The sequence below is a fragment of the Gopherus flavomarginatus genome, chromosome 1, assembly GCF_025201925.1.
Source record: "Gopherus flavomarginatus isolate rGopFla2 chromosome 1, rGopFla2.mat.asm, whole genome shotgun sequence".
Taxonomy (NCBI): Eukaryota; Metazoa; Chordata; order Testudines; family Testudinidae; genus Gopherus; species Gopherus flavomarginatus.
This window is the reverse complement of record NC_066617.1, coordinates 92,958,125-93,240,839: the sequence shown is the minus strand read 5'-3', so window position 1 is coordinate 93,240,839 and position 282,715 is coordinate 92,958,125. Positions and strand designations below refer to the sequence as shown.

The 282,715-nt window shown below is 44.6% G+C and overlaps 24 protein-coding genes, 1 long non-coding RNA gene and 1 pseudogene across 39 annotated transcripts; 12 read left to right on the top strand and 14 right to left on the bottom strand.

The window, feature by feature from the left end:
• Nucleotides 1-13,517: 13,517 nt before the first annotated feature.
• On the top strand, nt 13,518-48,342 carry LOC127051965 (histone H4). 3 transcript variants are annotated; one of them, XM_050955029.1, is made up of 2 exons: nt 13,518-13,618; nt 47,714-48,342. In XM_050955029.1, exons 1-2 carry the CDS (start codon nt 13,534-13,536, stop codon nt 48,265-48,267), a joined length of 639 nt encoding a protein of 212 aa, XP_050810986.1. In that variant the 5' UTR covers nt 13,518-13,533; the 3' UTR covers nt 48,268-48,342. The 3 variants fall into 3 exon arrangements, with proteins under 3 accessions (XP_050810986.1, XP_050811006.1, XP_050810996.1); XM_050955039.1 differs by lacking the exon at nt 13,518-13,618 and adding an exon at nt 25,050-25,523; XM_050955049.1 differs by lacking the exon at nt 47,714-48,342 and having other exon boundaries at nt 13,518-14,168.
• LOC127052151 (histone H2A type 2-C) lies at nt 15,564-16,169 on the top strand. The gene has a single exon (XM_050955519.1). It carries the CDS (start codon nt 15,712-15,714, stop codon nt 16,099-16,101), a length of 390 nt encoding a protein of 129 aa, XP_050811476.1. The 5' UTR covers nt 15,564-15,711; the 3' UTR covers nt 16,102-16,169.
• Nucleotides 48,343-53,539: 5,197 nt separating the features above from the next.
• Nucleotides 53,540-61,148, top strand: LOC127051957 (histone H1-like). Its single transcript, XM_050954985.1, has 4 exons — nt 53,540-54,375; nt 59,472-59,656; nt 60,145-60,296; nt 60,691-61,148. The coding sequence occupies exon 1, from the start codon at nt 53,634-53,636 to the stop codon at nt 54,285-54,287; it is 654 nt and encodes a 217-aa protein (XP_050810942.1). The 5' UTR covers nt 53,540-53,633; the 3' UTR covers nt 54,288-54,375; nt 59,472-59,656; nt 60,145-60,296; nt 60,691-61,148.
• Nucleotides 61,149-61,367: 219 nt separating this feature from the next.
• LOC127052234 (histone H4) lies at nt 61,368-61,789 on the top strand. The gene has a single exon (XM_050955699.1). It carries the CDS (start codon nt 61,400-61,402, stop codon nt 61,709-61,711), a length of 312 nt encoding a protein of 103 aa, XP_050811656.1. The 5' UTR covers nt 61,368-61,399; the 3' UTR covers nt 61,712-61,789.
• A 1,451-nt stretch (nt 61,790-63,240) lies between these two features.
• On the top strand, nt 63,241-63,698 carry LOC127052095 (histone H3). Its single transcript, XM_050955395.1, has one exon. It carries the CDS (start codon nt 63,273-63,275, stop codon nt 63,681-63,683), a length of 411 nt encoding a protein of 136 aa, XP_050811352.1. The 5' UTR covers nt 63,241-63,272; the 3' UTR covers nt 63,684-63,698.
• Nucleotides 63,699-64,542: 844 nt separating this feature from the next.
• On the bottom strand, nt 64,543-65,035 carry LOC127052089 (histone H3). Its single transcript, XM_050955381.1, has one exon. It carries the CDS (start codon nt 65,001-65,003, stop codon nt 64,593-64,595), a length of 411 nt encoding a protein of 136 aa, XP_050811338.1. The 5' UTR covers nt 65,004-65,035; the 3' UTR covers nt 64,543-64,592.
• Nucleotides 65,036-66,478: 1,443 nt separating this feature from the next.
• LOC127052239 (histone H4) lies at nt 66,479-66,916 on the bottom strand. Its single transcript, XM_050955712.1, has one exon. The coding sequence runs from the start codon at nt 66,888-66,890 to the stop codon at nt 66,579-66,581; it is 312 nt and encodes a 103-aa protein (XP_050811669.1). The 5' UTR covers nt 66,891-66,916; the 3' UTR covers nt 66,479-66,578.
• A 17,773-nt stretch (nt 66,917-84,689) lies between these two features.
• On the top strand, nt 84,690-85,619 carry LOC127051962 (histone H1-like). Its single transcript, XM_050955015.1, has one exon. The coding sequence runs from the start codon at nt 84,712-84,714 to the stop codon at nt 85,354-85,356; it is 645 nt and encodes a 214-aa protein (XP_050810972.1). The 5' UTR covers nt 84,690-84,711; the 3' UTR covers nt 85,357-85,619.
• Nucleotides 85,620-86,964: 1,345 nt separating this feature from the next.
• LOC127052221 (histone H2B 8) lies at nt 86,965-87,518 on the bottom strand. Its single transcript, XM_050955656.1, has one exon. It carries the CDS (start codon nt 87,516-87,518, stop codon nt 87,138-87,140), a length of 381 nt encoding a protein of 126 aa, XP_050811613.1. The 3' UTR covers nt 86,965-87,137.
• Nucleotides 87,519-87,529: 11 nt separating this feature from the next.
• LOC127052169 (histone H2A.J) lies at nt 87,530-91,667 on the top strand. Of its 2 annotated transcripts, none has more exons than XM_050955558.1 (2): nt 87,530-88,379; nt 91,325-91,667. In XM_050955558.1, exon 1 carries the CDS (start codon nt 87,858-87,860, stop codon nt 88,245-88,247), a length of 390 nt encoding a protein of 129 aa, XP_050811515.1. In that variant the 5' UTR covers nt 87,530-87,857; the 3' UTR covers nt 88,248-88,379; nt 91,325-91,667. The 2 variants fall into 2 exon arrangements, with proteins under 2 accessions (XP_050811515.1, XP_050811509.1); XM_050955552.1 differs by having other exon boundaries at nt 87,530-89,622.
• Nucleotides 91,668-107,080: 15,413 nt separating this feature from the next.
• LOC127052247 (histone H4) lies at nt 107,081-107,964 on the top strand. Its single transcript, XM_050955740.1, has one exon. The coding sequence runs from the start codon at nt 107,576-107,578 to the stop codon at nt 107,885-107,887; it is 312 nt and encodes a 103-aa protein (XP_050811697.1). The 5' UTR covers nt 107,081-107,575; the 3' UTR covers nt 107,888-107,964.
• On the bottom strand, nt 107,895-109,597 carry LOC127052241 (histone H4). Its single transcript, XM_050955727.1, has one exon. It carries the CDS (start codon nt 109,110-109,112, stop codon nt 108,801-108,803), a length of 312 nt encoding a protein of 103 aa, XP_050811684.1. The 5' UTR covers nt 109,113-109,597; the 3' UTR covers nt 107,895-108,800.
• A 23,716-nt stretch (nt 109,598-133,313) lies between these two features.
• On the bottom strand, nt 133,314-162,587 carry LOC127042746 (uncharacterized). The gene is given in 7 exon segments (XM_050935976.1): nt 133,314-134,075; nt 135,147-135,441; nt 137,072-137,785; nt 141,187-141,239; nt 160,134-160,553; nt 161,231-161,267; nt 162,130-162,587. Coding segments are annotated over 7 exon segments (2,232 nt in total). The 5' UTR covers nt 162,423-162,587; the 3' UTR covers nt 133,314-133,655.
• On the bottom strand, nt 134,898-135,461 carry LOC127052224 (histone H2B 8). Its single transcript, XM_050955671.1, has one exon. The coding sequence runs from the start codon at nt 135,438-135,440 to the stop codon at nt 135,060-135,062; it is 381 nt and encodes a 126-aa protein (XP_050811628.1). The 5' UTR covers nt 135,441-135,461; the 3' UTR covers nt 134,898-135,059.
• On the top strand, nt 135,680-136,322 carry LOC127052165 (histone H2A.J). The gene has a single exon (XM_050955543.1). It carries the CDS (start codon nt 135,782-135,784, stop codon nt 136,169-136,171), a length of 390 nt encoding a protein of 129 aa, XP_050811500.1. The 5' UTR covers nt 135,680-135,781; the 3' UTR covers nt 136,172-136,322.
• On the bottom strand, nt 136,862-138,624 carry LOC127051951 (histone H1-like). Its single transcript, XM_050954971.1, has one exon. The coding sequence runs from the start codon at nt 137,725-137,727 to the stop codon at nt 137,068-137,070; it is 660 nt and encodes a 219-aa protein (XP_050810928.1). The 5' UTR covers nt 137,728-138,624; the 3' UTR covers nt 136,862-137,067.
• LOC127052338 (uncharacterized) lies at nt 140,409-141,816 on the top strand. The gene is made up of 2 exons (XR_007774737.1): nt 140,409-141,096; nt 141,218-141,816. It is a non-coding gene; the product is annotated as an uncharacterized LOC127052338 (long non-coding RNA).
• LOC127052302 (histone H4) lies at nt 159,122-159,560 on the top strand. The gene has a single exon (XM_050955855.1). The coding sequence runs from the start codon at nt 159,125-159,127 to the stop codon at nt 159,434-159,436; it is 312 nt and encodes a 103-aa protein (XP_050811812.1). The 5' UTR covers nt 159,122-159,124; the 3' UTR covers nt 159,437-159,560.
• Nucleotides 162,588-167,677: 5,090 nt separating the features above from the next.
• Nucleotides 167,678-210,290, top strand: LOC127052068 (histone H2B 8-like). 6 transcript variants are annotated; one of them, XR_007774674.1, is made up of 4 exons: nt 167,678-168,603; nt 171,154-171,247; nt 191,037-191,513; nt 210,216-210,290. XR_007774674.1 is itself a non-coding variant. In XM_050955325.1 (3 exons), exons 1-2 carry the CDS (start codon nt 168,227-168,229, stop codon nt 171,221-171,223), a joined length of 447 nt encoding a protein of 148 aa, XP_050811282.1. In that variant the 5' UTR covers nt 167,678-168,226; the 3' UTR covers nt 171,224-171,247; nt 191,037-191,807. The 6 variants fall into 6 exon arrangements, 4 of the variants coding, with proteins under 4 accessions (XP_050811282.1, XP_050811301.1, XP_050811292.1 ...); XM_050955325.1 differs by lacking the exon at nt 210,216-210,290 and having other exon boundaries at nt 191,037-191,807; XM_050955344.1 differs by lacking the exons at nt 191,037-191,513; nt 210,216-210,290 and adding an exon at nt 180,823-180,918.
• LOC127051960 (histone H1) lies at nt 169,713-171,010 on the bottom strand. Its single transcript, XM_050954999.1, has one exon. The coding sequence runs from the start codon at nt 170,962-170,964 to the stop codon at nt 170,314-170,316; it is 651 nt and encodes a 216-aa protein (XP_050810956.1). The 5' UTR covers nt 170,965-171,010; the 3' UTR covers nt 169,713-170,313.
• LOC127052139 (histone H2A type 2-C-like) lies at nt 173,020-175,842 on the bottom strand (annotated as a pseudogene).
• On the bottom strand, nt 175,931-187,012 carry LOC127051660 (butyrophilin subfamily 1 member A1-like). Its single transcript, XM_050954263.1, has 8 exons — nt 186,716-187,012; nt 184,478-184,555; nt 182,077-182,424; nt 181,409-181,687; nt 180,876-180,995; nt 180,432-180,452; nt 178,631-178,657; nt 175,931-177,438 (listed from the first exon to the last, which is right to left on the bottom strand). The coding sequence occupies exons 2-8, from the start codon at nt 184,548-184,550 to the stop codon at nt 176,678-176,680; spliced, it is 1,629 nt and encodes a 542-aa protein (XP_050810220.1). The 5' UTR covers nt 184,551-184,555; nt 186,716-187,012; the 3' UTR covers nt 175,931-176,677.
• Nucleotides 194,584-207,914, bottom strand: WBP11 (WW domain binding protein 11). The gene is made up of 11 exons (XM_050953959.1): nt 207,742-207,914; nt 207,075-207,106; nt 205,897-205,990; nt 205,174-205,370; nt 203,338-203,471; nt 202,316-202,515; nt 200,770-200,961; nt 200,011-200,112; nt 198,955-199,266; nt 196,577-196,759; nt 194,584-195,731 (listed from the first exon to the last, which is right to left on the bottom strand). Exons 1-11 carry the CDS (start codon nt 207,803-207,805, stop codon nt 195,313-195,315), a joined length of 1,929 nt encoding a protein of 642 aa, XP_050809916.1. The 5' UTR covers nt 207,806-207,914; the 3' UTR covers nt 194,584-195,312.
• A 9,541-nt stretch (nt 210,291-219,831) lies between the features above and the next one.
• On the bottom strand, nt 219,832-221,710 carry SMCO3 (single-pass membrane protein with coiled-coil domains 3). Its single transcript, XM_050954958.1, has one exon. The coding sequence runs from the start codon at nt 221,708-221,710 to the stop codon at nt 221,033-221,035; it is 678 nt and encodes a 225-aa protein (XP_050810915.1). The 3' UTR covers nt 219,832-221,032.
• ART4 (ADP-ribosyltransferase 4 (inactive) (Dombrock blood group)) lies at nt 221,631-245,314 on the bottom strand. 7 transcript variants are annotated; one of them, XR_007774602.1, is made up of 6 exons: nt 245,231-245,310; nt 242,889-243,115; nt 235,828-236,545; nt 234,261-234,373; nt 230,081-230,330; nt 228,867-229,668 (listed from the first exon to the last, which is right to left on the bottom strand). XR_007774602.1 is itself a non-coding variant. In XM_050954574.1 (4 exons), exons 1-4 carry the CDS (start codon nt 245,292-245,294, stop codon nt 221,714-221,716), a joined length of 1,020 nt encoding a protein of 339 aa, XP_050810531.1. In that variant the 5' UTR covers nt 245,295-245,310; the 3' UTR covers nt 221,631-221,713. The 7 variants fall into 7 exon arrangements, 4 of the variants coding, with proteins under 4 accessions (XP_050810531.1, XP_050810504.1, XP_050810540.1 ...); XR_007774601.1 differs by having other exon boundaries at nt 228,867-230,330; XR_007774604.1 differs by lacking the exons at nt 228,867-229,668; nt 230,081-230,330; nt 234,261-234,373 and adding exons at nt 234,379-234,458; nt 235,336-235,416.
• Nucleotides 245,315-256,445: 11,131 nt separating this feature from the next.
• LOC127052255 (osteocalcin-like) lies at nt 256,446-269,537 on the bottom strand. The gene is made up of 4 exons (XM_050955753.1): nt 269,107-269,537; nt 261,556-261,591; nt 258,871-258,943; nt 256,446-257,761 (listed from the first exon to the last, which is right to left on the bottom strand). Exons 1-4 carry the CDS (start codon nt 269,165-269,167, stop codon nt 257,632-257,634), a joined length of 300 nt encoding a protein of 99 aa, XP_050811710.1. The 5' UTR covers nt 269,168-269,537; the 3' UTR covers nt 256,446-257,631.
• Nucleotides 269,538-282,715: the final 13,178 nt, after the last annotated feature.

The following is a 282,715-nucleotide window of genomic DNA, read 5'->3' as shown; positions in this document are numbered from 1 at the left end:
GGACCTTGATAAAATATACATTACATAAACTTGGTGGAACAACTAAAAACAACGAGATACTGTAATTACTAGTTAAAAACTATACAAGAAAGAGATTAGGCCAAAGAGGTTGTGGAGAAGCTCAGTAAAGCATACTAAAGAATTCTCAAGATGAATTTTCTGAGTGGAGAAGACAATATAGATGGATCTCTATGGATAGAAATCACAAGCTGAAAAATATGAATATATTAGATGAGCTATAGTGTTGGGGGATGCAGGGCTCCAGGTAACTGGCAATATGGCGTGGGGTCAGAAGTTTACATTCTCAGGCCTACAACTGCCTTTCGAGCTTAACAATATGTTCCTTTAAAGTTAGCATGAGTACATGTAATCATTTATCATTTTCTTGTGTTCTTTTGTTTATGGTACAAGACGTAATCGATCAAAGGGGGGGTCAGTAGTATGGGTTAAGGATATAGTTAATTAAAAGATCTGGTAGTTAATGAATTGTAAATGATGAATTGTAGCACCTGTGAACATCTTTGTAAACAAGTAAGGTATATAAGACATGGCAATAGATAGTGATGCATGCATGATCTGAGATTTTATATCTCCTTGCACCTTATTTAACTCAAATAAAGATACTTGCTTCTCCACTCCGGTGTGGCCATTGGGGATACGCACACCGGGCAAACGAACCCCAACTGTTGCTCCCCTGCAACAATAGTACTGGCCTTCAGAACAAGGTAAGGGGAGAGAGAGAGAGCACAATGTAAGGAGCAATCAAAAAGAAAGCAAAATCCTCTTGACTCTAGAACACGCAAGAAGAGAGATTTTTCTAGGCTCAGGCCAGGTTTATACTAGAAACTTTTGCCAGTGTAATAAAGTTAGTTAGAGATGTAGGGACTCTGAATATCTACTCTCCTGTCTCCAATTGTTTCATGGTCTCCTCCCAGACCCACTGCCTTCCCTTCTACTTGCAGTACCTCCAAGTTTACCAGGAGCTTGGAGGAACTAAGATAAGGTGGGACCAGGTAGCTGGGTAATGAAGAGATATGCCCATATGTAAAACAGGGATTTATGTAGTATTTGTCATACAGATTCAGGAACATTTGTTAAAAGGGTTCTTAAAATATTTCTTCCACCAAAATGATCTGATTATTATTTTCAAAGCATTCTGAAATGCATGTACATACAAAAATGCTTTAAAAAGTAATGAATTGTAAAAGGAATGGGGTAGACATTGTGGTGCAATTTTAGAGAGTTTTGGACAAGGTAATCCTCAGATACATCACCACAAGTAAGGTTTCAGAGTGGTAGCCCTATTAGTCTGTATTAGCAAAAACAATGAGAAGTCTATGTGGCACCTTAGAGACTAACAATTGTCTAACTGGTAGCAACATTGAAGTGAAAAATGCAAGATCAGATATAAATACATGAAAGAATGGGAGTTGCTTTTCCAAGTGTGAGGTCAGTCTAAGGAGATCAATCAATTAACAGCAGGATACTAAGGTAGGAAAAATAACTTTTGAAGTGGTAAGGGAGTAGCCCATTACAGATTATTGACAAGAGGGTGTGAGTAACAGTAGGGAGAAATTAGTATTGGGGAAATTAAGTTTAGGTTTTGTAATGATCCAACCACTCCGAGTCTTCATTCAGGCCTACTTTGATGATATCTAGTTTGCAAATTAATTCCAGTTCTGCAGCTTCACATTGGAGTCTGTTTGTATGTAGTTGCTGGTGAGTATTTGCTTCAGGATACCTATATGCCTCTAGCTTTCATCCAGACCACATCATACGATCTGTTGTCTACAGCCAGGCTCTAAGATACAACTGCATTCGCTCCAATCTCTCAGACAGAGACAAACACCTCCAAAATCTCTCTCAAGTGTTCTTAAAACTGCAATACCCACCTGGTGAAGTGAAGAAACAGACAGAACGGTACCGAGAAGTCACCTACTACAAGACAGGCCCAACAAAGAAAGTAACAGAACACCACTAGCCGTCACCTATAGCCCCCAACTAAAACCTCTCCAGCACATCATCAAGGATCTACAACCTATCCTGAAGGATGATCCATCACTCTCACAGACCTTGGGGACAAGCCAGTCCTTGCCTACAGACAGACCCCCAACCTGAAAGCAAATACTCACCAGCAACTACACGCCGCACAACAAAAACACCAGCCCAGGAACCAAACCCTGCTACAAATCCTGGTGCCAACTCTGTCCACACATCTATTCAAGGGACACCATCATAGGACCTAAGCACATCAGCCACACCATCCAGGGCTTCTTTGCCTGCACACATCTACCAATGTGATATATGCCATCATGTGCCAGCAATGCCCCTCTGCCATGTCCATTGGCCAAATAGGGCAATCTCTACACAAAAGAATAAAGGGACACAAATCTGACATCAGGAATCATAACATTCAAAAACCAGTAGGAGAACACTTTAGTCTCTCTGGTCACTCAATAACAGACCTCACAGTGACAATTCAACAAAAAAAACTTCAAAACCAGACTTTAATGTGAAGCTGCAGAACTGGAATTAATCTGCAAACTGGATATCATCAGCTTAGGCCGGAATAAAAATTGGGAGTGGTTGGGTCATTACAAAATCTAAACTTAATTTCCCCAATACTCATTTCTCCCTACAGTTACTCACACCTTCTTGTCAACGGTCTGTAATGGGCTACTCTCTTACCACTTCAAAAGTTATTTTTCCTATCTTAATATCCTGCTGTTAATTGATTGATCTCATTAGCCTGACCTCACATTTGGTAAAGCAACTCCCATCTTTTCATGTAGTTATACCTGCGCCTGTATTTTTCACTTCATGCATCTGATGAAGTGGGTTCTAGCCCATGCAAGTTTATGCCCAAATAAATGTATTAGTCTCTAAGGTGCCACAGGGACTCATTGTTTTCACCACAAGTAAGGAATATTCAGATTGCTTCAACCATCATGAGACAAGAAATGGTGAATGTTAGATGGAGAACACAAAAATATGTGCCTACTCAGTACTCTGCTTTCAGAAACAATACTTTCTAGCTGCTATTGTTCTGTCAAAAGAATTGTCAATTTTAAATAAACCTCATACACAAATCTTGGAGCACAAGTTATGGTCTTCCTATAGCTCCTTTCAATGTGAATGCATTGGCTTTCAAATGAGCCGTTATGTCATTTGGAGTAGTTCTCTAGTTACCAGAATATGGTGATGGAGTCAGGATAATTGGCTGTCCTTGGGAATACGGTAACACTCTTGGTGCTAATAGCACAGAGTTTGGTGACTTCAAAGAGTACCATCAGGTAGGCTTCACTGACTTCCTGCAGGCCCATAATAATACAGTTGAAGGCTGCCCTGAAGAACTGACTTATACATGTTAGAGGGGTGTTAAAATAAATTCATTATGTTTTTGGTGAAGTAATTAAATACTATACTGATGAGTTCCATAGAGAAGCCTATGAGGAAATTAATAATTTTCTATTCAGAGCAAGCCTTGAATAGGATGTAGTATATAAAGGCTAAAGTCGCACATTTAAGAATAATGAGGGGTGGGGGGAATAGCTTCTAATTCATGAACACCAAGCATAATTACACTGAAAGATGTAGGGATCCTGCATGTAGTGGGGGAGTGGGGAGGTGGGTGGGAATTGAATATTGCATCTGTCACTGTTCCTCAGTGGGTCACAAATGAGAGTACTAGTTTCAGGAAAAACTACTGAGAAATAGGGCAGATTCACCTCAAATTTTTACTTATTCTATCACTAGATATACCAAGCCAGTAACAAAAGTGATTTTCTGTCTCTCCACATTGGGTACAAGAAGACAAAAATGCAGTCTCCTTAGGCATTCCAGACCTTATTTCACTAGACTTTATGATGAGTGGTTGTTGTGATCCAACTTCATCAAACAAAGGGTTCTTCTGATCTCAAGAGACCAGCCACATAATCAGGGCAGTATATAATTCAGATCTTATCCAATAATCACACTGTTGCCAGTCCTTTAGTGATTAAAATCTAAAGGTTTATTTATAAAGAAAAGAAGAAGAGACTTCAAATGATTAATAGATAATATACGTACAATAATGTCAATATTCTTATATCAGTTTTGTAGCAGTGATGTTACAGACTCTGTTAACTACAAAAGAACTTCCATAGATTAGAATGTCCCTTTTAGTTGTAAATCCATAGTCCAGAGAACCAGAGCAGGAAAGAGGCAAGATGGAGATGTTTCCAGGGTCTTCTATATCTTTGGCATGTACCTGGAGATTTTCTCTTTCGAAAAGAGCTCACAGTCTCAGTTTGTGGGAAGATATAGGCACAAGATGAAGTCCAGGGTGACATAAACAAGTCACATGCATTTACCTGGCTTGCTGACTCACAGGGGCAGCAATTACCCATATTCTGTCTGGGGCTGGATGTAAACTTGAATAGTCCATTCACAGAATGCTGGCTAGGATGGATGTAAACTACCTTGTGGGTGTTACCCCAGGAACAATGCATTTAAGATATAAATACATAGTCAATATTCATAACTTCAGATGCAGTGATGATACATGGATTTAAAAAGGATAATCTTATTTAGCTAATCTTAACTTTCCATTGACCCCTTACATTGTGCAAGTTTTGTTTCAATTGTCTCCCTGGTAGCAACGATGATATACAGTGTCATATTTCAATCCTACAGCATCACAGTATCATGAATATACACAAAAGGAACACATTATGGTTTCATGGGTAAACAATAATGTCATTTACTAATTTTGAGAGCTTGACTTTGTAACCTTAACTTCCTGTAACATAGATTTTTCCCTCCTGTGTAATGTGCAATTAATATATGATGTATATATGCACGTCATTGATATATATATATATATATATATTATAATTATATGCGCTTGTATTCCTCCATGCGCTTGTATTCCTCCAGATATTATCAGGACCGGCGCTAGGGGTTTGAGCGCCCTAGGTGGACGGCAATTTTGCCACCCCGGGCGCTGGTCCCGCGGCTCCGGTGGAGCAGCTCCGGTGGACCTCCCACAGGCTCCACTGCGGCAGCTCCACCGGAGTCGTGCGAGCAGCCAACTGTCCACAGGCACGACTACTGTAGCTCCATCGGAGCCGCGGACCAGCCGACCTTCTGCAGGCACCACTGCCTAATATTCTTTTGAGACTGAATTACAGAAATCAATTTGGAAGTTGCATTTTCCAAATTAGGTAACTGGGATTAGTTCGGGAGCCAAGCATTGTCGCTTTATATAATCCACGTTTATGAGACTGCGCGGGAAAAGGCACAATTTGGTTGTGTAATGGATGGAAGGTGTCTGTGGCCGCAGCACATCAGCTTCAGTTTCCAAGTGACAAAAGCCAAACAGTGAGAGAAGCAAAATTGTTGGTGAGTTATAAGCAAAACCCCCTTTTGCATCTGGGAGGTGGTTACACCCTTTCGTAAATTTGAAAAGCTCACGCTCTTCAAGGATTGGGCGGCGATAAACCCTTTTTTATGTTTGAAAACATCGTGCTGTGCAAGGATTGCCCAATCCCAACCTGTCCTATCTTGCCAGGAGGAGCTCTCTAAACGCCTCTGCAGTCTGTTGCAGGGAGTGGTTTTGAATACTCATTTGGTACCAAACCGTTCCCCAGGATTTCCTGTTTGATTTACAAACGGATTCACCATCCATTTGGAGAAGGTTATTTTCCTAGATCTGACCACAAATAACCTGCAAGAGAGTTGTGTATGGGATGTAAGAAGTGTAAAGATAAATACTGACTGTTCCTGGTAAAAGTCATGCAGTAGAAAATGGATGACTGTGCATTAAATCTAAACACACACATAATTTAAAAGCTGAAATCGATCTACACTGACCCCAATTCAATCCAGTGTTCATGGGAGGGAAAAATGCCACTGCTTTTCTTTGAACATAGTTCCTGTTTGAAAAATAAGGGGAATATCCCGATCCCACTGATGTCAATGAAAGCTTTTCCTTTGATTTTTATAGGATAAGGATTTCACTGTTTTCTGTCACCCTATCATTTCCTGTTTCCTATTGGATCTTAAGAGATAAACAAACCATTTAAACACACCGTCCCCACTAGGTCCCCCATTCCAAGTCCCTGCTCCCGAGAGCTGCTAGGATCTTCCACCTTGGCTGCAGTCCAGTCTGTACCAGAACATTGTAGGCTTTCTTGCATGGCTATGTGGGAACCATAAGGCTATGTTGGAATTCTCCTCCTCATACACTGTCACCTCCTTGTTTCTCTGCTGTATCCTGATTTCCACGGATCCCAACATAGTTCATATTATGCCTCCCATGTTGATCAACATCTGAAAAAGAAAACAATTATTCTTGCTTCCCTCTTTTTACGTCAGTAGATTCCCTTCTGTCCCTCCCTCTGTATGGGTTCAGCTGCATACCATGCAACCATCGACTCACCATCCACTTTTAATCCTTTACCTGAACCAGGTATACTGATGGACTAGCCTTAACCATTACATAGCAGGGACCCTCAAAAATGGATTTTGGAAAGGGCTTTTTCATCTGAGACATATTGACATGCACCTGATCTCCTACTTCATGCTCCATGCCAGAGACTTGGCCATCAAAATATCTTTTGAGTTTTCATTGGGCCTTCCCTAAAGTTAGCAGCTCACATTTCTAAAACTGCAATTTTATTTTTATACATTGTCTTTGAATAGACTCATAGACTCATAGACTCTAGGACTGGAAGGGACCTCGAGAGGTCATCGAGTCCAGTCCCCTGCCCTCATGGCAGGACCAAATACTGTCTAGACCATCCCTAATAGACATCTATCTAACCTACTCTTAAATATCTCCAGAGATGGAGATTCCACAACTTCCCTAGGCAATCTATTCCAGTGTTTAACTACCCTGACAGTTAGGAACTTTTTCCTAATGTCCAACCTAAATCTCCCTTGCTGCAGTTTAAGCCCATTGCTTCTTGTTCTATCATTGGAGGCTAAGGTGAACAAGTTTTCTCCCTCCTCCTGATGACACCCTTTTAGATACCTGAAAACTGCTATCATGTCCCCTCTCAATCTTCTCTTTTCAAAACTAAACAAACCCAATTCCTTCAGCCTTCCTTCATAGGTCATGTTCTCAAGACCTTTAATAATTCTTGTTGCTCTTCTTTGGACCCTCTCCAATTTCTCCACATCTTTCTTGAAATGCAGTGCCCAGAACTGGACACAATACTCCAGTTGAGGCCTAACCAGCGCAGAGTAACGCGGAAGAATGACTTCTCGTGTCTTGTATCAGAGGGTAGCCGTGTTAGTCTGGATCTGTAAAAGCAGCAAAGAATCCTGTGGCACCTTATAGACTAACAGACGTTTTGGAGCATGAGCTTTCGTGGGTGAATACCCACTTCCTCAGATGCATGTAATGGAAATATCCAGGGGCAGGTATATATATGTGTGCTAGCAAGCAAGCTAGAGATAACGAGGTCAGTTCAATCAGGGAGGATGAGGCCCTGTTCTAGCAGTTGAGGTGTGAAAACCAAGAGAGGAGAAACTGGTTCTGTAATTGGCAAGCCATTCACAGTCTTTGTTCAATCCTGAGCTGATGGTGTCAAATTTGCAGATGAACTGAAGCTCAGCAGTTTCTCTTTGAAGTCTGGTCCTGAAGTTTTTTTGCTGCAGGATGGCCACCTTAAGGTCTGCTATAGTGTGGCCAGGGAGGTTGAAGTGCTCTCCTACAGGTTTTTGTATATTGCCATTCCTAATGTCTGATTTGTGTCCATTTATCCTTTTTCGTAGAGACTGTCCAGTTTGGCCGATGTACATAGCAGAGGGGCATTGCTGGCATATGATGGCGTATATTACATTGGTGGATGTGCAGGTGAATGAACCAGTGATGGTGTGGCTGATCTGGTTAGGTCCTGTGATGGTGTCGCTGGTGTAGATATGTGGGCAGAGTTGGCATCGAGGTTTGTTGCATGGATTGGTTCCTGAGCTAGAGTTATTATGGTGTGGTGTGCAGTTACTGGTGAGAATATGTTTCAGGTTGGCAGGTTGTCTGTGGGCAAGGATTGGCCTGCCACCCAAGGCCTGTGAAAGTGTGGGATCATTATCCAGGATGGGTTGTAGATCCTTGATGATGCGTTGGAGGGGTTTTAGCTGGGGGCTGTATGTGATGGCCAGTGGAGTCCTGTTGGTTTCTCTCTTGGGTTTGTCTTGCAGTAGGAGGCTTCTGGGTACACGTCTGGCTCTGTTGATCTGTTTCCTTATTTCCTCGTGCGGGTATTGTAGTTTTGAGAATGCTTGGTGGAGATTTTGTAGGTGTTGGTCTCTGTCTGAGGGGTTAGAGCAGATGCGGTTGTATCTCAGTGCTTGGCTGTAGACAATGGATCGTGTGATGTGCCCGGGATGGAAGCTGGAGGCATGAAGGTAGGCATAGCGGTCGGTGGGTTTTCGATATAGGGTGGTGTTAATGTGACCATCACTTATTTGCACCGTGGTGTCAAGAAAGTGGACCTCCCGTGTAGATTGGTCCAGGCTGAGGTTGATGGTGGGGTGGAAGCTGTTGAAATCATGGTGGAATTTTTCCAGAGTCTCCTTCCCATGGGTCCAGATGATGAAGATGTCATCGATGTAGCGTAGATAGAGAAGGGGTGTGAGTGGACGAGAGCTGAGGAAGCGTTGTTCCAGGTCGGCCATGAAGATATTGGCATATTGTGGGGCCATGCGGGTGCCCATAGCAGTGCCACTGATCTGGAGATATATATTGTCATCAAATTTGAAATAGTTGTGTGTAAGTATAAAGTCACAGAGCTCAGCAGCCAGTTGTGCTGTGGCATCATCAGGGATAGTGTTCCTGACAGCTTGTATTCCATCTGTGTGTGGGATGTTTGTGTAGAGAGCCTCTACATCCATGGTGGCTAGGATGGTGTTTTCTGGGAGGTCACCAATGCATTGTAGTTTCCTCAGGAAATCAGTGGTGTCACGGAGATAGCTGGGAGTGCTGGTGGCATAGGGTCTGAGTAGAGAGTCCATATATCCAGATAGTCCTTCAGTGAGAGTGCCAATGCCCGAGATGATGGGGCGTCCAGGATTTCCGGGTTTGTGGATCTTGGGTAGTAGATAGAATAACCCTGGTCGGGGCTCTAGGGGTATGTTGATTTCTTCTGGTGTTAGTGTAGGGAGTGTCCTGAGTAGATGCTGTAGTTTCTTAGTGTATTCCTCAGTGGGATCTGAGGGAAGTGGCCTGTAGAATTTGGTATTGGAGAGTTGTCTGGCTGCCTCCTTTTGATAGTCAGACCTGTTCATGATGACAACGGCACCTCCTTTATCAGCCTCTTTGATGATAATGTCAGGGTGGTTTCTGAGGCTGTGGATGGCATTGCGTTCTGCACGACTTAGGTTGTGAGGCAAGCGATGTTGTTGTTCCACGATTTCTGCCTGTGCACGCCGGCGGAAGCATTCAATGTATAGGTCCAGGCTGTCATTTCGACCCTCAGGAGGAGTCCATGTGGAGTTCTTTTTCTTGTGCTGTTGGTGGGAGGGCACCTGCGTATCAGTGCACTGTTCAGTGTTGTCCTGGAAGTATTCTTTGAAAGAAGGGGTGTGAGTGGAGCACTTTGCATTTATCTTTATTGAACTTCATCCTGTTTACCTCAGACCATTTCTCCAATTTGTCCAGATCATTCTGAATTTTGACCCTGTCCTCCAAAGCAGTTGCAATCCCTCCCAGTTTGGTATCGTCCGCAAACTTAATAAGCGTACTTTCTATGCCAACATCTAAATCGTTGATGAAGATATTAAACAGAGCCGGTCCCAAAACAGACCCCTACGGAACCCCACTTGTTATACCTTTCCAGCAGGATTGGGAGCCATTAATAACTACTCTCTGAGTACGGTTATCCAGCCAGTTATGCACCCACCTTATAGTAGCCCCATCTAAATTGTACTTTCCTAGTTTATCTATAAGAATATCATGCGAGACCGTATCAAATGCCTTACTAAAGTCTAGGTATATCACATCCACCGCTTCTCCCTTATCCACAAGGCTCGTTATCCTATCAAAGAATGCTATCAGATTAGTTTGACACGATTTGTTCTTTACAAATCCATGCTGGCTATTCCCTATCACCTTACCACCTTCCAAGTGTTTGCAGATGATTTCTTTAACTACTTGCTCCATTATCTTCCCTGGCACAGAAGTTAAACTAACTGGTCTGTAGTTTCCTGGGTTGTTTTTATTTCCCTTTTTATAGATGGGCACTATATGTGCCCCCTTCCAGTCTTCTGGAATCTCCCTCGTCTCCCATGATTTCCCAAAGATAATAGCTAGAGGCTCAGATACCTCCTCTATTAACTCCTTGAGTATTCTAGGATGCATTTCATCAGGCCCTGGTGACTTGCAGGCATCTAACTTTTCTAAGTGATTTTTCACTTGATCTTTTTTTATTTTATCTTCTAAACCTACCCTCTTCCCGTAAGCATTCACTATATTAGACATTCCTTCAGACTTCTCAGTGAAGACCAAAACAAAGAAGTCATTAAGCATCTCTGCCATTTCCAAGTCTCCCGTTACTGTTTCCCCCTCCTCACTGAGCAGTGGGCCTACCCTGTCCTTGGTCTTCCTCTTGCTTCTAATGTATTGATAAAAAGTCTTCTTGTTTCCCTTTATTCCCATAGCTAGTTTGAGCTCATTTTGTGCCTTTGCCTTTCTAATCTTGCCTCTGCATTCCTGTGTTATTTGCCTATATTCGTCCTTTGTAATCTGACCTAGTTTCCATTTTTTATATGACGCCTTTTTATTTTGTAGGTCATGCAAGATCTCATGGTTAAGCCAAGGTAGTCTTTTGCCACATTTTCTATCTTTCCTAACCATTGGAATAGCTTGCTTTTGGGCCCTTAATAGCGTCCCTTTGAAAAACTGCCAACTCGCCTCAGTTGTTTTTCCTCTCAGTCTTGATTCCCATGGGACCTTACCTATCAGCTCTCTGAGCTTACCAAAATCCGCCTTCCTGAAATCCATTGTCTCTATTTTGCTGTACTCCCTTCTACCCTTCCTTAGAATTGCAAACTCTATGATTTCATGATCACTTTCACCCAAGCTTCCTTTTACTTTCAAATTCTCAACGAGTTCCTCCCTATTTGTTAAAATCAAGTCTAGAACAGCTTCCCCCCTAGTAGCTTTTTCACCTTTCTGAAATAAAAAGTTGTCTGCAATGCAGTCCAGGAACTTATTGGATAGTCTGTGCCCCGCGGTGTTATTTTCCCAACATATATCTGGATAGTTGAAGTCCCCCATCACCACCAAATCTTGGGCTTTGGATGATTTTGTTAGTTGTTTGAAAAAAGCCTCATCCACCTCTTCCACCTGGTTAGGTGGCCTGTAGTAGACTCCCAGCACGACATCACCCGTGTTTTTTAACCCTTTTAGCCTAACCCAGAGACTCTCAACACTTCCATCTCCTATGTCCATCTCCACCTCAGTTCAAGTGTGTACATTTTTAATATATAAGGCAACACCTCCTCCCTTTTTCCCCTGTCTATCCTTCTGAGCAAACTATACCCATCCACACCAACATTCCAGTCATGTGTATTATCCCACCAAGTTTCAGTAATGCCAACAATGTCATAGCTGTATTTATTTATTAGCACTTCCAATTCTTCCTGCTTATTACCCATACTTCTTGCTTTTGTATATAGGCATCTAAGATACTGGTTTGATCTTGCCTCCCAGTTTTGCCCTGACCCTCCTTTCTCTCTGCCATTATAGCCCGTGCTCCCTCCTGTTTCCAACCCATCTCCCAAGTCTTGTTCCCCACTTACCTGTGGGGTTTGCTCACCTGTCCCCGTCGAACCTAGTTTAAAGCCCTCCTTACTAGGTTAATACATTTTTCACAGGTGACATAACTTTGGAGGTGGGGGCTCTGTTAACTGCTGTATTTTAGAAATAGTCTGTCTTGATACAGCTTTAATTTCCTTATTCTTTTCTAAGTTTCAGTCAGCTTCAGCATAGGTACCGCTGCTGCTACACTTCACGTGTTCTTTTTCTGACAGCAATATTAGCGGCTATGTTACTTCCCCCTAACTGATCTTAGTAGATTTTTCTTTTTTAAAAAAGGCATGTCAAGAGAAGGAATAAGTCAACATCCCCTTTAACACTTACATTTTCAACAATGTAATACTTGCACCCCTCCCAACTGTCTAACTTCTTCTCTTATCAGTTCAATAAACTCCATTTAACTTCACATCCCCTTCGTTAAATCACTCAGCTTCAGTTTTTCATTGTGGAATAGGACATTTCCTAAGGCCTCACTAGCTTCTAAATTCTGGGATTGTAAACTTTTCACCTTTTTCCCTGTGTGGAACAGATTTTTTGGCCAATGCATTTGGAAGCTTTAAGCTTATCTGTGTCTTATATTCATTTTCCAGCTTTACACATTTTAAAGCAGTGTCTGCAAAGCTGTACTCCAGCTGTACAGCCCTTTAAAGACAGCTGTGTTTTGTTGTCCAAGACTGTCAATAACCACACAGATCAAGTCCACTGCCTCTCTAGTACGCACAGTTCCAGAACCTCAGTGTGTCACATGTTTCCTCCAATTTAAAGAATGACCCCTTTAACTATATACACAGTGTGAGATTTGTCCTTGACCTGTGAAAAAAGGTTAGCCAAATCCACCATTTAGCTTCTTTGAGGTAAATTCAGACCAAATGTCCAATAGTGCTTCAGAAAGGACAGAGAGGGTACCTGGGCCTGTGTGAATTCCAGTGCAGATGGCAGGTTCTAGAGGTCACTGAGAATATATGAAAGGGCCAGAAACGGATGATGCTCACATATTCCTCCATTTTCTATACATAACTAATGGAGTGTTAGATTCTGGAAGTGGTAATAACAGCCATATTAGCACATCATTGGATGAAATTAAGGAGTACTTATCACATTAGCCCTCTTTATGCATGCTTTGGAAAATAGCAGTGAATGTGGGGTTGAAGAAAGGAGAAAGATGTGTCAGGAAACCTGATTAGACACATTTTGCTGCAAGACTACAACTTTCAAAAAATCCAAAGAGCTTTTTCAAAAGAAATAGGCCATGATGTGAAGCACTTTTCTGGAAGATCCTCCAGATATGAAAATACATCAATGACAAATAAAAAGCACATTTTGAATGTGGCTCTTATTTTAAACCATTTAAAGTGACCAGTATTGCTGGAAAATCTGGGATTCCAATAATTAGGTAGGATTTAATAATGTATATAAATACAAAATCTCAGGAAATACTACAGAACTAAATGTATACATCTGTAATCAAAAGATTTCTGAATTTTAAAAGGTGCAGTCTACAGCCAATGGCGAGCGGGGGGAGGGGATTGCTCTCCCGCCCTTTTCTTTTGAATGAGTATTGTACAGAGGCCATTGGGGGAAGGAAGGGGAGGACAACTAGAATAGACACGCCTCTTTCAGGCTTCAATTAGGTCGGCTCCGAGTGTATATAGAGACGAGCCCATATTCGATGGCACGGTTTAAAGATAGTTAAAGTTGGATTTTTGTTAACTGTGTGCGTAAATTGGTTAATCATGTCTGGTCGTGGTAAAGGTGGCAAGGGACTTGGAAAAGGGGGCGCTAAGCGCCATCGGAAGGTGCTTCGCGATAACATCCAAGGTATTACCAAACCGGCTATTCGTCGTTTGGCTCGTCGGGGCGGTGTCAAGCGTATTTCTGGTTTGATCTATGAAGAGACCCGTGGCGTATTAAAGGTGTTTTTGGAGAACGTTATCCGTGATGCTGTTACTTACACAGAGCACGCTAAGCGTAAAACGGTTACAGCCATGGATGTGGTGTATGCTCTGAAACGCCAGGGCCGCACTCTGTACGGGTTTGGTGGTTAGAGTTTGTCTTTTCTTCACATCTAATTAACAACGGCTCTTTTCAGAGCTACCCACGTTTTCACAGTAAGAGCTGTGTCAACTTAATGAGCTCGGGAAGGAAGACTTTGCACAAGGAGAAGATACTTTATAGTAGAAGTTCTGGTCTAAGCAACAAGTCGCTTTTAGAAAGACTGCGCAGATACTTCTCTTATTTCAGTGCTGATTTATGTAGAGATGCGTGGTTGAATCATGAAGGTCTGAAAATGGCAAGTAAAACTTAAAGGAAACACGTAGCAAACTAAGTGAGCTCCTACCTTTTGTGTTAATTCATGTTTGGTTAGAATAGCGAAGTAATAGTTGTAAAGAATTGAAACTATTTGATTAGCAGCAAACACTTGCAGGAAAATACCATTTAGTTGTACAGGGTGTCCTTAGATGCGGTCTCTGGCTAGTTTCCCCATCAGTCGCAGAGGCACAGGAACTTGGGTTTACGGGGAAGAGAGTCGAGCGCATTTTCTAGAAAGCAGCATAATAAGGGGTATTAAAAATTGTTAATATTTTGAGATAGTGTATTTTGTAAAATAGTTAAAGGGGATTAGTGAGGGAGGCAATCATTCCCTCCGTATAAATGCTTCTGTTAGGGGATTGATCTAGAATAGCGATAAGATTACCGTGTAAACGCATATTGGCCCAGGCCTCCGAGGAGGCGAGGAGAGTGAGTGAGGGAAGTGGGAGAAAATGGCAGTTTTAGAAGCAAAATCCGTTCTCTCTGTGGTTGCTTGGCGCGGATTAAAAACAAGTTCCTGCGTTTGAAAAGCCCGCGCTGTGCAAGGATTAGTCAATTACAAACCTTGTTTGAGTTTGAAAAGCCCGCGCTGTGCAAGTATTGCATAATGACAAACCGTCCTTTTAACCCCTTCAAGGAGCTACCTACACGCACCCCTTTGCTCGGTCGGAGGAGTAGGGGGTGGTTTTGAATACTAGTTCGGTACAAAACTAGGTTCCAGGGATTTTCAGAGAATTATTTTCTATTTGACTTTCGAACAGATGTACCAGTCATTTGGAGACCTTTGTTCTCGTAAATCTGACAACGATCTGGAAAAGAAAGTTGTGTGGGACGTGAGATGCATATATAAATACTGACTGTTCCTGTAACAAGTTACGCTGTGAGAGATTGATCGTTATGCATTACATGTCAATTCCCCAATGTCATCTTCAGACAAAATTATTTTCTACTCACTAGATATTTACATAAATATTCTTGTGTGTTTCTGTAAACCATGCACTGCTGCTATGGAATACTCACTTTAGCTACATCTATCCTTACTGTTAAACAAATCAATAGTTGGTCCACTTATCAATGTCCTTATAATCATTAGCAGCGCAAGATAGTATCGAAGATCGGGGACTAGGGTTTTTGATAAATTTACCTCAAAGAAGCTAAATTAGGAGTAAGAGCACCTTCAATGAGTGTTCCATGTCACTGAGGCCCAATGTACAAGAGCCATTGCAGACATTTCTAAACTGTAAACACAAAGAAAACTCCCTTGATATTAAATGAGCTTGAAAACAGGGTATATTCCCTCTTATTCTTTGCAGCTCAGCAATAACAGCGTGGGAAAAAATGGTACCGACCCCTTTTTAAATTATTATTCGAGATGAGACGCAAAAGCCACCCTATCCCGAACCGGCATAATTACACTTCACCACTGGTCACAGTTAGATCCGCCTCACCATTGGCTGTTCAGAGAAGGCAAGTCTTCAGCCTATCATAAATCGTTTGACTCTGAAAACGGGAGAAATATAAAGGCTGCTGCTGGCTGTGCCTTGGCTTACACTGCGTTTCTTTTTTTGGAGCAAAGAGTGTTGCGTAGAACGTGAATTGCAATGTCAGGCCGAGGCAAGCAGGGAGGTAAAGCGAGAGCCAAGGCAAAGTCTCGCTCCTCGCGGGCTGGGTTGCAGTTCCCGGTGGGCCGTGTGCACCGGCTGCTCCGCAAAGGTAACTATGCTGAGCGGGTGGGGGCTGGAGCTCCGGTCTATATGGCCGCGGTGCTGGAGTATCTGACCGCTGAGATTCTCGAGTTAGCTGGCAACGCTGCTCGGGACAACAAGAAAACTAGGATCATCCCCCGTCACCTGCAGCTCGCCATCCGTAACGACGAGGAGCTCAATAAGCTCCTGGGGAAAGTGACGATCGCTCAGGGGGGTGTTCTGCCTAACATCCAGGCCGTGCTGCTGCCCAAAAAAACGGAGAGCCACAAGGCCAAGAGCAAGTAAAGCTGACTGAGGAATAAACACTTCGACTTTAAAACTAACCTAACGGCTCTTTTCAGAGCCACCCACAAAGTCAAAAAAGGGTTTGAGTATCTCCAAAAGTTCTGGTAGGAATCGTGTATACATCAAATAGTGAAATCCCCCTCTTACAAAAATCAACGTAACAAATCAGTCAAACAAACAAGATATAACTGATATCAGCGGGGACAGGATTTCGTCCTCATTTTTTCTAGCGGTGGATTATATTGGGCAAAATGTATAAATTATATTCCGTTCATACACGCACTTAAACGTACCTGCGAGTGGGATTACTGTGTCTGAAAATGACATGGGAAATTTGAGATTTAATGCGTAATGATCGTTTCCCCACTGCATAACTTGCAATAGGAAGTCTGTATTTACAGTTCTCAAGCCTCCCATCCAATCTTCTCCTTTACAGGTTATTTTTTGTCAGATGTTCGAGAATAGAGGTCTCTAATAAGTGGGTAACGAATCTGTTTGACAGTCGAAAAATCCCGGGCACATAGTTTTGCACAGAACGAGTAGTCAAAACAACCCCGCATTCCTCCGACCGAGCAAAGGGGTGCGTCCAGATAGCTCATTGAAGAGGTAAAAAGGAGGGTTGTTACTGGGCAATCCTTGCGCGGGCTTTTTCGAACTCAGAAAATAATTTAATTTCTACTCTGCCTTTTGCAGTACATGCAGGAAGTAGTGTAACTTGGTTTGAAAAGTCTGCAGACAAAATTGCTAATCGCTCAGAAAATCAGATCCCCTTCCCATTCCAGGGAAAGAGACTCATTCATTTTAAACCAATAGGAAGATTTTATTTACTTAATGTTGGGAAGGGGCTTCTGAATTGCTTATATGAAAACAGGGTGCAATATTTAGAAGACAGTGCTATAGGTGCAGGTGTCAACTCAAAGGCTACACTGTACAAATTTAAGAATTTGCAGATCTTTGAAAACTGTAGATCAAAATAATCAGAAGGGGGTCTGCTAAACTGTGAAATGTATTTCACTTTCTTATTTCTTATCCTTTACTGCCATCTGATGGACATTCTTTTCTAAGTTGCAGAACTTGTAAACGATATAAAAACCTGTTTTACGTTCAATATTTACTAATAACAGCCAAGACAACCAAACAGCAGGAACAGTAAATATATATTTAATCATAAACACTTAAACATCCCCTTTGTTCACCTCTGTCAGTTTCACAATAGGCTTATTTAAATTTATATTGGAATACTACTTGATTTTCCCCATGGAGAACTTGTCAATAGACTGGAACCTGTCAGTAGAAACTCAGTTATACAAGATACATTTGCTAAATCTGAAGTCTAATTATTGGGAAACTTTTATAAATATTTGCCAGAATTATTAATTATTCATATATTTCCCCCCATTTTTCCTTGAGGTGACCCCTAGATACCTTAATCAGGTGAAGGCCCTATAATACCAGGTACTGAAAAAATGGATAGCAAGTGGCAGACCAGATTGTAAACATCTTTAAAATATAGCCTGACACAATTTGGAGCCTGACAAGTGGGGGAGAGGGGAGGAGTAAACAAAAACAATTGTATTTTAATTTTAATAAGTGTGCACCCTTTCAGTGTTAATTAACCTTCACTTCTCCACCCAAGAAAGTTCAAATGTGAAACATAAGATAAATGTTTATATCATTATGGTTTCTGGCTCTAACGTGTTCATTTGTGTGGACTTCCTCACTTACCTCTTTTCTCATATGCTGATTTTCTACACACTTCCACATTCAATGATACACAGAAAGTGGGGTGGGAGAACAGTGAGACAGCTGTATATAACCTTTATGAAAAGTTACAAGCTTTCATCCCAAGTGCTACTTTCTAGCTAGGCACCCTCCTGTCCTTGATCACTGCCGTATCTCAAGACATCAGTTTGAATTTTCAAGGCCATCTTCTCCATGCCTCTCAATCTTCAAACCAGTGAAAATTTGATAATGAGAAAAGTGAGGATGACCTGTGGTGTGTCTATAGGGGACTGGTCCTCATATAGGAGAACAATCTGCTACTGCTACTGTTTGTTATTCAACTCAATTGCCTTGAGACTCTTCTGTACAAACAGACCTTCCCACAAACTGGACAACCAATTCCTCATCTCCTTCTGGATATGTCATCAGATGAACACTGTTGCCTTCAAACTTCAACTCTCCAAGCCCCTCAAAATATAGTCAGTGTTCCACATATCATTTTGAAGCCTTATACATAGGACCAGTTCCTCAACCAGGCCTAACAGCTGCTGCCACCAGTCAAGAGACAGGGTCATGAGGAATATATATGCATGCTGTTCTTGATTACAAACTGCAGCAAGGCCAAATGTACTACCTCATACACTGGGAGGGCTATTGCCCTGATGAATGCTCCTGGGAACCTACTGCCCATTTCCTTGTTCCTGACCTAGTAAAAAAAGTTCTACAGGGAACATCCTGACAAGCTGGGCCAAAAGTCAATGGTAGGAAACTGAAACTAGTCAAATTATAATTAGAAATAAGGCATTCATTTTTAACAGTGATGATGATTAACCATTCAGCAAAATACCAAGGAGTCTGGTGGATCCTCTGAGTCTTGATGTCTTCAAATGAAAGACTGGATATTGTTTTGGGCGGCTCTGGAGGGAGAAGACTGGTAGCTGGCCCTTCAGGCAGTGGGATGTGCTCCATCCCCATTCTGGTCCTCCATTCATCAAGGTCAAGAACTGTTATGCTGTACTGGCAACAGGAGGAGAGGAACAGACCCCAAAGCTGAGGAGGAGCCAATTGCCCACAAGCCTGGGACGCTCACTGCTACCATATCCAAGAGGAGGAAACAAGTGGTGCTGGTGGTTGAGGACTCCCTGCCAAGAGGGAAGAGGTATCCATCTGGTGGCCTGATGTGATGTCGAGGGAGGTGTACTGCTTGCCTAAAGCCCGCATCTGAGGTGTTATGGAAAGGTTGCTGAGTCTCATCCAGCCCTCTGACCCCTATCCCATTCTGCTTATTTACCTGGGGATTAATAGTATTGGCAGGTATGACCCTGAGAGATAAGCAGTGCTCACAGGGCTCTGGGAGCTAAGGAGAAGGAGTCAGGGATTCAAGTGTTGTTCTTGTCCAGCCTGTGGTTGAGGGAAGGGGCCTAGGAAGGGAAAAAATATCCCTGGTATGAATATATGGCTGTGAAGATGGTGTTGAAAGGAGGACTTTGGCTTCCTCAACCATGGGATATTGTGCCAGAAAGAAGGATTGCTGGGAAAAGATGGAGTCCACCTGGCAAAGAAGGGGAAGGACATCTTGGAATACAAAAATCTCCTACCTGGTGAGGAGGACTTTAAATTAGGTTCAAATGGGGGCAGGTGACAAAAGCTCACAAGTATAAAAACGGTGGCCTTGCCAGAGGACTGGAAAATGGAGAATTACAATAGGGTCATAAGAGTAACAAAAAAAAAAACGTGGTTGGAGGATCTGCTCTACATCTTAGGTGTCTGTGTACAAATGCTAGGAGTATAGGGAATAAACAGAAGCAACTGGAAGTCTTAGTACGCGAAGAAAATTTCTGACTTCACTGGCATCCCAGAGACTTTGTGGGATGTATCTCATGACAAGAATATTTGTAGAGGCAGAGCTATCCCTAGGGGGGTGCAGGGCCCGGGGCGGAAGTGACATCACTTCTGGGCCCGACCTTGCTGAGTGCATGGGGAGGCAGTGCCTCTCCAAACAGCCAGGCATGTCCCCATCCACACTCCTCCCCCCTCCTCCCTCCAGGACTTGCTTCAGTATTGCTGCTGGGCTCCAGGGGGCTGAGGCCACACCGCCTGCCTTTCTGGGGCTGGGGATGCTACAGCGGCACCATATGCTCTCCCTCCTGTCACTCTGGGACTGGGAAGGCTACAATGGCACCACTATGAGGTCTCCCTCCCAGCGCTCTCTCTCTCTCAGGTGGAAGGAGTGAGGCTGGGGGTAGCCTACGCCAGCCAGTGGTTCACCCACTGCCCATGCAGCGCTGGCCAATTATGCCACCCCGTGGGGCTGCTCTAAGCGTGGGGCCCAGAGCTGTCACCCCGATTCCCTGTCCTCTAGGAATGGCTCTGGGTAGAGGAGTATAGTTTGTTCAGGAAGGACAGGCAAGGAAAAGAGGGAGAATGTGCTTCATCGCACACCAAGAAAATATAAATTTGTTCTGTGGTTCAGAACAAGGTGAAAAGGCAGACCAGAAGTGCTTAATTTCTAATGAAAAAGGCACTGGGGCTGAGCTCTGGCAAGCCCCGGCACAAATTAAGCACTGATGCATCCCCTATCCTGTATACCTGATACACTCAAGTGACCTAACCCTGCTTATTCCCCCATTTACCCCCCCATCCCACGCACAGCACATGCACCCCAAGCCCCTCATGCACCCCCACATCCTGCCCAGCCCTGCCTATTCCCCCATGAACTCCGCAACCTACACCCCATCACAAACACCCACTCCAAATATATGGCCATGCCCTGCGTGATAGTCCAGAGCAGGATGGAGGAGGAGGTGCTTTGGTGCAAGCTGAGCTCCTGCAACATGTACTGAAAGTCCTTTGGGAATGCCACCCCCTGGCAGTACTTCCACCAGCACCAGCATCCCCTTGGCTTCATGGGGGGCTCCCACAGTGCTGGCAGCAAGGAGAGAGGTGAGGTGTCAGGGAGAGGGAAGGTAACCATTCAGCGAGGGGGCAGTTCAGGGTAGAGGGAGCTCGGTACTGGGGCAGGAGAGAGGCTCTGGGAAGTGGCTCTGGTGCCACAGGCAGGGCCCTTACAGGGAAGGTGGAGCAGGCACATGGAGCAGACAGAGCAGGGAGTGCAAGATGCACCAAGCAGGGAGGTGGCTCTGCACTCTGGCCAGGGTGCGCTGACCCCACTATAGTGCATGTGATCTTGACAGCCACAGCCCCTAGCAGCAGCCAGGCTCAGCAGGAGGCAGTGCCAGGTCTGCCCCCAGCAGGAGACCTGCACCAGGAGAAGGTGAGAGCTGAGCCCAATCCTGGACCCCCTTGCACGAGGAGGGTGGAGTGTTCTTCCCCCTCAGGGGATTCCAGCAGGTCGGGTGCCCCGATCCAGGCTGAGAGCAGAGCGATCTGGGTTCAGGTGGTGGGGACAGCAGCCCTTTTGTATGGGAGTGATGGATTGGGTGGGGTGGAAAATTAACCCTTGACCCCCGTCATTGAGAGTAATGAGGATGGGGTGGGGTGTAGGGGCAGCACTGCTTTCCCACATCCCCTTCCCCATAAATCATTCTTATTTTTCTTTCTTAGTTAATACATTTTTGGATAGTTTATTATAGGATTGGCTACTGTAACAATGTTGCCTTTGGTGGGACACTACTGAGAGTATCAATTCAGGACAAATTGCTTAGAGCAGGGAAGTTACAGCCCAAGACTGGAGGTCTTTGCACATCAAACCAGCGAATCAGAGAGGACTTCAGTTCAGGGCTGGCTCCAGGCCCCAGCGCGCGAAGTGCGTGCTTGGGGCAGCATGCCGCGGGGGGCTCTCTGCCCGTTGCCGGGAGAGCAGCAGGCGGTTCCGGTGGACCTCCCGCAGGTGTCCCTGCGGAGGGTCCGCTGGTCCCGCGGCTCCGGTGGAGCATACGCAGGCACGCCTGCGGGAGGTCCACCAGAGCCGCGAGACCAGCGGACCCTCTGCAGGCATGTCTGCGGGAGGTCCATCGGACTCGCTGGACCGGCGAACGGCAGAGCGCCCCTCGTGGCGTGCCGCCATGCTTGGGGCAGCAAAATGGCTAGAGCCAGCCCTTCTTCGTTTTTACCCCACTGGCTAACAAGAAGTCATACAAGCAATTCCTTTAGACACTCCAGCTTCCCAGTATCAACACCAACACCACTCCTTATGGTGTTGAATGGTTATGAAAACCAATACCCCAGTAAAAGAAAAAAAGGTTCTCCTGATCCCAAAGGACCAAGCCCCAGACCCAGATCAATATATAAGTCTGATCTTATCCACAAATCACACTGTTGCCAATTCTTTAGAATCTAAAATCTAAAAGTTTATTCATAAAAAGAAAGAAACATAGATGAGAGTTAAAATTGGTTAAATGGTATCAAATATATACAGTAATGGCAAAGTTCTTGGTTCTGGCTTGTAGCAGTGATGGGATAAACTGCAGGTTCAAATCAAGTCTCTGGAGTACATCCACAGCTTGGATGGGTTATTCAGTCTTTTGTTCAGCACTTAGTTTGTAGCAAAGTTCCTCCAGAGTTAAGTAGGATTGAAGACAAAATGGAGATGATGCAGTTGCCTTTATAGTCCTTTCACCATGTGGCTTGTGCTTCCTTTGTTCCAAACACAAGCTACCCAGCATGTCTCTCCATGCCTTGCTGAGTCCCAAGGTGTATCTGCCTTCTCTCAATGGGTCAGTTGGATAGCTGATGGTCCCTAATGGGCCATCAAGCAGGCTAGGCAGTTCTGATGCCAAATTGTCTGGGGTGTCACCCGGAAGCATAGCACAAGTTTGAAATACAGACAGTATAGAGCCAATACTTATCACTTTAAATACATTAAAAAAAAGATACATGCATACAGATAGCATAATCATAACCTGCAAATCATATTCTTTTCATGGAAACCTTACATGACCCCCTTTGTACAAGATCTGGTGACTCTATATGACCTTGGTTGCAATAATGATCCATATGGTCACAGTTCATATTAATAACGTCACAGCTACAAGTGTTGTCTTTGGTGTAGGATCTCATAGACTTTAACATCAGAAGGGACTATCTGACCTCATGAACACTGCAAGCCACAGAACCTGACTCATCCACTCCTGTAATAGACCCCCTAACCTCTGGCTGAGTTACTGAAGTCCTCAGATCATGGGCGGTGTGCATAATAGGCCAGGGAAGGCTCAGCTTTTCCCTGCAGTAGTTTGGGGTCTGGGGAGAGGAGGTGTGATGTGGCTGGCTAAGGGCTCTTCCAAGGAAGTGGGGGCTTGGAACACCTCCTGGCAGGTGGAGGGGAGGGGCACCTGGCAGGGAGGGGGGCAGGTAGAAGCAGCTCAGGGCTTCCTCCTGGTGGGGGAGGGGAGCTTGTGGACGGGGAGCTCCACCCACCACCCAGGCCTCAGATCATGATCTAAACACTACAAGTTACAGCGAATCCACCATTTACACTAGATTAACCTGCCAAGAGACCCATGCTGCAAAGGAAGGCAAAATATCCCCATGGTTTCTGCCAATCTGATCTGCAGGAAAATTTCTTCCCCAGCCCAAATTTGGTGATTAGTTAGATCCTTATAGGGTGACCAGACAGCAGGTGTGAAAAATTGGGATGGGGTGGGGGGTATTAGGAACCTATATAAGAAAAAGACCCAAAAACCAGGACTGTCTCTATAAAATCAGGACATCTGGTCACCCTAGATCCTTAGTAGGTGAGCAAGACCCGCCAAGCAAATACCTGGGAAAGAATTCTCTGTAGAAACTCAGAGCCGTTCCCGTCTAGTGTCCCATCAGTGACCGCTGGAGATTTGCTGCTGCCAGTAACAGATTGGCTACATGCCATTGTAGGCAGTCTCATCAGAACATCCCCTCCATAAACTTATCAAGCTCAGATTTGAAGCCATCTGTCAAGGCTGATTCTCCATTCTGGCACTTTGAGTGCAGAAGGTGGGGGCCCGCAAGGATTCTAAAAATTAACACTGGCCACTCCAGGCTTGTATTAAACTCCCAGGGTTACAGCTTTTTGGCCCAAAGGCCACATCTTGGTATGGAAATTATATGGTGGGTCATGAATGCTCACAAAATTGGGGTGTGGAAGGGGGTGAGGGCTCTTGCTGGGGGTGTGAGCTCTGAGGTGGGGCCAGAAATAAGGAGTTCAAGGTGTGAGAGGGGGCTCTGTGCTGGGGCATGGGGTTGGGGTGCAGGGGGGTTGAAGGCTCCAGCTGGGGGTGCGGACTCTCGGGTGGGGCTGGGGATGAGAGGTTGGAGGGTGTAGGAGGGTGCTTCAAGCTGGGACTGAGGGGTTTGGATGGCCAGAGGGGGATCAGGGCTGGGGCAGGGGGTTGGGATGCAGGAGCGGGGCAGGGGTGCAGGCTCTGGGCGGCGCTTACCTCAAGCAGATCCAAGACGCAGTGGCATGTCCCACCTCCGGCACTTATGTGGTGGCGTGGCCAGGAGGCCCTGCACACTGCCCTGTTTGCAGGCACTGCCCCTGTAGCTCCCATTGTCCATGGTTCCCGGCCAATGGGAGCTGCGGGGGCGGTGCTTGGGGCAGGGACAGCATATGGAACCCCTTGACTGCCCCAATGCATAGGAGCCGGAGGGGGGACATACCGCTGCTTCCAGGAGCTGCGTGGAGTGAGGCAAGCCCTGGACTCTGCTCCCCAGCTGGAGCTTGAGAACTGGCTTAAAACATTTGGAGGGCCAGATGTGGCCCCTGGGTTGTAGTTTGCCCACACCTGATTTAGATGATTTTTCATATGTGGCCCCAAGCTTCTACAGCATAGTTCCAGCACTGTCTCTGCTTCTCCCCGAGAACAACAGACAGACAGACCAAGGGGAATTTTTTTTTTCCAATTTTAAAAAAGTTCTAGCCTTCTCATTGGCTCTTTTGGCCACATATGCACTCCCTTCCTTTTACATATGCAGGGAAACTTTTTAACCCTTTACAGGAAAAGCAAGTTGCGAATAACTACTAAGAGGGATTTTATAGTTAACTGGCTGGCTAGGTGTCCATAAAGGGGAGCTACCCCCACTTGCATTTATCACATGCCCCCCAGATCACAGACTGTGCTGGCCAGCCTGGTTTAGGTTGGGTACACACCGGCTGGGATTTCTTCCTGGAGGTTTAGGAAACAGAGTTAATAGGATACATGCACCTCTAATTTTACTACTAATTACATGAAGAACTAAAAGTATTTTCCACATTTTAAGGACACTACAACTTAGAATACAGAGACATTTTTACCCCTCTGATTCTGGGAAACCTTCCCAGGAGAGTGCATCAGCCATTTTGTTAAAGGCTCCTGATATGTGTTGTATGTCAAAATCAAAGTCCTGAAGAGCTAAACTCCACTGAAGAAGTTTTTTTGTTACTTTCTTAGACCGAGTGAAGCCACTTCGGTGCAGCATGGTCAGTCTGCAGATGGAACCACCTGTAGTGTGGTACAAATTGTCGGTAATACCTGGTCAAGCCCAAGAAGTATTGGATCTGCTTTTTTGCCTTAGGATATGCCAATTTTGGATAGCATTTACTTTAGCCTGTAAGGGGTTGATAGTTCCTTGCCCACCTGGTGTCCAAGGTACATTACTCTGTTTAGGCCTTAATGACATTTCTTGTCCTTAATGGTTAATCCTGCCTCCCTTATGCTCTTGAAGACAGCTCGGAGGTGTTTCAGGTGTTCCGCCCATGAATCTGAGAATATGGCCACATTGTCAAGGTAGGTGACTGCAAATTCCCCAAATCCAGCCAGAAGGTTATCTACCAGTCTCTGGAAAGTGGCGAGTGCATTTCACAGTCCGAAAGGGAGCACATTAACTTCATACGGTCCTACGTGGGTAATGAAGGCTGTCCTTTCCTTGGTTGGGTCATCTAGCGGCACTTGCCAGTACCCACTAGTTAAGTATAAGGTTGAGATGAACTGGGCATGTACCAGTTTCTCCAATAGCTCATCTGTGCATGGCATTGGATAGTTTTCTGGGCAAGTTACAGGATGTAGCTTATGGTAGTCCACACAAAAGTGAATGTCTCCATCATGTTTGAGAACTATAATCACCAGAGATGCCCATGCACTCTCAGAGGGGCAGATTACACCCATCTGTAACATGTCCTTGATCTCCCTTTCTATTGCGGTTTTGGCTTGTGGAGCCATCCAGTAGGATTGGGCTCTAACTGAGCAAGCATCACCTGTGTCAATGGAGTGATATGACTGTTCTGTCCGTCCTGGGTGGCTGAAAACATTGACGCAAAGCTGGTGCACAGCTCCTGGATTTGCTGTCACTGCTTATGCCCAAGGGTTATGGAAAAGCTCACCTCTTCTACATCACCGTTGCTTTTTCCTTCATAGTAGACTCCTTCAGGCCACTTAGCATCATCTCTTTCTTGGGCTGTAAATGGAGAACCTTGATTTCTCAGGAATAAAAGGGCTTTAGAGAATTAACACTTTAGGTTTAATACTTTAGGTTTTAGGGTAGTGTCTGGGAATGCTATGAGGTATTTAATAGCTCCCAGATGCTCTTGGACCATAACTGGCCATTCCCACAATTCTTTCATCTTATTGGCCTGGAGCGCTTTCAGGACCATGACTTGATCACCTACTCCGAAGGAACGCTCTCTGTCATGTGTATCATACCAGGCCTTTTGCTCTTGTTGAGCATCCTGTAGGTTTTCTCGAACAAGGGTTAGGTGATTTGCAGGTTGATTACAAAGTCCAAAATGTTAGTTCATGGAGAAGATGTAACCCCCCTCCCATTGCTGCTTGACCAGCTGTAATGGCCCCTTAATTTTGTGGCCATAAACGAGTTCAAGGGTGAAAATCCCAAACTGGGATGTAGTATAGCCCTGTAGGCAAAGAGCAACTGCTGGAACACTAGGTCCCAATCATTGGAGTGCTCATTCATTAATTTACATATCATGGCCCCCAAATTCCCATTAAACTTCTCCACTAAGCCATTTGTTTGATGGTGGTAAGGGGTGGCAACCAAATGGTTCACCCCATGAGCTTCCCAAAGATGTTTCATGGTCCCTGTCAAAAAGTTAGTTCCTGAATCCATAAGGATGTCTGAGGGCCAACCTACCCTGGCAGAAATGTCTGCCAATGCCTGGCTCACACTTTTAGCCCTGATGTTGCTTAGAGCTACTGCTTTGCCATCAGGTGGCAAAATCCATGAAGAACAGTGTCACGGAATGTGGGAGAGTCAGGGCCCTGCACCCCCACTTCCTTTGATTCACCATGACTCTCAGCCAAACAGAAGTTTGGAAGTTTTATTCGAGGACAGGAACACAGTCCCAAACAGAGCTTGCAGGTACAAGAAGGACCCCTCAGTCAAATCCTTCTGGGCGGCAGGGACTTAGACCCCAGTCCTGGGGCTCCCTATGTTTCCCCAGCCAGCTCCAAACTGAAACCTCCTCCAGCCATCTCACACCCCCTTCCCCTGGTTCCTCCTCCAGCCTTTGTCCAGTTTCCCAGCCAGGTATCACCTGGCCTCAACCCCCCTCGTGGGCTCTCATGTTACATGCTCAGGTATCTTCCTTCAAGGAAAGTCTCCCATCCCACACACAGTCCCAGTAAAACTCCCCTGCAACATTCCCAGGTCAATACTCCCCACTCCCTGCTGCATCACAGTCAGTATATATAGCTTTCCTCTGGATGTCTTCTTAGCGAAAAGACCCAGAATATCCACAGCTACATGCTGAAATGTAACTTCAATTATGGGGAGTCGCTGGAGGGAACTTGACCTGGTCTTGGGGCTTTCCCACCTTCTGGCATACCTCACAATACTGGACATAGATAGAAAAGTTCTTGCCCATTCCCTCCCGGTGGAATGACTTCCCCAAATAGTCCTTGGTCCTGTTCACCCCGGTGTGGCCACTAGGGTTATCATGGGCTATGCTCAAGAGCTTTTTCCTATACTTAGTTGGAACTACCAACTCTCTCTGAGGATGACAGTTCTCCTTGTGCCCAACAGAAAAGGTTTCCTTGTATAAGAGTCCTCCTTCTACAACAAATCTGGACCTATTGGAAGAGCTGAGAGGTGGTGGGTCGCTCTGTGCCTCTGTCCAAGCTCCCTTGATGCTTTCATCTGCTTCCTGCTCTGCCTGGAACTGCTCCCTTGATGCTCGAGACATTAGTTCCTTGCTGGGTTGTGGACTTGGGCTTGGTCCCACTGGAAGCAATGCAGGTGATGGGGGTGTCTCCGTTGACTGTGAACCACTCTCCGCTGGTGCACTAGGTTGTATTTCAGGTTCCAGTTGAGCTTCTTGCGTCGGTTTAGCTGCTGCTGCAGGTGCCGGCTCTGTGGCGCTGGCAGTGGCTCCTCGGCTCTGGTGAGGTTGCAAGTATGGGCTCTGGTGTTGACTGCTCCACCACTTCTGATCCTTGGGCTGGTTCTGGCAGGGTCCCAGGAACTGAATTTACAACTACTGCCATAGACTCTGGTCTGGGGTTTGTTTTCACCACCTCTGGCTGGGTTCCTGGGCCTGTAGTATCAGGGGACACAGACTGGGTTTTTGTAGGAGGCTCAGAAATGGGGTTAGGTTTAGAGGCCTGTTTAGCCTGGCTGCGGATGACCATCCCCACCCTTTTTATAAGCCTCACATTGTTGGCTAAGTCTTCTCCCAGCAGCATGGGAATGGAATAATCATCATAGACTGCAAAAGTCCATATTCCTGACCAGCCCTTGTACTGGACAGCAGGGCTGCCCAGAGGACTCAGGAGGTCTGAGGCAAAGCAATTTCAAGGTCCCCTTCCATAAAAAGAAGTTGCAATACTATAGAATGCTGTATTCTTGTGAGGGCCCCTGTGAGGCCAGGGGCAAATTGCCCCACTTGCTCCCCCCTCTGGGCAGCCCTGCTGGACAGGCAACCTGGCTGTAGACAAGTTAAAAGAGTTGGCTTCAAGGGGTTGCTCCATCACTTAAGCCTCTGGATTGATGAATTTGGGGTCCACCAGGGATTGGTGGATAGCAGACACCTGTGCTCTAGTGTCATAGAAGAATAGGGTTGGAAGGGACCTCAGAAGGTCATCTAGTCTAACACCCTGCTCAAAGCAGGACTAATCCCCAGACAGATTTTTACCCCCAGTTCCCTAAATGGCCCCCTCAAGGATTGAGCTCATAACCATTGGTTTAGCAGGCCAATGCTCAACCACTGAGCTATCCCATCTCCACACAGTAATCTTCCTCCCTCCCACACTCAGTTTCTCTTAGCTCTGGGGGGATCTGTGAGGCTCTTGTTGGGACTCCGGGGTGATGAGTTGCAGTTGGCTGGTGCTTTTGGGGTAGTTGGTATTCACATGCCCCAGCTCATTACATTTGAAGCATTGACCAGTTGATTGTGTGCTGAGGCGAAGTAGATGGTTGGCAAGTAGGATGTTGGGATGAGAGGGCATCTGGATTTCCCTGGCTGTGTGGAGGGCTCCTCCTTGTGAAGTGGGGCCTTGGGCTGACTCCGATGGTGAGGTGTTGTCTTGGGTTGCCCCTTCTGGTATCTGCACCAACTGCTACTAGCTTTCTTCTTCCCTGCAACCTCCACCCATTTGGCTCTGATCTCCCCCACTTTGATTACAGTTTTGGACTTCTCATATAGGATGTATCTTTCTGTTTCCTCAGGAACACCCTCTAAGAACTGCTCCATTTGTCTGATTTCCACCTTAGGGCTCTGAACCACTGACAGGCATGCTCAGGTGTTAGCCCCATCCTAATTTTGGCCTTTTGTTTAAAAAGTTTGTTCTCATTCTTGTGTTCTTTAGGCATTTCAGCTGCCAACTCTGCTAAGGGTTCACTGATTTGTGGTGTCAGCTCCATCATATATTGGTCTGGAGGGAGGCTGTAGCCAAGGCAGGCCCTTTCAAAATTTTCTAAGAAGGCCTCTGTATCATTGCCTAACTTGCATGTGGGGAATTTCTTGGAAAGGGGACCAATACCTGGAGAATGACTGTTAGGGCTACCTGGTTGACCCAGCTTAGGATCTTGGGTGGGAGAGGGCTGACCCTTCCCTCCTGGGAAGTCTACGGTCTCCCATCCCCTCCCTGCATTTCTGTCATGGAGCTGGATGTCTGGGCTTGAACTGGGTCTCTCTTCTCCATGGCATGCCACTTTGAGAAAACTGGTTGCTCTAGTATTTGGGTGTCCAACCGGAACCTCATGCACAGGGCTGCCCTACTCTAGACTAGCTATTTCGTTGCCATGAAGCTAGAAAAAAAATAATAAACTGCTTGCTGGACTCCCTGGCTTGGCAGACTGAACCCTTTTCATGCCTGTTCCCCCTCAGGCAGCAAAGAAAGAGAGAAAACTCTCTGAATTTGCAGGCTGCCAAAAGGAAAAATGTGTCCTTTTAAAATCCCAAGGTCTGTGCTTCTGGTTCAGAATGATCCCACCACTCTGCCACCATGTCAAGGCTGATTCCCTTCTCTGGTACTTTGAGTGCAGAAGGTGGAGGCCTGCAAGAATTCTAAAAATTAACACTGGCCACTCCAGGCTTGTATTAAACTCCCAAGGTTACAGCTTTTCTCTGACCTTGGATGGGTAGATGCTGTCACCACCCAAGTGCAAAAAACCCTCTGAAATCCCAGGAAGGTGCACTTGGGAATTCCTTCCTGTGGGGTACCTCAAGCTCTTTCACCCACCTCTAGGGAAGAGCTGAGAAAGAAACAAAGGAAATCAGCTGTTGCCACTAGCTAATTAAACAACATGTGCACAAACATCTTAGGACACAATATCCAATCCTGTTCTTAAAAAAAAGTAAATTTTATTAAAAAAACAAAAAAAGAAAGAAATGCATTTGAAAACTCAGGCTATTGCTAGATTAAAAAAACCACAAAAATTAAGGATCAAGAATAACTTTTTGAGGTCCAGCTTAAAGGTTACAAGTAAAACAAAAGCATTTGGGGTTAGCACAAAGGAATCCACAAGCCATAAAGCAATAAAAAGAAATAAACCTAATCACGTCTCCCTAGACATTTCCTGATCTACTTACATATCTGGGGGTTTCAAGTAAGTAGTTTCTAGGTATGATTTAGATGATTTTTCATACCTGGCCCCAAGCTTCTTACAACATAGTTCCAGCCCTGTTTCTTCATCTCCCTGAGAACAACAACAGACAGACCCAGGGGAAGGTGATTTTTTTCCCTCTCCCCGTTTTATAAAATTCAAGCCTTCCCATTGGCTCTTTTGGTCAGGTGCCCACTCCCTTCCTTTTACCTGTACAGGGAGACTTTTTAACCCTTTACAGGTAAAGCAAGTAGAGAACAACTACTGTCAACTATGTTTTTCACCCCCACTTCTCCCCTTGGAAGCCCTTTCCACAATTTCACACCTCTGATGGTTCGAAACCTTCCTCTAATTTAAAGCCTAATCTTGTTGATGACTAGTTTGTATATATTTGTTCTTGTGTCCACATTGATAATTAACTTCAACAACTCCTCTTCCTCCCTGGTATTTATCCCTCTGATCTATTTATAGAGAGCAATCATATCTCCCCTTAGTCTTCTTTTGGTTAGGCTAAACAAGCCAAGCTCTTTGAGTCTCCTCTCATAAGGTAGTTTTCCCATTCTTGGGATCTAAGGTGCAGTTGTCCTAAGGTGAATGATTGGTCTTTGGGGACTGGGAGCAACCCAAATGTTGTGATTTTTGGTGGAAGGGACCATCTATCACAAAAGCAAGCTGAACTGGGTGGCAAGATAGACCTCAATATGCAAGGAACCATCTGTGACTCCATGGTTAGGCTGTTATAACACAGGAGGAGTTCACTCTTGATTCTTGTGTAATGAAGCGGCCTTTGGCAGGACACTACTGAGGCCTGGTCTACACTATGTGTTTAAACCGATTTTAGCAGCGTTAAACCGACTTAACGCCGCACCTGTCCACACTACGAGGCCCTTTATATCGATATAAAGGGCTCCTTACATCGGTTTTTGTACTCCTCCTCGACGAGAGGAGTAGCGCTAAAATCGATATTACCATATCGGATTAGGGTTAGTGTGGCCACAAATCGATGGTATTGGCCTCCGGGCGGTATCCCACAGTGCACCACTGTGACCGCTCTGGACAGCAATCTGAACTCGGATGCACTGGCCAGGTATACAAGAAAAGCTCCGCAAACTTTTGAATTTCATTTCCTGTTTGGCCAGCGTGGAGCTCTGATCAGCACAGGTGACCACACAGAGCTCATCAGCACAGGTAGCAATGCAGTCTCTTGAGAATCGAAAAAGAGCTCCAGCATGGACCGCACGGGAGGTACTGGATCTGATCGCTATATGGGGAGAGGATTCAGTGCTAACAGAACTCCGTTCCAAAAGACAAAATGAAAAAAGATTTGAAAAAATTTCAAAGGCTATGATGGAAAAAGGCCACACCAGGGACTCAGTGCAGTGCAGAGTGAAAGTTAAAGAGCTCAGACAAGCCTACCAGAAAACCAAAGCAGCAAACGGAAGGTCCGGGTCAGGGCCGAAAACATGCCGCTTCTATGCTGAGCTGCATGCAATTTTAGGGGGCTGCGCCACCACTACCCCACCCCTGTCTGTGGATTCTGAGGTGGGGGTTGTAATCTCAACCATGGCTGAGGATTCTGCGGAGGGGGAAGATGAGGAGGAGGAGGAAGAGGAGGACGACCTTGCAGCGAGCACACAGCGCTCCGTTAGCCCCAACAGCCAGGAGCTTTTTGTGACCCAGATGGAATTATCCTCCCAGCCCTCCCAAGCCACTAGCCCAGACAGTGAAGCCATGGAAGCGACCTCTGGTGAGTGTACGTTTGTAAATATAAAACATGGTTTAAAAGCAAGCGTTTTTTAATGATTGATTTGCCATGAGGGCTTGGGATGCATTCGCGGCCAGTGAAGTTACTGGAAAAGTTTGTTAACATGTCTGGGGATGGAGCGGAAATCTTCCAGGGACATCTCCATGAAGCGCTCCTGGAGGTACTCCAAAAGCCTTTGCAGAAGGTTTCTGGGCAAGGCAGCCTTGTTCCGTCCACCATGGTAGGACACTTTACCACGCCATGCATGTAGCAAGTAATCGAGTATCATTGCATGACACAGCATAGCTGCTTATGGTCCCGGTGATTGCTGGCATTCAAGAAACATCTGTTCTTTATCTCACTCTGTTATCCGCAGCAGAGTGATATCGTTCATGGTAACTGGTTGAAATTCAGGAATTTAAGTAAGGGGACAGAGCTGGCCATTTTCCTCCTGGGCTGTTGCTTAAAAGAAATCCTTCCTTGCACGTAGCCAAGCGGGGGGAGGGGAGGAAGGATAGTGCTGAACTTTTTTGCGTTTGGCTAGCAGAAATCTTCCCAGCTATCAGCCACACGGTGGGGGGCGGAAAGGTGGGTGATTAGCAGTGATCTTCTATGATACCAGCCATGCGGTGGGGGGAGGGGGTAAAGCAATCATCCTAGAGAATTGGATGCGGGGAGGGGTTGGCTTCTGCTGCTGCATGTTAACAGGAAAGAAGCATCAGAGGGCACTGTGTATATGAAGGTTGGAGAAGCCGAAAGACAATGGCTTACCATGGCCGCATGCAAGCTGAATTCTGATGCCTGGACCTGCGTCTGTGAGATCTGTAATACCAGAGCCGCAGGCACTCAATATTAAGATGCAAAATGCGACCTTGTAGAGAAATCACATGTGCTATGTAAGGTGAATAGTGTTGTTCACTGTGAAAGAGTATAACCATTATTCTGTAAAATGTATCTTTTTAAATACTTCTCTCCCTTTTTTCCCTCCCTCATGCAACTGCACATTTTTCAAGCCTCCCTACTCCATCCGGAAGGCTAGCTCAGATCAGGCAACGGAAAAAAAAGACGCGAGATGAAAGGTTCTCGGAAATCATGGAAGTAACTCGCAATGAAAGAGCTCATCTGAATGAGTGGAAGGACACGGTAGCAAAGTACAGGAAAGATGCCAGTGAACGTGAGGACAGGAGGGACCAATGTGAGGATAGAAGGGACGAACGTGAGGATAGGAGAGACGCTCGAGATGAGAGGTGGCGGCAGGAAGATCAGAGGTGTAGGCAGGAAGATCAGCGGTGGCGGGATGCAATGCTGGAGCTGCTGCGTGATCAAACTGATATCCTCCGACATTTGGTGGATTTTCAGGAAGAGCAGCAGGGTCACAGAGTGCCGCTGCAGCCCCTGTGTAACCACCCTCACCATGTTCCATATCTTCCTCACCCAGACGTGTAAGAACGCGTGGGGGAAGGCTTCGTGCACACGCCCACTCCACCTTTATGGACAGTCCAACCAAAAGGCTGTCATTACATTGAAATGTGTGTAATGGCCTTTTCCTTCCCTCCTATCCCCCTCCCAAACCACACCCGGGATACCTTGTCAGTTCTCTGCCTCTTTTTATAAGTACTTTTTAATAATGAATACATAATTTTTAAACGATAGTGACTTTATTTTCTTAAGCAAGCTGTAATCAAAGGGGAAGGGTGGGTTGCTTACAGGGAAGGAGTCAATAAAGGGGGTGGAGGGTTCATGAAGGGGAAACAAACACAGCAGTCACACCGTACCCTGGCCGGTGATGAAACTCGTTTTCTAGGCTTCTCTGATGCTTCCTGGTGACCTTTCTAATCGCCCTGGTGTCTGGCTGCGCATAATCAGCGGCCAGGTGATTTGCCTTAGCCTCCCACCCCGCCATAAAGGTCTCCACCTTACTTTCACAGAGATTGTGGCACACACAGCAGCAGCAATAACAATGGGGACACGGGTTTGGCTGAGATCTGAGCGAGTGACTAATGTGCGCCAGCGCACCTTTAAACAGCCAAATGCACATTCTACCACCATCCTGCACTTGCTCAGCCTGTAGCTGAACAGCTCCTGACCACTGTCCAGGCTGCCTGTGTATGGCTTCATGAGCCATGACATCAAGGGGTAGTCTGGGTCCCCCAGGATAACTACAGGCATTTCAACACCCCCAACTGTTATTTTCTGGTCTTGGAAGTAATTCCCTTGCTGCAGCAGTTTAAACAGAGCAGTGCTTCTGAAGACGCGAGCGTCATGAACCCTTCCTGGCCATCCCACGTGGATGTTGGTGAAACGTCCCTTGTGATCCACCAGTGCTTGCAGCACCATTGAAAAGTACCTCTTGCGGTTTATGTACTGGGTGCCCTGGTGCTCCGGTGCCAAGATAGGGATATGGGTTCCATCTATCAACCCCCCACAGTTAGGGAATCCCATTGCAGCAAAACCATCCACTATGGCCTGCACGTTTCCCAGAGTCACAACCTTTCGTAGCAGCAGCTTAATGATTGCTTTGGCTACTTGCATCACAGCAGACCCCACAGTAGATTTTCCCACTCCAAATTGATTCCCAACTGACCGGTAGCTCTCTGGCGTTGCAAGCTTCCAGAGGGCTATTGCCACTCGCTTCTCAACTGTGAGGGCTGCTCTCATCTTGGTATTATGGCGTTTCAGGGTAGGGGAAAGCAAGTCACAAAGTTCCATGAAAGTGCCCTTACGCATGCAAAAGTTTCGCAGCCACTGGGAATCGTCCACACCTGCAAAACTATGCAGTCCCACCAGTCTGTGCTTGTTTCCTGGGCCCAAAATTGGCGTTCAATGGCTAGAACCTGCCCCATTACCAGCAGGAGCTCCAAAGCGCAGGGGCCTGCCTTTTGAGATAATTCTGTGTCCATGTCCTCATCACTCTTGTCGCCGCGCTGCCATAGCTGCAGCCTCCTCCTCGCCTGGCTTTGCAGGTCCTGGTTCAGCATAGACTGCGTGAGAATGCGCGAGGTGTTTACAACGTCCACTATTGCGGTATTGATCTGAGCAGGGTCCATGCTTGCTGTGCTATGGTGTTTGCACAGTTCACCCAGGAAAAAAAGGCGCGAAACGGTTGTCTGCTGCTTTCACGAAGGGAGGGGTGAGGCTGTACCCAGAACCACCTACGACAATGATTTTTGCCCCATCAGGCACTGGGCTCTCAACCCAGAATTCCAAGGGGCGAGGGAGACTGCAGGAACTATGGGATAGCTACGGGATAGCTACCCACAGTGCAACGCTCCAGAAATCGACACTAGCCTCGGACCATGGACGCACACCATCGAATTAATGTGCTTAGTGTGGCCGCGTGCACTCGACTTTATACAATCTGTTTTATAAAACCGGTTTACGTAAAATCGGAATAATCCCGTAGTGTAGACGTACCCTGAGAGTATCAGTTCAGGATAAATTGCTTAGAGCAGGGCAGTCACAGCACAAGGCTGGGGTTCCTCCACTACTGAGGAACACCAAACCAGCCAAAGAGGACTTTGGTTTTACCTCACTGGCTAACCAGAAGTCATATAAACAATTCCCTCAGACACTCCAGTTTCCAAGTATCACCACCAGTGCCACTCGCTATGGGGATGAATGGTTATGAAAACTAATACCCCAGCAAAAGAAAAAAGTTCTCTCCATCCCAAAGGACTAAGCCCCAGACCCAGGTCAATATACCAGTTAGAACTTACCCACAAATCACTCTGTTGTCAATCCTTTAGAATCTAAAATCTAAAAGTTTATTCATAAAAAGAAAGAAATGTAGATAAGAGTTAAAATTGATTAAATGGAATTAATTGCATACAGTGGTGGCAAAGTTCTTGTTTCTGGCTTGTAGCAGACTCAGATCAAGTCTCTGGAGTACATCCACAGCTTGGATGGGTCATTCAGTCCTTTGTTTCAGAGCTTCACTGTAGGAAAGTTCCTTCAGAGATAAGAAGCAGGATTGAAGACACAATGGAGAAGATGAAACTGCCTTTTATAGTCTTTTGCCATGTGGCATGTGCTTCCTTTGTTCCAAACACAAGCTCCCAACACATGACTTGAAAACCTTAGAATCCTGTCCATAGGCATGTCCCTGCATGTCTTGCTGAGTCATAAGGTGTATCTGCCTTCTCTCAATGGGTGAATTGTATAGCTGATGGTCCTCGATGGGCCATCAAGCAGGTCAGGCAGTGCTGATGCCAAATTGTCTGTGGTGTCACCCAGAAGCATAGCACAAGTTTGAAATACAGACAGTATACAGCCAATACTTATAACTTTAAAAAAAATGATACATGCATAGAGATGGCATAATCATAACACGCATATCATATCCTTTCCATAGACACCTTACTTGACCTCCTTTGTACAAGATTTGGTGCCTCTATAGGACCTTGGTTGCAACAATGATCTATACAGTCACAGTTCATGTCAATAACGTCACAACTTGGTTAGTGAAATCTATGTATAAAACGTACATACAGTTTAGGGTGTGTGCCGTACTTCTTAACATTCTGCCCGGAGGTTAGTACTAGACTATGGAATGCACTTCCACAAGAGATAAGAACAGCCATGGAACCTCGCTGCTTTCAGAATTAAAGGCAAAACTAATGTCTTCTCTCAATAAATGATATATATACCCACAAGATCAAGCAACAAAATCCCTGCTTAGAACAAAAATATCAAGGGTTTTTTTTAGAAGATGATGCAGCTTTTCTTTTCACATGGACCTGACATGCAAGTTTCCCCATCTTGTTGGTAAAGATAGACCCCTCAATTTGACTATGTAAAGGATGGTCATCCATAGGAGCTGGATCAAAATTCTTCGGCTCTGAGGTTAACTGCTGTAAATTGTACTTGCCAGCAACCTTCAGCAATACCTCAGGAATGAATCCTCAAATTCATATGCACATTTTGATTCTAAATGTTTGTGGTTTTAAAATAAAAGTTGGAGGATACAGTCTGACAATTTCATGCAATATATTATATAGTATGTATTAATAGGGCAAAGGTACATTGTAATCAAAAGGAGCTGTGGACATTAATGGATGCAGGGTTTTGACTGGACATCCCTCTTTTTAGTAAAATAAATTACTTTGGTTTTTACAAGAAGAAACACATGTAGAGAGACCAGATGTTTTTAAAGGGACAGTCCCATTTCTTGGGACTTTTTCTTATATAGGCGCCGATTACTCTCATCCCCTGTCCCGTTTTTTCACAGTTGCTATCTGTTAACCCTAAACATATGAAATGTTTCCATAAATTATATTTCATAGAAATGAAACAAAAATGCAAACTTTGTTTTCTCACTTATCTGTTTAGATAACTGTTATGGTTCCTATTTCACTCTTATTTGAAAACTACATACTTGAACTACAGAACTACTTCTCCAGTAATGTAAGTGCCTTTGCTATTGAGGGAACTCCTATTAAATGTGACCTTTCCCTTCTCTAGTACGTTCCCAGTTAATTTCTTCAGGAAATGAGTCTGTCCATTTCTCTGCCCAGCAAAACTGTGAGTGTGGACCCCTGCCATGGGGTGAGGAAAAGATGTAGGTTGTTAAATGCTTTCCATTCCCTTTGGAGTCCACAAATGCCCCTCATATGTAACTACCTAGGCCCAGGAGTCTGCTGGGTTCTGCAGGTGGATCTGAGGACAGAAGGCACTCATGTATCATGTAATGGGTGCCAAAACAGACAGAGGTGAAACCCAGAGAACTGCCATATCGTGTGCTAGGCTTAAGGTTTACAAACCTCCAGGATTGTCCTAGAGTCTCCAGGAATTAAATATTAATCTTAAATTTAAAGACTGTATCATGTGATGAAACCTCCAGGAATATGTCCAATCAAAACTGACAAGTTTAGTTATGCCTCCCTCCAGAACTCGCAGACATGTATGCCAAAGTTCATGCTGCTAAAGATGCACTGTGCATCTGCACCACACTTGGGTTAGGAAAGGTTGTGCAGATATCAGGATGATAGCCAATCGGAAGTTAAGTACTTTAGGAGCCATACTGTAAAGGATATGAGGGACCAGAAGAGCCCTCAAAACTTATGCCCTGGCATCCAAAGGATAGCACATTCCCTTCCCCACAACTCCCTAAAATCCATTATTTGGAAGGTTGCAGCCAAACTCTTCACCAAGGACAGGATTATTCAGAAGCTTGATAAATTTCCTGGGTGCTTTGTCCTCATCCCATGAAGAGATTTATTGTCACTGACAGTGAATAGTCTAATGTACAACTTTACACTGTACAGCCTGGTTTTTAATTTTGTCAACCCATTGTTCACTGCCTGTATAAAGTTGCATTTTGTATCTAGTGTCTAAACTAGAGAATAATATAATTTTTCAATTACTTTCTTTAAAAACATCTGTCATGGTATAATCCCCACTCTGAACCTTAGCGTCCAAAAGATGAGGTACCAGCATGAATTCCTCTAAGCTCAATTACCAGCTTAGAACCTGTAGCGCTGCCACCAACCAGGAATTTCAGTGCCTGGTACACTCTGGTCCCCCCAAAACCTTGCCCGGGGAACCCCAAGACCCAGTCCCTCTGGATCTTAACATAAGGAAAGTAAACCCTTTCCCTCACGTTGCCTCTCCCAGGCTTCTCCTCCCTGGGTTACCCTGGAAGATCACTGTGATTCAAACTCCTTGAATCTTGAAACAGAGAGGAAAATCCACCTTTCCCCCTCCTTTTCTTTCCCCCTCCCAGACTCTCCCTGAGAGAGAAAGTAATCCTAACACAGAGAGAAATTAACCTTTCTCTCCCCCTTCCCTCCTTTCTCCCCACCAATTCCCTGGTGGATCCAGACCCAGTCCCCTGGGGTCTCACCAGGATAAAAAAAAACAATCAGGTTCTTAAACAAGAAAAGCTTTTAATTAAAGAAAGAAAAAACAATAAAAATTATCTTTGTAAATTTAAGATGGAATATGTTACAGGGTCTTTCAGCTATAGACACTGGGAATACCCTCCCAGCCTAAGTATACAAGTACAAATTAAAATCCTTTCAGCAAAATACAAATTTGAACTCCTTCCAGCCAAATACACATTTGAACTCCTTCCAACCAAATACACATTTGCAAATAAAGAAAACAAACATAAGCTTAGCTCGCCTTATCTATCCAGTACTCACTATTTTAAACTTATAAGAGCCTGTATTGGAGAGATTGGAGAGAAACCTGGTTGCACGTCCGGTCCCCTTGAGCCCCCAGAGTGAACAACAACCAAAAACTAACAGCACACACAAAAATTCCCTCCCTCAAGATTTGAAAGTATCCTGTCCTCTGATTGGTCCTCTGGTCAGGTGACAGCCAGGCTCACTGTTCTTGTTAACCCTTTCCAGGCAAAGCGATATGAAGCACTTTTGTTCTATTAACTCTTACTTATCTGTTTATGACAACATCAAACTGCATGAATAGAGCTCCTCTCTTTTTGTTCTCTAGTGAGCCTTTGCTTTCCGTCTTTTATGTATTGCACTTATACCAGGCTGTTAATTAAAGGCTCCGTAATGGTTTCCTGATGGTTACAAACCTATCTAGGGTTGTCACCCTATTGGGAATATTTGGCCTGTGCTGAAGGAGATCTGTGAAGGGACAAGAAATATTAATCTTCAGATTAGAATGAGAACACATTATTAATGCAGCCTTGTATTCTGCCTTTGTCAACAGAAGCCATTCCTATAATATTAGAAACAGGATTGAGGTGTCAACATTTTAATTCTTTTGATTTTCTGTGAAAGATATCAAGAAATAAACTATGCCTCTCTCATCTTGTATGTGGATTGTCTGGGATATTCCCAGTTGCCCCAATATGTAGAGGAAGTTCAAAGGCCTGTAATCCAAAACAAAGCAGTCAGATTCTGAGTCCCCATTCTTTTTAATAAAGGCGCAGCACGGCAGAGTATAAATTGGTTGTCTTTGCTGTAGTGCACACCCTACAGACCTGAGGATGCTGAGTCACTTATGTAATTTTCAGCCCATTGTACGAAGCCAAATCTAAACCAAGGACTCTGTAAACCCTGATATAATCTGTAAAAGCTGATATATAATTCAGAGCAGCTCAAGAGGGAGCTTCCTTCCTCTTGTCCTTCACTACTCTTGAATAATTTCCCACTCTAAGTCTGTAGAGTATATTCTGTTCCATAATACACAGAAAAGCTATATTAAAAATACATTTATCGAGGTGGCAGTGTCATTCAAAAGTTAGAAAATGCAGGAATTAAGGCTGCTTGTGAACTTCAGTTCAGCTCACTCATCCTTGTGCACATTCATATAATTTAGGCTCTAATGGCAATCCAGGATTGCATATTATTTTTTTTCTATGCTATTCCTGCCTCATTCACTACACAGAATGGACAATGTTCACTTAGAGCAAATCGACACTTAAAATGTATTACATTACACTACAGCTGTGCTGGAGTGCTTTCATGAAGATGCTCTAAGCAGACCGGAGAGAATTCTCCCATCAGTGTAGTTAATCCACTCCTCTTGAGGCAGTAGCTATCAGTGGAAGAATGTCTTCTACCCACATAATACTGTCAACATGGGGTTGGGGTTGGGGTTAGGTCGGTATAAAGACATCGCTGTGGGGTGTGGGTTTTTTCACAGCCCTGAGTGACATAGTTATACAGGTACTGATAGAGGTCTGTAGAGTAGACCAGAATTTAGTGAGCAGCTAGCCAACATTTTGTTTTCACTTCATTCTTCAGTATGTGACTCCATGACTTATTTCTTGCACACAATTGAAGCCCTGTTTTAAAGAGAGAATTATGAATTGTCTTGTGGGCTTTTCTAAAGCATACCTTGCTATAACATCTGAGTGCTTCACAGATATTAATGAATCCCTTTTCACAAAACCCCTGTGATGCGAGGGGATAGTATTCTCCCTATTTTACAGATAAGGAGGTGATGCACAGAGAGAGTAACACCAAAAATATCCACTAATTTTGGGTAGCAAATTGGAGATTTCTAGGACCTGATTTTCCAGATTATTTAGCACTGTACAGCACTTTATATGTTCAAAGCAGAACTCCCACTGGCTTCAATTGTTTGGCACTTTTATAAACCAGACCAGAGTAACAAGATGTATAAGAAAATGGGGAACACACAGTTAGTGACAATCTGTCATAAATGTTTGGTTTAAGTGACTTGACTAGGATCATATAGGAACTCTGTGGCAGAGGCAGGAATAGCATTCTCCAAGGAAGCATCCCATTTCCTTCCCCATCAGACCTTCTTGCAATTCCCTTCCTTTGTCACTGCATACCTTCCAGCTTCTGCAACAAAAGAAGCAGGGGTCCTGCAGACAACAGTCTCCCCGGGAAGATATGTCTTGTCTTGAATGAGGAAGGAGACCTATGGAAAAAGACTACGATAATGCATACTCCTGTGACCTAAGGAGGTAAATAGTATCCACAATGTGGTGGGTTTTCCATCACTAGTAATTTTTAAACAAAGATTGGCTATTTTTTCTAAAATATATGCTTTAGTTCAAATAAGAATTATTTTGGGGCAGTTCTGTGGCCTTTGTTATACAGGTGGTCAGACTAGACAAAATGGTCCCTACTTGGCTTAGAATCCAGGAATCTACAATGAAGCTGTGTTTCTAACCCAGAGAGTGATGTTACTCGTCACACAGTAATTTCTGGTTGATTGAGAGTAAACAGTAAGTCTTCTCTCCCTCCACTGGTGAGTCTCCAGTCATTGCTCATTTCTTGGGCCTAGAACCAGTGCTAAACCACTTGCAGCAGCTCTGTGAATGCCACCACTAACCTTCATTTTTTTTCCCTTCTCTGTTGCACAGTAAATTGTCCTCCAAGCAAACATCACATTCCCTGTTGTTGCAGTACTTTCTGCAGGTCTACAAATACAGGAGAAATGAGTGTCCTGTATTCGCAACATTCCTGAGACGAGTACAGAGCTGTGCAGGCTCTATGCTTCTGTAGGAGATGGTGGGAATCAAAAAGTGCCACACCAGCTTGTGGAATTTAGAAGAAAAAAAAAAGGCCCAAAAATGATGGAATATGGATGGTATTATGGGAGGGACAAAGTTGCATGCTGGGATCTTGAGCCCTGGCTCTAAAGATCCCTAAGAGAGTCATTTCTAAGACACTGCAAAGGTTTCCCAAAAGGCATCCTGCCGGATGGCGGCACATTGCACACCAGGATACCGATTCATGGTGCACTGCACTTTGCATTGACACAAGCACTCCTGGTGAGTACATGCAGTGCTGATGCAAGCAGCCCAGTATGTACACACATTACTAGTAATATACTAATTTCGGTGACTGTAGGCTGACACAGCTTGCATCAATCAAAATGTGGACATGGCCTACAAAAGTTAATTGTGATCAGATACTTAACAGAGTTAATATTTGGCCTGTTCTACACTTAAAATTTAGATAAATGTAGCTACATCACTCAGAGATGTGAAAAATTCACACTCCCGAGTGCTGTAGTTATGTCGACCTAACCTCTGCTGTAGATACAGCTAGGTTGATGGACATTTTTTTCTGTCAACTTAGCTTCCATTGCTCATGGAGGTGGAGTTCCTACCCCAATGGGAAACAAAAAACAAAACAAAAAAACCTAGTGCTGCTGTAGGATTTGTCTACAGTACACCAAGAGGTTACAGTGTTTGTTGTAGCCCCCACAGTGTAGACAAACCCTTAACAAGAGGGAATCTTTGAGATTGTGTGTAAACATATCCTTTATTTAACATAACTGTCAGGGTAAATTAATCATAACTCCCCTTTTAAGAGAAAGGACTTGTGAACTTGCCAAGGAGTTTTTTGACTAAGTGAGTGGATGGGTTTTGCTGAATATTGTTTTGGATAAGGTGGTGGGGGTGCGAGGGGAGAGAAAATACACAGAAATTGAAACCTACTCCACACTTAAAATTTAGGCTGACATAGCTACGGAACTCGGGTGTGAAAAAGCCACATCTCTGAATGCTGTAGATATGCTGACCAAACCACTGGTATAGATGCAGCTAAGTCACTAGAAGAATTTTTCCGTAGACCTGTCTACTCTCACTGAGGGAGGTGGTGTTTCTAAAGAGAGAGAAAAAGCCCTTCATCGCTGTAGTCTCTGCTATGCTATAGAATTATGACAGCATAGCTATGGCACCATAGCTATGCTTCTATAGTCCCCATAGTGTAGACATGGCTTGAGAGACAGACAGACATCTGGAAGGAGCAGCTGTAAGCAGTGTCTAACTCCGAAAGAAATCTGGGGAGAATTTTTTTGAGTCAGAGGTACAAGCTGAAAAGGATGTTGTTGGTGCTATAAGCAAAAGAAGCTGTTTTCCTGCTATTTGATTCTTTCTGTGTTCTGAGACACAGACATTTGTACATTCTTTGTAAATAAAGAAAACTGCATCAAGTAAATACTTGAGTAACACCAATTTCTACTCCCAACTGGGACAATCTGCAAAGCCCAGAACTTTGATTAGCATCTTGAATTGAAAAAAAGAAACAATATAGTTAGATGTATTCAAGTCAGTAAAGCTTGATAAAATTCATCCTGTGATACTTATTGAAATAGATGAAGCAATCTTGGAATCATTATTGATTGATCTTCAAGAATTCATAGAGGACAGGTGAGTGCACAGAAGACTGGGAAAAGGACAAACACAAGACCCATCTTTAAAAAAGGAAAACAAAGTGGACCCATGGGATTATAGACCAGTCAGCCTGACTAGATACCTGGGAAGATATTAGAACAAATCTTTAAACAATCAGTTTGTAAGCACCTAGAGGTTAATAGGGTGATAAATAATAGTCAGTATGAATTTGGAAAGAACAAATCATGCTAAACCAGCCTAATGTCCATCTGTAAAAGGGTAACTGGCCTATCTTGATGCCTCTTGATTTTAGTAAGCCTTTAAACACTGTCTCAGATGACAATGTTATAAGTAAACTAAGGAAATATGGTCTAGATGAAATTATAATAAGGTGGGGCCACAAATGGTTGAAAAAAAAATATACTTCAAAAATAGCTAGCAATGGTTGACTGTCAAACTTGTGCACTTTCGAATGCCCTGCTCTTGGCCATTCAGACCTTTCTGTCATTATATTCATAGTCAGTATAGTCATATAACATATCCTTCTCGCTCTACTTCTTTCTTCTCCTGTTCCGGGTCAGGGATTCAGTGGGCTTGAGGGGGGCACTGTTCTAGAGGTCAACGATAAAAACAGACAGATACATCATTAGATTTGCAGTTGTATCGGAAAGGGAAAGATACGTCTCAGAACTCCCTTACATTGTTCCCATGAAAACCTTTAATAAAAACTGGTAATTGTCACATTAGCTTTGGAGCACTATGTTACAGCACCACTCTTCATCTTAAGCCATGGTAAGTACAGACTACCATAGAATTTAGATGCTGCAAGGCCCTGCATACTGCCAACATTTTCACAGGCAATGGCGATTTTGACTGATCTCTCACTCCTCAGGGTGACAAAGACCCAGAAAATGCAACATTTACTGACATCCCCAAGCTGCTGAAGCCTGGATGCTGCTAGCCTGTGTACTGCAATGGTGCCAGTGGAACTCATCACAGGATGGAGTGGGAATATCTCCTATCTCAGAGGAAGAAAGACGGTTGGCATCCCTAGAAATGTTTGGGAGAGGACTGCAGAGTACCTGAGCCTCCAAGAAAGTTTTATTGAGATTGTTCCACAGCATAAAAGGGCATCCTTGATCAACTAAAGTACTGCACATGGGGAGAATTGTGGCCCCTCTTTCTTAACCCAATGAGTCTGAGGCCTTGGCTACACTGGAGAGTTGCAGCGCTGGTGGTGGCTTTACAGCGCTGCAACTTAATCACCATCCACACTTGCAAGGCGCTGTATCTCCCTGGATACAGCGCTGGCTGTACTCCTCCTCTGCCTGGGGAATAACGACTGCAGCGCTGGTGATGCAGAGCTGCTCCCCCAGTGTGGCCACCAAAAGCGCTGTTACTGGCCTCGAGAGGTATTCGGAGGTATCCCAGAATGCCTGCTCAGCCACTCTGCTCATCAGTTCAAACTCTGCTGCCCCGGGAATTTTAAAAATCCCCTTCCTGTTTGCTTAGTCAGGTGTGGAGTGAAATCAGTGAATCTTTCCAGGTGACCATGCTTCCACGTGCCAAACGAGCCCCAGCATGGCGCAATGGTGAGTTGCTGGACCTCATCAGTGTTTAGGGGGAGGAAGCTGTGCAGTCACAGCTGCGCTCCAGCCGTAGGAATTATGATACCTATGGGCAGATATCAAGCGCCATGCTGGAAAGGGGCCATGACTGGGACGCAGTGCAGTACAGGGTTAAAGTGAAGGAGCTGCAGAGTGCCTATTACAAAGCCCGCGAGGGAAACCGCCTCTCTGGTGCTGCCCCCACGACCTGCCGTTTTTACAAAGAGCTGGACGCGATAGTTGGGGGTGACCCCACCGCAGTCCGACGACCACGATGGACACTTCAGAGCCGGGGGGTGAGGTGGAGGCGGAGGAGAAGCGGGGGAGGAGGAAACCGAGAGTGAGGGTACTGGGGTGGAGGCAGACACCCTGGAGTCCCAGGAGGCATGCAGCCAGGAGCTCTTCTCAAACCAGGAGGAAGCTAGCCAGTCGCAGCAGCCGGTACTTGGTGAAGGTCAAGCAGAGGAGCGGGTTCCCGGTAAGCGGCTTTTATTTTCAGGATGGAAATGTTTCGGGAGAGGAGGGAGAGTTAGGGCTGCATGCATGCATGCCTAGATGTGGAATAGCCCATTGATGTGGTCTATCACGTCACTGTAATCGGCCTTGGTAATCTCTTCAAAAGTTTCAGCCAGAGCGTGGGCAATGTGCTTGCGCAAGTGTAATAACCTTAGTCCCAGATTTGGACCTTAGCGTCCAAAATATGGGGGTTAGCATGAAAACCTCCAAGCTTAGTTACCAGCTTGGACCTGGTACCTGCTGCCACCACCCAAAAAATTAGAGTGTTTTGGGGCACTCTGGTCCCCCTGAAAAACCTTTCCTGGGGACCCCAAGACCCAAATCCCTTGAGTCTCACAACAAAGGGAAATAATCCTTTTTCCCTTCCCCCCTCCAGGTGCTCCTGGAGAGATACACAGACACAAGCTCTGTGAACCCAAACAGAGTGAATCTCCCTCTCTGTTCCCAATCCTGGAAACAAAAAGTACTTTCCTATTCCCCCAGAGGGAATGCAAGGTCAGGCTAGCAATCCAACACACAAATCTCCCCTTGATTTCTTCCTCCCACCAATTCCCTGGTGAGTACAGACTCAATTTCCCTGAAGTAAAGAAAAACTCCAACAGGTCTTAAAAGAAAGCTTTATATAAAAAGAAAGAAAAATAAGTACAAATGTTCTCTCTGTATTGAGATAATACAACACAGGGTCAATTGCTTAAAAGAATATTGAATAAACAGCCTTATTCCAAAAGAATACAAATCAAAGCACTCCAGCACTTATATTCATGCAAATACCAAAGAAAAGAAACCATATAACTTACTATCTGATCTCTTTGTCCTTACACTTGGAAACAGAAGACTAGAAAAAAGAAACTACTTCTCCAAAGCTCAGAGAAAGCAGGCAGCCAGAAAACAAAAGACAAAGACACTCAATTCCCTCCACCCAAAGTTGAAAAAATCCGGTTTCCTGATTGGTCCTCTGGTCAGGTGCTTCAGGTGAAAGAGACATTAACCCTTAGCTATCTGTTTATGACAGCAAGTTTATAGGGAGAGCCACTGTGGTCCTTGTCCCAGTCAGACTAACGCGTCCGCACCACTGTGCCGCGAGGGGTGGGGGACCATTGCTGCACACAGGCAAGCTGCATAGGGGCCAGGGAGGAATCCGCATTGATGTAGAAGACCCTCTCGCTCTTCCCAAGTGACCCGCAGCAGCGAGATATCTTCCAGGATTAATTCCTGTGGAAAATGTTGCGAGAGTCTTCACTGTAGGTGCCCCCCACTGCTGTTTGCTTTCCCCAAAGCACAGAAACCCCAGCACAGCCCGGAAGCAATCAGTCCCCCCCCTACTCACCAATTCAGGGGTCTTGTGGGTTATATGTGCTGTCTTTGGTATGGGAAAATTATGCTAAAGTGAAGACTGTAAACTCCTTCACTGTCTGGGAATAACTCTTTGAGATATAAACAATGCTGCCTCTGTTAACTGTTGCCTTTTTTTCCTTCCACAAGTGACCTTGAGTTCTCAGCTGCCCGTGTTAACAGCAGCTGAAAGACTGCAAAACCTGCAGAAGAAGCAGCGGAAAAGCAAAAATGACCTGCTGCAAACAGTTATGGATCACTCTGCCAGAGAGAATAAAAAACTGCAGGACTGGAGGGAAAGGGAAAGCAGGATCCGCCAGAGAAATGCAGTGGCCAGGAAGAAAAGCACAAAGCAGCTGATAAGCATCCTGGCGTGCCAAGAGGATTCTATCCAGGTGCTCGTAGCCATGCAGGCAGAGCACTACCGCACCACCTCCCACCCCAAAGCTCTTTCCCTTGTGCCCCAATGTCAGCTCAAAACCCCCTTCCCCAGCATCCAAGTTCTTACCACCACCAGCTGCCTCCAACACCTGTACGTTCACCAACCAGCCCTGAGAACTATGACCCTTACCCTCTGCACTCAACCCCCATCTCCATGCAGTATTTTCACCCTGAAGTGCAGCAGTCATTGCACAGCACTCCAGACAGGACGTATTCAAACCTGTGACTATACTGTTCCCCACCACACACCCCTGCCCTTTTAAGTTCCCAAAATGTTGTGTGTCTGTCAATAAAGTTATTTTCTTTTCAATAAATGAATTCTTGGCTTTGAAAACAGTCTTTATTATTGCAGAAATTCAAAGATGCCTTAGCCCAGAAAAGAAACACGCACTGCAAATCAGCTTAGGAAAAACAGATTCGTACTAACATTGTAACCACTGCACTTCACTCCCAGGCAAGGCACCAAATATTACTGTTGGTTTTCAGCCTCAAATTCCTCCCTCAGGGCATCCCTGATCCTTGAAGCCCTGTGCTGGGCCTCTCTAGTAGCCCTGTTCTCTGGCTGTGCAAATTCAGCCTCCAGGCGTTGAACCTCAGAGGTCCATTCCTGACTGAATGTTTCACCCTTGCCTTCACAACTATTATGGAGGGTACAGCAAGCGGATATAACCGCAGGGATGCTGCTTTCCCACAAGTCTAGCTTCCCATAAAGAGATCTCCAGCACCCTTTTAAACGGCCAAAAGCACACTCCACAGTCATTTGGCACCAGCTCAGCCTGTAGTTGAACCGGTCCTTGCTCCTGTCAAGCTTCCCTGTATACGGTTTCATGAGCCAAGGCATTAACGGGTAAGTGGGGTCTCCAAGGATCACAATGGGCATTTCGACGTCCTCTACTGTGATCTTCTGGTCTGGGAAAAAAGTTCCTGCCTGCAGCTTCCTGAACAGGCCAGTGTTCCTAAAGATGCGTGCATCATGCACCTTTCCAGGCCAGCTTGTGTTAATGCCAGTGAAATGCCCACAGTGATCCACAAGCGCCTGCAGAACCATAGAGAAATACCCCTTCCGATTAATGTACTCGGATGCTAGGTGGGGTGGTGCCAGAATAGGAATATGCGTCCCATCTATCGTCCCTCCACAGTTAGGGAAACCCATTTGTGCAAAGCTATCCACAATGTCCTGCACGTTCCCCAGAGTCACGGTTCTTCTTAGCAGGATGCGATTAATGGCCCTGCAAACTTGCATCAAAACGACTCCAATGGTCGAATTTCCCACTCCAAACTGGTTCCCGACTGATCGGTAGCTGTCTGGAGTTGCCAGCTTCCAGATTGCAATAGCTACCCACTTCTCCACTGGCAGGGTAGCTCTCAATCTCGTGTCCTTGAGCCGCAGGGTGGGGGCGAGCTCAGCACACAGTCCCATGAAAGTGGCTTTTCTCATCCGAAAGTTCTGAAGCCACTGCTCGTCATCCCAGACTTCCATGACGATGTGATCCCACCACTCACTGCTTGTTCCCGAGCCCAAAAGCGGCGTTCTATGGTGCTGAGCATTTCCGTGAAAGCCGCAAGCCATGTTGTGTCATACGCGTCAGGCGACTCGCAATCATCGTCAGACTCTTCATCACTTTGGAGCTCTAAGAATAGCTCAACTGCCAAACGTGATGTCCTGGCAACACTCGTCAGCAAAGTCCTCAGCAGTTAGGACTCCATTTCCTACAGAAATTGCGCTGCACAGAAACCGTTGGGAGACTCACAATGGTGCCAAACGTGGACGGAAAAAAAGTGACTGCTGGGATGTAAAGCGATGCATCACGGGGCATTGGGACAGGAAGCAGAATGACCCACACCCTTCCGTCCCCTTCCCACAATCCATGGCGCCAAAATGAGACCAGGTGCTCTGTGGGATAGCTGCCCATAATGCACCACTCCCAACAGTGCTGCAAATGGCTGCAATTGTGGCCACTGCAGCGCTGGTAGCTGTCAGTGTGGCTACACTCCAGCGCTTTCCCTACACAGCTGTACGAAGACAGCTATAACTCCCAGCTCTGCAGACCTGCAAGTGTAGCCAAGGCCATAGAGAGGAAAACAAATGCCACCTCTACCTCATTCTTTTCCCTCTAATCACACCCAGGACAGTGATGTGTTGTGGCTGTGTAATTTGGACTGCTACATTAATCTTTTTTAATTCATTTCCTAACATGTAGTAGTTGAACAAAGAAGAAATCATATCTGCTATTCAAAGCATACACTTTAATTGTATTCCCAGTGCTGGTTTCGCAAGTAAAGTGAAGAATCAGAAGTTGCTGCCTTTGTTCTCTAAACTTCAGGACAGGATGGGCACCATATTTAAACAAGGAAGAAGGGCGGGGAAGTTGTGGGCACTGAAAAGGAAACAAACATGCTTATAAGGAATAATGAAGCTATACACTTATCTGAGCTTCTTTCCCTTCTTCACTGGGCCAATCTGTGCTTGCCTGCAGGGACTGGCTCGACTCCAGTAGAGTTTTGAAGAGTTCCCAGCTCTTCATATGTTTTTTGTCCCATCTGCTTCTCCCCACTCAGCCTCGCTATGCATTGCAGAGGTTAACATGCCCAGATCTCACAAACTGTACACAGTCACATTTGAGGTGCTAGTTGGGCTCCTGCCAAATATCGCATGCAATTCACTGTAAAAGTGGCAGGTTGACAGGATGGCCTCAGATTTATTGTGGCCCTCCCTTGCCTGCTGATACACCTACCAAAATTCCTTGGCTTTCACCCAGCATCATTGTTCTGTCCCCAGGTTGAGCATCCCATACACAGTCTACACATAAAAACAACAAGGAGTCGAGTGGAACCTTAAAGACTAACAGATTTATTTGGGCATAAGCTTTTTTGGGTAAAATCCCTCACTTCTTCTTCTTTTTTACTCACCAAAGCTTATGCCCAAATAAACCTGTTAGTCTTTAAGGCGCCACCAGCCTCCTTGTTTTTGTTGATACAGACTAACACAACTACCCTCTGATATTAATCTACACTTAGATATCTATATTCCTTTGTCTGCTCCTTAGCTGTGCTTACACAGCCTCTTCTCCCCACAATCAGAGGAGAGCCATGACTTCTACCCTGCTCCAGGCAGGAGCTTGCTTAGTAGCTTTCTGTCTGCATTGTGCTGGCATGATTGGATTCTCACAAAGATGGGCTTGTAGGTGTGCTTGCCAGCGTGGACAACCAGGAAAAGGCATTTAAAAAAGAAGGGAGTGGACACTGTCTTGTGGTGAGGTCAGAGTCATTGTGGGACAGCTGTTTGACGACTGCTAAACTCAATTGAGGTAATACAGTCTCTACACTACCACCTTGTTAACAGTAATTCATCAATTTATGGAACTGTATTGTACAGGAAGGCAGTTATTGTGTCAATATAATGGTGTGCCTACATCAGTAGCAGACAGATCTAGGTGTGAAAGCATGCGAAACTAAACTGAAACAAATGAACTTAGGAAGACATAACTTTATTTTGTAGACCAAAGGCTTGGATCTCATCAATTCTTTTCAGACAGGTTTAAATCAAGTCACTGGAGACCATGAATATGAGAAATATGAGCACAAATTACTTATAGGAGTAAATGGATTATAATTTAGGTTTCCTGATTAATAAATTTACCTTCAACACACTGATTACTGGCTGCAGGTTTCACTCCTTCTGGGGTGATGAACCAGAGGGAAAAAGTCTGAGTGTCGTGGTTAAGAACTTAGTGTAGTTGGATTTGAGGAGACAGGATGGGAAGGGCTGTTGAGGTCATCCCGCAAGGAGTAACTAGGCTGGTGGAAGCCAGGCTGAAACCTTTATGCATGTGGGCTAGCTACTGGTGTCAAGGTTGAGTCCACAGCAGCACAGCGACAGGCATTCAAAGTTACAAGTCAGGTAGTGACAGAACCCCTTACTGGTCTGAGTGATAGCTGAAATGTCACAACTTCTCTCCTGTTAACCTGGGATTCAATGACATACACTTATTATTGCTTCTAATGAATACTTTAGAGCCCTATCCACAGCATAACCCCTGTGTCTGTTGGAAGGGGGTGAGGGTGGGAGAAAAGGAAGACCTCTTATATTTCCTAAATAACCAGTGGAGTTTCAGAATAGCAAATATTTGCTCACTGCCTGTTGCAGAAAGGTCAGATATTATGTTCAGTATTTGTATTAATTATGTTTAAATATTATTATTATTGTACTATTATATTACATTCAATCTAAAATTGGGCTTCTTCACCGTTGTTTAGGAGCTGATTGTGGCCTAGTTTTCACCCAGTATAATCACAAGTAAGACCTAAATTCCATTGCAGAATTGAAAGAAAAACAATTTCCTCAATTGTTTGCAACTCTAAGGTAAATTATGAATAAATACATCTCTCCTACGCCCCACCTGGAATTTGACATTGTCTTTAAAAAGAATTTTTGGATTGTTCTTTTAAACTGTTTTAATGCTCCCATCACTTTTAAAAGAACAAAAGAGTGAATCATCTTGTAGTAATGTTGCAGAACAGATTAAAAATCTCATTCAGTTCTTGATGCAATACAGATATGACTAAATCACACTGTTAACGTTGATTTTCCTCACTACAGAAGCCATTTTCATATAATATATTAACGCTAAAGGTAAAAAAACACTGATCAGATTTTGATCTTTAATTCTCCATATGGTTTACTTTTTTTACTGAAACATTGTTTCTGACTTTCTATGAGTTTTAACAGACTATAATGAAACAAACACCCTAATAGTTTTTCTATTTTAAATTAAAGTTCAGAACACTACCATGTAAAATACAGCCACTGCTTTTAATGAACAGAAGTGACTTTCTTGGAATAAAATTAAGTTAAAGAGCAATACAGTACATTTAATTTGAAATTTACAAAATAATAATAGCATCTTGTTAATCTTCTACTGAAATACCTAGAAAAGTAAAATAGCATAACAACTTTTATATATAATTCCTGGAACATAAACATCCCTCCTGAGGTATTTGATCAGCTCTGTTGTTTTTATTAATGGATTTTTTCAACAGAATTAAGTGGTTTAGGGGGTAGAAGATTTGGTTAAGAGAGCCAATTCTTAATCCTTATTCAAAGCACAAGGATGAGTTTGTGTTACTTTCTTCTTTTTGAAATCATTTTACACTGACAATATTACTTCAAATAACTGACTTTATACCTTGATTTGGAGAAAACAGTCTAAAGAATGAGATATAATTGTAAATATGATTTTATTGACAGTGATATGGTTTTAATTTACAACGAAAAACAAAAGTTTCCCTCTTCAGAGATCTCTCTAGCTCCAGGTCTCGGGGTTTATTGGCATTTTTTTAGCTCATCTTCAGTCTCTCCTACGGGAAACTCTACTGAATGAAAATACCCTGTCTCCCCTTCACCCAGCTAAGAAATAGGGTGATTTGGTAACATATATTTTGCAAAAAGTACCCCTTTTTAACTCTGAAAAAACACAGAGAGGGGAGAAGAGACCTTTTTGCTTTCAGCTGGGCGGGCTCTTTAGTGCGCCAATCACAGAGCAGCTCCTTTCTATAAATACCAGCCGTCTGCCCTTCTCTGGGTCTAGGTTTTTTTTTCTCTTCTGATTTTTGGAAAACGCTTAGCACTATGTCGGAAACGGCGCCTGTTGCAGTTCCTGCTGTCTCCGCTCCTGGGGCAAAAACCTCAACAAAAAAACCGAAGAAGGCAGCAGCTAGTTCAAAAGCCCGCAAGTCTCCAGGTCCCAGCGTGACCGAGCTGATCACCAAGGCGGTGTCCGCTTCCAAGGAGCGCAAAGGGGTCTCGCTGGCAGCTCTTAAGAAGGCTCTGGCCGCCGGAGGGTACGATGTGGAGAAAAGCAACAGCCGCATCAAGCTGGGGCTCAAGAGCCTGGTGAGCAAGGGCACCTTGGTGCAGACCAAAGGCACCGGCGCATCCGGCTCTTTTAAACTCAACAAGAAGCCTGGTGATACCAAGGAAAAGGCTCCCAAGAAGAAGCCAGCGGCAAAGCCTAAGAAACCAGCTGCCAAGAGACCCGCCAGCGCCGCCAAGAAACCCAAAAAGGCTGCGGCCGTGAAAAAGAGCCCGAAAAAAGTCAAGAAACCGGCAGCTGCTGCAGCTAAAAAAACGCCCAAGAGCCCGAAAAAGGTGAAAGCGGCCAAGCCTAAGAAGGCAGCCAAGAGCCCTGGTAAGGCTAAGGCGGTGAAGCCAAAGGTGGCCAAGCCTAAGCCCACGAAGGCTAAAGCCACTAAGGCTAAGAAAGCAGCGCCCAAGAAGAAGTAAAAGGGCTAGAAAGAAATTTGCCACGCAGAGAAATCCAACGGCTCTTTTAAGAGCCACCCATCCTCTCGTAGAAGAGCTGAAACACCAAGTTCACTTTAATAACCTCGTACTGCTTTTCATGAAGCGCATAACGTTCAGAAAGGAAAGTATAATAGAAAAGAGGGAGATACAAAATTATAACCCTTTTAGAACATTTTCATTCTTTGCTCGCGACAAGAAATAGCATGGTATTGATTCTTGAAAATACGGGGCGCTGGTTCATTTATAGTTGGAGGAGGGGTATTAAAATCGATCCAGGGGATCAGCCCAAATTCACGATCACTAGCTGCCAAACAGTTTTCCTCCCCTACCCCACCCAGCAGAGAGAAAAGAAAAAAACGGAGAGGAACGAGCTTTAGCAATCATACATATTGTGTAAAGAGAGGGGAGGAACGTGGCCATTTTTCGCACATCAGCTTCGGTCCAGGCAGGATTTATTGTTTAGTAGGAGGGGCGAGTGAGGACAGTGTGTGAGGGCAAACTGCGTGACCTTGACACACACACACACACACACACACACACACACACACACACACTCACTCACTCACTCACTCACTCACTCACTCACTCTCGCCTAGCTGGCAGTGGTGGGATCAGGATTAATCCTGTTGGTGAGTTTGAAAAGCCCGCGCTCTGCAAGGATTGGCCTGTGGCAACCCGTCCCCGCTTCTCTTATTGGGGGTAGGGAGAGTCACTGTTAAATCCATAGTTTCCTATGTAAAATAGTGAGTTGTGTGTGGAAAACTGTCAATTTACCAAGTACAAAATACCTCGCACGGGGATTTTTGTTTATTTTCAAATCAGATTCGTCGGGCACCTACTTGGAAACCTTTATTCTCTGAAATCATAATACTACTAATGGGGCAAGAGGGGGAGGAAGCATTTTTCATTTTATTCTCCCTTTTTTTTTTATTAATACCTGTTCTGTTCATACTCTTCTCCATCGCCACCTCTGCTTTCTATCCTTGTTTCTTTCCCGGGCTGTGCTTTCAGTATTTTACCCATTTCTCTAGAAATCACATCCTTGCTGATGCTTCTCAGAATGACCTTCACTTGAATACATTAGGAATTCCCTAAGGATTGTGAGGGACATTTAGCTCTAGTGTAAACCTCTGCAAGTTGGTCCAAGTGATACCAACCAGTTGAGATTGCTATCCCCTATATGGACCTGCCATTGGAGAAGAAGGAAACACATTTGTTCCAGAGGGTTTTACAGATATTTTCTTACAACACAAGAATGTTGAAATTCAGGAATCCTAGGTTTTATTCCAGACTCTAGAAGGGAGTGTTTTCTATAGTTACAGACCCTTCTGCCCCTTTCCATCTTCAGTATGACTCCTTCTATACAGACCTTTCTAACTTGTCTGTGTCCTAGTCCTCCCCCTTTACCATCTCCTGTCTCCTGCTCCCTCACCAAGCTCTTCACCCGTCTGTATTCCAGTTAGAATATATGCTCTTTCATCCTGCCTGCATGCCAAAAGTGGGGCATGCAAACTATAGAAAAGACAACTTCTTAGGGAGACAAGTGGCTTTCAACCATCCAAGATTGAGCAATAACAGGTCTGTGATGCCCTTAGATATCCAGGGCTGCACATGCGCTACACTGACTGGCTCAGTGTGTGTCTACCCTATGCCGAGAGGTGAGGGTAACCCGTTGAACCCCATTCGTAATGGGGATCGGGAATTGCAATTGCTCGGCGTCCAACTTCTTAGAGGGACAAGTGGCGTTCAGCCACCCGAGATTGAGCAATTATAGAAAAGACAGTCTCCATGCTTTAATTTCCAGTGCCTGAAACCACAGTGAACCTTGGTAGATGCCAGGAGTTTTTGCAGGGGAAGTTCTGCTCAACTGTCTGAGGAGGGACAATAGTAAGGGAAGCAATCTTCAGACAATTTAGGTGCCAAATGAAAAATGTTCTGCTGAACATGTATGGACTGAGAGTTTTCAGAAGCTAATAACTTGGCCACACTGGGATAGATTTTCATGGGGATAACAAAAAGGATATCCCTGTCACTTTTGTGGTAAGTCTGCTTAGGCCTGGTCTACACTACGCTGTTAAACCGATTTTAACAGCGTTAAATCGATTTAGCGCTGCACCCATCCACACTACACTGATCTTTATATCAATTTAAAGGGCTCTTTAAATCGATTTCTGTACTCCTACAAAACGAGAGGAGTAACGCTAAAATCGATATTACTATATTGGATTAGGGTTAATGTGGGTGCAAATCGACGTTATTGGCCTCATTATTTTACAGTAGCTACCCACAGTGCACCGCTCCAGAAATCGACGCTAGCCTTGGACCATGGACGCACACCACCGAATTAATGTGCCTAGTGTGGACGCGCACAATCGACTTTATAATATCTGTTTTATAAAATCGGTTTAAGCTAATTCGAATTTATCCTGTAGTGTAGACGTAGCCCTAATGTCAGCTATGTGCAGCTTGAGAGTCTCAAGACAACAATTGTGAGACATTTTATTGCCCACATTAAAATGTTATTTCCCCCCAACCTGGATCAATGGCTGAACTTTTTCTTTGTGGCAATTATATTGACTTCAGTGAGATTCATAGTTTACACCAGTGCAATGTTGTGATGTGCGTTAGATGCACTCTGCCAGCATTAAACAAGGTTTGGGGGTTGTCAAGCCTGTTATACATCCTTTTAACGTTTTTTTAAATTAAAGATACAGAAAAGGAAAAAGCAGTTCAAACACTGAAATGTAAAGTATTAAAGAAGGCTTTAATTTTAACAATATCCTTTGTTCCCTTTCCCTTTAGCTGGAGAGAGTTTTAGAAGGAAAACCCTTGTGATGATATCAAAGATGGTAATAAATGTCCTTTTGGGGAGAAGAGAAGAAGTTAGTTGACATGGGGTGTAGCTATTATTGTTAAAGACCAATCTCATTTCGTCTGGAGCTGGTAGATGTGGCAATTATCAGAAGGGTAGCCATGTTAGTCTGGATCTGTTAAAAGCAACAAAGAGTCCTGTTGCGCTTTATAGATCAACAAACATATTGGAGCATAAGCTTTCGTGGATGAATACCCACTTCGTCAGACACATGTGGTGGAAATTTCCAGAGGCAGGTATAATACCGCCACATGCGTCTGACGAAGTGGGTATTCACCGACGGAAGCTTTTGCTCCAATACATCTGTCTATAAGGTGCCACAGGACTCTTTGCCACAACTATAAAAAGCAACAATGTTATCTGGGTTCCTCTCTCTGGCCAGGTCTGGTAAAAACATCACAGTCTCAGATTAGATTGATGAAGGGCAAGAGTCACAGGTGAGGGTGGGGATGACAGCCATGATGCTGAAACTTGCTTCAGTAGCCTCTGTCTATTCCATATGCACCCGAATCTTTTTCTTTCAGGACCTAAAAAAGGGAATGATGAGTAGAATAGCAAATCTTCTCATTATTTTGCCTACCGATTAGGCCTAATATCTGACACACCAATTTTAGTTGATTAATTTATGTTTCCACATTCTCTTGTTTACCAAGCAAGATCTTAAAACCAATCTTGAAATATACCAGTAGGCCTTTTAATGTAAACTAATTCAGACTTTCTGTGTCCCTTTCAGACATTATGCCATCAACATTTGTTATTATAGATTATTGTGGCAACTTATTAATATTTACATGCATTTTACAGATAGTTCACAATTAGGTAAATTTCTTGGCCAAATTCTCAAAATACCCCCATCCTATTTTTAAAGGGGCAGCTCATCTTTTTACCATTAAAAATATTTGTATATCAACTTTGTAAAGGCAAGCAATACAAATATAATAACAAATATTAAAACTGTATTCAAAATGAATAAATATAAATAATACAAACCCATTTGTGGGAGTAGCTATTCAAGGGTCGTCACAATGCTCAGCCCCACAGGAAGAGCTCCTTCTAATCTCTAATGATTAGAGATCAATTTAAGACCTGAAGTACAATGTTTTGATATCCTTTTTTTCACCCACTCCTGACTAAATATTACGTCTCTGGAAATTCTTATTGGTATAAATGTTCAATCACTAATTCTTTGTTAATTCCTGATCAGGTTTACATCTTACTTGAATACTTCCCATAGTCTGACCACCTGTTGAGTTGGACTATATATCTTTATATCCTTTGATCTGTTTTGAATTTCTAACCCCTCAATTTCATCGAAAGTCCAATTATGCCTGTTTCATGAGACAGGGACAACAGAAGCTCCTGTACTGCCTTCTTTATCCAATTCATTATGTTTCTGTTCCTTAGCCTTGTGAAATCTTACCTGGAGTTTCAAATGTACTAGATTTTGATTTGAAAACCTGCCTCTGCTGTGCTGCTGAGTTAGGTGAAATTTCCCAGACCTCGGAGGCACTTCCATCCAAATATCCTGTAGTGTAGCCTAAGAGAAAGAGCACTGAATTGAGAGTCAGTTTTCTGAAGTCACCTCTACTGAGTGCTGTTCATACTTATGGGAACCCTTATTTTCCTCATACCAACAAAATCTCTGATCATTTTATGTATTGATTACATACTATTTTTTTGCCACAGGCCCTCTTGTCTTATTCAGTGAAAAAAGTGGACAGAATTCAACTAATGAGTCAGGGTTCTGCAATGCATGAGGCTGCTCCATGTAGGTCCTCAGTGTCAGTTTTTGCAGAAATTGAAATGTATATAGTGGATGAAAAAGTGACTTTCAAGAAGAGAAAGGAGGAATTCATGGTTAAGGTTTTCGTATGTGTCACTGAGGAATTAGTGTCTATCTCTTTCTCTGCCATATAGCCTAAGTGTGTCTGAGCAAGTCACTGAGCCCACGTCCAGACTAACCCGCGGCATCGGCGGGTTAAAGTCGATTGCTCGGGGATCGATATATCGATCTAGTCTGGACGCGATGTTTCGATCCCCGAGCGCGCTTACATCGATTCCGGAACTCCATCAACCCGAACGGAGTTCCAGAATCGACACGGAGAGCCACGGACATCGATGCCGCGCCGTCTGGACGGGTGAGTACCTCGATTTTAGAAATTCGACTTCAGCTATGTTATTCACGTAGCTGAAGTTGCGTATCTAAAATCGATTTTAATACCCTAGTCTGGACGTTTAGTGTAACATTTTCCACAGGTAGCCACTAATATTGTGTTTCTCGTTTGAATTAGTGCCTTACATGATACACCTGGGGCTTGACTTGCAGAAGTTCTGAGCATTCACAGCTGCAAACAAGGCCAATGGGAGTTCTGCTCCGAATATGCTCAGTGTGTTATAACTTCCTGAAGACTGAGTCCATCCATACTCAAACTACGTGGTGATCTCCGAACACACATTGCTCAAGGGCCCTGAAAAGGTTTGTACTTCTGTGAACCCTAGAACCCTTATCTTCCTCACATCCAATCTTGGAAGACAGACAAGTATCATTCCCACCTTTCAGGTTGCAAAAGGACCAGCAAGGCAGAGGTGGGAATGGAACGCAGGTCATAACAATCACAAAAGCAGTGTTTACCTTTTCCACCACAAGCAGAATGCCTGTGTTAAGTTTGTGGCCCAGGCTACTGGTTCTTGTTAGCCTTGCCTGGTCTTTAACTGCTAAAAATATTACCTCCACGTTTCCCATTTGTTAGATCTCCTACTTTGCAAACATATCTTTGTACAATTGAAGTCCTGCTGGCATGCTGTAGTATAGTACTCTCTGCCTGGACAGGCAGAAATGACCTGATATTCAGAGTACTTAGTAATCCTCTTGTGAGACCGAGAGACATGAACAAAAGGTATCTATTTAAAAATAATGAGCAGTAGTAAATAGGAAAAGTCAACAGCGTGTTGTATCGTTTCAAGCTCCTGCGGATTAAAAACAACAGCAACAACAACAAAACCCGTCTATCAGAGAACAGTGGAGGATGAGGAATGAGGAAGGGCGACACGTTTTTCAACGGCTTTTGAGAAGCCCCTTCGGATAATATTCACCCATGCTTTCCAAAGATATGACGGTTCGTACTAAATTGGTGCAGTGCAGCCTTTGCGTTGCCACATGTGCACATATAACTTCGTTTTCTAAGTATTGCCCCCGAGCCCCCGTTTTCATATAAGCAATTCAGAAGCTGACCCCTTCCCAACATAAAACAATGACGTCTGCCTCTGAGGGAGAGGAAGGAGTTCCTTTTTCTGCAGCGGGAAAGCAGCCTGGTTTTGTGAGCGATTAGTTCTGCAGTCGTTTTTATGCACTGGTCACACTATTGCAATGTACCGTGACAGGAACCGTAAGAATGAGCATGCCACCAAATGAACAAATTTAACAAATGGAAGAAAAGAATGCGGTGCCCTGCTTTATCTTCTGATGACATTTCTGTGCACTTTTCATTCGTATTAACCCTCCCTGTACAGGCTTTGGAAAACACAGGGGAGAGACGATGCGTCCGGAAACCTGACTGGTCAGATTTTGATGCCGTCTGTAAATGCTTGCAATTCAGCGGAGGGTTTTTTAAAAATAGCCACAAATACGAAGACTTCTTGATGGAAGACCCTCCAGAAAGGAAGATAATAAGCTAAGGACAAATAAAACATTCAGTTGGAAAGTGGCTCTTATTTTATACAATTCACAGAGACGGGCGATATTGCCTGAGACCGCAGGGTTGCGTTGCAATCCTAATTACTGGAAGCATGACTTTTTCACGGATTCCAAGGCCAGAAGGAATCATTGTGATCATCTAGTTTTGACATTGTGTCTCAGTATTACGAACGAACCATCAGTTTTATCTTCCTTCTTTCACTCAAATCTCGGGGAATGTAACTAGAGCAGTATCCCCCTATCAACGACGGCAACTGGGCGGGAAGAGAAGAGAGGAGGAGGAGGAGCAGGAGGAGCGGACAGCAAACTCAATAACCCGCCTCTTTCCTTCTACAGCACATCTCGTGCGGGCATTGGCAACCGGAGGGGGGCAGGGCGCGGTGGAAAACAGGGGCAAAGCTCCGCCCCTTTCCTTGACAGTTCTCAAACAGGTCCGCTCCCAGACAATATACGGGGAGCGCAAGGCGGTACAGCAACGTGCTGAGTCTGGTTCCTGGAGCGAGACATTCTGAGGGTTGGAGGATCATGTCTGGTCGCGGCAAAGGTGGTAAGGGCTTGGGGAAGGGGGGTGCTAAGCGCCATCGTAAGGTACTTCGTGATAACATTCAAGGTATTACGAAGCCGGCTATTCGTCGTTTGGCGCGCCGTGGTGGTGTAAAGCGTATATCCGGATTGATCTATGAAGAAACCCGAGGAGTACTTAAAGTGTTTTTAGAGAACGTCATTCGTGATGCTGTCACTTACACTGAACACGCTAAGCGGAAGACTGTGACTGCTATGGATGTGGTCTATGCTTTGAAACGCCAGGGTCGCACTCTCTACGGATTCGGGGGCTAAATTTCCATTCCGCTTCGAATTTGAAACATTCTCAGAAACACAAAGGCTCTTTTAAGAGCCACCCACACTTTCACGATGAGAGCTCAAGCGCTAATGGTCTCTCTCTCTCTCTCCCGTTTAAGAGAGAGAGGGCGGGGGAGGGGCTGTAAATTAAGCATACTTCGTTAAACGGGGGGTGGGGTGGGATTTTGTTTTTTGAGTTAAATCGTACATCACGTGGAAAGAGAAGTATCAGTGGTTTTTAGTTGGAGGGATGCTTAAACCGTGTGACTAAAAGGTTATGGACTTTTTCTTCTTTTTTTTTTAAAACCAAAATTTATTTTTGTCAGCTTTCTGGGTAACCGGAGGCAGAACAGCTTGGGTTTCCCGGGAAGACCTTTTTTGCTGCTTTATAGTAGGACAGAGTTGATGGGCAAAATGCAGTAAAGTCCACTCTGACTAAAAACACCAGCGTCCGTTTTATTTTTCCTTTCTCTCCCTTCCCCCCTCCCGTCCCTCAATTTGACGAAGGCAAAAGAGATTTATTTCCCCCTTTGTTCCATAAGACTCCTTATTTCATACAGCTTATTCATTTTTATAGAGACAATATGTGGGGTCTGAGAAAATATTAATCGAAAACATTATCTTTAAATATTACAACTGATACCTGACCTTCGGTCTCCTCTGAAGCTTAAGGCAGGACTGAAGCAGAGTAAAGAGGTCCTCCTTTCATAGATCATTAGGGTTGGAAGGGACCTCAAGAGATCATCTAAGTCCAATCTCCTGCTCAAAGCAGGGCTAATCTCCAAATGGTCCCCTCAAGAATTGAACTCTCAACCCTGGGTTTTTAGCAGGCCAATGCTCAAACCACTGAGCTATCCCTCCTCCCCAAAAAACTTTTTTAGGCCCTCAAAAGGAGCCCATACCATCAGGTACACACACACACACTAGTCCCCAGCCTCTCATAAGGAGGCAGTGCTTCTCAGTCCGAGAGAGAGACTCGTAGGCTACTGTCACCTTCTAAAAGCCTATAAGGTAGCACACGAAGAGGCTTTTCCTATGCAGGCTACACATCCTGTGGTTTCGGTGTTACCTTCCGAGGATTCGTGCTCGTTCAGGTTGTTTATACGTAAAATTCGGTACAATGAAAAGGCGGGAAGAATGTTCGGTATTAGAGATTTGGACCGTTTGGAAGTGAAGTAATGAGACGACGAGCCATCGATCTAAAAGAAAGAGGGAGAGAGATGAGACAGAGAGTGGGGGAGGGGGCGGCGGAGTTTCAGAGAGAGGGACCGCAAGAAACGGACTATGGGGACATCCAGAGAGCGACCTGACCTTTGAAGGCCGGTTTAGGCGAGACGTGTCCGAGCGACACTGCAGGCAGGGAAGGGCGGGTCGGATGTCTAGCTGCACAAGCGCGGGCTTTTCAAATATTCAAATTGTCCAATGGAAGCTGACTCCATGTCAACAACCAATCAAAAAGGAGCATTGGCCTATATATACCGCCGGAGCCAAAGGGCTCTGCCTTACTTTGTTCTTTTTGCGTTGCTTGTCTTGGGTTGGTGAGTGAGGGTTGCTGAGAATGGCCAGGACCAAGCAGACCGCGCGTAAATCCACCGGTGGTAAAGCCCCCCGTAAGCAGCTGGCCACTAAAGCTGCCCGGAAGAGCGCTCCTGCAACCGGGGGAGTGAAGAAGCCTCATCGTTACCGGCCCGGCACTGTTGCGCTGCGAGAGATCCGCCGCTACCAGAAATCCACTGAGCTGCTTATCCGCAAGCTGCCGTTCCAGCGCCTGGTGCGTGAGATCGCCCAGGACTTCAAGACCGACTTGCGCTTCCAGAGTTCGGCCGTTATGGCCCTGCAGGAGGCCAGCGAAGCCTATTTGGTGGGGCTCTTTGAGGATACCAACTTGTGCGCTATTCACGCCAAGAGAGTCACTATCATGCCCAAGGACATCCAATTAGCCCGGCGTATCCGAGGCGAGAGAGCTTAAAAGTTTGCTTACACCCCCCCAGCTTTTGGCAACTAGAAAACTATTAACAAAGATCCAAAGGCTCTTTTAAGAGCCACCACATCCACATTCAAAAGGAGCTGCAACACGTTCATCATTTTGTGTACCTTCAGTCGTCACACTTGGTAATCAGGTTTAAGTAAAAATAAAAATACTGAGAATAGCATGTAGAATTGCAATCCGATTCCTCTCCTAATGGGTATCCCCATGAACTACATTCTCTTACACCTTTTACTTACTTTCCAACGCTTGTCCTAACTGATCGTAAATTTGGTTTCTGCTATTTGTGTCTAACATCGTGCCCTCTGTTGGGCGAGCTCCTCTTTTCTTAGAATGCTTGCCAGACATTCCATACTCAGCCCTAGGTCTGAAAGATGGGCCTCTGCCTGTCTTCCGCTGCTATGTGACATTGCACTGTGGTTTAAGCAGATGACAGAATGCCTAGTGTGAGGCAGCAGGGCGCATGCCTAAAACTAGATATGTAGGTGGCTATGGATAACAGATGTAAGTGGAGTTACGAACAGGTATGACTGCACAGAAACTCAGCGGGGTGTTCGTGCATCGCAGGGGTGCCGCGAATGTGGATTGTTTCCACTCCTCAGTTGCTTCTTGACTCTAGACCTCTCTGAAAGCAGCTGCTGTGTTATTAACTAAGTTAAATGGATGGATGCGCGCGAGTCTGAAGACCACAAACCGTGTTGATGGAGATCAGTGGCAGTAAAATATTCAAACAAGACCACAAACAACATAGACAAACTTGTCAAAGGTGCACAAATGATGAACGTGTTGCAGCTCCTTTTGAATGTGGATGTGGTGGCTCTTAAAAGAGCCTTTGGATCTTTGTTAATAGTTTTCTAGTTGCCAAAAGCTGGGGGGGGTGTAAGCAAACTTTTAAGCTCTCTCGCCTCGGATACGCCGGGCTAATTGGATGTCCTTGGGCATGATAGTGACTCTCTTGGCGTGAATAGCGCACAAGTTGGTATCCTCAAAGAGCCCCACCAAATAGGCTTCGCTGGCCTCCTGCAGGGCCATAACGGCCGAACTCTGGAAGCGCAAGTCGGTCTTGAAGTCCTGGGCGATCTCACGCACCAGGCGCTGGAACGGCAGCTTGCGGATAAGCAGCTCAGTGGATTTCTGGTAGCGGCGGATCTCTCGCAGCGCAACAGTGCCGGGCCGGTAACGATGAGGCTTCTTCACTCCCCCGGTTGCAGGAGCGCTCTTCCGGGCAGCTTTAGTGGCCAGCTGCTTACGGGGGGCTTTACCACCGGTGGATTTACGCGCGGTCTGCTTGGTCCTGGCCATTCTCAGCAACCCTCACTCACCAACCCAAGACAAGCAACGCAAAAAGAACAAAGTAAGGCAGAGCCCTTTGGCTCCGGCGGTATATATAGGCCAATGCTCCTTTTTGATTGGTTGTTGACATGGAGTCAGCTTCCATTGGACAATTTGAATATTTGAAAAGCCCGCGCTTGTGCAGCTAGACATCCGACCCGCCCTTCCCTGCCTGCAGTGTCGCTCGGACACGTCTCGCCTAAACCGGCCTTCAAAGGTCAGGTCGCTCTCTGGATGTCCCCATAGTCCGTTTCTTGCGGTCCCTCTCTCTGAAACTCCGCCGCCCCCTCCCCCACTCTCTGTCTCATCTCTCTCCCTCTTTCTTTTAGATCGATGGCTCGTCGTCTCATTACTTCACTTCCAAACGGTCCAAATCTCTAATACCGAACATTCTTCCCGCCTTTTCATTGTACCGAATTTTACGTATAAACAACCTGAACGAGCACGAATCCTCGGAAGGTAACACCGAAACCACAGGATGTGTAGCCTGCATAGGAAAGCCTCTTCGTGTGCTAACTTATAGGCTTTTAGAAGGTGACAGTAGCCTACGAGTCTCTCTCTCGGACTGAGAAGCACTGCCTCCTTATGAGAGGCTGGGGACTAGTGTGTGTGTGTGTACCTGATGGTATGGGCTCCTTTTGAGGGCCTAAAAAAGTTTTTTGGGGAGGAGGGATAGCTCAGTGGTTTGAGCATTGGCCTGCTAAAAACCCAGGGTTGAGAGTTCAATTCTTGAGGGGACCATTTGGAGATTAGCCCTGCTTTGAGCAGGAGATTGGACTTAGATGATCTCTTGAGGTCCCTTCCAACCCTAATGATCTATGAAAGGAGGACCTCTTTACTCTGCTTCAGTCCTGCCTTAAGCTTCAGAGGAGACCGAAGGTCAGGTATCAGTTGTAATATTTAAAGATAATGTTTTCGATTAATATTTTCTCAGACCCCACATATTGTCTCTATAAAAATGAATAAGCTGTATGAAATAAGGAGTCTTATGGAACAAAGGGGGAAATAAATCTCTTTTGCCTTCGTCAAATTGAGGGGCGGGAGGGGGGAAGGGAGAGAAAGGAAAAACAAAACGGACGCTGGTGTTTTTAGTCAGAGTGGACTTTACTGCATTTTGCCCATCAACTCTGTCCTACTATAAAGCAGCAAAAAAGGTCTTCCCGGGAAACCCAAGCTGTTCTGCCTCCGGTTACCCAGAAAGCTGACAAAAATAGATTTTGGTTTTAAAAAAAAAAAAAAAGAAGAAAAAGTCCATAACCTTTTAGTCACACGGTTTAAGCATCCCCCCAACTAAAAACCACTGATACTTCTCTTTCCACGTGATGTACGATTTAACTCAAAAAACAAAATCCCACCCCACCCCCCGTTTAACGAAGTATGCTTAATTTACAGCCCCTCCCCCGCCCTCTCTCAAACGGGGGAGAGAGAGAGAGAGAGAGAGAGAGAGACCATTAGCGCTTGAGCTCTCATCGTGAAAGTGTGGGTGGCTCTTAAAAGAGCCTTTGTGTTTCTGAGAATGTTTCAACTTCGAAGCGGAATGGAAACTTAGCCCCCGAATCCGTAGAGAGTGCGACCCTGGCGTTTCAAAGCATAGACCACATCCATAGCAGTCACAGTCTTCCGCTTAGCGTGTTCAGTGTAAGTGACAGCATCACGAATGACGTTCTCTAAAAACACTTTAAGTACTCCTCGGGTTTCTTCATAGATCAATCCGGATATACGCTTTACACCACCACGGCGCGCCAAACGACGAATAGCCGGCTTCGTAATACCTTGAATGTTATCACGAAGTACCTTACGATGGCGCTTAGCACCCCCCTTCCCCAAGCCCTTACCACCTTTGCCCCGACCAGACATGATACTCCAACCCTCAGAATGCCTCGCTCCAAGAACCAGACTCAGCACGTTGCTGTACCGCCTTGCGCTCCCCGTATATTGTCTGGGAGCGGACCTGTTTGAGAACTGTCAAGGAAAGGGGCGGAGCTTTGCCCCTGTTTTCCACCGCGCCCTGCCCCCTCCGGTTGCCAATGCCCGCACGAGATGTGCTGTAGAAGGAAAGAGGCGGGTTATTGAGTTTGCTGTCCGCTCCTCCTGCTCCTCCTCCTCCTCTCTTCTCTTCCCGCCCAGTTGCCGTCGTTGATAGGGGGATACTGCTCTAGTTACATTCCCCGAGATTTGAGTGAAAGAAGGAAGATAAAACTGATGGTTCGTTCGTAATACTGAGACACAATGTCAAAACTAGATGATCACAATGATTCCTTCTGGCCTTGGAATCCGTGAAAAAGTCATGCTTCCAGTAATTAGGATTGCAACGCAACCCTGCGGTCTCAGGCAATATCGCCCGTCTCTGTGAATTGTATAAAATAAGAGCCACTTTCCAACTGAATGTTTTATTTGTCCTTAGCTTATTATCTTCCTTTCTGGAGGGTCTTCCATCAAGAAGTCTTCGTATTTGTGGCTATTTTTAAAAAACCCTCCGCTGAATTGCAAGCATTTACAGACGGCATCAAATCTGACCAGTCAGGTTTCCGGACGCATCGTCTCTCCCCTGTGTTTTCCAAAGCCTGTACAGGGAGGGTTAATACGAATGAAAAGTGCACAGAAATGTCATCAGAAGATAAAGCAGGGCACCGCATTCTTTTCTTCCATTTGTTAAATTTGTTCATTTGGTGGCATGCTCATTCTTACGGTTCCTGTCACGGTACATTGCAATAGTGTGACCAGTGCATAAAAACGACTGCAGAACTAATCGCTCACAAAACCAGGCTGCTTTCCCGCTGCAGAAAAAGGAACTCCTTCCTCTCCCTCAGAGGCAGACGTCATTGTTTTATGTTGGGAAGGGGTCAGCTTCTGAATTGCTTATATGAAAACGGGGGCTCGGGGGCAATACTTAGAAAACGAAGTTATATGTGCACATGTGGCAACGCAAAGGCTGCACTGCACCAATTTAGTACGAACCGTCATATCTTTGGAAAGCATGGGTGAATATTATCCGAAGGGGCTTCTCAAAAGCCGTTGAAAAACGTGTCGACCTTCCTCATTCCTCATCCTCCACTGTTCTCTGATAGACGGGTTTTGTTGTTGTTGCTGTTGTTTTTAATCCGCAGGAGCTTGAAACGATACAACACGCTGTTGACTTTTCCTATTTACTACTGCTCATTATTTTTAAATAGATACCTTTTGTTCATGTCTCTCGGTCTCACAAGAGGATTACTAAGTACTCTGAATATCAGGTCATTTCTGCCTGTCCAGGCAGAGAGTACTATACTACAGCATGCCAGCAGGACTTCAATTGTACAAAGATATGTTTGCAAAGTAGGAGATCTAACAAATGGGAAACGTGGAGGTTTCCCATATTAGTAATTTGAATAATCCCAACACTGTCCAATACTGCATATTGTGCAACTGAAAGTCTGTAACCAGAAATAGGCAGCTAAATACCATGCCCTAAGCAACCTGATGCTAGTACAGTACAAATTTGCCAGGTCTCAGAGTGGCAGGTAAGACCACATGGTGTCCCTGTGGTTCTCCAAAAGTGAGGTTGTAAGTGAAAGTCAATACTAAAGACAGAAACTACATTTTCTATCTTTACTTTTATTTTCTTTCCCCTTTTATGCTCATTGAGCTTGTTTTTCCTTCTAGGAAATGAGATCAGACTTTTACAATAGTAGCAATAGCAACAAAAACAGCTCCAGCCAATCTCAACTAACTTGTCTTTTCCCTAAAGGACAGTAGTTGCCATCTTGTCAAACAAGGTTTATGTTGGTTTGTTTTTGTTTTTCCTTTAAAGACTGGCTACAGATACAGGGAAAGGGAACAAGGGATGTTGCTAAAATGAAAGCCTTACTTAGTATTTGACTTTTCAAATGCTTTGTTTTTCTTTCTTTTCTGTCTTTAATGGAGGATTTTTAATGGTCTTTGCCATGGTGCTCAGCATTTCTATGTACCAAACCTGGTTTAAAAGTGTTTAATGTTGGAAGGTGACTGGGTCTTTGTAGCAGTGTAAGCACTCCCTGTCCCCTGTTGCAGCGAGCAATGGGGGTGCTGACACTGCGTAACCATCTACCCAACTGTTTCAGATCTCACCACAATAAGGCACGATGGTCAGTTTCAACACAGCTACCCTTGGGGTTGGGGCTATGTGGCCTAGTAGCCAGAGTCACTAGCATTTCCTTTGGGATCGGGCTGTATGGCCTAGTGGCCAGAGTCTCTGTCACTGCCTTTGGGGTAGGGCTGTGTGTCCTAGTAGCCCGAGTCAAAGAAGTAGACCACCACCCAGGGGTGGGTGGCAGCAGAGGAGGTAGGGGGTCCCGGCCTAGGGTCCTGTCAGTGGTGAATGTGGTCACCTCCCAGTCAGCAGGTATCCTACTGCAATGCACTGATTCTCTCCGGGTGCGAGGTACCACTCACTACACCCCTCTAGACCAGGGTCTGTTCGTCATCAGAATCTCTGAGCTCCTTGGTATGGGTAGCTGGTTGGTACTCCAACTCCGTTAATTGGTTGGGGGCAACCAGTCTCCAGTCTGGTCCTCAAGCTCTCTGGTTCCTGCAATTGGGAGCTGAAGCAGTTCCCAGGCTTGGGCCTCCACAGAGTGTCCTTCCTTCCCGGCAGTCAGCCCAGAATGAGGTGAGCTTCTCTCCTTTATACTTGTGCAGCATTTGGAGCCTCCCCAGTCTGGTCAAAGGGGCGGCACTTCCCCTAGTGTGGGATTAACCCTTTACTGCCTAGTGTGCAGTATGCACGCCCCGTCACAGTCTTGTTAACACATTGGACTCTTTGGGTCCGTATATTCCCTCTAAATTAATACAACAGGGCATCCTCTGCATATAACATCAACATGGAACCAAGTTATATGCCTTGGATATCTGGATGAGACTGTATAGATATTGCCAGGGCCTCAAGAGCCAAATCAAAAAGTAATAGAGACAACAGTCACACTTGCCTAATTCCTCTGCAGAGGCTGGAAATATTCAAGGTCACTTTGCTGGTTGTGAGGTAAGAGGTTGGGGAAAAATATAACAATTGGATGTTATAACTAAACATGGATACAAATACAAATTTTTTTAGAGTATAGATATAGAACATATCTCCAGTTTACCCTCTCAAAAGCATTTTCTGCAGCTAAGGCTAAAACAGCTTGTGGTTCAGGGTCACCATATTTTACTGCTATTGTATGATATGATTAACTTTGTGAAAGGTTATCAGAGCCAAGAAGCTCTCTGACAAACCCAACCAATTTGGATGTATGATGGAGCCCAAAACCTTCTCTAGTCTCATTCCCAGAACTTTTGCCACTACAGTATTCTGGTACCACTATTAATAAAGGAAATTGGCCTGCAGTTGGAACATAGTGTGGCATCTCTCCATCTCTTTCTGGTTTAAGAATAACTAATATTAGTGCTTCCCTCAGCATATGAAAAAAGGTGCCTTATAGAAATGGTTAATTAAACATTGCAATTATCTTGTCAGACAGAAGTTCAAAGAAGTATCTATAGAATTCAGTGGGGAACTTCTCTGGGCCTGAGACTTTCCCCACTTTCATATTCTTAATCACCTCACTTAAGTCTTCCTCAGTTAGGAGACCATCAAGTTTTCCACACTGTAATTTGTGGTAATGTAATATTTTGGAAAAAAATAGATCCAAATCATCTGTGGAGGGGTTTGTACACATCTTTGCAGAAATTAAAGAACTATTTATTAATCTCATTGGGTGATGTACGTAATTTACCATGTTTATCACAGAAGAGCATGATTCTACACACAGATGCCTTTTGTCTTAGTTGATATACCAGCAACTTGCTTGCTTTTTCACTTCATTTGCAGAAATACTATACAGTAAAAATAGAGTGAGTTCAGTCTGTGCCAAGTGCAGCTCATTGTGTTCATATCTATAATTGATCAGAGATCACAACGAATCTGGAGTTGGGGATATGGCATAAGATAAATAAAGCTCTTTTACTTTTTTTTTTCTTCAGGCCACTCAATTTTTCTTCTTATTTCCTCTTCTTGGCAGTCATTAAACTAATAATTCTCTCTCTCAAATATGCCTTGAGAGTCTCCCACAACATCCTGCTAGAAGATGTCGAGGGTTTGTTTGTCTCCAGGAAAAGGCCAATTCCATTGTATTACATATATAATGGGGATCTAATAAAAGTGAAGAATTAAATCTCCATCTACATGTCTGTTTCTTATGCAGTTCTGTTCCTATTTGAAAAGGACTAGGGGAACAACTGTTGGATTAAAAGTAATAATTAATACATTTATGTTGTGGAAAATGTAAGAAAGAATGATTCCAGAACAGACCCCAGATTTGGCCTGATCATGAGAAAGAAATATGTCTCTCAACCTGCTGAGTTTCTGCTAATTGAAACAGGCCTGCCAATTTGCAAGATATGTGCTAATTGCAGAAAACATCCAGAGACAAAAAGTTTATTCTAAAAGTAACAAGATAACAGCTGTCCTTTATGGCTTGTACAACTTTGGAGAGGGATCGTAACTGCGACAGGGGGCCTACACTGGGATGAAAAATCCTGCCACCTAGAGCCTGAAAGCGTGTGGTCACAGACAGAGCGACTGTCCGACCCCTAACATCCCTGCAGCACAGCCAGGGCCTGAGAAGGAGGCCTGGCACATGTGAGGAATAGACTGTGAGCTTCCCTTACATTCCAGAGACGGCTGTTTGTGATGTCCCCAGGACACAGAGTGGAGTTATATGTTTTACTTTAACCTTTCCCATTTTTCCTCATTTTTCAAATTGTTTGCTGTTAAATAAATTGTATCTGCTTTGAATTGTGTGTAATGATCAGTGGGTCAGGGAAGCATCCAGTGTGAAGAGAGAACCCTGGAGTGGGGACACCCTAGCCCCTGTCCTAAGTGACCGCTACAAGGTTGGGAGTGGAGCCCCCCCAGGAATCCTGGGCCTCGCCTTGTTGGGGTTACAAGGACTCTGCTACACAGGAGAGTGGAAGGGGAACCCTCAAGGTCAGGCAGACCTCTGGGTAAAGGGAGTGGGAGCTGTTGTAGGAGCACCAGTGAGCTGTATGCTCTGCATAACCTGTATGCTCAAAAGATTTGTTACACTCCCCCTACACACACCTTTTGTCTCCTCTGCCTCTCTGAATACCTGTGAAGTGGCTTTTCCCCTCCCTCCTGGAATGCCTGTGGATTGAATGGGCCACTTGAACAGCTGGAAGATCAGAAGAGCTCCCAGGTAGACAAGGTGTCTAGGACTCTAATTAGACAGCGCTCACACACCCAATGCATGGACACTGTTGGAGGTGGAATATGACCAACCAGACGTGGCCAAGTCATCTCTAGTCGCAGACCATGAGGAGCTGGTCCTTAAAAGGGGAAGGGGCCATGTGCTCAGCAGTGCACTCACAAGGTTGTACCTCCTGTGAAGGCCCTTTGGCCGGACCGCCTGGTCAATAGTTCACTACATTGCATTTCATCGTGCCTCAGGAACACTTACCTTCATCACACCATCCATCACTTCTCTGTGGGATACTCACCTTCAAGGATCCTAACACCTCCAGAGCTTTCTGCCAAACTCTGGTGGGTCATTAGTCCTCCTTAAGCTTTCTAGCTGGCCCAATTTCGGGTAACAGGAGTGAGGACTCGGATCCTTTCGCTAGCCCATTTGACTAGAGTAATTTATAAGCCAGAAAAGTTCCCCATAATAGCAGGACCATTCCTCTGCCTACATATGCAATTCCAGGTCCATTGTACTTTTGGTTGGCTTATGACCCTACAGGCAGATTTATCCACTTAAAGCACTTAATTAAAATCCCCAACAATTACAATAGTGAGACGGGGTATTCCATACAAAGAAGTTAAAAAAGTATATTAGCAATGATTAGCTCAGATCCATTTCTGGTGACTTTAAGGATTAAAGATCTGCACTGATCAACTGAAATTGACTCAGACACTGTTATTGCCAGTACATTATAGAAGAGGATTGCTACCCCTCTGAATCTGGATGAGAAGAAGCAAAACATTATTTTTCCTACCCAGTCACATTCTAATTTAGCAGCCTTATCTACGGTCAAGTATGTCTTCTGCAAAAGAACTATATTGATCTTTGCTCTCTTTAATAATGAGAATGCTTTTACCTCCCTTATCCTTTGAATTGGAGTGGTGAATCCCTTTACATTCCAGGAAATAAAATTGAAATTCAGGATCAGTTGGCTGGTTAAGAGTTGTTATTATTATTATTATTATTATTATTATTATTATTTTAATATGTGATGTTATGATGGTGATGAAAGGTTTGTATTATTTGCTCTTTTGAATCCTATTCTACTCCCCACACAGGTTTCATGGGGTGGGAAGGAGGGGGGAGTATATGGATGAAATGCTTCATATATTTATTTCATAGTTTTTGGATTACCTTGTCTGATTTTTGCCACTTTTCAGACTTCCAGGGAATAAAGTAGATGCAAGAGAATGGTGGGAGAGGCATGAGCATAAGGTGTCAGCAATTGCAGAAGTTTGATGTAAATCACAATTTTATAGGGTATAATTTTCCTGAGTGTTGCTTGTCCAAAGGGCTCTGGGAAGGGGTACGAAGAATGGGTGTCATAATAGGCTATAGAAGAGGGAACCAGAGCGGGAGAGGTAAGAGCACAAAAAGAGGAGTTAAAACAAAAACATAAAATGCATAACAACTTGACTTGTTACTAAGTATCACTGGCTGTCCACCTCTATCTCAAGTGGTATCCCCCCATTCCCCACTTAAAAACCAAAACACAATGAAAAAATGCTGTGCATATCTTCCTTCATAGTAAGGGAGGAGATGAATATTATGAGCTTATGCTGTATACATTTTTATACAGTGCAAGATAATATAATTTTGGGTTTACACTCCAGAAGAGGGTGTGTACCAAAGAGCTGGGCAATTCCCCAAACTGAGTCCTCTCACACAGAGCTGATTGCAGACACTGTGTGATTCTACAGCTGGGCATGTCCCTACCTGTGTTTGTGCTGGAAGGGGGCTGGAGAGCCTGACACAGCTGCACAGAGTGGAGGGAGGGGAAACAGGCTGGTGCACAGGTTGGCCCTAGCACATCAGGTGGCACCCAGAAGGGGAGTCCACCCATCAGAATGGGGCAAAAAATGGTTACTCACTTCTCGTAACTGTTGTTCTTTGAGATGTGTTGTTCATGTCCATTCTAAGCAGGAGTGTGCGCGTGCACATGCACGTTAGCCAGAAGATTTTTTCCCCTAGCAGCATCCATCAGGTTGGCCTGGGCACCCCCTGGAGTCGCACCCTCATGGTGCCTAATATATAGCCCTCCTGACTCACCACCTTTTCAGTTCCTTCTTGCCGGCACTCCGACAGAGGGGCAGAAGGGTGGGTATTGGAATGGACATGAACAACACATCTCGAAGAACAACAGTTATGAGAAAGGAGTAACTGTTTTTTCTTCTTCAAGTGCTTGTTCATGTCCATTCCAATCAGATGACTCCCAAGCTGAATTCAGGAGGTGGGGTCGGAGATGTCCACTGATTGTAGTTCTGCTCTTCCGAAGGCCGCATCGTCTCTGGCCTGCTGAGTGATTCAAAGTGCGCAGCAAAAGTGTGTATGGATGACCATGTCGCTGCCCTACAGATTTTCTGGGTCACAACTTGAGCCAGGAATGCTGTTGATGAAGAGTGTGCCTTGGAGTGTGCTTTGATCGGAGGTGCGAGAACCCAGGTTTAGAGTGCTAGATTGTAGCACTCACCGATACAGGCCACGTTCCATGATGAAATGCACTGAGCTGAAACCAGTTGTGCTTGGTAGTAGGTAGCAAGGATGCCGGTATCTGCCGCAGGGTCTCAGTGGTGTCCACAACAGTCTTTACAAGAGGCAAGTCTATACGTGAAGGTCCCAAGGGTGCCAGGATATCCACCATGGGATCCGCTTCCTCCACCATATCCTCAGCCATGATGCCCAGACCCTGGGTGGCCCTGCACAGCAATTGCAGCATGACTCTGTTATCCTCTAACTCAGGGGCTATGGCTGTCCTCACCAATGCATCGTCCAGCGACAAGGAGGATGAAGTATGTGCCAGTAGTGGAAGCTCCCTACTATCTACTCCCGAGGGGTCACGTGACTCCAGGAGCAGCATTGAGGTAGCGGCACTGCTGATGGTGCCGGGGTGATGGATGTCAAAACTGGCACAGTCAGTGGCATCAGTCCTACAGGAGGGAGCTGCATTGCCACGTTCACAGGTGCCTGCATCAAGGTCGACGTTGATAACTGCAGGCATGGAAGAAGGTGGTGCCGAGGTTGAAGCTGAGCACAGTGCCGGAGACGGAGGCATTGGGACCATAGGCGCTGAGGGTAGATGTGCAGCAGAAGGTGGCATGACGGTGGCGAAGGTCACAGAAGACATTGCTGAGCGTGGACCTTGGGTTCCTGCCTGGAGCTGGTGAAAAGCACGGGGGGCCAGAAGGGCCACTGAGATGGGTTCTGCCACTGCTGAGGCCACATCTTGGGCTCTCTTTTGTCTCTACCAGATATTGATGTGTGACTTCTGCTCCCACCAGAGCGATAGGAGTCAGACTCTGACTCCAAGGTCTCAGGCACTGAAGACCACGGAGGAGCCAATCCTTGGTGCCTTGAACATCAAGAGCTCAGGGAGCAAGTAGGCTCTCTGTTGGAGCGAGTAGGCACCGAGGGACATGGCAACATGACATCATATCTGGCTTCCCCTTCGAATGCACCAGAGGATATGGGTCCACCAGCACTGAGAGTTCCTCCCTGGCAGGCAAGAATGGTGCCTTCAGGTGGAGGAGGTCCTGAGCAGCCTGGTACGCTTTCGGTGTGGACGGGAGCTGAAGCTCCTGTGTAGGCTCCGGTGTTTGAGGCGGGGACGGACTCAACTGCCACACCTGGGCAGGAATCGACACAGCCCCAGAAGGAGATCCCAAGGAGTGGCCCACCTAGGGTCACACATCTCATGGCTTAGCCGGAGGAGAATGTTTGTCAGGCTTTTTCTTCTTTTGAGGCACTGGCAAGTGGGAGCGGTGCCTACTGTCAGACGAGCCCCATGAGGAGCCAATACAATGCTGAGCGCCTCAGGAAGAGTCCTTTCTCAGCGTCAAGCTCACCTTTGGTGCCAGGGGGGCTCGGCGTAGAGGATAATGCAGTAGGGGTTGGATCTCCCAAGCTCGGGTCAGAGTGGGGGCATAGAGCTCCCTCCATTAGGATCACTCTGAGCTGCTGCTCCCTTTTCTTAAGAGTTCTCGGATGGAACTCGCAGCAGATCTTATAGAGATCTTCCTGATGGGTTTTCCCCAGGTACCGTAGACACGATGAGTGCGGGTCACTTTTGGGCATGCGCTTGGCGCAGGCCACACAGTTTTTGAAACCTGGGGACTGTGACATACCACTGCTCTGGGAACCAGAGTGGGAGGGGGCAGAACTCCCAACAAACACTATACTAAACTCTAATAACTCTGACAACGCTAACAACTAACTCTATACAACTGGATAGAGAGTGAACTTGCAGTGCAAGAGCTAAGGGAAGCTCCAGCCACCATCACTGGTGGTAAGAAGGAACTGAAGGGGTGGCGGGTCAGCAGGGCTATATATTAGATGCCATGAGGCCATGACTCCAGGGGGCGCCCAGGCCAACCCAATGGATGCTAATAGGGGAAAAATCTTCCAGCCAAAGTGCACATGCTCACACACACACCTGATTGGAATGGACATGAACAAGCACTCAAAGAAGAACTTTTTCTTTCAGAAAATGGAGGAAGTAACCAGAGAGATAGACATTTTAGCAGCAGAATAAGGCCAATGGACTTCAAAAAAGTAGACTTTAACAAACACAGAGAACTGGTAGGCAAGCTACCATGGAAAGCAAATCTAGGGGGAAAGGAGAGTTCCAGAGAGCTGGCAGTTTCTCAAGGAGACAATATAAAAGATCCAACTGGGAACTATCCCAATGTGAAGTAAAGATGGACAAAATATTGTAGTAAGAAGCCAATATGGCTCTATCAGAAGCGCTTTAATAACCTGATAATCAAAAAGGAATCCTAACAAAAGCGGAAACATGGACAAATTACTCAGGAGAATAAAAGAATAACACAAGCAGGTAGGAAAAAAATCAAAACTGCTAAAGCACAAATTGAATTAGACCTAACCAGGAACATAAAAGGCAATAAGAAGAGGTTCTTTAAATACACCAGCAACAAGAGAAAGATGTAGGACAGTGTAGTCCTTTACTCAGCAGGACAGGAGAGCTAATAAGTGGTTACATCAAGAAAGCTGAGATGTTTAGTACCTCTTTTCCTTCAGTCTTCTCTAAAACAGTTAATGCTGACCAGATATTCAACACAAGGGAGAAGGAATATAAGACAAAATAGGGAAAAAACAGATTAAAGAATATAAAGCCCTGGTCTACACTATGGGGTTAGGTTGAATTTAGCTGCATTAGGTCAATTTTATAATGAATGCGTCTATGCAAGCAAACACTTTCCATCAACCTAAAGGGCTCTTAAAATTGACTTCTGTACTCCTTCTCAGCGAGGGGAATAGCACTAAGATCAACCTTGCTGGGTCAAGTCTGGAGTAGTGCAGAAGCAAATTGATATTATTGGCCTCCAGGAGCTATCCAGAGTGCTCCAATGTGACTGCTCTGGACAGCACTTTGAACTCCAATGCACTAGCCAAGTATGCAGGAAAAGCCCTGGGGAACTTTTGAATTTCATTTCCTGTTTGGTCAGCGTGGCAAACTCAGCAGCACAGGTGATCATGCAGTCCCCCCAGAATCACAAATGAGCTCCAGTGTGGAGTGAATGGGAGACACCGAATCTCATTGTTGTATGGGGAGAATAATCTGTGCAGGCAGAACTAGGATCAAAGAGAAGAAATGCTAATATATATGCCAAAATCATACAGGGCATGATGGACAGAGGCTACAACAGGGACAAAAGCAGTGCCGTGTGAAAGTCAAGGAGCTCAGGCAACCCTACCAAATGATGAAGGAGGCAAACGGTTGCTCTGGATCAGAGCCTCATACATGCCGCTTCTATGAACAGCTGCATAGCATTCTGGGGGGGGGACCCTACCACTTCCCCACCACTGTCCATGGACACCTGCAAGAGGGGAGTCTCACGCAACACAGAGGAGGATTTTGTGAATGAGGAAGAGGAGGAGGAGGAAAATGTGTTGCAGGCAAGCGGTGAATCCGTTCTCCCTGGCAGCCAGGACCTTTCCATCACCTTGGAGCCAATACCCTCCCAAGGCAAGATCTCTGACCCTGAACTCGGAGAAGGCCCCTCTGGTGAGTGCACATTTGTAACTACAGTACAGGGTTTAAAAGCAATAGTGTTTAATGTTTTATTTGCCCTGAAGATTTGGGATGCATTCGTGGCCAGTACAGCTACTGGAAAAGTCCGTTAACATGTCTGGGGATGGAGCGGAAATCCTCCAGGACATCTCCCTGAAGCTCTGCTGGAAGTACTCTGAAAGGCTTTGCAGAAGGTTTCTAGGGAGGGCTGCCTTATTTTGTCCTTCACGGAAGTACACTTTATCACACCAAGCCAGTAATAAGTAGTCTGGAATCACTGAAGCACAAAGCATGGCAGCTAATGGTCCTTGGTTCTGGTCACATTCAAGCAACATTCAGTCTATATCTTTCTGTGTTAGCCTCAAGAGTCTGATATCTTTCATGGTCACCTGGCTGAAATAGTGGAATTTTTGTAAGGAAACAGTAAAAGGACTCCGTTCTTGCTGATCTGTTTGTGCTTGGCTAAAAAGGATCATCCCTGAGAATAGCCACGTGGTGGGGTAGGTGTGAAAGGATCATCCCAAATAGCCACGCAGAGGGGTGGGGGAAGGTGAGTGCTGCACATCCACCCCAAAACCGCAGCCCCTCATTTTAAATGTGAAACCCAGCTGGCATTGCTTGCTATGGGAAAGGAGGGTGCTGCAGTTTGAAAACATTTTCACATGTTATCAAAGTGTTAGAAGCCAAACCCACATACCCTTTGGCTTACCATGGCTGCTTGGAAACCGAATTCTGTTGCCCAGCTGTATATGATGTGTCACCATACCGGCAGGTGCTCAATATAAAAGGCAAAATGCAACTTTGTATCTAAAGCACATGTGCTGTCTGCTGTGAATTGCTTGATTCACTGTGAAAAAGTCTCCGTTTTGTTCTCAGAAATGTATCATCTTAAATTTTACTCTCCCTTTTTATCCACCAGCAGATGCAAATGTTTCTATGCTCCCTCTATCATCTCCTCCCTGAGGTTATGACAGATTAGAAGGCAAAAAAATAAAAATAAAAAGCACTTGTGATGACATGTTTTCTGAGCTCATGGAGTCCTCCTGCACTGGTAGGGCGCAGCTGAATGTATGGAGGCATTCAGTGGTAGAGTCCGGGAAAGCATTAAATGAGTGCAATGAGCAGAGGCAGGATGCAATGCTAAGGCTAATGGGGGAGCAAACAGACATGCTCAGATGTCTGGTGGAGCTGCAGAAAAGCCAATAAGAGCACAGACCACCACTACATCCACTGCACAGCCGCCTACCCTCCTTCCCAAGTTCCATATCCGCCTCACCCAGACACCCAAGAACGTGGGGGCGGGGGAGCTCCGGGCACCCAGCCACTGCACTCCAGAGGATGGCCCAAGCAACAGAAGACTGTCATTCAAACAGTTTTGATTTGTAGTGTGGCTACAATAAGCAATTTGGCCTTGTTCTTCCCTCCTCTCCTACCGCACCTGGGATACCTTATCAATTATCTCCCTTTTTTTTAATTAATAAAGAAAGAATGCATGGTTTCAAAACAATAGTGACTTTATTTCCTTTGCCAGCTGTGATCAAAGGGGGAGGGTGGTTGGCCTGCAGAGAGTTAAAATCAACAAAGGGGGCAGATTTGCATCAAGAAGAAACACTCACAACTGTCACACCATAGCCTGGCCATCATGAAACTGGTTTTCAAAGCTTCTCTGATGCACAGCTTCGCAACCTGTGCTTTTCTAATCTCCCTTGGGTCTGGCAGTTCAAAATTAGTAGCCAGGCGATTTGCCTCAACCTCCCACCCTGCCATAAACATCTCCCCCTTACTCTCACAGATATTATGGAGCACAGAGCAAGCAGCAATAACAATAGGAATATTTGTTGTTCTGAGGTCTAACTTAGTCAGCAAACAGCGCCAGCGAGCATTTAAACATCCAAAGGCACATTCTACTACCATTGTGCACTTGCTCAGCCTATAGTTGAACTGCTCCTTACTACTGTGCAGTTTACCTGTGTATGGCTTCATGAGCCATGGGATAAAGGGGCAGGCTGGGTCTCCAGGGATACCTATTGGCATTTCAACATCCCCAAAAGTAATTTTCTGGTCTGGGAAGTAAGTCCTTTCTTTCAACTGCTCAAACAGCTGAGAGTTCCTATAGGTGCAATCATCATGCACCTTTCCTGGCCATCCCCTGTTGATGTAGATGAAATTTCCCTTGTGATCCACCAGTGCTTGCAGCACCATTGAGAAATACCCCTTGCGGTTTATGTACTGGTTAGCAAGGTGGTCCGGTGCCAAGATAGGGATATGTGTTCCATCTATCGCCCCACCACAGTTAGGGAACCTCATTGCAGAAAAATCATCCATTATGACCTGCACATTTCCCAGAGTCACTACCCTTGATAGCAGAATGTCAGTGATAGCATTGGCTACTTGAATCAAAGCAGTTCCCTCAGTAGATTTACCCACTTCAAACTGCTTCCTGACCGAGCAGTATAAGTCACGCATTGCAAGCTTCCACAGGGCTATTGCCACTCGCTTCTCAATAGTCAAAGAAGCTCTCATTTTGGTATTCCTGAGCTTCAGAGTGAGGGAAAGCAACTCAAGGAGTTCCAGGAAAGTGGCCTTATGCATGCAAAAGTTTCGCAGCCACTGGGGATCATGCCATACTTGCAACACTATGCTGTCCCACCAGTCTGTGCTTGTTTGCTGGGCCCAGAATTGGCATTCCACTGTATCACCCCGCCCCACTGCCACCATGATGTCCCAATTGCCACAGCCGGTGCTTTCGGGTACATCTGTGTCTATATCTTCGTCACAATAGTCATTCTGTTGCGGTCTCGTAGCCAGGTTCTGCACATACTGCAATATAATGTGAAAGGTGTTTACAATGCTCACAACAGCAGTGGTGAGCTGAGCGGGCTCCATGTTTGCCATGCTATGGCATCTGCACGGGTAACCCAGACAAAAAGGCACAAAATGATTGTCTGCAGTTGCTTTCACGGAGAGAGGGAGGGAGGGAGGGGAGAGTGACAACATGTACCCCAGACCACCCACTACAATGTTTTTGCACCATCAGGCATTGGGAGCTTAACCCATAATTCCAATGGACAGCGGAGACTGCGGGAACTGTGGGATAGCTTCCCACAGTGCACTGCTCTGTGAGTCGAAGCTAGCCAGGGTAGTGAGGACACACTCCATCAACTTAATGCACTTAGCGGGGACGTACACATTCCACTATATAAAATCGATTCCTAAAAATTGACTTCTATAAAATTGACCTAATTTCATAGTGTAGACATACCCTTAGATAAGTTAAATATATTCAAGTCATCAGAGCCTCATGAAATTCATCCTAGAGTATTTCATCTATTAGCTGAAGCAATCTCAGAACATTTAGTAATTATATTCAAAAGCCCACGGAGGATGGGTGTGGTTTCAAAAGACTATAGAAGGGCAAACTTAGTACAGTAAAAGCTGTGTTATCCAGCATTTTACCAACTGGAAAGCTCTAGTGACCAGCATTTCTTATATCCGTTAGAAGTCTGGTGGGTCTGCATGGCTCCTGAGAAGCACTGACATGTCCCTGCTGCTCCTAGGTGAAGGAACAACCATGGGGCTACATGTGCTGCTCCCACCCCACCCTGAGCACTGACTCCACAGTTCCTATTGGCTGGGAACTGTGGACGATGGGAGCTGTGGGGACAGTTCCTGCATGCGGAGACAGCATGCGGAGCTGCCTGGCCATGTTTCCACCGAGGAGCATCAGGGACATGTTGCTGCTTCCGGGGAGCCCCCAAGTTGAGCACCATCCAGATCCAGTACCCCAAAACCCCTCCTATGTCTGAACCACCTGCCCCAAGCCCTCTCCCAAACCCAAACTCCCTCCCAGAGCCTGCACCCTGCACCCCCTTCCTCATCCCAACCCCCATCCCTGAGCCCCCTCCCACATCCAAACTCCCTCCTTCCATATCACTCTTAGTTAACTGGAATTTTTAACTAACAGGCACCCCCTATTCCCCCAACATGCCGGATAACAAAGCTTTTACTGTACCTGTCTTTAAAAAGAGGAACTAAGAATACCCAAGGAATTATAGACAAGTCATCCAAACTTTGACACTGGGAAAGATAGTGGAATACATTATTAAACAATCAGTTTGTAAGCACCTGGTGGAGAATAATCTTATAAGGAATAGCCAGTATGGATTTGTCAAGAACAAATCATGTCAAACCAACTACATTTCCTTGTTTGACAGGAATGATGGCCTAATATATAGAGGGAAAGCAGTAGATGTGATCTATCTTGCTGTTAGTAAGGCTTCTGACACAGTTCCACATGACATTCTCATAAACAAACTAGGCAAATGTGGGATGAATGTACTATAAGGTGGGTACACAACTGGTTGAAAGACCGTAATCAAAGAGTAATTATCCATGGTTCACTGTTGAACTGTGAGGGTGTATCATATGCAGTCCCACAGGAGTTAATACTGAGTTTGGTAATATTCAGTGTTTTCATGAATGACTTGAATAATAGAATGGAGAATATGTGTATACAATTTGCAGATGACACCAAGTTTGAAAGGGTTGCAAGCGCTTTGGAGAATAGGATTAGAATTCCAAATCACTTTGAGAAACTGGAGAACTGGTCCGAAGTTAACAAGATGAAATTCAATAAAGATAATTGCAAAATACTATACTTAGTGAGGAAAAATCAAATGCACAACTACAAAATGGAGACTAACTGGTTAGATGGTAGTCCTGCTGAAAATGATCTGGGGGTTATAGTGGATCACAAATTGAATATGAGTCAACAATGTGAGGCATTTCTTTAGGGTACATCTATTATTTTTAACTATTTTAGAGCCCTATCCATAATATAATGTGAATGTGGTGAGACGAACCTTACTTTTCTAAATCAATCAATGGAGATTCTGTATAGTACACATTTGCTTGTCATCAGTTACAATCTGATCAAATATTATTCCGTATCTTTAAGTTTGTTTATCGTATTACCACATTTTCAGGATGGTTGATGCCCAGTACTTTAGGAGCTGATTGTGGTCTAGTTTTCACTGATTAAAATCAAGATAATCAAAAGCAACTTCTGGCTACTGTTACCAGAAAGAAAGAGAGGTTGCAATTCCTCACATTTTGTTATGCCTGTATCGTAGGATAGTGATAATTCAACCATTGGTTTTTTTTTTTTAATTTTTAATTTACTCTGCCAAGAGTCTTTGAATTAATTTTGAGGTTCTGTTACTTCTTGAGAAAAATGAATGACCAAACAAACACAAAATTAAATCACATTGAATTACTGCCACAGAAAATATTAAAGTTCTCTGAAGCATTTTTTTTCTCCTGAAAGAGTGGCATATATAACATGAAGAAAAAATACAATACAGATACAATACAGATAAAAGCAGATAACTTGAAAAATGAATTATTCAGTTTATAAAAGCTAGTTTTGCATAGCACTGTAGTAAATTTAAATAGAAAATGGACTTTTGTTTCTTAATTATTATTATTGCTATAAAATTGTTTCTCTTGCTATAAATCTTACTGAATACTGATATAAAAGCATACATCATTCTTCTCATTCAGACTAAAACAATGCATAAATTTTATTAGTTGTCAATTTTGCTAAAGTATTTAACAAAAAGAAGTTATTTTATTTTATTAGGAACAGTTAATTCAGAGAGCAACAAAATGACTTTTTTACTCTATTTGAACACATAGACAGATACAGTGAGACAATTACTTCCATATACATGTCTGTAAATTTAACATCTTTGTACAAATCTTTAATCAGATCCCTGTGACATTGCATGGGGGTCTATTTCAGCAGAATTTAGTACTTTTAGGAGATAAAGGATTTGGATAAGGGAGGCAGTTCTTAATCCATACTCCCAGTTCAGGAATGAGATTGTGTTACTTCCTTCTTTTCAAAATCAATTTATATTAACAACATACATTCAAATAACTGGCTTTATACCCCGAATTGGAGAAAACCCTCTAAAGAACAACATTTCATTTTAGTTGTGGTTTTATTGCCAACGATAAAGTTTTAATTTACAGCGAAAAACAAAAGTTTCCCTCTTCAGAGGTCTCTCCACCTCTAAGTATCAGGGTTTATTGGCTCTTCTTTACCTCATCTTTATTCTCTCAAACAAGAAACTCTGCTGAATGAAAATAGCCTCTTTCACCTTCACACAGCTAAGAAATAAGGTAATTTGGTGATAGATATTTTGCAAAAAATACACTTTTTTAACTCCGAAGAAACACAAACAGAGAGGAGAAAAGAGCTCTTTTTGGCTTGCATCTGGGCGGGCTCTTTAACGTACCAATCACAGATCAGCTCTTCTCTATAAATTCAGGCATCTGACCTACTCTCTCCAGCCCAATTACTTTTGATTTGCTGAAAACGTTCGTCAGCATGTCGGAAACTGCGCCTGTTGCAGCTCCTGCTGTATCCGTTCCTGGGGCAAAAACCTCTGCTAAGAAACCGAAGAAGGCAGCAGCTAGTTCTAAAGCCCGTAAGCCTCCAGGTCCCAGCGTGACGGAGCTGATCACCAAGGCGGTGTCCGCTTCCAAGGAGCGCAAAGGGCTCTCCTTAGCCGCTCTTAAGAAGGCTCTGGCCGCCGGAGGGTACGATGTGGAGAAGAACAACAGCCGCATCAAGGTAGGATTGAAGAGCCTGGTGAGCAAGGGCATTTTGGTACAGACAAAAGGTACCGGCGCTTCTGGTTCTTTTAAACTCAACAAGAAGCCGGGTGAGATTAAGGAGAAAGCGCCGAAGAAGAAGCCAGTGGCAAAGCCTAAGAAACCAGCTGCCAAGAAACCCGCCAGCGCCGCCAAGAAGCCCAAAAAGGCTGCGGCCGTGAAAAAGAGCCCGAAAAAAGTCAAGAAGCCAGCGGCTGCCGCAGTCAAGAAAGCGGCCAAGAGCCCGAAAAAAGTAAAAGCCGCCAAGCCCAAGAAGGCAACTAAGAGCCCGGCTAAGGCGGTGAAACCAAAAGCTGCCAAGCCCAAGCCAACAAAGGCCAAAACCGCGAAGGCGAAGAAGACAGCGTCCAAAAAGTAAAGTGTAAATTTGAAAAGGAAATTTCTGACCCAACGGCTCTTTTAAGAGCCACCCCCAAGTTTCAGAAAAAGAGCAAAATTGCTGTACTCATCCTAGATACTCGAAAATTGTGTGGGTGGTTTGAAAGTATTCTGCGTATTCGTTTTGTTACATGGGTCGGGTACAGTGAGTGTTACAAGGAGGAATAAATGCTCGTGCTTTCTGGTGTACCCTTAGGATGGCAGCATGGGCAGTTTTAATTAAAAAAGATTATAGAGAGTGAAGATGGTTCTGGCGTCTGGCAGCTATTGATAAAACCCCTTAAGGTGGCACTGTTCTGGGTACCTATGAGTCAACTGGTTAGGGGCGGGGTGCTTTGCTCCCGGTAGATTTCTAAGCTAGTGCTTCGTTCTAGCCATTTCGACCAATACTGACAACAGAAGAAAAGGAGAAGTAGGAACTTTCTCCGTCCTGTTTGGCTTATCTCCTCTCTGATTGGCTGATAGTTCATATATGGCTAAATCTTATTGGACACTTCAAAATTTTTGAAAACCCCGCGCGCTCTGAGGAGTTCTCTTCCCCTTCTCTGATTTGATTGATCACAAAAACTGTCGTCACCAATTGCTCGCTCCCTGAAGGATCCTGATTTTCCTATTTCTAACCCCATCCCCCTAAAGCATCCGTCTTTCAAATACTTTCGCCCAACTATTAGAGATAAGGTGAGTGAGATAATATCTTTAAGCTTGTCTCTCTCACCAATAGAACTTGGTACAACATAAGATATCTCACCCACCTTGTCGCTAATATTCTGGGACAGACACGGCTACGAGACTGCATTTCCCAGCCCAACTACAGTTATAGCCCATTCTTTAAATATATTTTTTCCTCTTCTCTTTTCTTCTCTCTCTCTCTGTACGTGTGTATTTATCACACGGTATATACATATTGTACTGTCTCACTGTTTCATTTTCAGACTGACTTATTTATGACTCCTGAACACTAGCCCGAGAACAGGCATGGAGATACACCCACACCCTGGTCTATGTGTTCATGTTTCCATTCTCTTATTAATTCGAGATGATTTAAAGGTGAGGATGAGCTAAAAACTCCTTTCCCCTCAAACCCACCAATTCTTCTCTTTACATTTAACGTGTAGATTAAGGACAAATGAAGAATGTACCTGGATTCATTTACAATACTTTCATAAATTGTTTCCTCGTATTTTTTCTTAGTTCACAACACAAATTTATCCTAGCACCAAGACGTTTCTTAGGTTTACTGTTTTGGATTAATGAATTTATTTGTTACTGTTGCAAACCTTGTCAGTTAAAAATGGTATTTCAAGTGCTACAGTTTAACAAAAGTTTTGAGTTAACTTTCATCTACGGACAGTCTTGTCAAGCTTTGTGTTAACGCAAAACCGACAGAAAAGTAGTAAGGCGCATTTATATGGATACTGAATGCACACCCTCAACTGGAAGACAAGAGAAAGCAATAACAAATGATATATCTTTTATTGTCATCATTTGGGTATTCGTATACAGTAAATTTCAATTTTATTTCTTGTATTCATGTGAGTTTTGGTTCCTCAATAAGGCAAATGCAGTAACTCCAGTTTAAAAATGTAATCAATTTATTTCCAGCATCCATCAATAATAATAAACATATTAAAAATGCAGAATAGAGTACTGTGTCAAAAGAACACCATGCATGGTTTAGTGCTAAAGCTCTTTTACAGAAAAAGTGGGCGGCTCTGAAAAGAGCCTTTGGGTTACAGATGTTAGCATTCTTTCGATTTATCTTTACTTAGAGCTGGTGTACTTGGTAACAGCCTTTGTACCCTCAGACACCGCGTGTTTGGCCAACTCCCCCGGCAGAAGCAGGCGCACAGCAGTCTGGATCTCCCGGGAAGTGATGGTTGAACGCTTGTTGTAATGAGCCAGACGAGACGCTTCCCCAGCGATACGTTCGAAAATATCGTTTACAAAAGAGTTCATGATCCCCATGGCCTTAGAAGAAATGCCAGTGTCCGGATGAACTTGCTTCAACACTTTGTACACGTAAATTGAATAACTTTCTTTCCTAGTTTTTCTACGTTTCTTATCTCCCTTTTTCTGGGTCTTGGTCACAGCCTTCTTAGATCCCTTCTTCGGAGCAGGAGCAGATTTCGCCGGCTCCGGCATTTCAACAGCTTAGTATACGCTCCAACACAACAAGGACCACAACAAAGTCAAAAAAAAATGTTTTCCTCCCTCTATTTATACGTTTGCTATGCAAATTAACAGCCTATGTTTTCTAGTTTTCTATTGGCAGTTACAATAAACATAGGGCAATGCGTTTTTTGCTGCAATTGGTTAATGTGAGATCCTCGTATTCATTGGTTGCTCAAACAGTTACATTTTTCCACCAATCATGATTCACTAATCCGTCCAGGAGAGGGGATAAAAGGACAAGAATCGTTGCGTCATTATGTTTTCCCATTTGTGTTTCTGTGAACGGGGTTTGCTTAGTCAAGAGCTACAATGTCTGGTCGAGGGAAACAAGGCGGCAAAGTGAGGGCTAAGGCAAAGTCCCGGTCATCTCGGGCTGGCTTGCAGTTCCCGGTAGGTCGCGTTCATCGGCTTCTCCGGAAGGGTAATTATGCTGAGCGAGTTGGTGCTGGAGCCCCTGTGTACATGGCTGCTGTCTTAGAGTATCTGACTGCTGAGATTCTCGAGTTGGCTGGCAACGCTGCGCGCGATAACAAGAAAACCAGGATCATTCCCCGCCATTTGCAGCTCGCCATCCGTAACGACGAGGAGCTCAACAAACTACTGGGGAAAGTCACTATTGCTCAAGGGGGTGTTCTGCCTAATATCCAGGCCGTGCTGCTGCCTAAGAAAACCGAAAGTCATAAAGCCAAGAGCAAGTAAGAGTGATTGAGGAGAACCGGGACATCTGAATCTGTGCTTAAAAATTAAAAAAAAAAATAACCCAAAGGCTCTTTTCAGAGCCACCCACAGGGTCAGAAAAGAGCTAAATTATCGTTTTACAGATTTAACAAAGTGAGTACGGTTTGTATTTCAAATTCAATAATTTTGCAGCACTTTTTTTCCCAGAGTTTCCTACGTTTCTGTATTAAGTAATAAACCTTTAGAGTTAGTAGTAGTTGTAATGCAATGAATTACTAGATTTTATCGATGTAATTTAAAAAACATCTCGTTTTAGTACTTATATATAATATAGGGAAACTAAAAATAATTTATAAAACCTTATTTCGGCTATGCTCCGTATTTAACTTATCTTTTCGCTCCTTTTATTGTGGTCTGGTTGTTCTCCCTTTCTTAAATGCATCAGTTTGAAGGTCAGTCTGAAAAAGGACCGACCCTTAGAGACGTGAATGAATTTAGAGGCTTTGCAGAAACACCAGCACAGCGAGGGGCGGATGTACAATAAAAAGGGCGAAAAGTACCAAGATACATGTATTACATAAACACTAAAAACAGCATTAATCGATCTTCTTTGTGTGTGCTCTGATTTAAAAGAGTTTTTCTGCGATTTAATTTAGATTTGTTTGGAAATGAACTAATGAAACCCAGAGGTGCGGTGTGTTAAACCAAAGTAGCTCCTCAAATTACCGGGACAGGGCGATGAAGAGTTGAATTTAGTGAAAACTCCCTAGAAGTGGCCACGGGCCGCGCTGATCAATTGCTGCACTGGCGGGCTTTTTAAACCCGCCAGCCGTTTTCATTTCGTTGCTACTCAACTGCGTTTTGTATTTCTTCCTTCTCTCTTTTTCCCTTGTTCCTCCCAATCACCAGCGGCTCCCGTTTTTCCTCTCTCTCTTTTCATCTTCTGTACTGAAGAGATCGAGGCGCTCCAAAGAGTATCAGAGATTCAGTAGATTCCCAGCTCACATGTCCTGAGCGCTGTTGTTTTGGTGTCCTAGACTGCCGAAGTTGCCATGCAGTTTCCTGGTTATGTAGAGAGCGACAGGTGCGGGGGGGAGTGCTCGTTTTGTGGGAAGCATGGAGTCCCATAATGAGCCAATACATTGGTATTTTCTGCATCAATTCCCCGCCAATACCATGACTGCAGTCTCCAAGAATCAAAGTGCCTCCCTCAGCCCAAGTGAGCCAAAGCACCAGCTATGGGGCAACCGCTCAAGTGCCTATATAACTCCATCTCTAGCTCTCTCCCATACAATCCATTTTATAATTTATCTCCAAAATATTTAATTCACTTTATTGCATCGACTCCCTGCAGAGCAGGGATGAAGAATAGCTATGGTACCTATGCTCCAGAGAGGTAAGCAATTTTGATGGGGGGAGAGCACGGAACTTGGGGGCTGCGCAGGTAGTTTGTAGCTGTGGTATTGTGGGTAGGAAGTGGTATTCAGACCTCCTCATTTCAAAGCCTCCCCCTTTATATCTCAAGCTCCAAATAAATGTGTTCATCCTCCCGAAATGTAGCCTTGATGTGAAATACAAACTTCCTGCTGCCATGCAACAGCTGTCTCTCCAGGCTGAGGTAAAGCATCTTTCCTTTGAGTCCCATTAAAATTAGAATGCTCCTTATTCAGTGCTAGGCCATAAGTTTATTACACTCAGGTTTACCATCTGGACCTCTTATCATCACAAAGAGAACCTTTGGCAATAGATTGGGAAGGTGTATTGTAGATTAGATAGGGTTTCTGTGATTTATTTAAATAACCTTTATTTCTCCTTTGACACAGTAGGAGTAACTTGTGTTTGGGTTATTGTTTCCAATAATTTAGTTTTACTTTTACACCACACTTTTGTAAGCAACCTACCTTCTTTTGTGTGTTAAAAATATTTTAACTACATGTGTTAATTGTATATTTATAGGTTTGTTTTTTTTTAAAGGGTACAATTCTGGCTTTATTTTTGAAGGTTGTCTATTTTAAGACCAAACATCACAAACACAGAGAAAAGACAAGCTGAATATAGGAAAATGCATCTTTTCTCTCTGATGCTTTCAGTTAAGTTACAATGAAGTGTTGCAGAGCTACATATTTTCTAGCTGGCTGAAATGGACTCTTATTGGGGGGGTGGGGACTAGAGATAGGAGGCAAAACATATTTCACTGTAACTCTTAAACTGGTCCAATTATCCTCTTGGTTCCAAGCTGACATCTTATATAGGCTTTGAGTCATTGGTTCTTGTTATACCTTTGCCTGCTAGATTTAAGAGCCCTGGACTATAAACTAAAACAAAATGAACAGAAACTCTCCAGATCGGTGCTTGGAGATTGTGAACGGAACACCCTTACTCTTCTCTTGTATAAGCTAAAACAGAATGAGTTTCTTGAGTCTCTTTGTAAGGTAGGTTTTCCAGGCCTCAATTCATTCTTGGAGTTTTTTGAAACCTGTCCACAGTTTTCAACGTCCTTTTTGGAGCATGGACATTAGAACTAGACAAAGAATTACTATGATGGTATCACCAAAGCCACATAAAGAAGTAATACCACCCTAATTATACCTCTAATGTTTGTGTTAGAACTCTTAGCAACAGCATTACACTCAGAACTCCTGTTTAATTGGCTACCTAGATTTTTCAGTCACTCTTTTCCAGGACACAGTCAACCGGCCTGTAAGTGTATCCTATATTCTTTGTTCCTAGGTGTATAACCTTGCACTTAGGTTTATTAAAATATATGATGATGTGCTGATGACCATGATGGTGATGCTAGTAATGCCCACTGCCACGCATAACTAAGTTGACAAGTACTCCCAGAAAACCAGTGTCCAAAAAAAAGAAGGCAACCTTTTCTGGATGAAAACCAGTATGTAATTATCTGTATGAGCATATTTATTGTCATCATAAGAACATTTTGGTCTGTTATGCTAACAATTCTCTTATCTCAGCAGAAATCTTAACAAGAGCAACTTGGTGGACTTCTGAGTGGTGTGTTTTTGGGAGGTGCCTTCATTTTTTAGATGGAAGGAAAGCTTTCAGCATTGTATTAACCTCTCATTTTTCTATTTCAGTATCTTTTCCTTAGTTCCTCCTGAGCACTGACACATCAGGCAAGCCACTGATTATGGACATTCATTAATTGTGGTACTTCTTCGCAGATGATGCCGGCATATTGAATACCCTTTGTCATTGTTTTCTGCCAGTGTTTCCTTGGCCCTACTCACTTTCTTTTTCCTCCCTTGGGTACCCAGTTCCATACTTGCTTACCATGTCTCCCATCTTTCCATACTGTGTACATCTCCCAACCACCTGAGCCTTCTTTCTGTGTTTATATTATCTAACACATCCTGCTCTGTCAGCCCTCTTACTCTCGCATTTCTTATTTTGTTTTTCCATTAAATGTGTAGTGTCTTCCTCAACTATCTATAACTGGCAGCTTCTGATCTCTTTTTGTTAGTCACTGTCATCTGTCAAATCTCTGCTTCTTACAATACTGTGTTCAATACAACCAGATAGTATAGTCTGATCTTTAGTTTGATATGGAGACCTCTGTTTGACCAGATGTTCTTCATCCTTCCAAAGGTGGTGGTTACTTTTCCTAATCTTATATGAATATCTTTATGGCAGCCACCTTCAAATATCATCACATCCCCAGGTAGCAAAACTTTTCTATCTGATCAATTTCTTTCCCATTCATGTACACCTTTGCTTGTGTTAAGATCATGAAGTTAGGAAACCAGACAACTGTGAAAAAATGTATATGGATGATAAGGAGATAGTAGTTGAAGCAGCGTCTTAAGTCTATGAAACTGGGTTACAGTTTCATGACTTGTGGCAAAATTAGGTATGTTAGGTCACCCAGAATCACTGTTGGTATAGAGACAGCCTTAATGGTAAGGTAGTAGGGCGAGAACAGTATCCTTTACTGTCTGCTCTGTGTGTGTGTGTGTGTGTGTGTGTAGGCGGAAAGGGGGCATTTATTTATTTTTAAATAAATATAAAGTTTGTCATAATCTTGTCTACCTGCCCTCTGTATGTGTTAAGAAATGGCAGTGACCCACTAACACCTGCATTGCCTTGGAGGGGTCGCTTTTTCAATTATGGTGTAGTTGTACCAGGGTTAAGTTTGTATTACAATAATAGCTTTAAACAGAATCTTTGTAACAATTGTATTGACAAGGCAAAAAATAAAAACATAAGACTATAAACAGTGAGGATATTTGATTTTTTTATGGTGATTTGATAAACAACACAGGATGACCATGAATTGACAATATGATGTGGCTGTAAACAAGGCTAATGCAATCCTAGGATGAATCAGGCAAGATTTTCCCTATAGAGATAGGTAAGTGTTATTACCATTGTACAAGGCACTGGAGAGACCTCAGCTGGAATACTGTGTTCAGGTCTGTTCTTCCATATTTAAGAATGATTAAATCATTCTGGAATAGGTACAGAAAAATGATACTGGAATGATCAGAGGAGTGGAGAACTTATCTTACTAGAGATACTTAAGGAGTTTGGCTTCTTTAACCTAACCAAATGAAGGCTGAGGGGAGATATGATTGTTGTCCATACATACATCAGAGGGATAAACACCAAGGAGGGAGAGGAGTTCTTTAAGTTAAGGGCTAAAGGTGAACAAGAATATATGGATATACACATGTCATCAACAAGTTTACACTTGAAATTAGACAAAGATTTCTAATCATCAGAAGAGTGAAGTTCTGGACCAGCTTTCCATGGGGAGCAGTGGAGGCAAAAAAACTAACTGGTTTCAAGACAGCTTGATAAGTTTAAGGCAGGGATGATGTAAAGAGGTTGCCTACTATGGCATATGGCCCAGCCACAACTTCTATTAGCAAATATCTCCTATGGTTGGAGATGGGACACTAGATGCGGGGCTGGTCTATACTACGGGAGGAAATCAATCTTAGATACGCAACTTCAGCTACGTGAATAACGTAGCTGAAGTCGAATATCTAAGATCGGATTACTCACGCGTCCTCACCGCGCGGGATCGATGTCTGCGGCTCCCCCTGTCGATTCTGCAACTCCGTTGGGGTTGGTGGAGTTCCAGAATCGATATAAGTGCGCTTAGGGATCGATATATCGTGTCTAGATGAGATGCGATATATCGATCCCCGAGCAATCAATTTTAGCCCGCCGACACGGCGAGTAGTCTAGACGTAGCCTCAGTTACTACAGAGATTTCTTTCCCAGGAGTCTGGTTGGTGGGTCTGACCCACATGCTCAGGGTCTAACTGATCATCATATTTGGGGTCAGGAAGGCATTTTCCTCAAAGTCAGATTGGCAGAAATGCTGGGGATTTTTTGTCCTCCTCTGCAAGGGTCAGTTGCTGGTTTGAATTAGATTAAATGATGGATTCTTTGCAACTTTGAAGTCTTTAAATCAACATTTGAGGATTTAAGTAACTCAACTAGAGGTTATGGGCCTATTGCAGGAGCGGGTGAGTGAGGTTCTGTGGCCTGCAATGTGCAGAAGGTCTGACTAGATGATCATGATGGTCCCTTCTTGCCTTAAAGGGTATGTCTACACAACAAAATTAGTTCGATTTAATAGAAGTCGATTTTTTAGAAATCAATTTGATACAATCAATTGTGTGTGTCCTCACTAAGCGCATTAAGTCACTGGTGTGTATCCACAGTACCTAGGCTAGCATCGACTTTTGGAGCATTGCACTGTGGTATCTATCCCACAGTTTCTGCCGCCCATTGGAATTCTGGATTGAGCTCCCAATACCTGATAGGGCAAAAACATTGTCGCGGGTGGTTCTGGGTACATGTTGTCAGGCCCCCCTCCCTCAGTGAAAGCAATGGCTGAGAATCGTTTCAAGCCTTTTTTCCGCGCAGACACCATACCACGGCAAACATGGAGCCCGCTCAGATCGCCGCGGCAGTTATGAGCATGTATTGGAAGAGAAGGTTTGAGGTCTAGAGAAATAAGTGTCAACCCTGCATTGCATAAGAGAAAATGAAGATTTCCTGGACAGATGTCAGGATATGCTTCTATGACCACAACATTCTGAAGAATCGGAGCAGGCTACGCAGAGGGGACAGAGGGACAGTGAAGAAATTTGGCAGCAGGTGACCTCCAGAAGAAGAAAAAGGAGCGTCCATGTACCAGCAATGGAGATACAGGTAAGCAACCATTTTCATGTTCTCTCCATAGGTACTAATGCAGAGAGTGGACTAGATGATACTTCTGAGCGAAGGGAGCAGAAGGAGACTCCACCGACTGAAAGGCATGAGATGCACTGTCCTAGGGTTGGGGGTTCCACGACCTCCACTCCCAAGAGAAGGAGGTGGGTGGTGGTGGTCAGAGACTCCCTCCTCAGGGGGACTGAGTCATTTATCTGCTGCCCCAACTGAGAAAACTGAGAGGTCTGCTGCTTGCCAGGAGCTAGGATTCATGATGTGGCAGAGACACTGCCAAGACTCATCAAGCCTTCAGATCGCTACCCCTTCCAGCCTCTCCCTGTGGGCACCAATGATACTACCAAGAATGACCTTGAGCGGATCATTGCAGACTATGTGGCTCTGGGAAGAAGGATAAAGGAGTTTGAGGCACAAGTGGTGGTCTTGTCCATCCTCCCTGTACAGGGAAAAGGCCTGGATAGAGACCGTCGAATTGTGGAAGTCAACGAATGGCTATGCAGGTGGTGTCGGAGAGAAGGCTTTGGATTCTTCGACCATGGGATGGTGTTCCAAGAAGGAGTGCTAGGCAGAGATGGGCTCCACCTAACGAAGAGAGGGAAGAGCATCTTCACAAGCAGGCTGGCTAACCTAGTGAGGAGGGCTTTAAACTAGGTTCACTGGGGGAAGGAGACCAAAGCCCTGAGGTAAGTGGGGAAAAGGGATACCGGGAGGAAGCACAAGCAGGAGAATGCGAGAGGGGAGGACTCCTGTCTCAGACTGAGAAAGCCGGACAATCAGGGAGTTATCTTAAGTGCCTATACACAAATGCAAGAATCCTGGGAAACAAGCAGGGAGAACTGGAAGTCCTGGCACAGTCAAGGAACTATGATGGGATTAGAATAACAGAGACTTAGTTGGGTTAACTCACATGACTGGAGTACTATCATGGATGGATATAAACTGTTCAGGAAGGACAGGCAGGGCAGAAGAGGTGGGGGAGTTGCATTGTATGTAAGAGAGAAGTATGACTGCTCAGAGCTCTGGTATGAAACTGCAAAAAAATGGAGAGTCTCTGGATTAAGTTTAGAAGTGTGAGGACCAAGGGTGATATCGTGGTGGAAGTCTGCTATAGACCACCAGACCAAGGGGATGTTGTTACTAGATCACAGGCCCTGGTTCTCATGGGAGACTTTAATCACCCTGATATCTGCTGGAAGAGCAATAGAGCGGTGCACAGACAATCCAGGAAGTTTTTGGAAAGTGTAGGGGACAATTTCCTGGTGCAAGTGCTGGAGGAACCAACTGGGACAGAGCTCTTCTAGACCTGCTGCTCACAAACCGGGAAGAATTAGTAGGGGAAGCAAAAGTGGATGCAAACCTGAGCAGTAGTGACCATGAGATGGTTGAGTTCAGAATCCTGACACAAGGAAGAAAGAAGAGCAGCAGAATACGGACCCTGGACTTCAGAAAAGCAGACTTTGACTCTCTCAGGGAACTGATGGGCAGGATCCCCTGGAAGAATAACATGAGGGGGAAAGGAGTCCAGGAGAGCTGGCTGTATCTTAAAGAAGCCTTATTGAGGTTGTAGGGAAAAAAACATCCTGATGTGTAGAAAGAATAGTAAATATGGCAGGAGACCAGCTTGGCATAGTGGTGCTGCTGCAGCACTTCAGTGTAGACACTACCTACTGTGACAGGAGGGATTTTCCCATTGACATAGGTAATCCACCTCCCCAAGAGGTGATAGATTGACAGAAGAATTCTTCTACTGACCTAGAGCTGTCTACATAGGGACTTAGATCGGTTTAAGTTTGCCGCTCAGGGGGTGTGGATTTTTCACACCCCTGACCAATGTAGGAAAACCAACCTAATTTTCTAGTGTAGACAAGGCCCTTGGGTTATCCATTCCCTTTAAAGGTAACATAAAGCAGTTTTGGTTACCCTATTTCTAATCACTACAAACTACACTCCTCTCCCAGAGCCTAAGATAGAATCCAGGATTCTTGGTCACCAATGTTCTACTGATGACTAATGAATAGCTGTGTAACCCACTGATGAAACGTGTGTTAAGGCCCCTCCAGTGGCTAGTGTACAATGATGCTCACATTTAATCTTGCACCTCAGGTAGTAAGAGTTTAAGCAAGGGATTTAAACCTGCTGCTGGTCTATATGAAGTAAGGGTACAGTTGCATATGATGCACGTTATGAGAAGACATCCTTAAAACAGAATGAGTACTTTAAAACTATGATACTCTGTAAATTATGCTGTAAACCACTGACATACACATAATTTTACATTTCAGTCGTCATACATTTTTCCTGTATAACCCACTATTCAGCATGTGTGTGGTGCGTCCCCTTTGGGTCCCCAGCCATGGAAGTAGGGACTCTGTGACAGTTGCTTACTAAAAAGTTGGACTCTGTAACACAAAATGCAAAAATGTATGCTTTTAGCTCCTGAGGTCATCAGTTCACTCCCTACCATCAGCCAAGGCGGTGAGTGTCACACTTTTCCCACACTGACCTGTTGGAAGGTTGAGAGGTATGTTCATACTGGCAGGGAGAAGGGAACGAGATGAAAGGGCAGTGTACTGCAGGCAAATGCTGTATTCAGGTTCCAGAATTCCATGAGAGGCTATGGAGTGTATGGTGATATGAGTGATGACCAAAGCTCCTTCACAGAGGTTTCCTTCAGCTGACAGGTTATGTCATCACTGTTACACACTGAATATAAGTACTATTCTCCATAACTCATTAGTGGGGATAAAATGCTATAGACAAATTATTTACTGAGGCATATCACAGCAGCTCACACTCCTCGGGAGGGTCAGCATAGTTAGAAGCAGCTTCTGCATCTCATTGTTCCCCTCTGATTCCCAGGCAGGTGCATCTCCCTTTTCCCAGATTCTGTGGTCCTATCCACTGAGGTACACCAAAGCTACATTAAAAAACCTAGTAAATTAGAAAACAAATACTATATTTAGTGGCAATACAGAATATGGCATGATACATTTCATCCACCCAAAACTTTTTTTAAAATGGCAATAAAAAGTTAGTGACAGACTTGTGGCTTCCTTTCACTTTCACACTGCCTGCAATTCCATCAAAGATGCACTCCATGCCCTTTTTTTTCACTTCCATTGCCACCAGATTGCAAAAAAACAATACACACCCCGACTTCATTAAACTTCCAGTCTAATGTAAAACTGTCATGGAGCCACATGATATATGCCCCCTGCTTTGGAACATTCTCTAGGAGGAACTTCTTCCATTGGGCAGACCCCCTGTGGCTTCACTGCCTCCTTAGACTGGACCTCTGGACCTTCAGTACTCCTGCTTCACACGGTGAACTCTGTTCAGCTAGTCCCACTCAGACATGAAACTTGTACATTCTCTAGGGATCAATGCACCTCAGCAAGCATTTGTAGTGACATTCATGCAATGTTGTCAAAACAGAAGGGTTAATTAGCCATCTGGAACACAGCATAGGAAGTCCTTAGGTTAGCATAGAGAAATTAAAGTTAAAACATATTTTTTCTAGGTAGCTGGAGCCCAACCACGCTGTAGTGAACCCTTTTGTTCAAGCTCTGTCTTTCTGTCCATCTGGCCTCCTTCATCAGATTCCCAGATGTGTGTCCTGACTGCTTCCTGCAGCCCACCCTTACCTGTCTCACACCTCTCCTGTCCTTAGATCACAAGCTGGGAGGGGAGGGGAGGAAGTCCATATCCCTCTGGGTCATTGATTTCTAGGTGTCAATGTCCTGGCTACTGGATTTGCCATTGTCTTCTCAAATGTTCCACTGATGTGGGGATTGAAGCCCACTTGACCCAGACAGGTAGGTGCCATTCACACCTGTGTCTTAGTCTGCCCCAAGAGCAAACAGACCTTTTCCACCCACAAGGTAACAATGCAGCATAAAGGATAAACTGAGACATATATACATGTCATATAAATATTACAGAAAATTCCCACTTTATCACAAAAAATATTAACAGTGACATCAGCAGTGTTAAGGCAGAATAACTTCCAAAATGCTTTCACTGTGTGGTAATCAGATGTGTTGATATAATTGATCCAATAGTATATGAGGTCACTGTCCAAGTTTTGCATTAGAGTGAAAGTTTGATGAGTGAACAGTGCCCTCATCAACATAGGCTGCAAAATATAAGGGTAGCTCAGCACAAAGGTATACAAATGTTTAATGTATCATTCTGACATTATTCATTCACAGCTACTTGTCCCAGGTTTTAAGAAAAACTCAATGTCACCAGCCTATAGCAGTGATCAGGACACAAGACAGGTGTCCCATCTAGTGAACATACTGGTCAAGTACTGCACAGAGCCAGTTGCTCCAGAAGTAGGAGTAAGGAGTTTGCAACAATAAATCAGTGAACTGCTGGTCTCAATATCTAGCTCATCACATTTACCACTGAAATACCATCCCTGAGGTCTGAAGATGCCTCACAAATGCTTTACAAAATCTCTAGCAGAAATTCTGCTCACTGAGAAAACTGCATAAATATTCACCTGTCTTATCTTTAGGGAAAGTGATCTGGAAATAGCATTGGTTCCCAAGAACTTCAGGCATGTGACGTTCAGGGCCGGTGCTACCATTAAGGCAAACTAGACAGTTGCCTACGGCACCAAGATTTAGAGGCACCAAAAAGCGATGCCTCCAATTTTTTTTTTACAGCGGTTCCTCCCCGAGCGCACGGTCGCTGCTGTTTGGCGCCGCAAGCCTGGGAGGAGAATTTGAGTGGGGATGGTGTGCTTGAGGAGGACACGGAGCAGAGGTGAGCTGGGGTAGGGAGGTGCCACACAGCTCCCCGGGCTGGGGGAGTGGGGAGCTGCCGCGGGGGTGCCTCAGGGCGTGGGAGGAGGGATCTGCCACAGGGATCCCCACCCCAGCTCATATCTGCTGTGTGTCTTACCCGAGCATGCCACCCCCTCTCTAATTCTCCCGCCTCCCAGGCTTGCAGTGCCAATCAGCTGTTTGGCACCGCAAACCTGGGAGGGGAGGAGAATTAGAGGGGGGGGTGGCTTGCTCGGGGAGGACACAGAGCAGAGGTGAGCTGGGGTGGGGAGGTGCTGCACGGCTCCCGGGTTGGGGGGGCTGCCGCAGGGGGGCAGGACGCCTCAGAGCAGGAGGGGGGAGGTGGGGAGCGCAAAGTGGACGTTTCGCCTAGGGCACAAAACTTCCTAGCACCAGCCCTGGTGATGTTATCTCTTCCAGGTAGGCCTCGGATTCCGAGAAGGCCTTTTGAAATTTCCTACAAACAACTGCTTCAGTAAACTGTTCCAGGAACTGTGGGACAGAGAGGTACCAAGAGTACAGGGCATCTATTACAGTACAGTAGTAGAATTAATGGTGGCAAACTGCTCCCGAAAGAGCATGTCTATTGTGGACAAACTGCACTATTAGTACTTAAACTAGTGTAGTCCAATGTATCCAATTACCAACAGTTCAATTCACTAACAAAGACACAGACCATTTTGAAATGCCCAAGATATATGCATTTGTAAATTGTCAGCAGCAGTCACTTTTTGCTTCATTTTAATTTATTTGAATAACAATCTGGATTTATGGGGGGACAGAAGGGGATGCTAGACAGAACTATGAACCAGATGCAAAACACAGCACAAATTTCATTTATTTGGGAAATCTGATGTATACAATATATTAATATAGATATAAATATATTTTTCCTCAGATTTTGGACATCTAGAATATTAGTTGTGACAAGAAGTACTTTATTATTTTGCCAAAGCTGCTTTGTAAATTAAGAACTGGACTTAAATATACATAGACACAAATATATAGAATCATAGAAATGTAAGGCTGGAAGGGACTTTGAGAGGTCATCAAGTCCAGCCCCATTCCTTGAGGCAGGACCAGATAGACTTAACTATCCCTGACAGATGTTTGTCCAACCTGTTTTTTAAAACTTCCAATGACAGGGATTTCACCACCTCCCTTGGAAGCCTATTCTAGAGCTTAACTATCATTACAATTAGAATTTATTTTCTTAATATCTGACCTAAATCTCCGTTGCTGCAGATTAAGCCCATTACTTCTTGTCCACCTTCAGTGAACATGGAGAACAGTTGATCACCATCCTCTTTATAACAGCCCGTAATATGTTTCAACAGTCATCTGCTCCCTCCTCAGTCTTCTTTTCTCAAGAAAAAAAACATTCCCAGGGTTTTTTTTAACCTTTAGTCATACGTCAAGTTTTTTAAACCTCTACCTGTTTGTTACTCTCTTCTGGACTCTCTCGAATTTGTTCACATCTTTCCTAAGTGTGGTGCTCAGAACTGAAAACAGTACTCGAGCTGAGGCTTTATCAGTGCTGAGAGAAGCAAGATAATTAGCGCCCAGGTCTTACATAAATACTCCTCTTAATGCAACCCATAAGGATATTAACCTTTGTACAAACTACATTGCATTGTTGACTCAAATTCAATTTGTGATCCACCATAACTCCCAAATTCTTTTCAGAAGTACCACCACACAGTCAATTATTCCCTAATTTATAGTTGTGTGTTTGATTTTTCATTCCTGAGTATAGTATTTGCAATTATCTTTATTGAATTTCATGTTGTTGACTTCAGACCAATTCCCAATTTGTCAATGTCATGTTGAATTCTATCTAATCCTACCCTCCAAAGTGCTGGCAACCCTTTCAAGCTTAGTGTCATCTGCAAATTTTATAAACATATTCTCCACTCCATTATCCAAGTAATTCATGAAAACACTGAACAGTACCAGACCCACTATTAACCCCTGTGGGACCCCACTAGATACACCTTCACAGTTTAAAAGTGAATCACTGATATCTACTCTTTGAGTGTGTTCTTTCAACCAGTTGTAAACCCACCTTATAGTAAGGTCATCCAGCCCGCATTTCCCTAATTTACTTATGAGAATGTCACGTGGAACTGTGTCAAAAACCTTACTAAAATCAAGTTAGATCACATCTACCACTTGCCCTCTATCCATTAGGATGGCATTCCTGTCAAAGAATGAAATTAGGTTGGTTTGGCATGATTTGTTAGGACATAAGAAGGGCCATACTGACTCAGACTAAAGGTACATCTACCCCAGCATCTTGTGTTCCAACAGTGTCCAATGCCAGGTGCCCCAGAGGGAACAGAACAGGTAATCATCAAGTGATCCATCTCCACTCGCTCATTCCCACATTCTGGCAAACAGAGGGTAGGGACACCACCCCTGTCCATCCTGGCAAATAGCCATTGATCGACCTATCCTCCATGAATTTATCTTGTTCTTTTTTTAACCCTGTTATAGTCAAATGTATTTTGGATAAATACATGCTGGCTCTTCCTTATAAGACTATTCTCCTCCAGCTGCTTATAAATTGATTGTTTAATAATTTGTTCCACGATCTTTCGGGGTATCAAAGATAGGCTGATTCGTCTATAATTGCCTGGGTACTCTGTTCCCCTTTTTAAAGACAGGTACTGTGTTTGCCCTTCTATGGCTTTCTGAAACCGGACCCATCCTTCATGAGCTTTTGAATATACACCTCTACCTCGATATAACGCTGTCCTCGGGAGCCAAAAATTTTACCGCGTTAAAGGTGAAACCACATTATATTGAGCTTGCTTTGATCCACCAGAGTGCGCACACCTCCCCACCCCCAGCACTGCTTTACTATGTTATATCCAAATTCATGTTATATCGGGTCACATTATATCAGGGTAGAGGTGTAATTGCTAATGGTTCTGAGATTGCTTCAGTTAGTTGGTGCAGTACCCTAGGATGAATTTCTTGAGTCCCTGATGACTTGAATACATCTGATTTATCTAAATATTCTTTAATCTGTTCTTTCCCTATTTTGTCTTCTATTACTTCCCCCTTGTTGTGAATATTAATTGTGTTGAATATCTGGTCAGCATTATTATTTTTAGTGACGACTGAAGGAAATGGACATTAAACATCTCAATTTTCTTGATGTAATCACTTATTAGGTCTCCTGCCTGCTGAGTAAAAGACTACACTGTCCTATATCTTTCTTTTGCTGCTGGTGTATTTAAAGAACTTCTTCTTATTGCCTTTTATGTCCCTGGCTAGGTCTAATTCAATTTGTGCCTTAGCTGTTTTGCTTTTTTCCCCTACTTGCTTGTGTTATTCTTTTGTATTCCTCCTGAGTAATTTGTCCATGTGTCCACTTTTGCTAGGATTCCTTTTTGATTTTCAGGTTATTAATGCACTCCTGATGGAGCCATACTATTTTGTCCATTTTTACTTCACATTGAAAGAGTTTACAGTTGTACTTCTTTTTATATTGTCTCCTTGATAAACTGCCAGCTCTCCTGAACTCTCTTTTCCCCTAGGATTTGCTTTCCATGGTAGCTTGCCTACCAGTTCTCTCTGTTTGTTCGTCTACTTTTTTGTATTTCATTGGCCTGATTCTGCTGCTCTCACTATTCCTTTCCTTAGAATCATTAAATCTATCAAACTGCCTTCCACTTTCAGATTTGCTACCAATTATTTCCTGTTTGTCAGAATCAAGTCTAAAATGGCAATTCCCCTGGTTACTTCCTCCACTTTCTGAAAGAAAAGGTTGACCCCAATACTTCCAAGAACTTGTTGGACATTTTCTATTTTGTAATATTACTTTCCCAGCAGATGTCTGGGTAGTTAAATTCCACAGGTCTTGTGTTTTGGATATTTCTATTATTTGTTCTAGAAATGCCGCATGCACCTCCTTTTCTTGATTTGGTGGTCTATAGTAGATCCCTACTATGATGTTATTCCTTTTTTACCCCTTTTATATTTACCAGGAGACTTTCAGCTGGTCTGCCTCCCATTTCCTTCTGTGCCTCAGAACAAGTGTATATATTCTTGATGTATAATGCAACATCTCCTCCCTTTTATCCTGCCTGTCCTCCTTGAACAAATTATATCCTTCTTTACCAATATCAAATCCTGACTTATCCCACCAAGCCTCTGTGATGCCAATAATGTCATAATTTACTTCATATACTAACATGTCCAGTTCTTCCTGTTTATTCCCATAGTCCTTGCATTTGTGTATAGACATGTAAGATGTTGAGCAGATTCCCCCACTGATTTTCCTCTTGTTGCTTTTATGACCCTTTTGCAATTTTCCATATTCCCACCAACATCTAACCCTCTGCTATATTAACTTTTTTTTATGCCTACCTGTGGGCTTTTGTCACTTGCACACTTTGAACCTAGTTTTTAGCTCTTCTTACTAAATTGGCAAATCAGTGTGTGAAGATGCTCTTCTCCTTCTTGGTCAGGTGGACCCCATCTCTTCCAGCCAACTTTCTGCCTGAAACCATGCCACATGGTCAAGGAAGCTAAAGCCATCTTGTTGACACCATCTGTGCAGCCATGTATTCGTCTCCAGATTTATGTGTTCATGCCTGGGGCCTTATCCACAACTGAGAGGATAAATGAAAACACCATTTGCATCCCTAACTCCTTCACCTTAGATCCCAGAGCCCTATAATCACTGCTGATCTGCTCAGGATCACACCAGGAAGTATCATTAGTGCCCATGTTGATGAACAACAGGGGATAGTGATCAGAGGGACAGATGAGCCTCAGCAACCTTTCCATGATGTCTTGTATTGCAGCTCCAGGCAGGCAGCACATTTCCTGGGACATCATGTCAGGTCAGCAGATGGATGCATCCATTTCCTTCAGAAGGGATTCCCCAGCCACCAGAACTCTGTCTCCTCCTCATGGGTGTAGTGACTATGAGTAAGGCTGTGAGTCTTTCACGGTGGTCATGGAAGTCACCAATTCTATGATTTTCTGGGACCTCCATGACTTCTGCAGCAGCTGGTGCAGCTGACCCCAGGGCCGTCCGACCAGCTGGGGTGGCCCCAGGTCCAGCTGCACCAGCCACTGCTCGGTTGCCCCCAGCAGCTGGTCCTGGGCACTGTCATGGAGCAGAAGCCTGGGAGCAGCAGCAGCACCCTTGGCCACCCCCCTTCCCCAGAGCAGCAGTGCCAGGGCGTAGGCCGCTCTCCCCCCGCCTCTCTGGAGCAGCAGTGGTAGCATACTGGAAGCCCCCACCCCGAGTACCTGCAGCATCCTGAAGCCCCCCAGATAACCTAAGATTTAGTCAGAGGTATTTATAGTAGAAATCATGGACAGGTCATGGGCATGAATATTTTTTTAATTGCCCATGACTTGTCCATGACTTTTACTAAAAACACCCATGACTAAATCATAGCCTTAGCCATGAGCCTCCCAGGATTGGGGACAAATTGCTCCTTCTCCTCAGCCATTGAGGTCTGCTCCTGTTGCCAGTACAGCATCCTGGTTCTTTACCTCAATGGATGGGGGATGCGGGTGGAGGGTGGAGAACTGTCTACTACTCAAGGTGTTCAGCAACCTGTCTCCTCCTCACAGCCAGTTCTCCTTCCTCCTCTGGTGCTGCTGCAGTTAGCTGTAGTCAGCTAGCATCCGCCATCCAAGGTGTCTCTATGTGCATCCTGACAATGAAGTCCTCATGCTCCTGGATGACATGTAAATGAGACATCTCCCCCTGCAGGTTTCTTTCCTGATTCCTGAGGGACTCCACCAACAGACACCTCTTACACCTGTTGTTTCCCCCTGCCTGGCTTTCATTGCCATGGCAATGCAGGATGCATTCCCAGTAAGTATACACCAGGGCCTGGGCAGAAGCCTTGAAGATCAGGATGCCTGTCTGGCAGAGCGCCCCTACAAGTGGAGGCAGGGGAAGAGCTAGAAGTGGTGTTGGTGACACACAGTTTTCCTCCCATGGCAGGTTCTACTTTGGAGAGTAACTGCAATTTAAAGGAACAAAAAACAAAAACCACAACCCTACCTCCCTCTGCTGGCAAATTCAACTGGCTGACTCCCTTCATCTCCTAGCTGCCTTCATCTGACCACCCACCATTGACTTACATTCTATTTGTGATCTACTATAACACTCAGATCATTTTTAGCAGTACCACCACCTAGCCAAGTATTCCCCAATTTGTAGCTGTGAATTAGATTTTCCCTTCAAAAGTGAAGTGTTGGATTTCATCTCAGACCAATTTTTTAGTTTGTCAAGATCATTTTGAAGTCTAATCCTCTCCTCTAAAGTGCTTGCAACCCCTCCCAGCTTGGTGTCATGTGCACATTTTATTAGCACACTCTCCACTCCATTGTTCAAGTTATTAATGAAAATATTGAATAGGAACAGATGCAGGACTGACCTGGGAACTCTGTAGTGCATCCTCCCAAGCTGAGGGAGAACTATTGGTAACTACTCTTTGAACATGGTCTTTCATCCAGTTGTGTACCCACCTTATACTGAAAACTGTTATATATTTCCTTATTTTGGTATATCAGAGATGAATATGTTTCCTAGATGAAAATTATCATCATAGAACAAGTTAAGAAAGGGGAATAATATTCAGAGATCCCGGTTCTTCATCCATTTAAGTAAATGGAAGGCATAGCATTCATTTAAAATTAAGCAATATAAAGTCTTTGATTAACATTTATGTATAAGTGGTAAATCCTGTCACTGGAAATTTGTATGAAAATCACACTGGAGGGCAAGAATGTTTTTTGAGAGATTTATCAGAAATAGGAATACCAAATATAGTGTAATTAAATGAGAAAGGAAAAAATGTGCAAGCAAACTAAGAGATGAGCATTTTTGATGGGTGTATTTCAAGTACATGACATGCTAATACTATGAAATTCCATGTCATGTGCCACATCTTTCTTTTTTTGAGAAATTAAGAGAAACTAGCATTTGAAATCTTTTTTCCCCACCTCTTCCACACAGCCTTTATTCTTTTAACAAATATGGTCTAGCACAAAATATATTGACACTGTCTTGTTGCAGTAAATTGGTATGTTGAACATACATCAAAATGTATACACATTTCAAATAAGTGAATCATGTCTATAGCCATATTGTCATATTTAATATATTTCAAACAAATCATACATTGAGTTTCTATATCCTTCTTCTCTCTTTCTCTCGATGGGAAAAACAATTCAGTATTCAACACATAGGTAATCCTATTGACAACGATAAAATATTGGAAGTGAAAACAGAAAGATGACTCATTAAAAATCTCAACCATTTAAACTAATTAATTGAAACAGCCAGTAGATGGCAGCAGAGGCCAAATTAGACATGGCTGATATATTTCTTAGCTCTTTCTTTCACAATTTAATTATTTTCACCCAAGTTTCTCAATAGTCTAAAGGTTTGTAAATAATTCTTATACTGTAACCATGAAGATGACTAAAGACGTAATTTGCATATCATATCAGAACCTGGAGTCATTGCCCCTTCCAACCAAAAGTGGGAAAATTGTTTCCACTTTCAATTTAGAGCTTTGGTTTCTCATCCTCGCTGGAACGGAGATGGAGTTTAGTTCTCCGAATAGTCGAATTTGCGAGTGATCATTCATAGCAACGCTTATAATCTTATACTTACGGGAAAATCTGTATTTATTTACAAAAACAACCAACGCAGAAACGTCAATCAGAGTGAAATGAAGGCAGAAGAGCAGCACCACGCCCCGTGGCCTCTCTGCCGCATTGTCTGGCTCGCAGAGCAGCCCCCCACCCGCCTCACGCTCTTATTACTCAAACTGTAGAAAATGGCGACGAACGGTAGAGACGGGCCAAGGAGAGAAGTGATGTGTCAGGAAATCTGATTGGTCAGATTTTGCCGCAGCCCCCAAATCCTTGAAACTCAGAGAGGCGCATTTCCAACCCCAAAACAGCCGCAGACGCGCGCCCCTCGCTCGGCAGACGCACCAGAAGGGCAGCGAGAGGAGCCGCAACGGACTTCGAAAGCGGCTGCTGTTTTAAGCAAGGGACACGGGAGACTCCACTACAATCCCCGGAGGTAGGGCTTGATAATGAGTCTCTGCATCCCAACTGTGTGCGCGGCGCGGTTATAGGAATCCGGGGACAGGGGCTCCGTCTTTATTTTCCTAGAAAGCCTTGGGGAGCGTAACTCCCGCAGGGAACAGACACCTGGGGTGGGGGAGGGGGAGAGAGGCGGGCTAAGCCCCCCCCTTTCTTTTCAGTTCTCAATCAGGTCGCCACGCAGACAATATACCGAGACTTCATGTCTCGTTTTGGGAGTGGGTCAGTTGTGTGTGATTTGATTTCGCCATGTCTGGTCGCGGTAAGGGTGGCAAAGGCTTGGGGAAGGGGGGTGCTAAGCGCCATCGTAAAGTGCTTCGGGATAACATCCAAGGTATTACCAAGCCAGCGATTCGTCGCTTGGCTCGACGCGGGGGAGTGAAGCGTATTTCGGGGTTGATCTACGAAGAGACCCGGGGAGTGCTGAAGGTGTTCTTGGAGAACGTGATCCGCGATGCTGTCACTTACACTGAACATGCCAAGCGAAAGACTGTAACGGCTATGGATGTGGTTTATGCCCTGAAGCGCCAGGGTCGTACTCTCTATGGTTTTGGCGGCTAAGCGGGTCATTAAAGTCAACAGGATAACCCAAAGGCTCTTTTAAGAGCCACCCACACTTTCATAATAAGAGTTGAATTATTTTCACAATATGAGTGACAGCTCTTAAAATTAACTTGAGGAATCTGAAGGGTTTTTTTTTTTTTAAGTCTTAAGGCTCTTATACCCACTATTCCTGTTTTAAATGCGAAGATATCTACGGTACGGATAAACTAGGAATTCAAAATAGTGTAAAAATGCTTGTACATTCAAATTTTTTTTTACAAAACCTTGTCAATATGTTTAACACTGCAAAGGACAATATTAGCGAAATTTGGGTTTTTAAGCCCAATAACCCGCTACATTGTTACTTTTTTGCAACTTAATAAAGAAAATCGATTAATACATATAGCTCTCATAAAAAGTAAATAGGTCTGAAAAGAGCTTAAGAAAATGGTATCTTTTCCAAGGCCAAATGAATGATGAACTCTTTTGTAAATGGACATTTTTTAGCACACTGCCGGAGACGCATCGCCAGGGGAGATAAGACAAATACGCTGTATCTGAAGGCACAAAAGTTGTCTCTAGGTATACTAGCTCCAAGTAAATGCTCGCTTAATGCAGAAATTAATACCTACAATCGAAAGGTAGCCACTGATTTTCACTGAAAGTTTTATCATTTTTTTCCCCTCTAACAAATACTATCATTCAAGGAAGCCACCACTAATTTTACTGCTGAAAAACACATGCTACTTTAACCAAAGCACTAATTTGTCGCTTACATCCAAACATATTTAGTGTAAATCTGTAAGTGTAGTTTTCTATACTAAGTTTTCACATCACAGCATTAGAACTCTGGAATCACAGCTCTTATTATGAAAGCGTGGGTGGCTCTTAAAAGAGCCTTTGGGTTATTCTGTTGACTTTAATGACCCGCTTAGCCGCCAAAACCATAGAGAGTACGACCCTGGCGCTTCAGGGCATAAACCACATCCATAGCCGTTACAGTCTTTCGCTTGGCATGTTCAGTGTAAGTGACAGCATCGCGGATCACGTTCTCCAAGAACACCTTCAGCACTCCCCGGGTCTCTTCGTAGATCAACCCCGAAATACGCTTCACTCCCCCGCGTCGAGCCAAGCGACGAATCGCTGGCTTGGTAATACCTTGGATGTTATCCCGAAGCACTTTACGATGGCGCTTAGCACCCCCCTTCCCCAAGCCTTTGCCACCCTTACCGCGACCAGACATGGCGAAATCAAATCACACACAACTGACCCACTCCCAAAACGAGACATGAAGTCTCGGTATATTGTCTGCGTGGCGACCTGATTGAGAACTGAAAAGAAAGGGGGGGGCTTAGCCCGCCTCTCTCCCCCTCCCCCACCCCAGGTGTCTGTTCCCTGCGGGAGTTACGCTCCCCAAGGCTTTCTAGGAAAATAAAGACGGAGCCCCTGTCCCCGGATTCCTATAACCGCGCCGCGCACACAGTTGGGATGCGGAGACTCATTATCAAGCCCTACCTCCGGGGATTGTAGTGGAGTCTCCCGTGTCCCTTGCTTAAAACAGCAGCCGCTTTCGAAGTCCGTTCCGGCTCCTCTCGCTGCCCTTCTGGTGCGTCTGCCGAGCGAGGGGCGCGCGTCTGCGGCTGTTTTGGGGTTGGAAATGCGCTTCTCTGAGTTTCAAGGATTTGGGGGCTGCGGCAAAATCTGACCAATCAGATTTCCTGACACATCACTTCTCTCCTTGGCCCGTCTCTACCGTTCGTCGCCATTTTCTACAGTTTTGAGTAAGAGCGTGAGGCGGGTGGGGGGCTGCTCTGCGAGCCAGACAATGCGGCAGAGAGGCCACGGGGCTTGGTGCTGCTCTTCTGCCTTCATTTCACTCTGATTGACGTTTCTGCGTTGGTTGTTTATTTGTGACATTATGAGTATGGCTGTGAATCGCTGCAAACGCGATCGCTTGAGAAACCACAAATTTGTTTTGAGCCTTGAACATCCCTCCTTATACAGTAGAAGACGCGAGAGATTAGGCTGCCTCCGTTCCTGTCGCTTTCTGGCAAGTCTTTCAGTGGTTTGCAGCTGTCTCCCAGTTTTTTGTGTGTGTTTGTTTTTAATCGATGGGCTGAAACAACTCCTTTTTGTGGATACAGGCTAACAGGGCTGCTGCTCTGAAACCTGAAACAAATATAATACAGTAGTAAAGGTTGAGTGTCTGTACTTATTGACAGGACAACAGAACACCAATATTTTTACCGTCATTCAGATTATCATTTTCTATCACAGACAAAATATCAGAGGGGGTAGCTGTGTTAGCCTGTATCCAAAAAAAACGAGTCCGGTGGCATCTAAAAGACTAACCGATTTATTTGGGCATAAGCTTTCATGAGTAAAATACCTTTTCTTCAGATGCATGGACAAACAAGTTTTTGATTTCACAGGAACCAGACCCAGAGAACGTGCTAGGTGCATTGAAGAAATGGCAGGTGTCAGTGCTGGGGGAGTAGGCGGGGAGAGGTGAGAGGAAGAGTGAAGGAGGAAGTCGCTGCATGTTGGCTCAAGACTCATGTTACTAGAAATAATAATAATTAATAATACTTAATAATCAAAAGGATAGTTCCAGAGTTAGCTCTTGACTGAACACTTACCAAGTGAAACAGGAGTGTTTATTTTGTAATCCCTGGGTATCAGCAACATTTAAATTAGACCATTATTCACAATTCCTTCCCTGGCTCAACACACAAACTTTCAATCTAAACATCTGTACATAGGTATGCTGGACAGAGATAATATTTCACTGTTAGGTACATATCAGGTCGGTCACCTTAGATTCATATAATGCATAGAAGTATGATAGTGCATAACCATATTAACAACATTTCACACATATAAAGTACTTTTTAGATGGTTGCAAACTTTTACATATTTATTTTGGCAAAATGGCTTGTGAGATCAGTAGACAAACAGGACTGTCCCATCTAACAGAGAGGAAACTGAAATAAGAGAAGTTTTTAATTCAAGGCCAAAGGAGAAAGAATCAATTTCAGATCAGGAGTAGAACTAGTGAGACTGTTGTGTTTTTTTTTCTGTCTCTTCCAAAACAGAATTTAATTTGGTGCCATAAGAATGTTCATTTTTCATACTTTGTGCAATTTTCATACATTTGGTCAACATATTGTTTAGTAGAAAAAATGTCATCTTTCCCATATAGTGTTCTCATGTTCACTAACTAATCTTTTAACAACTAAAAAGTTTCTTCATTTTTTTATGATTAATACATGATCATAGTTGCTTTTTACTAGGCACTGCAAGGCTGTTTAAAATATTAAGGCCATAGACAATAAAATTGATGAAGAAAATATATTCTTAAATATTTTGTAACATTTTATAGAAGATTAATACTCTCAACTTTAACTTAATCTCAAAATAAATGAAAATATTTTCTTTAAATTTCTGATAACAGAAGAGCAACAAAAAGTGTGACTGATTCATAGGTCAATATAGGAGCAAACTAGCTTTGCTTGTAAAACATATACATATTTTCTTTATGTATACAGTCTAATTAGGGCAACAATAGAGAATGAATTTAAGAATGTATTTGTTTTATTGTACTGTATAATGTTATAGACTCAAAATTGTGTCTCTTCACTTGTTATTATGTAATACTACTGTAACATAAATGAATTCTCAATTAGAACAAAATGGGCACAGTATGTATATATCACTCAGCAAATTCGACAGAAACAATAGGGTTCCTCAGGGCCTCATTGAAAAAAGGCCTCTTTACATTGATTGAAAGAAAAAAAAATCCAAAAAGATGTGGCTGAGAAAAAAATTAATTTGGCTTAGTTATGTGAAGTCTTAAATCTGTTAGTCTTTAAGGTGCCACCGGACTCCTTGTTGTTTTTGTGAAAACATCCTGACACTCTAAATAGTTAATAGTACATAATCAATATAATTTGTTGAATTAGTTCATTTTTTTCTGGTTGGGATTCATTGTTGTGTCTTCATTTTCAGCCCCATTGAAAGGATGGACAAAGCTTAGGAGAGATGAGTTGTTGTAGGTTGTGTTTAACCTTGTTATGGATGTGAGTTACCACCCTTCTTTTCAGATAGTGGTGAGAGATAGTTAAGCAGCTCACCACTATCACCCAGTCCACCCAGGATTTTTAATCATGATGGCAGAAGACTTTAGCTGAGCATTGTTTGGATAACTGTGTATCTGTGTTTGGGGGGAGCAGGGAAGTGAGATGCATTCAGGACACAGAGTGAGAAGCAACCAGAAAGGCAGTTAGGATTGCTGTGAGACAGAAATGTTGGTAATGTGCCCCTGAGACAAAGCTAAGATAGAAAGCTGTTTAAGCAGAGTGCTGGCTGAAAAGTCAGGTTTGGAAAAGTCAGCAAACTCTCTCTTGTGATTTGATTTCCTCCTGTGATTGGGGAAACAGGACTTTATGTATAATTTTGTAAATAAAGAAGATTGCATCAAAGACAATGGCTTTATCATCAATCTCGCCTCACAGCTGGAACAACCCACTATATGCCAAATTTGGCTAACTACTTAGTTCAAAAGGGGTAACAATACAATAAAAGCCTATTGAAATATATGCGCACTAGGATCAGAACAAAAGGAATTCTAATCTGAGAAAAAAATTGCTATATATATATAGCTCCTGTGTAACCAACCACTCTCCTCACCGAGACGCCCAAGAATGCGGGTGGGGGGAGGGCTCCAGCAACCAACCACTCCACCCCAGAGGACTGCCCAAACAATAGAAAGCTGGCATTCAATAAGTTTTAAAAGTGCAGTGTGGCCTTGTCCTTCCCTCCTCCCCCACCCCACCCGGTGCTTTCCTCATCCCCCACCCCTGCTGGGCTACCTTGGCAGTTATCCCCCTATTTGTGTGATGAATTAATAAAAAATGCATGAATGTGAAGCAACAACGACTTTATTGTCTCTGCAAGTGGTGATCAAAAGGGGGAGGGGAGGGGAGGGTGGTTAGCTTACAGGGAAGTAGAGTGAACCAAGTGGGGAGGGGGGTTCCTCAAGGAGAAACAAACAGAACTTTCACACCATAGCCTGGCCAGTCATGAAACTGGTTTTCAAAGCTTCTCTCATGTGCACTGCACCCTCCTGTACTCTGCTAACTGCCCTGGTGTCTGGCTGTGTGTAATCAGCAGCCAGGCAATTTGCCTCAACCTCCTAACCCACCATAAAAGTCTCCCCCTTACTCTCACAGATATTGTGGAGCAAACAGCAAGCAGTAATAACAATGGGAATATTGGTTTCACTGAGGTCTATCTGAGTCAGTAAACTGTGCCAGCGCACTTTCAAACATCCAAAAGCACATTCTACCACCATTCTGCACTTGCTCAGCCTATAGTTGAACAGCTCCTGACTACTATCCAGGCTGCCTGTGTACACCTTCATGAGCCATGGCATTAAGGGCTAGGCTGGGTCCCTAAGGATAACTATAGGCATTTCAACATCCCCAACAGTTATTTTCTGGTCTGGGAAGAAAGTCCCTTGCTGCAGCTTTTGAAACAGACCAGAGTTCCTGAAGATGCGAGCATCATGTATCTTTCCTGGCCATCCCACATTGATGTTAGTGAAACATCCCTTGTGTGAAGAAGTGGGACTGTTCTTAATGTTTCCTCTGAATACTGTAGGGGTGCCTCAGTGTCCCCTATGCATTTCTTAAGTCTCTAGGTGGTGGGATAAAGGACAGTGTGCATAAATGGCCGACACTGTCTCCTGGCAACTAATGGCTGGGGCCCTTCCACCCTGCAAGAGAATAGCTAAAGATGATCAAGAACAAAGAGATCAGGTGACCTGGCCCGGGAAAAAAGACAAAGGCCAGAGAGGAGGGGCTAAAGAGTTTCAGTTTGGAGCTTGCTAGGGACGGGGAGTAAGTGCTGACGGGGTTGTCTGTCTCACTGCCCTCCCAAAATGGACCCGGCTGAAGGGTCCTGTTCTCTGTACCTACAAGCTCTGTTTTAGTTTCTATTCCTGTTATCTAATAAACCTCTGTTAGTAAAACAGTAAGGTGCCTAAAAGTCTTGTCTGACTGCAAAGTGGGGTTGAAGGACCCTCTGGCTTCCCCAGAATCCTGCCTGGGTGGACTCGCTGTGGGAAGCACACGGAGGGGTAGAGGATGCTGAATGCTCCAGGTCAGACCCAGGAAGTTGGGAGCCATGTGAGCTTCTTGCCCTGAAGACAGTCTGCTCACAGAGAGGAGACTTCACCAGAGTCCTGACTGGCTTCGTAGGGAACAGTTCCAGAGCATTACCCAGGGACTCCATGACACTTTGTGAGCCACCTGTGCTTGCAGCACCATTGAAAAAGTATCCCTTTCAGTTTATGTACTCACTGCCTTGGTGCTCCAGTGCCAAGATAGGTATATGGATTCCATCTATCGCCCCACCACAGTTTAGGGAATCCCATTGCAGCAAAGCCATTCACTGTGACCTGCACATTTCCCAGAATCACTACTCTTGATATCAGCATCTCTTTGATTGCCTTGGCTACTTGGATCACAGCAGCCCCCACAGTAGATTTACCCACTCCAAATTGATGCCTGACTGACCAGTAGCTTTCTGGTGTTGCAAGCTTCCACAGGGCTACCGTCACTCTCTTGTGAACTGTGAGGGCTGCTTTCAGCTTGGTATTCTAGCTCTTCAGGGCAGGGGAAAGCAAGTCACAAAGTTCCATGAAAGTGCCCTTACACACGCAAAAGTTTCACAGCCACTGGGAATCATCCCACACCTGCAACACTATGTGGTCCCACCAGTCTGTGATTGTTTCCCGGGCCCAGAATCGGTGTTCCATGGCATGAACCTGCCCCATTAACACCATGATGTCCAAATTGCTGGGGCCCGTACTTTGAGAGAGGTCTGTGTCCATGTCCTCATCACTCTCATCACCACGCTGCCGTCGCCTCCTCGCCTGGTTTTGCTTTTGCAGGTTCTGGTTCTGCATATACTGTAGGATAGTGTGTGTGCTGTTTACAGTGCTCATAATTGCTGCGGTGATCTGAGCGGGCTCCATGCCTGCAGTGCTATGGCATCTTCACTGAAAAAAGGCATAAAATGATTGCCTGCTTTGCCCTGATGGAGTGAGGGGTGACTGATGACATGGCTTGCAGGGAATTAAAATCAGCAAAGAGAGTGGGTTTGCATCAACGAGAAACACAAACAACTGTCCCACAGAATGGCCCCCTCAAGGATTGAGCGCAAAACCCTGGGTTTAGCAGGCCAATGCTCAAACCACTGAGCTATCCCTCTCCCCACTATTTCAGATAGGACTGAATCTCCATTAAACTTTTCAAGGTGCTCCTGACAGACCTCACTGAAATGATTGTTGACTGTTGATTTCATGGGGGGGGGGGAGCAAATGAATACAAATGAATACAAAACAAATCTGGTCTCTTTCTTGTTTTGATCTGCTCCATCTCTCTTATACATCTTAGGCTGGCAGCAGACGGTGCAGTATGACTGCTAGCCATCATCGTCTCCTGGCTACTCATCAGAAGATGGTGCAGTACGACTGCAGGCATGACTCAATCTCCAGGAGTAGGGCCAGTGCAACCCATTAGATGACCTAGGCGGTTGCCTAGGGCACTAACATTTGGGGGACAGCGGCCATCTGGTCATCGGCGGTATTTCAGGGGCGAGACCGTCCGCCGCCTCTGTCGGGGGCGCCATTTTGGGGGCGGGACCTCCCGCCGCTTAGAGCACCAAAAAAGCTGGCGGCGCTCCTGTCCAGGAGAGGAAACTTAAAAAGAGAATAACCTGGAGTCACTCCCATTTACGTCCAGATGCCCCTGACAGACCTCACAAAGATCTGCCAGGAGCACTCATGTCTGCCCAGGCACCCCTGTCCAACCTCACCGAAGTCGGCTAAAAGAGCACCCAGAAGACAACAATGATGGCTACCAATCATAATGCACCGTCAGCTGCCAAAAGGCAATGAGCTGCTGCTGTGTAGCAATGCAGTCCCATGTCTGCCAGCACCCAGACGTATGGTGACAGTGAGCTGAGCGGGCTCCATGCTTGCCATTGTATGGCATCTGCATGGGTAACCCAGGAAAAAAAGCGAGAAATGATTGTTTGCCGTTGCTTTCATGGGCGGGGGAGCGGGAGCACTGACGGCATGTACCCGGAACCATTCGTGACAATGTTTTTAACCCACCAGGCATTGAGATCTCAACCCAGAATTCCAATGGGTGGCAGAGACTGCGGGTATTGTGGGATAGCTACCACAGTGCAACGCTCTGGAAGTCGACACTAGCCTCGGTACTGTGGACGCACTCCGCCAAGTTAATGGTCTTAATGGTCTTAAGTGGGGACACACACAATCGACTGTATAAAATTGATTTCTAAAAAATCAACTTCTATAAATATGAGCTAATTTCGTAGTGTAGACATAAGCATAGTCTGCTAAGTTACTTAGGCTGCCTATCAAACTTGTGCAACTAGTAGAGCTCATCCCTTTTCTCCTTGTTTTTGCTCATTTTAAACAGGTTTATTTTTAAAAAGAAAACCTTACTATAATTTAAATAACAAAATAAAAAAATTCTGATTTAAATTAAAACCAATATTGCATTTAAAAATAAATCAATTTTTATCCACCCTGCTTTTGTCCAATGCAGCTATTGTAATATTCTTAATTTAGACCACAAAACTTCGTTAGCACAATTTAAATTGCCCAGCATTTCCTGGTACCCTTACAGACTTTAGGTGAATGTATATACTTACCCTCTGAAAACCAGGAAATAATGACATAAAATAATGTATTATTTGAGGGGAGGGATAGCTCGGTGGTTTGAGCATTGGTCTGCCCAACCTAGGGTTGGGAGTTCAATCCTTGAGGGAGCCACTTAGGGATCTGGGGCAAAATCAGTACTTGGTCCTGCTAGTGAAGGCAGGGGGCTGGACTCAATGACTTTTCAAAGTCCCTTCCAGTTCTAGGAGATGGGTATATCTCCATTATTTAAACAAAAAACTGTGATGCTCTATGGCTGGTTTCACAGTGTATTGTAGGAGACCCTGTCTATCACATCTGGGGATCTTGGGCAGAAATAATATGAAACCAGCAACTCATGAAAGTAAACCAGTCCCAGCTGTCCATGTTCCAGATATCTGTCTGAGGCCCTCATTGGAACATGTGGCAAGACAAGGATTCAACTCAAAGCAATGCCTTGTATTGAATGTGCATTAATGCAACTATTACCTGGCAAGAGAATGAACAGCCATGGCATGAGACATATGTCAGCAGATGCTTGACATCATTACAAAGATTTCTTAAGGAGATCACATAAGCTGCTTGCATGAATTGGAGGAGTGAAGACAGCAAATATAGTATTTAACAGTGGATGAATCCCCCTATGCCAAGTGGTGGTTCTTTTTCAAGTGATTGCTCATGTGTATTCCACAGTAGGTATGTGTGCTCACCACGTGCACAGATGTCAGAAGTTTTTCCCCTAGCAGTACCCATAGGGGAATGCCCCTAGTGACCCCTGGAGTGGGGCCTCCATGGCACAGTATAAGGGGCACTCCATGCTCCCCCCACCTTCAGTTCCTTCTTGCCACCAGTGAAGGTGCTTCGCAACTGCTTTGCTCCAGCTTTGCTGTAGCTTGTCCTCAGAACTCTTGTTTGTTCAGTGTATGTGACCTGTTGTTAGTACTCAATTAGTTTTGGTTTAGTTTAGCTGGTGTGCCCAGGCCGAGGCATGCCCCGCACCCTGGGTTTTAAGTCGTACAACACTTGTAGTAGCCCGATGCCAGTGAGTGATCCGCACATGGACTGTTTACACTGTTTGGGTGAAACTCATCTCAGCGATCACTGTGAGATTTGCAAGTTGTTTAAGCCTTGGACCAAGAGAGAGAGAGTCATTAGGCTCCAGACTATTCAGCATTGACCCCGACTCTGGCATGCCGCTCCGAGTTGGCACTGGGCACTGCTATGTTGGTGCATAGCGACCCCCAGGCACCATCTACTAGTCAGCACTGCTCCCCATCCACAGGGCATGCCAAAAAGGCTAAGAAGAGTCCTTCTCAGCCACAGCACTGGAGTAAATCTGGAGCAGAGACTAGACCCGTGTTGGGCAGTCCTCAGTCCCCATCATCCTCTAGGCCTCCGACTCAAGCTGAGTGGAGTAGTCAGGACATAATGGAACTTCTCAGACAGCGAACACAAATGCTGCAGATTCTTGTTGACCTACAGACCCAACAACCACAGCCTTGCCACCCTCTGCAGTCGCTGAAGTCAGGGCCAGCTCCAGGTTTTCTGCCTCCCCAAGCGGAAAAAAAAAAAGCCACGGCAGCGCCGCTTTGCTCTTCGGCGGCAATTCAACTTTATTACGTCACATCATATGCTGCAGAATGCTTAGCACTACTCCATGCACCTATTACGTGTAATCTTACAGGACCACAGAACTCACAGGTTCAGTGCAACATGCAGCATAATAATTATTAATGTACAGCAACCATCATAGAATTTATAGGTTCATTAAAAGACCATGTATTATTCATAAATGAACACCAAGCACTATAGAATTCCTAACAGTCCCCAAAACCTCAGGGCTAGCTTAAATGCACTCTGCAATAGCACATTAATGTGGCTGACCCTTAAAGTGCTCTTTCAAGGTCTCGTCATCCGCATAGGCATAGCTCCATGTTGAGCTCTTGTAATGGCCCTTGTGTCTGGCTGTTCCAAGACAGCAGACAGCCTCTTCACCTCCGCCCTGGAGGCAACCCTTCCCCCCCTCTGCCTCATAGATATCATGAAGGCCACAACAGGCAGTTATAATCACTGATATTTTTCTCACTGCATTCTACTCTTCCAAAAGCACGTTTGCCTGTCATTCTGCATCTGCTGAGCTGGTAGTTGAATCTTTCCTTGGTGCTGGTGAGATGCCCGGTGTATGGCTTCATGAGGCAGGGGAGCAAGGGGTATGCTGAGGCCTCCAGGATCGCTACTGGCAGAGCAATGTTACCAGTGATAATCTGCCTGTCAGGAAAGAATGTTTCAGCGTTTAGCTTTCTGAACTGTCCTGCTTTCCTGAAGATGTGAGCATCATGCATCTTCCCTGACCAACTCACACTGATGTTAATGAAATATCCCCAGTGATTCACCAATATTTGCATAACCATAAAAGTATCCCTTTTTATTGCTGTACTCTGTGGCGAGATGGGTTGCTGCCAAAATAGGGATGTGTGTGCTGTACATCTGGACCACGCCAAGGAGACAGCTGTAGACGCTTATGCTCCACACCCTTCACGTCCTGTCTCCACATGAATTTGTCACGGTACGAACCCCCACTCTGAACCTTAGCGTTCAAAAGATGGGGTACCAGCATGAATTCCTCTAAGCTTAATTACTAGCTTAGATCTGATAGGGCTGCCACCAACCAGGACTTGCAGTGCCTGGTTCACTCTGGTCCCCCCAAAACCTTCTCAGGGGACCCCAAGACCCAGACCCCCTGGATCTTAAAACAAGGAGGAACTGACTACCCCCTCCCCATCCCCCTCTTAGACTTTCCCTCCCTGGGTCGTCTGGAGAGGCTTCACCAACTCACTGGTGAAACAAGATCCAAATTCCTTGAATCTTAACACAAGGGAAAATAAACCCTTCCCCCACTGTGTCCTCTCCCAGGCTTTCCCTCCCTGGGCTATCCTGGAGAGATAGACAGATTCAAGCTCCATGAATCTAAAACAAAAGGAAATTTGCCTTCCCCCTCCTCCTTTCCCCCCACCACTCCCTGGTGAGTTTAGACTCAATTCCCTTGAGCCTTAACAAGGGGGAAGAAATCAATCAGGTCTTTTAAAAAGAAAAGCTTTTAGTCAAAGAAAGAAAAAGTAAAAATTGTCTCTGTAAAATCAAGTTGGAAAATGTTACAGGGTCTTTCAGCTTATAGACACTAGGGAGAGTCCTCCCCACAGCTCAAATACAATCCTTCCAGCAAAATCCACATTTGCAAATAAAGAAAACAAACAAAAAAGACTAAACCACCTTTCTAACTGGTACTTACTAATTTGAACAGAAGAGATTTTTTCAGAAAGATTGGAGGAATCTGCTTACATGTCTGGCCCCTCTCAGAACCCAGAAAGAACACACAGAAAAAAACCTAAGAAGCACAAACAAAGGCTTCCCTCCACAGAGATTTGAATGTATCTTGTCTCCTGATTGGTCCTCTGGTCAGGTGTTCCAGGTTTACTGCTAGTTAACCCTTTATAGGTAAAAGAGACATTAATCCTTAACCATCTGTTTATGACAGAAGTGGTGAGACATCCTACCACTGCTGGAGAGTGAGGAACCCAGGTGGGTCAGCCTATATTCCACCATGGTCCCAAAGCCCTCCGGGGATATTAGTTGGTGGCTCCTTCACAGAGCCGTGAGCATGGGCGTGTTCTTGGCGTGGTTCACCCATGTCCCGGACACCTGCCCCTTTTGCAGCGTGAGGGTGACCCAGGTGCACCTGGTTACAGTCTCTATTCTGGCTCCTCTTAGATATCCTGTTACATTTTTGGCTGCACTTTTCCCCTCACCTCCTTACCTATGCACTCCCTATCCATGGCCCCACCAAGTCACGGGACCTCCTTGTCAACCTTCTCCTAGCACTGGTCAAAATGACCATCTACAAAACCGGGGAGAGATGTTGGCCGACGGGGTTTCCTGCGACCGTTGGGCCTATTTCCGATCCTCCATCCGCTCACGCATCCTGGCCGAGTTCCTCTGGGCGGTGTCCACTGGCTCCCTTGACACTTTCAAGGAGCAGTGGGTGCTGTATGAGGTTCTTTGCTCGGTGTCCCATCAGGTTCCCTTCGTTTAGCCCTGTGACTTCACTCCCATTCCTGTTATATCTTTAGTTGTCCTTCGTACGTAATTGAGATCTTAGACCTTGTGAATCCTCCTCTTAGGCTGGGGGAGGTCCTTTCTGCCCACTCAATTCCCAGATCCCAACAGGATCACCCCACCACAAATCTGAACACCCTTGCCCCATCCCTTTCTCACCCTTTTATGAGCCCCACCCACTGCCTCACCCCTTCTCCAAGGCTCCACTCTGACTCACTCCATCCCCCCTCCATCTGTTGCTTGCTCTCTCCCACTCTCACTCACTCACGTATTTTCACCAGGCTGGACCAAGGGGTTGAGGTGCGGGAGGGGGTGAGGGCGTTGGCTGGGAGTGCAGGGAAGGAGCCAGGGATAAGGGGTTTGGGGTACAGGAGGGGCCTTCAAGTTGGGGGGTGGGGCAGAGGGGTTTGGCATATGAGAGAGGGCTCCGGGATAAGGCAGGGGGTTGGGGTACATCCTCTGGCCTGAGGGTGGGGGTTATAGATCTAGGGTGGAGACAGAAATGAGGGGTTCAGAATGTAGGAGGGGGATCTGGGCTAGGGCAGGGAATTGGGGCACAGGAGGGGGTTCGAGGTGCAGGTTTTGGGAGGGAGTTTGGGTATGGGAGGGGGCTCAGGACTGGGGGTTGGAGCGTGGGAGGGGGTTCAGGCTGCGGGCTCTGGAAGGGAGTTTGGGTGCAGGAGGGGGCTCAGGGCTGGGGCAGGGGGTTGGGGCATGGGAGGGCGTGCAGAGTGCGGGCTCCAGGCAGTGCTTACCTCAGGCGGCTCCCCAGAGGCAGTGACATGACCCTTGGCTCTTAGGCAGAGGCGCGGCCAGGCAGCTCTGCATTCTGCCTCTGCTCACAGGTGCCGCTCCTGCAGCTCCCATTGGCAGCAGTTCCTGGCCAAAGCACGGTAGGGGCAGTTCCTGGAGCTCCCATGGCAGTTCCTTTTCCTAGGAGCCAAGGGACATGTTTCCAGGCCCACGCCAACTGGACTTTTAATGGCCTAGTCAGTGGTGCTGACCGAAGCCACTAGGATCCCTTTTCAACTGGGTGTTCTAGTCGAAAGCCAGACACCTAGCAACCTTACCTTACATGCTCGAGTGATAACCACTCCCCCTGTGAATTTTGCAACTCCAAAATGATTTCCCACTGATCAGTAGCAATCCTACAGTTCAAGCTTCCAGAGTGTGCTCACCATTCGCATGGGCCGCAGGTACAATAGGCCAAGTATCCCTCCTCACGCCTCCCTGTGAGTAGTGGAGGAGGGGAAGGGATGTGGCATGCAGCAGTGGGGTCAAGTGAGGAGGGCACCTAGCGGGGATGGGCCTGGGGCAGAGCGGGGCAGGCCTGCAGTGGAGCAAGGGTAGAGTGTGGGCGGGGCTGTGGGCAGAAGAGGTGGGAGATAGGGAGGGAGCCTCCCCCAGGGAAACTTCACCCTCCATCCATGACAATTCGTATCTCCACTAACAGTGCAGCTCTCATTCTAGTTTTCCTGCACTGGAGGGCTGTGGTGAGCTTGGCAAACTGATCCAGGAATATGGCCTTTCAGATCTGCAAATTCTACAGCCACTACTTGTCATTCTAACTGTGCATTATGATGTGATCCTAGCCATCAGTGCTCATTTCTCAGGCCCAGAAGCGGTACTCAGCAATCTGCAGCTGCTACATGAATGCCAACAACCTTGAAATGGTTTTCATTATGTCTCATAGCAGTCTGTCCCAAAGAAATCATCATGTATCCCGTTATTGCAGTTCTTGCACTGGCCCTGCAAGTACTGAAGGATTGTGCTTCCTGTATTTGCAATGTTCATGACAACAGTGAAGAGCTCTTCAGGCTCCATAGGTGCCAACTCCTTGAGTGCTCTGCGGTTGAAATACCCACAGAAAAATAAAAGTGTGTGCTCAGCACCCACCAGCCAACCTCTGATCAGCTGGTCAGTGGGCCCCATCGATCAGTTCCTTCTACCCCCCAGATCCTCCCCCCCATTGGTGCTGGAGCAGGGAGTTCCAGGGGGCCAAGGCTCTCCCACTTTTTGAAAGCAGATAGGCCTGGCCCATCCACTTTTTGCCAGGGTGGCCCTGCTCCCTTCCCCTTCTCTTCCCCCCGAGGTCCCAACCCCTGGTCAAGTCAGCAGCTAGTGGAGCCCAGAAGGGAAGCCTGGGCAGTTGTGGAGCTACACGGAACACTGCACACACACATGCACCTGGGGTGGTAGAGTGGCCAAAAGCAGCCCCCTGCCCATGTCCCCGCCCCCTGGGCCCTCCACTTGGCCCAGGGCAGGTGAAGATGAAGGATCCATGACTCGGTGCCAGCTACCCACAGCTGCCCGCATGGTGGCTCTTACCCTGACCCGGCCCCAGCCCAGGGGAAGGGGCTCGGAGCCACAGCCTGGCAATAATAAGAAGCACACGGGCAGTTGTGGGGAGCTGCAGCGGACCTCCAGTTGCCCTGGGTGGGGCTTCTGAGAGTAGCCTCCAGCCAGTGTCCCTGCCCCCCTGGTCCTTTGCCCAGGCCAAATGGAGGGTCCGTGCCACAACTCCCCACAGCTGCCTGCATGGCTGTTACCATCACCGGGCTGTGGTCGGGGTAAGAGTTGCTGACCAGCCCACTCCACTCATATATGTGCAGTTTGCTCACCAAAAGTCTGAGTACTTCTGTGGCATACATTGCTGGCTTCCCACCAGCAGTTTGGAATAAAACCTCTCTTTGCTACTTGGGAACCTCAAAATGTGGAATGCTGGAATTGATAGAGAAGGTTTATGCAGAACACCATGGCAACCACCCTCCCCCAAACCCCAGCTGGCTTGCAATTTTTAGGAAAAAGTGGTTTTGATTTTTGACTTACCATTTTCTGTCTGCCTCTTTCACTGCAATTAACCTGGCTGTGTCCAGGGAGATTCTGTTGTCTGAAGAGTACCTCTAACCATATATTGAAGTTTCACAAAGAAGCATTTTTTTTTTTTATGCCTTGAAATACCAAAAGGAATTGTTCTGTGCTCAAGCACTGAGACACTTGAGGTAGGAGCACCACTGATCTGTATGCTCTGTATAATCCGTATGCTCAAAAGGTCTGTTACACTTTTCCATCCTTTTGTCTTGTCTCCCTCTCTAAATACCTGTGAAGTGGCTCTTCTCCTTCCCCTCCCTTCTAGAATGCTTGTGGGATGAATGGGCTACTTGAATAGCTGGAAGATCAGAAAAGCTCCCAGGTAGACATGGTATCTGGCAGAGCCGTAACAAGGGCAAGGCGAGTGAGGCACTTGCTTTGGGTGCACATAGCCAAGGGGCGCAGAAAGCGGCAGAAGTGAAAAAAAAAAGAAGAAAACGATAAGCCGCGATCAGTGGCGCTTTGGCAGCATCTCTACCGCCGCCACTTCATTCATTCTTCGGCAGCAATTTGGTAGCAGGCCCTTCCCTCCGAGAGGAACAGAAGGATCCGCCACCGAAGTGCCGGCCCTGGGAAAGGGTGCAATTTTATATTCTTGCCTCAGGCACAAAAATACCTAGTTACGACTCTGGTGTCTGGGACTCTCAATTAGGCGGCACTCACATACCCAATGCATGGACACTGCATGGAAACTGTCCGAGGTGGAGCGTGACCAACCAGACATAGACAAGTCATCTCTAGTCGTAGGCCAGGAGGAGCAGGTCCTTAAAAGGGGAAGTGGCCATGTGCTCAGGAGTGCACTCACATGTACCTCCAGTGAAAGCCCTTCACCCTTACCGCCTGGCCAGTGGTTTGCCGCCGTGCATTCCATCGTGCCATGAGAAAACTTACCTTCATCGCACTGTCCATTGCTGTGCTGTGGGATACTTACCCTGAAGGATCCTGACATCTCCAGTGCTGTGCCTGTCCTGGGAGCATGAGTATGCAAGTGTGAGCGTGACCCCTCCCCTTCTTTTGAGCTTAGCTATCAGTATAATAAAAGTGCTGATTTCTGCCAAACTCTGAGGGTGGGTCAATAGTCCTCCCTAAGCTTACAAGCTGGCCCAATTTCAGGTAACATTACTGGTGGAGAATGCAGGCAGCTTAGTGGAGGATTTGACCCAAGAGTAGGAGTCCCGTGGTGCCTCCCAGTAGTCTCTTGAGCGGGTCCAGCTCGAGCCTGCATGAAAAAGTGGTAGGCTAGCAACTCACTGTAGAGAGAAAAGGATGCCGCTGCTAAGTATACCACTATGCAGCAAGGGGAAGGAAAAGGCGAAGCAGCCTGAGCGAGAAGACACCCCCTCCGCCTTGGGGAGCGGCGCCACTCTCCGGGGTGTTGTTAAAATGGCTCCAAAAGAAAGAGACAGACCCCTGGATGCCAAGGGCATTTCCACCTGGGAGTACAATTCATGAGTTGAAGAAGGAACAGGATATCTGGAAGATGCAGGTTCTGACTACGGAAGTAGAGAATGTAGCTCTGAGCCAGGCAGTTACCTGCCTGAAGGTTCTAGTCCTGGAGGGGTCCGCCCAGGAGAACAGGATCAGGGGGCTTATTTAGCCCAGGTCGCCACCATTGGGACTGAAAGCCCAGGGGAGTGCAGGACCATGTGATGATTGGAACAGGGATATCTGGTATGATCCAGATCCCCCGGATCCAGACCCTGGATAGCCAGACCCCAGATACTGTGCTGTGGCAGCCCGGAGGGTGGGCAAAAACTATAGGCCTGCACCAGCAGGGGACGGGGCAGTCCCAAGTACCAGACACACTGTGTCAGAGACCAAGTTGACTCCTGCAAGCAATAGAGTTAGCAAAACCTTGGGTGGCATACATAATACCCGGAGGGACAATGGGTACACCTCAGACAACTCAAGCGAACAGGATTTGCCACAGTGAGATCACTGTGCTAATTTGTTTCTAAGCTTCTATCTTTCAGCTTCCGAACCAGAACATAAAGAGAGCTGGTACTAGTTGAAGCATTACAGAAATACTATAGTTATAATGTCGCGACAAAGTCTGTATTTAGTGTTCTGTGCTCCATGTTCTGTATCTGTCTCTGGTGGGTGTCCTGTGCTAGAATTGGGTCCAGAGAGAGGCGGGATACTACACTAAACAGGGTAAATGACATTTCCTCTCTTTAATTCCCCCATTTCCAACCAAATTATCAATAACATCCACCTCTGTCCAAAAGACTTTGGTCCCCAATGCATTAGGTTTATTTTTTGTTAGGTTCTCTAATAATCGTTTTGTTGTTGAGTTTTGTTATTCATACATTTGTATTGTTAGTTACATTTTCTTGTATCATTAATTCCACTTTCCTCTATGCACCCTGATTCTACTTCCCCAAGCCCTGAAGGGTAGCTCATGGGCCCCCATAACCTGTACAACTAAATGTTAGTTTAAGTATCAGCAATTTCACCAAGTTCTCTGTTACATGTATCTTCCAAATCAGTTTAACCTTGCACGACAACTGTGGTACTCCTACAAAACTTAATTGTGTTGTGTACTTAAGGGTTAGGATTGACTTTTATTGTTTGATGGCTATTGCAGCATCAAACTTGGGCCTCGTTTTGTTTGTCAATGTACCCAAATATTGTAATGGTGATGGTTTTATTGTATTCCCAATTATTATGATTATGATTGTTTGCATTTGTGTTTATGTTATAAATGGTGTTTAGTCAATTGTAATGGTTTTAGTTGTATTCACCTGGTTATAATTGTTTGGTTTGTTTGTAACAGATCACCTGTGCCCTACAATGACAACAACTACTGTAATGATCATAGATGAAGGGGTGGAGTGTTGTAGGAGCACCAGTGATCTGTATGGTATGTATAACCTGTATGCTCTAAAGGTCTGTTTCACTTTCCCCCCAATTTTGTCTCTTCTCCCTCTCTGAATACCCGTGAAGTGGCTTTCCCCCTCCCGCTCCCTCCTGGAATGCTTGTGGGATGAATGGTCTGCTTGAACAGCTTGAAGATCAGAAGAGCTCCCAGTAGGGTTACCAGACAGAAAGTGTGAAAAATCGGGAAGGGGGCTGCAGGGTAATAGGAGCCTATATAAGAAAAATACCCCAAAATTGGGACTGTCCCTATAAAATCAGGACATCTGGTCACCCTAGCTCCCAGGTAGACAAGGTGTCTGGGACTCTAATTAGGCAGTGCTCACACAACCAATGCATGGAAACTGTCCGAGGTGGAGTGTGACCAACCGGACACGGCCAAGTCATCTCTAGTCAGAGGCAATGAGGAGCAGGTCCTTAAAAGGGGAAGGGGCCATGTGCTCAGGAGTGCACTCACAAGCTTGTATCTCCCATGAAGGCCCTTCTCCCGGATCACCTGGCCAGTGGTTCACCACATTGAATTCCATCGTGCCTCGGGAAGACTTATCTTCATCGCACTGTCCATTGCTGTGCTGTGGGACACTTTACCTTGAAGGATCCTGACATCTCCAGTGCTGTACCTGTCCTGGGAGTGTGAGTATGCGAGTGTGAAAACCCGCCACCCTCACATCTTCCTTTGAGCTTAGCTATCAGTATAATAAACGTGCTGCTTTCTGCCAAACTCTGGTGGGTCATTAGTCCTCCCTAAGCTTACTAGCTGGCCCAATTTTGGGTAACATCTTGTCCACTTCCAGTCCCTCTGACCTCAGGAGAGTGGACATCTTGACCACATTCCAGTAGAAGCATGGGTCATCTTGACACTGTCATGGTCCCTTCCAAAAGGACGTGTTTTTCAAATGAACTTATGGTTGACATTCTGGACAGAGCCAACAAGCAGGTCCAATATCAAGGAGAGGGAAGTGGAAAGGCTCTGGCTAGATGCAAAGCTTGAGGACAGGATTTCAGTGTGGGAGAAGACACTTGCTTTGCAGTTCCTGGAAGAAGAATAGCAATTAAGGGAGGAAGGTAGATCACAGCAGAAAGAACTGTTTGAGCAGCTGCTTTCACTAATGACTACAAGACTGCAGTCTACAGGCTCCTGCAGTGCCGGCCCCACAGCCTGAGTCCCCTCCGTGATACAATGTGCAACAGACAAGGACCAGTTTGGACAATTCCATGGCTTGGTGGGCCATGCAAGTGAGCCCTATGAACGGGTGAACAGGCCAAATATATCCCCTGCAGTCCACCATGCTGAACCCCTTCCCACCCCAAGCCTGTGATGCCTCTACCACCCACACCCAGTGACCATTGCACAGCAAATATGTAACAAAGGGAAAGAAGAACTGGGGGAAAGACAGAGGGATACACCACAATAGAGGGTTTTTTTCTTGGAAATTGTCTCACTACTTGTGCTTGTTCACACTTTGTTCATGGTTTTGTTAAAGGTACTGGTGTTTTGATGTGCTAATAACAGTTGGCCTTTCTGGCAATGGTCTAATATTATACTTTTCTAATAAACATTCAAAAATACAGGGTTTTATTTTATTAAGAAATTGTAGTATCTTCACAGCTTCACATCATATAATATGTGTTTTGAATAATAATAATCAAAACATGGCAAGGGACAAGTTGTATGCAAACACAATTTATTTCTCAATATAGATATCTAAATCCATAGTTCTCTGCCCCTAACCTCCCGCTCCCATTTAATAAGTGGTCATATCATCCATAAGGTCAATACATGGCAAATGTGGGAGCACAGAGCATCCCTAATTTTTGTTTCTGAGGTGCATCCAGGTGTGGTAGCTGACCTTTCTGGCTGAGTGTATCGGGTCAGCATTCCATCACTGTCATAGGTCCATTTGGGGGAAATGGCTCCCCTTTGGCTTCAAAAAGATTATGAAGAGCATAGCAAGCCACACTAATGTGGACAGTATTAGAATCATAGAATATCAGGGCTAGAAGGGACCTCAGGAGGTCATTGAGTCCAAGGGCTAGAAGGGACCTCAGGAGGTCATTGAGTCCAACCCCTTTCTCAGAGCAGGACCAATCCCCAGACAATTTTTTGCCCTAGATCCCTAAATGGCCCCCCTCAAGGCTTGAATTTACAGCCTTTGGTTTAGCTGGCTAATACTCAAACCACTGAGCTATCCCTCCCCCTGCAAGCTAACCAGCAAGATGACTCTGGTATTCAAACTGATCTGTAGACAGCACCAGCAGACTTCACTCTATCAAATACACATTTGACCACCATTCTACAGCCTCTGAAAATGTAATTCAATCTTATTTTTCCAGGGCCTCTCAGATCAGGACACAATTTCTCAAGCCAAGGCAAAAAGGGATACAAAAGACTCCCAAGTGGAACAGTAACTCTATTTATGACAATGTCATTTGGTGGGAATGGTGTCTCAGCCAGTCCTTGCATGTAGACTACCAAATGGTGGAAAACGCGGGAATCATGAACTTTTCCATTGCAGCTGATGTTGGTCATAAATTGATCTCTGTGGTCCACAAGGGCCTGCATAACAAAAGAATAGCACCATTTGCTGTTTACGCACTCATGTGCTCCTTAAGGAAGGCAAACTATTGGCACACAAGTCCCATAAGTGTCCTCAAAGCAGTCTGGAAACCCCATACTCTCAAAGTCAGCAGCTACTTCAAGAATATATTTTATGTCCATCACTTTGTGGTAAACCACCCACCTGATGGCCTCAGAAACCTCCACCACCATTATACTCAGAGGTAACTTTCCAACACCAAGCTGGTTGGCAATGGACCTGTAGCAGTTTGGGTAGCCAGCTTCCAGATGGTTATAGCACGTGCTACTGGGCCAGTATGGCCACCCTCAGGCATATGGGGGAAGGATAGCTCAGTGGTTTGAGCATTGGCCTGCTAAACCTGCTGTTATGAGTTCAGTTCTTGAAGGGGGCCATTTGGGGCAAAAATCTGCCTAGGGATTGGTCCTACTTAGAGCAGGGGATTGGACTAGATGACCTCCTGAGGTCTCTTCCAATCCTGATATTGCTTGATGCTGGAGGTTCTGGACCAGCTGCTGATAAAGTTGCTTTCTTCACGCAAAAGTTCTGGACCTGCTGTAGATCAGATCAGTCTGTGCATGTGCCCCTGTTCCAGAAGTGCTAACCTACATAAGGGGCATCAGTAGCTCTACTGAATGTCATGAGCAGCATCACCCAGTGAAAGTCTGCCATATCTGTATCCTCCTCCGCTGATGTGTCTGTGGCCAGCAACAGTGAGGGCTGAGGCTTGGCAAAGGGCACTCCCACACAGACTATCTGAGGTTGTAGCCACCAGCTGAGAGACTTAAGAATCAGGGGTGGGAGGGTAACCAATCTGTCCAGAGAGTCCTGGCTGAGCCTGTATATCTTCACCAACTAACCCTGGAGGGGATGAAGGCACAATCTGGTTCCTGAACTCCAGAGAAAGACTGTGGATGGACCCCTCCTGTTGTTTCTGCCCCTCCATCAATTACAGTCCTGTCTAGGAGGCCATGAATAGAAGCATGGGGGTGCTGGGGCTTGAAGGACTTTCTCTGGGGGGTAGGTGTGTGAATTCCCAGAGGCTTGAGGGTTGCTCATGAGTGCAGTCTTGAGTCCATCTTGTCAGCAAATAGCTCCACATGGTCAAATAGAAGGTCCTGTATTGTATTCTGGACCTGTGCCGAGAGTCCCGACCTGTTGCCATGAGATCCGTCTCATTGTAATAGCCATAGTCCGGGACTATATAGGAGAAGAAGAAATGGTGCAAAATGTTATCCATTATGCATGTGGCACTCTGCTATCAGGAGTGTCTACTGAAAAGTGGATCCCAGTTCTCTAGACTGGACAAGCATTGAAGGGATTGACCATTACATGAGAAATACCTTATTACACTGGACATGAATTTAATAAGCATAGTTTCCAGATTGTATTAAATATTTTTCTTTTAGCTGTAGCCTGGTGTTTTCAATCATTTTACTTACATCTATTTTGGATCATTTTCTTAAACTGAATTAAATAAACTTATATTTAGCTTTACTATGGACATGTCCAAGTGCCTTGCACTAAAGACAGTATTGAACTGAAGGGAGAGCGTTGAGCTTGGGTACATAGAGACAGCAGATCGGTGTACATTGTGGGTGCCCAGAAGAAAAGGGATTGGGTACTGATATGTAACAAGGTTGGCTGTGCTAATTGCTAGCCTGCAGATGAAAATAGCCGGATTCAACACAGAGCCAGGGAGTGCAGTGCTTATGCTGCCATCTGCCCATTGGGCTAGCAGAGTTGGGAGGATTTTCCGCTGTTGAGCACAGACAAGGCTCTCTTACGCTGTAACTAGGTGGTAGTGATTCATCCTGTACATTTCGGTTAACCCCTGAAGTGTGACAGTGCCCAAAAGCCTGCTAACGTTTTTCTAGATATATTTTACCACTGTGAATGTGTCATTTACAAGGCTCTCTATCAGTCAGACGAAAACAACCAAACCTCCTAGACCAGCAGATACTCAACAGCGACGTCGGGGGAGGGGTAAGAGCGAGGGGGAACACGTCATTCATATATTCAGAAGTGACAGGAAAAACTGTCAAGAGAATGGGACACCAGTCAAGCACTTTTGATTTGGATTACTTTATTTCTATTTTTCAGATTAGCCCGCTCCGATTAAATTTTAGAAATGGCGACGGTAAAACACAGAATGCAATGAAAGGAAGATGGTGTGTCAGGAAATCTGATTGGTCGGATTTTGCTGCAGAATTCTAATTTCTGAAACAAAGGTGCATTAAAACAACAACAAAGTAGCAACAGCTAGTGTGAAGAAAGGTCACCAAAGATCGTTGCGCTAGTAGAAATTGATCCTCCTTTTGTGCATGCATATATATTTACATTTACTCCAAGAAATCTGCCACGGCACTTCTCAATCGATTTAAGCACAGAGTATGAGCAGACAAGTCCTTTGCTAAAACTAGGGCGGGTCATAATCTCAGCTAGCAACACGAATAAGACAGGCATCATTTTTTAAAAAGTGTATTTTACAGAATATAGCTAATTGCTCTACTAGAGGAAGCATGAACATATGCTGGGAATTTCAAGTCACCACCTGGTAAAATTGTGTTCTTAGACGATCAACCGGAAATGGGGGAAGGGGTATGGTGGGTGTAACAGAAAATGCATCTTGAAAGCAGTTCTTGTATGAGCAACCCCCAAGTCTAAAGGCATATGTGAGTTTCCACTGAAATTATGACGCTGGACTTGATATTGATTTTCGAACTCCTAAATGGGGCATTGATTTCTCTGAAATCTATTTTTGAGTTTATTACATGCCTTGGAAAATCTCAGCCCAGTTGCATATAGAATGGAAGCGGGGGAGGGAATTGCGCCAAAAATTACCATCGTTACCTCGGGTCAGATTTCAGGGGATACGGGTAGCATCATGAAGCGCGACCATGATTATTTTGTATTTTCACGTCTGGTGGTCGTAGGTAAAGCGTTTGGGAAAAGACCCGGCAAAGCACCACAGCACAGTGCAGACTGAGGGATAATATCCTGGCTCACTGTGGCGGCATGAAGCGTTATCTCGTGACTTATCTAGGAAGAGATCCGCGATAGTTTTCCTGGACCTACACTGGCCACGTCCAGACTAGAAATTAAAATCGATTTTAGATACGCAACTTCAGCTACGTGAATAACGTAGCTGAAGTCGAATTTCTAAAATCGAGATACTCACCAGTCTGGACGGGGCGCCATCGATGTCCGCGGCTCTCCGCGTCGATTCCGGAACTCCGTTCGGATTGATGGAGTTCCGGAATCGATGTAAGCGCGCTCGGGGATCGATACACCGCGTCCAGACTAGACGCGATATATCGATCCCCGAGCAATCGATTTTAACCCGCCGATGCCGCGGGTTAGTCTGGACGAGGGCTCTATGAAGCTGAACTCGCCCAGCAAAAGACATGGATTTGGGCTGTGCTCTGAAAGGGCAGGAGGACATTTTATACGCATTCGGTGGTTAAATCTACATTATGAATAACATACTTGCAACACAAATGCTCTTTCCGGAATCACACAAACATGCACCAGAAGAGCTGATTCTCTATTTTAAACGTATACTATTTTGTAAAAGCCACAGAGTATACTGAAATGTAGAGGGAATCACCTAATATGAAAAAGCTGCCAATAATTACAATATTAGGCAAAAGATTTAGATTTTACTAGTGTCTCATTCACACACCGTGGTTTCAGAAAAAAAAATAACCCATGTTTTTGTTTGGTTTTAATAGAATATGAAATACCCGTTACATTTTACAATTCATATACTTTTCATGAGGAAAGGGCCAGGGATGTATTCCTTATAAAATATGCACATATGGTCCTAAAAACAAAGTGTAGCCACTTTTTGTAAGTGCTAAATTCGAAAGAAATAAAAAGCTGGAAAAGAGTGTCAGCTCACATTAATTATATTCTGTAGATATAGAACTGGACAGGTTGAAAACCAGTAACCTAAAGATATGAACATTCTTAAGATGGGTTCTAAGACATAAGTCATTTTTGCTCTGGTTGAAAGATAGTATTTTATTCATTGCGGGTCAGCGTACGTATGGGAACGGGGGAAAGTAAAAAATTCATGTTTTGAAAATTAATCATGATTTCAAGAGGAGGTCTGAAGAGAGAGAGATACTGCAAGCAGCAAGTCATTAGTACAGTCATTTTGTGCTTCTAACTCTTGGCTTTGTGGAGCTGAATTAGCTAACTGAAATGTGGAAAGTAAAAAAATGCTGTGTTAGGTTATTTATGATTATTTCACTTACCAACAGTTATTCCACTGAAAATGTGAGTGGTCAAAGTAACCTGCAAGTTTTAACTGATTGTTCCTTATATCATGTCAAAAAATGTTAAATTTTTCTGGCATAACTTGAACCAAATTAAACATTTATTTATAAAAATGGTCGTTTAGTACTAGCCACTTATGTCTGTAAACGAAACATGCAACTAAATTGTCTACTCCTTAGTAGACCGCCATCTTTTTTATTCTCTTATTTTTTTGTATAATCCGTTTAAATATTGAAGCAGAAATACAGCTCCTTTCAGTGTAAACGTGGTGGCTCTTAAAAGAGCCTTTGGGTTTTTTAGTTGGTTGCATGAACTCCTGCCATTAGGAATTTTAAGCTCTCTCCCCACGGATACGCCGGGCTAACTGGATGTCCTTGGGCATGATGGTGACTCTCTTGGCGTGAATAGCGCACAGGTTGGTATCCTCAAAGAGCCCCACCAAATAGGCTTCGCTTGCCTCCTGCAGGGCCATAACAGCCGAGCTCTGAAAGCGCAAATCGGTCTTGAAGTCCTGGGCGATTTCACGCACCAGGCGCTGGAAGGGCAGCTTGCGAATGAGCAGCTCAGTAGATTTCTGGTAGCGGCGAATCTCTCGCAGGGCCACAGTGCCAGGGCGATAACGATGGGGCTTTTTCACTCCCCCAGTGGCAGGCGCACTTTTCCGGGCAGCCTTAGTAGCCAGCTGCTTACGGGGAGCTTTACCCCCAGTAGATTTGCGAGCTGTTTGCTTTGTCCTCGCCATTCTCACTAACTACGAAAAACTCCTTTCAGACAAAGGCAAACGAGACGCGCTGTAACAAATTCCGGAATATATAACCAAAGTCTCCGTCCTGATTGGCTGTTCGAAAAAGGCAAGCTGCATTGGTCAATTTAAAAAATATTTGAAAAGCCCGTGCTCTGCCGGGAGGGAAAGAATTGACCCTTCCCGCCTTCTTTCTGCCCTCTGCTAGTGCCTATCCCGCCTCTGGCGCCCGCGCCCTCCATCATCTGATTCCACAGAACACGCGCTCCCTCTAGCCCACATGCCTGGATTACGCTCTCATAATAATTTAATAAAACCCTAGTTTAATGCCTGCTGATTTTTCTCTTTAAAACCCTCGCTCACGCTTGAAAGCGACAGATTTGTGATATGTGATTCTGAATGCCTCCATTATCCTTACATTCCCCCCCACCACCACCAAACTGCGACTGCGAAAAAGAAAAATCATGCCGCATATGCCGGAAGTTTGGTGGGGGAATTCCATACCATTTTATAGTACACTTTGGGGTTACCTACAACCCTTCTCCTCTCAACACTCACAAAATAAGACATACTTTTATTACGGATTTAATAGAAATAATTGAATGTTATAGTAATACTGTCCTGTTAGTGTTTTACTTTCCCGAAAACCAAGATGCATACATTAACTCAACCAGGAATTATTTGAGTAAAAACCCAACAAGGTGCTTTGAATATAAAGCATGCAAACTGACATTCATGTTTTATTCGAATGCTTCCAAGCATATAAGTTTAAAAGTTGAGGCGAGAACCCTTTGATCAAAATAAAGATTTTAGACTGGGCAAATAGTGTACATTTCCTACTAACGTAAGATTTGATTTAAATTTTTAAAACGTGTTTTCTCTGAGGAACAATCACACTTAGCATAAACAGGGAAAACAGTGTTTTGAGCTCTGCTATTGAAAATGTGGGTGGCTCTTAAAAGAGCCTTTGGGTTTTGTGTTCCTTGATAGAATCTACTTAGAGCTGGTGTACTTGGTAACAGCCTTAGTGCCCTCAGACACCGCGTGTTTGGCTAACTCGCCCGGCAGCAGCAGTCTTACAGCGGTCTGAATCTCTCTGGAAGTGATGGTCGAGCGCTTGTTGTAATGGGCCAGACGAGACGCCTCTCCTGCGATACGCTCAAAAATGTCGTTCACAAACGAGTTCATGATGCCCATAGCTTTAGAAGAGATACCAGTATCTGGGTGAACTTGCTTCAGTACTTTATACACGTAAATAGAATAACTTTCCTTTCTTGTCTTTCTACGCTTCTTATCACCTTTCTTCTGAGTCTTAGTAACAGCTTTCTTAGACCCTTTCTTAGGCGCTGGAGCAGATTTCGCTGGCTCAGGCATACTGAGATTTGTTGCTTGCTCTAAAAGACAGAGACAACGTAAATATAATGGCGGCCACCCCCTTATTTATAGGGACCTTATGCAAATGAGACGCTTGTAATCTTTCACTTTTTATTGGACCTTAGCTAAAGGACACGTCATGGACCATAAACCCTATGCCCAATTGGTCAAAATAAAATCCTCATCACTATTGGTTAGAAATACAATGAAAAATTTCAACCAATCATGAATCAGTTTCTGTACCACAAGGAAGGGATAAAAAGCCAGGATTCGGGCGGTGTGTTAATAGCTCCAGTTTTTGCTTTTTAAAAAGCGTTTTGGTTTTGTGAACTAGAGATTCAATGTCGGGACGAGGAAAACAAGGAGGTAAAGTGAGGGCAAAGGCTAAATCTCGTTCTTCGCGAGCAGGGTTACAGTTTCCTGTAGGTCGCGTGCATCGTCTTCTCCGCAAAGGTAATTATGCTGAGCGGGTGGGGGCTGGTGCCCCAGTCTATATGGCCGCGGTGCTGGAGTATCTGACCGCTGAAATACTGGAGCTGGCTGGCAACGCTGCGCGAGACAACAAGAAAACCAGGATTATCCCCCGTCATCTGCAGCTCGCCATCCGTAACGACGAGGAGCTGAACAAACTGCTGGGGAAAGTCACTATTGCTCAAGGTGGTGTCCTACCCAACATCCAGGCTGTACTACTGCCTAAAAAAACTGAGAGTCATAAAGCGAAGAGCAAGTAAAAATAACGGTCTATTAAATCAACCCAAAGGCTCTTTTCAGAGCCACCCACAATAACAAAAAAGAGCTGAGTTTCTAATACACGAACAATTTTCTGCTTTAGAAAAAAGATCTTCTGCGTGTCGCTTAAATCTTGGTTTGCTTTTTATTAAGTGAAATAATTTTTGTAGAGTGATTTGGTAGAAACTGGCTCTTTAGTTTTATTCATAAAAATTCATATACTGTGTTCTGAATAAACTAGGGCTAAAAATTATTTTCATTAGTAGTAGATTATAGGTGGAAATGTAGCTAAAAATCAATTCAATTTTAGAAAAATTCTGTAACTTTAAAACATTACACCAGAATATTTAATTTGTACGGGTAAATGGAGTGAATTTATTTTAAGTCAAAGAAACCCAGGGGCGGAAGGGAAAGAGAGGTGTCATGGACCAGACCAATCCTCGTAAAACGCGGGTTTTTCAAATTATCCAATTGCTAAAAAGCGCGGACTTTTCACATTTTCCCCAATCCTCGCGAAACAACTATTCTTCGCCCTGCTTAACCGGTGATACACTCCCAATAGCTAGGCAAAATAAACCGAGAAGGGCATTCTAAATTGCTAGCAGGAGAAGCTATAATAGCAAAATCTAAATGGCTAGAATCCCTGCGGAGGATACATTTTTCTAAATTGTTCCTGGTTCAGAGATATTTAATTGGTTTCTTAAACTATACAGAAAATGAGGTTAGGTTTTGGAATGTTATAAAAGGTTAAAAAAAACTGCTAGGGCAGGTCCTCCACCAAGCAACCTTTGATGCACAATATACTAGGTGTTTCAGCTCCTTGGGGAAGGGATGGGTGGCTCTTAAAAGAGCCGTTGGGTTTGTTTGCACGAGATTCGAATTTTCTCTTCAAACAGCTTTACTTCTTCTTGGGTGCTGCCTTCTTAGCCTTTCCTGCTTTGGGTTTGGTCAGCTTGGGCTTGGCAGCCTTGGGCTTCACCGCCTTGGCCTTAGCCGGGCTCTTGGCTGCCTTTTTAGGCTTGGCGGGTTTGGCCTTTTTCGGGCTCTTGGCCGCTTTCTTGGCCGCGGAAGCCGCTGGTTTCTTGGCTTTTTTAGGGCTCTTTTTCACGGCCGCAGCCTTTTTGGGCTTCTTAGCGGCGCTGGCGGGTTTCTTGGCAGCTGGTTTCTTCGGCTTTGCTGCTGGCTTTTTCTTGGGAGCCTTTTCCTTGATCTCACCCGGCTTCTTGTTGAGTTTGAAGGAACCAGAAGCACCAGTACCTTTAGTCTGCACCAAAATACCTTTGCTCACCAGGCTTTTCAGCCCCAGCTTAATACGACTATTGTTCTTTTCTACATCGTACCCGCCAGCTGCCAAAGCTTTCTTAAGAGCAGCCAAAGAGAGCCCTTTGCGCTCCTTAGAGACTGACACTTCCTTAGTGATCAGCTCGGTCACGCTGGGGCCTGAGGGCTTCCGGAGTTTCGAACCCCCAGCCGCCTTCTTTGCCTTTTTGGCTGGAGCCTTAGAGGCTGGAGCAGGGGCAGCTGCTGCTGCTGCAACTACAGGTGCAGTTTCAGACATGGTCACAGACACGTTACAAAACAGGAAAAATATAAACTGAAGCGAACTAGTCTGATGCCTGTTATTTATAGGGAGGGGTCACTGTCTGATTGGTGCATTAAAGAGCCCGCCCAGCTGCAAACCAGAAAGGGCTCTTTTCTCCTCTCATTTTGTGTTTCTTCGGACTCAATAAAGTGTATTTTTTGCACAATATTCGCCACCAAACTGTCCCTTTTCTCAAATATATGAATTTGAAACAGGGTATTTTCATCCGTTAGTGTTTCCTTCAGAAAATAATGAAATTCCATTAAAGAAAAGATTATAAACCCTGAGTACTGAAGCTGCATGGACCTCGAGAGAGAGAACATTGTTTTTCTTTGTAAATTAAAAATTTCCCTTTGACAAAACAACCAGAGAAATAATGTAATGTTATTTCTTTGACGGTCTTCTTCTAATTAGGAAAGAAAGGGAGTGATTTGTATCAACGAATTTATTATAAATCAATTTCAAACAAAGAGGTAGCACACCATCCTACAATAAACTGGCGCTCGGTTGAACAAGGCGTATACTTCGAAACTTAAAGAAATATTACTATTGTCGTTTTTACCATTTAAATTATGATTTCGGGACAACACCGGAGCTGTATTTTTAAATAATAAAAGGTAACCGTAACTTTATTAGCAAGAGCCCGAGCTGACATGAAATGCCAGGGTTGAAACGACGTTACAACCTGCTTAGTCTGTGAGTTAATTCAGAATTCATGAGAAACAACACTTATATGAATTCTATTTAAACCCTTGATTGGAAATTTATTTTCTCTCTCTTTCGATATGATTTAAGGAGCATTCCGTTTTTTAAGGATGGGGGGAGTGGGTTTTTTTGTGTTGTTTTATTTGTTTTTCCTCGACCTTGTTAATAGTGAATGGTTCTTAAGATTTCTTTGTGATTTCAAAGCTATTGGGCTGATCTGAGACAGCGAGGAGTTTGAACTCTTAATTCTGATTGGGTAGTTTGAAAAGCCCGCGCTTTGAAATGGAGAGTCTAGAATTCCGGATTGGGATCACATGGTCAAATTCTTTTTCCCCCACCGATAGAAGCACTGCAGTACCCCTTTTGAGATCTGTAAATCTACATACATCTCTGACTTTCATACTCTTCACTAAATTCACCACCACTTGGTAAATCTTCTCTTACTAACAGATTAAATGTACTTAACATTTTCAGGGCCACTCATCTGTTTTTAATTAAATTTATTCAACATTTTTTTTAAATAAATGGAATATTTATAGACAAAAACCTGGTCTTATCCAGCACAATTTACATTATAGTTTTCAGATTAGGTCATTCAGCAACAATAATGCTTGTTTCCAGTGAGATAGACACTGTATACAAAAAAGGTTTCTTTTCCTTCTGAACAACTTTTGAAAATGGACAGGTTCCCTTTCTCTTTTACCCTGAGGATCATTTTTATAGTTCATTTTCCATTTATTTCTTCATATTGATTCCAATGGTCAGACTGACCAGCACTGAATAAGGAATCCATTCAGTACTAAGCAGAAACAAGTGACTGGAATGTTTTACAGCGACTATTCAAATAATTGATCATTTATTTTCATAATGATTAGTTGCATGCTCAGTCTTTGGATTAAAATTATGTTTTCATCTAGTTTGCCACTAAGAGAAAATGTACTGACTACTGAACAGGCCTTTTTATATTTATACTTTTTATTTACAATAAGAAATCTGTTTTATTTAATAGAGTCATAGGTTCTAAGACCAGAAGGGAACATTGCGGTCATCTAGTTTCACTTCCTGTATAACACAGGCCCATTGAACTTCCCCAAAATAATCCCTAGATCATATCTTTTAGGAGAAAAAAATACAATCTTGATTTTAAATTTGTCACTGATGGAGAATCCACCATTACTCTTGTTAAATTGATCTAATGATTAATTACTCTCATGATTTAAAATGTAACCCTTATTTCCAGACTGAATTTATCTAGCTTCAGCTTCCAGCCATTGGCTTGTTACACCTTTCTCTGATAGACTGAAAAGCCCATTATTAAATATTTGTTCCCATGTAGGTACCTATAGACAGTAATCAAGCCACCTCTTAACTTTTCTCTTTGTTAAACTAAATAGATTGAGCTTCTTGAATCTATCACTCACTCCCTGGCATATTTTCTAATCTTTAAATGTTAAAACATGCCTAACTTGAGTATAATGCAAAATAAAAATGTAACTACAGACAGTTTAAATTTGTGGTATTGGTAAAAGTAGAATTTTTACCCATTTTCTTTAAAACACTGACTTTTAAGTTCAGATATACAACTTTTGGTTAAAATGAATCTCTCTGGATAGCCTTTCCATAATTATTAAATAGAACTAGATTTTATATCTGAGTAGTTCTATGTACAAGTATATGTATATGAAGGCACTACAACACAAGAGTCTTTGTGTTGTAGATATTACCAAAATGATTTTAACCTTCAAATCCGTACAGTGTGTATCTCTGGCGCTTTAAGGCAGCCATAGACCACTTCCATGGCCGTCACAGGGGGGTTTTTTGTTGTTGTTTTTGTTGTTAGTTTTCTTTTCTTGGCGCGCTCTGAATGTAGGTGACTGACTGCATCCTGAATGAAAACCTTGAGCACCCCCCGGGTCTCTTCATAGATCATTCGCGTAGCTAGAGACATGCTCCCTCTAAGCACCTTTCTAAGGCATTTAGCTGCTCCTTTTCCAACTCCCGAACTAATTTTACCACGACCAGACCGTGTGAATCAAAATACAAAGTGAGTTATAATTTGTTTGTACACAACTATCAAAATACACAGAAAAATCCTTAATGCGTATAGGCCTGCAATGCCTCTCTTTATATTCCTTGAATTCAGACCTGATTAAAAACCAAAGGAGACAGGCAGGTTATTGGCACTGTTCCCTGGGCTGCTTCTCCCCCACCCTCCAACATTCCGTTGTGTCTGGGTCAGTTTAGACTCCGCCAAACGTGCAATAAACTCAAAGTTCACATTTCTGGAATAGTTTCAGAGAAAATAATGTCCAATTTAGGATATTGAAACCTATGATTATTATAACTGCAATGGAAATCCATTGCCGACAATACTAGATGTCCCGGTAGCTACACTATTTAACACAAGAACTGGTTTCAAACAGTTTGTATTATAGTAACTCGTTGTTGTTTCTCCCTCTTCTCTCGTTTTCTGGAGGACTGATGAAGCTGTTTTACAAGCCGACCAACTGATAATGTATACTTGCTCGCCCCTTCTCTCTAAAACATTTTGTTGGCGGTGCTGACGTTTCCACATAGTTGAAATGGACCAATACAGGATACAGCGCGAAGGCAGCATTACTCCTGAAGTGAATAGTCCTGGTGAGATGAACAGATCTGATTTACATAATTGTACCAGCCTTATTAATCTCTTTGGAATCTGCAGCAAATTCTGACCAATCAGCTTCTCACACATAATATTCTATTTCTGTTTTCTCGCCAGCGTTCGCCGCCATTTTCCAAAGCTGCAACATGGAGAATTAATATATGTATTCAAAAGATCAGGAGTACTTACGTGTTCCAGGAGGCTATATTGTTTTCATCCGCTCAAAAATACTCAGATTCTGAATGCCTGGTATTTTTTTCTGTATTAACAATACATTTTCAGTGCTTGCAGAGTGACTGCCTGCTAAAAAAAAAAAAAGGGCTTTGTTTCTCTTCTTCTTTCTTCCCGCCCCCTGCCTCGCGCCGTACAAGCGAAACAACTATCCCTGCTACAGCTGATGTGGGAACGGGTGAGACTATCCATTAATTATTATTAAAATCAGGAAAAAACACCATGAAACTATCAGAACACTGACTTTGAAGACCAATATGTATGTCCTATCATATCAAAACCAGATGATTCTACGTTTTTTGCGTTCGTCTCAATTCTGTTTCAATTCCACCCTGTCAGTAACCAGGACAAAAAGAATGGAAAGCCACAGGACACGCATTTCCAGTTAATTGTCCCTACATAATGTTTTATATATCGATTTTTGTTGGCTGCTTCTTGCAGCTGATCAGTTGTTTGGAGTCAAATAAAGGTGTTTGCTTGCAGTACTATATTTCTCTCTTTGTATTATTGTTCCATAATCTCTCTCACCCAAAAACATAACAATTCATAATATTACATTCAAGATTATAAAAAGAAAGTCATTGCATAAGTCAAACCAACACCAGAAACACACATTTTCATGGCTCAACTTCATTCATCTCTTATATCACTGGACCGAGCAAGATTGGTGTGCAAATGATCTCTGATTAGGTTTGCTTGCCTACTGCTGACAGACTTCACAATATCCAGTGACATTTCTTGTCTATCCAGCTGTGTATATTTTGCAATGAGAGTCCAAACACTACATCAATCCATTGTCTGTTAAACACCTCACGCTTGCTTTCACAAATGCTAAGTAGAATACTAAAGGAAAACTCCCTGATGCCCTAATTTCTGAACTTCCATCATTGTAATGTTAGAAACCTCACTTTACTTTAAGCTCCCAGTGCGTGCTCTGCCTTCCTGTGTCTTCTGAGTTTATAATTCAACTGCTGCTAGTCAGGGTCTGTGTAGTTAAGATAATGGTTTCATGCCTTAGGGAAACAAGGTATGGCGACCCTCTCCACCTGATTACCTCCTTTAATGGCAATCCACTTACAGGTTTTGATGGACAGGCCTGGGTTCTTTTGAATCCCACCACCCACTCAGCAGGGTGAATCTTTTTTCTTTTTTGCTATGAAATTATTTGGCGGTGCCTCCACCCCACTCGCTCCTTCCTGGCAGGGTCACCAGGACAGCTTGGGCAGAAAATTCTAACTACAGAGTAATCCCATTTACCTGTCAGATAGTTGGAGACTTCCAAGAAATAACTCAACACATATAAATATATTCAACACAATTATATTAAACAGGCAACATATACAACATAACAGGGTGAAACACTATTTTTAGGGTCACCGGTGCCCACTCTGAAAATACCCATGACTTGATGTAACAAGTGTACAATTAGTGTCCTGTTGGTATGCGTACTTAGCTGGGGCCCTTGATGACCTATAAAATTCTCTGCAGTGGTTTAGCAGTGTGGCTGACTGGGTTCAGTATAGCCCAAAGGACTGACAAGTGGGAGGAGGTGGTGAATCCCTCCACAGGTGTAATAAACAGCAGTTTATAAAATCCTTAAACCCTTACTCCCTGGCTTGAGGACACAGTTCAGGGAGTAGGGGGTCCCCAAAACAAATTCCCTGACTAACTAAAAGCTGGTGCACTCATGAACTCCATGCATGACCTTCGGTTTTGAAGATGATGCTGGACTCCTCAGTCACTGCAGAATGGCTGCTGATCCTCCTCAGGCAGGAATCAGACTGCGTTGGTCCCAGGATTTCCCCTCATCACAAAGGGGTGCAGGGCTCAAGGTGTAGGTTATACAACTACTCTAACATCCAAAATGTAGCCTCCTAGCCCAGCCTCCAGTCACACACTCAGCAGGCAGCAGCCCTGGGCTAGCCGCGCTGACCATTTGGGGACTGGTCTCACCAGGGGAGCTGGAGGTGAACCCAGCCTGGCTGGGGAAATTTCTCAGCAAACGTAACAATTGGGAATCATCCGTTGGGAAGGAAAACCCAGCTGAGGTATCTGCAGTCAGGTCCCTAGAAGCCAGTTCTCAGGGGGAACCCTGCTTGCAGGCCTGTGACTCACCAGCTCCGCACACAGCCAGTCCAGCCCTTGCCCTGGCTGGCTCCAGCCTCTCCACAAAAAATGGCTTCTCTCCTCTCCTGAACTCCCTGGGAGGGGCATCTCCACTCCCTATTGGTTGCCGGGCAAACTCAGAGTTTGCCTTGGCTCCTCCTCCCAAAGCTGCTTGCAGACAGAGTTCCAGGAATCTATGTAATCTCCTTGGGAGTTACAAAGGGTATGCAGTGTCTCAAAGAATCATGTTTATGGGTACCTATTAATAATTCTGTGGCGTTGAAAGTTCCTCCCTTCCTACTCCTGAAAACTCCTAAAGTTATATGCACTTTGCATACACCTAATACCCAGGAAACAGTCACTATGATCCACTAACGTTTGGTTCATTACTAAGTGGTAGTATTTCTATTAATTAATTCAGCAGTTGGAAGGGTACAGAATGGGCATAACCGTTCGATACATAGCTCCTACACAGTTCAAGAACCCCAACAATTCAAGACCAGACTTCAAAGAGAAACTGCTGAGCTTCAGTTCATCTGCAAATTTGACACCATCAGCTCAGGATTAAAGAAAGACTGTGAATGGCTTGCCAACTACAAAACCAGTTTCTCCTCCCTTGGTTTTCACACCTCAACTGCTAGAACAGGGCCTCATCCTCCCTGACTGAACTAACCTCATTGTCTCTAGCTTGCTTGCATACATATACCTGCCCCTGGAAATTTCCACTACATGCATCTGACGAAGTGGCTATTCATCCACGAAAGCTCATGCTCCAAAACGTCTGTTAGTCTATAAGGTGCCACAGGATTCTCTGCTGCTCCAACAATTCAGATCACTCACATGATCTTGAGCACATTTCACACCTTGATCATGAGCCCCTGCAACCACTGACATCTGACAAAACCACTGAAACAATACAAAAACATGTGCCCTGGACTAATTGACCTCCAATTGCCCCCTAACTAACGGGTAAATATTCAGGGTATCAGAGTGGTAGCCGTATTAGTCTGTATCAACAAAGATAATGAGGAATCCTTATGGCACCTTAGAGACTAACACATTTACGAAAGCTTATGCCCAACTAAATTTGTTAGTCTCTAAGGTGCCACAAGGACTCCTCATTTTTATTCAGGATATGCAGCTTCCACAGGATAATCAGCAATGTCTTCTGCATAATTAGCAGAATTGTCATCTTGGTGGTCTGAAGGCCGAGTGTCAAAGCCACCTCTCCAGAAGGGTAGAGAAAGGTTGTCTTCCCCATTCATAAGTTCTGTAAACCTTTTATTTTATTTAAGAACCAAAATTCTAAGTATTCTAAATTCCACTTGCATGCTTAGGTGGTTTTGAAAATCACTGTGCTTCATGACAACCAGGGATAGAGATAATGGGATAAATTAGGGGTTACTTCAAGGGGTGCTCCTCCTCCTCAAAAAAATACAAAAAAAAAAACACCTGCTAACATTTTCTAGTGGTTTTAACTTCCAGTGCAGAGCTACAGGGAAAAATTAGGGTTTCAACACTTAATAAAATTTATATAATTGGACTCAGATATATTTATTTATATAAATAATTTTTATAACTGAGTTCAGCTATTAACTGATACCAAGGACAAGTTTAGAAATATTTTAAACATTATTTCACTATACATTCTATAACACCTCTGCTTACAGAGAGTTTACATGTCCATAAGTTGTCATTTCCTCTAGAATTCTTTTCTGAGGAGAAAAGGAAGAGGAATGAGAAGAACCACTGAGACGGACAGAACAGCTCACATATCTCAAAGCTACTGCTTCAGGCTTCATTCATAACCATGAGGTGCTCTCCTTCATCAGAGAAAAATTCCATTGAGATAAATAGACTTCTTCACACACCTCTGAATGTTCTACGATGTAGAATGGTTATACAGCCCCTTCCCCGAGCATTACACCCAGATTTTAGGGAAGGGATTTTGGACCTCCAGCCTCCTCCCACATCCTGCCTTCAGTTAGTACAAGCATTTCTCAGCCCACCACCACCACCACCTTCCCTCCTATTCATGGCCCCTTGAAGCTTACTAGGGACATTGAGGGAACAGAAGAAGGGGAGACCTGGTAGCTGAGGAATGGAAAGTCACACCCCGGTGTGCAACAGAGATCCCGGTAGTGTTTGTGTCACAAATTCAAAATCACTTGGCCCAGGGCTTTCTGAGATACAGCCCATCTCCCCCTCCCCAGCCCGCCCCCGCCCCAAAAAAAAAAGAAAAGAAAAAAAAATTAGCTGCTTATAAAAGTGCCCCAAAGTGCAGAAAGAAGTCTGGGTCACACCTCTCCTTACTATCGATTACCACCATCCCTCCTCTCCTTTCTGTCTTCAACCCTGTAAGGGGAATGAGGAGCCAGCTAGATGCCAAAACTGATAGATGAATGGCAGTGAAGTATTCCCAAGGACAAACTCATTCCCCTCCACCATCCCAGGTGCTCCTCAGTCATGCATCCTCACTATCACCAATTCCCAAAAGACACAAGGAAATTTACTGCCCCAAAACTTTGTTAATACAAAGTAAGGTTGTCCAGCAGTGCTTTATACCCTTCTAGAATGTCAAATGTACTGACACGTAAACCTTTGAAAACCAGTAAATATTTAACATAATGTAACGTAACTGTAACACAAATTAAACATCTGAAAACAAGCCTATTCAGAGTTAAGGGCCACACAAGCCGCACCTTGTAACCTTGACTTTACCTTCTTGAAGTTGGCAATAATCACTAGGAATCTTCTTCTTTCATATGGCAATTTGAAAAACAACATTAAAGTTCAACGCCCAAGTTTGTCATCCATTCTATGGCTTCTCCAGAGATGGACTGAATCAAGGTTGTTCCTCTGAAGAAGGATCTTAGAGGGCAGTGGTTCATTAGCAGTTTCATGGTTTGGATGTCTTCTTCACATTCACATATTGGTCTGTCTTTCAATTTCCATTTATGTAGTAGGTAATAGCAACAACTCATAATAATGAACCCAGACCCACCCATCTAGGAAGATCTTCAATGCTTCCTCCCTTTGTCCTCTCCTTCTTTCGCCCCCGCTGCCCCCCAAGCCACCACTTTAAGTTCAGGAACCTCTTCTGTTTAATGACTACTAGGACTGAATAGTAAGAAAACAACTAAGAAAATATTCTTTCCTTTGACTTGGTAGTAGCCAGTGGAATTAAAATGTCATAGTGGCTCAGCAAGGTCTGGTCCACACTAAGAAGACTTGATTGACAAATGACTAACATGTGCCATTTTTAGTGTTGGGTGGTGGTTGTTTGTCCCACAGATTTGTATTACATCCATTATCTCTATACACTAGAACTGTCTTTCATTGTGGTAAAGCTAGCTTTATTCAGTTGGGTGGGGATTAGTTACAGGATGTTACTGCAGCTGCCACTGAGCTACAAAAAGAGGTGGATGTTTGTCTAGCGGGGATCCTTCCTCTTTGTATCGAGGCCATTCTGTAGAGGAATCTAATGGTGTATTTTTGCTGTGGGGATGCTGGCCGTCTGGTAATATTCATGACAGTCTGATATTGGGCTCAGTCAAATGTATCTGGCAATTCTGGAGAAGCTAAAGTGGTCATATAGGCCTCATCTTTTATAGTATTTAGATTCCTAACTATTTAGGCTCCTGACTTCCACCAGAATCAATGGAAATGAAAGATATTAGACCCCTGAGGATCTAGATCCTACAGAGAAGGGATAGGTAACCTGTGTTTGGCAAGTCCAATTTAAATATGGTGTTTGGCTTAGTGAAGAGAAGCAATAACATTTTCCCCCCACAATACTCGTAGTCTGTCCTCAATGTTAACAGGAAGGTTCAGTGCATGGCACAGGCACAGGTACATGATACCGAGACCATGGTGGGGAGTTGGGAATAGGCAGGCTTCATCCATGGCAGAGACACACGGAGTTGGACACGGTGGGGAGCTGAAAAATGTTCAGGCTCAGTGCATGGAGCAGGCACAAAATTCAGTCTGGTATCATGAGCTGAAATAGACTTGTTGGATGAGTGGAACAGAACAGTCATGCAGCCCTGGACAGGTTGGGGAGTTGAGAACAGGCATGCTCATTACATGGCAGTCGCTACAAGCACTGATACTGGGGTAAGGAGAATGAGAATAGCTATTGAGATAAATGGAGCAGTTCACACCTCTCAAAACTATTGTTTCAGGCTCTATTCTTCTCCCTGAGGAGTTTGTATTCATCTAAGAACATCCCCTTGAAATGAATGGGCCACTTCACACACCAGCCAGCCTCCTAAACTCCAGATAGTTGTGTAAATCCCCTTCCCCAGACACTTAATCCACATGTAGTGACTCTGGGGCCATGTCTACACTATGAGAACTATAGCGTCACAGCTAAGGTGCCATAGATATGCTGACTTAACTCCATAGTGTAGACAGGGACTACAGTTATGGAAGAGGTTTTTCCATCAGTTTAGGAACTCTCCCAGGGGCACCCCTCCACCCCCTCAAAAGTAATAGTAGGTAAAGCTGATGGAAGCTTTCTTCTACCAACCTAGCTACATCTAGACCAGGGATTAAGTCAGTATAGCAGTTTGGATTTTCCACAGCCCTGGGAGTTGTACCTACATTGACCTATATTTTAAGTGTAGACAAGGCCTGAGTCTACATTATCCTGCCTTCAGCTGTTACATGCACTTCTCAGAGGCCCACCACCCTCTCTTTTCCCATAGCCCCTCCAGGTTTACCAGGGGCATGGAGTGTCAAAGAGGGTGGAATTGGTGGCTAAGTTTGGGGGTGAGAGTGTAGGGGCTCAGAGCAACAAGCATGTGGAACAGGTCAGAGAAATGTGGAACAAAGGGAATAAAAGAGGGAATAAATTGGAGCAGCGGTGGGGAAGTACATGGATCGGAGACTGAGGTAGATAAAAGTGGGAGAGGAGTGTTGCAGAAGGTGAGAGGGTTGCAAGAGTTCAGGGTAGGATCACTGTCCCTTTCTCAATCTTTGTCCCTTAGATCTGTGGTCTGGCTGGCACAGCTTCTGAGCTTTGAGGGGCCAGCACAGCCCTACATGACAACTCTTATTAATGATATATTTTATTGGATCAACTACTTCTGGTGAGAGAGACAAGCTTTCAAGCATCAGAGGGGTGGCCGTGTTAGTCTGGATCTGTAAAAGCAGCAAAGAATCCTGTGGCACCTTATAGACTAACCGACGTTTTGGAGCATGAGCTTTCATGGGTGAATACCCACTTCGTCAGATGCATGTAGTGGAAATTTCCAGGGGCAGGTATATATATGCAAGCAAGCTAGAGACAATGAGGTTAGTTCAGTACAGGGAGGATGAGGCCCTGTTCTAGCAGTTGAGGTGTGAAAACCAAGGGAGGAGAAACTGGTTTTGTAGTTGGCAAGCCATTCACAGTCTTTCTTTAATCCTGAGCTGATGGTGTCAAATTTGCAGATGAACTGAAGCTCAGCAGTTTCTCATTGAAGTCTGGTCCTGAAGTTTTTTTGCTGCAGGATGGCCACCTTAAGGTCTGCTATAGTGTGGCCAGGGAGGTTGAAGTGTTCTCCTACAGGTTTTTGTATATTGCCATTCCTAATATCTGAGTTGTGTCCATTTATCCTTTTCCGTAGAGATTGTTCAGTTTGGTCGATGTACATAGCAGAGGGGCATTGCTGGCATATGATGGCGTACATTACATTGGTGGACGTGCAGGTGAATGTACCGGTGATGGTGTGGCTGATCTGGTTAGGTTCTGTGATGGTGTCGCTGGTGCAGATATGTGGGCAGAGTTGGCATCGAGGTTTGTTGCATGGATTGGTTCCTGAGCTAGAGTTACTATGGTTCAGTGTGCAGTTACTGGTGAGAATATGTTTCAGGTTAGCAGGCTGTCTGTGGGCGAAGACTAGCCTGCCACCCAAGGCCTGTGAAAGTGTGGGATCATTGTCCAGGATGGGTTGTAGATCCCTGACGATGCGTTGGAGGGGTTTTAGCTGGGGACTGTATGTGATGGCCAGTGGAGTCCTGTTGGTTTCTTTCTTGGGTTTGTCTTGCAGTAGGAGGCTTGTGGGTACACGTCTGGCTCTGTTGATCTGTTTCCTTATTTCCTCGTGCGGGTATTGTAGTTTTGAGAATGCTTGGTGGAGATTTTGTAGGTGTTGGTCTCTGTCTGAGGGGTTAGAGCAGATGCGGTTGTACCTCAGTGCTTGGCTGTAGACAATGGATCGTGTGATGTGCCCGAGATGGAAGTTGGAGGCATGAAGGTAGGCATCGCGGTTGGTAGGTTATCGGTATAGGGTGGTGTTAATGTGACCATCACTTATTTGCCTTCAAGCCACAGTGATCTTCTTCAGGTCTGGGAAATGTCACAGCTAAATACAAGATGGAACAGATTGTTTAGCATAAGCAGTTAACAGATATTTCAAAGGTCCATTCAAGTTGAAGTGGCCAGTTAACACCTCACCAGTCATAGGGGGGAAACGAGGGGTAGGGGGGAAGCTGGGCAGAGAGGAATAGTGGGTTATAGATTAGTATAATAAGGCATAAATCCAGTGTCTCCATTCAATCCATGATTGAAAAATTGAAAAGCATCTAGAAAAATTATGAATGTAAGCTCCCAGGCTCATCTTTTGAAAGTGTTGTGCAGATTTCCTTTGAGGATGGGGACTGAGCAGTCAGATATAGAGTGATCTCTTTGTGAAAAGTGTTCACCCACAGGTAATATGGTGTTTTTGTCTTTTACCATTTTTCTGTGTGAGCTCACTCAAGAGCATAGTGATCGTCTGATTTCACCCACACAATTCTCATTGGGGCATTTGGTGCATAGGATGAGGTACACCACATGTTGAGATAGGCATGCATAGGACCCAAGGATCTGGAAAGGTGTGGGGGGGGGGGGCGTTGATCATTGTAGCAATGAAGATATGTCTGCAGGTTTTACAACTGTTGTCTGGCAGAGTCTGGTGCTACTTTGCATTGCTATGTCCTGGTCTATTGGAAGCTTGTTTCTGATGATGAGCTTGGAGAGGTTAGGGGTTGTTTGAAGGCCAGAAGAGGGGGTTCAGGAAAAAAAATCTTTCAGGATGTGGTCCCCATTGAGTATGGTTTGTAACTGTTTAATGATGCCCCACATGGGTTCCAGTGTGGGGTGATAAATGACAACCAGGGGTGTGCAGTCAAAGGGGATTTTATTTCCATATTGAAGCAATTTCTCTCGGGTTATTTGGATGACCCATTCCATGATGCAATCTACTTCTCTGGTAGAGGGTTGTTGTTTGGTGAAGGCAGTTTTATGGCTGTTAAGGTATATATCCCAGACTTTCTCCTCAGAGCATATTCTGTGGTATCTGAGTGCCTGGCTGTAGATAACATATGTCTTGGTGTATTTGGGGTGGTTAGTCAATCTGTGATGGTAAATGTGGTGATCCATGCGTTTCTGTATACAGTTTGTTTGTAAGATTCCATTGCTGAAGCTAATCGTGGTGAACATGAAGTTGATGCTAATGTGGGAGTCTCCTACAGAGAGTTAAAATGGAGAGAGAGCAGTTGTTGAAGTTCTAGTGGAAATTTATGAGGAAGTTAAGGCATCTGTCTGGAGGATGAAAATAACATTGATATATCTCAATCAATCTCTCTATTGGTTTTGTGGCGCATTTGAGAAAGTTTGCATATTGGGGAACCATGCTAATACCCATGGTTGTTCCCACGGTTTGGACAAAGTGTTGAATGTAAAACTGTTATGGGTGAGGCTGAAATAGGTGAGTTTGGAGATGTGCTTGGGGTGGATACCCTGAGCATTATCCTTTATCTTGTAGATATTTATGGCAGTCGATCATGGAGTCCTTGTGAGGGATGTTGTTGTAAAGGGAGATGACATCCATGGTGGCAAGAATAGTGTTCTGAGGTAGGTTGTTAATGTTGCAGAGTTTCTAGAAGAAGTTGGTTGTGTCCTGGAAGAAGGTAACCTTTTGTGGGATGAGTGATTTGAGGATGGTTTCTATGAGTCCCAGTATTCCTTCAGTATGAGTGCTGTGGCCAAATATGATGGGTCTGCCTTGGTTCCTTTGTTTGTGTATCCTGGGAAACATGTAGAAGAGTGGTTCTCAACCAGGGATACATGTACCTCTGTGGGTACACAGAGGTCTTCCAGGAGGTACATCAACTCATCTAGATATTTTCCTAGTTTTACAACAGGCTACATAAAAAGCACTAATGAGGTCAGTACAAACTAAAATTTCATACAATGACTTGCTTATACTGCTCTATATACTATACACTGAAATTTAAGTCCAGTATTTATATTCCAATTGATTTATATTATAATTATATGATAAAAATGAGAAAGTCAGCAATATTTCAGTAATAGTGTGCTGTGACACTTTTGTATTTTTATGTCTGATTTTGGAACTTAGAATCAGAGGACTGGAAGGGACCTCAAGAGGTCATCTGCTCCAGTCCCACGCACTCATGGCAGGATGAAGTATTATCTATTCTAGACCATTCCTAACAGGTGTTTTTCTAACCTGCTCTTAAAAATCTCCAATGATGGAGATTCCACAACCTCCCTAAGCAATTTATACCAGTGCTTAACCATCCTGACAGTTAGGAAGTTATTCCTGATGTCCAACTTAAACCTCCCTTGCTGCAATTTAAGCCCATTGTTTCTTGTCCTAGCCTCAGAGGTTAAGAAGAACAATTCTTCTCCCTCCTCCTTGTAACGAGTTTTTCATGTACTTGAAAACTGTTATCATGTCCCCTCTCAGTCTTCTTTTTTCCAGATTAAACAAACTCAATTTTTTCAATCTTCCCTCACAGGTCATGTTTTCTAGACCTTCAATCATTTTTGTTGCTCCCCTCTGGACTTTCTCCAATTTGTCCACATCTTTCCTGAAACGTGGCACTCAGAACTGGACACACTGCTGAGTTGGGTTTGTGGGGGATGAAGTTGTAAAGTATCTCTTGGAGTTGTTTGTGAAAGTATTTGATGATATCTTTTATTTCCTGGGTAAACTGTGTGGTGTAGTTTTCTTTGTGTTCTTTATAATAGGTAGTAGTTCAGAGAGTTGTCTGTTGATCTGGTTAACAAAATCATGGTTGAAGACTATGATGGCACCCCTTTTGTCTGCTGGTTTAATCACTATCTGCGGATTGGATTTCAGGGACTGTATAGCTGTCCTGTCAATGATGGAGGGATTGTGGTGTATGTGATTTCAGGTTTGGTTTTTGTTTTTTTGTATTGTTTTTGTTTTTTTTCCTGAGCAATTAATGATCAATAGTGTGGATTTCTCAACTGTGGGGTGTCCACTGTCCATCCAAATGATTTTTTTTTCTTATGGCTGTTGGTGGAAATGTGATTATTGTGGGTGGTGTCATCATTGTTGTGAAAGAATTCTTTGAGGTGGAGTTGGCAGAAGAATTATTTTAGTTCTCCACGTTAGTATGGTAACAGTTTCTGTTGTGGGGCAGAAGTCTAGTCCCTTGGAGATCACAGATAATTCAGCTCAAGTTAGGAATAGTTTTGATAAATTGATGATGTTGGAGTGTCACATTGTGTCCATGTGGTGGGTCCTGGTGCCATGGTTTCTCCAGGAGATGGTGTTCTGTGGGTTCTGGAGTTGTTGTAGTTGGTTCCACTTTTAATTTTGGTGTTGGTTTTCAGGTATTTTTGTTTTTCTTTGTATAGCTCCTTTGGGATTTCCAGGTTGTTTCCCAGATAGTTTTTTTCTCCAGTGTGTGAGAGTCTGTGATGATTTCTTGTTTGATTATGTGAGGTGCAGTAAGTGGTTTCTCAGGATAAGTCTTCACTAGCAACATTAAAGCACTGCCACAGCAATGCTTTAATCATGACTGTGTAGTTGTGGCACTAGAGCTGTAAAAAAAACACCCCCACAAGGGAAGTAGCTACCAGCGCTGGTGCACAGCCTACAGTGCCACTTTACACCGTTGAAACTTGCAGCGCTCAGGGATGTGTTTTTTCACACCCCTGAGAAAGGTGCAGCACTGTAAAGTGGCAGTGTAGACAAGGCCTCTGTTTTTTCTGAAGTCCTTCTGCAGAGCTATTCAACATATCTGGAGTTTTTATGTAGTGGTCAAAGAGTTATAGATGATGAAACCTCTGGGGATGATGTTTTGTTTCTTGAATTTACTCAGGAAATAGATGTTGCTGTTAAGTTTTTCTTCCTTTTGCTTCATGTTATGGCATTTCCATTTCAAATGGCAAAATTCAATATCTTCCATTGTTGCATGCAATGTTGTTGTAGCCATGTTAGTCTTAGGATATTAGAGACTCAGCAAGACGGGAGAATCCCAGAGCCCAGGTTCAAGCCTGAGCCAAATGTCTACACTGCAATTAAACAGCCCCATATAGGCCGACCTCTGCGAGCCTGAGTAAGCTGACATGGGCCAGCAGTGGGTGTTTAATTTCTGTGTAGACATACCCTCTGTGCTCCTTTTATACCTTTGTCATCTAGTGGCCCCAGTGCCTTTTTGGCAGGCTTCCTGCTTCTGATGTACTTAGAAGAGTTCTCACTGTTAATTTTTTGCATCTTTAGCAAGTTGCTTCTCATATTCTTGCCTGGCCTATCTTCTTATACTTTCACATTTAACCTACCAGAGCCTGTGCACCTTTTTTTCTATTATCCACACTAGGATTTGACTTCCAAATTTTAAAGGATGCCTTTTTGCCTCTAAAGGCCTCCATTGCTCTGCTGTTTAGCTACCGTGGCATTCGTTTGATCCTTGTGTTGTGTTTTCTGACTTGGGGTACACATTTAGTCTGAGCCTCTGTTATAGTATATTTAAATAGTCCTCATGCTGCTTTCAAGCATTTAACACTTGTGACTGCTCCATTTAATGTATGTTTAACAAGTGTCCTCATTTTTGTGTAGTTTCCTTTTTTAGAGTTAAATGTTTCTGTGGCTGGTTTTTTTTTGGTATTATCCCCTCTACAAGGATGTTAAATTTAACTACATTATGGTCACTATTACTAAGCAGTTCAGTATAGTTACCTCTTGAACCAGATCCTCTGCTCTCCTTGGGACTACATCAAAAATTGCCTTTCGCCCTTTCCCCAGGTGGGTTCCAGAACTAGCTGCTGCAAGATGCAGTCAGGGCCGGCTTTAAGCTGATTCACCCGATTCCCTAGAATCCGGCCCCGCGTCTAAGAGGGCCCCTCTCCGGGGGTCTTCAGCAGCATTTCAGCAGCGGGGGGTCTGTTCCAGGGGTCTTTGGCAGCATTTCAGCGGCGGGGGGGGGGGGGAGTTGTCCTTCGGTGCCATGGAAAACCCAGAGCAGACCCCTCCACCGCTGAGTATTCCAATCGGGCCCCACGGGTCATAAAGCTGGCCCTAGATGCAGTCATTTATAGTGTCTAGAAATTTTATCTCTGCATCATGGTCTGAGGTTACATTTACCCAGTCAATATGAAAATAGTTGAACTCACTCATTATTATTGTGTTTTCTGCTTTTGTAACCTCTCTCTAGTCTCCCTTTGCATTTTACAATCTCTGTGACCATCCAGGACAGCTGGCCAGCGGTATATTCCTACTGCTATACTCTTTTTATTCAAGCATGGAATTTCTATCCATAGAGATACTATAGTATAGTTTGTATCACTTAAGATTTTTGCCCTATTTCATTCTTCTCTTTCTTTAACATATAATTCCACTCCCCCACCAGTGCAACCTACTCTGTTGTCATTCCTATCTATTTTATATCCTGGTATTGCCATGTCCCATTGATTATCCTTTATCCACTAGGTTTCAGTGATGCCTATAATATCAATATTCTCTTTCAATGTCAGGCACTCTAGTTCACCCATGGTATTAAGATTTCTAGTATTTATATATAAGCATTTGTACATTTTGTCAGTATTCAGTTGCTTGCCTTCATGTGTTATATTTAAATGGGACTCGATTACATTTGACTGTCCCTCACTGCCTCCTACCTATACTTTACCAACTTCTTTCATATCCTCTTTATTAGGACACAGTGTTCCCCCTTTAATAAATTCATCCCTAAGGGACATCTCCACTCAAACTGTGTACTCCTCTGCATCTGTCAGTGATCTCCCAGCACTTCTTTTTAACTATATGTGACAGCTGTCTGGTTGCCTCTTGGTTAAGGGGGAGCCTCCTGTATAAGCCACTCCTTCCCCATAAGGTTCCCCAGTTTCTAATAAATCTACGTCCCTCATCTCTACACCATTGCCTCATCCACACATTGAGACCCTGCAGTTCTGCCTGTTTTACTGGCACTGCATGTGGAACTGGAAGCATTTCAGAGAATGTTACCATGTACATCCTGGACTTTAATCTCTTACATAGCAGCCAAAATTCCAGGACTTTTCTCTTACATTTCTTTACATTATTGGTACCCACATGTACCACGATCATCAGATCATCCCCAGCAATACCTACAAGGCTATCTAGATGTCCTGCCTGTGGCTGCCTCACCAAGCTGGATAGGGTATCTGGCTCCCCTTCCCTCCACTGGTCTCTGAATACAGGAATAACACAGAACTCCCCTTCTGCTCCATGCTGTCTCCAGCAGTAAGAGGCGCCAGGTTAATCCTACAGCCCTTCATACTTCTGCTCTTGGAGGGAAGGAGAAATCAGAGCAATGCAGTCAATTGTGTGCACAAAGAGAGTCTAGAGAGTTGGAGGTGTGAAGTGGGTGACACAGGGAGGTTCAACTCTGCCCTTTCCAAAATACTACAGCCATGCCCTCCAACCCTCCTCCCATTTCTGTCCCACTTCAAAAATTGCTGCTTCTGACTGCATGTCATCCCCTTCATTGTTCCTGTATTTGCTTCTGAACTCCTCAGCCTGCTCCTATGCAGAGAGGCATGCTGGGGAGGAAGGGCTGAGCTGTGTTGGACATGTGAAAAGTCCTTGAGATGATGCATAGACAATGAAGGGATTAATGTGCAGCCAGTGCCGTCTCTGGCTGGGGTAACTATTGGCAAGGAACTGGAAGAACTGGAAGAGACTCTTGTCTGTAAAATATGAAGATACTGAGAAATTATGTTTTAATAAAACATGGAAATTTACTACCCAAAAACTTTGTTAATGCAGGTTGCCCAGCACTGCCTAGTGCCCCTCCACATGGTAGAAGTTTGGTAAACTTAAACCTCTGAAAGCCGAAGTTAAAAAGTCAAGGTACACAACACAATTTTTATTGTGCACTCTTTGATTGATGTCCCAAATTGATAATAATAAACATACTAGCACTCTACACCCATATATGCTTCAGAACACAGTAGGAACAGAGCACAATGAGCACTCTATGACAAAGTCTAACAACTTCTGTTCACTAAGGCAAAACTTTGATTTAGTTCAGGCATAGCCAACAGGAGTTACCTACATGTGGCCAATACTCAAAGCCTACTCCAACCAGGCCATCCCAAACCTGCAAAATGTTACCACCCCTTCTTTCTTGCCCTAAAAATTCCTATGACCATTATCTTCACCTATCCCCCACTAAGTCCTGGAGATCACTCTTATGTATGCCATCAGGCTGCTAACAATCCCCAGGATAAGAAGACCAAACATAAAGATGAGCATATTCTCTTAGTCATTTATCATGTTCACTTTTTAAGGCATAATAATTATTGAACCATTTCCAGTGGCTAATTCAAGCTTTAGGGATGCATTGGGGGAGCAATATAAACTTTAATTTACCATTTTCTGGTTTCCAGAAGTTTCAGGTTGTCCACTCTCCAAATTCTGGAAAAGCAGAAGGTAATGTTTGGCAACTTTAACTCTACATTACCTAAGTTTTTAGGCATTAAATTAATTATTAATTATTAATGTACAGTTTTGAGAGAGAAAAAAATGTATACATTCAATTTGCCTGGGCAAGAGAATGACTTGAGAAACTGGAAGGAAAAGGGATTTATAGTCAGTCATTTAAATTTCTATTTTATTTTATGGCTGGTCGAATTGTATTTGTTTATTTTATCAAATCCTGATAGTTGAGAGAAGAGACCTTGTTCTTAAAAATCACTATTCTGTTATCAGAATCAGATTGTAATATTAATAATATTGATATTTTATAAATAAGTAATTCAATACATAAAATACATAAGAGTTATGCTAATATATTTAATATATTTGAAAAGGCAAATAGGAAACAATACACAAAACAACCATCAGGTGTAGCTACATGTGTCAGTTTCTCCTGTGCAGTTTAATTTCATATTGTAATCTCTGCAACTCTGAAAGAACAAATTGAAACATCCATGAAAATAGAAACAAAAAATTAGGATGGAAAAATTGCTCCTGTATTTCATGTATAATTACAAGACCAGATGATCGGTAAGTAGGGTCAAGTTTTTTGTGTTTTTCAGAACACCAAAAACAACCCAATGAAACACCTGCCAAATATGAACCAACCGACCAGCCAGAAACAAAACTTACTCCAAGAAGAGTCAATAAGGGAGAAAAGCCAGAGGCCTTCAAGTTCATTCCTATATTTATTGATTTTACCTGGAAGCTGGAAGTATTGGATAGCATATACACAAGATTAGCATGAGAGACTACACAGCAGTGTGTGTGTAACTGGGAGAAAAAGGTGCTATGACTGATTAAACATTTAATCATTACCATCTATGATTTGCAGAGATTAACAAAACTAAGATAACCCATTACTGCATAGAACTTTCACTGTTTTGTTTTGGGGCCTGGGCAATATATATATATATATATATATATATATATATATATATATATATATATATATATATATATATATATGCGCTAGCTTTCCAATTAGCTGGATAAATATAACATATAATAAATAAATATAACACAGTATATGTGGTTCTCCCCCTACATTCAACTGAGTAATTCAACAAGTAGCCCTTTCACAATCACAAATATGAAACCTTTGCTTCAACTTTATACATTAAAGCAAGGATAAGTGTCTCTTCCAGCCACCCCACTCCCAGCTTTCCCTTTGTGAAATAGGAAAGAAACCTGATTTTTTGAGTGCCCTTTCTGCAACTATTCAAATCAGTAGTCACACTGTGGCAGCGACATCATTCACATTAGGTGAGGAGACAGAATAGAGAAGGAACATACGTGCGCAGCCCCTCGCTACTTTTGATTAGATCTGAATGTAGCAGATTTTAAACCTTCCTTTGTTCAAGTTTGGAAAATGGCGACGAACGTCAGGGAGGCGGAGGGAAGCATCTGTCGGGGAACCCGATTGGCCATATTTTGCCGCAGACTCCTACTAGAAATGGCAGGGGGGGAAGGGGAAGCTTTACAAAGCCACAGAATAGCACCCACCCCCACGGGGAACCGCGTTATCGAAAGATTTTATCAGAAGGGAAACTATTCAAAAGACGAATAGAAAAGATACTGTAAAGAGATTCCTAATTTAACCAGCAAGACGCTGAGAGGCCCAGCAGTGTCAGGAGACGTGGGCTTCTAAAGCAGTTATAATGATCACTGCTAGCCCTTAGCACTGAGTCTCCTAGTCCTAAAACTATAAAAAAAAAAATGTTAGAATGTTTTGCCTGCCTAGCGCTGTCCCCCCCCCTCCTCCAACCACCCCATGCATAGACAGCGAAGACCTTGGGAGGAGGGAAGGTGCAAATAACCCGCCCTTTTTCCTCTGCAGTTCTCAATCAGGTCGTACTCCAGGCAATATACAGAGACGTTTACCCACACTCGCTACACAGCTGTGTTTGCATCTCTAGTGAAGATGTCTGGTCGCGGTAAGGGAGGCAAGGGTCTCGGGAAAGGTGGTGCTAAGCGCCATAGGAAGGTGTTGAGGGATAATATCCAAGGTATTACTAAACCCGCTATTCGTCGTTTGGCTCGTCGTGGGGGAGTGAAGCGTATTTCAGGTCTCATTTACGAGGAGACTCGTGGGGTGCTGAAAGTGTTTCTGGAGAACGTGATCCGAGATGCCGTCACTTATACCGAGCATGCGAAGCGGAAGACTGTGACTGCTATGGACGTTGTTTATGCGTTGAAGCGCCAGGGTCGTACTCTGTACGGATTTGGAGGCTAAGCTGTGCTAGTAATTCTTTTCCAAAACATCTATAACCCAAAGGCTCTTTTCAGAGCCACCCACGCTTTCATGAAAAGAGCTGTTGTGCATGCTTTTTTTTTTTTTCGGCAGAAAAGCCCGATAGAGCGAGAACCTGTACTTCAGTTTATATCTAATCGAGCCAATTATCTGTACTGTGCGAAATTAAATTTTATAGAACGACTGCTAAATTATCAGGTTTTCTGTATACTTTTTTACTCAAAGTAAGTTCTTTATTTTCCAACTGGGGAAGTACTTGCGCGCACAAACACCAAGACTCAGTGAAAGCTACAAACACGGCTTAAAATTTATGAGTGCGCACCTACATGATGCCTGTCTGATCTCTGGAATTTTACAACTTCAGTTTCAAAGTAAGGGATTTGCAATCTGGTCAGGAACGCGGGAAGCGATGTTGTATGTTATTTTACAGGCAATTTTACAGGCGCTCTAAAGAGGAGAAGCCACCCCACGGCATGCAAAATATTCGTGCATTGAATTTTTTTAAAAAAAGCCTACGAAAATTCTAGACTAATGGCGGGGCTGTTTTACGTTCCTCAAGGATAGTATGTACTCTTCTGAGCTATTTAAAACAGAAATATACAGCTCCTTCTCGTGTAAATGTGGTGGCTCTTAAAAGAGCCTTTGGGTTTTTAGGTGATTGCAAAAGGGGGCTTTAAGCTCTTTCCCCACGGATGCGCCGAGCCAACTGGATGTCTTTTGGCATAATAGTGACTCTCTTAGCATGAATAGCACACAGGTTGGTGTCCTCGAACAGACCAACTAAATATGCTTCGCTAGCCTCCTGCAGAGCCATAACGGCCGAGCTCTGGAAGCGCAAATCAGTCTTGAAGTCCTGGGCGATTTCACGCACCAGGCGCTGGAAGGGCAGCTTACGAATGAGCAGCTCAGTAGATTTCTGGTAGCGGCGGATCTCTCGCAGGGCTACAGTGCCAGGGCGATAACGATGAGGCTTTTTCACTCCCCCAGTAGCAGGCGCGCTCTTCCGAGCAGCTTTAGTGGCCAATTGTTTGCGAGGGGCTTTGCCACCAGTGGATTTACGAGCAGTTTGCTTGGTCCTGGCCATTCTGCACAATCAGTTCTCCTAAATCTGAAAACAAGAAACAAATGAATGGAACGAACTGCCCTGATCTCTCTTTATAGACCAACTCTGTATCATGATTGGATGAGGACACGACAACTCTCATTGGACTATTCAAAATACATTTTACTTCTCTCTCCTTCCAAATGTTCAATGAGGAAGCGGCCAGAAAAAAAGTGGCTATAAGTTTGAGATCCATTAATTATATTAGAATTAATAATATAATGGATCAGTCACTTAAGAAATACCTCCCTACAGGTGCCCCATCCACAACAATTCCGGGGGTACTACTGACGTGCTGGAATCGGAGCTTTCTGTAAATAACGCGGGCTTTTCAAATGTATTTTAAATAGTCCAATGAGAGTTGTCGTCTCCTCCTCATCCAATCACGATACAGAGCTGGTCTATAAAGAGCGCTCAGCGCACTCGGTTAGACTCATTTGTTTCCTGTTTTCAGCTTTAGGAAAAGTAATTGCACAGAATGGCAAGGACTAAACAGACCGCTCGTAAGTCTACTGGTGGTAAAGCTCCTCGCAAACAATTGGCTACTAAGGCTGCCCGGAAAAGTGCGCCTGCTACTGGGGGAGTGAAAAAGCCCCATCGTTATCGCCCCGGCACTGTGGCCCTGCGAGAGATCCGCCGCTACCAGAAATCTACTGAGCTGCTCATTCGCAAACTGCCCTTCCAGCGCCTGGTACGTGAAATCGCCCAGGACTTCAAGACCGATTTGCGCTTCCAGAGCTCGGCCGTTATGGCCCTGCAGGAGGCTAGCGAAGCATATCTGGTTGGTCTCTTCGAGGATACTAACCTGTGTGCTATTCATGCCAAGAGGGTCACTATTATGCCGAAAGATATCCAATTGGCTCGGCGCATCCGCGGGGAAAGAGCTTAAAGCCCCCTTTTGCAATCACCTAAAAAACCAAAGGCTCTTTTCAGAGCCACCACATTTACACGAAAAAGAGCCGCATTTCTTTTAACTGGTTGGGAAAGGGACATAGTATCTGTCATCGTTGAATGTAAAACAGCTCGCTGTTGGTCTGGGATATTTGCCGGGGAGGGGTAAGCTTAATGCACAATTAGTCTTTTAAAGAGCTATATTCTCTTTTATTATTAGGAAACCCTCTCCTTTCCCTGCATTTCGTGGATGGGGTTAGTTCCCCATCACTGGATTTTACACAAGCTAACATACAACAACGCTTCCTGAGTTGCTGACCAGATTGAAAATCTCGCTTTGAAATCTACATTCACTGAGGTTTGTAGCTCCTGTGTTTTAGTCCCGATTTTGGCTCTCTCTTTATATATAAAAATATAAAATCGTGGAAGAACTAACTTACACTTTATTTACAGAGAATAGTAATGCAGTTTTAGAACACCTACTTCCATCTACAACAGATATGAGGTTTGATCAAACAAACAGAAGCACAGGCTCTCGCTCTACTGAGCTTCTCTACCGAAGGAAAAAGATGCACGCACAACAGCTCTTTTCATGAAAGTGTGGGTGGCTCTGAAAAGAGCCTTTGGGTTATAGTTGTTTTGGAAAAGAATTACTGGTACAGCTTAGCCTCCGAATCCGTACAGAGTACGACCCTGGCGCTTCAACGCATAAACAACGTCCATAGCAGTCACAGTCTTCCGCTTCGCATGCTCGGTGTAAGTGACAGCATCTCGGATCACGTTCTCCAGAAACACTTTCAGCACCCCACGAGTCTCCTCGTAAATGAGACCTGAAATACGCTTCACTCCCCCACGACGAGCCAAACGACGAATAGCGGGTTTAGTAATACCCTGGATATTATCCCTCAACACCTTCCTATGGCGCTTAGCACCACCTTTCCCGAGACCCTTGCCTCCCTTACCACGACCAGACATCTTCACTAGAGATGCAAACACAGCTGTGTAGCGAGTGTGGGTAAACGTCTCTGTATATTGCCTGGAGTACGACCTGATTGAGAACTGCAGAGGAAAAAGGGCGGGTTATTTGCACCTTCCCTCCTCCCAAGGTCTTCGCTGTCTATGCATGGGGTGGTTGGAGGAGGGGGGGGGACAGCGCTAGGCAGGCAAAACATTCTAACATTTTTTTTTTATAGCTTTAGGACTAGGAGACTCAGTGCTAAGGGCTAGCAGTGATCATTATAACTGCTTTAGAAGCCTACGTCTCCTGACACTGCTGGGCCTCTCAGCGTCTTGCTGGTTAAATTAGGAATCTCTTTACAGTATCTTTTCTATTCGTCTTTTGAATAGTTTCCCTTCTGATAAAATCTTTCGATAACGCGGTTCCCCGTGGGGGTGGGTGCTATTCTGTGGCTTTGTAAAGCTTCCTCTTCCCCCCCTGCCATTTCTAGTAGGAGTCTGCGGCAAAATATGGCCAATCGGGTTCCCCGACAGATGCTTCCCTCCGCCTCCCTGACGTTCGTCGCCATTTTCCAAACTTGAACAAAGGAAGGTTTAAAATCTGCTACATTCAGATCTAATCAAAAGTAGCGAGGGGCTGCGCACGTATGTTCCTTCTCTATTCTGTCTCCTCACCTAATGTGAATGATGTCGCTGCCACAGTGTGACTACTGATTTGAATGGTTACAGAAAGAGCACTCAGAAAACTTGACTCCTCTCCTGAGTGCAGGGGACTGGACTAGATAACCGCTCGAGGTCCCCTCTTGTCCTATGTTTCTATGAAATCTATTAATTTGTTTCACAAAAGAAGTTGCGGGAGTGTGCGGGAAAGATCGGTAGCATTTCTTTCAACTTATAAAGTTGGTATAAAGGGTGTGTGTGTGTGTGTGTGTGATTTTGTAGGAGCTTGGTTTTTGCTTACTTGGACCAATTTACAGGGAAAAAAATACCCAAATCTACCGAAAATTATGCAATCTATGTATATTTGCCCAGGTATACACACACGGTAATTAAGGAACTACATAGTAACAGGTTGTCTTTGGTTTGCTAATCTCTGCAAATCAAAAGCGATAAAGGTTTTTTCAAAGTTAGTCATGAAATACAGCACTGTTTTACTTTTTCCTTTGTTTCCATCTTGGGGAGGTGATGGTTTTGTTTGTTAGTTGGTTTTGGTTCCCCTCTCCCCAAGTCATTCATTTGGTGTGCTCTCCATAGAGACAAAAACAAGGACGTGTATGAATTTTAACCAGGCAGCACCTTTATTATTCAAATTACATTCAAGGTTCCCATGGGGAAACAGATCACCACAGTCACTCCCACTCCATTGATCCTTTGCCAGTTCTTGGGTCCCCCACTGCACAGGGAGCCAATCACACTAGAAAGCTCTCTGTGCACTTCCACTCACCCATTAGCATCCCTCTCTTTCAGGTATTGAGATGAGAAGGGACCTTAAACCCCAGCTAGCACCACATCAAGTGTATTGGCAGGTTGGTTCCTATAGGATAATGCCCGATTCCTTTCCCTCCCTGTAAAGGCTGCTGTGCCCTATGCTAGGAAGAGGAATCTCTCATTTCCACAGAGTAAAACATGAGATAGACTAAGCCCGGGTGTCCTGCCCTTAAATCTTTCCAAGAGGAGTTAAGTATATTCCAGTTCCTGTCAGGGACATCAGACAAGCCTCTGTTCAGAATACAGTATGCATGTCACAAGTATGGACCATTTGGGGCAAGTAGGATTCCTTCCTGGAGTGGTTCTGCTCAGCTCAGCACAAGATCTGCACTCTTGAAGCCCACTTGAGGGCACACAAGGAGTGATATAGAAGAAATTCCAAAACTGAGCCTTTTTCCTCACTGTAAAGAGTATTCAGTTCATGCAGTGTGACTGGTGCTCTCACACTGGAACCAGTGTGTGAGTACATGAAACACCCATCTCCCCGGAAGAATTGTGCACTGGCACTGGCCAATGTGCTTGAACAGGACTAGTGTGCAAGGACAGAGATGGACACATTTAAAACCTTTTAAAGCATAATCTAATAATCCAGACATTGTCAGGGAAGGGGGGAGAAGGGATTAAACTCCCATCTTCACTAATGCCTTGCCTTGAGGACCCAGTTAGGCCATCTGGCTCAGGGGTTTCTACTCTAGGTTGTCCTATTTAACAGACAAGACTAGAGGCCTGCAAGGCTGAAGGCTGTGCCTTATCATGCTTTGGAGGCATGGCTTAGTGTCTCATGAGCACAGAGACAGAGGACATCAGAGCTACCATGTTTATCCATATTTCCAGCATGACAGAGATGCTAACATAGAGGTGGTTCCTTAATGCAAAGCAAAGTCGCTTTAGCTCTGTGAGCAAGGAGGAGTCCCTCTTGAGAAATTACATCAGACAACGAAAACTAAAAACCAGAGTTCTGCACAGCCTCACATACAAACCCCTTCCCGCATCTCATACCAGTGTCTGCTTAGTGTACATTTTTCACAGGGTTTTTCAAGCACCTTTCACTAGATGATCTATTTATACCCGTATTATCTTGGCTTCTCTTGGCAAGCGTGGGGTTCAGACAGGTGTGGGAATAGTCATTTGCCTTCTAGTAACAGATTGTCTTCCCCTAGCTTGTACATTAGAATGTAAAAGGTTGCATTCTCATGGACAAAGACTCCTCCCCTTGTGCTCCAGTTAGGGGTTTGCCCTAATAGATCTATGAGGCCTGGTCCACACTACGCTGTTAAACCGATTTTAACAGCGTTAAATCATTTAACGCTGCACCCGTCCACACTACACTGCTCTTTATATCGATTTAATCAGAGTAGCATGTGGCTGCTGAACACCACAAATCACAGGTGATAATGATTTTCTTGAAATCAGTCGTGAAATATACAGCACTTTTGCTTGTCCTTATCTCTGTTTTTGATTTTGATTCCCCTCGCCCCATTTGTTCTTTTCCAGTTGCAACAATGTCACCTAGAAGAGTAATTTTAAAAAAAGTGGAGTAGAAATAGTTGGGGAGGGGATTTATTGCCTTATTATTATATAGCATTCATTATAGAAAGAGCCTGGGAAAGTTTGGTTGCTTGGTTTTCTTGTTGATTTTGTTTGTTAAATCACACTTGTTTTTCACCTTTGAAAATAGTGATTTCATTAAAAAAAATTTAATATTTACAGATCATCAAAATAGTGATGGATTATTTATATAGTTTCTAAGAGTTTACAGTATAAACATAGAAGTAAATATAACCAGAGGTGGATATGGGTGTCATAGAAATTTGTTTTTTTAAAATACAATATATTTGTCATATAATTTGTTAGCATTACATTTTCTTTATGCATTTTCTAATTTTTAATCTTGTTGTCTCTGTTTTCCTTGCATCAGCAGAAAATGTTCACAGAAGCTTTCTCAGCCCTTAATTTAAGAGGCAGAAGTTATGTTTCTCAGCATTTCTTACAATTTTAGGTGATATCTCCACAAAATGCCTTCCTCAGACACATTTACGATAGATCTTTAAATTCTCTTTCAGACCAAGGCACTAAACAAAAAGCTTTATGAAGTAAATGATATTATTTGTATGAAAATTAAACACAAGTGTTTTCAGGATGAAGTGCTAGAAAATCCTAATAGGCATTACAAACTATATAAATTAAAAAAAAAGTGATGGAAACAGTAACCTCAGTTTGTAAACAGATTTTTCACTTCATATTGGTTTGACAATATCACTTAAGGATTTTAGGGTGGGATTTTCCTCAAGAGCACTGAGATGTGGCCTAACTGCAGTAACTGGTAGTAAAAATCCCTTTCTATTGAGTTCAGCTGGAAATGAGTTAGGCTGCACATGAGTGATTTTGACAACTTCCACTCCCCCCCCCTTCCTTTAAATGACTGTATCATGAACATCAATTACTAATGATCTGTAGGCAATGAGCATTTACTGTGGTTAAGGGGAAAAAACAGTTTTCTAGAAAACTAGGATGGAAGAAAGGAAAATTTGCATAGTCCAATAATAATATTAGATCACTGCAGTTTCTGTTTGCTAAATGTAAACAAATGAACCAAACAGCAGTGGATTTTATTAAGCAATTTAAACATAATTCATAATGTAGAGAAAGTAGATGAAATATACTCACCTATTGCTACAGCACTTGACTGAAAATTGAAATGGCTTTAACCTTTGGATTTGAAAGTGTAGGATAACAATACCCAACTATGGTTTAGAAGGACTTATTAAAGAATATATATTTGTATAAAATCAACTCTCCATAATAAAAATATAGATGTCCACTTTGAAGATACTTTGATTATTGTATAAAATCATTACATTTTCTTATTCATAATAATTTTATTATCCCATGTTGAATGTACACATTATTTTTATTATCACAGCTACCCTGGTTAGATGTCAATGAATAAATTTACATTTTGATTAGTAATATCTAGAGGTCTTGAAACTAACTTTGTTTTATGTGACATACACAGTTTATGTAAAACAAAAGAAAATACCAAGCTGAGGTAACTAAGCCAGTATCCTGAAAGCACATGGGATATATTTAATTTTAATCACAAGAAGGCAATAGGAAAAAAGCATATCATGAAGCATTTTGTCTTTGCAGGGTGAGAGATGAAATTCTGGCCCCATTGAAGTCAAGGCCAAAAACTCATTAACTTCAATAAAGCCAGATACTCCCTGATTTGTTGGTCTTGCAGTGAGTTGCACACAGGCAGATCCCTGTGGTCCTCATTATAGTATCATTTTGTAATTTTAACCTTCACCTATTGTTCTTATAAAGGATTTCCATATTTATTGCATCTCAAATATTTCCACATCAAATTTCTTCAGTTTACAATTTTTTAACCAAACTGCCACAACTTTAAATTCATCATTCATTCTGAAAAACTGTTTTTATAGTTGTTTTTTCTTATCAATGATCATCAACAATAATAAATATGCCACTGTCCCAATTATTTCCTTAATTGCTCTTGTGCTAACTCATCTCCAAATTCTGATCACAGTTATAATTGTGTGATTTCATGAGCCTACACAGGGGATGTGCACCTACATCTGAAGCCACAGATTTGGCCTGTAAGAACATATAATTACTAGTGATGACAAACAGGGAAAGAATCAAGGTGAATTTTGGATTCCACTAGCAAGTATTAAGGATAGAGCGAGGGAGAAGAGATGGAAAGAAGAGATGGAAACACAATTTTAAAAAGAAATCTGTAGACTGCATTAATTTAACCTCGAGAATATTGATAAACAAATATGGAACTTTATAATGACTTTTTACCAATGCACTATTTAGAGTGTACTTGTATAATGTGTGTCTTTAATAGATAAAGATCCTAATTTCTTTTAGTTTAATTACTAATGTAGGAGTAGACCCCAATGATCCTAGGGGATTGAGAGTAACGTCTACAGGGATTTGTGTCCCCCCCATAATATAAACAGCTATAAACCATCATTAAATTCGATTTTCGCTCTAGATTTACAGTTTTAAAAGCTATTTGGGACTGCACCTAGAGTGAAACGTTTGCAAGTACTGTTTCCAACGATTGGTTGGTAACTTGATTTTTGATTGGCTGAAAAAAAATAACAACCAATGGTGACATGGTATCTGAAGCTGACCAATTATGAAATAGTATGTGCCGGTGAGGACACCATTGTTTCTTGTATCAAATAGGAAGTCAGACGGGAAAAGCTACTCATTTGCATACGTTCCCTATAAATAGAGGGGTAGCTGTGATATCACTATACTATTGTTCTTGAACTATACTGTAAACGTAAACCGCTACTATGCCAGAGCCAGCAAAATCTGCTCCTGCCCCTAAAAAGGGTTCTAAGAAAGCTGTGACCAAGACTCAGAAGAAAGGAGATAAGAAAAGAAGAAAGACTAGAAAGGAGAGTTACTCTATCTACGTGTACAAGGTATTGAAACAAGTTCATCCTGACACCGGTATCTCCTCTAAGGCCATGGGGATCATGAACTCCTTTGTAAACGACATCTTTGAGCGTATCGCTGGGGAAGCCTCTCGTTTGGCGCATTACAACAAGCGTTCAACCATCACTTCCCGGGAAATCCAGACCGCTGTGCGCCTGCTTCTGCCGGGGGAGTTGGCCAAACATGCTGTGTCTGAGGGTACCAAAGCCGTCACCAAGTACACCAGCTCCAAGTAAACTTTCAAATCTTTTCAGCTATAACCCAAAGGCTCTTTTAAGAGCCACCCACTTTTTCAATGAAGGAGCTGTATTACTATTTTATTTCTATCTACGCAGACTATCTAATGTATAGGGAAAAATAGGATTTCATTTTCAAACAAACTCTAAATAGAGCTTTACTACAAACTAAAGCTTTATTTGCTCTACTTTAGTTACCAATTTTCTTTGGTGGTTAAATAGGACAGTGTGTTTCTACTTCACCCCTCGCCAAGGAGCACGAAGTCAACCGGCTAGCACTACAGGTTTGTGTTTTATATTAGTCTGCAGAGTGTATTGTATCGGAAATACTGTACACCATGTAAGTGAGGATAAGGATAAGATATTTGAAGTCTAAACTGAGTTTTACACTTCATTTTTCTCTAGTTCCTGATCTGAGGAACTCCCCAGAGCCTTTTATTGAATATTTAGAGTTGGAAATGAGCAAATTAGTTTAATCCCTATAGCTTTGATTAGAGCTCCTAGTATAGATTTACTATGTATGGCCAACAAAACATTCTATTGTTCTGAGTTTCATAACTTTCTGAAAGTTATAGCTAATGCACAGAGAGACTGCTTTCGGCATCTTTGAGCGTTAGGAAAATTTAGGGGGAAGAGGGAGAGAGTTCTTCTCAAAATACGAAAAGAATGTTCTTACAGCGCAGGCTGAACAGTTGTAAATCCCGACTGATGAAACGTGTGTAGAGTATCACAGTGAAAACTGGTTGGTGAAAAGCATATGCTATGCAGTAAATGCATATTGATCCTGAAGCGTTCCTGAAAGGACGCCTATATACATGCGTACAATATAGGAATTTCATCGTCTGTGTGGTGGATGTGACCTTCAAATGAGTCAGTTGTGCAGTGGATACGTAATTTGTGTTTAAAATCTTAGTACTCTTAAGGTTCTCCACCCTACATGTCCTCTTAATTAATAATTTAAATTAGTAAATGGCAGCATTGTTCACAACATCATTATCGGTTTTGATCTAATATTAACGAGGAGGGCCTAGGCATTGAGGGGCCGAAGGTACAGCTAACGTACTAGGGGGGATAGTGGTAGCGAGAGGGAATAAAAACACAAGATAAAGGCTAAACACGCAGTGTATTAGTCAACAGTGAAAACAAAACTACGAAAGACTCACATGCACCCTCCCGCCCATCAAGATATACGTGTTCAGATTTTAAATTTGTCAGCGCAGGATGCCCGGCTTTAAACCCTGGGCAGGAGACGGACCAATCCTTGCACAGCGCGGGCTTTTCAAACCCTCCACCAATTTAGTTCTGCTTCCCGCAGCCCGTCAGGTACCTGTTTCTACGTCAAACATTTACTTTGTCCCCTCACTAGATCTCCTACCCTCCCCCTCTGGCTTAGGCAGAACAACGAAGGACCTGAGCACCACTTAAAACGTACCGGGGGAGAGAGGAAAGTCTTCCAAAGAGGAGTGATAGGGGAACTATTAGAAACAGTAGCCACAAAATAGTTAGCTTCCCCCAGAAAGCGAGTAACTTTTTAAAAGTTAATTTGTAATATTTCCACGTTTCGTCACAAAGGGGGAATATTTGTTACTGCTGTTGCGGTGAATGCACGAAAGTTTCAGCTCCTTTTGGAAAAGGTGGGTGGCTCTTAAAAGAGCCGTTGGGTTTGTTCGCACGACTTAAGACTCTATTAACCTTTTCGAGTCGCTTCACTTCTTCTTGGGCGCTGCCTTCTTAGCCTTTCCTGCTTTGGGTTTGGTCGGCTTGGGCTTGGCAGCCTTGGGCTTCACCGCCTTGGCCTTAGCCGGGCTCTTGGCTGCCTTTTTGGGCTTGGCGGGTTTGGCCTTTTTCGGACTCTTGGCCGCTTTCTTGGCCGCGGAAGCCGCTGGTTTCTTGGCTTTTTTCGGGCTCTTTTTCACGGCCGCCTTTTTGGGCTTCTTAGCGGCGCTGGCGGGTTTCTTGGCAGCTGGTTTCTTAGGCTTTGCCGCTGACTTCTTCTTGGGAGCCTTTTCCTTGATCTCACCCGGCTTCTTGTTGAGTTTGAAAGAACCAGAAGCGCCGGTACCTTTTGTCTGTACCAAGATGCCTTTGCTCACCAGGCTTTTCAGTCCTAACTTGATGCGGCTGTTGTTCTTCTCCACATCGTACCCTCCGGCGGCCAGAGCCTTCTTAAGAGCAGCTAAGGAGAGCCCTTTGCGCTCCTTGGAAGCAGACACCGCCTTGGTGATCAGCTCGGTCACACTGGGACCTGAAGCCTTACGGGCTTTTGAACCTCCTGCCGCCTTCTTCGGCTTTTTAGTGGAGGTTTTTGCCCCAGGAGCGGACACAGCGGGAGTGGCAACAGGCGCAGTTTCCGACATTCTAGCAGACGTTTCCTACGAATCAGAAGAAAACAATTGGGCTAGAGTAAGTCAGATGCCTGGTATTTATAGAGAACAGCTACTCTGTGATTGGTGCGTTAAAGAGCCCGCCCAGCTGCGAGCCAAAAAGTACTCTTCTTCCCGTTCAGTTTGTGTTTCTTGGAAGTCAAAAAAGTGTGTTTTTTGCAGTATATCCGCCACCGAATCATCCCCACTTTATAGCCTGGTGAAGAGGAAAGAGGGTATTTTCATTCAGTAGAGTTTCCCGTTGAAGAAACAAAAGGTGAGTTTTAAAAGAGTCAATAAACCGCGAGTCCTGGACCTGGGGAGACCTCGGGAGAGAGAAACTTTTGTTTTTCCTTCTAAATAAAAACTGCACCGTGTACAAAGAAATTTCCAAAGTAATGAAACGTTATTCTTTAAAGGGTCTTCTCTCAATCAAGGCTCAAAGCCAGAAATTTGAATCAATGTTTTCATAGTAAATTGATTTCAAAGAGAAGGAAGTAACACAAACTCGTCCCTGAGCGTTGAATATGGATTAGAAATTAGCTTCTTTGACCAAAATCTTTTACCCTCCTTAAAACGTGAAATGTTCAATTAGCAAACCATGGAACAATGCGAGGAGCAGACTGAAGTCCCGTGAGGGACTGTTTGTGCCCCAAAAGTGGATGACTTGTTAAAGCAGGGCAGTTCATAGTGTGCTGCCCTGTGTACAATACAGAGCTGCTAGTTCTATCTTATTTCTGTGTTACAGGAATATTAATTATCCTAATAGATAAGGTCATAGTAACTTCAGGTGGAAGCATTATTGGCCAGCTTTTATTAGACTATGAAGAAAATATTAACGTTCATTAACGCAACACTGCGTTTCTGAACTGATCCAGTAACCAACTTTTGAAATCCTGATCCACTGTCTAAAGGGCATGGCTATTGCTAAAATCTTTTCATTCTTGTACATTACAAACTTTAGCAAATTGTCACTGACATTCATCTTTGGTTTAGGTCATAGGGGTTCTCAAACTGGGGGTCAGGACCCCTCAGGGGGTCACAAGGTTATTACATGGGGGGTCACGAGCTTTCAGCCTCCACCCCAAACCGGGCTTTGCCTCCAGCATTTATAATGGTATTTATATTTTTAAAAGTGTTTTTAATTTATAAGGGGGGCGCACTCAGAGGCTGTGTGAAAGGGGTCACCAGTACAAAAGTCTAAGAACCACTGCTCCAAGACTAGAACATTGCATATTACGCATTGTTCAATTAGTTCCTTATTAATATAAACCCATCACTATTTAAGATAGAAAGGCTTGATGCAAACTTTGAGAACAAGATTATACAGTAATGTTAACACACACAGGGAAAGAAACAGAAGAAAACATTCCCTTACTATTAAATCAAATGCAGAGCTCTCTCATAATTAGCAAGGTTTTACCTTGTGTTGTTACAAGTAATTCCTAATGGTACTATATTAGAAGATTAGATTGTAAATCAAGAGTAGCCATTTTAAAAGGTATTTTTTCCTGTTACTATCCTTTGATTTTGACATTTTTGAACCCACAGACCAGTTTCATATGCAACATGTAATCATAAATAGTTAATTTGATATAACAAGAAATTTCGTCCCTGATCTCCCACAAACTTTAATGAATCCAAACTACTAAGGAAATGGGTTAAACAGTATGTGTTACATATGTTTGAAATTAAACTTGTTAAAAACTGTTCTATGTACCTGAGGAATTTGAGACCCCCTTTTAAGGGAATTATGGTTTCACTATTTTGGATTCAAATGGACCAATCAATATTTGGGAAACAGTTCCTTAAACATGAGCATAAAAAAACACAGGGCAGATGAGAACTTGGGTGAAATTGTAGATATATTTGTTGTCACAGCAATATTTAAAAAGTTAGTCAAACAGGATGGATTCAACATTGAATGCACCATAATCACTTGTTTCTATCGAATTAGTAAACCAATGAGAAAAATAAATACTATGGACACGGACACGGACACACACACACACACACACACACACACACACACTCTCTCTCTCTCTCTCTCTCTCTATAATCTGTTTGGCCCCATCGATATTTATGGAACTTGGAAAAACAAAGGCTTGACGCCTAGTTTCCCAGCCCCCAAAGGGGCTTCCATTACCCCTGAAAATGAATGGCATTACTAATAAATGCTTTTTGGCAACCCATAGTAAATGGGGGGAATTTTCTATTTAAAACAGAAGGAGCAGCCCTATTTGCTAGTGACATGCAGCTCTTTCCATGAGACAGTAGATGGCTCTGAAAAGAACCTTTGGGTTAGCGCTGAAGTTGAAGTGTTCATCTTTTTTCTTGGTCAGTTTCATTTGCTTTTGACCTTATGACTTTCGGTTTTCTTGGGCAGCAGCACGGCCTGGACAGTAGGCAGGACACCCCCTTGGGCGATCGTCACTTTCCCCAGCAACTAACTAATTGAGCTCCTCGTCGTTACGGATGGCGAGCTGCAGATGACGGGGGATGATCCTGGTTTTCTTCTTGTCCCGAGCAGCGTTGCCAGCTAGTTCCAGAATCTCAGGGGTCAAGATACTCCAGCACCGCGGCCATATAGACCGGAGCTCCAGCCCCCACCCGCTCAGTGTAATTACCTTTGCGGAGCAGCCGGTGCACACGACCCACGGAGAACTGCAACCCAGCCCGCGAGGAGCGAGACTTTGCCTTGGCTCTCGCTTTTCCTCCCTGCTTGCCTCGGCCTGACATCGTAATTCGTTCTCTAAAGACAGCGTACTACACACAGGATCTCCTCATGCTACCCTGAGCGCGTAACAGCAGTTGTGATTGGCTAAAAAATGAACATGGTCTGGTCAACCAATGGTGATGCGGATCTGAATCTGACCAATGGCTAAACAGTAGTGACTCTAGTTTCACCTTTCCTCCCTCCACGCCGCCTTGCCTTTTGCATTTCCTAGAGATTGTCTTGCTCCAGCTATATTTCTGTCTTTGTCAACGTGAGGATTTTCTTTTACAGCATGTACTTTGAGTATGTGTGTTCTAGAATATTTTAACGCTTTTCTGGCTGCAGAAGTAATAACCAGTCTTTCCACATCGGTGTGGTGTGGGATATTTAGTTAACTATAAAATAATTGATTCAAGCATGATTAAAAGGAGAAGAGAATTTTTTTTCCTTAATGAATCTTGCCATAAATGAGATACTTTTATTTAGTTTTTTGCTTGCCCCCATGTGAATAAAAAGGGGGTAATTAATGTCTTTATAACATCTTACCAAAAGATCCAAGTATAATTTCACAGCTACAGAGATATTTTCAGCCCCAAAAAATATAATAATGCTATCGAAAATGTACACAGTCACAATATTATCACTGTGAGGAAAGCTCAGTAGCCATTCTTCGGTACAAAAAATGTACAGCTATTTAGAAGAAGTGTTAACAGTTTGTCTTCAATAGCAATAATGTATATCTTTTTAGGAATGTGAATAATTCTGAGTAAAGTGTGTTTAGCTTGTCACAGATTTAGTTAGAATACCCAGAAAAGTGATTAGTTTGTCAAAAAAAGCTAAACAAGAAATTCAGATACTTTTCTTTGAGGAAGGAGGGGAGTTAAATCAATATTTGCCACCATCACAGTGACAAAATGTGGTGGAATTGGAATTTTTTTTTTAATATAAATCAAGAATATGTTAATCTGGAAACAAATAATCCAGGTTATGTTTTACACTGGTCAAGGCTAGACAACATTATCCCTTTGTATGTTTTGGAATCTAATATGGTCTATCAGTCTCTGAGGAACAGTTTGTGATACCATTAGACAAAATGAAAAATATCTAACTACACCAGTAGTCCAATTGACTTCAGTAGGACTTCTCCAGGTGTAAGGCTATCACAATCTGGCCCTAAAAGAGAACCACTAAACAGGCTCAGCACCTCAAGTTGGAGCAAACAGAGACCCTAACTTCAGACCAGTTGTAATGATCTGCCCCTGATAAACGTGTCATCACTGTTACCCCCCGTATTCAGTATTTCCAGCCCCACCATGAATATTAGCATAAACCAAATCTGAGTCAGAAACCAGCTGGGAGAGGACCTTCATTGTTATGGAAGCTACCATATGTAATTTAAGAGCAACATATAAGAGTCATCATCAGCATAGACAGTGAAATTACCTTGAGGCCACAAGAGATCTCTGAGCCTATTTTCTCTGATGGCTTGGGACTCCAGAACCCTGTCTTGTTGAGCCAGACATGCTAGCCTGCTGCAACACAGACTATGGGTCTGAACCATGCCCCTAAAGCTGCAGACTTAAGTGAAAACATCTCAGCAAGTACTCCTGTTTTCAGCACCCAGAGACCCAACTCCCAATGGAATCCAAACCCCAACTAAATTCATTTTACTCTGTATAAAGTGTATACAGGGTAAACTCATAAATTGCCCATCCTCTAGAACACTGATAGGAGATATATATGTAGCTGTTTGCTCCCCTAGGTATTAATCACTTACTCTGGGTTAATTAATAAACAAAAGTATAAAAGTAGGATTTAAGTGGTTTCAAGTAATGACAGAAAAGAGTAAGTTTAAGCCTAATACATTAAAAAACTGAACACAGGTAAATCTCACCCTCAGAGATGTTCCAAAAAGCTTTTTTCACAGATTAGATTCCTTTCTAGTCTTGGCCCAATCTTTTCTCCTTGTTAGTTCCACCTCAGGTGGTAACTAAGAGATTTCTCATGACTGGCAGCCCCCTTTGTTCTGTTCCACTCCCTTTTATAGCTTTAGCACAAGAAGGACTCTTGTGTGTCTCTGGATCCCCACCTCTCCTTCTAAATGGAAAAGCACCAGATTTAAGATGGATTCCAGTTCAGGTGACATGACCACATGTCACTGTAAGACCTCCTTCTTCATTACCTACTAGCTGGAAGACAGGTACATAGGAAGGCTTGCAGGTAAACAAACCCATTCACAGTTCATTGATTCTGAAGCACCTTTAATGGCTTCCACTTATAAAACTGTTTACATTAGTAATACATGTTTATTTTATTCTCCTAACTCCAGGCATAGAAATAATACGTCCAAACAAATAGGATGAACATACTCAATAGATCATAAGCTTTGTAATGATACCTTACAAGAGACCATTTGGATAAAGCATATTCCAGTTATACTTGAGTGTATGTATGATGTATTTCCATAAAAAAAAAATGGAGTGCAACACCACAGGTGGGTCTCTGGGACAGAGATCTACTCCTCCCTTGCTTCCAGTGCCGCTTTTGTGCCAGGGAGTAGGAGCGGTGCCAGGTCAATCCAGGGGGCTTTAGTGTCAGGGAGCAACGGTGCCACGGGTCTCTGACAGAGTTCTTCCACAGTGCTGCTTCCATCACTGCCACGGGGGTGTTGCACACCGATGAGCTCAGTGACAGGTCTTGCTGCGCAGCTGGAAGTTGTGGTCTGAGTGAAGCCTCCATAAGGAGCCACTTGAGGTGAAAATCGTGCTTTTTTGTTCTGGGGCAAAACCTTTTACAAACTCAGCACTTGTCTGCTTCTTGAGCCTCCCCCAGACCCTTTAAATAAGCATTGTGGGCATCACCCATTGGCATAGGCTTGTTGCAGGATTTGCAGGGCTTAAACCTCTGGGACTTGGGGATGTAACACCCCCCCCCCAAGGAAATGCGGTCAGGGTGGAGGGTAAACCTCACAGTCCAACAGCTAACTAACTACTAACTCAGAACCTGTACACAGTTGTGCACATTGCCAGATGGAGGGGCTGGCTCCTGCTTCTGTCTGACAGAAGCCTGGTGTAGAAATGGAACGGTGACATCACTGTTGTTGAGACTGGAATGTTCTGTGGCCACATTCTTTCCATTAGTGCTTCCCAAGGGCTCCAATCGGGAGGTGGGAGATGAAGGAATGGAATTTGAAGACATCAGGTGACAGTAGCCAGGAGAGAGAAAGCGAAGTTTGAGAGGGTCTTTGTTTTTCCCATTTTTGTTCAGACCAGGACAGAAATAGGGGTATACATCCAGAGAGGATTTCAGTCTAAAAGTGTAGATGTGAGACATTTCTGAAACATCATAGAAATTTAACCTCTGAGCTTTACCATCCAAGTGAACCCCAACTACTTCAGGCTGTTTGCCAAGTCTTAGTTTAACTGGAGACTCCACAAAGGCTATATAATCAGTATTGTTAAAAAATCGTATCCCCCAGTACCCATTCTCTGGCTTCAAATCTTGCCAGCCTTTCCTATTAGCTTTCCCGTTTGTTACCCCAAGATCCCAGTCTGTCTTATTTCCCACATGCACTTCCCAGTAATATTCCTTCTCAGCTCGGAGGGTTTCAGATCCTAGCACGCAGGCCCATCCATCAAATCTCTCTGGAGTATCTGTCACCTCTTGCTTCTGGTCAGTGTGGTTTACATGTAGGAAATCCGATGAAATATGAAGGTTGGGATGCGCTGTTTTAGGATCCAATCTGATTTGCACTGTACAGTCAAATTGAGACACATGGGAGTGGGGGGAACAAAAAAAGTGTGGGTGATCTTTTACTTCCTACATAACCCAATTTACAGAAGCATCTCCTACACTCACTACCCGTCTTCCCGATTCCCTAAGGTCCTTCTACAGCCTTAAAATAATTTTCATAGTAGAAACATATATTTTAAGTAAACATTGTTTCTTCTTACTCATCAGAACTGTGCCCTGAGTGTATCCAAAATTATATCTGCTTACTTTACTGACTAAGACTCTGCTTCTTGCTACTGTGAGTAGAGCTCTTCACGCATACAAAATTTGTATCTGCATCCATGATCCACAAACATGGTTGGCAGATATAAAGAGGATACCTACAGATTTGCAGAGTTTTACCTGTGAGTGCCACACAGATAAGAGAGTTAGCTGGATTCCATTCCTTTTTGTAGTTTATTAACAGAAGTCTTCATTACATTTCATTTACACCTGGCCAAATTCATTGACTGAGGGTTGCACAGGTGTCAGTGACGTTTCTCCAAATTTAAGTCATCAGAGTTGCAGGAAAGACCCTAGCTAGACTTTCAGAGCCCAGATTGTGTTTTATATCTTTTTATTTGCACAATAAGCAAATTTCCTGTGGAAATCTTTGACAGACAGCAACTGTGGACTCCCACTGGACTCTTTTTATAAAGACAATTTTCAGGGCAAAAATCATACTTTGATTGGCAAAGACTCCTTTTAGGTCACTCCGGGAGGTACTGTCCAATTTCACACACATTTAGAAACAAACTCTGCTCTCAGTGACACCAATGTGAATTAGAATAATTCCAATGATTTCGCATAACTACGAACTTTCATGTGGATTTATCCCTCTGCAATGAGATCTACTCAGGTCCCCAATAAACCCAATAATAAGAAAAAGGAATTTGACACAGCGGTTACAGAGACTGGGAGCTACAGCTTTCAGGAAGTCTCACAAGTTCCTTTCCTTTTTATAGTTCCCTCCCACCCATTCTTTGAATAATCAGTCCTCTCTGGCAAGAAGGTAAGACACTGGATTTAGCTTATCCACTTCTGTTACTGAGGTAAGTTCTTCATGTATACTGAGCAGAGGACAGACCTTCAGAACTTGGTGTTGGACTAAAAAGGAGGTAATTTCACTGCTATCCCAAAGAATCAATAAAGTAACTTTTTTTGGTTACTCACCAGCTGAGTTTTTGGCCTTCAATAGCTCTGAAATGTGAAACAAGAGAAGTTAGGAAAGAATACCAATGTTAACAGAGTTTGCACCATAAACCCGATTGTGACACGCCTCTTACATTCCACAGGAAAAGTACTATCAGTCTCAAAACTGGTAAGTTAGGTATGTCACGGAGATAGAATTCTTCTGCCAGATTTGAAATAAACTGGACAAGGAGTTCTTTGGTTGTGACACCTTTTAAAAAAAAGAAAAAAAAAAGACCAACTCCAAAAGTACATACTTAGACTCCAGCTATACACACACTGAAATACCTAAACAAATGACCTGACTTTCTAAACTGATGTATACTCAGCAGCTTCAGAAAAGTCAATGGGAGCTGCTGGGTGGTCAGTACTTTTGAAAAATTGGGCCTCTTATTTTGGCATTTAAATATGAGCTTAGAAACTTAACTTTAAATACTCACTTTAAAAAATTGTCCATAAGTATTTAGAGTTTAATACAGACACAGAAATATCTGTATGTGTGTTTTATCTAGCAAGAAAACAGAATGAGGCAGGGAGATAAAACATAGTTTACTGAATTCAGTTAGTTGAGATCTAGTGCACAGGGCCAAAGATTACTTTAATTTGATATTTTAAATAAGTTCTCCAGAAAATAACGTTCACATCTGTCAAGCTGATTGGAAGTTCTGGAGACCAAACCAGGGCACAGCAAGAAGCAGCCAGGGAAGGAGTTCTTCACTCCTCATGTCTCCTGTATGGAACTCAGGGAGCAGGTTAGAAGAAATGCCCTTTTCAGCATGCTCCCATTCCCCCTGCCCTCAAAGTCCTTCCCCCTCCCCAATCCAGCATGCAATTTGCCCACTATTACTGAGCACTTTGACATATGCCAGAAGGAGGCCCCACATTTTTTAGCAACTCCTATGGAGGAGTATGTGGGAGCATGAAGAACAGAGAAGTCAAGACAGCATAGGGAGAAGTACATATCCTCCCCTTGCACACACACACCCCAAATAGACTTTCTATTGTCTGATAGAGTTCACTAAAAACTAGCATATAAAAGAAATGTGCTGTTTCTAGATCACAGTGAGATACATAAAATTAGATTTTTCAAAAAGCAGAACAGTAGTCACTCAAATCAAAGTCTCAGATTCCCCAAACTGCCTTATCAGATTAACCTCAAACTTTCAAAAATAAATAAAAACACCTCTTCATGCTACGAATCACACATGCCAAATTTCAGGAAGAAAGTAAGTTTGGGTTTTGTTTGCTGTAAGGAAGTTATAGACAAAGGTCAAAAACAGGCTTATAATGACAACTGTCTTAGAATCTTTTAAACTATGGAGTCACTAAAGCAGCTCCAAAATATAACATCAGAAAGACAGTGCCATAGAAATCCAGTCACAGGCAGAAATACCCAAGACACCCATGTGCAGCTGGGGTGCGTGCCAACAGGGCATGTGTAAAACATTAGTGAACTTGAACATGTTACAAGTTATAACTGTTATCCCATACTAAAAAGGAAAATCACTAACTGTCTCACTCAACAACTCAAGAGGGGGGTGATGCCCCCAATCAGCAAAGAGACAGTTATTCTTCTGAATGAATCCTCAGGCTTCTGAGAGAGACAGACAGACAGACAGATAGACAGACACGCACACACACGCACACAGACGCACGATAGAAGAGCAGGGGCTGGGAGAGACAGACAGTAATGAAAAGAGAGGAAGGTGCACAGAGAGAGAGAGAGAGAGAGAGAGAGAGAGAGAGACCAAAGGAGTCCATTCTAGAAAAATAAATTAAATACCTTTTGCAACTTGAAGTTCTCCTGAGGGAAGAAAAGAGCAGATATGACTGTGCAAAGAAGAGACCATCAACTGGTATTATATTTACAGTGTGTCCATCCTCAGCCAACCTGCACAATACCCTCATCCTGAATTGACACTACATTCCCATAATCAAAGGGTCTCCTTCCCACAGAGATCTACTTCAGCGAAATATGATAAAATGTTGGCAAAAATAAGAGCATTTTTTGGTGAGCCCAGGAAATCTAAATGTAACGGAGGAAATTTTCAGGGCCAAGAGGTAGAACCAATCAATCATTCAAGGTGGTTAAAAAACAAACATCTGTATCTTATTGATATTTCTCTCCCTTCACACATTCCATACCTAATTCTTGCTTTGAATCTCTATCTCAGGATGCATTTGTCTATGAAGAATATTCTACATTGGGAAAGGACCAGAAACATACCTTTGGATTCTCTCTCTCTTTTGAATATGAAGCCTGTAACCACACCCAAATTAAGGAACAATAGACAGAATATCACTGTGGTGACTACATATGGGTGTTTATCATATGGGAATAAATCACCTGAAATGAAAGAGAAGTAGGTTGTTAGTTCAGGAAGAAGATAACTTTAGAACTGGAAGGAGTCTCAGAGAGTCTCACTGACATTCTTCATGGCACGTGTCCACATCTAGGATGCTCCATAAGCAGCTCTAAAGTCCCCCATGAATCCTACTGGGATCCCCTAAACTACAAGCATCTCATCTAGATTCCCTCATCCACCATAAGCCCCAGCCACAACATATGATACTATGTATTTTAAATGCTATATAGAAAATAAAGAGGGGATGTTCAGAGAGACTAGAAATTCCCCAAGAAGGCACACTGTAAAGCTCCTGCTTTCTGTGGCTCTGTCCTGCCCTAACCATTCATGTCCAGCAAACCATTAACCGGTCTTCTACTGCCCAGATAAACTCTTTGCAATAGGATAGCCTTACTGGAAAGTTGCAGCGCTGACTGTCTTGTCTGGTCCCAGAAGTTGCTTTGGAGCTGACACATCAGGACCTGGTTCTTGTTATCTTTCACATCCAGATGACTCTGAATATTGTGTAGACCTTGAACATCTTTTACAGATGATACAGTTGAATTCTGTCTTTGACCATGCATGTCAGTCCACAGTATTGATGGTTCCGGATACCACCCTTCTGAACTGCAAGTGAGCGTCACTGCCTGGTCCTGGGAATGGTGCACAGAGATTGTGGGGCCTGTGCCAACAGCTGTGTCAAAGCAAACCAAGTAATATTAGCTTATTTGACAGGGAAACACCAATACTTTCCTCCCATTGGGAGGGAAAGGATTCACCATGTTGGTATCACTCACATGTGCATTGATGCTCTATGATAATGTGCAGTCAACAGAGGAACATCATGGCCTTCTGTAGCCACAGCCAGTTACCAAGGCCTCTCAGTAACTGCTTGCAGCTGCCATGGCATCTGAGTGACTAGAGGTGGATAATAACTGCTTAGGTATCTGGCAGAGATTTGAAATTAAATAAAAGAATGCCAGAGGAAAATGTGTGTGTGTTTGCAGGCGATACATGTCAGTGAAGGACGTGTCACCTGCTAAAACAGAAAAGCAATTCACTGACAACAAGAACTTACGTTACCTCCAACCTTTAACTCCACAAGGCCTTCCAAATAATTCAATTTGTTGCCAATGAAGCAGACATAGCTGCCTCCATCTGCCACCTGAACCCTCTTTAACAGTAGAGAGACATTGCCATTGGGAAGCTCCTCCTTGAATAGCTCTGTCCTTCCCCGGTAGTGTGGGTTCTGCTTCTGCGGGGCATCCTGCCCATTCACATAATGATGTGTCAGGCCAGGAATCTCACTGCTATGCCACCTCACTTCCATCTGTTTGGCACTGGTCCTTGGTGAAAGTTGGCATGGAAGGATGACATCTGTGCCAACTGTGGCAATCACTGGAGAATCTGATCCTTTCAGGGTAAAGCTTTCTGAAAGGGATATGATGAAAGGTATTAATACAACACCTGCACCTTATTGCCTATTCAGTTCCAACATTGCCAAACCCCACCTCCACCACATTCTGGATTATAACCATCTGCATTTTCATCACTGTAGTTCTCCTAGCTTTACTACCAACCATCTTCATCACCAAAACACAAAACTCCAACAGAGTGACAAAGGAGACTGTGACCACCATTACACAGGGGAAAACCATGCAGAGGGGCATCCTAGGCAACCCAAGCATCCAACAGGTGAAATGGGAGCTACTCCTTTTAAATCTGATAGCACTGGGAAAGAACATGGCATAATAACCTAAAAATACTATAATTTCTTAGCACCAGCCCTACCTACCATCACTCAGCAGCACCGTCAACAGCCCATACATCACCACTCACAATTCTCACCATCTTTGTTACCACTACCATGGTGAAATTTCCCGCTCACAAATGTGTCTCTCCCACCCAGCCACACTAACCAGTATGCCCCAATCCTAAAATGGGGAGCCAAACGCACTGGACAATCCCCCAGCAAGTGCACATAGCACTTCTCAGGATCGAGCCTTATATTTGCAAACATTTCCTAGAAACTCCATTCTCCAGCATCTGTCTTGATTTAGGAGACTCACAATGATAGGTGAGCAGGGAAATGTCCTCTCTATCCCATTTAGGAGATACATGGAGTAAAATTATTAGATGATCCTCTCTGTCAAATTCACTCCCACCTCCTCACCCCAATTTGGAACTAATGTCCTATGAGTAAAAAGCTCCATAGCCCAATTCCAACAATACTATAAGCCATGTGATTCCTGAGCCAGGTGTGTTTATGATCTATGTCCAGGTGCAAAGTGAATGGGTGATTGGTAAAGAATTAAGGTTCTTGATAAAAATGGACAAATACTGAGAAAATTCATTCACTACTGATTTTCAGGAATACAAGCACAGAGTTTGGGCCATTTGTATTAATGGGGTAAAATTCAGTCACACATGAGTATTCAAACAAGTGCCAGGCATTTGCGAAAATGTTTGTGAAGCCTGGTAGTGTCATGAATTTTAACGTTAAGTGAGTGTTCATTAGAAAATTCACAGTAGAGGTGTGTTCCTGGTTATTTACCAGTCATTTATTATTTTTCCATGTAAAGAGTTCATTCACAACATCAATAGGCAGTAACAATAGCACATAAGTTAAGTGACCAGTCACACAACAAATTGTCAAAAGTTTGTTTGCATGTACGTTATTTGCTTCAACCTTAATACAGAACAGGATTGGTGCATGGATCTGATCAGAAAGGGGCCTACGTAAGGACAAACAATTTGATCAGCTTTAGTTCTTGATATCTTACACCACCACTTGGGCCTAACATAGGATGTTGTTTTATGTTTCTGTGGGTTTTGTTTGCTTCACCTAAATAAATATATACAAGGAAAATTACCTCTTCCACTCCCATTCTGGTAAAAATACATTAAAAAAAAAAATCACCTCCCATCCCCCGATCTCTTGTTTACAACCTCTTGCTTCTACAGCTCCTTTCTTCTTTGCTCAGTAGCCCTAAGAAACCCTCCCTCTACTTCACCAACAACTTCATCTCCTTTTTCCCCTTTGTCTCTAAATTCCCTGAGCAAGTGGCCTTGATTTCCTATCCTCCAGCTCTCTTTAATCGCCTCAATCCCACCCCAACAAATCTCACTATCAGCCTCCTCCTTAACCCAAAGGGCTTGTGCTCTATAATTATTCACTTCCATTCTTCTACTGCCCTTCATAATGTGGATCAAATTATTTTCCTCTTTTCCTTTCTTCCCTGGACTTCTGCTCTTATGCAGTGCTGCCATTCTAATCGTACAGCAGCACAAGAGCTATCTCCTAAACAACCACTATTTCTATGTGAATTCAATCCTCTTGTTCCTTCTCACACACCTTGGTGGTGCTGTTGTAATTCTGTCCACATGACTCTTGGGTAGAAGTGGCCCCTTCTCCCACCATGGGGCTAAAGCAAAGGTCAGTGAGAAGCGTGTGACTTGGGATCCAGGTCAAGATTCCGCTTACCTGAGGAGACCAGGATTCCTACATGGCAGAAGAAGGCAAAGGCCCAGAGCTCACTCCTGGCTGACAGTTCCATAACCCCTAAAACACAAAATAGAAGAGTTCACACCAATGCACAGAAAATTCTGGGGGAGGAGTCTGGAAAGCATTCACAGATCAAACCACACTTTCTGCCGGGTGAAAATAATATGAGGTTCAAACTAAATTTTTCAGGCTATAGTGGGAGAATTAGGAGTTTATAGTCTAGTCATATTTTACATTTAAATAGCACCTTTCATCTGCAGTGTGCTCCATTGGACAGAGCATTGGACAGGGCCTCCGGAGTCCTATGTTCTATTCCTGTAGCTGCCACTAGCCTACTGTACAACCTTTGGCAGGTCAGATCACCACTTCATTCCTCAGTTTCCTCATGTGTGAAATAAGGACAATAAGGACAATGATAGTTACCTCCTTTGTAATATGTTTTGAGCTCTACGGATGAAAAGCTCTATACAAGAGCCAGGCATAAGTAATATTATTCTAAAGAATCCCAAATGACTTCTCCTACACAACACAAAAACAATGAAATGCAGCCTATGAAGTGGAAGTGTTGTGATGAAAGGGCATATATGTCAGCCATATAAATAGGCTTGGAAGGATTAGATCGGGGTGGCCAACCTGAGCTTGAGAAGGAACCAGAATTTACCAATGTACATTGCCAAAGAGCCACAGTAGTATGTCAGCACCCCTCCCATCAACTTCCCCCCACCCAGCACCTCCTGCCCATCAGTCCTCCCCCCTGCACCTCCTAATCAGCTGTTTTGTGGCATGCAGGAGGCTCAGAGGGGGAGAAGTGAGAGCACAGCAGGATCAGGGGAGGGGGTGGAGTGGGAGCAGGACCTGTGGCAGAGCCAGGGGTTGAGCAGTGAGCACCCCCCGGCACATTGGAAAGTTGGCGCCTGTAGCTCCAGCCTCGGAGTCGGTGCCTATACAAGGAGCCGCATATTAACTTCTGAAGAGCCACATGTGGCTCAGGAGTGACAAGCTGGCCACCCCTGGATTAGATTTTTATTGGTAAATGTTGATTTCACCATACACACACAAACCCATGAATATATATTTCCATTGATGATAAATGAAATTTATCAAAAGGCAAAATACTTTTTTTTTGCTTGAGAACTTCTTAGAGTTTAAGAATATTTACTTTGTATATTTTGACATTTGATGTTGACAGTGTGTGTTTTCACAGTTAAAAAGTTTTAATTTTCTGAATCTAGGCATCTACTGTCATTGTCTGACTCCCCCTGCCACATAACTTCCTGCAACTGTGAAATTTTTAAATCAATACCAAAAATGCTTAAAAATAAGTGATTTTTTCTGTCAGAATTATAACAAAATAAAAATTGAATTCTACGTAGATATGAAGCATTCAGAAGAAAGGAAGTAACATCTTAGAAAGGTGAATTTTCCTAATTCCAAAATGAATTGTGCTGATTTTATATTTCAAACTCCTTGGGGCAAGGACCCTCTTTCATTCTGTGTACAGCACCTAGAACAAGGGCTCCTGGCATAGGTGCTGGAACTATGGGTGCCAGGGGTGCTGCTGCACCCCATGGCTTGAAGTGGTTTCCATCATATACAGGGTTAACAGTTTGATTCAATGGCTCTCAGTGTAACGCACACACCTCCTGGCTGTGGTGTTCTGTCCCATCTAGTGGCACCAAGACCACTTAGAGAGAGAGATTAATGAGTTTGCTCTCTCCAAGTGTCTCTGTGCCACTAGATAGGACAGAACACAGCAGGAACTGTGTGCGTTACAGCAGCACCCCCCCACTATACAAATTGTCCCCGCACCCTTGGCTCCGGATGGGATGGTAACAAGTACTAGCCCCCTACAAAGGCCAGGTGCCGCAGTATAGGCAGGTGCTGCCTGTAGTGACGCTGAAGTGCCTTGCCAGAGGCACACAGCAGAAAGCCCAGAAGGATGGGAAGGAGCAGGGCACACCCAGCCGCAGTGACTCGGGGTAGCGCTGGCAGGCCTGAGCTCACCGTCCCCACGGCCAGGAAAGAGCCACCCGCCCGATGACCCCCGGGCCCCTCTGTTCAGTTCACCCTGCAGCGCGCTCCCCATTCCCGGGGCTGCAGTCCTCCCTCCCCGCCCTTCTCCGAGCAGGCCCAGGGGCCTTGCCCCGCCCCGCCCCGCCCCGCCCCTTGCTGGGGTGGAGTCCGCTGCAGGGAGCCGCCCCGCGAAGCCCCTCGCACCTGCAGGTCCAGCCAAGTCTGCGCGGGGGCCGCGACTGTAGCGTCCCGCTTCTTCCCTCGCTCTGGGGGCCGAGGCGCCTCAGGCCATCGAGGAGCGAAAGAGAAACAAGCGGCCCCAGACCTGCTAATAGCGAAAAGAGAAGATCAAGGCGAGGCTGGAGCAGAAGTGGGGCGGGCTAGAAGCGCTGCGTAAATTTACACTCACAGCCCTGCTGTGGCTTGGGACGATCCTTGCACAGGAGGAAAGGGCTTTTCTTCATAAACAATGGCTCTTCTTGTTCCCTAAAACGAAGGAGGGGGTTAGGGTATTTCAGGCCAGGGAGAAAGCCAGAGGCCGATGAACCTCGGGGATCAAAATATGATGGTTCTAAACCAGGGGTCTCAAACATGCAGCCAGCAGAATTATTTCCTGCACCTGCCATAGGTGCCGATTCCAGGGTGGAGTTGGGGCAGGGACTTTGGCGAAGGGGTTGGAAGAGGCAGGAGTGGGGCCTCATGGAGGAGAGGAGCAGTCTGAGGTAGAAGTTCAAGCATGTATGATTATTTGCTGTGAATCGCTGGAAAGAATGTATATTAAAAGCAGCGATGTATTTTGTATCAATAGTTACTTTATAAACTTCCTGTGATTACAGCTATGTTGATAGACTGTTAGTGTAGATCATCATCGGTGTTACTGACCACATAAGGAATAGATACAGGTGTTTATATTTTATTAAAACCCCTCTTTGCATTACAGTGTTTAAAAAGTTAATACATTGGCTTTTAATAGCATACTATATTACTCTTCATTTTTTTTCATTTTTCACCACACTTTGGTATTGTTGTATGAAAAGGCTTCAGTGATGCAGCCATCGGGCCAATGTAGTAGTCCTCAGGTGGCCCTCATGGTGAGTTTGAGATCCCTGTTCTAAACCATACCCAAGAGAAGGTTGTTGCATATTTTGTCTTCTAAAAGGTTGGTCTATAGCCTGAGAAATTATCTAAAACTTGTAGATGGAAGGGGGGCTCAGATGACTTACCCCGGGAAGCAACATAGATGCTGATTAGTACACATCAGATGTGAGTTTTCTTTATCAGTCATAAAAAGTAGGGTAGAAAAAGACAGTAAATTGTCACTGAGGCTTTAACCAAGTACAGGGCAGCTGAGCAAACTTGCCTATTTGTAGCCTCTATAGTTAAAGAGTAGACGAGTGAGAACAAGATTTTCAGGAGTGACTAGTATTTTTGGGTGTCCAACTCAAGTCACCCTAATTGAGGGAGGGGTGATTTTAAGGAAATGTACTTGAGTATCAGCCCTCCAAAAAGTCCAGTTAAGCCATATCAAGATGGGTACCCATTAATTTGGGAATCAGTGTTTATTCCCTAAAATCTTGGTCTGAGTGTGTTAGTCTACAAATTTAAAGCATGCTTAGTGAGATGTGTTCCCTTTAAGTGATCATGAAGAAGCAGTTGTTGGAGGAGAAGAGCGTACCAGATTGAAATTTCATACACTGAACTTTTATAATTTAGTATGGCATGTTAACATTCCCCTTCTGAAGTTCATTGTGTATTTTTTTAAATAATTTTAATAAACCTTTATATAGAAACAATCACCTTGCAAATGACCACCTGAATTGAAGCACTGAGTCTTAAATTAGGTAATATTTATTTTCCAAATGGTTTTATTGAAATGTGCCAGTAACACAGACAAAAACTAAGATGTAGTTAAGTTTAAAAATGTTGTCTATTGAAAAAGTGTATATATATCCACACCAGCTGGAAAGCTCAAGGGGATAAGTAGTAGCACTTTGATTCTGACCCAGCCAGTGAGAGTTTAAAGCCTACCTAAAAAAATTGGGAGGTATATTTAAAAGAACATAAAACTTGCCTTATGGTGATACTTAGTTAACTAAGAGAAGCTTAAAGGATGCCTTGAACTCATCCATAGCTCATTCCAAACCTGTTTGAAAAAGATGGAAGACTGGTGTCAGGGTAGCAGCTGACCCTAAAACTTTGCTAAAGTCATCCATAAAATGAGTCCTGTGAGCTAACTCCATATAGATGGGATGAAGGCAAGGAGGAGGAGAAGAAAGGATGATTTGATTACAATCTATAGGTACCTACATGGCAAACAGTTATTCAGTAATGGACTCTTCAACCTAGCAGAGAAAAGTGTAACACACCAATGGCTGGAAATTGAAGTTAGACAAATTCAAACTGCAATGACAAAATTTTAACATTGAAAGTAATTGACCATTAAAACAAATTTACCAAGGGTCATGGTGGATTCACCACCACTGAATTTTTAAATCTAGATTGGATTTTTCTTTCTAAAAAATCTGCTCTGGGAATTAGGAGGTCAGACTAGATGATCATAATGGTCTATCAACTATATCATAGTTAACACCAAATACTAGAAAGTCAAGGAAATCAGAATTAAGTCCCAATCTCAGTGCTGCCCAGATCTCTACTCAACCTCCCCCTACTGACTGAAAAAGCACCTAGTTGTCAGGTGAAATTTCAGTTTCCCCAACTAAGCAATAAAGTATACAATTTAGTATCAATTTTAGTTTTATGATTAGCTCACAACCTTCCTATCCATACCAGAGAGAGGAAGTTTGTCTACAGATGCAGAAAATGGAAACATAAGTTAAAGGCAGATTTTCAAAAGCCTCAGTAGAGGACCCATGACAGCTGAGTGCTAGTGTCTTCTAGCTTGTGCAGCACAGAACATAGAGAATGGACAAGCAGGAACACACTGCATTTTTCCACCTCTTCTCTTCGTATTACTTGACTTAGGTATTGCCCTGAAGGAAGAGGAACAGGCAGCAACCAGCAGGAGACACAAGGAGGTAGCCCTCCTAAGCATATATACTAGCTCCCCTTTCCCTCAGTGAGTATGAGAGATATTGGTGTCTCTACCAGATACTTAGAAGAGGAGGAGTCTCCAACCTATTGCTAAAGAGCAGGAGTCTGAATAATATCAGGAAGATGAGTGGGTTTAATACAGTGCGATATCCAGTCCATATTAAAAGGGTGGATAAGGTGAACGGGATCCAATGCAATGGTACACTGTCTTTGGACTAAAGGTTGTGATGGATTCTCTATCACTGGAATTTTTTAAATCAAGATTGAACTTTTAGGGGGAAACAAAACTGTAAAATACACACACACATTGTAGTTCAACCACAGGTATTGGATTTGAAATAGGATGTAATTCAGGGAATTCCAATGGTCTGGGTTATGCAGGTCACCCCTAGATCACTGATACTCAAACCTGTGTTTCAAGAGCCAAATTAGTGATCGTTATCCAAAAGGGCCACAGTAGTGTGACTTGTTTCATTTACTATTTTATATATATATAATTATTCTCACAGTGAAATGACTGACCAAGTATTATTTTATCAACTGCAGTTGGTTAATAATGTAGTAAAAGCATCCTGATTAATAATTACATCACAGAGTGTTTTAATATCCTGTGCTGCAAAGAGCCACAGAAGACACATTAAAGAGCCACTTGTAGCTCATGAGCCTCAGACTGAGTATCACGGCCCTAGATGATCACAGCTGATCTTCTGGCCTTAAAATTGATGAGATGCTGTGGGGTTTAGTCCCCATTTGGCACAGAGAAGTTAAGGTACTGTTATCTCTTGAACAAAAGCAGGTGGACTAAAGGAGCAGGAGGTTTGTGTCCTACATGTGGTGGGAGGGTAATGATACATATGGTTAGTATGTAGATGTGTGCTAGTGGTAGTCTGTAGTTCACACTGGAAAAGGAGATGGAGGAGTATGGTGAATGGAATTAGCAGGGTTTTATGGCCTATAGATGGAAGGAGAGTTGACTTATGAAGAAAGGTTAAATTTTAGAATCTCAATTTGTTAAGTGAGGAAACACTAATGTTTAACATTTTTACTGCAATATTCTCAATTTTTAAATAATTAAACAGAATTTTTGCATAGAAGTTTCCTTTTCAGTGAAAGTATTATTTATACTCTTAAATTTGTAAGGGTATGTCTGCACTACAAAATTAGGTCAATTTTATAGAAGTTGATTTTTAGAAATCGATTTTATACAGTTGATTGCATATGGCCACACTAAGCGCATTAAGTCAGAGGAGTGTGTTCTCACCATCATGGCTAGCATCAACTTTTGGAGTGTTGCACTGTGGGTAGCTATCCCACAGTTACCACAGTCTCCGCTGCCCATTGGAATTTGGGGTTAAATTCCCAATGCCTGATAGGGCAAAAACATTTTCGCGGGTGGTTTTGGGTATGTCATCAGTCAACCCTTCCTCTGTGAAAGCAACATCAGACAATCATTTTGCGCCTTTTTCCCATGCAGATGCCATACCACGGCAAGCATGTAGCCCGCTCAGCTCACCATCACTGCTGCTGTTGTGAGCATGGTAAACACCTCATGCATTATCCTTGAGTATATGCAGAACTGGGCTAAGATACGCCAGCACAAGGAAGATTTTGATGAGGACATGGACACAGATCTTCCTGAAAGCACGGGCTGTGGTAATTGGGACATCATGGTCACAATGGGGCTGGTTGATACAGTGGAATGCCAATTCTGAGCCAGGCAAACAAGCACAGACTGGTGGGATCACATAGTGTTGTGGGTATGGGATGATTCACAGTGGCTGTGAAACTTTCACATGCAAAAGGCCACTTTCCTGGAACTCTGTGAGTTGCTTTCCCCCACCCTGAAGCACAAGAATACCAAGATGAGAGCTGCCCTGACAGTTGAGAAGCGAGTAGCGATAGCTCTATGGAAGCTTGCAACACCTGACTGCCCGGTATCAATTTGGAGTGGGTAAGTCTACTGTGGGGGATGCTGTGATCCAAGCAGCCAATGCAATCGTTGATGTTCTATTATCAAGGGTAGTGACTTTGGGAAATATGCAGGTCATAGTGGATGGCTTTGCTGCAATGGGGTTCCCTAACTGTGGTGGGGCAATAGATGGAACGCATATCCTCATCTTGGCACTGGACCATCTTGCCAACCAGTACATAAACTGGAAGGGGTACTTAATGGTGCTGCAAGCACTGGTGGATCACAAGGGGCGTTTCACTGACATCAATGTGGGAGGGCCGGGAAAGGTGTACGATGCTCCAGGCTGTTTGAGTAGCTGCAAGAAGACACTTACTTTCCAGACCAGAAAGTTATCATTGGGGATGTTGAAATTCCAGTAGTTATCCTTGGGGATCCAGCCTACCCCTTGCTCCCATGGCTCATGATGCCTTACACAGGCAGCCTGGACAGTAATAAGGAGAAGTTCAGCTATAGGCTGAGCAAGTGCAGAATGGTGGTAGAAAGCTTGCTGGCGCTGTTTGCTGACTAGGTCAGACCTCAGCACAACCAACATTCCCATTGTCATTACTGCTTGCTGTGTGCTCCATATCTGTGAGAGTAAGGGGGAAGATATTTATGGTGGGGTGGGAGGTTGAGGCAAATCACCTGGAACCTGATTATGAGCAGACAGACACCAGGGAGATTAGAAGAGCACAGCTGGGCATACTGGGCATCAGAGAGGCTTTGAAAACCAGTTTCACAACTGGCCAGGCTTTGGTGTGACAGTTGTGTGTGTTTCTCATTGATGCGAACCCACCCCCTTTTTTATTTTAATTCTCTGTAAGCCAACCACCCTCCCCCCTTCGAAATAAAGTAGCTATTGTTTTGAACCCATGCATTCTTTCCTTAATTAAAAAAAAAATTAGATAATGGACAAGGTAGCCTGGGTGGAGTGGGGGAGAAGAGAAGAACAAGGCTACATTGTTTATTGTAGCCACACTACAAATCCAACTGCTTGAATGACAGCCTTCAGTTACTTGAGCCATCCTCTGGAGTGGAGGGGCTGGGTGCCCGGAGCCTCCCTCCCCGCGTTCTTGGGCATCTGGGTAAGAAGGCTATGGAACATGGAGAGGAGGGTAGGCGGTTATATAGTGGATGCAGTGGGGGGTCTGTGCTCTCGTTGGCTTTCCTGCAGCTCCAGCATGTCTGTTTGCTCCCCCATTAGCCTCAGCATCGTGTCCTGCCTCCACTCTTCATACTTACCCAATTCTTTCCTGGCCTCTTTCACTGAATGCCTCCATGCTTTGAGCTGTGCCCTATCAGTGCAGGAGGACTGCATCAGTTCAGAAAACATGTCATTGCAATGCGTTTTTTTTTGCCTTGTAATCTGTGATAACCACAGATGGAGATGTTAGGAGAAGCATAGACACTTTTGCACCTGTGAGGTGATAAAAAGGGAGAGTAAAACTGGTTTGGCTTCTTGTGCCTTCATAACATGTGGGAATGTTTTCAAACTGCAGCGCTCCACCTTTCCCAGAGCAAGCAATGGGTTGGGTTTCATATTTAGAAGGAAGGGCTGCAGTATTTGGGTAAATATGCAGCACACACCTCCCCCCACCACACCGCGTGGCTATTCTCCCGGATGATCCCTTTTAGCCAAGTGCAATCAGCCCATCATGAACGAGGTCCTTTTACTGTTCCCTTACAAAAATTCTATTTCAACCCAGTGACCATGAACACTATTTCTTTTAAACCCTGTACTGTAGTTACAAATGTGCACTCACCAGAGGTGCCTTCTCTGGCTTCAGGGTCAGGGATCACACCTTGGGAGGGTATTGGCCCCAGGGTGATATTAAGTTCTTGGCTACCGGGGAGAATGGATTCACCGCTTGCCTGCTGCGCATTCTCCTCCTCTTCAAAATCCTTCTCCGTGTTCCATGAGACTACCCCCCTTGCCGGTGTCCACAGACAGTGGTGGGATAGTGATAGGGTTCCCCCCTAGAATGGCAGCTGTTCATAGACATGGCATGTGTGGGGCTCTGACCTGGAGTGACTGTTTGCCTCCTTTGTCTTTTTGTAGGCTTGCCTCAGCTTCTTAACTTTCATGCAGCACTGCTGTGTCCCCCTGGTGTAACCTCTGTCCAATATGCCCTGTAAGATTTTGGCAAATATATTAGCATTTCTTCTTCTGGATCAGAGATCTGCCTGAACAGATTCTTCTCCCCACACAGCAATCAGATCCAGTGTCTCGCTTTCGATCCATGCTGGAGCTCGTTTGTGATTCTGGGACTGCATGGTCACCTGTGCTGCTGAGCTCGCCACGCTGACCAAACAGGAAATGAAATTCAAAAGTTCCCGGAGCTTTTCCTGTGTACCTCGATAGTGAAGTGGAGTTCAAAGTGCTGTCCAGAGCGGTCAAAATGGAGCACTCTGGGACAGTGCCCAAAGGCCAACACTGTTGATTTGTGTCTGCACTACCCCAAATTCAACCCAGCAAGGTTGATTTTAGCACTAGTCCCCTCGCCATGGAGGAGCACAGAAGTCGATTTTAAGAGTCCTTTAGGTTGACGGAACAGGGTTGGTTGTGTGGACGCAAACATTTTTAAATTGACCTAACGCGGTTAAATTCAACCTAACCCCGTAGTGTAGACCAGGCTTAAGTTGTTTCTACTTCTAACTTAATATGCTCTCTCATCAGTCCAAGGGACATCCAGTGTAGTCAAGTATTTTAGGCTTGATGTAAGTTAAAGCTTTGCCTGCATAAAGAGAGGAGCTTGTTAAGTGTTGTGAGCTCCACATTTCAGGTCTCAAAATGACAAGTTCCACCAGCAAAGATTGGTGGGCAAAGGGAGATTATAAATTACAAGTGAGGGTTATGAATGATAAAGCAAAGTACAGGTGTTGTGACACACAGTTTCAGTAGGTTTGCTCACAACTGCATAAAGCATTTTTTGAAAGAAAGATTGTACTTAATTCAAAATCTAGCCAGGTGCTTCTTCCATGAGGTTCAGTGCAATAGTCCCTTCCCACGAGCTATGCACAGCCTTTCCCTATCTGCATTAATACAAATACCAGATCACAAAAAGACAAGTGTTTTAGTACATCAAACATTTATTGTTTTCATGAGACACACTGAAGTTTTCCCTCTCAGCAGGAACCCAACAAGTTGACTCTACAGGGCACAGGGTGCAAAACTCCCATAAAGTATATGCAGCAAAATACCTTTTTGATAACCCCCTTGCAGGAAATGATCAATCAATCTCACTGCAACTAAAAACACAGTATTACAAAATATTTACAAAAGACAACCAAAATAGAACATAAAAACTTAATTACCAGGTGTGTGTATGAAATGTTGCCAATGAATTTCCAGTACCTCAGAAGTTTATTCTAGCACCCTACCCAAAGCATTCGGGGGGTGAAAAGGTTCCAGTGGGAGTGCCAGACTCACTCGTCTTTCAGTACCAGTGTCCCGCAAAATAGAATAAAGACCCAAGAAAGGTTCCATCATAGTGTCACTTCTGGATTTTAGTCTCCTCTCGCAAAGGGGACGGAAGTGGCAATACTGGCTCTGAAAGGAAGGCCCCCACCAGAACCTGTCTGCAGTGGTCTCTATTCTGAGCCTGTTGGTAAATTAACCTGTGGGTAGATGGAATATTCCATCGCACAACACCCCCTCCCCACACACACTGAAAATGGGGTGGAGGAGTGGTCTCCTTCAGTGACTGGGTCTATTACAGGAAATACACCTTCCCAACCCCCTCAACAGTAGTCTGATTTGAGCTGAGCAGGTAGGAGAGTTGACCAGGATGAGGATATGTCACAGTAGCCCCTCCATTTCCTTCATGAAGGCTTCATACACATCATCCTTAGTCTGCACAGAGACAGGGGCAGAGGAGCCAACCTTAGGGGTTGCTTTGGTTAACTGGAGAGCTGGCTCATCATCATGTTTTCTCTGAGACACAGCAGAAGCCCCCTTATTCTCACGTCGCACTCGCAGGGCAGTGGGCACAAAGCGGGTGATCTCTGCTTTGGGGTTGGTAATTTGCGGCTTGGCACTGATTGTGGCCGTGGCTTTCTTCTCAATGGTAGCTCCACTGGTGTCATCCGCCTTGGGGCGCTGGATTAGACTGGGTGGGGCACTCAGCACCCCTGGGTTTGGAATGGGAGCCGGCGGGAAAAGGCCTGGTGGAGGCCCCAGAGGTGGACGCAGCATGCCCGGACGAGGAGGAGGGATACCTGTGGACAGGGGGACAAAGTTTGAGCAAGCGGAAACAGCACTTGGAAACAATCCAGAGAAAACTCGTAAATTAGAGGCAGGGCCCCCATGTTAGAGTAGCAGTCGGTAATCTTACAAATTGTTTTCAAACCCTGCAGCATCAGATTCTTCCTGATGGAGAACAATGTGTACACACATTTAGGAAATTCTAGCTATTGGCCTTGTATGGAGGTTAAGGCCCCAGTGTATTCCCCTCCCTTGAATTCCTATATATATATATCCAGTGCTAGAGCACAAGGGACAACATCCCATCATGTGTATGAGAATTTCAGAACTATCAGCAGCATGTGACTAGTGGGGTGTAAATAGTCCCTGCTTCAGGAGTGGACAGCTGCAGGGACTGTCCTTTTGTTCTGTTTATATATAGCCTAGCGCAATGAGGTCCTGGTCTATGACTGGGGCTCCTAGGCCCCAAGAAAATACAAGTAATAATGCAAATTCTAACAGGGAAGTCAATGCAAGAGGCAATCTGGAACAGTTCTGTGATATAGCACAATGAAAACAAACTCTGACATAACAGGAATTCAGACCTCCAGGTACAAGTCTGCACAGAACAGCAGGGACTTAGTCACTAATGTTAAACAAAAGTAACAACTCCAAGAGACCTGCAATGGAGGGGAACAGGTTACGCCGCCCGATGCCGTGCTTGTAGTAATGTAGCGTGAATGTAAGCACATAAGTAGCATGGGATTGTCTGAGGCCAGGTACTGGGAAAGAACGTTTCCCCATACCACATGTACTAACTCAGGCACCAGTGGGAAGGTTTAAAATGAAATACACATAATAAGGAAGCAGAAAATTTTACCTGGTGGTGCTGGAGGTGGCAAACGAGGTGGGGGTCCACGTGGGGGAGGGCCGGGTGGCAGTCCTGGAGGTGGGCCTGGTGGAGGGCCAGGGGGCCGGCCAGGTGGAGGCCCTGGTGGTAAGAGTCGTGGTAAAGGCCCACGCAGACCTGGCAATCCTGGCGGTCTCAGGAATGGAGGAGCCCCTGAAAATATACACCCAAAACAAAAGCTACTTAACTCATGGGCATAAAAACATAGCACCATGTAATATCAAACACCACCTGATTAAGGGGAGCTGTCTTCAATATAAGCCAACCCTCTACATAACTGATCTTCTAGGTCTTATGGTTTCTTAACCCCTTAGACAAAGGCTATGTCTATACTATATGTACAGATATTCACGCTTGCTTTCACTGAGCTAGTGGGTATAAACAGTAGTGCAGCCAGGGTAGCATGAGTAGCAGAGGTATGTCTGACCCATGCTGAGTATATATCTACCAGTTTCAGGCAAGTTTGTACTCAGCACAGTTCATCCCTGCCTCTACTGCCACTACCTACCTTTCCATAGCTACGCTATTATTTTCTACTAGCTCGATGAGCGCTGGCACAAATAAGTATTTGTGAGCAGGAGAATCACACCCCTATCTTGTAGTGTAGGCACACAAGACCAGCCAATGTGGTGTCTTGGCTGGTCAAGCGAAGTCAGTTCTCTCTCTTCTCACCACAATCGTCCCTTCTGTTATCTTATAGCAGAGGCTTCAGTGCTGAGCTGTATTCCCAAGAACACAACATGCTGATGTGATCTTTCCAGTGGGCAGATATTTGAAAGAATCGCTTTGACAAGCTGGTCCCTGAACTAGAGTCATCAGAGATTTCCCATTTGAAAAATATGTCAAGATTATGTTAAAGCCTATAAACCTGTCATAACGATATTACCAGATTTTACCCATGTTTTATCCATTCTGGTAGTGCCTCTTTGGCAATTGTGAAAGCCAAGTATCAGAGGGGTAGCCAAGTTAGTCTGGATCTGTAAAAAGTGATGAAGAGTCCTGTGGCACCTTACAGACTAACAGACGTATTGGAGCTGACGAAGTGGGTATTCACTCACGAAAGCTTATGCTCCAATACTTCTGTTAATCTATAAGGTGCCACAGGACTCTTTGTAAAAGCCAGTTACTTGTGAGGATTTTATGCTTTCTTCTTGATGTAGCTGTGCAATATATTATGATGGAGGGTATTTTCTTCCTGATCCCAAGTGGTCATCAGCTTTTGGCTTGAAGCATAAGAACTAAACCTGGGCAGCCTCACAAATCTTAGGGACTGTGACTGAAGAGATCACTGCTTTTATAAAATAAATAACTTTTTGGAAATTTAATGAGTTAATATACTGCAGTATCAAATTCCACAGTTGCGTAAAAGAAGTGTCCTTTCCTCTACTGTGCCAACATCACAGATTGGTAAAAGGAGAAATCCTATTTCTCCTATACACACAGTGTTTACCAGACATTCAAGTGCTCTGTGTTACACCACATTACCAAAACACTGTATTCTAGTACCCATGCTTCCTTTTCTTGAGGAATCTGAAGTCCTACTTAGCAGCTGTCTCAGAGACTCTCTCCCCACCATGTACTGCAGTGACTCATTAGCTGTTCTTTCAAATGTCAACAATGCCTGAATTTAAATAACTGAAGATAAGGACTTCAATGTAAGGCCTTTACTCTGGAATCTGCTTCCCCCACTGTCCTGGTAGAGTCAGACTCCGTTGATTTCACGGAAACAGTAAAGGTGAAGGGCTGTTGTGGGTTTGGGTTTTTTTTGTTTTTTGTTTTAGGGAGGACGAGAGGAGCAGAAGTGAAGGACATGCCTTATGTTTACTTATTAAAATCATATTTGTTATTCATTGTATGTGTGCACAGGAACAGCAGTGGGCTCATGTTATATATTGTTCTAGATGTCCTCACTCTATCAAAGCTAATATTCTTTTTAATGAAATTAGAGGGCTAGAGAATGGGTTAGAGAGATTTTCATTTTTAACCTAATTAATGCAATCCAGTTCAGACAGGTAGTGACCAAATCACTCCCCACTGATCTGTGTGAAATAAGTTGCTGTCTCCCTCCAGTTCCTGGTAAAATAGGTGTTTACATTGCAAAACCACCATCAGAACAGGCACCAGTTGGCCATCTGGCTCACTAGGGAGGCCCACTACTGAATAAGAATGTTTCCCTTTCCTGGTAAGGGTTGAAACACATTCACAGGACAGTTTCAGAGAAGCCTGCACTGCTACTATAGCTGGTCAGGGAATAACAAGCCAACTCTTGGTCTGTAGGACTGGGACTGGAACCTAACGCCTTTCAGCAGCAGCAAGTTAATTTAAACAAAAATAAGCTATGTGTTCACCTGGTGGAGGGCCAGGAGGAAGACCAGTAGGTGGTCCTGGAGGTCTCAGGGGAGGGGCAGGAGGTGGTCCCAGAGGGGGAGGCCCAGGCATGGGCGGTGCCTGTATCTGAGTCGGAGGAACAGGCTGTGGCGGTGGTTGCTGCTGTTGCTGTGGCTGAGAGGGTGTAGTAGATGATGACCCAGTCTCTGTATGAGACTCCTCCTTGCGTTGCTGCTGTGGTGTCTCTTCAGACTCAGAATCATCTTCATCCTCCTCTTCCTCCTCTTCTGAATATTCCTCCACTTCTCGCCCCTCCTCAGGGATTTCCTGACCTGAAGAGACAAGATACATTTATAAGCACCATAGGAAAACCTGAGATGGAAGATCACCTCTCCCCCACACACACTAAATAGTGATGAGGAAGAGGGAAGAAACTGGCCTTAGTTAGGTAGTATACAAAACAGGGAACAGGAACACAGTACAGCTCTCACTGGTAGCATGGAAGGCTGTGTCATCATAACCCCTTATTTTCAGGGGCTAACAATTCCTTTGGGGCTGAAATTTCTCTTGCGTAACTTCACACAGCTACAGTTTGGAGATTTTTAGAAGGAAACCTGTGGGAAATTGATTTAGCCCTTTGCAGTAAAAAAAAGTTCATTTTTTAAAAAAGGTGATTTTATATGAGCAGAGAAGTGAAACAGCTGACACTTCTAAGCTGACAAGTGCAGTTCTTAATGAGGAAGGAAAAATGAGCTCAAATTTGGAGAAAGACATTAGTATCGATGAAGTTAAGAGGTTGCCTTTACACATCTGCAGAAGCATCTTTTATGGGCATCTTAATCCTGAAAGGCTTTAGAATATTGAGAGCATAGTAAATTTGCCTCAAGAGATAAATTACTTAAACAGCAACTCAGTTTTAAGTTCTTCCCAGCTGATTCCTCATCTTAAGAACAGAAATATTAATGTTTCATTAGTCTTCGTTATTTTTATTAGGGTTGAGAAATGAAGCAAGCAAAAATAAAAATTTTTAAAAAGCTACATATTTTGTTCACCAGCTAGAGAATCTATGTTCTCACCTGCCATTCGCAACATCATGGCCTGAAGTGGAGTCAGTTCCTTCATGTTCTTTTTCTTTTTCCTTGACTTCCCAGGCATGTCAGCAAACCGCACACTAAGTCCTGCAGAGATAAGCACAGGGAAAAGGGAGAGATTAAATGTATACAAGAAAAGTTATCATTTGATGTGGATAGTAAATTAAATATCCCATGACTCTTCAAAATAGTAAGAATGTTAACATTGGTGTTATTTGCTGTATTACATCCTGCTAACCCAAAATTCCCATCAGTTTCAAATAAATACATTGTTCCTGACTTCCACTCAAATAGCTAAATGGATGATTGATACTCTCCTACAGTGAGTGAAGTAGTTTCTGTCTATGATTAGCCTGACATTCAATAAGGTATCTTGTACTGTTCTTTTGAAAAGTGTGGTGACATGGAACTAAAAATTACATTGTGGATTTCATTGTTTCTGACTCAATGCTCCAGGTCAAGAGAGACCGAGAGAGAGAGAGAGTGTGTGTTTTAACAAGACAGCTAAATTTGAATACTAACGTAGCAATCTCAGCCTGAGATCTCAAATTTTAGCTGGGTGCTTTCTGACTCATTTATCAGCAGTAATAAAAATTCTATAATAGGAACTTGGGTAATAATTTAGTTAGTGAAGCCAGAACAGAAATCAGTTTGCTCTTCTTCCAGCCTCATGACCACAGAACAAACAGAAATAAGAGTGTCACTTTTCAGGCTATAATGAAGTGGAGTTCCCACCGCACAAACCTGATTTCTTGTCTTCACCCTCCCTTTCATTGTCATTGTCACGATGCAGGAATTCATCACCTTCGCTGTCTGCATCTGATCTGTCGCTATCACTGTCATCACTACTGTCATCATGCCTGTCTTGATCCATGTCCTCAGGATACCCTTCATCTTCACTGGTACTGGAGGCATCATCATCGTGCCCTCGCTGACCTGAGAACGAGAGAGCAGAATATCAGGAAGCAAAGCACACCAGGGTGGAAGAATGAGAATATACGTCATCTTGGGTTTATTTCTATAGTTACAGAACCCCCATCCCAGACAAACTCCATTCCAGTGAGGAAAAGACATACATTGTCTAGCATTTATCCTTTCAGGTCCTAGAGTTAATCAGTTCTATTTCTGATAGAAGACAGTAATTTCATTTCACTATCTAGGAATGGGGACAGGAACAAAAGGGGGGTTAAAAAAAACTCTACGATGGAGATCTTATTTGGATTAGTAACAAAACAACCTCAAACAGCTATCACCATTGCTTGTTTTTTGGCTACTGAACAATATCTGCACCCTAAAATTCACCAGTTCATTTCTGTTTATCCATTTCTACTTTTCTGAATTTCTCTGGTCACTCTACTTTGGCGGTCCTGCAGGAAGTAAATGAAATTGGAGGGTCTAATTAGTTTCCCTTCTGGTGCTACTAATCCTACAGGTGCTAATGAGAATCACTTTGGGTGGGAATGAAAGAACATACACAACTTTTCTGAATGATGCCAGCTGGGGAGATTTTAAAATGCAGGATCCCACAATCTTGCAGCCATGAACCCTAGAGGGAGATTTCTCTCCCATTCAACAACATACTAGTGTAAAACCAAGTATTTGAAAGTTATAACTTGAAGCTTTGACATTTGATAAGTAAATGCAACTGATATTAAAATAACTGACTTTAGATTACGCAGCATACCAGCACCTTCCAAGGGGTTTAGGAGCATACCCATTCAAATGAAGGACGCTATCTCCAAAACTAAAGGGGCATGCACCTGAGACTTTTGTTCACAGAAGTCTGAAATGGAAAATTATCTATCTCCCAGTAGGGTAGTTTTTCAGATGGTTTTGTCCAATCAAATGATAGAAAACCCTATCATTTCCCTTAGTTAAATCTCAGACTAGAGAATAATTTCCTATTAGCAGCAAAGACTTATTGATATCCAGTCTCATTTTCCCCCTTTATTTAATTTCATTCCATTCCACTTAACTATAACCATCTAGACAGGTTCTTCATCTCAGAGGATTCTACACTCTTCTAACACTTGCAAATTTATCTTATCTTAGTTATCATTTGACCAAGCTATGGAGTTATTTCAATCTTTCATAAGAAAGAAAATTCTCTGTGAACCTACAGAAACTAGTCTCAGATCATACAAGTCTGCACATTCCCTCACAATTAAGTCATAATGGCAATACCAGTGCACACCACATTCACTGTAAAGAGAAGAGAAGACAGAAGTCAAGGTAAATCTCCAGTACAAGGATAACATGAGGACTGGGACAAAGGAGGAGCAGCTTTTACCTATGTCAGGACTGTAAGAAATCTCTTCCTCTCGCCTCCAAGGGGCCATCTCTAAAGTGAAGCCTACTTTACGGCCATACATCTGTAGGACCTGAGGTGGGGGAGGCCCTGGAGGAGGTCCAGGGGGCTTCCGACCTGGAGGTAACCGTGGAACACCAAGTCCAGGAGGTGGAAGTACAGAAATGGGCCGGATTGGAGGGCTGGAAATAAAAAAAAAATATGTGTGAAGGAAAAAAAACATGAAAATCTGTCCCAATTCCTCACGATCACCTTCACAGCAACCGTTTAGACAATGATCCAGATGTCCCTGTCCTAAGTGCTACGAAAATACGTTAGAAATTTACAAAAACAGAGTAAGGCATGGTGCTTGCCCAATGAATTTATGAACTGACTCAAAAAAAAGAGGTTACCAATTAAATGTGTGAGGGTTTGGAGACACTGCTGATGGACATTAGAGATAAGAAAGCTTTATGGAAGAAACAGGCTTAAAGGAAGACAGAAGGAGAAGATTAAGGACACATGGGACCTGGTGCAAACATAGGGGCTAAATGAAGACACCATGAAGCTGACAGAAATAAAAGGATGCTAAGTAATCAGTAAGAGGAAAGGGAGTAGGAGGATGTGAGAGAGAGAGGCCAGATTAAGAGGTTAAATAGAAGCTTGAATTTAACACAGCAGCAAACAAGAAGCCTATGAAAGTATTTAAGACAAAAGGGATATCACAGTGAGAACAATGGGAGAAGAGAACTCTAGCAATGGAGCTTAAGGTGGACTAATGTGCAAAAGGAGATATGCAGGAAGACCAGAGACACTTATCAGAGTCAATATGAGAGATGAGCAAGGCACAAAGAAGGGTTTTAACTACAAAAACAGAGGGGAAATACATACAGAACTTAGGATTCATCACTCCCTCAGGACTTCCAATTCCTTTCTCCCAAACATCACTTCTATCAACAAACACACCCACCTGCAATTCATGGGTGTTCACCATTTATTACCCCTCCATGACACTTCCCTCTTACCCATAGGCTGATGTTTTCTTGAGGATAGAAGGTGGTTGAGCCCCAGGTAGGGGGATGTCCTGTATAAGGATGTTGGAGGGGGCATGAGGCATGTCTGGCAGGGGTATACTCTCCACCTCAACATGTTGTGCATTCTGCAAGAAATACAAACAGCAAGCAAGTTAATCTCTTAGGAGGCAGAGGGAAGAGGATCATGTGCACACTCCACACTTTATAGAATATAGAGGGTAGGAAGTCAGTTCCTTCTCCCTCATAAAAATGGTTATTCAGAAGGATGTCTGTCCAACTAGTATGTCACTCTCTGTGTTAGACCCCTGAATAAACATTTGGAGAAACAGATCACAAGCATAAGATAATTAAGGCTTCCTTGGTCAAAGGTAACACACAGAGCTCAACTAGCTGAAAACATTTTCCCATTCAAATAATCAAAACCTTATCAAGCTTATATTCCCTCTTAAGACACTTAGCCCTGGTATACACAATAGTTAGGTTGACATAAGGCAGTTTATGTCAACCTATGTCAATGTACACACACTACCACCTTGCTCCCTCCGATGTAAGCGTCCTACTACACAGACATAACTTCACCTCCACAAGAAGCATAAGGCTTAAACAGGCGCAGTTAGGGCAAGCAGATGGCTCTCCCATCTCAGCTGAGCTGCTACTCAGGCTCCCTGCCAGGCTGCTCCCGGGGTCCTGACTCCCCGCTGGGAGCCCAGGCAGCTGCCCCGCTTCCAGCAGAGAGCTGATAGCTGAGAGCCAGGGGTAGCCAGGCTTCCAGCAGGGAATGGAGAGGCAGGGATGGAGCTGGTGGGGAGTCTGTGGGGCAGCCAGGCACTTGGTAGGGAGCTGCAAGTGGAGCTCGGAGCCCGGCTCTGCCTTAGGTTGGTGGAGGCACTCCTGGTGAGGACGCACACCACTAACTGAAGGAGGGTATTGCAGATATGAACCACCACAGTAATTACTGTAGTGGCTGTAAGTCAACCTAATATAGGTCGACTTAAGTTTTTAGTGCAGATATGCCCTTAGTTCCCAAACAAAGATATACTGCAAGCAAGAACACCATGTCCTTCCAGAGTATCTGGGAAGCACCCATTATAGCAGGGGTCAGCAACTTCTGGCACACAGCTCGCCAGGGTAAGCACCCTGGCAGGCCGGGCCAGTTTGTTTACCTGCTGCGTCCGCAGGTTCAGCCGATCGTGGCTCCCACTGGCCATGATTCGCCGCTCCAGGCCAATGGAGGCTGCAGGAAGCAGTGCGGGCTGAGGGATGAGCTAGCCGCGGCTTCCCACTGCGCCCATTGGCCTGGAGCAGTGAACCATGGCCAGTGACAGCCACAATTGGCCGAACCTGTGGACACGGCAGGTAAACAAAGTGGCTCAGCCCACTAGGGTGCTTACCCTGGCGAGCCACATGCCAGAGGCTGCCGACCCCTGCATTATAGGAAGGATTTATAGCTGACTGGGACAGAGCTTAGGAACTCAGATACTACAGCAGAATAACAGAAACGCTTATAGATAAATGCTGAGAGACACTCATTACATGCATACAGACTTAGGAGGGTATTAAAACAAAATTAGCATTATTCATGTTACAAAAGACATCTCACAAGCCAGGGTATGCAAGATAGTAAGGGCTTCCATTGTAAAACCATTCCAAAACCATCCTTCCCTGTAACCTTCCGAGAAATAAAATGTAGCGTATCACAGAAACACTGAGGACATATTAATGGTTCATCATGTTGTCCCTGCTAAAGTACTATGACTGAGGAGGCAGCCAAGGTCCATGGTACGCAGTTTGGTACCAAGTATAGAACCAAGTATAGAACAATGTTACCTTGACAGCATCGAAGTATTGGCTGAGCTGTGATCTCTTCTGCTCATACTCTACTTCCAGCTTGCGCAATTCTTTGTAGATGTCAGGATTCTCCTTCTCGTAGAGCCGCAGAATTCGCTCGAAGGTCTCACGCAGCTTCTTACGCTTGTCCTTCAGCACCTTCTCGTTAAGTTGCGGCTGCTGTACTGGGTTAAACTCTGATCCAGGAGAGTAGGACCAAGGCAACAAAATTCCAAAAAGGAAATTATAGGACTTGCAACAGACGCCACGATTACCCAGTTGCATATACTGCACACATATTCAATATAGCAACCTCTGGAGACACTAACAGTGACTATCTGGAGACCTGATGGAAAGCTGATTCAGAGCCTTAAAGGGGTTGTCTCCTTTTACACAGCCATTAGAGACAATATGCACCATTCCTATCCTTTTGTCTTTCATAGGAACGTCTAGTCATCCAATATTCTCCAATATCCAATTACCTTGAAAAAGTTCACCATCTATTCCCATTCCACGAACCATTTACCAACTTCCTTCTCCAATCCTTCTAACAAGCAAAAGCCAGTATTTAGCAAAGTTTCCACAGTTACAACCCACATAGTCACTCCATTAACCCCTAAACCCATCTTGTCCCATCTCTCAATTCTCACCTCCCATCTTACCTGGACCTTCCATCTCCCCTCTCACCCTAAATGCAAGTCCCTCCAGATGGTACCCACTCACCCATCTCATCCAATTTTTCCATGTCCCGAATTATCTGTTTGGGATCTTTCATCTTAAGTACAGCTGCCCGTACCATCATCCGCTGCTTCTTGTTCTGAGGTCAGAGAATAAAGAATCAGGAATAATGTTGTTTGTTATTCTAGGATAAATACGGAGACAGATATAATCTATATCATCACATTTCTCTTTGTAATTCAGGTTTCCGGGACTTCTAAATGTGCTCAAAGAACTCCCTCAGAAAGAGAGATAAATTAATCCATTCTTTTCAAAGTGCTTCACAAATGTTAATCACTCCACACCACCCTGTAAGGTCCATTTTAAAAGTGAGTTAAGCAATGGCTCTGAACGTTTCCAGACTACCGTACCCCTTTCAGGAGTCTTATTTTGTCTTGCGTAGCCCCAAGTTTCACCTCACTTAAAAACTACTTAGAAACTCAAACATAAAAATACAAGTGTCACAGCACACTATTACTGAAAAATTGCTTACTTTCCCATTTTTACCATATAATTATAAATCAAATGGAATATAAATATTGTAATTACATTTCAGTGTATAGTATATAGAGCAATATAAACAAGTAATTGTCTGTTATGAAATTTTAGTTTGTACTGACTTTGCTAGTATATTTTACGTAGCCTGTTGTAAAACTAAGCAAATATCTAGATGAGTTGATGTACCCCGGAATATTTCTGTGTACACCCAGGAGTACACGTACCCCTGGTTGAGTTAAAGTACTTTTGGGTATTCCATATACACTGTTTCCCTGCACTGCCAATTGTTGTAAAATTAGTCTTTTTCCTCCTCACATTTAAAAATGTTTCTCCCGTCCCAGTTGCTTTGGAAAAGATCCACACAAACAACAGGGGGACACAAAGTGCTATAAAATGAACAGAGTAAACAAGGAAGAAAAAAAATCTTGAGTTTCTTTTCCCTTCTATTTTAGGTATTACAAGTAGAAGTTTCAGGTTAACAAAATTCAGACAAATGTGATTTAAGTTGACAACATTCCTTTAAATTATTTGGTCAGACAACATTTTCCACAGAAAGAAAGTGACTCCTGAGGAGCCAACCAGAAAGGCTGGATTCTACCTATTGTCTCAAGTCTAACAGTTGGGAATGTGATGCATATTAGAGTGGTGCTAGCCAGGTGTTCTTAGTGATGGTAATAGTGTCTTACCTTCTTCAGCTCCCTCTTCCGGGCCTCCTTTCCTGTAGAGGAGAGAAATGACTAATTGAAAAAGAAGCAAATATAGTCATAATTCTTCCCTTGGGACTACTGGAGTTCTGTTTTTTAAAAGCTTGTGATTTAAAAGCCAAATTTTATCCACCCCCACTTTCACAGTCTCAGATATTTCATTAGAAACAATTTCATACCCATTTATAGAAGAGGGAAGGCGATAGATGGCCATACTGGCAACCCCACTCCTCCAAAAGCAGAGATATTTCTATATACACACACCCCTAACTGATGTAACAAGTTCTGGAGTAAGCAGTCTTTTTGAAAAAAGACTATGAATTTAATGCTCATTAAATGATTAACACCCTAGAAACTGAAATATGCATAGAATAGAAAAAAAAATTTTTTAAATCTACATTTCGGACAAACTTAAAACATTGCTAATCATAACCATCTGAAATTATTTCATAGTGAGAGTTTATCTTTTTGCTTGTTTCAGAATCTTAGTAGTTACATCAATGCAGGAGGAATAGACGTGTGTAGTCTTGTTTCCTCCTCTAACTACACAACGCTTGTGGAATCTGACCTGACTCCCAACCAGCTTTCATTCCCATCTTTATCTCATGAATTAACCATGCTTACAACAAGAAATGTAGTGAATACTTACGGGCCTGGTCTGTAGGGTTCATGAACTTCCCACTCTTGGTGGAGGATGTTGATCTCCGCCCCATTTTGACCAATTATCTTTATTGCTTCAATAAAATGGGGGGAAAAAAAGACACCTGAAAAAGAAAAAGCCACATCACACGCTGTATATAGTAGTTAGCATACTTCTATTCCTCCTCTTCCCTCCCCCCACATTAGTGCTTGTTTTCTCAGAAACTCAAAAGTCTATTGCCTCCCTAAATCCCAGCTCTCAAGAATGTGCAGAATGCCACTGCAGACTCAGGCAAACCTACAAAGCCGCACAACCACACCATTTCATCAGCAAATGACTACTGCATCTCATTCATTTCAATAATCAAATGAAAAGTATGATGTTTGTATTTACTAGGGTTTTGCACACTTTGTTGCCTCTGTTATCAGAGTAGAGCCCTGCAACTCAACCTAAGCCCAACTAGAAGTGTCGGGCCCAGGTTGGGTGTGAAAACAAACAGACCCTCTTGGGCTCATGTCTGCTTGGTGATGGGGTCAGCACAGCAGCGGCTGCATGCTCTGCGCCTGGTGGCCACCACCACCTTGCTGCGCTGTGTGAGCTGCAGAGTGAGCATGCTGAAGAGTTCAAGTGCCTCTCACTCTGCAGCTTACACAGCACAGCAGGAGTCGCTGGACAGCAGGAGCATGGCCCACAGCTGCTGCAATTCCAACAGCCAGGGCAGGAGGAGAAGACTAGTGCTGATTCAGATTCGGGGTTGGGTTGGAAAATGACTCAATCCTCCAGGGCTTTGTCAGCTGGGTTTAGGTCTGATTCAGGCATTAGGCCTGAGCAGATTTGTAGGGCAGAGCTCATTGCAAACACCAGGGGCTCCTTCCTCCCTCTCCCCCTGCACCAACTCCTTGTACGCCATCATCTCATCCCTCTCTATTTCAGGGACTCCCTGAAACACTGATCATTACAAGATCTCCAAGCGTCAGTCAATCCTCCCACTGCAGGGTCCTCCAGACCCTCACCAGGGGTTCAGTGTGATCTCCCATTTCACCCCCATGTCAGGGCTTGTCCCACATTCCTCCTTCCCTCATAACAAGAGTCCCTCTTCTTTCCACACTTCTCCACTGGCCTACATGCCAGTGTCCCCCTACTCATGGCTCTGTGTCCCCCTACTCTCCCCCCTTTATTACTTCTCTTTGTTCTGTCTGGGAGATAAACCATTCAGGATGTGAACATCAGACTCTATTGGGATGATGGGCAGAGAAGAAACAGGGTATTGTTATGTTGCAAGGTGCTGGCTTCATCAATGAATTATTTAATCTGTAAACAACTACAGAGGTACTTGAAGCTGTGGGCAGCTCTGCTAAATCAATGGCAGGAGCTCTGCATATCCTCCCACTTTCCCCTTCTCAATTTCCTCAAAATCAATACGGTTCTTCTGCCCATTGATATCTAGAACATTCTTTGAAATTTTAGAATTGATCCGATGCAATGTTCAAAAGTTATTGTGTTCCATTAAACAACCAACCAAATGGAAACATGACATCCAGTTGAATCTAAGGCTGCACAAGCTCTGTGGTCCTGTTACAGCCTACCACATATACCTCTCTGCACACTCTTTCCATACATCCAGTACCAATCACCTTCCTATCACAGGGGTACCAGTTTACCGTCTGTCCTCTTTTATGTGAAGTCTCAAAAATGTGCATTGTTGAACATCTGGATTTAGAATTTTTCTTCATAAATTGTGTCTCTAGTACAAAGTGCGAAGATCTGTCACCACACTAACCTTTCCTCTTTTTATTCAAGTGCTCTAATTTCATTATCTAGAGCTATAAAGTCCTGTGGCACCTTATAGACTAACAGATGTATTGGAGCATGAGCTTTTGTGGGTGAATACCCACTTCATCGGATGCATGTCGGTCATCCACCTGACAAAGTGAGCATTCACTCACAAAAGCTCATGCTCCAATACGTCTGTTAGTCTATAAGGTGCCACAGGACTTTTTGCTGCTTTTATAGATCCGGACTAACACAGCTACCCCTCTGATACTTGGAGCTATAAAGATATGGATATGAAGAATGTGTAATGAAACTTTTAATCCACCACCATATAATGATAATTATAACACATGATTGCCTTTAAGGTACTGAGAAGTGCACTAAGGTGGCATTATGTGCCTTCAGTATGTTAGCAGATTGAGCCATTACTGAAGAGCTAGGAATGACTGCATTCAATATACTGTTTAATTCAACATTTGTAAAATGCATTTATCTGTACTGTCTCGTTATAAAGCACTATAACAGCCATGTGTACAACTAAAGCAATCTAGCTTTTGAGTTCACTGATAAAATACGCTCTCTCTTATGGATAGTTAAGGCAACATGAGTTTGATTTCTCATTCTTCTTTCTCTAACAAAGAACGCTATGGGGTGAGGAGTTAACAGATTTATACCTCTCACAAAAAGGTCACATACGTTACATTTTTCAGGTATGTAATACCGAGGTCGCCTCCCCCACCGTCCCGCTTCGAACACCCTGAGGACACCAGATCCTTGGGTCATTATCGTGTTCGCAGCCTTATCTTCACCTTGTCTCTGTGCAGGACAGTTAGGTACAAGACCCCTCCATGTACAGACTCCGGGCCTGCAGGACACGAGGTCCGAGCCAACAGTGAGCCTGAGGCAGGGATGCGGTTGGGAAACAAGCCCTTGCGCTGCTGACCACAACCGGCCTGATATCGATACCTGCCCCTCCCCCCAGTTATCCCGCCCCCGCCGCCTGAGAACTTCCCTGGCATCACGGCTGCTTCCCTGCAGAGCCGCCGGCCTGGGTGCGCCGCCAGGCGGGGAGAGAAGAGGGGAAAGAGAATCCCCTCCCGCTCCTGCAGCTCCGCGATACCCACCCCGGGGGATCCCTGGGCTGCTCCTCCCCCCCTACCGGGGGGCGGGGAAAGACGAGCGCAGGGAAACAGCCCGGGACGCGCAGGAGCACCGCGGGCGGTTGGTCTCTCAGCCTGCTCCGCTACTCTCACTCCTCCGCCTCGCTGCGGGGCGGCAGTTTCTACGCTGTCCCCTCGGCTCCTCGCCTCCTCGGCCTCGCCGCCATCTTCAATGGTCGCCGGCGGGACGCGCGCGCCACTTCCGCCCCGGAACCTCCGGTTGGGCGCAAGAGCCTTCGAGGTGCCGGAAATCGGCAGCCAGAGCGTCGCCCACCTCGGGCCGGTCTGAAACAGACCTCCTCAGGCTCTATGGTGCGGCGGCGGGAGGGAAGCCCACTCACCCGAGAGGAGGTCACGTGACGCTGCAGCGGAAGGGGCGGTAATAGCGAGGAGGGGGCGTGTCCAGGCTCAGGGGAGGCCGCGAGGCTGCGCGGGCCGAGAGGCTCCGAAGGGCTGGGGGCGGGACTACCCATGTCCCACCCCCTGCTCCCGTGGTCGCCAGACTGCGTCACCCTCTCTGAGCTTCCTCCACTTTTCGCCCCCCGCCCCGCCCCTTTGTGATGTCACCCGCCCTGCTCCCAGCCTCGAGTCTCGCGCGGTTTCTGCTGCCGGGCTGTGCCCGGTGCCCCTGCAGCCGGTGGGGAGTCTTTGCGGTGCGCAGCCCCGCTCTCCTGGCGGGCGTTCGCGGGCTTAGCTGAGCTCTCCGCGTCTTCGGTCCTGCGCACCAGGGGAAGGTGCTTTGGGTTTGATCCATCCAGCCCCGAGCGGCAGCCGGGGAAGGGCTTGTCTGCACCTGAAAGGCTGCAGCGCGTCAGTGTGGCGACGGTCTGCGCCCATAGGAGGCGATCTCCTGCCAGCGTAGCTAATCCGCCTCCCGAGGCGCTGGGTCCATGGGAAAATTCTCCCATCGGCCTTGTACTGTCTACGCTGGGCGGTGGATTTTCGCTCTCCCAAGTCACAGCTGGGTCAACCTAATTTTTTATTGCAGACCAGGCTTAAATTTCAGGCACCGAATAGGCCTCCTGCAGGTTTCCTGCACCTTCAGTCTCTCTCTTCTCTGCTCCTGCTGCCTAATATGTCCTGTCCATTTCAGGCCAGCACTTCCAGTGTCCACCTGCTGGTTTTTTTCTCTTGCACCTGGTCCAGGCTAAATGTAGCTGCATGTAATATTACCAACTCCTCACAGTCAAGAATCTTGAGTCAGTTCTCCCCACCCACCCCCAAATCTTGAGATTGGTTTAAAAATCCTGGGTTCTTTTTATTTTCTTTATAGTTTTTAAACTTTATGCTGCACTTAAATAACTTTTCCATCCTTTCCTCCAAAGCCATGAGCACCGGAGCCTTCTTTGTTTTAAAGCTGAAATTCTTACATAATTCCACATTCCCAGGTGCTAGGACTTTAAGAAAAGCACCAAATGTTACAAGTGTTGGCAGTACTGTTATATGGCAGGGTGCTTTAAACACCAGTAGCCACTTGTACTCTGATCTGCATGGGGGTTCTCACCTTTGCTGCCAATATGGAAGCTGAACTAGTAGCAACATGGGGGAAAAAATTACCAAAAAATAATATTTCTAGTGGTTCAACTGTAATCTCTATCCTTGTTTTTGTTATTTTTTTAAGTCCTCTCTCAGTTACTTCCAGTCTCTGTCACACACCCTTTCCCGCTTCTTCATTCTCTCCCAATGACTTTTCCTTCCTTTCCTCTCCATCCAGGGTTGGTCAGAGCACAAATTTTTTTACAGCCCTGAGCATCATAGCTAGGTTAATGTCAATTTTTAAGTGTAGACCAGGCCTAAAAGGAGACTTGATTATGGTGAATTATAACCTTCATGGGGAGAAAATACCAGGTACCAATGCTCTTTAATCTAGCAGAGAAAAGTATAACAAGAACCAATGGCTGGAAGTTAAAACCAGAGAAATTCAAATTAGAAATAAGATGCATGTTTTTAACAATGAGGCTGATAACTTATTGGAAGATGTTTGTTTATATCTCTTTATATCTTCTGATCAAGACTGGATGCAAACACAAGTATTAGGTTTCTGTGCAGGTGAAACTATGTGGAATTCTATAGCCTGTGTTACACAGAAATTCAAATGATGATTTAATTGTCCCTTCTGGTCTTGAAATCTGTGAATACATTAATCAAACTTCTGGTTAAGCATCTACAAGTCCATAAACTTTTTCCAAGTTGTTTGGTCTGGGTTTGTTATGAAAACAGAAATTCTAATTTCAGTTAAGCTGGACAATAAGTATAGCATTTTCTCTCAGTTATTTTGATATTTCAGGTCTCTGGAAGTCACTTAAGTGCATAGGCAGATAATTATTGATACATGGAAAATATTAATCAAGATTTCTTCCCTGAACCTCAGGAAATATTTGGGAGAGGTCGCATTAATTTTGGAGTGAAGTTTCAGGTCTTGTACATTATCAGAACCAGTCTGATCTATAACCTAATCAAATATATATTTAGCTAAAATTAAGCTGTGTGGTCAGAAGTGACAAAGTCTGATGGCTGTTTAGTTGCCTGTGTGAAATGAGGTGGTGATCACTCAGTTGTGTTCCTGCTGTACAAGTGCCCACGTCATAAAAGTTGCCATGCATTTGGGGTCCTAACTGACCCTTGGCAGTTTCACCAGGCAAGCTAAGGACTAAATGAGCCCTGTGAACAAACACCTCTATAACCCTTAAAAGTGGTCCTGGTGGCCTTGTGACACTTTCCCGTGGCAGATGATGACCCACTAAGCAGCCAGAAGAACAAACACATGGTACTGGCAAGAGGACTGGGGAAAGCAGACGTTTTTTCCTATTTCAAGAAACATTGTTTCACTTGCAGATGACACTTAAAAGGAGAAACAGCTAGGCTGCTTCTACTCTGCCTTCTCTTTATTCACTCTGATGATTTGCAGGCAATTGAGTGCACACTTCCATTTTTAAAAAATAAATTCAAACACAACTGTAAATAATATGTAAGTGGGAGGTTGGTCCCACTATTGTGGGGAACTTTCCAGGCTTATATATTACCTCAGTGGCATTGGCTAGCAAAAGGATCTGAGTCCTCGTTCCCACTCCCTTTACCCAGAGGCCTGCCTGACGTTGAGGACTCCCCTGCCACTCTCCTGTGTGGCAGAGTCCTCGTAACCGCAATAAGGCTGGGCCCAGGATTCCTGGGGGGCTTAACCCCCAATCTTGTCATGGTCACTTAGAACAGGAGCTAGGGTGTCTCTACTCCAGGGTGCTCTCTCTCCACTGGATGCTTCCCCAACCAGTGATCATTAAATATAGTTCAAGCAAATACAATGTATTAAACAGCAATCAATTTAAAAAATAAGGAAAATGGGAAAGGTTAAAGGAAAACATATAACACCGCTCTGTGGCATGGGGACATCACAAACAGCAGTCTCTAGCATATAAAGGAAGTTCACAGTCTTTTTCCTCACATGTGCCAAGCCTCCTGCCCAGGCCCTGGCTGTGCTGCAGGGATGCTATGGGTTGGACGCTTGCTCTGGCAGTGACCACACGCCCTCAGGCTCTAAATGGCAGGCCCTTTCTTCCCAGCATTGCCCCATGCCGTCAGGGTTATGATCCCCCTCCAAGTCTGGCCTGTCTCCAGCTCCCTGGGCTGCTTTTCTGGCCCCTCTGGCTCTGGTTGCTGCAGCTCTCCTCCCAGCACAGGTTAGGGTTGCCAGGCATCCGGTTTTGGATCGGAACACCCAGTCAAAAAGGACCCTAGTGGCTCCAGTTGATGGTGCTAAAAGTCCAGTAGGGAGCACAGTGGAGGCCTGGGGCTAAGGGAGGCTCCTGGCCTGCCCTAGCTCTGCATAGCTACCAGAAGTGGCTGCCAGGTCCCTGCAGCCCCTAGACCAGTGGTTCTCAAACATTTTTTTTTCCCCCCAAGGACCACTTGAAAATTGCTGAGGGCCTTGGCAGATCACTTAATGATTTTTTCAAATGTTGTTTGTACCGTTAGCTAACTACTGAAAAACACTTTGGATAAAAACACTATATATATAAAAAAACATAATAATAATTAACATTTTTTTGTTCTAAATAAAAGCACACAACTCATATTTTAATATCAGAAGTCTTACCTTTCTACTGCGATGGATGTATCCTCTCCTTCCCACTGCAACAGCCCCTGAGCTGGGGCTGGGAAGGAGGGAGCTCTCTCTCCAGCAGCCGCAGCCCGTAGAGCTGGGAAAAGTTGCCTTTTTCTCTGTGCCGCAGCCCTGCACATCCCAAATTTCCCCCACCCCCTCTTCTCACCCCACTGCCCCCTCCCACCTACTCCCTATTCCCACAAGACCACCACCTCACCTAGGGCTGATGCAATCCATTAAGCAACCTAGGCAGTCGCCTAGGGCACTAGCATTTGGGGGACAGCATTTCGGGTCCTTCAGCGGCGACCACAGCGGCCGGATCTTCAGCCGCCCCAGTTGTCGTCAGCATTTAGGCGGAGTGATCTGGGGCAGTGGGGAGCAGGGAGGGCCACCTGCAGCAAGTAAGAGGGGGCACGGCATGCAGGGGAACCACTTCCTGCCCCAGCTCACCTCTGCTCCGCCTCCTCCCCTGAGCAAGCCGCTGATTGGCACCGCAAGCCTGGGAAGCGGGAGAAGTGGAGCAGCGATGGCATGCTCGGGGAGGAGGTGGAGCAGAGGTGAGCTGTGGTGGGGAGCTGCCGCAGGGGGGCACCTCACAGGGGAGGGGGGGAGCTGCTGCAGGGGGGTGCCTCAGAGCAGAAGAGGGGTGGGGAGCTGCCATGCGGGTGCCTTAGGGTGGAGGAGAGGGAGGAGATCTGCCACAGGGCTCGGGGAGGGGGGCGCAAGGTGGAAGTTTTGCCTACGGTATGAAACATCCTTGCACCCGCCCTGACCTCACCTTACATGTGCATCTTCTCCATGGTCCAGGCACCTAATTAGTGGAGCCACGCCTGCACGGCTCCACTAATTAGGTGGGTGGCCCTTCATTCTCTCACGTGCAGCCGCCATGGGGCACACAGAGGAAACTATCTGCAGACCACAGTTTGAGAACTTCTGCCCTAGACACATGGGCAGCCAGGGATGCTTCGTGGTGCACTGCCCGCACCCCAAGGACCAGCTCCACAGCTCCCATTGGTTGGGAACCACGACCAATGAAAGCTGCAGGGACAGCACCTGTGGGTGCAACGGCACTGTGCAGAGCCTGCTTGGCCACCCATGCATCTAGGGGCTGCAGGGAACGGGACCCTGCACCTGAACTCCCTTCCACACTCCAACACCCTACCCCATCCCAGAGTCCCCTCCTCCACCACAAACCATTCATCCTTGGCCTCACCCCAGAGCCCACACCCCCAGCCACCTGCCCCAGCCCAGAGCACCCTCTTGAACTCCAAACCCCTCATCCCCAGTCCCATCCCAGAGCCTGCACCCCCAGCCAGAGCCCTCACCCTCTTCCCGGATTTCAACCCCCTGCCCCAGTCCAGTGAAAATGAGTGAGGGTGGGGGAGAGTGAGTGGGCATGGGGCCTTGGAGAAGGAGTGGGGTGGGGCAAGGACCTTGGGGGAGGTGTCAGGGGAGGGGCATTTTCTGGATCTCTCTGGCTCTGGCCAGGGCAGCTCTGCTCCCCGGCTCCTCCTCTCTCCTTATCTCAGCTCCACTCTGACCCAGGGGCAGTTCCAGCTCACACAGAGGACGGGATCCCCCTTCCTCCTGACTCCCTCATTAGCCTGCCCATGCTGTCAATCACTCTGACTTGGAGCACTGACCTCTCCCCATTGTCCCTGAGGACTGTCAGTCTCCTGATTTCCCCATTGACCCTTCCCCTTTCTTTTGGTACTGGAAGCTAGTCAACTAAAACAAAAAAAAACACCTAAGTTTTAGTAAGGAGCCAACAGTCCACTTACATGTAACCCTTCTTTCCCTCTGAGTTGGCAGCAACAAGGGCCGGGTTTTAGTATCCAGGGGTTCCGTTTCAATAACACAATGCAAAACCAGCTTGAGCCCCCATCCAGTGACCTGGGAAAATCTTACACACACCCCTGGGCACTTCGAAGAGGCAACACTTCCCCTCTCACAAGCACAGAGTCTCGATGTAGCACAAAAGGTTTAATTACATGAGATAAACAACAAGCATTAAATTGGGAAAACACCTCAACTAGAGTTCATAGACCAAACCATGAGCAAAGACCCCCCACCAGGAAATTGGGCCATGTCCTTTTTTCCTGGGCTCTTGAGTCCAGCAACCCCCAAATCACCCACAGTCCCAAAAGTCCCACAATCCAAAAGTCTCTGTCCTGGGTCAGTGCAGCCCCAGAGTTAGAGAGTCTATCTGCAGAGGTTCCCCCACCCCAGCCTGGGTAGAAAGGGGCACCTTACGTGGTCCAGGGCCAACTGCCCTGCCTCTCCATGGGGTTCTGCTTCCGCCTTCTCCACTCTGCTCCTCCAGCCGTCCTCACAAACTGCTCCGCTCCGCCAGCCGCTCTGCTCCACCAGCTGTCCCGTGATCCACTCCAGCTGTCCCCGCAAACTGCTTGGCTCTACTCTGCCAGCTGCTCTGTTCCACAGTATAGCTTCAGGCTCCCCCACTAGTTAGCACAGTACTCAGTGCTCTCAGCTCAGTAATTCCAGCTCTTTAGTGATTTCAGCTCATAGTAGGGGAGCCCCAGTGCTAGTGCACTATTAGCCCAAAGTGAGTTCAGCTCAGTAACCTGTATCTAGATTCTTAAGGGAATACAAAAAAATCAACTCTGATATTCCACAGTGGAGAGAGGAGTGGATGGAACTGTTGCTTCTGGCTCACACAAGGCACCTACACCACCAGTCACAGATGGATGGATGCCTGCCTGCCTGCCTGCCTTTCTCTCAATTCACTGGGTTTTGGAACCCATGTCCCTTGTCTAGCAAGTGTCACTTAATTTATATTGAGACATCTCTGTCATAAAGTAGTCTCATAGTTCCTCATTCACATAATCCGGGTGTTGGGTGTGCCAATGCAAATACCTAAAATTCCTTTTCACACTCCCCATAATTCACCACCAGATGTCAGGGTAGGGCTCATCCTGACTCTGCTTACATACAAATAAAAATAACGGCCCAAATTATACTTTTGTTATATTTCGAAAGAAGAATTTGATAAATGTCTGGGCTAATTTACAGTTGACTATCTGCAAAGGCCTATACTTTAAGAATTAAGATTAAGATTTACAGATATATTTGTGCACCATGAGCTGGGAAGTGTATGGTCACATCCGAACATTCCAAACTAGTCACATTGAAATAAGGTGCTATTGGGCTATTAGGAATACAATCCTGTCCTTGCTTCTTGGCTGTCTATGAGCTAAGATCAAGTGTGAGTAGTCTTTAAGGCCATGATCAAGTGTCTTGATGTTTTTGGTCTTTTAGCCTCAAGATGAAAACCTTGTCTGTGCCTCTGGGACCTTGAAGTAAAAACATTATCTAAGTTATATTCCTATCATCTCCAGAGACAGGGAAGAGCCTAGAAGATGTAAAAGGAAACTTAGTTTGACAGCATCCTGTCTGGCAAGAACTCACTTATCAATAGACACAGCTGGAAAACCCTTATGTCTGTACAGATGTAATTGTAAAATACTCACTTCTGTATTGTTTTGTATGTTTATTTGCATGGTCTCTGTCTGATTCTGTGATTGTTTCTGTCTGCTGTATAATTAATTTTGTTGAGTGTAAACCAATGAAGGTGGTGGAATATAATTGGTTAAATAACCATGTTACAATATGTTAGGATTGGTTAGTTAAATTTCAGTAAAATGATTGGTTAAGGAAGGAATAGCTAAGCAAAACTCAGGTTTTACTGTATAATCTGCAGTCAATCAGAAAGAGTGAGGGAATGGGAACAGGGACTAGGGGAATTGGGATCATGTTTTGCTAAAGGGGGAATGGGAACAGGGGATAGGAACAGAGACACAGGCAAGGCTCTGTGGTGTTAGAGCTGGGAAGGGGGACACTAAGGAAGGAAACTGGAATCATGCTTGCTGGAAGTTCACCCCAATAAACATCAAATTGCTTGCGCCTTTGGACTTCGGGTATTGTTGCTCTCTGTTCATGCGAGAAGAACCAGGGGAGTAAGAAGGTGAAGGAATAAGCCCCCTAACATTGACTTTCACCTGTTTCAAGGTAAAGCACAAGGTTCCTCCTGTCTGGTTTATCTGCATATACCTCTGTGAGGTAGCTGCCTCCTCTGGATCATGCAGGACTGCTGACCTGCCACAGGTCTCTGTGAGGTCACTGCCCCCATGCTCTGTATTCTGTGGGACAGCTTGCCTCTGATAGGAGTAGTTCACAGAGATGAGCACCCCCTTCTCCCTTCTCTTTCCCTAGTGGATTTGTCTTTTCTTCTTTCCCACCGTTGTCAAGGAAATGTAGAAAGGTGAATGAATGCTTTTTGTCTTTACATGTTAATAATTTTTACTGGGATTTCCTAATGGTTTATGGTGGTTTGTCCCTTCCCGATATAGATTGCTAGGCATGTGTCTGTAGCTCCTTCGATTGCCCTTTTGCTGAACGGATCAGACAAACTGAAGTGTGCACAACTGCATTGTCTTCTAGTGCAGCAGCCTACAGAGGAAATGAGACCTAGGGAAGGGAAAGACAAGAGGGAAAGGGGAAGAGGAATGTAAAGAGAAGGAGGGGTGATAGAAGGAGAAGAAGAGATTATAAAGTGGAAAAAGAGAATGGGAAGGGAATGAAAAGAGGAGATGGAGCTACTCTGTTATAATCTCCTGGATATAGTAGTTTTCACAGATATGAGGTACTTATTACTATTATAGAAAACCACTGCTAAATATTCATGAATATTTCTGAATTGTTTAGTCACAATATCATATTTGTGGAGTATGAAAAGATGGACCTGTATGCAGCCCTGGAATCTTCTTCTTAGCATATGCACAACGTGCCTCAGATGGCACGTGACCAGATTTCATCACCAAATTTGGTCTGCTGTTTGGATCATTAGCTTCCCTGGCCCGAGCCAGGTAATGATGGGGAGTGTGAGATGAACAGTGAATAACATGAATAATAATCTATATATGCAGAGTAATTTATATATGGCATCCTATAATAGAAATTGTAAACTTTCTCTTAGGATCTGGTTTGATTTTTGAGATAGAAGGGAACACGTACATATGGACTAAATCAGCCACACACAGGGAGGAGAACTTTCAAAACCTATAATGTATATTTCTGATTCATTTTAAATTACAATTTTTCTGCAAAAAACAAAGCAGAGAATCAAATCATAGCATGTCAGAGAGAGAGAGAGAGAATACAAATCACACTTTTTACTCTAGCCTTTTGTTTACAAAGTATGCAAGTTAAGGACATTTAATTTTGTGCTATTCCTTTAATGGTGTATGAAACTCAGAATTGTATTGAACAAGCCCTCTGTATGCTCACATCACTAGCATGTGAATGACTTTAAAGGAAAATAAAATAAAATAGCATAACAAGTCCTATGATTTATAGGCCAACGATCTTGCAAACACTTTTGCATGTAGTCTCAATGACCCTAGTGGGACTACACACGTACAGAAGGTTAATTATATGTGTGTTTACAGGAGCAGGGCCATAATGAGGATACAAAAAGTTATTAAGAGATACTGTAAATAAAGCCCCTTGGAATACTAGAGACAACTTCTCTTAACTATAGTGTTTAGGGGATTTTGCAAACCACAAATCTGTCAGGATTAGAATTTATTTTAAGATAGGCACTTGGTGGCTCCACCAATCTGGTACAATAGTTACAGGAAACAGCAGTTAAGTATTCCTTGACCTTCCCCTATAAAGGTTACTGAAATAAGATGCATCTACATTAGAAAAGATTTGCTAATATAGTTACAGCAGCAAACCCTCCTACTCTAGATGCATCTTATTTCAGCAGAAACATTTATTTTATTTTATTTTATTGCCAGTATAACTACATCTCCACTAGGGTTCTTGTGGTATAGAAATGTCATTTAAAAATCATGTCCCTAACTGGCATTACTAATCCAGCAAAAGTGTCTAATGTAAACCTGGCCTTTTTCCAAACTGAAATTAGTGATAGTTTTGATGGTGATTTTTGTACTTTGAGCATTTGGAAGTGGATTGGAAATAACCAACTTGGTTCACATAAGCTACCAGACCTCTGGAGCAGGTACTGTCACACACTACCTACTTGGAGTGGTCTTGAACCAATTACCTATTTGTATAGTTCTGTGCTAATCTCCTCAGCCATAAAGGCCTCCATTTCCATGGCTATCTAATTGCTGCTAAAAAAAGAATAAGAGCACTCACTCTACCATAAAGAATCAGAAAAGTTAATATAAGCATAATTAGTGTGGTCATTGTGACAGCCAGAGAGAACATTAAAAGCCATTCATTTAATTTTACATTTCACCATAGAAGTTACTTCAGTTATGGCACGCTGATATTTTTCTGAGGCTGCCTTAAATTCAGCCAGATGCTCCTCATAACTTTTAACAGTTGCCAGAAGTTGATCCCTCTCGACTGCTCCCAGGATGGCCTGGAGGATCACGTCAATACCCAACCCAAGAATGGCAATGCCAATACCTCCAAGAACAGAAGCACCAATCTGGGCTAGCAGAGTGACCAACTTGTTAACAGCAACAATTATAATATTTGAGCCGATTAGTTTTACAGCTACCATACCAGCAATGGAAGTAGCTTCTCCTAGAACAAGCGAAAAAACTTTGTGTGCTATTGCAATTTTCTCCACCTCTGGCTCTTTGATATCATAAAGCTTTTGGTACAGCATTGGCTCCAGCATTTCCTTCATTTCGTTGTCAATCTTCCATACTTCCCGTTGGATCTCGCTCATAGCTTGGATGATAATGTCACAGTTTTCCTTGATGGTGCCACCCTTTTCCATCTTAATCTGGGCAATTGTGCACCCCAAGTGTGCATTCAGCACTGCAATCAGTTCGTCTGTGGCACGGAAATTAACCAACATGCAGTCCAGCAGCTCCTGGTGCAGACGGATCACTTCTTGACGTCTCTTCGGGTTATCTGGGTAGAGGAGGTCACTCAGAGCCATTCTTCAGAGAAGAGCTGCAGAGAGAGGAAAAATAAAGTTTTTTACCCATCTTTAAAACCCAGAACACTGGAAGGGGACTGGATTGCATTGGGAACTGGGATACAGAGCCTCTAAGTCAGTGATTCACTTCAGACCCAACAAGTCAAATCCAGAGGTGTGACTCAGTATGTCTTGAAGTAGTCTTAAAACGACATAATTTACAACTTCTGTATCTGTCCAACATATACATTACACCACAATAGACTTCCTAAAACTTGTAGCTGCTTATCACTGTGAACTAACATCACCCTGGAATTTAGCCCTATGAATGAATCTGAGTGACTGCAAGGGAATTTGAGTAGGTGTAAATCACTCCACCAGCGGTCTAGAAGAGAGGAGAGTAGCAAGAAAAGCAGCTCACAGATCAGTGTTGGCACATGTTTAAGGTAAAGTAGAGCAGTCCCTCCTGTAGATTATACCTTCTTCTGATTTTTTGGTCCATAAAGTAAACTGAGTGGACTCCCTTACACTTACTCACATATTAGCATGTTGATATAAAATAAGTCTAAGGGAATCTGAGAAAGTCAAAGTCAAAAGCGTGTTCTACACACAGTTTTTGTAACAATATAATAATTTCACTTTACCAAAATAGTTATGACAGTAAAACCACTAGTGTGGACACAGTTATACTGGTATAGTTAAGCTTGGCAGGATTAGATAACAATGGATAGATGTTGCTAAACATTTATTTCAGCTGCCACACTGAAATCAATGGTTTCAGAGTAGCAGCTGTATTAGTCTGTATCCGCAAAAAGAACAGGAGTACTTGTGGCACCTTAGAAACTAACTTTCAGCATGAGCTTTCGTGAGCTACAGCTCACTTCTTTGGATGCATAGAATGAAACACACAGACAGGAGATATTTATACATACAGAGAACATGAAAAGGTGGAAGTCTGCATACCAACAGGAAGAGTCTAATCAATTGAGATGAGCTATCATCAGCAGGAGAAAAAAATTTTTTGAAGTGATAATTAAGATGTCTCATAGAAGGTGTGAGGAGAACTTATGTTAAGTTATGGTAAGTTAAGTTAAATTCTCCTCACACGCCTGCGGCAGCTCCACCGGAGCCGCAGGACCATCGGACCCTCCGCAGGAACGCCTGCGGCAGGTCCACCGGAGCCACGGGACCATCAGACTCTCCGCAGGAACGCCTGCGGCAGGTCCACCGGAGCCGCAGGACCAGCGCGCAGGGCAGCGAAATGGCCATGCGCCTAGGGCGCCAAAAACACTAGTGCCACTCCTGCCTCCACTCTGTGACCCCAGGGATCAGGTGTGATTAACTCTGTGGCAGTGAAGAGAGCCCTTTTCAGCCCTGCTGTCACAGTCCTGCTGTCACACCAGCTGGAAGTGCTGGGTCTGGGAGTCTCTTCTCTGTCCCAACAGCCCTGCAGCCTTTCCTGCACCTGGCCTCTCCAGGATTCGGGTGTCAGGGGTCCTGTAGTAGCAAAGGGAGCCTTCTGCAGCCCTGCTATCAGGGTTCCCTGCACTGCTTTGAGGCTGGTGTCGGTAACACCCAATCTATGCAGTCACACAGTGTGAAGAAGACTGCGGTTCTGGCGGGACAGAGCAGAGAGTCCCAGCCAGGCCTGCAAGGAGGAGAAGGAGGAGGAGTTGGCCCCAAGCTCCCATCCCCATGCAGGAGCCATTCAGCAGCAGGTGTCGTCCCCCCCCCCCACAGCTGAGAGTTCATCCTCCTCTTTGCAGCCCTGGCCAACGGTCTCTGCCCTGCCCTGCCAAGACTACAGCCTTCCCTGAACTTTGAGCCTACAGAGATGGGGTCTCACCGGCCTCACAGCCCGTCGTAGAGGGAGCGCTCTGCAGCCCTGCTATCATGGCCCCGCTAACTCACTAGCCAGGAGTACAGAGGTTATCCAGGGCAGGAACTGTCCAGCAGCACCCTGTGGCTTGGGCCTCGTCCTCCTTGCAGGGCCAGGAATAAAAATCAATATTGTTGAAATTGAAAAAAAAATAAAAATTATATTCTGCAGATCCTAAGTATTCCTGTTCCCATAGGGGAATAAGCAATCCTGGAATAAGCACCTTTATACCAGTATTAGCCAGAGTAGGGGGATGTATGGCTTTAACTATACTGGAATATTTTATATGGTGTAGCCAAGGCCTAACTTATAGCACCTTACACATCACCTAATATATCTTACTGTATTTTTGTCCTGATATTTAACTTAAATATTCGCTTTCTTACTTTGATCTCAGTATTCCTGTTTATTTCACCATAGAAATTATCTCCATCTGTTAGATATCTGAAGATGGTGATCTTGTCCCAGATTTAAAGTTAGCACATGACATTTAGGCACTGTCCATTTTAAATGGTGACGCTTAACTGCACTGCCCTAGTTGGAGCACCAAGAGGCATCCTACCTCACAGATAAAATCTCTCTCTGAACTCCCCAGGCACACAAAGAGAAGACATCCACTTCCACACCCTTTTGTGGTAGTGACCTTCTCCCCATTGTGTGTCAGTCCTGCTCCAGAGCAATTGGTGGGAATACTATAGCCCCATCTCCTCTCACACTTCTTTTGGGAATGCTGTGTGCCTGGGAAAGTAAGAACTGAGCTGACAGTGCTCCCCTGACTGCAAGGTCTGCAATTCTACCTGAGTGCACAGGCTGCTTACATTGGCCTAACCACTGTAAAGGCTAGGCAGCATCTGGCTCTTAGTTATCACTTAACCAGGCTGTAATATGTCATTTTAGCTCTTTCAGTCTTTCCCTACAAGCTTCCCCCTAATAATCTGTGGTGTTCTTGTCTAAACAGTCTCAAGTTTGTCACTACTTTTCTAGCACTGAAGCATGGAGAAAGAAGTATTATTCCCCTGCTCCAGGACATGTTGCCTTTTTATATGCAGCCTAACATTTCTTGGCCTTCTGTGTTACATTAACAAATCATCCCTAGTGTGCTGTTCACCTTCATCCCTGAGTGCATATGTTGTCTGGTTTGTCTGTTTGCATTATCCTCCTTCTCACTGACAATCTGGGTTTGGGGTTATTTTTGTGTACTAGCCTGCCTTTTTCCAAGATAAGTTTCATTTTGTTATTTGTGCTTAGATAATACAATGATAGGCACCTCAGAAATATCTAAGATATGGTAAATCACATAGCTATTTCTACTACTAGTCTCCTTCATATCATTTGTCTGTCCTTACTAGCTTTTGCAACACTTGCCAATTTAGAATCAGCTGTCTCCTACCTGGTGGTACTCCACTAGACACCACTCCCTTCCTCAGCAGATGCATTGCTATATATAAAATTTTGAGTCATCCTTCAACCAGCCTTCAATCCAAGTGACCGTGTTCAGCCACAAGCCAATTGGAATGTATATAATTAGTAACATTGTGTGGAAAATGAACATTGATTTATGAAAATCCAAATATATTACATCTACTGCATTTCCTTCACACATTTCTTTTGAAGTTCTCAAAAAAACAATAGAGCAATCACTTCAACTCATGCTTCTTTTTCTTTTCAGGATGGAGGAGGTATTATTCATGTACACCAAGAGTTTATGATTTTGATGAAAAGCCGTGAACTAAACTGAAACAAGACCTTGTGAAAGCAGGTATGATTTCTTATTAATTCTACCTAAGGAAAATAGAGAGCAGGCTTCTTTCTGACTCAGAGTGGTATTTGGGTCCTTTCCCTCTAATGAATTCTCTGTTAAATGTTGTTGGTTAGTACTGTACTGTGGAAATTTGGAGAGGATGAAATGTGCCGAATGGAGTGCAACTTTTGTGAATGTCATTAGTATAATAGAAATTTAAGAGATTGAAGAGGCCTATTAGTTCATATTCTTTATCACTGGCCAATCTAGGATTATTTCAGTTTATGCTATTATACCTCCTCTGAACATCGTAACCCTCTCTCTCTTTGGCATTAACACTTTTCAGATGATGTTATATTACTCCTACAGTCAAATAGCCAAGTTGTCCATATATATTTATTTAAATCTTTGTGCATACTATAAGTTAGCCTCTGCAGCCCAACATAAATATTTTTAAGGGATTCTACACAGCAAATCATAAAGGCTACCTACCTGCTTTTTAGTCAGAGCTTTGTAATCAGCTGTAGGTATGCAGGACAGTGAATTCTCTTTTCACTGGATTTCTCTGGCTGTTTCTGGTGGAATGTGATGACCTCGGTCTGCAGGGATTGTTGCTTCAGTTGGGTCCTGTTGCCTGCCTGGTTTGTAGATTATTTTAGTATAACACTGCTCTCTGGACTCTATACCCAGCCTCAGCTCATGGTTTCTCTGTTCCCCTTTCAATTTTAAAATTGTTTAGTTTATTTCATGTTGGTAAAATAGTTTGATTCACAACCCTAGAACCTGTAGCCTTCTGTTTATGCTAGGAACAGGTAAAGTACAAATCCATATGCATCTAATGCATGTTCCATCAAAAATATTTCTAAAAATATATACTTCATAAACTTGAGTGCCCTGCAAACATAATCACAAACAGCTAAATGTTACTATAGCTGTAAATCTGTGAATTCCAAAAGAAAAGTCATGGACAGTCCAACACAAATAGAAGAGTATATACCGCAACATATCTGCTTGGTAGTACAAGCTTCTGTCACAGCAGGACAGCCTGTACTCCAACACTAATCCCATTTAAACTCCATGCTGGGAGTTCCACAAAAAGACAGACTCAATCCTGTGCATCACACTTGGGGTAGGGGGGCCTCCGGCATGTCAGATGCAATCACCAGGGCCACACCAACTGACAAACCCTTCCTCAAGTCAAAATGGATACATTCTGAGAATGACAGGAAAAGCTCTATTCTACTGCTAGGTGGGGAAAGGTTAATCCATAATTTCCAGTTTGGTTTTCTTCTGAATGATGAGACATTGGTTCAATACAGAATCAGGGCACAAAATTCCTCTTGACTTCAGAGTTTTGGGCACAGAGAGAAAATTGTAACTACATAAGCACTAATTTTGTGCAACATTCTGATTTTTGTTTTATTTTAAAGTCTCCCGTTCAAGTACTGACCAGGGTCATCTAGTTTAGATTGCAAGACCTGATGATACCACATCCCTAGTGGATAGGGGTGCAGGAATGTGCCTTTTCTTCTCTCACTGATATAGAGATACCATCACCTAAACTTTGTTCCCTTTAAGCATTCGTCTAGTTTGTGCAGGGCTTCCTGCCAATTTCAACTCCTTGATACTACATCTGTAAGGTTTCTAGTCAGTGCCAGGGCCAGCTCCAGGCACCAGCCAACCAAGCATGTGCTTGGGGTGGCACCTTCGGGCAGGATGGCACTCTGTTTTTTTTGGTTTGTTTTTTTTTCACCTGGGCGGCGCTTGGGGGGGAGTGCGGGGGCTTCGGCAGCGCAGCGCTCGGGGGAGTGGGGACTTGGGCAGCATGGTGCAGCACAGTGCTCAGGGGGGCAGGGGGCGCGGGGGGCTTTGGTAGCATGGCGCTCGGGGGGGCGGGGACTTGGGCGGTGCGGCGCTTGGGTGAGGCGGGGGACTTGGGCAGCATGGCTCTTGGGGGGGTTTTGGCGGCGTGGCATTCAGGGGGACGGGAGCTTGTGTGGCACGGCGCTTGGGCAGCGCAGCACTCGTGGGGGGGCGTTACTGCAAGGCAGTGCTCTTTTTTTTTGCTTGGGGCAGCAAAAAAGTTAGAGCCAGCGCTAATCCTTCTGTTCTGGAGTCTTCATGTTCATAGAATATCAGGGTTGGAAGGGAACTCAGGAGGTCATCTACTCCATCCCCCCTTGATCAAAGCAGGATCAATCCCCAGACAATTTTTTGCCCCAGATCCCTAAATGGCCCCCTCAAGGATTGAGCTCACAATCCTGGGTTTAGCAGGCCAATGCTGAAACCACTGAGCTATCCTTCCACCCTTTTATGCTCTAGGTTAGAATGTGATTGGCAATCATTGAACAAGAAATGAACAGTTATTCCTCCACATACACTAGGAAATACTATATTTGTAAATATTTTAAAATTCGTTTAATATTTAAAAATATTTTCTTTCTTATAATATAAAGACTTGGTAAATCCCACATGCCGGCCACTGATACAATGCTTGGAATTCTTCTTGGTTTCCATTTTATTACCAATAGTTCTTTTGTCATTATTAGAACTTATATTATCTTACACAAGTACATAACACATTTCAGGCCTGATTCTGCTCCTACTGAAGTCAATGGGAAATTTGCATCTAATTTAAAAGGAAGCAGAGTTGAGCCCTTCTTGAGCAGGAAATACACATCCAACAATCCTTCTGCCCTTTTGAGATAGATCTAAATTAGTGCTGGAAAAACCTCATAAAATTGTCATTTCTTTTCAATTCAGATGCTTATCTGAACTGTATTAGTCTAAAAATCAAACTGGAAATGTGCAGAGAACACAGTTTCTTGGGAGATAATTGGTGGTTTCTACTGGAATACAGAACACACAAATTGTCTTTCTCATGGTTTTTCAGAACTTCCACTTACAGCCCAAACCAGGAAATTCAGGGATGCCTGACTTTTTTGTTTAAAGAATGTTAATCACAACTCTTTCAGAGCACTTGAGTTTGGGGGAAAGACTTAGTCTGGCTTGCCCATCACTAATCTTTTTTGTTGACATCTCAGTGCACCAGATGGGAGGATCTAGCACTTGAAAAGGGGCTAACTGTGTCATAACATTTCTTCCCAGATCTGGACCTTAGCGTCCAAAATATGGGTGTTAGCATGAAAACCTCCAAGCTTAGTTACCAGCTTGGACCTGGTATTGCTGCCACCAGCTAGGAATTATACAGTGCCTAGCTCACTGTGGTTTCCCCAAAACCTTTCCTGGGGGACCCCCAGACTCAGATGCCTTGAGTCTTACAACAAAGGGAAATATTCCCCTCCCCTTGTTTCCTTGTTACTTCCTCCCAGGCTCCCCTCCCTGGACGACCCTAGGAGATTCCCTGCTTCCAGTCCTGGAAACACAAGTACCGAGAGATCTAATCTCTCTTCCCCCTCACCCAGAGGGTATGCAAAGTCAGGCTTAGTAGATCTAACACAAAGAGATTTTCCCCCTGACTTCTTCCTCCCACCAATTCCCTGGTGAGCTGCAGACTCAATTCCCTGGAGTCCCCACTAAAGAAAAACTCCAACAGGTCTTAAAAAGAAAGCTTTATATAAAAAGAATGAAAAAGGACATAAAAGGGTCTCTGTATCAAGGTGACAATATACAGGGTCAATTGCTTAAAGGAAAAAAATGAATAAACAGCCTTATCCAAAAAGAATACAATTTAAAAGATTCCAGCAACTACACACGTGTAAATACAAAAGAAAACAATATAAACCTATTGTCTTACTATCCTTGTACTTACAACTTGGAAACAAAAGATTAGAAAGCCAGGAGATAGAAAGATCACTCTCAGAGCCGAAAAGAACAGACCAAGAACAAAGGACTCACACCCAAAACTTCCCTCCACCCAGATTTGAAAAAGTCTTGTTTCCTGATTGGTCCTCTGGTCAGGTGTTTCAGGTTACTATTGTTACCCCTTTACAGGTAAAAGAACATTAACCCTTAGCTATCTGTTTATGACAAACAGAGGCAGAGAAACTCTTACTTTTCACTACCCCATGCAAGAAGTAGGGCAGAGTTTCTCCCTAGCAGTCAAAAGAATGATAAAATGAAAGCCCAATCAGTGAGTTTGCTTGTGCCTCCACCTACCAAGAGCTGTGAAATGCTAGCTAAACGATGTCTATATCACCTTAGTCGGATATCAGGATTACAGCATTCAGAAACACGTGCATGCTGAGAAGATGCTCACTGCTCTAGAATAAGGAAGAAATAGTGTGCGTGACTCTCAGTCCTGAGTCATTCTGGTCTGTAACTGAAGAATGGCTCTTATGGACCAAGTACCCTTCTGCTTCCTCCACAGAGGACCATGCTCTAATTTTGTGAGGCACACTGTATATACATATGGGAAAAAAATATTAGATTTAGCCAAACCAAGTACAGCTAGTAAGGATGAAGACAGGTATATTAGTTTCCAAAGACTTATAGTAAATCTAACAATAAATAGCTAAGCTGTCTTTCCTCAAGAGGAATGTTCTTATTCCTACTCTTAATTCCACTTTTCTGCTTACACTTAAAGGGTCAGATTCATTCCAAGTGTAAGCATCAAAATCAGTGAAGCTGCACCTACTTACATCAGTTCTACATTTGACCTAGAAAATAACATGAACTGTAGAGGCCAATGGAGGATACACTATTTAGGAGCTGTTGAACTATAGTTCTGGTTTGAAAAAAACCCTGTATGGTATTATTACTGGAGATTTATAGCTCAGGATACAGGTACTGTACCACTTAGATTCCTCACCTGTGTCTTTTGATTTGTTTTTCAGTGTCAAATCTCTTTTCTGGAAATGTTGTCCATCTTTGGTGCAGAGAGAGATAAACAAAGGGTGCTCGCAGCCAGCCAGACTCTGTATGATTTCGTATACATATATGTCTCTTCCACCAATACAATATTTCGACTCCTCAATCAGCACCTTGGCACCAGCTTCCCCGTCATTACCGTGAAGGAAAACCTTAGCATTAAGGAGAACCTTCAGCTCCTGATCAGTACTCTGAAAGAGATGCAGGCTGTTGTGGAAATGAAAGACAAAGATGTGCAGCAGAGCATCAGCCACCATCTATATGCTAAGATTGCTGGGCCCATCACTTCTCTGCAAGAGAAGATTACTGTTGTGAAGGACCTTTATGAAAATTATAAGGGAGTCCTAGGAAGTATCAGTGGTCCAATCGCTGCCGTGCTACTGAAACACAGCAATCTCCCTGAGACTGTAGAGTCTGCCATTCATCATCTATTGACTTCCCCTGCCCTGTCCCTCCAAGTAGCTGACCTTCTCATGGGCCACAATGAAATTGCCAAAATATTCCCAACTGTCACTGAGAACAGCTCTTCAGGGAGTAGGATTCAAGAAGCTAGACCTCGCAGTTCATCAATTGCCTTCTCATTTTCCAATTTCTTGCAGGCTGTCCTTTGGGGACAGGCTTCTACAAACACCCTGAAAATAGCTGCAGGCTATCTGGAGGAGGCTGTCAGAGTGCTGAGACCATCTTGTGAATCTTTCCAGTGCATTGTTAAACTGGCTGAGGTCTATATCTCACTCATAACAGACAAGTTGCAATGATCATTACGGCAATTGTTCGTGTGTTAGCAATATGCTTCTGTTCCTTCTTTTCTTACAGCAAGGGAAGTTGCACAAAGGAGCAAGAGAAGGTTGCGGCTAATTGCTGATTCCATAATAATTTCTGCAATCACTTTTAGTATCTAGATTTGAGCATTGCACTAAGGCGTCAAAGTGAAGTCTTCTTGCTTTGTTAATTTAAAAACTTGATAAATAAAAATCAACACGAAACTAAAGTAAACAGGAAAAAAGTCTAAGAATCAAAATGCTGAAACAGTATCTGTTTTAATAAGTGTATTTAAACTTTCTGGGCAAGCTTTTTAGATTATTCTGATAGCAACAATTAATTGTGACAGGTCAGGTTATAGTGGCTAGCTAACAGGAATTAGCTCATTCAAAATAAACTATGATAGTATTGGTCATTGGGAGGTTAGCCATCATGGTTGGATTTTCATCTGATTGACCAACTGGGAATAGTAAATCACTGTGATTTGAGATGAGAAGTAACTAGATAATCTGTGGTAGAGTGAAAGATAATCTTGTACTCTGCCAGAGGCTTTGTGTTCAACTTTTGGGCAATTCACTTAATCTCTCTTTGCTTCAGGTTCTCTGTGAAATTGGCATATTTTCTCCCTACCATAAAGGAGCATTGTGAGGCTACATTCATGAATGAATGTTTACCACTCTGAGATTCTTGCATGGAAGGTGCTGTATAAGTGCAAGTATGATGGGGACTAAATCTTTGTGATGGGGCAAGTAAACCAGAGTAACATAATTGATGGAAGGGGGTTGTGGAAGCTCTTCCATATTTCATGCCTACGTATGACCTCAGAAACTAATTTGTTTTCTGTAACTCTCTTCTGAAGTCGAAATAAAACCTACAAGAGACTTTGCTGCCTTTGAAGCGTGTAATGCCTGAGCTGGAGGAATAGCATGGTGGCTAGGTTTAGGAAGTGTTTAGCAAAGCAGACATGATAAGGAGTTCACTGAGCAAACTGAAGGTGGAACTTGGTGAGGTGATTTGGGGAGGAATTCAACAGGGTGAGCTAAAGAAGGGGTACAGCTGATGGTCTGGAGGAAAGGCATATTGAGCAGGTTACTGGAAGAACACATCACCTGAGATGCACAAGGAAAATTTAAAGGAAGAGAAAAGGTGATGCACAGCTGTTAAAATGGCGGAAGGGTATAGCAAGTGATCTGAAACAGAAGTGAGTCACCGAGACAGTTTGGGGAGAATCCCAGCTGCTGGGCTGGGGAAGATCTGTGATAGGAAAGGACACTGCAGGGTGGATTGGAGGAGGGATTTGATTGCATAGTCTAGGAATAAAATAATTAGTGGTTTGATTGAATAGGAGATAGAGTGAGGTAGGCTGGGGGAGGATTTACTTTCTGAACTGCTGTAAGACCCAATGTGTTAGTATAGAAAAGGAGCAAAATGACTAGACTGGACATGGGCATAGTGGTGTGGGCTGGAGAAGGCAATTGCTAGCCACTTGACTTCAAAGAGATTAAAATTGAATTTAGTTCTTGTATAGTACTCAGCGCGGCTCCAGGCTCCAGAACGTCAAGCACATGCCTGGAGCAGCAAGCCACGGGTGGCGCTCTGTCGGTCGCCGCGAGGGTGGCAGGCAGGTTGCCTCTGGCGGCATGCCTGCAGAGGGTCCGCTGGTCCTGTGACTTTGGCGAACCTCCTGCAGGTGTGTCGCCGAATCCGTGGGATCGGGGACCTCCCGCAGGCAAGCCACCAAAGGCAGCCTGCCTGCCGTGCTTGGGGTGGCAAAATACCTAGAGCCGCCCCTGATAGTACTGTTCATCCACATATTGCAGAAAGCTTTTCTCCTCAACTTCTGCTTTATATTCAGCTAGTCATCAATCAGCAGTTTGTTGGGAGTCAAAGGGCTAGGTCTTTTAAGTTCAAGTCTATAATATAGACAACTAGCTCTGTGCATAGTGAATAGGTCAGGGGGATGGCACATAGAATATGGAACTTCTTGCCTTTTGATCACCAGTTCCATGCCAACTCAGGTTGACAGTTACTGGCTGAAAATTGGTACTACCTGATGGCTATTTGTAGCCTATCTAGAATGTGTTAGTGAATTTCAATTCAGTACTTGGTGGTCAGATGTCTACATTACAAAACTAAATTATCACAATTTATCATCTGGTTGGTAGTCTGAGCTCAGTCCAAGAACAAAATGGGACAGAGGCTAAAAAACAATCTGATCTCCAAGATGTGGTCCCTCCAGGCATATTGGAGGGAGGCAGTATGAGGGGAAAATTTGCATTACATGCTATAGCTTTTGTGAGACTAGAGGATTTCAGGATTATTGCCTTGTGCCTTGCAGGAATGCTAAATTAACTTTTTAAAAGTTAGGAAAGAACATAGTTAAACTGGGAAGGAGAATTCAGTATGAATTCACATTTAAAAACAGAGCAATAGAACTATATATGTGTTTAATAACATCAACCTCTCTTTAAAATGGACACAACCCAATCGGCTCTACAATTTCAAATTAACCTTCGTAAGAATTTGCAGGTGTTTTCTTATTGTCCACCAGAGGGTGCTCTTACTACTAACTCAAGAGAACCTACTGAGACCTGCAAAAGAAATGCTAATACAAATAGTAGTTCAAGAGTTCCTACTGTATGGTTGTATTCAAAGCCTTGCAGACTAGGTACCTAAATTGACTGGAGTCTCTGCCATGCTCTTCCTTAAGCACACAGACCCATTATCTTCCTACTTTGAATTAGGGGTGTAAAAGTTTAACTGGTTAACCGGTTAACCGATAAGTACAGTCTTATTGGTTTCAGTTAACGATTAAACTCCTCAGCCCTCCACGCCCAGGGTCCCAACTCCCAGCAATGTGCCCAGGGTCCTGGAATCCCAGGCACGGAGCCAGCAGCTGGGACCCTGGGCATGGGGAGGCAGTGGAGTATCGGGCATGGGGCAGCAGCCAGGACCCCAGGTGCTGGGCAGGTGGCAGTGGCATGCTGGTCCCAAGACCGGCATTCCAGCAGCCAGGATGCCAGGCCCAGGGAGGTGGCCAGGACCCCAGACCTGGGGCAAGGACCCTGGGCACGGGGAGGCAGCAGAGCTCTGCACCCAGGCCTGCAGCCAGGATTCCTGGTGCAGACAGCAGTGGAGCCCTGCCTATGTGAACTCCTTAATGGTTAACAGTTTAACCAATAGAATTTTAATAGGTTAAACAGTTATTATTTTTAAACCCTATTTACATCCTTATTTTGAATGTACACCTAGGGGCTTGATTTTGCAAGGGATTAAACACTTCCTTTGAAATTCTGAGCACCCTTAACTCATTGAAGTCAGGGGGAGTTAGAGGTAAAATCGCAGGAGGTGTTCAGCACCTTGCAGCATCAGTAACCTCTGTGGCTGGTTAGCTGTAAATCCCTCGCTCCCGTCACTCATTCCTTTCTATGCAGCACATGAATCCTTCTGTGACCAGGGAAAGAGTCATTGCCTGGTGGAGTAGAAGAAAGCACTGATCACACAAGAAAGAAAGGCAGCGATTGGAGGAATGTGGATACTGTTCTTGCTGCTTGAAGCTGCAAAAGAATCAAAAGAGATGTTCTTTAGAAATTCAGCCTAGAACTTCAATGCACAACTTATTCCTTCCTTAGGTTTGACTTTATCTGGTAGTTGGAATAATAGCACAACATAAACCTCAGCTCAGACTTGGCTGTTTCTAAGGTTTCCCTGCAGAGACCTCTCTGTCTAAGACTCTAATTCTGTCCAGAGAATCTCTTCCACTGCCTTTATATCCTGGTGGAATTAAACCTCACCTGCCGCAATGAGTAAGTAGAATTTACTCATCAGATTTATGCAGGTTTCTAACACAGTTTATAAAAATCTGTCACCTTGTTACAGAGCCGTTTTAAAATAAAAAATCTCAAAACCCACTTACTCAATCAGCATTTCCAGAATATATTTTAATTGACAATAAGATTTAGCCCTAAAATGTGAAAGATTTTTGGTTTTGTTGGCATTTCAATGGGAATCAAATTCAGACTTACAATGGCACTGTGAATGCAACTTTAACTACTGAGAAACCTTCGCCTCGCCATTCTACACTACATGCACCAGCTGAGCTGGTATTAAAATTTTGGTCCTATACCTCCAAAAACACAGACCTGTATCATTGCAGCTAAACAAAGACTAGTTTTACATGCCAATTACAGAAGGCAACATACACCCAGTGCCCAGTATATATATAATGGAAGCTGGTTGCACCTTGAACTATGAAAAGGTCATTCTCTGTGGATTGCTGCCTTTTTTGGAGTCTGCCCTACCACAGTCCTGAATGGATTTAGCAAGGAAAGTTTAGGACCCTTCTTATTGACTGAGATCTGCACTGGAGCAGCAACTTGCTACTGTGCTGTCAGCTTCATGAACAGAATCAGCCCATGCTTCAAGTCTACCTACTATTTTGTCTTAGTACCAGGCAGTTGCTTTCATTTTCTGAATGGTGTTCTGTCCTTAAAGGTTGCATTGACCATTATTGTCCTGGGACAAAAAATAAGAGCCCTGTGTCAGTGATGTGTAACGTACTACAGCTCTGGCAGCTATTTCTAGCATCATGCTGGGATTTTGCCAAGGGAATGTAGGTGGGAGTAATGGAAGCATGGAAGGAATAGCACCTGGTTAGACTCAGGTTCCTTTGCCAGCAGACTCTGTTAGAACTTTAACCTGTACACAACAAAATGTCTACTTTCTCCCCTGCCCTCCCCCCACACCTTTCATAACAGCCAAAAAACACATGACAGTGCACACTCAGTCAAAGGACACTCCTGGCTTCCTCTTCCCCAGGGAAGATATTAGGCCTGAAACATGAGTTGTGGTGCAGCAGGGTGAGCCCTCAGGGTGCCTGTCAAGACGACCCTGGGTCTCCATTATGAGAGTTCCTATATACAGTACCTTTCAGGAGCTGGCAGTTGTATTGACTGTAATTTCCCACAGAGAGCAGATATAGCCGGTTACCACTTGGTGTTCGACTGAAGTTTCTGACCTGGAATATCTCATAGGGTGGAATGAGGACCTCCCTCTCAGAAAAGTAGTGGGAGAAGCGTTGCACAACTGCCCCTACGCAAGTCTTCAGAGTGAATATTGTTTCATTCCCAAATCTCCGGGCTTCCTTCCGGAGGAGTGAAGTGGAGGTGAAGCGGCCAAACCGCACTTTGGTGCCCAACTCAGCCTCAAAATACAGGCCTTTTACCCCCCGGTGCACCTGGTAGCACTTTTTTCTTGTGGTGCCACTCTGCCATCTCCTCACCAGTTGAATGGCTGTAGTCAGGTAGAAGTGGAGGTATTTGAAGGGGAAGTTGTGTCTGTAGTGCTCTGGGGATGTCCCAGCTCTGGACACAGCCCAGTTCAAATCAGAGTGCAGCGAGGTGTTCATGGTGTAAGCCAGGAGGGCTACGGCATGATTCTCCTGCATCTCCCTTAGCAGAGCCATTGGCTTTTTTGACCAGACCAGCTTTGCTTTCTCCCAGATGCTGGAATAGTTCTTATTATTACCCAATTCCTTTTGGAAATAGTCTCCTCGGTTCAGTTCTTCCATTACCTGCTCACGGCAACCCTGGTACTGGTCATCAAAGGAATCTGGTGCCATATCCATGAGAATGTGGGACACAGCCTGCAACATAAAGAATGGGACCCTATTAGTTTGTGTGTATGTGTATGTCAATAAATCAGATTGTCTCTACTGTTTTTGTCCTGCTACAGAGATCCCAGAGTGCACGGTGGAGCATTAGAAGCTCACAGCACAATGTGTGGCACACAAATATTGTAGTCATTTTGAGCATGTCAACAGCACATATGCAACCTTGCACATTTTTGTACCAGCTAATCCCTGTGAGTGAATATTGACCAGGATTCTACCATTATTTCACTTTATGAAGCTCAATATTGGAGCGTGAGGAGAGTTCATAGGTATGCTGGGAATACATGCAATAGCCAGAGGAGATGAGGTTAGGACACATTAACAGGCTGAAGAAAGGAACATTCACTTGGTCGCCGAAAGATTTGAGGTCTAAGATGTGGTAGAACGCTCCACATAGGTTCTAGACAGACTCAGAAACTTGAAGTGAGGGGCTAGTCAGCTCAGAGCTATGGCTCTGAGGTTGCCTTTGACATTCTGTTCTCTGCATTGGGTGCAGTGAGGACATTACTTGTGAGGCTTTCTGCATGTTGCCAATTCAAATGTACAAAGACCCATGTGCAGCAATTCATCTCAGCTCTGACAAGTGGAAGAAGCCCCCTTAATGAATGAAAGTAACTATATCTCCAGTGTCTCCACTCCCTTTTAATAAGAAAGGTAAATAGGTAGATGGAGGTAGTCAGGTGGACCATTGGTAGCCTAATTCTGCCTGGCAAGTGCTTCAGCGGCAAATGAAGGAACCCATAATGCAATATGTTAATTGTGCAATGCTGTGGGAGTGCACTAGAGGGGAGAATTTCTTCCTGGTGCCCTGTTTACAACTAGCGCTTTTTTTTTTTGTCAAAGCAATTATCTATTGGAAAATGCCCTTTCACTAAAACTGAAATTTTTCACAAAATCATATTGATATCAATGACATTTTGTTGAGGGGAAAAATTGGGGAAAAAAGTATAGAAAATATCAAAATGGAAAATTTTGACATTTTCAGAATGATAAGTTTTGATTTTTCATTTCAAAATTTACTTTATTTTGAATTTTAAATGTTAAAAAGGGTTGAAATTGAAACAAAATGCTTTGATTGAACTGAAATAATTTTTTTTTTGTTTTGGAATTCCATGATGCGAAAAATGTTGAAATTTTGGCTTATTGTCCTGATTCAGGACCAAAAAAGTATCGAAATTTCAGGATTTTTTATGGCATGAAAAATCAATTTTTCAGCCAGCTCTAGTCCTGTTGAATCAAAATAGATGTTCTATCTGCAGGGCTTTTTACATAATGTGGGATAAAAAGAGTCCCATAGCAAATTATTAACAAAATAACTTCCAGATCTGACAAATCCTAAATCACATGAATAGTCTGTAGTCATATCATTCATCCTAAAGGAGCTGGTTGGACTAATCATGCAAGCTAACACTTGACAATGGTTAGGTTGCTGGTGTGTTGAGATCACTGCCCATCAGGGTGATCAATATTAGAATCATAGAATCATAGAAGATTAGGGTTCTTTGATAGGTTAACGAGTCTTGTGGATAAGGGAGAAGCAGTGGATGTGGTATGCCTAGACTTTAGTAAGGCATTTGATACGGCCTTGCATGATATTCTTATCCATAAACTAGGCAAATACAATTTAGATGGGGCTACTATAAGGTGGGTGCATACCTGGCTGAATAACAGTACTCAGAGAGTAGTTATTAATGGTTCCCAATCCTGCTGGAAAGGTATAACAAGTGGGGTTCCGCAGGGGTCTGTTTTGGGACCGGCTCTGTTCAATATCTTCATCAACGACTTAGATGTTGGCATAGAAAGTATGCTTATTAAGTTTGCAGATGATACCAAACTGGGAGGGATTGCACCTGCTTTGGAGGACAGAGTCATAATTCAAAATGATCTGGACAAATTGGAGAAATGGTCTGAGGTAAACTGGATGAAGTTTAATGAAGACAAATGCGAAGTGCTCCACTTAGGAAGGAACAATCAGTTTCACACATACAGAATGGGAAGGAGTATAGCAGAAAGGGATCTAGGGGTTATAGTGGACCACAAGCTAAATGTGAGTCAACAGTGTGATGCTGTTTAAAAAAAAGTAAACGTGATTCTTGGATGCATTAACAGGTGTGTTGTGAGCAAGACACGAGAAGTCATTCTTCCACTCTGCTCTGCGCTGGTTAGGCCTCAACTGGAGTATTGTGTCCAGTTCTGGGCATCGCATTTCAAGAAAGATGTGGAGAAATTGGAGAGGGTCCAGAGAAGAGCAACAAGAATGATTAAAGGTCTTGAGAACATGACCTATGAAGGAAGGCTGAAAGAATTGAGTTTGTTTAGTTTGGAAAAGAGAAGACTGAGAGGGGACATGATAGCGGTTATCAGGTATCTAAAAGGGTGTCATCAGGAGGAGGGAGAAAACTTGTTCACCTTAGCCTCTAAGGATAGAACAAGAAGCAATGGGCTTAAACTACAGCAAGAGAGGTTTAGGTTGGACATTAGGAAAAAGTTCCTAACTGTCAGAGTGGTTAAACACTGGAATAAATTGCCTAGGGAGGTTGTGGAATCTCCATCTCTGGAGATATTTAAGAGTAGGTTAGATAAATGTCTATCAGGGATGGTCTAGACAGTATTTGGTCCTGCCATGAGGGCAGGGGACTGGACTCGATGACCTCTCGAAGTCCCTTCTGGTCCTAGAGTCTATGAATCTATGAAAAGACTTCAGGAGGTCATCTAGTCCAATCCCTGCTCAAAGCAGAACCAATCCCTACTAAATCATCCCAGCCACGGCTTTGTCAAGCTATTCCTTAAAAACCTCTAAGGATGGAGATTCCACCACCTCCCTAGGTAACCCATTCCAGTGCTTCACCACCCTCCTAGTGAAATAGTTTTTCCTAATATCCAACCTAGACTTCCTCCACTGCAACTTGAGACCATTGCTCCTTGTTCTGTCATCTGCCACCACTGAGAACAACCAAGCTCCATCCTCTTTGGAACCCCCCTTCAGGGAGTTGAAGGCTGCTGTCAAATCCCCCCTCACTCTTCTCTTCTGCAGATTCAGTAAGCCCAGTTCCCTCAGCCTCTCCTCATAAGTCATGTGCCCTAGCCCTCTAATTATTTTCGTAGCCCTCCACTGGACTATCTCCACTTTGTCCACATCCTTTCTGTAATGGGGGGCCCAAAATTGGACACAATACTCCAGATGTGGCCTCATCAGTGTCGAATAAAGAGGAATAATCACTTCCCTCAATCTGCTGGCAATATTCCTACTAATGCAGCCCTATATGCCATTAGCCTTCTTGGCAACAAGAGCACACTGTTGAATCATATCCAGCTTCTCATCCACTGTAATCCCCAGGTCCTTTTCTGCAGAACTGCCGCTTAGCCAGTCGGTCCCCAGCCTGTAGCACTGCATGGGATTCTTCTGTCCTAAGTGCAGAACTCTGCACTTGTCCTTGTTGAACAGCATCTGATTTCTTTTGGCCCATCCTCCAATTTATCTAGGTCGCTCTGGACCCTATCCCTACCCTCCAGAGTATCTACCTCTCCCTCCAGTTTAGTGTCATCAGCGAGCTTGCTGAGGGTGCAATCCATCTCATCATACAGAACATTAATGAAGAAGTTGACCAAAAGAGGCCCCAGGACCAAACCCCGGGGCACAACTCTTGATACCATCTGTCACTAGACATTGAGCCATTGATCACTACCCACTGAGCCCGATGATTGAGCCAGCTTTCTATCCACCATATAGTCCATTCATCCAGCCCATACTTCTTTAACTTGCTGGCAAAAATACTGTGGGAGACTATATCAAAAGCTTTGCTAAAGTCAAGGAATAACATGTCCACTGTTTTCCCTCATCCACAGAGCCAGTTATCTCATCATAGAAGGCAATTAGGTTAATCAGACATGACTTGCCCTTGGTGAATCCATGCTGAATGTTCCTGATCACCTTCCTCTCCTCCAAGTGCTTCAAAATGGTTTCCTTGAGGACCTGCTCTATTATTTTTCCAGGGACTGAGGTGAAGCTGACTAGTCTGTAGTTTCCCAGATTCTCCTTCTTCCCTTTTTTAAAGATAGGCACTATATTTGCCTTTTTACAATCGTCTGGAACCTCCCTCAGTCACCATGAGTTTTCAAAGATAATGGCCAATGGCTCTGCAATCATATCAGCCAAGTCCCTCAGTACCCTCGGATGCTTTGCATCTGGCCTCATGGACTTGTGCATGTCCAGCTTTTCTAAATATTCCTTAACCTGTTCTTTCACCACTGAGGGCTGCTCACCTCCTTCCCATACTGTGCTGCCCAGTGCAGCAATCTGGGAGCTGACCTTGTCTGTGAAGACCAAGGCAAAAAAGCATTGAGTACTTCAGCTTTTTCCACATCATCTTTCACTAAGTTGCCTCCCCCATTCAATAAGGCTCCCACACTTTCTCTGACTTTCTTCTTTTTGCTAACATACCTGTAGAAACCCTTCTTGTTGCCCTTCACATCCCCTGCTAGTTGCAACTCCAGTTGTGCTTTGACCTTCCTGATTACACCCCTGCATGCTTGAGCAATATTTTTATATTCCTCCCTACTCATCTGTCCAAGTTTCCACTTTTTGTAAGCTTCCTTTTTGTGTTTAAGCTCACTGAAGATTTCTCTGTTAAGCCAAGCTGGTCACCTGCCATATTTGCTATTCTTTCTGCACATTGGGATGGTTTGTTTATGCACCCTCAATAAGGCTTCTTTAAAATACAGCCAGCTCTCCTGGACTCCTTTCCCCCTCACATTAGCTTCCCAGGGTAACAGCCTGCCCAGCAATTCCCTGAGGGAGTCAAAGTCTGCTTTTCCAAAGTCCATGGTCCATATTCTGCTGCTCTCCTTTTTTCCTTTTATCAGGATCCTGAACTTGACTATCTCATGGTTGCTTCTGCTCAGGTTGCCACCCACTTTTACTTCCCCTACCAATTCTTCCCTGCTTGTGAGCAGCAGATCAAGGGGAGCACGGCCCCTAGTTAGTTCCTCTAGCACTTGCACTGGGAAATTGTCCCCAACACTCTCCAAAAACTTCCTGGATTGTCTGTGCGCTGCTGTATTGCTCTCCCAGCAGATGTCAGAGTGATTAAAGTCCCCCATGAGAACCAGGGCCTATGATCTGGAAACTTCTATTAGTTGTCTGAAGAAAGCCTTGTCTACCTTCTCCTCCCGGTCTGGTGCTCTGTAACAGACACCCACCACATCATCCTTTTTGCTCTTGCCTCTAAACTTAACCCAAAGACTCTCAACAGGCTTTTCTGCAGTTTCATATTGGAGCTCTGAGCAATCATACTGGTCTGTTATATACAGTGCAACTCTTCCACGTTTTCTCCCCTGCTTGACCTTCCTGAACAGTTTATAACCATCATGATAGTGCTCCAGTCATGTGAGTTACCCCACCAAGTCTCTGTTATTCCAATCACATCATAGTTCCTTGACTGTGCCAGGACTTCCAGTTCTTCCTGCTTATTTCCCAGGCTTCTTGTATTCATGTACAGGCACCTAGGATAACTAGCCAATTGCCCTGCTTTCTCAGTAGGAATCAGGAGTCCGCCCCTGCTTCATCCTTCTCCTTCTGTTTCCTCTTGGTATCCCACTTCCCCACTTACATCAGGGCTAAGGTCTCCATCCCCTGGTGAACCTAGTTTAAAGCCCTCCTCACTAGGTTAGCAAGCCTGCCTGTGAAGATGCTCTTCTTCTGTTCGTTAGGTGGATCCCATCTCTTCCTATAAATACTGCTTCCTGGAACAGCATCTCATGGTTGAAGAATCCAAAGCCCTCTCTCCAACACCACCTTTCTCTGCAACCATGCTTTTACCTCCACAATTTGATGGTCCCTACCTGGGCCTTTTCCTTCAAAAGGAAGGATGAATGAGAACACAACTTGCATCTCAAACTCCTTTATCTTTCTTCCCAGAGCCACATAGTCTGCAGTGACCCACTCAAAGTCATTCTTGGCAGTATCATTGGTACTCACATGGAGAAGTAGGAAGGGGTAGAAGTCCAAGGGCTTGATCAGTCTCAGCAGACACTCTATCACATCCTGAATTCTAGCTCCAGGCAAGCAGCACACTTCTTGAGTTCCCCAGTCTGGACAGCAGATGGATGACTCCCTCCCCCTTAGGAGGGAGTCCCCAACCATCACCACCCATCGCCTCCTCTTGGGAAAGGTGGGTGTGGAACCCCCATCCCTAGGACAATGCATCCCATGCCTTCCAGTTGATGGGGTCTCCTTCTGATTTCTTCCATCAGATGAGTCTTCCAAACCATTCTCTGCTATAGTACCTGCGCAGAGAGCCTGAAAACAGTTTCTTACCTCTGTCTGCATTGGGGGTACATGGTTCTCCTCTTTCTTCTTCTTGAGGTCACATGCTGATTCTTCAGCATGCTGTGCCTGCAGTACCAAATGCTGACTTCTATCCAGAAAGTCTTCATCCTCTCTGTGGCAACGCAGGATTGATACTTGGGTCTCTTGTCCTTTAACCGTCTCTTCTAATATGGAGACCAGCTTGCACTTTGTACAGACGAAGTCGCTTCTGTCCTCTGGGAGAAAAACAAACATGGCACATCTTGTGCAGGTCACAACAGCTGACCATCACTATCCGTATTGTCTTCCTTCTAAGAGCCTCTTCAGATGTTGTATTCTGCCCACAGAATCCTGAAAGGCAAAAAACTCTGTGGGAATTCTCCCCACGCAAACTCCCTCTGTTTGCCTCTGTTCTGTTCTCCGTTCATACAGATTGTGTACAATGGTTCAACAATATTATGTCATTGTTTCCATTTACTCCTCTGTCTGTATCTATCTGTTATCTCTTGTCTTAGATTGTAAACTCTTTAAAGCAAGGGCTGCCTTTTTGTCCTGTGCCCAGACAGCGTCTAGCACAATGGGGTCTTGGTCTGTGGCTGAGGCTCCTAGGTTCTACGATATACAATATACTATACACAATATAACTGGGCCCTGTAACAGGAAAATAATATTTAGTGTATTCTGTTTGTGTGGTTGTACAACTGATTAACTGTTGATAATGTTTCTTATCCCTGAAAACCTTTTGTAATTAAACATCAATATAATGCATGTGATAATATCATTGATTGCTCTTTTCACTGTTGGGTTTTTAAGTGGGCTTTGGCCAAACACTATATCCAGTTATTTGATATTTGGCTGACTACAAGTAGACATTCAGTTCACCATGAACATTCATCTTAACCTCTCACTTGGAAAAGGACCCCTAAGTGAATACACTGACTGGGCCCATGGAATTAATAGCATGGACCTCACTGTTTTGGGACACACCTTCTCTACCCATAGAGTCTTAAATATTTTTGGGGAGAATCCCAAACTCAGTCACATGAGATGGAGAAATTACCAAGAACATCTCTGTACCATCTAAGAAAGATTGTACTGATTGGTTTCCGAGTGGTAGCTGTGTTAGTCTGTATCAACAAAAAGAACGAGGAGTACTAGTGGCATCTTAGAGACTAATAAATTTATTTGGGCATAAGCTTTCGTGGGCTAAAAGCCACTTCCTTTGATGCGTGCAGTAGGAAAAACAATAGAAAGATATATAGATATATATAGATATATATATAACCCCCATCTTTTCATGTTCTCTGTGTGTATATATATATATACACACACACAGAGAACATGAAAAGATGGGGGTTGCCACACCAACTCTAATGAGACTAATCAATTAAGGGAGGCTATTATCAGCAGGAGAAAAAAAAACTTTTGTAGTGATAATCAAGATGGCCCGTTTCAAACAGTTGACAAGAAGGTGTGAGTAACTGTAGAGGGGGAAAGTAGCATGGGGAAATAGTTTTTAGTTTGTGTAATGACCCATCCACTCCCAGTCTTTATTCAAGCTTAATTTAATGGTGTCCAGTTTGCAAGTTAATTTCAGTTCTGCAGTTTCTCATTGGAGTCTGTTTTTGAAGTTTTTTGTTGAAGAATTACGACTTTTAGGTCTCAGAGTAGCAGCCGTGTTAATCTGTATCCGCAAAAAGAACAGAGTACTTGTGGCACCTTAGAGACTAACAAATTGATTTCAGCATGAGCTTTCGTGAGCTACAGCTCACTTCTTCGGATGCACAGGTCTGTAATTGAGAGTCCAGGGAGGTTGAAATGTTCTCCTACTGGTTTTTTAATGTTATAATTCTTGACATCTCATTTGTGTCCATTTATTCTTTTGTGTAGAGACTGATAATAGCCCACTTTAATTGATTAGTCTCATTAGAGTTGGTATGGCAATCCCCATCTTTTCATGTTCTCTGTATATATATATATATCCTCCTACTGTATTTTCTACTCCATGCAGCTGATGAAGTGGGTTTTAGCCCACGAAAGCTTTTGCCCAAATAAATGTGTTAGTCTCTAAGGTGCCACAGGTACTCCTCGTTCTTTGTACTGACTGGGGCATTTCCTTGATGCTCAACCACAAACATTCCCTGGGAAAACATGTGACTTGAAAATGGAGGGCATTGCTAACAATGCAATCAGAAGGGTTAGAGAAGGTGAGAAATGGAACACAGCAAGTGAAAGCAAAATAGTTCTCATTGCTAAGCTTGAGTCAAAGCCCACTGAAGAGACTGGAAATATAGCCATACAGCCACTCTCTAAGCAACTTCACAGCTTCAAATAAAGCACAACCTTGTCACCTCTCATCAGCCTCAGCAGGGAGAAGATCAGCAACAGCAGGAAGCTCAGTAGATCAGCTGTCATCCCAGGGTCCACAGGAGATCTGCTACAGGATGTTGAACTCTCACAGAACCAGAAGAGGGGGGTACCCTCTCTTTCTTATGGATGTTTTGCTCTTGTCTCTTTTAATGTCATAAATTGAATTCCAACAAATCTGCCATGTGAAATTTACACTCGGATATGAGTCAATATTCTTTCTTTTCCTTTCCCAGAGTTGGGATCATGCATTGGACTCAGGCTGCAGTTTGGAGGACAGTAACTTAGAACCAAGGCGAGGACATATCAGAAGTAATAGCTCCAAATTTAAAATAAAATTGGTAAAAACGATGTCCAAAAGAAATGGTCTAGGTCCTTTAAATGTCAGTTTCTCCTCCACTCCAGTCCCAGACGCTATGTATTCACCTGATCTTTATCAGTTCACTTAATGCTGAGATTTCCTATGGTCTTTTCTCTTTTCTTTCTGGCTCATGAAGGTTCCTTATGCCAGGCCCTGTTCAAATCCCATTGTTAGTCTCAAGTGAGAAGAGACTCTGACCTTTGAGGCACCCAAGACAGCTCTCTTCTGTGGATTTACATGACAAGATGAGGTTGAGTGAAGCAAACTATCTCTAGCCAAAAGTTTAATGAAAAACATTAAAGGAATGTAGGGTTCTGATAAAGGCAGAATTGAGATGTCTCTCTGGTTCAGAACCCATCTGGCACGACAGATAATACAGCTGCCTATTCCATTCTTGCCCCACCCTGTCCTAGTCTCGCAAACAACACTGCTGCCCATCCTACTCTAGTCCTTTTTCATATATTTTTAAATGAATATATTACTTGTGAAAGGTGCCTGACTCAGCCACTGCTTGCCAGCTGCTCCTCACCAAACAAAAGATTACTGTTCTTGGCCTCCCTGGATGAGACTGCCAACAAAGGAGCCAAATAGTGGCCAAAGTTGCAGGTTATATGGGCATTTGTCCCATAAATGCACTATGCTGAGACCCACCAGCTAGTTTTACACATCACAGAACAGGGACAGAAGGTAAAAACTTTCAGTCCCTGCTGACTGTCTGGATTCCAACTAGTGCCTTGCTTGTGAGAGGCTATATGTCCCATTCCTGTTTAGGGCTCCCACATGAGCTCATTTTGAGGAGCAGTCCTGGTCTGGAGAAGAGAGGCTGCTCCATGCCTGTAAGAAGCAGCTTGCATAATACTGAAACAGACCTGAACAGGGATGGCCCTAAGTTTTTGAGGGTCCTTTGCAAAGCTGCATATGCTGGGCCTCATTCAGCAATCAACACTAATCCTCCCCCATCAGCGGCTTCCCACCTCTTTGTGACCTCCCACCCATTAGGCTGTGGTGAGTCCTCTCATTCGCTTACCATGCTTTGTGGGCTTTGATGATTGCTCTATATCAGTGTTCCCCAACCTTTTTCATCTGGCAGGCACCAGACGACAAGCCATGGAGGACCATGGCAGCGGATGAGCATCCGCCAGCCAGTACGTGGGTGCCGTGTTGGGGACCCCTGCTCTGCATAGAACAAGAGCAAAAGAAAAGTTCTCTCTATTTGTTGCAGGGGAAGGGAGACAGGAGATTCAACCACTAGCACAGTTTGATAGCACTGAAGTCAGATGGGATTATGGATGGAAAGTCAAGGATGATGCTCTGACTAGCAGGTCAGGTACACAGGTGTGTTTGTGGTTTGGTTCATCTAAAAGAACAGGTCCCTATGCCACCACATAGACAACATAGGCATCATTGGTGCTGAAATATAATCAGGGGCTGGCATAATATCCTTATATCGTGACACCGCCTCAGAATGTTATAACACTGGGTCATGACATGTCAGGGATGTAAAGGCATTTGCACCCTTTTGCTGATGTTATGTTGTGCCACAGAGGGCAAGGTAATAAAGGCAGCCAACCTCCTTCTAATTCTTTGAACTGTCCAGTTAAAGCATGAAGTCTCAGCCTCCGAATCATGTTCCCTTTGGGCGGATCACAAGCATATGTCAAGGCCTTGGCCCTTTCCAAATTGCTAATTAGATTAGACTAACTAATCCTGACTAGATCCCAGCTAGATTGAAAAGATTCCTGGTATAACAATGACTGAGAACCACTGTTGTAGGCAGGGCCGGTGCAAGGATATTTTGCGCCCTAGGCAAAACTTCCATCTTGTACCCCCCCACCCCCCAAAATCACATACATTATACACAATACACAGTCACGAAATTGTGCCCCAGACATTTTTTTTAATCTGCCATGAGGCTGCATCAACTGTAAATGAAAAAAAATGAAATGTTATTCCTATCAGTCCTTTTTCTTGTTCACTATTAAAAGTAAAGGATAGAGAATGCATGTCACTTACTATAATTAACTATTTGAATTTCATCAACTGTTTGATGTAAATATTGATTAAGAGATCAAGATGACTTTCCCTTAAAATTAAGCAATGTTGATTGTAATCAGAAATACACCTTTTTTAGTCACGTATACGTCCTTCCTTCATATCAAAATCTGACTGGGAGTGCTGCGGAACCCATTCTGCCTAACTAGCCATGCACCTCCAAATGATTAAAAACATCAAATGGTACAAACTCAATTTGAATGAAAAATTCCATTTTCTAACTAAATAGGTCACACACACTCAAATGGTTGCCAAGTGCTCTCTGTGGTGGTATGTTCATCTGCTCTGAGGGCTTGTCTACATCAGAAAGTTGCAGCGCTGGTGAGGGAGTTACAGCGCTGCAACTTAGGAGGTGTACACATCTGCAGGGCACCACCAGCGCTGCAACTCCCTGTTTGCAGCGCTGGCCGTACTCCCGTTTTGTCTCGGGTGTAGAGGATCCAGCGCTGGTGATCCAGCGCTGGTAATCAAGTATAGTCACTTACCAGCGCTTTTCTTGACCTCCGTGGAATAAGCAGGTATCCCAGCATACCTGAGGAAGCCTCTGGTAATCAAGCTGGTCTCCTTCCCCGGCTTGCTCTCGCGTTCCCCGAACCCCGAGCAAGCAGGTCTCCTTCCCTGCGGTTTGCTGGGTGGTTCCGGGAACGCGAGAGCAAACCGGGGAAGGAGACCAGCTTCGCCGCGGTTTGCTCTCACGTTCCGCGAACCACCCTGCAAACCGCAGGGAAGGAGACCTGCTTGCACGGGGGTTCGGCGAACGCGAGAGCAAACCGGGGAAGGAGACCAGCTTCGCCGCGGTTTGCTCTCGCGTTCCGCGAACCACCCTGCAAACCGCAGGGAAGGAGACCTGCTTGTTCGGGGAACGCGAGAGCAAACCGCGGCGAAGCTGGTCTCCTTCCCCGGTTTGCTCTCGCGTTCGCCGAACCCCCGAGCAAGCAGGTCTCCTTCCCTGCGGTTTGCAGGGTGGTTCGCGGAACGCGAGAGCAAACCGCGGCGAAGCTGGTCTCCTTCCCCGGTTTGCTCTCGCCTTCCCCAAAACCCCTTGAAGCCGCCCAACAGCGCTGCAGTGTGGCCACATCTAACACCACTTGCAGCGCTGGCTGCTGTAAGTGTGGCCACTCTGCAGCGCTGGCCCTATACAGCTGTACTAATACCAACTTCCCTGTGAAAATAATCTTTGACTTTGATCCAATGAAAGCAGGAAGGAAAAGCTCCCCCACCCCCAGAAGACCTAAGACCTAAGACATGATGGCTGGATGACATAAACAGACACCTGTCCCTCACAGGCACTACCTCATAACATGCCAATTGTGCTCAGGACAGAACATCACAGAGGAATATTATGCATTCAGTGGTCTCTACACTGGCCAAGCAACAGCACAACAACCAACCTAACCAGTCCATCCAACTTTTTTGACTGCTTCTTGGGCACGAGTGAGGGGTAACGGTGCCAGACTGAGCCCGGTGATGGGTGCAGTACAAGTCTACAAACTGAGGCAAGGTGCTGGGCCTAGGGTCCTGCTGAGACTGCTGTCCTGTACCAAGTGGAGCACAGCCTCCATGAGGAGAGAACTCAAATAAATATCACGCTCCTTCTGCATGATTCCCCCAAGCACTTCTTCAGGCAGCTGCTATGGGGGTCACTCACAGGCTTAGGCCTGCCTGTTGCAGGCAAAACACAGCAGCAGGGCATAAAACTCAGACAAGGCTGCCCAGAGGATTCAGGGGGCCTTGGGCAAAGCAAAATTGGGGGCCCCTTCCATAAAACATTTGCAATACTATAGTAACATGTATTAGGAAATGTAAAAAATAACTAGTGAAATACTTTCAAAAATTAACTTGTAATAATTTGAAAATACACTAAATACATTATTTAAAAACATTAAAAGCTGTAATTGTCTGTATATATTTGCAATTACATAATGGGCAGATGATGGGTGATTGTGATGGTTGGTACCAATGGGCTGTCGCTGCCTGGGAGTGGTGCTGCTGTTGCCCAGGGTTGGGTGGGGAGTTGGGCTCTGGGTTCAGGGGTGCCCAGCTCACAGGGGCTGGGTTCAGGGATGTGGGGAGATGGGGTCAGGGTGGTGTCCAGCTCAGAGGGGCTGGGCTCGGAGCTGGGGGTCAGGGCTGTGGGGGGGATGGGGTCGAGAGGAGTGCCTGGGGGCACTGGGGCAGCTCAGCTCTGCAGACTGCTGTTCTCTCCAGCCGCCCACACACAAGGGGAGCAGGAGCAGGGACCAGCCAAGGACCAAGGGGGCAGGAGCACAGGCATCTGAGGCCGAGCTGTGGGGAAGCACTTGCTTACCTTGCCCAGCACATGAGCGTCAGGGTCCTCTTTCTTCCTCCACTCCACCAGACCGCCACTGAGGCTCTTTTCTTCTCCTGCCCCTCGCTGGGGCTGATGTGGAGGCTGAGCCGGGGGCAGCCGCCACTTTCCTCCAGAAGCCCTTGTGTCGTGCCGTCGCAGGGCTCCTACCACATGCCCTAAGCAGAGCTGCGCAGCTCTGCTCAGCCACCGCCAACCCCGCCGGCAATGAGAAAAATTGCATAGGCTGGAGCCCCTGCTCTGGGAGGGAGAGGGATTCTGATTTCTGAGCCTCTGCCTGCAGCCCAGGGATTCCCCTGGGTCAGCGCGCTGCTGGCAGCCCGAACCTCTGGGCAGTCGCAGCGGCACCCTGACCCAGGGGGCCCCTGGGCTGCCGGCTGTCGCGGCGGAGCCCTGACTCAGGGGACCAGCTGGACTGCCAGCTGCCATGGTGGCGCCCTGACCCAGGGGACCCCCTGGGCTGCCGGCTGCCGTGGCGGCGCACTGACCCAGGGTCAGTGCGTCTCCGCAGCAGCCGGCAGCCCGGAGTTTCCCTGGGCCAGGGGATCCCCTGGGTTGCTGGCTGCCGCAGCAGCGCCCTGACCCAGGGGACACCCTGGGCTGCTGGCTGCCGCTGGCAGCTCAGACTCCCTCTGTGTCCCAGCAGCAGCGGCTGCTCAACCATTTAAAAAAAATTGGGGGGTGCTTTTTGGCGCCCCCAAATCTCTGCGCACTGGGCAACTGCCTAGTCCGCCTAAATGGTTGCACCGGGCCTGGTTGTAGGGTATTTGAATTTTAGCAAAGCTAGCCCATTTGGAGGCTGTAAGCAGAAATATTTTTGCCCCCTCCCACACACAACACATGCTAAAAAAGGGAAGAGGCCCCCGCTCCCTCCCCCCCACCACTTGAGCTGCATGGGGCCCTAAGCAATTGCTTAATCTGTTTATGCCTAGTGCAGACACCATTTAACTAATCAGGAGATAAATCCCACATGTATCTAGGTTATAATTTCAGAATTGATGTCAGTTCACAAATCTGACTGTGCCTCTCATGCCCACTAGCCTTTTATCCCTTCTCACTGAACCCTTAGGCCTTTGCTTATATGTATATTTTAGTGTGACGATAATGGGAGATTAGCCTATGTTTGGAGTGCAGGATTCGTGCAGAGCTCTGAAAATGTAAAATGCTTTAGTGGTGCCACATGCTCTTTCACCGAGTGAAATGAAATGTCCGTTAGGTGGCAGCAGAGGATATGTAATGATGAGACAGGGCTGCAAAACTATAAGCAGCTTGTGCCACTGTGCCCTGGTCTACACTACGCGTTTATACCGAATATAGCAGCATTAAATCCTGCACCCGTCCACACAACGAAACCCTTTATATCGATATAAAAGGCTCTTAATACCGGTATCTGTAATCCTCCCTGACGAGGGGAGTAGCGCTGAAATTGGTATTGCCATGTCAGATTAGGGTTAGTGTGGCCGCAATTTGAAGGTATTGGTTTCCGGGCGCTATCCCATGGTTCACCATTGTGACCGCTCTGGACAATAATCTGAACTCTGATGCACTGGCCAGGTAGACAGGAAAAGCCCCGCAAACTTTTGAATTTCATTTCCTGTTTGCCCAGCATGGAGAGCTGATCAGCACAGGTGACCACACAGTGCTCATCAGCGCAGGTAAACATGCAGTCTGAGAATTGAAAAAGATCTCCATCATGGACCGTACAGGAGATACTGGACCTGATCGCTATATGGGGAGAGGATTCTGTGCTAACAGAACTCCGTTCCAAAAGATGAAATGAAAAAACATTTGAAAAAATCTCCAAGGCCATGATGGAGAGAGGCCACACCAGGGACTCAGTACAGTGCCGTGTGAAAGTTAAGGAGCTCAGACAAGCCTACAAGAAAACCAAAGAAGCAAACGGAAGGTCCAGGAGAGGGCCGCAGACATGCCGCTTCTATGCTAAGCTGCATGCAATTCTAGGGGGGTCCACCACCACTACCCCACCCCTGACTGTGGATTCCAAGGCGGGGGTAATCTTAGCCATGCCTGAGGATTCTGCAGAAGGGGAAGATGAGGAGGAGGAGGAAGAGGAGGACGAGCTTGCAGAGAGCACACAGCACTCCGTTCTCCCTAACGGCCTTTTTCTGAGTCTGACAGAAATACTCTCCCAGCCTTCCCAAGGCAGTATCCCAGACAATGAAGCCATGGAAGGGATCTCTGGTGAATGTACCTTTGTAAATATAAAACATGGTTTAAAAGCAAGCGTTTTTTAATGATTAATTTGCCCTGAGGACTTGGGATGCATTTGCGGGCAGTACAGCTACTGGAAAAGTCTGTTAATGTGTCTGGGGATGGAGTGGAAATCCTCCAGGGACATCTCCATGAAGCTCTCCTGGAGGTACTCCAAAAGCCTTTGCAGAAGGTTTCTGGGCAGCGCAGCCTTATTCCGTCCTCCATGGTAGGACACTTGACCACCCCATGCATGTAGCAAGTAATCTGGTATCATTGCATAACAAAGCCTGGCAGCGTATGGTCCCAATGTTTGCTGGCATTCAAGCAACATCCGTTCTTTATCTCGCTGCGTTATCATCAGGAGAGTGATATCGTTCATGGTAACCTGGTTGAAATACAGGAATTTAATTAAGGGGACAGAGGTGGCTTTTCCTACTGGACTGCTTGCCTGTGGCTGAAAAAAAAATCCTTCCCTGCAGTTAGCCAAGCGGTGATTGGCGCTGAGCTTTTTCATGTTTGGCTAGCAGGGATCTTCCCTGATACCAGCCATGCGGTGGGGGGAGGGGTAATGCTATCATCCCAGAGAATTGGATGGTGGGGGGGTTGGTTTCTGCTGCTGCACGTTAACAGGAAAGAAGCAGCACTCAACGGGCTTTGCTTGGTATTTGGGAAAGGAGGGCACTGGGTATATGAAGGCTGCAGAAGCAGAAAGACAGTGGCTTATCATGGCCGCATGCAAGCCGAATTCTGTTGCCCGGACCTGCGTCTGTGATCTCTAATACCAAAGCCGCAGGCACTCAATATTAAGATGCAAAATGCAACCTTGTAGTGAAATCACATGTGCTATGTAAGGTGAATAGTGTTGTTCACCATGAAAGAGTATAACCATTGTTCTGTAAAATGTATCTTTTTAAATACTTCTCTCCCTTTTTTCCCTCCCTCCTGCAGCTGCAAATTTTTCAAGCCTCCCTCCTCTGTCCCGAAGGCTATCTCAGATAAGGCAGTGAAAAAAAAGGACGCGAGATTAAATGTTCTTGGAAATCATGGAAGTGACCTGCAATGAAAGAGCTCATCTGAATGAGTGGAAGGATGTTGTATCAAAGTACAGGAAAGATGCCACTGACCGTGAGGACAGGAGGGACAAATGTGAGGAGAGGAGGGATGCATGTGAGGAGAGGGGAGATGCTCGAGATGAGAGGTGGCGGCAGGAAGATCAGCGGTGGCGGAATACAATGCTGGGGCTGCTGCGTGATCAAACTGACATGCTCCAGCATCTGGTGGAGCTTCAGAAACGGCAGCAGGATCACAGAGTGCTGCAGTCCCTGTATAACCACCCTCCCCCCTCACCATGTTCCATAGCCTCCTCACCCAGACATGTAAGAATGCGTGTGGGGAGGCTCCGTGCACCCACCCACTCCACTCCAGTGGACAGCCCAACCAAAAGGCTGTCATTATTTAGAAAAATTTTCAGTGGCCTTTTCCTTCCCTCCTATCCTCCTCCCAAACAACAACAACAACTACCTTGTCAGTTCTCTCCCTCTTTTTATAATGAATTAATAAAGAATACATGATTTTTAAATGATAGTGACTTTATTTCCTTAGAAAGCAAGTTGTAATCGAAGGGGGAGGGTGGGTTGCTTACAGGGAATGAGTCAATCAAGAGGGCAGGTTTTCATCAAGGAGAAACAAACACAACAGTCACACCATACCCTGGCCCGTGATTAAACTGGTTTTCAAAGCTTCTCTGATGCACACCGCTTCCTGGTGTGCTCTTCTAATCACCCTGCTGTCTGGCTGCACGTAATCAGCGGCCAGGTGATTTGCCTCAGCTTCCCACCCCTCCATAAAGGTCTCCCCCTTTCTCTCACAGAGATTGTGGAGCACATAGCAAGCAGCAATAACAAAGGGGACATTGGTTTGGCTGAGGTCTGAGCAAGACAGTAATGTGCGCCAGCGTCCCTTTAAATGTCCAAATGCACATTCTACCACCATTCTGCACTTGCTCAGCCTGTAGTTGAACAGCTCCTGACCACTGTCCAGGCTGCCTGTGTATGGCTTCATGAGCCACGGCATCAAGGGATAGGCTGGGTCACCCAGGATAACTACAGGCATTTCAACATCCCCAACTGTTATTTTCTGGTCTAGGAAGTAATTCCCTTGCTGCAGCCATTTAAACAGAGTAGTGTTCCTGAAGACGCGAGAGCCATGAACCCTTCCCGGCCATCCCACGTGGATGTTGGTGAAATGTCTCTTGTGGTCCACCAGTGCTTGCAGCACCATGGAAAAGTACCCCTTGCGGTTTATGTACTGGGTGCCCTGGTGCTCCAGCGCCAAGATAGGGATATGGGTTCCATCTATCCCCCCCCCCACAGTTAGGGAATCCCATTGCAGCAAAGCCATCCACTGTGACCTGCACATTTCCCAGAGTCACTACCTTTCGTAGCAGCCGCTTAATGATTGCTTTGGCTACTTGCATCATAGCAGCCCTCACAGTAGATTTGTCCACTCCAAATTGATTCCTGACTGACTGGTAGCTCTCTGGCATTGCAAGCTTCCAGAGGGCTATTGCCATTCACTCCTCAACTGTGAGGGCTGCTCTCATCTTGGTATTCTGGCGTTTCAGGGCAGGGGAAAGCAAGTCACAAAGTTTCATGAAAGTGCCCTTACGCATGCAAAAGTTTTGCAGCCACTCGGAATCGTCCCACACCTGCAACACTATGTGGTCCCACCAGTCTGTGCTTGTTTCCCGGGTGCAAAATCAGTGTTCGATGGCTAGAACCTGCCCCATTACCATCAGGATCACCAAAGTGCAGGGGCCTGCGGTTTGAGAGAATTCTGTGTCCATGTCCTTATCACTCTCGTCGCCGCGCTGCCATAGCTGCCTCCTCGCCTGGTTTTGCAGGTACTGGTTCAGCATACACTGAACGAGAATGTGCAAGGTGTTTACAACGTCCATAACTGCTGTCTTCAGCTGAGCAGGCTCCATGCTTGCCATGGTATGGCATCTGCACAGTTCACCCAGGAAAAAAGGCGCAAAATGGTTGTCTGCCGTTGCTTTCAAGGAGTGAGGGGTGATGCTGTACCCAGAACCACCCATGACAATGTTTTTTGCCCCATCAGGCACTGGGATCTCAACCCGGAATTTCAACGGGCAGAGGAGACTGTGGGAACTACGGGATAGCTATGGCATAGCTACCCACAGTGCAACGCTCCGGAAATTGACGATAGCCTCGGTACATGGATGCACACCGTCAAATTAATGTGCTTAGTGTGGCCACGTGCACTCGACTTTATACAATCGGTTTCCAAATATCAGTTTTGGTAAAATCGGAATAATCCTGTAGTGCAGACATACCCTGTGAGTCTCCTCTGAGCAGACTTTACCCTCCACACTCAGCAATGCATGCCTGCCCTAAACAAAGCCCATCCCAAACCATACAAGCTCCACAAGGTTCACACTGACTCTATGAGCTCGATAGGATGCCCATATCAGCAGTACATCACTATTTCAGTTTGTTACAGATATATCCCACAACACATGCTGTCCCAGACTGGGGTGGGGTTCCACTTGTAGAGGGAACAATTGGCCTGTGTCTTTGAAGGAGCTCCAGTCACCCAGGTCAAATATATACCTACACTGTGCAGACTGAAAGGCCTAGTACCTTTTGACCCACATGGTATGGTACAAGGTAGTTATCTGGGGCTAGAACTTCCTGTAGCCCTCCTCTCCACTGCAGAGCCAAGAGGGACAGGCATTTCATTCAGACCCACATCTCTTTCTCTTTACAGCTGGAGTGAGACTCTCATAGAAGGAAAAACATTTCTTGACCCAAAAGAAGATGTTCCTTCAGGGGAGAGTTGGGATTCCCATTTGAGTCAGTGGGAACTAAGTCTATTTCTACATGAACATGGGGAGTGGGTTTACCTCTTATCCCAGTACAAAGAAGGTCTCTCCAGGGAAGGAAGAATTCAACTGATGGTGGAGTAGGATCCACCTCTCACTTACACAGTCTTATGCAGGTATCACTTCATTGATTTCAATGTAATTACTCCTGATTAACACTGGGATAAGGGAGAGGAGAATCAGGCCAATGTTGTTGTTGTTGTTTCCTGTTCAGTACTCATCTTAGCTACAGAGAGAGGGCCTTATCTTCCAGACCTCTCTTTCACTCCAGTTGAATCTCATCACCTCTCACTCCCACTGGATGCTGGACACATGAACAGAGACAAGCAAAACACAAACTGCTTTACATAACCAGCGTTTATTATAGCCAACAGCTGGGGATGATTTCACCAGGCAACATGCGAATTTTGCTGCTGAGCAGACACCTGCCCTTCTACAGAATCTGATATCTCCCTTACAGAACAGAATATATGATGGTACAGGTGAAATTTCAGAAAGTTGCTAATGCATAAAACTCATAAAAAGATGCCTGCATGAATTTGCAAAGAGGGAAGATACATATTGGGGATAGACAAACCAATTTGGATAAACCTGGCACTGACCCAACTTCAACCCAACCCAACCCTGAACTGACCCCCTTTTTTCTTTTTGACGATTCATAAAAGTTCAATTAACTTTTTGTTTTATTTTTACATCTGCCTCTGCATTTTTTGTTTGTTCGTTTGAGTCAGGACCAGAAACATAAGTGCCAAACTAATTATGAGGAACAGCTTTTTGTTTGGGTATTTTCAGCCTGACCAGAAACAGGGTGTATCAGAAGCACCAGAGATTTCCACCCCAATTTTGCAGATCCAAGAAGCTCAGTGAAGTATATGAAATCAAGGTGCTTAGTTGAATGGACCCACCAAACCTTTAGGGGCTCATGCATTGTTACTAACATACACTTGGGCTGATCACCTCACCCTGGAACCTGGTGGTTGCAAACTGCTGAACCTTCCCCAACAGGAAGCAGCAGGACCCCCCGATTCCAGTGGGTGCATGAGGATCACTGCTCTCCACAGCACACACACATACACACACAGTTGCATTTCTCATATTAGTCACCCCTCACCTTGTACTTTTTTGGGAGGGGAGGGAGCAAAAAGTTCTTGCTGCTGCCCTTTGTCATATTTTAAGTTTCTTCAGAAGAATCTCCTCTTCCTATACTTGCTCTGGAACTTCCATGGCAAGCAGATAAGATGGATTCTCCTCACCTTCCTTTCTCTGAAGAAGCTCAAAATACCATGGGAGGCCATGGGGGGAATGCCTCTGGTAGAAGGATCACAACTAGTGTTTAGCAGTCTTAGACTGGACAATGGATATACATGGGATAAATTTTGCCATTGTGCTCTCATCAGTGCTGAGCAGAATTGAAGTGGGCCCAATCTAAGTCTCCCTTTTACTTCCTTTCCTTCCTCCCACTACCCCATTCTTTATGGAGGTCAGACTGGACCCTAGCCAGGTGGGGGAAGGGACAGACTCTTCCTCAGAATCTCCCAAAGTAACGCTGATATGCAGCATAAAACCCCACATGTTCTGACAGGTAGTCACAGGGGGCGTAGTTTTCACACTGTTCCTTTCTCATCTCCATTGGGGACTTGTACATTTCATAGTACCTGCAGTAGACAAAGAGAAAGATGCCACTCATGACTCATCAGACTCCTATGCCACCTTCTGAACTCAGGGAGAGTGATTACTCAACATTCCCTAGAGAGGGACTCCCTTATAGTGAATATAATATTTACCTACAACGGGTTAGAACCTAGCCCCTTTGAGAAATGTCAAAGCTCAGGGAGCTCTATCAGTTAGGGATTGAAGCCAGTTCCCCATCTCGCTCACAAGGCTCTAACAGCTAAAGATAGAACCCAGGCTCCCTGGTTATTGTTCCAGGGGAGTGGGTCGGGTCTATCAGCTGGGACTTTACCCAGGAACCTTAGTTATCCTTTCAGAAGCTTTACTGACTGGGGATTAAACCCAGGCCTTTAACTACTGTCCAAGGATGCTCAACTAGAAATGTCTTAGCCCTCAGGGCCCCTGTGAGATGTAGCTTGGTGACCTCTCCCAGGAGGTATGTGAAGCGTGTTCTTGTGTCAATCTGTCAGCTGAAGTTCTCCGAGTCCCTGTCTCCAGGAGTGTTATAAAAAAAGATGTGCTTGCTGTAGTATCTGGGCCTAGTCAGAATGAAGAGCCTGTCTGATCTGACCTCATCCCTGCAGCAGAGCTGAGCTCTGTGCAGGAACTGAGTGCAAAGATGAAACCTCCTTAGTGCACCCTGTGCAGCGGGTTGCTTCAGTCCCTGATACAGACTAGAGAAGCCTCTAATTTGCACCCCACTCTCCCTGGCCCCTAAGGGCAGTCCAAGTAGCCAGAAGTATCAGCAGCCTAGGAATGCTGGCCAAGTACCCCCCATTCCTGAGTACTCCCAGCAATGCATCTGGCATGTCCCTGTGCTGGGGTCTCTTACAGGAGGTGATGTAAAGCTAACTATGGTCACTCTATGTCTGTCAGAGACTCCTCAGGGGATATTTATGGCCCTTTGAGGAAGAATAGGCCACTTGTCTCCAGTAAGTATCTCCAGCATCCTCTTTTTTCTGCTTGTGTGTGTGAGGATGTTATCCCAGACATGAATCAAATTCCTTGCCACATCCCACTGCCTTCCTATCCCCCTCTGAAATAATACAGAGTTCAGTCCTTAGCCCAACTGGTGAGGCAGGGAAGATTTTACCTTTCATAATAGGGGTAGGACCTCTTCTGCCTCCTCACAAAGGCATTAGCCATTTCTCTTTTTACCTTAACACCTGCCATGGGAGAATAGAAGAGTAGGTTAGAGCTTTGTGGCTGCCCATCTATAGTCCAAAAACTAGAGTGTCCTCTGGAGATGGAACATCTGCTATCCCTTATCACAGTCCCTCCTCACCTTACTTCCCAGACCACACCTACTCAGCCCAGCCTTCACAGTTCCACCTCCCTATCTTCCACAGCTTCAGGGACCTATCTCCCCCTCCACTCAAACCTGCTTGGTCATGAACTCCAGGAGCATGATTCTCTTGTCACTTACCCTGAGGTAAATCTGGAGCAAAGCTATTGCAGTTCGTGGGGTCACAGCAGTAAGTGAAGAGACTCAAGCCCCAAATCTGCAGGGACATGGTTCCTTCTCTCTCCAGTCCTGATCACCTTAGAGTCTTGCCTTCTTTTACACAGTCTGACACAACCTCATATGGACTGTCACACTGGCCACTGCACAGTGAAGCCTTGGTATCAAGGTCCACAGTGCACCCCAAGGTGACTGAAGGCAATGGAGGTTGTGTCACTGACTGTTGCCTGTTAAGACACTGCAGCCGGAATACCTTTAAAGGACTGTAAGAAGGCTGTGCTTAAGAATATCGGTGCCCATGTGTGCAGAGTGCTAGGAAAGATTTTAGAGGGGTAGCCATGTTAGTCTGTATCAGCAAAAACAATGAGTCGTCCTTGTGGCACCTTAGAGACAAACCGATTTATTTGGGCATAAACTTTCGTGGGCTATAACCCACTTCATCAGATGCATGGAGTGGAAAAAAGTAAGCAGGTATAAATAGACAGCACATGAAAAGATGGGAGTTGCCTTACCAAGTGTGGGGTCTGTGTTAATGAAGCCAATTCAATTAGGTGGATGTGGCCCATTCCCAACAGTTGACAAGAAGGTGTGAGTATCAACAGAGGGAAAATTACTTTTTGTAGTGATCCAGCCACTCCCAGCCTTTATTCAGGCCTAATTTGATGGTGTCAAGTTTGCAAATTAATTCCAGTTCTGCAGTTTCTCGTTGAAGTCTGTTTTTTAAGTTCTTTGTTGAAGAATGCCAGCTTGTAAGTCTGTTATTGAGTGTCCAGGGAGATTGAAGTGCTCTCCTACTGGTTTTTGAATGTTACAATTCTTGATGTCTAATTTGTGTCCATTTATTCTTTTGCGCAGAGACTATCCAGTTTGGCCAATGTACATGGCAGAGGGGCATTGCTGGCACATGATGGCATATATCACATTGAGAGTATTGCCAATGGGGAAATACACCGGCAATCGCTGCACAGAGAGATCCTGGTGCTCATTTGTAGAGAGTCTTGAGAGGACAGAGGACCCTGCACCCCTTGCCCCGGCACACTGAGCTCTGCATGGAGAGTTTTGGATACCTGTGTTTGGGGAATGCTCTGAGAGGGCCACCAAGTTCTTCCTGCATAGAGGTTGTACCATTTCCAGCTCATCTCATCTCCCTAACCCAGACTTTCAACTGCCAGCAAAATGTTCTTTCTGATGCCAGATTACTTGGCCAGTGAGAGAGCCCAGCTGTTTATCTCGTGGGGACAGACGGTGTTATCTCTGGGTACCAACTGGCAAGCTGAGCTCAGGTCATGTCTGAAATACCATCTACAAATAAACCTTCACTGTAAGAAGTGCCAGCAGTTACAACAACTCTTGTAAAGAAGTTTCTCTCTCTCTCTCTCTCTCCCTCCACCCCATGTTTTGATTGGTTCTCTGGGAATTCCAGCTTTAATGATCCCCAGCGGCAATTTATTCCTTGTCCTATGGGACAAGAGAGGCGATGGGGGGGTCAAGAGAGCCAGGGGATATTTTTCCTAATGGATTTCTGTGAACCAGTCTGCAGAGCAGAGTGAGAGGCAGGGAAACGTTTCAGACCCTAAACTCAGGTCCCACTCCGAACTGAACAGAATATGCATAGTCAGTACATAGTCCAAACTTACCCTTTTCCTGCTACTTGATATTGCAGTTGTACAACATAAAGCTCAGCCTAAACCTTCTCCCAGCACTTGGCTGTTCTTAGGTTTTCCCTGAAGGGATCTCTCTGTCCCAAACCTTAGCTCTCTTTGTCACTCCATCTCCCTTATATCCTAGTGGAGCTAATAAGCCTCTCTTGCTCCAGCAAGTCAGCAGAACTACCAACTGAGCAGCTCAGTGCAGGTTTCTAACTCCTGCAATGATAAGCCAATAGAGGAGCCCTGCCATTCTGTGACACCCATGATGGGCAACTACCTCAGCTAGCTCACACCCTAATTCCCATGTAGCTCCCAGAGCAACGTGATTGTTGGCTCGGCCTGCCTCATGTCCTGGTTTATCTGACAACTGAAAACCTCAGCCTGCTCATGTCACTGCTGCCTGCTTCCTACTGTTTGCAGGGTTCCACCTGTTCCACTATGTCATGTGAAAACTGGACCTTTAGTTGTCACGAGTGCTCTGCTGAGACGAGAGGACTCATGATGGCACCTGCTGTAGATCTCAGTGTTGGTCACGGAAGGAGAAAGAAGTGAGAGGATTCTCTAAGCATCTCACTCATTTCCTAATACTGATAAAGGGAAAGATGGAGGCAGATGCAGGGCTTGAGACAGGTGCAGAGATGGGGGAAAGTCATAGCAAGATACTCACCTTCAACATCGTGTGATTCCAAAGTGTCCTTTGAATCTGGAAAACAAAGAATAGGAGTCAGGAGGTACCACACAGGAACCAAGCATGTGATTCCAGTCCTTGGCTCTCATTGGATGACTGTATCTCCCTCCCTTATTGGGTAACATCATTTCCCTTCCCACATTGGGAATTTTTATCTCTCTGCCCCCACTAGGGCCTTGTCTGCACTAGAAGTTTGGGGCAAAAATTTCCCACTATGGCTAATACTGGTTCAGTTCTATCAACGTCACCACAGTTTATAGGGTATCGCTACATTAGAGCTGAAAGGTGTAAATTCCAGCTCACAAAGATATACTTGAACTAACTGTGATTAAGCTAATGCATTAAAAACCAAAGTATGGCTGCAGCTGTGTGAGCAGCTGGAGGGGCTATACATCCAAGTATGATCCTGTCCCAGACCACAGGTACATACTCAGGATGGCTAGCCACTCCTGCCAATCAGTATTAGCACAGGTATGTCCACCAGTGCTGGAATCATATCTCCAGCTCTAGTGTAGACATACACATAGTGTCATTTCAGCTTGCTTGGAGTAAGATGACATAGTGATAAAAATGCCAAGATGGGAAGGGAAATGGTGTCACCCAATAAGGGAAGGAGATACAGCTATCGAAAGAGATGCAGTGGTGGTAGACATAATGGGAAACTTTGCCCCAAATGCCTAGTATAGACACTGCCTGGATGGCACCATCTCTCCTCCTTCTCCACTGGGAAGGTGTGTTTCTTTGTTCTCTCTGAGGAGCTGAGGGCCTTTGACAGAATGTGAAGAAGAGGCAGGTATTAAAATACTTAGGAATAGTCTTGCCCTCTGGAGCATCGTAGACCAGAACTGAGGTACAGGGAAGAATGTAATGCCTGTCATCATGTCACCCCACCAGCTTTCCAGTCATCTAAAGAGGAACATAAGAACAGCCATGCTGGGTCAGACCAAAGGGCCATCTAGCCCAGTACAGTAACTCCTCACTTTAAGTCCTCCAGGTTAATGTTGTTTCGTTGTTATGTTGCTGATCAATTAGGGAACATGCTCGTTTAAAGTTGTGCAATGCTCCCTTCTAATGCCATTTGGTAGCCTCCTTCTTTGTCCACTGCTTGCAGGAAGAGCAGCCCATTGCAGCTAGCTGGTGGGGGCTTGTAACCGAGGTGGACAAGTAGCCCACCCATCAGCTCCCCGCTCCCCTAAGTTCCCTATGCAGCAGCCACCAGCAGGCTATCAATTGCAGGGCAGTTCAGGTGTCCCTCCCCTCACTGTCATGTGCTGCTCCTGCCCTCTGCCTTGGAGCTGCTCCCGGGAGCCTCCTGCTTACTGTGCATGGAAGGGGTGGGAAGAGGGAGGCTAATGTCAGCGTGTTGCCCTCCCCCATGCTCCTGCACCCCACTTACCCCTTCTCCATATCGAGCAGGGTGGGGATACCGACAGAGAGAGACAAAGCGAACTTGGGACAGCAGCTGCTGTCTCAACTTCCTGATCCACTCAAAAAGACAATGCACTTAAGAGTGGGTCAGCTTACTTAAAGGACCAATGTGCATCTCTCTCTCTCTCCCACGCACAAGGTGTGTGTCTGTCTCTGTCTGCTATGCTGTCTCTCCTCCCTCTCCATTTGTGCTGCCTTGTTGAATGTGAGAGGCTACATTAACAACGTGTTAACCATGGAGGGCTCAGCCAAGTGCTAGTTCATCATTTAGCAGCAAGGCATTCCCTAGGAAATACCCCACCCTCTTCCACTCTCTCACTGCACCACCTCAACCAAGCTTCACAATCATTGCTGTGAACAGTATTAAATTGTTTTTTTTTAAATGTACACTGTGTGTAGATAGATAGATAGATAGATAGATAGATAGATAGATAGATAGATAGATAGATAGATAGATAGATAGATAGATAGATAGATAGATAGATAGATAGAGTTTTTGTCTGGTGAAAAAAATTTCCCTGGAACCTAACCACCTCCCCATTTACATTTATTCTTATGGGGAAATTGGATTCGCTTAACATTGTTTCACTTAAAGTCACATTTTTCAGGAACATAATTACAATGTTAAGTGAGGAGTTACTGTATTCTGTCTTCCGACAGTGGCCAATGCCAAGTGCCCCATAGGGAATGAACATAACAGGTAATCATCAAGTGATCCATCCCGTCGCCCATTTCCAGCTTCTGGCAAACAGAGGCTAGGGACATAAGAACATAAGAACCCACTGTATGTACCAATGTCATTCTTAATTCTAACCTTCGATGGTCCCTGCAATCACCCAAGGGGAATTCCCTCTGATTTTACTGGGCGTTTATGGGACCCATACTCTGCTCACCACTCCAAACCACCCAGGCTCTTCTTTAGTTCTTCACCTATCACTCTTTCACCCATGGCAAATCCTACCTGCTATTGTCTTAGAAGTGTATTTAGGGACAAAGAAGATTTAGGAAAATAAACGTGTTGATTAATTGCTAGTTTGTAAACTCTTTGAGGGGAAAGTTGTGGTTTTTTGTTGTTTTTTCCAAAGCACTGTGTGCATTTACATCAGCAAGACACATTTGATGTCTGATCAGACCCTGCAGACTATTTGTGGAGAAAGGAGCTATTCAGCATGAGTCTGGGTATCTGAGTTTGACTCTAAGTCATTTAGGTTCAACTTGTGATTCTGAGGCTAATGTTAAATACACGCTACTTAAGTAGTACCATTGACTTCAATGGGTCTGATTTGCAGAGTGAGGTCTTATTTAGCTTGAGCAAGGGCATCAGAATCTGGCCTTTACCTAGCAGCTTCTGAGAGCTAAATGGCAGTTTTGCTGTATCACACTCACACAGTGAAGAGAAAGGAGAAACTGGTAGATGTCTCATTCACTATGTTCCAAGTAATCTCTACCCCCAAGCAGTCCCCAGTTCCTGTTCTCAGCTATGGAAACAACCTGTCACCAGTGGCAGCAGGCGGAAGCTAGCATGGCTGATTTTCTTCTTCCCCCTCCCCTTATAATAATAAATAGACATATACCTATCTCATAGAACTGGAAGGGACCTCAAAGGGTCATTGAGTCCAGCCCCCTGCCTTTACTAGCAGGACCAAGTACTGATTTTGCCCCAGATCCCTAAGTAGCCCCCTCAAGGATTGAACTCACAGCTCTTGGTTTAGCAGGGCAATGCTCAAACCACTGAGTTATCCCTCCCTATTTCCCTCTGCCCCTAGAGGAGATGAGCAGTCTTCACCTCCACCTGGTGAACCACCACCTCAAACTTTAGTCAGAGATCCCCAGACACAGAACCGGTGCAAGCATTTAGGTGGACTAGGCGGCTGCCTAGGGCGCCAAGATTTGGGGGTGCCAAAAAGTGGTGCCCCCAATTTTTTTTAAATGGTTGAGCAGCCGCTGCTGCTGGGACAGAGAGGGAGTCTGAGCTGCCGGCGGCAGCGGCCGCTGGCAACCCACGGGGTCCCCTGGCTCAGGGCACAGCCACGGCAGCCGGCAGCCCAGGGGCCCCCATGGGTCAGCGGGCAGCCGGCAGCCCAGGCCCCCCCCCCGCGGGTCAGGGTGCCGCCACGGCAGCCGGCAGCCCAGAGGCCCCCATGGGTCAGCGGGTAGCCGGCAGCCCAGGGCCCCCCCGGCTCAGGGCGCCACCGCGGCAGCTGGCAGCCCAGGGCCCCCCCCGGGTCAGGGTGCTGCAGCGGCAGCCGGCAGCCCAGGGGGTCCCCTGGGTCAGGGCGCCGCTGCGGCAGCCTGCAGCCCAGGGCCCCCCTCGGCTCAGGGCGCCGCTATGGCAGCCCGCAGCCCAGGGTGTCCCCTGGCTCAGCGCGCCACCGCGGCAGCCGGCAGCCCAGGGGGTCCCCTGGGTCAGCGTGCTGCCACGGCAGCCAGCAGCCCAGGCCCCCCCCCCCCGGGTCAGGGCGCCGCCGCAGCAGTCGGCAGCCCAGAGGGTCCCCTGGATCAGCACGCCGCCATGGCAGCCAGCAGCCCAGGGGGTCCACTGAGTCAGGGCACCGCCACGGCAGCTGGCAGCGCAGGGCCCACCCGGGTCAGGGTGCCGCCACGGCAGCGGGAAGCCCAGGGCCCCCCTGGGTCAGGGCGCCACCGCAGCAGCCCAGAGGTTTGGGCTGCCCGTGGCGCACTGACCCAGGGGAATCCCTGAGCTGCAGGCAGAGGCTCAGAATCCCTCTCCCTCCCAGAGCAGGGGCTCCAGCCTATGCCATTTTTCTCGTTGCCGGTGGGGGCGCTGGTGGCTGGGCAGAGCTGCGCAGCTTTGCTTAGGGCACATGGCAGGAGCCCTGCGAGGGCAGCACGACACCAGGGCTTCTGGAGGAAAGCGGGGACTGCCCCCTGGCTCAGCCTCCACGTCAGCCCCAGCGAGGGGCATGGAGAAGAAAAGAGCCTCAGCGGTGGTCTGGTGGAGTGGAGGAAGAAAGAGGACCCCGATGCTCATGCGTTGGGCAAGGTAAGCAAGTGCTTCCCCACAGCTTGGCCTCAGGTGCCTGTGCTCCTGTCCCCTTGGTCCTTGGCTGGTCCATGCTGCTGCTCCCCTTGTGCCTGGATGGCTGGAGAGAACAGCAGTCTGCAGAGCTGAGCTGCCCCAGTGCCCTCAGGCACCCCCGACCCCATCCCCCCCACAACCCTGACCCCCAGCTCCGAGCCGAGTCCCTCTGAGCTGGAAACTCCCTCGACCCCATCCCCCCCACAGCCCTGACCCCCAGCTCCAAGCTCAGTCCCTCTGAGCTGGAAACCCCCTGACCCCATCCTCCCCACAGCCCTGACCCCCAGCTGAGAGATAGTGTCCCTAACACAGTTATTGCTCTTCACATCCTCTTGACTCTCCCAGTTTCTGTGGCCAGTGGTGAGCGAAGCTTCTCAAAGCTCAAATTGATAAAAACATACATGCGAACATCAATGTTGCAACAAAGACTTGTTGGGCTATCTACCTTGTCACTAGAACATGACATTGCTCACAGCATTGACTTGGAGGAATTGCTCACAGCATTGACTTGTTTCTAAATTTGCTAAACTTAAAGCGCGGAAACATAAATTCTAAATATAACATGTTACTCTGTGACCGTGTATTGTGTATAATGTATGTGATTTTGGGGGGGGAGCAGCGCAAGATGGAAGTTTCGCCTAGGGCGCAAAATATCCTTGCACCGGCCCTGCCCAGACAGCCTCTTCACTATCATCCTGCCCCAGTACTTGCCATTCACCTGTCTCCCAGTGCTGCTGCTCATTTGAAGTTCATGTCCTCTAAAGCACTGTCTGTCACACTGCATTGAATCCCCCAGCTCTTAGCCATAGGGAACCCAGCAGAGCAGCAACCCTCATCAGAGTCTTAGTAATAATGTGATTAATAATAGTTCCAGTGTTTTTCATCTGAGGATCACCAGGTGATCTACAAACACTAACTCAGGGGTTGGCAACCTTTCAGAAGTGGTGCATCGAGTCTTCATTTATTCACTGTAATTTAAGTTTTCACATGCCAGTAATACATTTTAACATTTTTAGGAGGTCTCTTTCTATAAGTCTATAATATATAACTAAACCATTGTTGTATGTAAAGTAAATAAGGTTTTTAAAATATTTAAGAAGCTTCATTTAAAATTAAATTAAAATGCAGAGCCCCCCAGTCCGGTGGCCAGTACCCGGGCAGTATGAGTGCCACTGAAAATCAGCTGGCATGCCATAGGTTGCCTACCCCTGCACTAACCAGTTAATTCTCCCAATGATCTTGTGGCTTAGGAAAGCACTATAATCCCCATACTACAGCTGGAAAAACTGAGGCACAGAGAGGTAAATGATTTGCCTAAGCCCTAAGGTAACACAGCAGAGAATAGACACTAGGACATTTGACCCCCAACCTCCTGTACTAGCACTACAGCAGGTGAGGCAGCAGATGAAGGATTGTAGTAAGGGAGGTAAAAGTAGTGACCAAGTTGATACCCCCTTCACCTCCTCCTCTGAGGAGAAGATTGCAGATGAGAGGGAATGGAGAGTCTTTAACTTAATGCTTTTTAACCTTAAAAAGATTCAGGAGTTCGACTGTGAGCTTTGGCAAAGGTACTGGCCAGTTCCTGTTTTATCCAAACTGTGCCACCCAGGAGACAATGACTCCTTACTAAATGTCAGAAAGCAACATGCTGTCTGCTGTAGAATGGAGCCTTCTGGAAATCTCTAGGCTAGTGGAGCCCAGGGCTGGCACTTCCATTAGGCGACCCTAGGCGGTCGCCTAGGGCGCCAGGATTTGGGGGGTGGCATTTTGTGTGCTCCCCACGGGGCGCATGGAAGCTTCCGGGTCCGCTCCTGTTGCGCCACAGAAGAAGGACCTTCTGCCGACGTGCCGCGGAAAACAGCGGCAGGCAATTGAGCAGCTCAATGACTGCCGCTGTCGCCTGCGGCATTTCGGCGGAGGGTCCTTCTTTGGCGGCGAGATGGAAGTGGAACCAGAAGCTTCCGTGTGCCCCATGGGGTGCGCACAAAATGCCAACCCCCAAATTCTGCCTAGGGTGCCAGAAACCCTGGCGCCGCTCCTGGTGGAGCCTATCTGAATTTTCCACTCCACATGGAAACTGATAAAGGATTAGACCAAGACTAATGAACAGACTCGAATACAATAGCTGCTTTAGAGCAGACTGACCAGGAATGAAGGAAAGAAGCTCTCTGAGGGGAAAACAATCAAAGATTAAAAACTGTATTGCAAAATATTAACTTATTTCTCACCAATCTGATGCCTGTGAGAGTGTATTTAATTCATAGGGTCATCTTTAACACTGAAGAATTTAACACTGACAAGAACTGGCATAGTACAGGCAAGTACAGGGCAAGCTTTCTACCCTTCCTGTCTCAGCATCCCTGTCCATTCTGCCAAAGCAGAGAGAGATTGAACACCTGCTATTTCAGATCTATGTCTCCCACCCCTTTCCAGCTGTGCAGCTCACTCCTCTATGGCTATTTCTTATTTAAGAGGGTTCTGAAGCTTGCCTCCCAGCTGCAGTTTATATCTTATGACCATATTTTTTTAGCAGTATCACTGCCATTTTTTTCATTGTGCCTTCAAAAACTCTCCCAGTCCAACATATTTTAATGAAATTAAAAGGTGTAGCTTTATTTTTCTCCTCAGATGTCTCTGGGTACTCTACAACTTTCCAGTGTTGGCAGATACAACATAGCCTTCCCCATGGTCCATGCAGTTTAGACAATTCCTCTCATTTCTGACCTGCAGCACAGTCCATTTGCCCAAAACTGGGGACCCAGCTTTGCTAATTCACCTAAATCCTAAACTGGATTTCTGAGGTTGACAGTCATGCCCAGGTGTGCAATAGTTTGTGTCCTAGTGGAGGCGAATGTCTATTAGGGATTAGGCTGGAGACCCCCAAACCCATTCTTATTTGTGACCTATATAATAATATAACACCTTGCCAATGCAATAGCCCATTGTATACCACCTAGCCCAAAAGCAGGTCTTCTCCTGAGCAAGCAGTCTTCTCAAGTTTTAAGTGTTCAATAGTATACTCAGTGAATACTCCAGGTGAGATAAATACTGTGTCCCCTTACCTCTTTCACAATAGCAGAAGGCTGCCAGGGTCAGGAGTAGCAGCACCAGAAGTTTCCTCATCTCCTCCTTTTCGTCTAATGCAATTCTGCAGCCTCAGAGCTTCTCTAGGAGGGTTCTGGAGCTTGCCTCCCAGCTGCACTTTATATCCTGTGACCATCTGGAGAGATCAGGACTCTGGCCAGAGTCTCTCAAACTTTGACATTCCTGTGTCCCAGTGCCAACACAAAGCTTCACATCTGGGCCAATAGCTATCCAGCCCTGGCAGCCATGTGCACATCCATCTCAGTCCAAAGGTTCATGGCACTTCCAGATGACTTTATGGAGCTCTGAATGCTACTTTTAAAGGGGGAAAAAAAAGCTTAATTGCAAACATCCCATAGTTTAGTGTTGAGCGAGAAAGCGATTCCAGCTGCATGGAAGAGAGGCAATGGGAGAGAACAATCGTGTCATGATGTGGTGCAGCTGATGAAGGGGGTTTCATATGACCCATTTTTGCTAATGAAACAATCTTACACCTCTGATAATCTGAGTTTAATCAAATCCTGCCTCGGCTCAAATAAGATGATCTCAGTCTAGTCTCTGGCATGCTGAGGTCCCCACAGAGGCAGTTTTCTTTCTGTAAGAGAAGTGGAAAATGGTAAAACTGGATATGGCAAGCTCGACACATTGACTTGTGTGGAAGGAACTCACCACATCACTCTTCACCTATTCCTCTACCCGCTCTGGAACTCCTTCCAGACCAAATCATATGGAACGATCCACTGTGCAGTGCTGGGGCAGGGGGAGCTAAGCAGAGAAGACAGAAGGGGGAAATGAAGGTTAGTAATCTGAGCTGTTACAATCTCAAAACCAAGCAGCACCGTGCCCAGTTGTTTCAGGATATGGTCTTGGTGACACATTAGGGAATTGCTTTCATCCAAATCAAGACTAATTTGAACTAATGCCCCAGAATGAAGCTAGGGGCACATTGCTGCAGGAGGTGGCGTCATTCAGATAAGGTATAAAACCAAAGCTACATTTCTGGGGTCAGACAGTGCAGCTAGGCCTATCTATACCACTTGAATGTCCCACAGTGCTTTTTGAAAGAGAATTAGCCCCAGTATCCTTGCCAAATTGCAATTTGGGCAGTTACATTCTGTCTACCTAAATTCCCCTTGTATCATCAAGTAGATATGACATTTGATAGTTCCTGTCCTAAGATGTTGTTTGTACACTATTAAATGCCTGCCAAAGAGACCGCTGCATGGCAAGGGGAAGAGGAAGTGATCCCTCCAGAGCCCAGTTTTCAAAAATGGACACTTCACTCTGTGTTTGGTGACTTTAGACACCCCAAAGCATGTGTATACATAGGAAATGGGGAGGATGTGGCAGCAACAGGGGGCAGAAGGAACAGTGAGTTGAAGATTAGGAAGAAGGAACAAAGGGCAACTACATAGGTTTGGGCTGAAACCCAGTAGGATGAAAAAAAGAGAAGATGCACAGCATTGAAGGATGAAAGGGAAATGCACAAAAGATGAGGTAATATCTTTTATTAGACCAACAGAATCCAATATCCTGGGTTATCTAATATCCTGGGACCAACACAGCTACAACAATACTGCATATGACAGATGACCCTGTAAGACAAGGCGGTGAGGTAACTGGACCAACTTCCAGTAAAATATATTATCTCACCCACCTTGTCTCTCCAATGTCCTGGGACTGACATGGCTACAACAACACTGCAAATGACCCTGTAAGAGTCAGAAGAGTATCTGAGATGGAGTTCTGCCCCTCCAGGGAGTCTAGGTGAAACCAAAATGCTTTCAAGAGGGGTCTGGAGTTCTGGGTAGAATTTCAGTTGAGTGGTCAGCTGAGCTTGGGCTGAGGTAGAGAAAGGTACTGAATGTAAGGGAGGGAAGGAAGGAGAAGAAGAAAGAAAGATAGATGAAGAGAAACAAAAGAAAGACCGACAAACAGGTGAAGGACAGAAGCAGAAGTGATTTCACTGGAGTATAGGAAGGCAGAAGACAGGAAATACAGTGCACAGATTTAGTTTAAGGATAGTAGTTAAATAAAACACAGAGGAGGAGAGAAGATGGAGATCTGCCTGTAGGATAAACCCTGTGATTTATTCGTGTTAAATTAAAATTAAAGTTAAGTAAGGGGAATTCTAGGCAGTACAGTAATACAAATAAATAATAATAATAACCACTATTTCCTGGAAACACAGCAGCAGCCACCCATCAGCAATGGAAACTGCCATCTGGTTTCATCAGGCAGCACTGGATATGTTCATTATGATACAAGAGTTTGCTTTGGGTGGTTTTTAACATTCATTCCTCTGAACTTTTGGATTTTGAACCCTCTTGTGGTAGAGAACTGCACTGTACATTGACAACCAGAAGGTGTGTTCAGGACCAGAGGCAAAAAAGAACAATCCAGTTTTGAATTCCCCTGGACATAAGCTGCATGGCAACATCAAATTCCAGGGCACCCTGCAGCAAATCTAGAGGTAAGAGGATATTAACTAGTTCCTAGAAACTGACTCTGTTAGTGCTGTCAGTTGTAAATAATGGTTGTTAAGCCTTACGGAGATGGAGTCTTGTCTGATCCTGGCCTCTCTTAGTTAATTTTTCCCTGTGAGTGAATGGTGAGATAGGCATACATCTCTATCATTCCCCCAGCTCTTGCTGCACTATCCAAGGGTCCATTATCTATCTGTGTGTGTATGTGTGCTATACAGCTAGCTCTCTGTGTATGGGTTTGAGAAAGTACAGTGCATATGTGTGCACAACATTTATTAAATCTTAACTCTGCCAAATCAGATGTGATTTTCACTAGATCAATCAAAGACACATCTGCAACCTAGGGGCCATGTTTCTGCCAAATGTTAAGATTCCATCAGCTCTGGAGCTGTTCAAAGAAAGGGTATAACATTTTTCTTAGCAGAATAACTGCAGTTTTCACCCTTTCATACTTGAAAATGGCTCACTGGATTTGGAAGGACCGTTAGAAAAAATGCGTCCCATGACTGAGAGCAAACATATCAAATTTCAGCTGAAAATAAAAAAGTATTGAAAAAACAACGGAAAAATGCCCTTTAAAATGGAAACCCTTAGGCAGCCTTAAGTATAGACCTTGCTGTGATTCCTATCTATAATATCTATGTGTGTAAGTGTTTAATAATAGAGTTACTTGGAGAGAATTATTCAGCCACTAGATTCCTCTGGGCTCTGTACAGATTTTCAGAAAGCATACGCTTCCTAGTAAATAAAGGAGACATAGTTGAAACTCAAGCTGTATGGAAATCTGCTTATTTGTGTCTATAGTTTATATCTATTTAGGTTAATAAGTGCTTCCAGCTTAAGATGGAATGTGATCCCATGTATCATGGCAATGTGTATGTATGGAATACATGAAGATGTGGGGTGCTATAAAGAATTTAAAACATGAGTTTTAGATGGCTGCATTGCTCATAATTGGTGCAGCCATGAGTAAATTATGCAGGTGATCTCAAATGAGCACTGCTAAAACCTTTATATCATACCACATTATGCTTTATTCTCTACATGCCATGTATTGTACATGGGATAAAAGATTTTACAAACATATCAGAACCTTTTTTTTATTGCATTGTGACTGTTTCTTATACCTCTACACATGTAACTCCATGTGCTTCAATTGGCATTTGTTCATCTGTTCAGAGCTCAGACATAAAAATGTTACAACTTAAGGTCTGATATCTTGGGAGTTTCAACAGCTAGAAGTAAGTTCTGCTTTGAGCCCCATTGGAAAGTTAGGAATTTCCCCTTTCAAGTTATGTAGTGAACCCATTTCTAAGCTTGATGCATAATGAATCAGACAAAATATTGCCTGTCCTACAGTCTCAAACTTGGGTAAATTTATAATCTGGCATGTGGGGAAATTGCACATTTGGGGGAAAGAGGCAGGGTGTTAAGCATCCGTTTAGAATGTTAGAATCAGTCTCAGAGGACATGGACTACCTGGCAGAATTCAGATGAGGGTCAATAAAACCTCAGCAACATGCACTCCCCCTTCCCCCTCACAGATGTTACCATAACTCCCTATGGGCTCATTTCAACTCTTCCCATTTAAAAAAAATAAAAATCTACTATTAAATTTTTTTCAACCTCTAAAAACCTGTTTCACCTTTTGAAAATAGCTCACTTTCACCAGGCTGCACTGCATATGCCACAGATTATTTCAGCTTGCTGGGAACAGTTCAAAGGATGGTCCAGCCTGAGGAGCAGGAGTTAAGAAAAAATTATATGCAGGGCCGGCTCTAGGTTTTCTGCTGCCCCAAGAAAAAAAAAATTTGGCTGGCCCTCGCCCCAGCCCTCGGCTCCTCACCACACCCCCCTGATGCCCTAGCCCTGGGCTCTCCCCCCCACACCCAGCCACCCACATCCCCTGCCGCCCCAGCTCTGGGTCTCTGGTAACTCGCTCCCAGGGCAGGTCATTCAGCAGGAATTTTAGATGTTCACAGAACACAGACAGGATTGGTTCCCACATGGTTACAGAACTGCAATAAAGTGGAACAATTTTCAGCTTGTGTGATTGGAGGATATCTAGATGCATATTATAAGACTGTCCTCCATAAATGAGTAAAAGTTGAGGTGCCTTTATTATTCTTTTTTTCCACTTTGTTTCTGTGGGGAATTTGCCAGTGCAATATCACTGTCTTCCTTTTAAACAAACAAAAAAACAAAAGACAAGGGCTGTTGAAAATAGCAATTCCAGTCCTAAAAACCACCGAGAAGCATTTCTTGCTCAATTTTATCCTACTTTTTCTACAGCAAGTTACAGTGGATCAGTATATTCGATTTGGAAGAAATGAAGTAATAGCTGCCCAAACTGAGCTTGAGCACTCCTGAATTTTGAGGTGTTCAAATCTGGAAGGCAGATGCTTGGGGGGGCTGTGGCTCTGCAGGGGAGCACAGCAGCATGTATGCAGCAGTGTGTCTGGCGCTGCGTGGAGTGGCACGGTAAGGGGGTTAGGGGGTTGGAGAAGGGGTAGGAGGTTCCGGAGGGGCAGTCAAGGGACAGGGAGCCAGGGAGTTGGATGGGGCGGAGTTTCAGGGGAGCAGTCAGGGGCAGGATGAAGGTGGGTGAGATGGGTCAGAGTTTCGGGGGGGGCAGTCAGGGGACAGGCAGCGGTTGGATAGGCATGGGAGTCCCAGGGGTTTGTCAGGGGACAGGTAGGGGGGTGGAGTCCTGGGGGAAAGTTGGGGGGGCCTCAGAAGGGGGCAGTTGGGGACAGGGAGATGGGAGGCTTAGATAGGGGGTGGGGTCCAATGGGGCAGTTGGGGCAGGGATCCTGGGAAGGGGCAATCAGGGGACAAGGACCAGCTGCACTTAGATAGGAGGTGGGGTCCTGGGGGGCAGTTAGGGGCAGGGGTCCTGGGAGGGGGTGATCAGGGGACAGGGAACAGGGGGTTTGGATGGGTTGGAGTTTCTGTGGGGAGGCAGTCGGAGGGAGTGGATGGTGACAGGGTGGGGCTACCCTCCCTCCCCATGGAGTGTGCTATTTTTTTAAATATTAAAATGGGGTTCCCTACCCTTCACAGTGCAGCTCTCTATCCTCAGCAGGCTGCAGCATGATGTCTCAGCTACCTTACTCCCTCCCCCTTACTTTCCTGTTGGTAGTGGCCAAGGGAATGCTGGGAAATGTAGTTCTTTCCCTGCTCCAGAGCTGGCTCTATAGGCAGGGAGCTAACGAAGGAACTACAGCTCCCAGGGCCCCCTGTTGGTTCTCAGCTCCCATGCTGGATCACTGCTGGCTGCTGCCCCTACAAATGGGCTGCCCCAAGCATGTGCTTGCTTTGCTGGTGCCTAGAGCTGCCCCTGGTTGTATAGGGCCTTTCTATAATCCTCCAGACAATTCAAACTAAAGACAGCTGAGCCACCAGCATGCAATAATTGCAGGAATCCTTGGTGATGGTCAGCCCTTCTCGTTCCCAGACCTGACAATGAGAGTATACACACCTACCATACACAGACAATGCCACCATAGAGCAGGAACTATTAGTAATGTCTGTTTCTCTCTTCTCTGTTCCCTGTCAGAACTGCACTTCTGTCACCACAACAGGAGTCATTTCAAAAAAAAGTATTGGTGTGAGTGGATATGTAGCAGAAAACTGTAAATCCAATTGACTTAACTGATATTGTTTCTCTACAGTGTATGCTTTCTTTTTTCAGCAAACCTAATTCACCTCCTCCCTTTGATCTGGGAAGGACTGGGGTTGTGTGAGTTTGTATCTCAACCCAACCAGTGCTTCTAACTTTTTTATTCCAAATTAGTTTTTGCCTGAGAACCATCGGGTTTGAGTCTCCTCTCACTGTGAATTTACATTGGTTTAATTCCATTGACTTGGCTGGAAGTCCTCCTGAGTAATGTAAATAAGAGAAGAACTAACCCAAGAAGATTAAACTAAACTGGACCAGATTCTCAACTGATGTAAATGAATTTTAGTTGATAAAGTTTGACCATGCCACTTCCCACCAGCTGGGAAACTGTCAGTCTCTAGGATGTTTGCTTTTTGTATGATTTTGTATGTTCTTGTGGTTTATAGATGCGGTTTATATTTTTTTGTTTGTTTCCCTGACTGCTTTAACCAGACAGCAAGAAGATTTGTTCCTTCTTTCTCTGCACATTTTTCCCTATATTATTTCCATACTTTTGTGTGAGTTAGTAAGTTTAAGGAAACAATAGACCATTGATTACTTTAAGGCACAAAAGGCTCCTGAATTCTCAAAACAACTTTCTGCAGCTTTAAAATAACCACTCTTTGCCAGGGCCAGTGATCATCTGTTGTTTACAACATGCAATTCAGCACTTCTGATGCTATATAGTGATGTGCTTCGTGCAGTTTAGTGAGGCAGATGCTGCTTGCCCAGGGTTAAGTCTTTATTTTGGAGCTGTGGTAGAGTCTGATTATGAACTTGACACTGTCCTGCTGAAATAAACCAACCAACCCATCTGAAATGCTTCATTTGTGAAGTGATTGCAGAGTAGACTTTTGCTGGTGAAAGCGTAAAGCAATTTATACAAGGCACTGTGGAGTGATGAATGTTTTAAAGAAATGAGATTTTTTTTGCTTCCTGGAAAGTTTCCTAATTTTTTATTTATTTATTTTGCTTGTCATCGTTCAAAAAGACTTGAACTACAAATTCTACATTTGTTTCATCCTATTGGGCTCAAATAACAATTAATTCCTTTGGCTAGTTTAGAAGAGTTAAGAATTTAGGTTCAGTTGGTGGCTGGGGCTGAGCCATATACATGTGCCGAGGGAGGGAGGGATGAAAGTAGCCACAAGAGACCCAGGTACAATTACAGTCTCTGTGCTCCCTTTGCATTCCCTAAAGAGAGAGGCAGGGAGCTGGGATCAGGCATGTGGAGGAGAGTCGGTTTCACTCCTAGTAGAGGTGCTCTCTGTCTGCGCTCCCTCAGGCAGGGGGCAGATCCACAGCACCCCCAACACTGGGCTGTTACAACTGGTTGAAAAAAACAGTTTAAAAATGCAACTCTTTCTGTAATATTTTTGAAATGTTTTCCAAGTTCAAGGAGATGTTTAGAAAGTCTAACCATCTCAGCATCTAAAGGCACAATTGAGCCCTCAGTTATTCCATGCAGTTTTGATAATGTTTGAGCTTTCTGTGATTGCATGTTGGACACTGTAATCCTCACCTGATGCAGTGCAGATACTCCAGTAGCTGCATGGTCTTTTGTTGTCAGACCATGGTCCTCTCGATCTGCAGACTTCATGCTTCCTAAAGCTTGGATCAGAACAGCTTCTCCATACACTAGGGGAGGTTGGAGGGAACAGGCATCCCAGAGCCATTTGTGGGAAGGAGGAGGAGTCTGAGGGCAGTGGGGAGAGAAAACAAGTTAGGATGGAGGAAGTGGGCCCATGAAGAGCCTCAAAGATCTGTAAGAAGCAGGAAACAGTGCACGGGAAGTGTCTGTGCAGTAGGGACAGCAGAATTTCCATGTGGACTTTCTGTGCCTCATATAGAGGCTTGATGTGGGAATATTCACTGCCCAGGGTTTCTGTCACAGATCCATTCTTAGAAACATTGACTTTAATAAATAAAAAAAAGTCATTAAACTTGAACAAAGATTGACAACGCATATAACTTCAGGGAAAAGTGCCGTCAAAGAACAATGATAAATAAAAAAAGATTGAAAGCATATAAATGCAAAATTCAGGGCACTCAAACAACCTGAAATCAGTTCCACCCTTTGCCACCCTCTGTGATTGTCATATATTCTAAGAAATTAATACTGGTGTCATGGGCAGTGAGCTAAATCCAGAGTAACTCCACTGAAGTTTATGGATTTACTCTGGATTTACACCTGTGAAACTGAGGTTGGCATTTGACCAGGAGGATGCTAAATCATGCATAGCTGCACTGTGGCTTAGCTGGCTAGTAATCTTGGGCTACTTCGGCACTGCAGTAAAAAACCCACAGTCCCAAATCTCAGAGCCCATCTCAACTGACTTGGGCTTGGGCTGCAAGGCTAAAAATTATGGTGTAGGCCAGGGATCGGCAACATTTGGCACATGGCTCGCAGGGTAAGCCCCCTGGCAGGCCGGGCTGGTTTGTTTACTTGCCGCATCCGCAGGTTTGGCCAATCGCAGCTCTCACTGGCCACAGTTCACCACTCCAGGCCAACATCCCTTGGCCCGTGCTGCTTCCCGCAGCCCCCATTGGCCTGGAGAAGCGAACCATGGCCAATGGGAGCTGTGATTGGCCGAACCTGCAGATGCGGCAGGTAAACAAACCGGCCCGGCCCTCCAGGGTGCTTACCCCAGCGAGCCACGTGCCTAGTAGTTAAAAAGTGTTCTTAAAATGTAAAAGTCTGTTAGTTATATACTTAGGAGTATATGTAAAGGTGTATGTGTTGTATTAATCTGTTTATTTTCAAGTTCTATAAAAATCGCCGCCAGTGAGCTTCCCCACTGTCTGCAATTTGGGGGGCGTGTCATAAACAGATAGCTAAGGGTTAATGTCTCTTTCACCTGAAGCACCTGACCAGAGGACCAATCAGGAAACCGGATTTTTTCAACTTTGGGTGGAGGGAACGGAGTGTTTTGTCTTTGTTTTCTGGCTGCCTGCTTGCTCTGAGCTTTGGAGAAGTAGTTCTACTTTCTAGTCTTCTGTTTCTAAGTGTAAGGACAAAGAGATCAGATAGTAAGTTCTATGGTTTCTTTTCTTTGGTATTTGCATGAATATAAGTGCTGGAGTGCTTTAATTTGTATTCTTTTTGAATAAGGCTGTTTATTCAATATTCTTTTAAGCAATTGACCCTGTGTTGTATTATCTAATACAGAGAGAACATTTGTACTTATTTTTCTTTCTTTTTATATAAAGCTTTTTTTAAGACCTGTTGGAGTTTTTTCTTTACTTCAGGGAAATTGAGTCTGTACTCACCAGGGAATTGGTGGGAGGAAGAAATCAAGGGGAGATTTGTGTGTTGGATCGCTAGCCTGATTTTGCATTCCCTCTGGGGGAATAGGAAAGTACTTTTTGTTTTCAGGATTGGGAACAGAGAGGGGGAGTCTCTCTGTGTAGTTTCACAGAGCTTGTGTCTGTGTATCTCTCCAGGAGCACCTGGAGGGGGGAAGGGAAAAAGGATTATTTCCCTTTGTTGTGAGACTCAAGGGATTTGGGTCTTGGGGTCCCCAGGGAAGGTTTTTCAGGGGGACCAGAGTGCCCCAAAACACTCTAATTTTTTGGGTGGTGGCAGCAGGTACCAGGTCCAAGCTGGTAGCTAAGCTTGGAGGTTTTCATGCTAACCCCCATATTTTGGACGCTAAGGTCCAAATCTGGGACTAAGGTTATTACATGGTGGCAGCGGTGGGATATAGATAGAATCCAGAAGCCAGTAGGAATATTATATTTTTCTTTTCTCTGCTAAGGGCTTTTTAGCAGAGAGAAACAGTTTGGTTTTAAAAGGGAACCAAAGAGAATTTTTTTTTCTGCTCTCTCTGGCAGTTTGTGGCTTGCATGTTAAGCGAGAAGCCATTACCAAACTGTTAAGGGTCTTTTGTCATGCAATAGCCCTCCAGTACCAGCACTATATGCATGCAAATAAAGTGGTTTTTCTGGTTTCCTTTCATTGAACATTAGCTAGAGAAAGAAAAGAAAAAAAGCACTGTTGCTAGGCAGACTTCAGGAGGCAACAGAGAACCTGCAGTTCAGAAGATAAACACCGGAGGGCACCCCAACACAAGAAAACAGGAATCATGACTTCTAAGGCAAAAATTAAGGCCGAAGAACAAATCAAAAAAGCTGAACACAGGCGACAACTAAAAATAAAACAAAAAGTACTTTCCTATTCCCCCAGAGGGAATGCAAAATCAGGCTAGCGATCCAACACACAAATCTCCCCTTGATTTCTTCCTCCCACCAATTCCCTGGTAAGTACAGACTCAATTTCCCTGAAGTAAAGAAAAACTCCAACAGGTCTTAAAAAAAAGCTTTATATAAAAAGAAAGAAAAATAAGTACAAATGTTCTCTCTGTATTAGATAATACAACACAGGGTCAATTGCTTAAAAAAATATTGAATAAACAGCCTTATTCAAAAAGAATACAAATTAAAGCACTCCAGCACTTATATTCATGCAAATACCAAAGAAAAGAAACCATAGAACTTACTATCTGATCTCTTTGTCCTTACACTTAGAAACAGAAGACTAGAAAGTAGAACTACTTCTCCAAAGCTCAGAGCAAGCAGGCAGCCAGAAAACAAAGACAAAACACTCCGTTCCCTCCACCCAAAGTTGAAAAAATCCGGTTTCCTGATTGGTCCTCTGGTCAGGTGCTTCAGGTGAAAGAGACATTAACCCTTAGCTATCTGTTTATGACAGGCTTGGGCTGCAAGGCTAAAAATTATGGTGTAGGCCAGGGATCGGCAACATTTGGCACATGGCTCGCAGGGTAAGCCCCCTGGCAGGCCGGGCTGGTTTGTTTACTTGCCGCATCCGCAGGTTTGGCCAATCGCAGCTCTCACTGGCCACAGTTCACCACTCCAGGCCAACATCCCTTGGCCCGTGCTGCTTCCCGCAGCCCCCATTGGCCTGGAGAAGCGAACCATGGCCAATGGGAGCTGTGATTGGCCGAACCTGCAAATGCGGCAGGTAAACAAACCGGCCCGGCCCTCCAGGGTGCTTACCCCAGCGAGCCACGTGCCAAAGTTGCTGATTCCTGGTGTAGGTATTCAGGAAGCCTGGACTCTGACCCCCTCCCCACTCTCAGGACCTCAGATCCTGGGCTCCAGCCTGAACCCAAACATCTACACTGCAATTTTTAGCCCTGCAGCCCAAGCCCCATGAGTCCAAGTCAGCTGACTCAGACCAGCTGCAGCCATGCCACAGGTCTTTTATTGCAACATGGACGTGCCCTTAGAAATGTTTTGATTAAGGTTTCGTATATAGAAGAGTTTTAAATGCTTGTGTGGTGTGTATGTCCCAACTTTGCCTGTGAATTTGACAAAGGCTCAAGTTTGTTTATGGAAGATCTGTGTTTATAATATGTAAAGTAGATGAGGGTCTGTGCTTAATTTCACAGTATATCAACAAATTGGCATCTTATACCTCATAGCCCTTGGTGGTTTTCCCTTTCTATATTTGGGTATTTGCATACGAATCTGAGGAGGCCTGGAGCCTTGAGTACCGAAACAAGGTATATTTAGCAGATAGAGAAGACTTTGTGTGTTTTAAGATCCCCATAGCTGTACATATCCAAACAGCTCTGTTGCTAATGGACTGGGGGTATTTACATGCTTGTGTATGGCAGCCCTGGCTTCTATTGATAATGTCAGAAGGGCTTTGCCCATCTCTTTGGTGTTGATATAAGTTACAGTGTCTCAGATGTGTGTGTTCTTCTCTTGTGACTGAGACGTGAATCCTTGGGTGGTCTGTGCATGGTGTTCAGAGATCAAGTTGCATCTTGATTTCAGATTAGGTGTGGGCAGAGATGGGGACAAAGTTAAATCTGTTTGGGTGAATTTAACTGTGCACTTCCAAACATTGGTGGTTTTAAGTATAACCTTAACTTGGAAGTTCCAGGCTTTCTAAAAATTAAGGTTATTGATTTGTTTATTTATTTTTAGCTGCCATGATGTTTTTAAGACATTCTCCCCAGCAGTCACCAACTTTCAATCTTAACACATTATGTTAACTTAAAATTAATATTCAAGTTCCTTGTCAGACTATATAATGAATTTGCAGCCAAAGATACACAGACTCCCTGACACAAGGTGTACCAGGAATATGTCTACCATTGAAATAATTTCTGGAGGACACAGATTACAGAAAGCCCTTCTCTGCTGTCCTGTGTTCCCTCTAAGCTGTGCAGCTGCATGGTCACCCAGGAGCCAATCAAATGCCGTGCACTTGATTAGCAGATCCATGCATATCCCGCGACATGTGTTCAGGTGCTTCTTCCCATGGGCAACAGGTGAACAAGCTGTTGTGGGAGGTTAGCCCCCAGCACCTCCCCTTCTGCCCCTCTTCCTCACAAGAGCCCAGAGCACACACAGCCAGCCCCACCCATGCACTTCCCAGCCCCAGACAGGTGGTGTGGCCAGAGTGCCCCCAGCTCTGGAGCACTGAGTGGGCAGTATGGTCCCAGCACCAGGCAGGCTGATGGATGGGCAGCACGATGTGGCCTCAGCCCCAGACCTTGTGCGCACCAGCCCCAGTTTGGCTGCCCCAGCCTCTTGGTCACAGAAGAGCAGGAAGGGAACTGGAAGCAGGCAGGTAGGAATCTAGGGGCAGAGTGTGGGCAGGGCCATGCAAGGCTGTTTGGGGAGGCACAGCCTTCCCCTGCCTATGCTACCTGCTGCCCATGCTCCTCCTCCTGCTGCTCTGTAGCCACATTGCTCCTGCCCTCTACCTTGGAGCCCCTGGCCAACTGCTCTTGGGACCCTCCTGCTTGCTGTGCAGAGCAGGGGGGTGATGTAATGGTGTCCCCCTCCCCCACCACATACCCCATCTCTGCAGAGCAGGGGAAGGAGGACAGGGCTCAGGAGCAGGACAGAGCTGCTGGTGAATGTCACTGTGCTTAACGAGACAGTACACACACACAGTAAGGGCATGAACCCACCCCTGCAGTGCCTCCTGCTGGTCATGCTTAGGAATTAGCTAATTTTCCAGGCAGGAGCACCCTCTGCCAGCCAGTGATCTGCCTTACCGCTGGCCTTGTATCCCTCATGCCCCTTTCTTGAGTGCTGCCCCCTTGGCAGTAACCCCTCAGTCTCAGGGTCTCCCCACACCCAGGGAACCCTCACCCACTATCCCTACTTCCTCTCAGTCTTGGCTATTGCTCAGTCTCCATCTAGCCCCCATTCACTGGGCAGACTGCAGTATAAGTCACTCATCACAGGCAAAGGGGTTTGGACCTGCTTCCTCTGGCTACCCATGGGCTGCCTCCTACAACCCAGTACCTAATAGGCCTTATCAGGCCTGCAGCTTTCCTAGGCCAGAGAGACTGAGAAGTCTCATTAACTGATTAAAAGGAAAAGCAAGGAAAGAAATAAGGCAACCTAGTGGTCAGAACAGAGGACTGAACCACTAGGCGCTCCACTGCAGATACC

What these genes read in the sequence shown, in the direction of transcription:
- LOC127052255 (XM_050955753.1), bottom strand. Translation starts at nt 269,167, where the DNA reads ATGAGGAAACTTCTGGTGCTGCTACTCCTGACCCTGGCAGCCTTCTGC. An exon ending in GGAATCACACGATGTTGAAG is followed by an intron (nt 258,944 to 261,555) that starts GTGAGTATCTTG and finishes CTCCCATGGCAG; the next exon opens with GTGTTAAGGTAAAAAGAGAA. An exon ending in TCCTACCCCTATTATGAAAG is followed by an intron (nt 257,762 to 258,870) that starts GTAAAATCTTCC and finishes TGTCTACTGCAG; the next exon opens with GTACTATGAAATGTACAAGT.
- LOC127051965 (XM_050955029.1), top strand. Translation starts at nt 13,534, where the DNA reads ATGTCTGGTCGTGGTAAAGGTGGCAAGGGACTTGGAAAAGGGGGCGCT. An exon ending in GCTTCGCGATAACATCCAAG is followed by an intron (nt 13,619 to 47,713) that starts GTATTACCAAAC and finishes TCCTTCCACAAG; the next exon opens with TGACCTTGAGTTCTCAGCTG.
- LOC127051660 (XM_050954263.1), bottom strand. Translation starts at nt 184,550, where the DNA reads ATGGAACTGTCAGCCAGGAGTGAGCTCTGGGCCTTTGCCTTCTTCTGC. An exon ending in TGTGGAGTTAAAGGTTGGAG is followed by an intron (nt 181,688 to 182,076) that starts GTAACGTAAGTT and finishes GCTTTGACACAG; the next exon opens with CTGTTGGCACAGGCCCCACA. An exon ending in GAAGGCCAAAAACTCAGCTG is followed by an intron (nt 177,439 to 178,630) that starts GTGAGTAACCAA and finishes TTGACTGTACAG; the next exon opens with TGCAAATCAGATTGGATCCT.
- LOC127052165 (XM_050955543.1), top strand. Translation starts at nt 135,782, where the DNA reads ATGTCGGGACGAGGAAAACAAGGAGGTAAAGTGAGGGCAAAGGCTAAA.
- LOC127052224 (XM_050955671.1), bottom strand. Translation starts at nt 135,440, where the DNA reads ATGCCTGAGCCAGCGAAATCTGCTCCAGCGCCTAAGAAAGGGTCTAAG.
- LOC127052239 (XM_050955712.1), bottom strand. Translation starts at nt 66,890, where the DNA reads ATGTCTGGTCGGGGCAAAGGTGGTAAGGGCTTGGGGAAGGGGGGTGCT.
- LOC127052089 (XM_050955381.1), bottom strand. Translation starts at nt 65,003, where the DNA reads ATGGCCAGGACCAAGCAGACCGCGCGTAAATCCACCGGTGGTAAAGCC.
- LOC127051960 (XM_050954999.1), bottom strand. Translation starts at nt 170,964, where the DNA reads ATGTCGGAAACTGCGCCTGTTGCCACTCCCGCTGTGTCCGCTCCTGGG.
- LOC127052247 (XM_050955740.1), top strand. Translation starts at nt 107,576, where the DNA reads ATGTCTGGTCGCGGTAAGGGTGGCAAAGGCTTGGGGAAGGGGGGTGCT.
- LOC127052302 (XM_050955855.1), top strand. Translation starts at nt 159,125, where the DNA reads ATGTCTGGTCGCGGTAAGGGAGGCAAGGGTCTCGGGAAAGGTGGTGCT.
- LOC127052234 (XM_050955699.1), top strand. Translation starts at nt 61,400, where the DNA reads ATGTCTGGTCGCGGCAAAGGTGGTAAGGGCTTGGGGAAGGGGGGTGCT.
- SMCO3 (XM_050954958.1), bottom strand. Translation starts at nt 221,710, where the DNA reads ATGGCTCTGAGTGACCTCCTCTACCCAGATAACCCGAAGAGACGTCAA.
- LOC127051957 (XM_050954985.1), top strand. Translation starts at nt 53,634, where the DNA reads ATGTCGGAAACGGCGCCTGTTGCAGTTCCTGCTGTCTCCGCTCCTGGG.
- LOC127052068 (XM_050955325.1), top strand. Translation starts at nt 168,227, where the DNA reads ATGCCAGAGCCAGCAAAATCTGCTCCTGCCCCTAAAAAGGGTTCTAAG. An exon ending in ACCAAGTACACCAGCTCCAA is followed by an intron (nt 168,604 to 171,153) that starts GTAAACTTTCAA and finishes TGTTTTTTGCAG; the next exon opens with TATATCCGCCACCGAATCAT.
- LOC127052241 (XM_050955727.1), bottom strand. Translation starts at nt 109,112, where the DNA reads ATGTCTGGTCGCGGTAAGGGTGGCAAAGGCTTGGGGAAGGGGGGTGCT.
- LOC127052221 (XM_050955656.1), bottom strand. Translation starts at nt 87,518, where the DNA reads ATGCCGGAGCCGGCGAAATCTGCTCCTGCTCCGAAGAAGGGATCTAAG.
- LOC127051962 (XM_050955015.1), top strand. Translation starts at nt 84,712, where the DNA reads ATGTCGGAAACTGCGCCTGTTGCAGCTCCTGCTGTATCCGTTCCTGGG.
- ART4 (XM_050954547.1), bottom strand. Translation starts at nt 245,294, where the DNA reads ATGACAGCTGATCTACTGAGCTTCCTGCTGTTGCTGATCTTCTCCCTG. An exon ending in CCTGCTGAGGCTGATGAGAG is followed by an intron (nt 243,116 to 245,230) that starts GTGACAAGGTTG and finishes TTTTTCTCCCAG; the next exon opens with AGGACAGAAGCGACTTCGTC. An exon ending in CAACTGCCAGCTCCTGAAAG is followed by an intron (nt 234,459 to 235,827) that starts GTACTGTATATA and finishes ATTCTTTTGCAG; the next exon opens with CTTCAAGCAGCAAGAACAGT.
- LOC127052169 (XM_050955558.1), top strand. Translation starts at nt 87,858, where the DNA reads ATGTCTGGTCGAGGGAAACAAGGCGGCAAAGTGAGGGCTAAGGCAAAG.
- LOC127051951 (XM_050954971.1), bottom strand. Translation starts at nt 137,727, where the DNA reads ATGTCTGAAACTGCACCTGTAGTTGCAGCAGCAGCAGCTGCCCCTGCT.
- LOC127052151 (XM_050955519.1), top strand. Translation starts at nt 15,712, where the DNA reads ATGTCAGGCCGAGGCAAGCAGGGAGGTAAAGCGAGAGCCAAGGCAAAG.
- LOC127052095 (XM_050955395.1), top strand. Translation starts at nt 63,273, where the DNA reads ATGGCCAGGACCAAGCAGACCGCGCGTAAATCCACCGGTGGTAAAGCC.
- WBP11 (XM_050953959.1), bottom strand. Translation starts at nt 207,805, where the DNA reads ATGGGGCGGAGATCAACATCCTCCACCAAGAGTGGGAAGTTCATGAAC. An exon ending in AAGAAAACATCAGCCTATGG is followed by an intron (nt 202,516 to 203,337) that starts GTAAGAGGGAAG and finishes TTTTATTTCCAG; the next exon opens with CCCTCCAATCCGGCCCATTT. An exon ending in GCCACCTCCAGCACCACCAG is followed by an intron (nt 195,732 to 196,576) that starts GTAAAATTTTCT and finishes CCCTGTCCACAG; the next exon opens with GTATCCCTCCTCCTCGTCCG.